The 250,278-nt window shown below is 40.4% G+C and overlaps 7 protein-coding genes across 13 annotated transcripts; 1 reads left to right on the top strand and 6 right to left on the bottom strand.

Moving 5' to 3' along the window:
* Nucleotides 1-22,430: 22,430 nt before the first annotated feature.
* TAS2R5 (taste 2 receptor member 5) lies at nt 22,431-23,403 on the bottom strand. The gene is given in 3 exon segments (XM_014787777.2): nt 22,431-22,936; nt 22,939-23,034; nt 23,037-23,403. Coding segments are annotated over 3 exon segments (873 nt in total). The 5' UTR covers nt 23,308-23,403.
* A 6,485-nt stretch (nt 23,404-29,888) lies between these two features.
* Nucleotides 29,889-30,791, bottom strand: TAS2R4 (taste 2 receptor member 4). Its single transcript, XM_004430820.1, has one exon. It carries the CDS (start codon nt 30,789-30,791, stop codon nt 29,889-29,891), a length of 903 nt encoding a protein of 300 aa, XP_004430877.1.
* A 10,593-nt stretch (nt 30,792-41,384) lies between these two features.
* Nucleotides 41,385-42,335, bottom strand: TAS2R3 (taste 2 receptor member 3). The gene has a single exon (XM_004430684.3). The coding sequence runs from the start codon at nt 42,333-42,335 to the stop codon at nt 41,385-41,387; it is 951 nt and encodes a 316-aa protein (XP_004430741.1).
* Nucleotides 42,336-53,127: 10,792 nt separating this feature from the next.
* Nucleotides 53,128-70,184, bottom strand: SSBP1 (single stranded DNA binding protein 1). 2 transcript variants are annotated; one of them, XM_087431864.1, is made up of 8 exons: nt 70,105-70,184; nt 69,390-69,455; nt 67,373-67,433; nt 66,327-66,467; nt 66,016-66,103; nt 64,351-64,439; nt 60,791-60,864; nt 53,128-53,324 (listed from the first exon to the last, which is right to left on the bottom strand). In XM_087431864.1, exons 2-7 carry the CDS (start codon nt 69,411-69,413, stop codon nt 60,821-60,823), a joined length of 447 nt encoding a protein of 148 aa, XP_087287990.1. In that variant the 5' UTR covers nt 69,414-69,455; nt 70,105-70,184; the 3' UTR covers nt 53,128-53,324; nt 60,791-60,820. The 2 variants fall into 2 exon arrangements, with proteins under 2 accessions (XP_087287990.1, XP_087287984.1); XM_087431858.1 differs by lacking the exon at nt 53,128-53,324 and having other exon boundaries at nt 60,640-60,864.
* Nucleotides 70,185-75,536: 5,352 nt separating this feature from the next.
* On the bottom strand, nt 75,537-97,950 carry WEE2 (WEE2 oocyte meiosis inhibiting kinase). Its single transcript, XM_004430685.3, has 11 exons — nt 97,612-97,950; nt 92,714-92,910; nt 90,884-90,935; nt 88,471-88,643; nt 86,872-86,993; nt 81,615-81,761; nt 80,816-80,923; nt 80,003-80,088; nt 79,073-79,243; nt 77,239-77,381; nt 75,537-75,690 (listed from the first exon to the last, which is right to left on the bottom strand). Exons 1-11 carry the CDS (start codon nt 97,948-97,950, stop codon nt 75,537-75,539), a joined length of 1,692 nt encoding a protein of 563 aa, XP_004430742.1.
* A 10,917-nt stretch (nt 97,951-108,867) lies between these two features.
* DENND11 (DENN domain containing 11) lies at nt 108,868-151,462 on the top strand. 3 transcript variants are annotated; one of them, XM_087431842.1, is made up of 10 exons: nt 108,868-109,135; nt 123,574-123,673; nt 124,646-124,804; nt 135,074-135,227; nt 140,635-140,773; nt 142,040-142,171; nt 142,396-142,546; nt 143,280-143,348; nt 144,994-145,208; nt 145,346-151,462. In XM_087431842.1, the coding sequence occupies exons 1-9, from the start codon at nt 108,868-108,870 to the stop codon at nt 145,187-145,189; spliced, it is 1,368 nt and encodes a 455-aa protein (XP_087287968.1). In that variant the 3' UTR covers nt 145,190-145,208; nt 145,346-151,462. The 3 variants fall into 3 exon arrangements, with proteins under 3 accessions (XP_087287968.1, XP_004430743.3, XP_087287976.1); XM_004430686.3 differs by having other exon boundaries at nt 144,994-151,462; XM_087431850.1 differs by lacking the exon at nt 108,868-109,135 and adding an exon at nt 109,330-109,729 and having other exon boundaries at nt 144,994-151,462.
* An 8,771-nt stretch (nt 151,463-160,233) lies between these two features.
* On the bottom strand, nt 160,234-238,087 carry AGK (acylglycerol kinase). Of its 4 annotated transcripts, XR_015552426.1 has the most exons (18): nt 236,714-238,083; nt 236,465-236,582; nt 215,629-215,779; nt 214,927-214,966; nt 212,074-212,153; nt 207,229-207,304; nt 201,740-201,832; nt 200,002-200,034; nt 198,598-198,692; nt 191,265-191,334; nt 181,160-181,239; nt 178,382-178,439; nt 173,707-173,854; nt 173,152-173,249; nt 164,719-164,789; nt 162,712-162,796; nt 161,070-161,328; nt 160,234-160,932 (listed from the first exon to the last, which is right to left on the bottom strand). XR_015552426.1 is itself a non-coding variant. In XM_087431815.1 (17 exons), exons 2-17 carry the CDS (start codon nt 236,475-236,477, stop codon nt 161,191-161,193), a joined length of 1,329 nt encoding a protein of 442 aa, XP_087287941.1. In that variant the 5' UTR covers nt 236,478-236,582; nt 236,714-238,083; the 3' UTR covers nt 160,234-161,190. The 4 variants fall into 4 exon arrangements, 3 of the variants coding, with proteins under 3 accessions (XP_087287941.1, XP_087287950.1, XP_087287956.1); XM_087431815.1 differs by having other exon boundaries at nt 160,234-161,328; XM_087431824.1 differs by lacking the exon at nt 215,629-215,779 and having other exon boundaries at nt 160,234-161,328; nt 236,714-238,087.
* Nucleotides 238,088-250,278: the final 12,191 nt, after the last annotated feature.

Genomic DNA, 250,278 nt, shown 5'->3' with positions numbered 1-250,278 from the left:
TGCCAAGGAATTGAATCCTTCCAACCACCAAAATGAGCAAGGAAATTGATTCTCCCCAAAAAGGAATGCAACCTGGATGACATCTTGATTTTAGCCCAGTGAAATCTATCAGACTTCTGACCTACAGTACTGTAAGATAATAAATTTGTGTTGATTTGAGGTGTTTGTGGTAATTTGTTACAGTAGCCATAGAAAACTAATACAACTTTTAAATCCATATCCCCTAAAAGAACTGCTTTTTATAATGGGGTGTAAAACCTTTAATGGTTCCCAATTGCCCTGAGAATAAATTCTAAACTCATTAGAATGGCATCCAAGCCTCCTTCAGACGTCCGAGCCACCCCACCCCACTCCACAAATATTTCTAAATACAGTCATGTGTCACTTAACCATGGGGATATGTTGTGAGAAACGCGTCATTAGGCAATTCTGTTGTTGTGCGAATATCACAGAGTGTACTGAAGGGCAATAAAATTTGCCGCCCCAAAATGTGTCTCTTTAACATGAGGATTATTTTAGGCTGATTATTTTTAAGAAACAAAAGACTCAGTTTTTCTTGTCACCTCCCCCTTAACTGTCTAAAAGATTTCAGATTAACAAACTGTCTCAGGAAGCAAGCTATCACCTTAGCATAACATGAACGAGGTAGTAGACAGGGAGGAACCTAGGAAAGCCTGTTTGTTGGTCTTCCCTCTGTGTTCTGTTTCTATGTGGCCAAACTAACACCTGTTTTCTGAACGTTTACTCCTTTTCACCTACCTGTGAATTGCCTTCTTTCCCTTTGAAGTATCTGACTCTCCCCACCTCCAACATCTTTTGTCTTTAGCTGATGATGGAATTTTAGGTGAGGGCTTTGGACACTTTGGGAGTTACTTGGTTTTCCTAGGTTTCTCCCATGTATACATGTTATTAAACTTTTGTTTGTTTTTCTTCTGTTAATGTGTCTCATGTCAATTTAATTCTTAGACCAGTCAGAAGAACCTAGAAAGGTAGAAGAAAATTTCTTCCTCCTCTACAGTACTTACACAAATGTAGATGGCACAACCTACTACACACCTAGGCTACATGCGACTAATCTTATGGGATAACTGTTGTATACGCAGTCCATCGTTGACCGAAACCTCATTATGTGGCATATGACTGTACATCTGCTGCACTTGGCACCGCTTCCTGACCCTATGAAATGCAAATCTGTGTAAAAAGAATGTCAGAGGAAAACGTAAAGAAAAGCCCATTGCCTTCTCTCCTTTTAAGTTGGCAACCTGATCAAGACCCAAACTTAACAAAGTTAGATCCATTAAAAAAAAAAATTCTTTGAGGGACCAGCCCGGTGGCATAGTGGTTGAGTTCACACACTCTGCTTCAGCGGCCCAGGGTTCGTGGGTTCGGATCCTGGGGTCACACTGACACAACACTTGTCAAGCCACGCTGTGGCTGCGTCCCATATAAAGTAGAGGAGGATGGGCACAGATGTTAGCCCAGGGCCAATCTTCCTCAGCAAAAAGAGGAGGACTGGCAATGGATGTTAGCTCAGGGCTAATCTTCCTCAAAAAAAAAAAAAAATTCCTTGAGCTGAAGTCAAGTCTTCAAGTGTTGAAGGCAAAGGCCACAATATCCCAGGCAAAGCATTTCCTCTTCTCCCATTGCCTATGACTTAGGCAAAGACAAATCATATCAATCACTATCCAATCAACTCCTCTATGTTAGTTTTTTCCAACTTTTTCAACCCCATTAATTAGAGTGCCACTCTCCAGACACAGCAACCAACAGCATGAGTTCTGGGGCTGAATCATCAAGACTATAGTTCATCTGGCTGTGAGTGCCACCTGCCTGAGTGTCCAGCTGCATCTCATGGATCGCTTTCCCTCTGCTCCTCCCTGCATTTCTGGTTTCTACATCCAAGGTCGTACTGTGTTTTCTCCTTGAGAGAAGTGTCAGCTGATCTTCATTAATGTTATTTCACTGATCTTGATCCCCAACACCCCCAAAATGGGTTTTAGATTGTATTCTGCCTTGGAGAGAGAGCAATTTTACTCCAAAATAAGACTATGCTCTTAAACGGGGCCCAGTGAGGGTGCCCAATTCTCCTTTTTTGGCTTAGCTCTCCTCATCTCACTATGGAGACCCTCAGGGCCATGCCCTCACCTAGAACCAGGAAGGATATACTGGAGCCTGAGAGTGTCATAACAAAATCTGCCATGTTCATTTGCATAAACTTAATAAAAATAATAGAGGAAGATAAGCTACTATTTTTTGAACATCTACTATATAGCAGGCACTGTGTTAGACATTTTGACATGCATTATTTGCATGTCACTCTTTTAAGGGAGTTATATTTCCCCACTTACTTGAGGTTCCTGAAAAAAAGATATTTAGTAACTTGTCCAAGACCATAGAGTTAATAAAAGGAAGAGCTGGGACACAAACCTTGATCCAACTGACTCCAAAGCCTGTGACACTTCCTTTATGTTTTTCCATAACTACATTTCTAAATACAGATGTTTCCTAGATACTTACATTCGCTTCTTTCCTCGGGTGAGGTTAAAAGCCCCTATTTAGATAATACAAGAAGTTTCATGGTTTCCCATATGCTCTTTGATTTTAGTCCTAGTGAAAAATTCTTTGAGGTTTGTATATAGTGAGTCTTCAGGATTCCTATTTAAATTTAAGGTTTCCCTGAAAAACCACTCCATAATATTCCAGTTCTGTATTCCAGAAAGTGATAGATTTAAGCCCAACATAGATATAACTAGAATGACTGATAATGATATCAATAGGTGATTGGCAATATCATTTCAACTTATATATTTTGGCAAATAGCTTTGAATGAGGAACCAAAGCCAAAACAGCATTTTAAAATCAAATAGTCATATTTTGGATTAAGAAATTTACTCTCCTTTTACAAAGATTTTCATGTTTGCTAATGGCATGAACTTTACCAATGATGAATAACAGCAGAAATAAATTTAAGCAATCTACAGATAAATGCCTGGAACATAAAGGTGAGGCAAAGAACAATTTGTAGAACTATTAGCACATCAGTTTGGATTTCTAGAAACAATATATTTTGGTCGTAATCAACGGAAATAGATGTTTAACCTGCTTCATTTTAGCAACTAATGTTTCTGAAATAGATTTGGATATAATTTATTCATCTTCAGAGTAAAGAAATTTCTGTCATTTTTACATCTCAACAGAAAATTATTGCTGAGTGAAAATATTTTCAACTCAGAAGGAATGTCTGTCAACCATGTGTCTTAATTACCTCATGCACATAAATTTTTGTGTAAGAATTCAGCTTGTAGACTGATCATTAATTCTGATATGGATTTTTTAAATAGTTATTCTAAAATCTAACAATAAATTTCAGAAATAATCATAAAAGCTTTAAGATTTTTAGATGAGTATCCACCATGCTCCTCCATATTAGAATATTTTAGTGCGTGTGGATATTAAATAAAAAGGAAAACTGTACCTATCCATCATCTTCCGACTTAGACACATCCTAATCAGTGCAACATCACGTTCTTGGCTAAGATGAATGCCCTACTGAGAAAGAATATGCGGCCAAAAGAGAAGAGGTTTTGAAAAACCACTTAAAAATCTGTGTTAGTAAACTTTTAAAGGTTTCTAAAGGTATTGGTTTAAAAATACTTAATGTCAAATAGACAATAATCTTGGGGATGGGGTATAGTTTAGGTGGATTAGCCCAAGTTTTATCAGAATTTGTATTCATCTGACCCAGTGTTACTAAGGGAAGATTTGAATAGAAAGTACCAGTTCACGCACACACAACTGAATTAAGTGATCGATTAGATTGAGTGGAGAAGTTTGAAGATGGTTTCTTCCAAAAAATAAAAGAAAGGCACTATAAATAAAGAGGCAACTAGGGAGAAAAAATATTTCTCTATTTTGAAAACAGAAATCACGCAGTTTCACATAGCTCCCCATTTCCCCCTATAGCCACATAAACGTTCTCTTTCTTGCTTCTTTTGTAGTAGAGAGAATTCAAGAACCCTAAATACCCAGAAAACATCAGTAAAGAAAAATCTAGAATACGTTTTCAGTTTTTTGTTTGTTTATTTTTTTAGGGAAAAATAGTATTGAATGCTTAAAATACAGTATTGTTGCTTAATGCTTTGGAAACACTTCATAATTTTTAATAGAACATTTTTTGAAAATGTGGCTGGTTTATTAAGTTTTTAAAATAAATTATGCACTATTAAAGTAGAATTTATAGTTAATATTTGACAAAAAGATTATTCAGATACAATTGACCCAAATGGTATCTAAACAACAGAAGAAAAGAGGAACAATGTCTAGGAGGGGAGAAACTTCAGAGAATATGGAATCCAAATGTCCACACATGTCTCACTCTTAATGAATGGACAGGATAGACTCAAGTGGCTAAGAAGACCATCTTCATTGTCCTTCCACACTCTTCCATAGCCAACAAAGCCAATGGAGAGCTAAGAATAAGATTCTCCAAGTATTAAAGACAAAAGACATATGTTAATTGGCAAGTTCCCAGTGAGAGAAGTAAAGAAAATAATCTTTTTTTTTTTCCCGGGGGTACATCATTATACTTCTATTTCTGCATAGATTACATCATGTTCTCATGTTCACCACCCAAATACTAATTACAATCCATCACAACACACACGTGCCCAATTATCCCTTTCCCCCTCCTCCCTCCCCCCTTCCCCTCTGGTAACCACCAATCCAATCTCTGTCCCTATGTGTTTGTTTGTTGTTATTATCTACTACTTAATGAGTGAGATCATACGGTATTTGACCTTCTGCCTCTGACTTATTTCACTTTGCATAATACCCTCAATGTCCATCCATGTTGTCACAAATGGCTGGATTTCATCGTTTCTTATGGCTGAGTAGTATTCCATTGTGTATATATACCACAGCTTCTTTAACCATTCGTCCCTTGATGGGTACTTAGGTTGCTTCCAAGTCTTGGCTATTGTGAATAACGCTGCAATGAACACGGGGTGCATGTATCTTTACGCATTGGTGTTTTCAAGTTCTTTGGATAAATACTCAGCAGTGGAATAGCTGGATCATATGGTAGTTCTATCTTTAATTTTTTGAGGAATCTCCATACTGTTTTCCATAGCGGCTGCACCAGTTTGCACTCCCACCAGCAGTGTATGAGAGTTCCCTTCTCTCCACATCCTCTCCAACACTTGCTGTTTCCTGTCTTGTTAATTATAGCCATTCTGACGGGCGTGAGGTGATATATCTCATTGTCGTTTTGATTTGCATTTCTCTGATAATTAATGATATTAAACATCTTTTCATGTGCCTGTTGGCCATCTGTATATCTTGTTTGGAGAAATGTCTGTTCAGGTCTTTTGCTCATTTTTTAATTGGGTTGTTAGTTTTTTTGTTGTTGAGATGCATGAGTTCTTTACATATTTTGGAGATTAACCCCTTATCAGATGTATGGTTTGCAAATATCTTCTCCCAATTGTTAGGTTGTTTTTTCGTTTTGCTGATGGTTTCCTTTGCTGTGCAGAAGCTTTTTAGTTTGATGTAGTCTCATTTGTTTATTCTTTCTATTGTTTCTCTTGCCCGGTCAGACATGGCGCTTGAAAATATGTTGCTAAGACTGATGTCGAAGAGCGTACTGCCTATGTTTTCTTCTAGAAGTTTCATAGTTTCAGGTCTTACATTCAAGTCTCTAATCCATTTTGAGTTAATTCTTGTGTATGGTGTAAAGTAATGGTCTACTTTCACTTTTTTGCATGTGGCTGTCCAGTTTTCCCAACACCATTTGCTGAAGAGACTTTCTATGCTCCATTGTATGTTCTTGGCTCCTCTGTTGAGGATTAGCTGTCCATAGATGTGTGGGCTTATTTCTGGGCTTTCGATTCTATTCCATTGACCTGTGTGTCCGTTTTTGTGCCAGTAACATGCTGTTTTGGTTACTATAGCTTTGTAGTATATTTTGAAATCAGGGAGTGTGATACCTCCAGCTTTGTTCTTTTTTCTCAAGATTCCTTTAGCTATTCGGGGCCTTTTGTTATTCCATATAAATTTTAGGATTCTTTGTTCTATTTCTGTGAAAAATGTTGTTGGAACTTTGATAGGAATTGCATTGAATCTATAGATTGCTTTAGGAAGTATAGACATCTTAGCTATGTTAATTCTTCCAATCCAAGAGCACGGAATATCTTTCCATTTCTTTGTGTCTTCTTCAATTTCTTTCAGAAATGTTTTATAGTTTTCGGTGTACAGATCTTTCACCTCTTTGGTTAAGTTTATTCCTAGGTATTTTATTCATTTTGTTGCAATTGTAAATGGGATTGTATTCTTAATTTCTCTTTCTGCTGCTTCATTGTTAGTGTATAGAAATGCAACTGATTTTTGTATATTGATTTTGTATCCTGCAACTTTACCATATTCGTTTATTACTTCAGAAGGTTTTTTGGTGGATTCTTTAGGGTTTTCTATATATAAAATCATGTCATCTGCAAATAGTGACAGTTTTATTTCTTCCTTTCCAATTTGGATCCCTTTTATTTCTTTTTCTTGCCTGATTGCTCTGGCTAGGACTTCCAATACTATGTTAAATAAAAGTGGTGAGAGTGGGCATCCTTGTCTGGTTCCTGTTCTTAGAGGGATAGCTTTCAGTTTTTCACCATTGAGGATGATATTAGCTGTGGGTTTGTCATATATGGCCTTTATTATGTTGAGGTACTTTCCTTCTATACCCATTTTATTCAGAGTTTTTATCATAAATGGATGCTGTATCTTGTCAAATGCTTTCTCTGCATCTATTGAAATGATCATGTGATTTTTATTCTTCATTTGATTAATGTGGTGTATCACGTTGATTGATTTGTGAATGTTGAACCATCTCTGCATACCTAGAATAAATTCCATTTGATCATGGTGTATAATCTTAATGTATTGTTATATGCGATTTGCTAGTATTTTGTTGAGGATTTTTGCATCGATGTTCATCAGTGATATTGGCCTGTAATTTTCTTTTTTGTGTTGTCCTTGTCTGGTTTTGGTATCAGGGTAATGTCGGCTTCATAGAACGAGTTAGGGAGCTTCCTCCCTTCCTCAATTTTTTGGAAGAGTTTGAGAAGGATAGGTATTAAGTCTTCTTTGAATGTTTGGTAGAATTCACCAGGGAAGCCGTCTGGTCCCGGACTTTTATTTTTGGGGAGGTTTTTGATTACAGTTTCTATCTCCTTACTGGTGATTGGTCTATTCAAATTCTCTATTTCTTCTTGATCCAGTTTTGGAAGGTTGTATGATTCTAAGAATTTATCCATTTCTTCCAAATTGTCAAATTGTTGGCATATAGCTTTTCATAGTATTCTCTTATTATCTTTTGTATTTCTGAGGTGTCCATTGTAATTTCTCCTCTTTCAATTCTGATTTTACTTATTTGAGCCTTCTCTCTTTTTTTCTTGGTGAGTCTAGCTAAAGGTTTGTCAATTTTGTTTATCTTTTCCAAGAACCAGCTCTTGGTTTTATTAATTTTTTCTATTTTTTTTTTTAAGTCTCTATTTCATTTATTTCTGCTCTGATTTTTATTATTTCCCTTCTTCTACTGATTTTCAGCTTTATTTGTTCTTCTTTTTCCAGTTCCTTTAGGTGCATTTTTAGATTGTTTATTTGAGATTTTTCTTGTTTGTTGAGATAGGCCAATCTTCCCTCTTAGAACCGTTTTTGCTGTATCCCATAAATTCTGGCATCTCGTATTTTCATTTTCATTTGTCTCCAAGTATTTTTTTATTTTCTCCCTTGATTTCTTTGTTGACCTAATCATTGTTCCGTAGCATTTTGTTTAATCTCCACATATTTGTGGCTTTTCTGATTTTCTTCCTATAGTTGATTTCTAGTTTTATACCGTTGTGGTCAGAAAAGATGCTTGGTATTATTTCAATCTTCTTTAATTTATGTAGACTTGTTTTGTGACCTAATATGTAATCAATCCTGGAGAATGTTCCATGTGCATTTGAAAAGAATTTGTACTCTTCAGTTTTTGGATGGAATGTTCCGTGTATATCTACTAGGTCCATCTGTTCTCCTGTGTCATTTAAGGCCAATGTTTCCTTATTGATCTTCTGTTTGGATGATCTATCTGTTGGTAAGTGGAGTGTTAAAGTCCCCTACTATTATTGTGTTACTATTTCTCTTTTTATGTCTGTTAATAATTGCTTTATATATGTTGGGTGCATAGATATTTACAAGTGTTATATACTCTTGTTGGATTGTTCCCTTGATCATTAAGTAATGCCCTTCTTTGTCTCTTTTTAGAGTTTTTGTTTTAAGGTCTATTTTGTCTGATATGAGTACCACTACCCCAGCTTTCTTTTCATTGCCATTTGCATGGAGTATCTTTTTCCATCCCTTCACTTTCAGTTTGTGAGTGTCTTTAGGTCTGAAGTGTCTCTTGTAAGCAGCATATATATGGGTCTTGTTTTTTTATCCAACCAGCCACCCTATGCCTTTTAATTGGAGCCTTTAGTCCATTGATGTTTAAAGTAGGTATTGATAAGTATGTACTTACTGCCATTTTTTAAATTCTTTTTTCTCAGTGTTTTATCAGTCCTTCTCTGTTCCTTTCTTCTTCCCTTGCTGTCTTCCCTGTGGTTTGATGGCTTTCTTTAGTATTATGTTTGGGTTCCTTTCTCTTAGTTTTTTGTGTATTTATTATAGGTTTCTGGTTTCTGATTACCATGGGGTCCATATACAGAATTTATGGTCTCTTTAGTTTGACCTCTGTCTGAAAGCTCTACTCTTTAACTCCCCTCCTCCCACATTTTATGTTTTTGATATCATATCTAACTTCTTTTTTGTGCATTTGTATCCATTATCTTCTAATCATGGAAATAGATAATTTTTCCTATTTGTGGTCTTCTCTTTTCCCCTTAAATAAGTCCCTTTAGCATTTCTTGTAGTACTGGTTTCTTGGTGACAAACTCCTTTAATTTTTGCTTGTCTGGGAAACTTTTTATCTCTCCTTCCATTTTGAATGATAAACTTGCCGCATAGAGCATTCTTGGCTGCAAGTTTTTTCCTTTTAGCACTTTAAATATATCGTGCCACTTTCTTCAAGCCTCTAAGATTTCAGCTGAGAAGTCAGCTGATAGCCTTATGGGGTTGTTTAGCAGCATTCCTGGCCTCTACAATTAGATGCCAGTAGCATATCCTCCTCCTTCAGTCATGCAATCAAAAACATTTCTAGACATTGCCAAATGCCCCCCGAGGGAAAAAACTGCCTCTGGTTGAGAAGCACAGCTCTAACGCTTTGAATCTGAGTGGGCCCTGTGACTGTTTTGATCAATAAAATACTGCAGAAGAGATTTCATGCCAGTTCCGTGCATAGCACTTATCTGGCCTGGCTGCTTCCACTTTTTCCCACTTTTGAAACACTCCCATTTAGGACCCAGCTAACATACTAGAAGCCCAAGCCACATGGAGAAGTCAATGTAGGCTCTCCAATTGAGCTGCCAGCCAACAGCCAGCATCACCAGCCAGCCACGTGAGTGAGCCATCCGATCCAGTGGAGCTGACATCTGACTGCAATTGCCTGACAGTGTCTGAACAAAAACCACACAGTTTAGCCTAGTCAACCCACATACACATAAGAGATAATAATAAATTATTGTTTTAAGTCACTAAGTTTTGAGGTAATTATGCAGCACTGGAATAGAAAGGAATAAGAAGAATATCAGATTATAATATCACATATGTTATATATATATTATAATATTAATATTGTTTAAAAAAACTGTAGGCAGAAAAGTCAGTAATGTTTATCTTGTAACCACAATACTAGTCATAAAATTTAAACTTGCCATTAAGTATTTACTCTGCAAGTAATAAAAAGAAAATACATATGCTTGAATTGAAAGGCAAAGTTTTATTGGTACCTATCTCTAAAAGAGTTAGGATCATTTTAATGAAAAATAAATCAATGAAACAGTTCCATTAACTCTGTTCCATAACAGCAAGTTCTTATAGCAAATGAAATAGTTCCATTAACTCTGTTGCATAACAGCAAGTTATTATAGCAAAAAGGAGAGAGCACAGGCTTTCAACTCATACAGGGGGTTAATTCCCAGTTACATCACTTTCTTATTTTATTCATCCCAACTGTGAAACATTGGACATAAGACGTAAGGATAGTTTTTATTACCTTTATAAATAACACTGCTCTGAAAATTCTAGCCAATACAATAGAATTGACAAGAAAAAATAAAGATGGAGGAAAAGCATGAAAATATGAAACATATCAATAATTTTGCATAAGATAGAATTGCCAACTCTCTTGATTGGAAACCCCAATAGATTTTACTGACTAAATAGATTTTACATACTTGCAGTGGAATATTATTCAGCTTTAAAAAAAAAAAGGAGATCTTGCCATTTACGACAACTGGATGAACCTGGGGGACAGAAGGACAAATCAGCCAGTCACAGAAGGACAAATACTGCATGATCCCACTTATATGAGATATCTAAAAGAGTCAAACTAACAGAAGCAGAGAATATAATAGCCATTGCTAGAGGCTGGGAGTGGGGGGAATTGGGAGTTGTTGTTCAACGGATATAAAGTTTCAGTGATGCTAGACGAATAAGTTCTAGAGATCTGCTGTACGACAAAGTACTTACAGTTAACAATATGGTACGGTGCACTTCAAAATTTGTTAAGAGGGTAGATCTTATGTTAGCCGTTCTTACCACCAATAAAAAAAAAAAGCAAAAATAAAAAGATACAAGAAGACTTTGAGAGGTGTTGATATGTCTATTACCTTGATCATGGTGATGATATCACAGGTGTCTGCATATGTCCAACCTATCAAATTGTACAGTATGTATAGTTCTTTGTATATTACTTTGTTATGGACTAATGTTTCTATCCTCCCAAAATTCATATGTTGAAATCCTAACCTCCAATTACAGTGTAAGTGCCTGACAACTAGCTTTTTTTATTGTAATGTAAATACCTGACATTAAGCTTTTGATTGTTGAGGCATCCACCTTAAACAAACATATTACCAGCTACACAACTGGATAAAGAGCCAGGCCACCCCACCCATGAAGTTCCCTTTTTAGAAAGCCCTGAGTGACCTAGATAACTGGCCGCTTGAGTGACCCTGCTTTTCCCTCTGTGAGCTTTAATTCCCACTCTCACGTTTTAAATTTGCCAACAAACCCCCAAAACCCTAGGCACCACCCGTGGCCCTAAAAAAGGCAGGACCACAGGTCTGAGTTCTCTGTCTCTGTCTCTACCCAAGACCTCACTGTGTGGCCTTTGGTCATACCCTCCAGAACCTGTGAGTAATAAAGCTTGTTTTTTCCAAGTTCACTGATGGTTGCTGCTGAGGTATATATTGCAATTATAATAAGAACCACAAGGGCCAGTCCAATCACAACATTGGCTCTGGTCAGCGGAAATGTCTCTGAGGGCTGCCACAAGTAGTATGGGCCCCGATGAGTGCCCCCAGACACTCTAGCTGACAGCATCACTATCAATAGGCTGAAACCAACACACAACACCAATGTAATGGTATTAGGATGTCGGGCATTTGGGAGAACAATAGGTCATGAGGGTGAAGCCCTCCTGAATGAGCTTAGTGCCCTTATAAAAGAGATCTTGAAGAGCCCTCTAGCCTTCTTTCTGCCATGTGAGGAGATAAGGAGAAAATGGCCATCTGAGAACCAAGAAATGGGCTCTCACCAGACACCAGATATTGGCCATCCCAGCCTCCAGAACTGTGAGAAATGTTTGTTTTTTAAGCCACCCAGTCAATGGTAATTTGTTATAGCAGCCCAAATTGACTCATTAAAGAGTCTCAATAAAGCTGTTTAAAAATAAGAAAATATAAAGGAAAATATTTTAATGACATTAACCAAAACTATAAACACATATAAATTGTGCTCTGCCTCTCTGAAGAAAAGCACAAAATATTCTTGAAAGGAATAAAAGAAGACTTAAATCATTTCCTTTTATAACCCATTTGAAAGAAATACCATGTTCTTGGATAGGAAAGTTTAACATCATAACATTACCAAAAACTTAGTAATGAAGCATAATGAGTAATGGGGTGGCTTGCCTTGTCCTACCAAATAATAAAACATATTTTACAGCTTGATAATTAAAACAGTATGTCACAAGTATGTCTTTCAAGGCAGAACATATGTGGCATTTTAAGGAAAGAATTTGAACTTATATCTCTACATGCCATTTTGGGATCATTACTATAAGAAATATTAAACTAACAAGAAGTCAGAAGTTTAGGTAATTTGGCTAACATACCCGTACCTCATTCTGTGGACTTTTCTGATTGGGAATGGAGTCTGTTCTCTTGTTTTAATTTAAGCTTGCTTTGCTCCAGGCTTTGAAGTGGATTACAAACTGTGCTGTATCCAAATGCGTGGTAGCTAATCTTACATACTGCCATGCATGTGCTATTTCATCAAATGATCCAACAAACAATTGTTCAGTAAAAGCAACAAGAAAGAGTAACGCTTGTTTAAATCAAAATGACAATAATATAATAAAGACAACTCAAACAGCAGTGTAGATTTGAATTGATCACCCATTAAAATCACCAGTCCTGTAGCCTCAGCCTGAGGATGACCAGAAGGAATTCTGAGAAATGAAAACCCAACTCACAATCCTGTCAGAAAATTCTCAATTCTGTAAAACAAACAAGAACAAACCACAACCTACTCCAAAAAGAGAAGACCACAAAAGTTTCATGTTTGTGCTCCCAAGCCAATTATGGAAGTGACTATCATGTCTGTGCTCCTAAACCAATTATAAAAGTGACTGTCACCTTGCAATTTAACCCAATCGCTACTCACAGCCCATTTTCAAAAGCTCACCCAGAAAAGATCACCCAGAAAAGATCACCCATATAATCCTAAAATCTAGCCCTTAAAAAATCTTCCGTAACTTCCCTTCTGTGGACATTGCTGAAGTTCTGTTCTTAACAAAGTGTTCCGTTGCTGGAAAGATTATTAATAAATGACTTTGCTTTTGACATAGGCTTTCCTGATGATTTTTGTGTGGATTTTAATAGCTTCCATCTAAAGCCAAGCCTCCAACCTATTCACTAGATCTCATTCCTCTCTTTTATTTAAGAGAATCACTGAAGCGATTTTCTCTCTCTCTCTCTCTCCAGGATCATTCCCATCAACATACAACCATGCTGTTATTTCTCCCATTAAAAAAAAAACACAGTAGATCTTATGTCCCCTGCCCTATGCTGCTATTTCTCTCCTGTAGTTTACAGCAAAACTCCTTGAAAAGCTCGTCTATTCTCACGTTCTCTAATTCTTCTCCATCCCAGTCTCTTGATCCAACTGAAATCTGGCTTTCCTAAAGCTTACCCTCTAAACTGCTCTTTCTAAAGTCACCAATGACCTGTATATTTCTAAATCCAAGGTTGATTCTCAGCTCTCATTTTACTTGACATTATCGTCATCATTTGACAAAGTTAGTCATTCCCTTTTCCTGGAAACTGTTTCTTTAGTTAGCCTCCAGGACATTATGGTCTTTTTTTCCACCTCACTGGCTATGTGTTTTGTTGTTTTGTGTGTGTGTGAGGGAGATCAGCCCTGAGCTAACATCCATGCCAAATCTCCTCTTTTTGCTGAGGAAGACTGGCCCTGGGCTAACATCCCCGCCCATCTTCCTCCAGTTTATATGAGACGCCGCCACAGCACGGCCTGACAAGTGGTGTATCGCAGCACGGCCTGACACGTGGTGTATCGGTGCGCGCCCGGGATCGGAACCCAGGCCGCCAGCAGTGGAGCGTGCACACTTAACCACTACGTCAGGGGGCCAGCCTCCCCTCACTGGCTATTTCTTTTCAGTTTTCTTTACTGAGTCTACCACATCTCTCTAATCTCTTAACATCAGAGTTCCCCAAGTGTTAGTCTGGGACTTCTTTTATTTACATACATCCACTTCTTTAGTGATCTACACCAGTTTTAGGATTTTAAATACCATATATAATCTAACAACTCCCAAATGTATATCTCCAGTTTGCACTTTTCCCTTGATTTCCGGTCTTATATATTCAACTGTCTACTCATCATGTCCACTTTGATATCTAATATATATCTCAAAATTAACATGTCCAAAACTGAAGTCCAAGTCTTACCCCCAGATCAACCTGCTTCACTCACAGTCTTCCTCACATAAGCTGATGACAAACTGATGACCCTGCAATTTACTCAGGCCAAACATTTTGGAGTCATTTTTGATTCCTCTCTTCTCTAATATCCAATGTATAGGTAAACACTGCCTGTTCTACCTTCAAAACATTTTGACAATCTTACCACCTCTCCCTGCCTCCATGCTATCACTCTGGTAAGTCTGGATTATTGCGGTATCCTCCTAACTCATCTCCCTTCTTCTACCTTTGCCTTATTAATTTTGATCTATTCTCAGTACAACCACCAAAGTGATCTTTAAAATGTAAGTCAAGTTTTGTCACTTGCCTCTGTTAAAAACCCTCCAAAGGCTCCCTATCTCACTCAGAATAAAAGATAAAGTCTGGCAATGGTCTACAGGGCCCTAAAAACCATGGGCCTCACTGCCTCTTTGACCTCATCTCCCACTACACCCTCTACTCCAGCCACGCCGGCCTCCTTGCTCTTGCTTGAACACACTAGACACGTGCTTGCCTCACAACTTTTGCACTTTCCCCAGATACCTGCATAGCCATTTCTCTCACTTCCTAAAATCTTTGTTTAAATATTATTTTCTCAGTGAAGTCTTGTCTGACTAGCCTATTTAAAATTAGGACCCCTATCTCTGATGGAAGTGCAGATTCATCTTCTATGAAAATTTGGCAATGTATATGAAAAACCCTAGAATTATGCATATTCTCTGACTTCTACTTTTAGAGTTTTATAAGGATGTCTGTTGTAGCACTGCAGAAAGCAAAACCTGCACGGGGGGGAGCAGGTAATAAAAATGTCCAGCCATGGAGTGTGGCTTATAAACAAAAGCAGTACAATCCTATACAATAAGATATATAGTCATTTAAAAAGATCTTGTAGAAGGATATGTAATGACATGAAAATTATAAGTATAAAACTCACTTTATAAAATAGTATAGACATTATGGTGCCATTTTTGTGCCCATAGCTATTCATTCAACAATATCTACTATTCTAAACACTTAAGATACAGGAGGAAAACAAAAATACTTCTGTCCTCATGGCGTATACATTCTAGTTTAGGGATATAGATCGTTAAACAAAATTTAAAAATATATTATGTCAGAAAACTGCTATGGAAATAAAAATACAGTGGAATTGGGAATGCTGAGGTGTTGGGGTAATATTTAAATAGAAAACATATTGAGATTCATTTGACAAGGAAACCAAAACTTTAGCAGGTTCTAAGAATCCTCCTTGGGACTACCAGGAATGCAGAAAATGGAATTGAAAGGTGGTTTGGAGGTAGTGTCTGCTATCCCAGAGATATTATGATTAACATGGAAGAGTGAGAATGCCACCAGCAGGGATGGAGAATGTGTTCATGGCAAGGTGTAATAATAAAGTATGACAAAATGTGGCTCCTGAGTCTGAGTGTACCCAGAAGGTGAGATGAGGACAAAAAGGCAAAAAAACGGAAGAGGGCAAGGGATCTCTCCAGGGACATGCAGGACATGAATCTCAGAAGTAATGATTTGTATTGGCAAAGCTCCTGTGAGGATGCTGGGAAAACTGGAAGCCAGTTGATACAAAGCTAAAGGCCTTGGAGTGAACGCTGCTGTCATCAGATGTTCCTCCAACTCTTTTTCCAGTCCCTCAGAAATATCCAGGGAGTGCTGAATTACAAGACCTTATTAAAGGAAAGAAAGCCTGAACTGTTGATCCCTATTTTTTAAGTCATCTTTTACCCTATGTTCAATATAAGTTCATCTCAACATGATACTATGCTAATTAAATTGATTATACATCAGGAAAACTTCAATGAGATTAGTGCTCTACTCTTCTTAATCTTTGCTGTGCATCAGAATCAGCTGGGGAACTTTAAAAGACATAATGTTTGGGTCCTATCTCAGAGAGTCTGATTTAATTGGTCTTGGGCGTGACCTGGACATTGAGATATTTTTTAATCTGCCAACGTGATTCTCATTTTCAACCAAAATTGAGAATCCGAAATTAACTTTCACCACGAAGCTTCTACTATCTAAAGCTTTCCCAGAGCTTTATAGAATATAAGAGGCTGTGAAAAATGGTCTTTTAAAACCTCATATTTACTAATTGTTTCATACTACCATATAGAAATACATTAACTTTTGTGCATTGACCTTATATCTAGCTACCTTTCTAAATTAACTTATTTCCTAATATTTTTTAGATTATTGGGATTTTCTATGTAGACAATCATATCCTCTTAAAATAATGACAATTTTATTTCTTCTTTTCCAATCTTATGTCTTTAATTTCTTTAATATGTCTTTAAGTGTATAATTAAGTGGTTTTTCATATACTCACAATTAAGCAATTATCACCACCGTCTAATTTGAAAACATTTTCATGACCCTGAAAGAAACCCTGTACCCATAAGCAGTCACTACCCATTACCTCTATCCCCCAACCCCCGAAAACCACTCATCTACTTTCTGTCTCTATAGATTTGCCTATTTTCGACCTTTCATATAAATGGAATCATATAATACATAGTCTTTTGTGACAGGCTTCTTTCACTTAGCATGTTTTCAAGGTTCATCTATGTTGTAGCACGGATCAGTACTTCTTTCCTTTTTATGGCTAAGATTCCTTTGTATCAATATATATATCTACCATATGTTGTTTATCCATTCATCAGATGGTGGACATTTGGGTTGTTTCTACCTCTTGACTGATAGAAACAATGTTGCCATGAACATTCATGCACAAGTTTTTGTATGGACATATATTTTCATTTCTCTTAGCTGTATACCTATGAGTGGAATTGCTGGGTTATATGGTAACTATGTGTTTAATACTTCGAGGCACTACCAAACTATTTTCCAAAGTGGTTGCACCAGGTTATAGCCCCACCAGTAATAAATTTCTCCACATCTTCATCAACACGTATTTTTGTCTTTTTTATTTTAGCTATCCTGGTGGGTATGAAGTAGTATCTCATTGTGGTTTTGATTTGCATTTCCCTAATGACTAAGGATGTTGACCATCTTTTCATGTGCTTGTTGGCCACTGGTACATCCTTTCTGGAAAAATACCTATTTAGACTCTTGGTCCAGTTTTTAATTGGACTATCTTTTTACTACAGAGTTGTAAGAGTTCTTTCTATATCCTGGATATAAGTCTCTTATCAGACACATTATTTGCATATATTTTTTCCTATTCTATAGCTTGTCTTTTCACTTTCTTGACTGTGTCCTTTGAGGCAGAAAAGTTTTTTAAATTGTCTAAGTCCAGTTTATCTATTTTATTGTTGCTGTTTGTACTTTTGGTGTCGCATCTAAGAAATCTTTGCCTAACCTAAAGTTACCAAGATTTATTCCTATAAGTTTTTTTCTAAGACTTGTATGGTTGTAAGTATTACACTAAAGTCTATGATATATTTTTAGCCAATTTATGTATATGGTATGAGGTAAGGATCCAAATTCATTCTTTTGCATGTGGACATCCAGTTGTCCCAGCACCATCTGTTGAAAAGACTTCTTTACCATTGCATTGTTTTGGCATCATTGACTAAAATCATTTAACCATAAATGGGATAGTTTATCTGGACTCTCAATTCTATTCCACTCATTCATATGTCTATCCTTATGTCAGTACCACACTGTCCTGATTATTATAGCTCTGTAGTAGGTTTTAAAATGCTCATATATTGCTAAGGCTTTCTCTTTAATTGAGAGTAAGTTGTCCGTGATAGTTTCTTTTGTCTTCAATCTATATGCTTAATTTTGTTGTCTATTTCTCTCTGTTTCCATTTCTCCCATTTGAAACAACTTTTTCAAAATTGTTTTGGTTATTATGAGTCTTACACAATACCACAGGAATTTTAGGACCAACTTGTCAATTTCTGCAAAGAAAAAAAAGCCACCTAGGATTCAGACAGGGCTTGTGTTGATCTGAAATTAATTTGGGGAGTATTGATATCTTAAAAATATTAAGTATTCCAATCCATGAACATGGGATGTCTTTCCATTTATTTAGGTCTTCTTTAATTACTTTTAGCAATGTTTTATGGGTTTTCAGTGTATAAGCCTTGTACTTCTGTCAAATTTATTCCTAAGTGTTTTATTCCTTCTAATGGTAATGTAAATGGAAGTGTTTGCTAAATTTCATTTTTGAAATGTTCATTGCTAGTGTACAGATATACAATTGATTTTTGCATATTGATCTTGTATCCTGTAACCTTGCTGAAGTTGTTTATTACTTCTAATAGTTTTATTGTGGATTCCTCAGGATTTTCTATATACAAGATCATGTCATCAGCTTTTCTCTTTTATTAACCTACTTTACCAGTGGATTTTCTACTTTGTAAGTCTTTTCAAAGAACAAACTTTTGAGTTTTTAATATATGTAAGTCAGAAGAAACAGTACACTCAAAGAAATAATTGAAGAGAATTTAATAAATGATTATAAAGGTGTGGGCAGGGCTAAAGGAACTAGCAAGGGATGGTGAAGCACCCAGATAGTTGGGAAGCCAAAGCATATTCATCCAGCATTTCTATTCTATTTTCTATATATCTTTAATTATTTCTCGCCAGTGCGAATATTTAAAGTTATTGTTCCCAAATAATAGTATGATAACAATATTAAAGGTAAATATTTATAGCTATTACTATGCACCCGGCACTCTTCTAAACACTTTGCATATATTAATTCATTTAATCCTCATGACAAACCTATGACAAATAATCCTTCCTGCTATAAAGTGATATATGCATTCTTGTAAAACTTCAAACTCTGCAAAATCATGTACAAAAAATAAAAGAGCTTATGAGGAAAATAATGATGAAGAAGACTATTGAAAACATATGCAACTTGGTAACCAGAGCACTAACTGAAATAAAAACAACCCTAATAAAAATGCTAGAAAGGTATATGTCTGCTAGCCTTTGTGCTCAGCATCAGTCAATTGTTCACAGCTTTTAAAGTGGGGCTTGTTCTTCTTTCAAAGTACAAATCTTTGAGGGCATTAATTTCTAGAGATCAGTTTGATTACAGTTAAAAATTTGAACCAAGTATAGCCTAATCTGAAATACAGTTTTTTATAATACAGGAGGAATGTTTTCACAGCTACTTAATCTTCACTCATAATTTAGCCAGTAACTCAACATTGTGTAGACTACAGAGGTTCTTGAAGCCACTCCACTATCTCCCACTAAAGGAAAGCACTTTGGCAAAGTTTTCACCTTTTTTCTTAAAATGCTCATATTATTGCCAAGGCTTTCTCTTTAATTGAGAGTAAGTTTTCCCTGATAGTTTCTTTTGTCTTCAATCTATATGCTTATTTTTTTTGTCTGTTTCTCCCATTTCCTTTACTTCATTCTATCAAATTTGTAGCACTGGCAACTATTTGTGCTAGATACTTTTTCCCACCTAGAATCATCTCCAATTATATGCAACATTGACTCCTTTAACCCAGTTGTGAATATGATATCATTTTCTTTCAAAATCCTTTAGACTTTCAAGATTTTCTTTGTTAAAACATTTCAGAATTGCTCAGTAACCTCATGATCATCAATCCACTAAGGCCTCAGTGACATTTTTACAATTAATTCCCTGTATATAATCAATATGAAATATGTTGCTAGCCAGAAAAATATTTCTAAACTTTCTTCTTGGTGTTATTTGAAAATAAGAATAAAATAGTTACTAGAATAAAATGTAAAGCAAAATGTTGTTCTACATTCTGCTGAGAAATGTCTCTTTGAATCTTGATCTGCTCTTTCTTAAAGTTTTATAAACTTTCTTTTTGTCTTTGATATTCTTAATTTTTTTTATAATGTGCTGAAGGTTTCTCTTCCACCTTATTGTCTTGTTTGGTACCCCTCAAGCCTTTCAATCTAGGTTTTTTTTAAGTCATTAATTCTTCAAATATTTCATTCCTTCTGTTCATTTTTTCCATCTCCTTCTGGGACTCCAGTTACATAGATAATTACCCTGTTATTTCTATGTGCCCTATAGCTTTTCTTTTTTTTACAGTTTCATCTTTTTATTGCTTCCTGATACCTTCTGAGAGAGTTCTTTGAGGTGACCTTCCAGTTCATTAATTCACCATCAGCTGCATCGAGTCTGATGCTTAATCTAATTGCTGAGTACTTTATTTCATCTAATTTAAAAATACATATTTCAGAAGCCAAAGGGGAATCAGACTTTTCCTTGCCCCAGGACCAGTCAGCTGGGCAGGTGTGTGACCTACAATCAGCTAATCAGAGGCTCTTAGCTAGGATTTTGGACATCGGAGCTACGATTCAAAGGGACACATTCACAGAGGCAGTGACAATGTCAAAGACACAATGCTGACAGTTGAAATGTGAGTGGTGGTGCCAGCACCAGTTCCTGTAGAGTGACTTGGTTGTGTTCTCAGTTGTATAAACCCTCTTGGGTCCCATTCTGATACTGACTCTCCACCCTTCCCATTGATTCTATGAGATAGCCAATTTCCTTCCAATAAATTTATTTTCTACTTAGGTCATATGAAGTTGGACATATGAGTTCAGATATGGGAAAAGTACAGGAGAGTTGAAGCATTAATTTCTTCCTTCTACACAATTCAGATTCTGTATATAGTGTCATAAGTTATGCTTCAAAAAAGTAAAGTTAAAAACGTATTACTTAAAGTTATAAAATTAATGACTAGAAGAATGACAAATAAATAAAATGAATCAAATTTAGGAGAGGGAAATGGATTTGGGGTTAAGTGAGATAATCCCCAAACTTTGATTAACGGGATTCAAAAGTTACAGTTCAAAGTTGATGAACCAAGAAAGAGAGGCAAAATCTTATTATTTAGACTTGTGAAAATAATCACTAGAAGAACTAAGACAAATGGTAAAATACAACTATATCTGTGCAGTGGAGCTAATAATGGGGAGTGAAATGGGAAAATGTTGCTATTTGTTTTTTACCTTTCTGTACTGTTTGAATCTTTTTCAGTCCTCCTCTAGGCTGTATCATCACAAATCATACCACACAATAGAAAGGAAGGCTAGTAATATCTACACGCACAAACCCACGTGCACATGGATCCAGCTGCAGCTCTGAGAATGCAAATTATAAAAGATTTAATTACATAGGAATCAATTCTAGACCACAGATTTGCCTCTAAATTTGTTTTCTTGGAGAAAACACAAAGCAGCCTCACAACCATCATGAGCTAAATCATGTTACAGAAAAGGAAGGAAATCTAATCCCAAAAGGCGACTGGGAGAATGCAGGTGTTTTGTCCCTAAGAAAAGCAAGTCACAGAAACTTCAGTCTGTCGTGAGTTTGGATCTTGACTCCCAGGCATCCCACCAATACCAAACTTGAAAGATTAGTTGCTTATTTCATCTGTTTAAAAATACTCATAAACTTGAGCATTCCACTTTGGAAAACATTCATTAAGTGTTTATTATGGGCTAAGTAGTGTTCTAGGCACCAGGAACCTAGGAGAAAACAAAAGCAGACAAACTTCCTGCTGCCATGGATTGGACATTCTAGATGGTCGCCCTCCAACTCAAAGACTTGGCTAAAACTCTGACTTCAGGCTGTGGAGAAGCCAGAGTGGAGAGTCAGGACAGCTAACTGACCAAAGTGAATAAGGCTTGACCTCTTTGGGGAGCAGTGTTCTTTTTGAGAGCAGAAGCAAGTGCCCCTCACTCCCATCTTGCCCCACTCCAGGTCTTGGGCTTTGGAGCTTAATACAGATCATAGCAGCCAACTGACTTTTATCCTAAAAGGTAATTCTAGGGCTCAAAGAAACTTCCAGAAACATAAATATGTTTTGCTTTGTTTTCCAGTTAGATAAATAAACCTACAACAGTAGAGAAATGAGGAAATTATTTTATACTTCCTTTTTTTAAAAGCTTGATTAATGGATAGGTGAAATTTCATAGAAATTAATGATCACTACAGTAATTGTTCCTAATCTCTGTTTCCTATAACAGGAAAAACACAACTTATACATGTGTAATTTAAAAAGAAATGAATTATTTGCTATATATAAACAATATAACACCTCTTTTACCAAACATAAAGCTCCAGCCTTGACTTCTATAATACATTAAAACAACATAATTTGCATTGCCAAAAGAGAAATAGTATTGGTTTTTATTCTATTTCCTGTTGCCTACTTATTGATTTGGTGTCAAAGAAGGAAAATTTTAAAAGATGTGAAAGTCAACTCCCTTGTAGAGAGCTATCAAAAGAGTGTCTCAAAAAAGTATCCTGACCACTCCTTTCTCCCCAGATCACAGGCCCCAGGATCTCCAAGCGCACACTGTCTTCTACAAGATTCTCTGACAAATCTGCTGCACACTGGGATTCCTCATGATCAATATGACAGAATGAAGAGAAGGATAGGCAGCCATGAGTGTCTCAGAGATGAAGACAGTGGTGAGATTAGCAGGAGAATACCTGGAGGTGATGAAGAAGGGGCTAGCCAGGACGTAAACCATGTAAAATACAAGGAAGAAGCCCAAGGACTGAAGGACACTGATGTGAGCCTTGACCCGAGCATCCCTCCTACCAGCTGTATGGACCTTCATCTTCCTGTGGTGTCTATACAAAGAGACAATGAGCATCCCAGAGGAAACAAGAAACACCGTGAAAGGCACCCTACTTCCTGCACTGAGACGTAATATATACAGAGAGTGCCAGTTTGAAAAGGGATATAGAATGCTGCTGTTTCCTCGGGAAGGATTGCAGGGCTTTAAGCCAATGTGGGCTACAAGTAACAAACTGATCATGAGGTACCCCAGAGACTCAGGCAATAGGCCCTCTGCTTCAGCCACAAGTAGACAAGGTCGAAGGTCGTGATTTTCTTGCAGTAGAAGACACCGAGTAAAGTGGCAACCACAGGCTGGCCTGGCTTACCAGGACCCAGAGATAGCAAAGCCAATGGCTGTTCTGGAAAAGCAGAAACAGGCTTAAATCCACTATAATCAACCAACGCAGGAGAAATCAGCAGACAGCCAGGCCCAGGACAATGAGGTTGTATAAGGACCCCTTGAATTTTCTGACCCATTCTCTAAAACTCCAGACCACAAGGACTCCATTTCCAACCAGGCCAATTAAAAATTCAGGCACTGCCACCAGCATCAGCAGTCCTAGGGCAGCAGGCACCATGGCTGGGGAGAGGAGTCTCAGGAGGTACCCTGCTTCAGTGCCAATGAATGTGTGTGGCTCCTGGCTGAGTTTCAGATACCCTGAAGGTGAGACCACACTCACAGTGAATTGTCATGCTACAAAATCTACATTCGGTCTTTTCCTTCTGTAACCTGTCCTCAAGGAGAGACTAAACAGATGTGACCAGGAACAGAGAGTTTAGGAGTTACCAGCTCCTCTGTATTTGTGACCATATGAATGAACCCTGAGCCTAGACTCAGAGATTTGAAACAGTACCACAGATACCTACTGTCCTTCTCAAGAGTCATGGGCTAATGTCTAGACACCAGCACGTAATATAAGAAGACCTCTCAACAAGAAAGACCAAATCAAAAGAAAGACCAATCAAAAGGTTCTATACAGGGCCAAATGTGAGCTCATACATATAAAAAGAAATTTTATTTTCATGAAAACTTTAAACATATAAGCATGAAAGCTGAATAAACTCAGAAATTAAAAACATATTTCATTACTCAAGAGAGAAGTAGAAGTTTGGGGGAAGAAAACAGTGAACCAAAACATATTATATTTAAGTGCCAAATAATAAAAAATATAGAAAGTCAAGTAGAGGAGCCATTACCATAATCACGGTCTTTGAGGTCATCTGCCCTTTGTGATCACTCATCCACGCGCACTGGACTTAGCACATTATCTCGCATCAAGGTCTTAGAGGAAGATGAGCTCAAAGAAGTGAAAAAAGACTAGCAAAGTTATCAAGAAATATAGGAAAAGTGCTTCATTTATTGGCCAGATTCCAACTTCCCTGGGACCAGCTCAACACAAATGTGGGGTGAATTCTAAGATGGCCCCCAAGATTGCCACTCCCTGGTGTACACACCCTGAACAATCCTTGAGCAGGGGTGGGACGTGAATAAGAAGGGATGTCACTTCTGTGATTAGGTTACATTATATGGCAAAGATGAAGGGCTTTTGCAGATGTAATTAAGGTCCCAAATCAGTCGAGTTTGAGTTAATCAAAAAGGAGATTATCTTGGGTGGGCCAGACTTAATCAGCTCAAGTCTTGGAAGAGGGACTGGGCCCTCCTGCTGGCCTTGAAGAATCCAGTTGCCACACTGTGAGAAAGCCACATGGTAAGAAACTGCAAGAGACCTCTAGATGCTTGGATTGGCCCCCAGCTGACAGCCAGCAAGAAAACAGGGACCTTGGTGCTACAACTGCAAGGAACCAAATTCTGCCAACAACCAGTAAGCTTGGAAGAGCACCCTAAGCTCCAGAAAGGACACAGCCCAGACAACATATTGAGTGTAGCTTGTGAGACCCTGCACAGAGGACCCGCTTAGGCTCTGCCTAGACTATGATCCACAGAAACTATGGCACAATAAATGTATGTAATTTTAAACTGCTAAATTTGTTTTGCAACACAGAAAACAAAAAACCAATATAGTGTTCAAACCAAACTAGAAAGAGAAATTTGATTAGAAAGAAGGAGGAAGGCCAGGCTAGCTTCTGAGGAAGGCAGCATGGATGTGGAGGAAAGAGTTCTGTACCAGAGGTCAGGAGCCCTAGAGTCTGGTCCCAGCACTGCCTCGGGTGCTCTGTGAAGCTGCAGGCAAACCACTGCCTTCTCTGGGCCTCAGTTGCTCTACTAATAATATAATGGGATTGCAGGACTAGATTTCCATTCATTCAGGTAAGATTTACACAGTTCTTATTATGTGCCAGGCACTGTACCAGGTACAGGAACACAACAGTGAGCAATACACAGCCCTTGCTTCCAGGGAGCATACATTCTACATCATCTCCACCCAGCTGCGAGACCTGGCAGCTGAAAACTCTGGCTGCAGCTGTGCAGAGGCAGAGGAGAAGGACACAATCTGCCACTGGCCAGAAAACCTGCATGAGGCACAAACCTCTCCAAGAGCAGAGTTTCTATGGAGACTTTTGACAGCAGACATAACTGCTCCTCTCTTCCACCCTGCCCCACTCTAGGTCCTGGGCAGTGGAACTTCATACAGAGCATGGTAGCCAAGTGACATGAATCCAGAAAGCCTAGTCTGGCCTCAAAAAAAAAGTCACCAGAAATATAAAGTGATCTCTTGACAGACTACTTTACTACTGGCATTAAGAAAGGCTAAACCACATAGGGAACTGAGATAGTTAGTTAATTCCAATAAGAAAAATGCTTACCTAAAAAATGTCTAGCAATTAATGCACAGGTTCATCTTTTATTTTAAACACACATTATTTCAAAATTATAGCTATTTTGTATTTCCTTTTATCAGGGGAGACGTAGTGTATTGGCAAAGAAAATTGGATTATCTGCAGTACTTTAGATAAATGTGATACTTTCCATGAAAAACATGAAAACTCAGTTTAGACTTCTGGAGTTTATTAAAATAATGCACTGTGCATTGCTTAGAGAGCAGTAGTTCTGGTTTCTATTCTGTTTTTCATGTTAGCTTCTGATTTTATTTCAAAATCAAAGAAGAAATGAGAAGAAGAATTGAGAACAAAAATTTTAATTGATTTTACAGTAAATTAATTTTACTCTTGGCAATTATCTAGAGTCAGAGCTGACTAGATCTTTCTCCTGTGTCGTGGCCTCTAGGATCTCAAGCATAGGCCACCTTCCACAGGCTTCTCCAACAAGTCAGATTCCTCATGACCATTATGATAGAATGGAGAGAAGTGTAGGCAGCCGTGAGTGTTTTAGAGATGAAACTGTGGTGAGCTCAGAGAGCGAAGAGTTGAAGATGATGGGAGAGAGGCTAGCCAAGGCGTAACAAGCCATGTAAAGGAGAAAGAAGTAGTTAAGGGATTTCAGTTGCAAAGACTCGGGTCTGACACTTTAACCCCCAAAATGCCCTCCCCCGACCAGGCTGCAGAATAAGTACAGCTCCATCCCTTATTCTACATCTGACACATCTCAGTGGCTCAAACATTTTGCATTCCTGGACACAGGCAGCCTTTTTCAATGCTTCCCAGAATCGTGCCTACAGCTACAAAATGGCATCGAGGCAACTTTTCTGTAGCAGCTGTTAATCTGGGCAAACTAATCCTTCTCTTAATGTGCTGCATGAGTCCAGAAACTCAGAAATTGAGCAGATTAAGCATGTTGTTAACAAGCACGTGTAACAGGAACAAAAATTATAAATGTACATATATTTATAGTTTTTCCAGCTTCTTTGGAGTTCTTGCTCACTGGGTCAGTACCACCTCTTGGGGACCTGAATTCAGGTATTTGGAGGGAGGAGGACGTGCCCAACTACACCATCCATGGCCTGCATGCAGCAAGGATCGCAGTCTTTGGGGAAGAACATGGCACCATCTGCAGCATTGTTGGGGTAGAAATGAGGGTAGGAGTGAGGGGACTTGGCAGATGAGAGCAGGAACTATTTCTGTCTGCTTCCAAGAGTACGAAAATTTGGGGGAGAGAGATAAGTACAGTAGACAAGATTTGGGAGACCCTCTAGGAGGCAGGGCTTAATTCCCCTTCCCTTGAGAGTAAGGTGGACTTAGAGACTTACCTCTAAACAAGAGAATCTGGAAAGGGGAACAGAGCAAACGGACAGTGAAACCTGGCAGACACCACCATAACCATGCAATCACAGTTAACCTGACCAGGGATAAGTCACAAAGATATCATGTACCCCTCATGTGACGTGATGAGAAGGGCGTTTCACTTCCGTTGTACTCTTCCCCAAAAGCCCATAACCCCAGTCTAACTATGAGAAAAACATCAGATAAACCCAGATTGAGGGAGATTTTACAAAATGCCTGAACAGTAATCTTCAAAACTGTCAAGGTCATGAAAAAGAAGGAAAGATTGAGAAACATCACAGACCAGAGGAGACAAAGAATACCTGACAACTAAATGCAACGTGATATCCTGGATTGGATCCTGGAACAGAAAAAGAACATGAGTGGGAAAACTGGTAAAATTTGAATTAAGTCTGTAGTTTAGTTAATAGTTAACGTGTCAATGCTGTTTTCTTAGTTTTAACAAATGTACCAGGTTACATAAGATATTAACATCAGGAACACTGAGTGAGGGGAATATGGGAACTCTCTATTCTCTCTGAAACTTATCTGTAAAATAAAATAAAATAAAAAATTAAAACTTTACTTTTGAAAAGTTATATAAAACTCAGTTACATAAAGCTGTTTGAATAAAAATTACATTTTTAACAATTTGAGAATTGTGTTTTTCAGAGGAGAATGAGGTTTTCCCATAACATTACAAGATCATGCTAAGAGTCAAGCAACAGTGATGGCAGACACAGCTTTCTGCATAGCTAGTTGTCTATCCAAAGCAAAGTGCTCACAGGTTCATGTTAACACCAGCCTCAATGGGACACAATCCTCATGACATGCTCCCTGTAAGGGGAATTTATAAATTGGGCACTTGTGGCCATTCATAGAAAGGCAATGTGCTTCCAAGTCAGGCTTTGCTTTTGCATCCCAACTTAACCGGTTAGTGGTTATGTCCTCAGATAAGTCAGTTAACATCTCAGAACTTCAGAGTCCTCTTTATAAAAATTATGATAGTAATGTTTACCTCACAGGACTATTGTGATGACAAAAGGACATAAGAACTTATTTAGCCTGGTACCTAGAAAATAGTATTATCTAATCAACGTTATTTTTCTTTCCTTCCTCAGTGATTTATCTCCATAATCGCTCCTTTCAATAAAGTAGGAGAACACCTGAAGTCTGCTATTATTCACAATATGCAAATCCAGGATGAACTGAGTTACTGCTTCTAAAAAAAATGTGATTAGCTCTGTGCAATTCCAGAATTTCTGGAAAGCAAGAATAAAGATGGGATACTGATTATCTCAGGCCTTTAAAAGCACACACAGAAGTCAAAGATATAGAGGGGTAGGTGGGAGCTAAAGAGAGAGATCTTCTGAGTGATATCAATATATTTACTTCCTCTTGAGATACCTGGATTCAGATCATCATTATATAGTCATTGTCCCAACTATGAAAGAAGCAAAATTGAGACAAATAATTTTCCTGTATTTAAAATAGGTCAGAGGGGCCGGCCCGGTGGCGCAAGTGGTTAAGTGCACACGTTCCACTGCAGTGGCCCAGGGTTCACCGGTTCGGATCCTGGGCACATACTGATGCACTGCTTGGCAAAGCCATGCTGTGGCGGCGTCCCATATAAAGTAGAGGAAGATGGGCATGGATGTTAGCCCAGGGCCAGTCTTCCTCAGCAAAAAAAAAAAGAGGAGGATTGGCAGATGTTAGCTCAGGGCCAATCTTTGTCACCAAAAAAAAAAAAAAATAGGTCAGAAATGTTATCAAACCAGTCAAGTATGTATTTAGACACCTCATTTGCAAGCAAGCTGTGCATCCTCTGAGTCACTGACCCACAGCCTCTTGCTCCTTCCTACTGACACAAAGTTACAGTCAGGCCTTTTCCCAGACCCTATATACCCCACAGGCATAATTCAGAGAACAATCTAGCTGTTCTGACATGATGTTACTGCTGGTGCTCCCACAGAAGACTGACCCCACACCCACCACACTCAATTTGGAGAGAATGGTGCACAGTCTGTGCCCCTTCCCCTGTTGTTGTCCCTACAATATTCCATCTTCAGATTCCTATTCCTCTGTAACCATAGTCCTACTGTTCCAACTCAAAAATAACATACAAACGAACAGCATTCTCTCGGAGAACTGTGCAGTGCCAACACAACTCAATGCATAAATTCATAAACAGATGACATAAATTCACCAAGTTCTGGTGGTACCAGTCCAGTGAGTCCTCTTGGCTTTCTACCAAATTCCATATCAGATGATGGGGTACAATCTTTTATAAAGTTGCACTAAGACTGTGTTAATTTCACTCTCTGGCACTTGCTTTTGACCTTAGGCCAGTTCCCTGGATTTTAAGATCCTTGGAGCCATCCTGGATTGGGCTTCTTTAATACTAATCAATTCCTTCCACCTAACAACTCTGGCCCTTCCCTTCTTTCCAGAACAAACCTAGAAATTCAGTCCTAGAGTTTCTTAGTAGTAATAGCTCAGTTACTGTCACCCAGCAAGTTGAGGACCCTTTTTCTGTACATTGCCCATAATGTACCCGTTTCTTTCGCCCTTCTCTTTCCTCACATTTCTCTCTGAAAATTTTTTTCCCATTTTTGTACCCTCTTGCTGTGCTTTAAGGCAGTCTAGTGACTCCCAATGACCATTTACCCATTGCTAAGCCCTTACCCAGGGCTGCTCAGCTAAATTTCAATGATGTGAACTATAATGTATTCCTTAATATGGGGTAACTTCCCATTATACGTAGCCAATGGGACAATGTGATCTTCATTATCCAGGGATGCAACACCCATGCAAAATAAATAAGTAATGCCTCAAACAAGTTTCTTAGAGAAAGTGCCTAATTTTAAAATATTAGCAGAAAAAAATGGAGAATGAAGTAAAATACAGGCAATCACAGGCCTGGGAAGTCAGATCAGCAATTACAAAAATGAATTCCTCATATCACTGGGAAAACTACTAACAGAGAAAACCTTGCTACCAAACCATGAGGTGACTCCAGCCACTATTTACTACTGAAATTCTACCATTTCTTGCAACAAAGAATCTTCTTTGCTTTTGTTTTCAGTTTAGGATGAGTGAGAATAATGAGAACAGAGTGTCCTGGAGGGTAAAATGTAGAAATAATCATACACATGCACCTGGCTTCTAAATTCATCCCTACAGGAGAAGGGAGATAAAGGAGCAGGGCAGCAACTGAATATGGAATGTAGAGGATGAGGAAACAGATCATCAGCTTCATCGCACCCACAAGAGCTTCAGTCTGGGGATTCCAAAAACCAGTGGCATTTCTCTGCATCTTCTGTATATGTCTCCTCAAGGAATTTATTAACAAGGAAGCAGAAGTCACATTAATGCTGAACTGGAGAAACGAGCTCAAGGTCAAAGAGGTCACCAAAAACAAGGCACCCTCATTGATGTTAAATACTGTGCCATTTCTCCCAGTCACAAATTCAGCGATGGGTGATGTCTGTTGGAGCACAAGGTACAGGAGAGTGGTGAAGGCAGAAATCAACACACAGGCCAGCAGCAGCCTGGGGATCTTTGGGGAGAGATTTCGTTTCAGCAGGAGAAACACTGAGTGTTGGAAGTTAGTAATCTTCACACAGTACAAGGCGTTGAGCAAGGTTACACACCAGAGACTATTAGAGTCCAAAAACATCCAACACGACTGGAAAAAAGTGGGTAAGTAGACTGACCTTTCAACATTTAGAGAGCTGACGTAAATAATATGCAGTAGCAACATTCCCAGCATAAGAAATCTGGTGATGCCCAAGCTGAACAGGATCCTATCGGAAGAAGAGATTCTGTGGCTATTGACCCAAGTCTTGTAATTGACTACTGCAATAAACAGATTCACAATGAGTCCTACAAAAGTCAAAATTACTGAGACAGTAACAGAAGAGATAAAGAATATCTGAAGCATCTTTACTCATTGAGGATTCAGCAGTTGTGGTGCTGATGCTGAGAGCAGGAGAAATACTGAAATGTACCAGTAGGCACCAGTACCCAGCCAGGAAGGACGTTTCCTTTTTTAATTTTCCCTAGTGTGGCAAATGAGCCATTAGTGGTCTAAGAGCCAGCTGCTTTTACTGAGATGCAAATCTTCCAAGGATTGCATTACTATTTCTTCATTCATATCCTGCTTTCCTTAGAAATGCCTAATTAAAACAGTGTAGGTGAACCTGGAAGTCCACTCCTCCAAGAGAAGGAAAGCTGCAGGGAGGAGTAATGGCAGGTTCCAAGGACTTCTAATCCAAATAATAGAGTGGCAGTCCAGCATTGTTTCTGTCACTGTTTCACAGTGAATGCAGCTTTTCTTCATAGAAACCCCAGATACGGTGGGAATTCCCATGTCTCATTCCTACCCATCGACCCCCCATCCACACATCTATGGATTACCCAAATCCAACTTCTCTACCCCCTCTAATCTGTTGATGTTGCAGCCATTTTCTCCATCTGTCATTCTGGCAATGCCAACGTTACTTTTTCATCTCTTAGCACCTACACTGATTTACAGTTATCTAACAGATCAAGTTCAAGGACCTCACACTTCCTTGAGAAAGCCTTTTTCAATTAACTCCATCCTTTCATGATGATGTCTTTACTTTGCATTCCCTCACCAGCCACATATATGGATTTGTGCCATAATCATTTGCTGTGATCTGCTTTTGCTTGGAAAAGAAACGTCAGCCATTTCATGTGTTTCCTTTATAGATCTGGGTTTATGCTTAGATCACACATGGCTATTTCCTTTTAGGCATTTAACTGCCAATCAAAATACTCTGGTATCAGATACACAGTAGTGCTTTAGTTATAGTTTTGTGGGCAAATAAATAGACATCTCATTGCCTGATTTCTCTGTAATTTCTCAGATAGTACAGGGCACAGTATGCCTGGCAAATTATATTATCAAAGACCATGAGCGAGTGCAAGAGTATGGATCTCTTATCTACTCTAGCAGTTGGGTGAAACCGAGATGCAATCCTGGATGCAGCCACATATAGGTTACCAAACCAGCATCAAGGTAACGCATACAAAATCCTATTACCAAATCCAAATAGGAATAGACAAGAAGAAAGAGCTAAGATATGAAGATTACCAGGTGCAGAAGAGGGAAGGAGGGAAGTAAATTCATGAAGCCCTTTAAGACAGATGACAGGAAGGCAAGCCTGGAGGAATTCCCTGATCTGGAGCCCAGATGCTTACAAAAGCTTTTTGTACAAAACTAATGGGCACTGACAGAGGCATGCCTATGCCTCTGTCAAACAGGCAAACACAGAGTGAACAAGTAAGGTAATGATTAAAGAAAAGAATCTATTATAGAACATATTTCTACTTAATTATTTATAAAATAGATTACTGCATCAAAGCAATGAAGTTGGAATATTAATACCACATTTAAGTAGAATAAATTATATAGAGTAAGATATAAGAATTAAAGATTCCAAAAAAGAGGGGGAAAGCCAGTATTGGGCAGTAGTAGACCTCATTCAGAGTGTGATATACCAAGTTGTTGGTTTCTCAGTAGCAGGAGGTACTATAAGTAAGATGTGATCACATTAGCTAGCATTATCAGTGAGTAAGCTGGTTCTGTCGGAGGTATTTCTGAAAGGGTCAGTATGGGAAAAGTGTTAATACCACCCTTTCTCTTTCTGCATGAGAATTTGACCTTCAGTTAAATAGAAATATCTTATGGAGACTCCCTGCTTTGGGCTTCCTTGAGTGTGCTGACTCTTATGTGTGTGCCCTAGAAGCTATTCTATGAGATTATTACAAGAGAAATTGGCACCTTGGGGACACAAAGCTTTTACTTTAGGGCAACTCCCACCCTTGCCTGATCTCTTCTCCTTGCACCTGAGCTGTATGACCAACAACAAGGACTCTGCAAAAGAGGAAAGCCTGACACTGCCCTGCTGGTGAGCTGGTCCCTGAACTATATATATGCATCTGAGTAGACTGGTGCCAGACTGGCCTAAGATAGTCTCATAAGTCTGACTATTTACTGGAGCCCATGAAGACCCACTGGTGGGTGCACTGCAGTCATGGATCCAAACTCTGCTACCTGGCAGATCCCTAGGAAAACCTTTAGGGCAAATATTCAAAGCAAAAGGATGACTTAGCTTATGCGATGAAGGCTTTGAAGAATGAGATCAGTCACAAATAAATATGAATTACAAACTCTGAATTGTTTTCAAAAGAGTACCAATGTTGCTTAGGAGGAAGAAGGAAGGCAACTTCCATTTCTTGGGCTTTTTTGAGTGCTTACTCTGTTCCCAGCAGTGTACTGGGCATCTTAAATCTCAGATGCTTAGAACAGTTCTAGGAGGACAACATGGTTAGCCCTATTTACAGGTAAAGAAAATGAAGATCAGAGAACATAAATGACTACCAAATATCACAGAAAACCAGTGGCTAAGTTGGAAGGTCTTTCTGAGACTGAGCTCTTTCCACTATAGTAGGCTGCCCCTCATTGGTTCATTCATTCAATAAATTGATATTATCAGCTAGGCACTTTAATGTTAGGTGCTGGAGAAACAGAAAAGAATCACCCACAGCACACCCTGTTTCAAAGAACAGAAAGAATAGTGGAGAGACAGACAGACAATTAGGTCAGTGCATTAAGTGCTATAATAAGGACAAACAAAGGGTACAATGGGAGTGATCAGAAGGGGCACTTAACCCAGCCTTGAGGGCTCAGGAAAGGCTTTCTTAAGAAGACATAAATTAAATCTTGGGGATGCAAAGCAGTTTCCAAGCAAAATGCTAGGGTGGGAGGAAGAAGGATATGGAAAACAGAGAGAGAACTCTAGGTGAAGACTCAGAGGTGCCAAAAGTATGGTAGGTTCAGAAAACAAAAGAATGGAGGGATACAAGGAGAGGAAGAAATGGTGAGAAATGAAAAGGGAAAGATAAGAGATAGATCATGAAGTATTTATGCCATTGTTGGTACAGACTTTCGACATAAATAATCATTATAGTAATGTGATCAGAGGCATGTACAACATTTTAGGAAAACACACAGAATCAGTGCTTAACTTTATCTTAGAAGGTCAGAGAAAGTTTCCTGGAGGAGGCAGGTCTTGAAGGATAAGAGGAGTTAACTAAGCTGATGTGTGAGAAAGGGAATTCTAGGCAAAGAAAGCAGCTTATGCAAAAGTGTAGCAGCTAGAAGAGTTTGGCATATTTGGGAACTAAAGTAGTTCAAGGTTCTTTTGGAAAAGTGAGGAATGAGGTGACGAAACTAGATAGGAAAATAGGGGTCAAATAATGAAAGGCTTTATGTTCCAAGCTAAAAAGTTTGGACTTTATCGAAAGCAATGGAGAGCCATTGCAGGACTTTAACACAGCATTATGATTGTATTTTCACTGTATGAAGAACACAACCCAAGAAATGTGGAAACGCTTTGCTGGAAGGGGATGGAATTGGATACAGGAAACTAGTTAGAAATCTGTTGCAGTCACTCTGATGGGTTGAAAAGAGTAGAAATAGAGACTGCAGGACATTTAAGAGAAATGTTTTTAAACTACAACCAAAGGGATCTAGTGATTAAATGGATATTGAGGCTGAAGGATAAGGAAGAATCTGGGACAATTTCCAGAATTCGAGTGCACTTAAAAAAAACACTTACCCTGGGGCCGGCCCTGTGGCGTAGTGGTTAAGTGAGTGCACTCGGCTGCTGTTGGCCTGGGTTCGGATCACGGGCGCACACCAATACACCGCTTGTCAGGCCATGATGTGGCGGCCTCCCATATAAAGTAGAAGAAGATGGGCACAGATGTTAACCCGGGCCAGTCTTCCTCAGCAAAAAGAGGATTGGCATGGATGTTAGCTCAGGGCTGATCTTCCTCACAAAAAAACAAACTTACCCTGTATGTCTTTTAGTGAGACAAGAAGCTGAATAGGCTGCAAAAGATTAGACTTGCAAAAGATTTTAGGTGGCAGGGAGCAAGAGAAGGTAGATAGAGTATTCAGACAGCAATGTAGGTCTGATATCTGTGAGAAGGGAAGGGGAAGGAGGAAGAATCGGGTAAGGAGGATCCTAAACTGCAGCATAGTTCCAAGAAAGGTTCAGTCAAGCTGATGGAGAGAACTTGGGCCAAAATTGCCTGTTGGAAGAGTCTCATGTCTCAGAGGAGTGGACCTGCCTTAGTACACCACAGTGCTCCATCATTGGCTAAGAGCAGCCTGCAGGAAGGGTGGCCTTGCTGTGGTGGATCTCAGCAATTATGCACCCCACAGCAGGAGAACTGAGGAGTGCATTTTCATGGTTGCCACAAAAGGGAGCTAGAAACAAAGATTACCTGTGCCAGAACCCTCTGGTGATAAGATGATCCCTTCATCATATCTGAAGCATCTGTTTCAATGATGCAGAGATGAAATACTTGTTTCTGTGTCTTTATTGCCCACTAGATGTGATGTTTTTGAGAATAGGAACTGATCTAGTACAATGCTTGTTGTAAAGTGAGTGTGAGACAAATGTCTGTGTATGAATGAATGAACTGGAATCAAGATAAACCAGAATCAAAACGGAGTCAGAAATTTACTTATTCCTGGAATATTACAGAAGCCGCCGGCAGCTAGCCAGAACCCATCTCTTTCTCAAAGAAATCTGCTAGCTGGGCAGTAAGGGTACAAACTTGAGCAACCAAGAAAAGTTCAGAAATCGTCTCTCTCTGGCTGCGAGTACACTATTTGGCAACAGATAGACATTGAGGCTACATAGAATATACCGAGAAACTCCACTTAACGAATTTCCGAAAATATATTTTTCAAGGTTAACCTGGAAATGTTGCTCTGGTCATCTGGCGAGCTCCATAAAGTCACAATGACAATTTAATTGTAGTGAGGTCAACAAAATTTACTCACTCTACAAATTCAGATGTGCAGAGAAAATAAGGTTCTTAATTTTGTCTAAACCTACTATGGTTTTTCTCCTGAACCCCCATCTACTAGTTAGGAGAAGTGTTTAATCCAACAGAATAATGCAAAGAATGTCTTCAGAAAAATGTTCAGTATCCTTCAATTTACAAACAAAAATCTCTGAGACCATCCTCCCCAGGCAACACTTCTCTCCTTTAATTAGGGGCCAGGTGTATGGGGAGAGGGGTGAGATTAACTCTACTTCATGGAGGCAGAGAAGTGTCATGTCCTCTTAAAACCGGCAAACAAGGGGCTGGCCGGGTGGCGCAGGCGGTAAAGCGCGCACATTCCGCTGCGGCGGCCCGGGGTTCGCCGGTTCGGATCCCAGGTGCGCACCAACGCACCGCTTGTTAGGCCATGCTGTGGCGGCGTCCCATATAAAGTAGAGGAAGATGGGCATGGATGTTAGCCCAGGGCCAGTCTTCCTCAGCAAAAAAGAGGAGGATTGGCATTGGATGTTAGCTCAGGGCTGGTCCTCCTCACAAAAAAAAAAAAAAAAAAAAACCGGCAAACAGCCATTGATGATTAAACAGATAGTAACTATGGGAGACTGGAATTTGCAAACTCAAAATATGTCTCTGCCTGAATGACATTTTGACCCCCACCCCCACTAACTGACCAAAGGAGTTTGGGATGGGAGGTCTGCCCCCAGAAAAGGCCATTACTATAGATATCTCCGGGTACCTGGGTGGGTCGTGCTAAACCCATTCTTAGTTCTAGTTACCCTTTATGAGAGACAATTACATTTGTAAAGAAAATCTCCATTTGTAAAGGTATCTTCTTCCCCGCACCAGGAAGCAATGGGGATGGGCTTACCTAGAAACTTGTCAGAATGGAAGGGGAGGACTTAAATCTGCATGATAAACTTACTCAGTGTTAACTGTGCTGTTTGGGCAATATGCTAGCTGACTATAGATGACATCTCCCCAAGCCTGGGTTACCATGGTAATGGGTGTTTGAGCTATTTTTTTTTTCAGGAACTGAACCCCTTGTCCACTTCAGGCCGGATTGAGACCACCAACCCATCAACTGGGCCCTTTTGACGGCAAGAGGTTGGAACTCCACCCTCAGGGCATGCTAATGCTGCCATTCTGTGAAGATGTGTCCTACGAAGAAACATGAAGCCTGACTAGCTTGCGCAGATCATCAATTACCTCATCTCTCCTCACCTCCAATCATTTCAGACCACCTTGCCACCTTCCCCATAAATACCCCTGAGTCCCTATTTTCGGAGAGGCGGAATTGAGACTTGTTCTCCTGTTTTCCTCACTTGGCTTCCTTGTGATTAAACCCTCTCTCTCTGCAATCTCGTCATCCAGGTGATTGGCTTTCTGGGCGGCGGGCAAAAGCAGACCTGGTGCAGTAACACTCTCCTGCAGTGTCCTTGTCTCCTCAGGCTTCCCGAGAGGGATCCTTGTCCCTTGGTTGCTGTTTGCCCCGACGGCATTCAAGGCTGATTCTCTGTCTAGGCTTTGCTCCTACTGACTGAAAACACGGAGCTTTTAACCAGTCCTCAAAGAGGGAGAAAATCAGGACTCTCACCTGCCCTACTTGCAATCCATTTTCTCTCTGCCTCGTCTCCTTCCCACCATCCCCTGGGGGCTGGAAGGAGCAGGTTTTCCCTTATATCATGTCCTCTTATACCACTAGCAACAAAAAATTTCATGGATTCACTGTCATAAGACTAGGACTCCACAAGGTACACACTTCAAGCTCAACCCTTGATAGATTAAAATACTAATAGCTAATACTTTTTGTGCATTACTATGCTTTAGTTGTTAAAACACTTTACATACATTGTCTTATTTAATCCTCACACTAATCCTAGGAAGTATGCCCATTTTATAGTGAAGGAAACTGAATCCAAGGAGGTTTAATAACTTGCCAAAGATCACGCATCTAATGAGTGGTGGGGTCAGAATTTGAACCCAAACGTTCAACTAACACTCTTAGCCACTACAGCATACGTGTTTCCAGTCCAGCAAAATGTAGAAATACCAGAAAATAATATACAAATTTTCGGCAGCAGTTGTTGGAGTTTATAAGGTCACTTTTGCTTTCTTAAAACAGAACTTCTTGCTGAATACGAACAAATAACATTGACATTCCTTTCCACTTATTCCAAGTCAAGAAAATCACAAAGACAACTTAAGATCCTCTAGATAGCCCTGCTCATCAACAGTTGAGAATTATTGCAAATATGTATAAGGTAAAGAGCACTGGTAAGCACTGAAACTGTTTGAGAAATGTTGGAATATAATTTTGGGGGTTTTTTGGTTTTGTTATTTGTTTTTTTCATTTATAATCCTCCTGGTCCCAAACTACAGTTCAATCGCATTAAGTATCAGGACCTATGAACTTGGCCCAAGAAGTCAGAGAGTACTAAAAGTGAGAAGTAGTCCCATGAGACATAGAACATAGGGGCCCCTGATGGAAACTTGGAAGGTCTTATAAGCTACTGTCATAATGTGCTGTTGATTCATGCGTTAAAGTCCCCAGCAATACACCAAAGAATAGATGTGTTTGGAGGAGACACGTGACCTTGGGAACAAGCTCCAGCATATAATTAGATTCCAATTGCAAGGACAATTCTCGTCCCCACAATTTGACCCAAAGTACCTGGTCATAGTGGGGAAAAGCCATGCTCTGGTCCCTTGTGCATGAAACAACTAGATTGAAGATTCTTACGGGGTTTAGCAACTACAATTAATTCTCTGAAAGCCAAACAAAACAAACAAGATGGCCCCTTCCAGGGTTTCTCAAAACTGGGCCTGAGGCATTAGGTAATTCTTCCCCATGCCCTGGGACTCAGTGAGGAGCTGGCACATGAGGTATTTCCCCTGGTGGATTTAGAAGACCATGTCCTCTCCAAAATAGCTGAAAATTGTGCCTCTAGCAACAGGTGAGACTCCTTTCCACAGCAACTCATCCACTACTCAGATCCGTGTCCCCACTCCCACCCCCAATTTTGATTAATGGCAGTCCAGATATGGCTGAAGTCACATAAGAAGTCTGAGATTTTCCAGGAGTTGCCTCCAAATTTCTCTGAAAGAGGAAGCAAGAGGGGTTGGGGATGCCACACCGATGAATGTGATTTCATTTACTTTCAGGAAAGGTAATTCTGCTCTCGGCCAACTGGACTACCACAACAGACTCCCACTCAAGAAAGTCTACATTTTCCATCCACACCCCGGGTTCCAGTAGAATGACCAGCAGTGGTAACTTTAGCACGTTCACTGCACCACATCTAAATCTGTTAGGTCAGGGTAGGATTTAATGGAGCCACAGTGGAAACAGAAGGGAAGGATCCTTCATAAGTTAGCCAAAGGCACCAAGAACAAAACAACACCCAAGCCAAAGTCTTTAGTAAAATGTTATGTTCAGCTAAGAGAGGAAAATCCCCACACCTAAGGCAGAAGGCAGAATCAGGAACTCAGGTAAGCGCTAAAGAACCAGAAGGTCACAGCTAGGTAGAGAAGTTGTCAAAGTGACAGAAAGTAGGAACAAGTACTCAAGAGTGGATGAATTCAAGAGCAAGGGGTGAGGGTTAACAAGGCAGATGCCAATCGAGACGGCACGTATTTCCACAAACTGCCCTGTGCTGAAAAGAAGCACAGATTTTTATTAATTACTGAAGTACCCATTCAGATTCCTTATATTTTACTAAATTACAAATGAATATTAAATCATTCTTTTAAGTTTCAACAGATATCTTTTTGAAAGGGAATTTTAAGTTATGTCAGAATGAGGAATTTTCCTAGCAGCTTCAAGAAGCAAGTATCAATTTGAAAGCAAACAATGCAGACCAAAAGATATTTTATTCATTTAATTTTAGAAATGAATATATAAATCCCAGAGCAATCCTAAAATTAATTTCTGGTAACATATAACCAAATGCCAAGTAATGTAATGACCCTTCATGCTATGTCAAAATATAACCCCTTTCCCACAAAATAACAACAATAATAATAATAACAGCAATATTTATTGGATGTTTACTCTGAGACTCCAAGCATTTTTCATGTGTTAACTCACTCATTTCTTCCAACAACCCTATCAACAAAATACTATTACTATTCCCACTTTACAAATGAGGAAAATGAAATAGAATGAGTTTAAGAAACTTCCCCAAGGTCATCCTGTTTGTAAGGACCAGGGTCAGGATTTGAACCCAGGCGGTCTATCTTCAGAGTCCACATTTTTAGCCACAAAACTCTATACATGAAAGCCCCACTAGTGACAGAAATCCAGATTCAGAATTGCCATGTGTCCTAACTGAATGTGTTTGAGAATTCTTCATGATCTTAAGCAATAATATTCTCATTGACTTGTCACCACTGTTCAGTGATAGGAAGTAAATCAGTGCCTACGTAATTTTATTAAAATAAAAGTGATTAAACTTATAAAAACTGCTTAAATTATCTTTTTATAAAACCCTGAGATTTTATTTTTATTTTTATTTACTTATTTTTTGTGAGGAAGATCAGCCCTGAGCTAACATCTGCCAATCCTTCTCTTTTTGCTGAGGAAAACTGGCCCTGGGCTAACATCCGTGCCCATCTTCCTCCACTTTACATGGGACGCCACCACAGCATGGCTTGACAAGCGGTGCGTCAGTGCGTGCCCAGGATCTGAACTGGCAAACCCCGGCCCGCCGCAGCAGAGTGCGCGCACTTAACCGCTTGCGCCACCGGGCCGGCCCCAAAACCCTGATTTTAAAACCAGATATGCATCTTGGTTAAATAAAAAAAAAAAACTACTTGGACTTTTGCCCAATCTGAAAAATTAAAAATTACTTGAAAATTTGCTTTAGCAAAATGACAAAGGAATTCAAGAACTATTGAAATTGAAGTAAAATGACTTCACCACCAGACTGGATTGGAACCTAGTACTATCCAAGGGTCTTGATTTTCATTCCACTGCTTTTGTCATTATGCAATAGATTTGTGGAAACTTATCTTGTGGGAATTGCTGTACAATTCACTGTTAGTTACAATAATAGCCTCACCTATTATACAACACGCTGTGCTAAAATGTTAGCACACATTGTCTCATGAATCTCTAAAACCCTGTGAGGTCGATGTCACAGTTTGCATTTTAAAATGAGAGAAGAGAGAATCAGACAGCTTATTAAAGTAATTCACCTAAGTTACTTTAATTATCTGCCACAAGTCTTGGAAAATGGACAGAACCAAAATTCAAACCCAAGTCTGTGGGATTGCAATGATTTTGCTCTTTCCCTCAAGACCACTACACTGTTTTATTTACATCAGCTTATCACTGCAGTATAAACTTTAAGTTAAAGCTAGTAATCAGCTCATTATATCAAGCTGATAGTTATTAAATATAACTCCATGTCTATATAGTAAGAGTATTCTTACTAAATTGACATTTTCCAAAGATTGTTTTACCCTCTCTAAAACAACCATACAAAGAGAGGCCATAAGAAGTGTCCTCAAGTGGGACAGGGCAAAGCAGTAGCGTCTCTCTCCTACTGATGTTACAGAACTGGGGCCCCGGGAGGGTCAGGAAGAGCCCTGTAGTCTTGACCCAGGCCGAAGGACTCCCAGGCTCCTTCCTGTGCCCTCTGCAGCTCTATGGGGAAAAAGATCCCTTGGATCCAGACTTCAGATGACCAGGCTTACACCAGAGCATCTCCACAAACATCTGCTTCAGCTTATTGTTTCCCAGAATGAGAATAAAGGAGTGGCCAGCAGGATAAAACATTGTAATTATTTCTCCAGTCATCTTAACCATCTTAGTTCCTGGTAGGATATGACCGGACGTTGTAATTACAAAGGCAAGAAAGTAAAATAGGAAGAAAAAGAGGAAGGAGAGAATGATTTTGATGGCCCTCTTGTGGGCCTCAGTGCTTGGATCTCTGGAGCTGGTACCATTTTGCCGCATCTGCCGCACGTGCCTCCGCAGGGACAGGATGAGCAGAACGTAGGAGGCCAGAGACACAATTAGGGGAGGGAGGTTCCACAGAGTCCCAAGAACATGGATCAGTCCATATTCACTTCTTTTCTTTCTAATGTGCTCAGTCACATTCCCTGTGCCAATAATTCCACAGAAAACAGAATAGATCTTAAATTCACGGATCAGAGATATGGCACTGCCACATGATAAGAGCAGTGCACCCAATAACATCCATACAACCACCCTGGAAACTCTCCACTTGAGCCAGAGGAATGTAGGGTGGGAGAAACTGGCAATTTTCAGGCAGTAGAGGACACTGAGACAGGTGGCAAGCCAAATACTCAGATGATTTGTAAATGTCCAGAAAATATCAATAATTTGCATTACTATCCCTTCATCACGTACTTTGGAATAGAACACCATTAAAACACCATCAACCAAGAGAACCCACAGCACAACGATCCTGGAGAGAGCCAGGTTAGTGATGATGAAGTCAGACAAAGAGATTCTCTTGTTCTTGAACCAGCTGCTTCCATTGACCAACTCTATGAAACCATTCCCCAGCATTCCTAGAATAAACTGAGTGGTAGAGAGAACCAGAAACACCCACTCGGCGAGTCCCAACATATCAGCTATTAGGCAGACTTGATTTTTGTTCTTTCTGTTGATGTACAATCTCCTTGCTGATTTTAAATTTCTCTCTGTGAGTCTCACCTCTACCTGTTGCTTCACTGTCTCTTGTCTCTGCCCAATTTAGTCTGTTGTAGAGCACAGTTTAGTGAACCCTCTCTGGCTCTTTCAGGTTAGTCTGTCCTCCTCACAGACGCCACGGATTGTCACATTCCATCTATGATCTAAACTCAGCAGCTCTTTGCTAACATGCAAATATAATAGTGTCCAGTGTCACATAGGGAAGGAAGAGATCTGAGTCATAAAGAAGATGGAGGATTTGCACTCAATTTCAAAGGGAGTAGGGTTCTAAGCTACCTGGAACAGAAAGGTGTGTCACCAGAAGAGTTACACAGAATCACTCAGAAGAGTGAGAAGTCTTACTCCTCAGGAGGGAGAACCCAGGGACACAAACAGAAAGGGGAAATTCCACCATAAGGCACTATCAAAGTCACCCTGGAGGAAGGTTTAAGTGCATAAAATAGAAAAAGTTCAGTGTCGCTGGTCCTGGATTAGAATTAAAAGGTGTGCCCCTTAAAGTATGCCTCACATGAGGGGGTTCCAGGTTCTTCCCTAGTGAGCCATATCATCAGAAATTCTTAACTACCTGAATATTTGAATGATAACAATAATGAAGTATAGCATATAAGCTATTCAAAATATGGATTTTTCAGAGTGCATGACCACTGTATTGATAAGCCAATAGTAGTTCCGGCTGACAGAAATCACACACAGACACCATCTGTCAACCAAAGAAGGCTTATTTATCTAAAACAGTGCCTTACAAATTTTGACCATGACCAACAGTAATACTTTTTATTTTATATATACGTGTGTATATATATATATATATATATATATATATGTCACAATCTAAATATATGTAGATAACATATACATATTATAATGGGAACACAAAGGTTTCACAAAATCATATTTCCCCTTTCTAAATGTGTGGCACTCTAATATTTTCTATCTATTCTTTCAACGCTGTTTGCATATTGCACTCGATTTTACAACCTACTAATGAGTTGTGATAAATACTGTTTGAAAACACTGATGTGAAGGATGGAGAGAGAAACCAATGCCATCAAGATACAAAGCAGAGAGAGTTCAGCAACATTATCCAATAACAGACAGATGGATGTGCTTTTAGATCCCCTCAAAAGAACCTCACAAGAGTGGCAGGTGATAAATCTGAACGAAGGACACATAGTCTCTTCTGGATACATGCCGCAGAGCCTCTCATCTGAGCCAGGTGAACCTCATCTGTTTTGGCATTATGTGGTGTACAATATGATTACAGAGCACTGTAGAATACACTTGGGCATTAACACAGTCCTTCTTAATCACCCTCAGCTTTCTCAGGCTAACTTAACCTGGCCCAAAAGCTTCCTGAACTCTGCCACAGAATTAGAATAAGGCCAGCTCCTAGCTGTCTCTGGGAGTCCTGTAACAGGACCTTAGACCAGTTGTAGGGCTGACCCCACAACCTACCACCAACCCTGTTCAGTTTTTTTCTCATGGCCTCAGCTCTACAGATTCAGATTTTTGTTCTGGTAACACCTTGTACATCCCCTCATAAGAAGAAATACACTAAGATTCCTCTACCCATGTATTAGAATTATCCAGTGAGGAGAAAGTTTAGAATATACAACATATCAGAATGCATTTCACATACCATTTCATGTTTGATCAACTTTTTTACTATCTCTGTTATTTTTACCCCCTCTCACATTAGAATTTGTACCTTTTTATAAGTTGTTATTGAGCAATTTAGGATTGATTGTAACTTTTCTTTCTCATGTTTTGATTCTTTCCCAGGACAGTGTGTGTCCATGTACACCACATTAGCTGGTGATCAGAGTTCAATTTCCCAGATGACTTTGTTGGATTATCGCTGCTATTATTCCATTAGGTACAACTGATATGAATTATGAACCCACAGTTATACCATTCCCATTTCTTAGCATAAATACTAAAACTTTCATACTATAACTAATATGATGGCATTAGTAATGGCTGCTTCCACAATGGATGTTGACCATTGTCCACCAAAACAACCACATGGATATTGCAAGTCCAACTCTATAAAGCCTGCAGCTTTAAACACAGTTTACCAGAGCCATGCTATTGGATCCTTGGATCCTTCCTCCCAGGCTGCAGACGTCTAGAAAGACTACTGAAAGAGCACATTCTTGCCCTCAATCATTCTTTTGAGTAAAAGACCAAAGTAAGGGTATCAGTCAGGGCCTTGGCAAGAAACCATTGGCACAAACTGGTTAATTCTAGAAGAGTTTTAAAAAGGGATTATTTACAAAAGCATGGACAGAGTATAGGGAAATCATAAATAGTGCAGTACCCCAGGGCTAGGAACAGTGGGGTACCATATAACTCTGAGACAGAGTACACTGTGTAGAGGGGACCTCCTGACAGAACTGAGATTTTTCAGTTGTGAGAGCCTAAAGTGAGTGAGCTGAAAGATCCTCAAAACACAGGTCAGCAGACTAACAAGTCATTCCAATATTATCTTCTACCCCTTCATTATTCTGGCACTTTCTCCACAGGGACTTAGACATCACGGTCCAGGTCTTCACATCATTCCTGCTTCTGATACTAATCTGCATGACAACTGTGCTGATAAACATCAGCAGTACACTCAGACTGACATCAAGACAAGTCATAGATAATATCCATTTATATCAATCAAGGTTTACTAATCTGAAGAATATAGAAGGAAATCAGCACAGTCAGGCATACACAGCAGAGAGATCAGTAATATACACAATGATAAGTGGCGTGCAGGCTTCTAAGTCCCTTAAAATCCTTACCTGGAGAGTGCACAATGGCAAGTAATAAGTCTGAATAAGTGAGCATTTCATCCTGAAGGCTCACCCTCAAACCATATATGCATATATACATTCCGCATGTGGCTAATCTGGATGGGGTGCATTTTACCAGTCTTGGTCTTATACTGTATACAATCCCACTGCAGAGCACTGTGGCAGATGACCCAGTCAGAATGAACACAGGTCTCTTTTACCACCTTCAGTTCCATCCCCCAAACTGATAAAACTTTTTTTCACACAAACAGGACAAGTGTCTGGTACCCACATGTTTTCAATATCATGCGTCTAAACCAATAGCACAAGCTACAGGCCCTATCCTGTCATAATATTACCCAAAAACGTCCATCCAGTATTTTCCTACCAGACACTGTGGGTAGACACATTCTTCCAGTGGTTTCTCGTACTCTTACACATCTTGCCGAGTGTGCTAAGTATGCAAGGCACTGACCACTCTGCACCTGGGCCGTTCCTTAGGGTTGTATTTGCAGCAAGCAACCTTGAAAGATGAGGTAATGCCCCCTCCCAGGACAAAGAGCAGGCTTGCTTACTGCTTGCTATAAAAGCAGTGGATTCCCCAAGCTCAGTGTCTCTCTCCATAACGAAATCAACCTGGGCCCTCTGCACTGTCCCTGTGGGACTTGCAGGACAAGGGGAACTGATGCAAACATGATAATGTTCATGCTGCTTGCTGTATTGCAAATAATATGACCATTTCTCTGACCCAGAAGTTTCATGTCTTCTACCAGCATCTATGAAACAGTAATATGCTAACTTCTTTATTATTAGCTTGTAAATAGGGTAAAATCAAATCCCAGACCCACCACCAACCTCAATTTGATCGCCACTGCTTTTGGCAGCCTATTCCAGTTGTTAACTCGTCCTCTCTCAGGCCCTTAACCCCCTTCTATAGTCTGCTCTATACTGTGAGGTCTGGGATTCTACAAATCATTTCTAAGACTCCCTCTTCAGATGCCTTGCTGTTAGTGTCTGCCAATATAAAAACTGCCAGATGAGAAGGAAGGAGAGAGAAAAGTCCTGCTTCTCAATCCGACGGGTGGCACTTGGTAGCAGTTCCTTTCCTTAGGGAAAGAATCAATGACTGCAGACTCCAGGAACCTGAATAAAACCATCTATTTGGTGTTGCTAGCCTGGCCAAGGCAACACCTCTTCAGCACACCAGAAAGAACTGTAATCACTTCTCCAGTACTGCAGCAATAGGCTCATAGGCTCCAGCCCAGGGATGTTACGTTTCTGATCTCTGGGTATAACCCCTTCTTCCTTTTTACTCCTGCAGTACCCCTTCCTTCTCCCTTTTCCTCTTCCCATACTTTTGTAAACAATCCGTTACATGAAATTCCCTCTGTGAAATACCTATACTGATTTCCATTGTCCTGACTGGACTCTGAATGATACACAGTCTTTCCACCTATTTTGTGGTTTGGAGTTTTAGTTGTCTCCTAGCTTCATCAAAGATATAACACACATTTCTGTTTCTCATTAGTTCTGGGGTGATTTTCAAGAGGAAAAGGAAATTTCTTTAACCTATAATGCCATTTTCATACTGCAACTCTTACAAATAAGTTTTTAATACATATTATTTTCAATAATACTATCCATATGTTGATAATTCCAAAATGTACATCTTCATGCCAGACCACTCTTCTGAGCTCTATACTCCCATATCCATCTACCTATTTGACTTCTTTACTTGGCTCTCAAGTTTAACATGTCCAAAACAAAACTAATAATTTATCCTCATTGAAAAAAAAAAACAGTCTCTCTCTCTCACCCTCAATCTTCCCTACTTAAGTAAATGGCAACATCATCCACCCAGTTGCTCAAATCACGCACCACCTAAGAATTAACTTGATTCTCTCTTTCCGATAACCCCACATCAATTCATCGATGACTTATCCATTTTAATTACAAAATATATCTTGAATTTTCCACTTCCACTGCCTCCATCCTGGTCCAAGATACCATGATCTCTCATCTGAACTACTCAATGGCCTCCTAACTCATTTTTCCACTTCTAATTTTCTCTCCCATAACAGATTCTCCATATAGCCACAAGAATTATCTTCTCAAAACACAATGATCTTCTCATTTCACTCCACTACTTAAAACACTACAATGGCTTCCCAGTGCAACTACAACAATATATAATCTCCTTACATTATATTGTATTCTGAGAATCTCTTCTGCATATCCTCCTACATGCACCAGGATTCAAGGTAAATTTTATAATATCACATGGTCTGAGTTAAGGAACAGGCTTTATTGTAGTAAGAGAAAACCTATCAACAACAGAAATGAAAGCATGGTTCCTCCTCATCCTCCCATGATTACACAGAGGAACCAGGGCACTGTTAGTTTAGCCGTGTACTTCTCTATGCCAATAGAAGTACCTCATCCTCCCCACTGCTCTCACTTCTTGTAATAAAAGTGTAAAAGCACTTTGTCAGTAGGAAAATAAACAGTCTGCTTAGTGCCAGAAAATCTGGATTTGGGATGCCAGCTATTACAGGAGTTGTCTGGGAAGGCCAGCTGACCAACACCCGGGGACCTTGGAGCCCACGGGACGTTGTAGTTCCCACTGCTGGAAGGAGAAAGTCACCAGTTCTACGGGAACTGACCTTATGTGAAGCACTTTCTGTTGGGGGAAATGAAAGAAACCCTCTTTTCCCACCTAGCTTGGCCCAGGCAACCTAGATTGAACACCTATGATTATTTTTGGACAACGTTCCTCATTGTAGCATAAATTTCCTACAAGAAGAATGATCATGTTTCCCAGCTTGTCCAGGACAATCCTGGTATACGTCTGTCATTCCAAGTATTATTAATAATGCCCCCTTTTGGCTTTACTCAATGAATACTCAGGCTCTAGGCTCAGTCCTTGGAACATAGCAGAACCTCAATAAATATATAGTGAATAAATGAATTTTCTAGAAGTTTGATTTTTATTTTTAGCTCAAGTTTTAGATTCATTTTTTAATGTTGTTGGGTTTCAGGAAACAATTGAAAAGTAAGTGAACAAGAAGTTAGATCCTATTTCTGTATCAGCCATTTATTCATCTAACATTTCTTGAGCATGTACTATGTGACAAGTACTGTTCTAGGTGCAGGAAATCATGACTAGTAAGCAAGAGAGACACATCTACAAAAAATTATACAATGATGTGACTAATCTATAAGAGACAGATACAAAAGGCACCTGTTGGCACAGAGAAGGGAACCAAATTCTTCCTGGAATAGTCACAGCCTTGAAAGAGGAGATGACATTTGAGGTATGTCTTTAAAAATGAACGGGAGTTCACCTGGCAGGCAAGGTAAAGAAAAGGGAATTCCATGCACTACAGAAATAGAAGGGGTAATGGTGGTGATGATTTATTCACTAACATATCACAGATTATCTGAGCTAGAAAATAATAAACATCCATAGTGCTTAATTATGTGCTATGCATCATTTTAAGGTATCTAGAATAAGTCACTTAATTTTCAACACATGAGGTAAGTTCTATTACTGTCCCATTTTTTAAGAGAAAGAAACTAAGGCTCAGAGATTTTCATAAAGCTAGTAAGCAGCGGAGTGGGGATTCTAACCCAGGCAGGCTGGCTTCAGAATGTATTGCATAACTAAAGACCTTAGAGATCACCTATTGATGACACCTCAGTAAATACAAGAGAAAAAATGGGGCCTTGAGAAGAAATATTAGGTCAGGAATAAGATCTTAGATCATCCTTCTCTTATATCACACTGCTTCATTTGCTCCGGCCCTGATCATCCCCATAAACTCTCAAATCATGGGATGCAGCTCAAACCAACAGGCGTTTAACGAGATCCTATAGAACCCTCTGTGTCCCACACTATGCCTTTAACGTTACTCCCCATTTATCTGCATAACACACTTTATCAATTAATGATCTGCCACTATGGTAAATTGGGAAAAAAAACAGAAGATAGTAACTAGGATAGTTGCATCCTTATCCTAGCAATGCTTTAAGCTATGTGATATTAGATAAATTTCTTGAGCTTTCTGACCCTCAGGTTCCAAACAAATAATATGAGTAGGGCCCAGATGGTCAATATGAATTAATGGTTTAAATCTGGGTTCTGGAGTGAGACCTGGATTTGAATCTGAGTGCCACTGCTCATTAGTTATGTGACTTTAGGCAAGTTGATTTCCCTAAACCTCAATTTGTTCATCTGTAAAACAGGCATAACAGTACCTACTTCATAGAGCTGTTCCAGTGATTAAATAAGACAGTGCCTATAAAAATATAGAATGCAGGAGTATTCTTTAAATATTAGCTATTATTATCATCAGCATTAATAGGGTCATTGCACTATACATTACCTATACTTAGGATATTTTTATGGAAACTTCTATTCGTTTAGTGTAATATTTAATACATATGAAAATACATGTAACATATATGTAAGTTATAAAGCAAACAAAATAAGCTCCTATAATCCAACCACCCATCTTAAGAAGTGTGTTTCTTCTCTATCCTACCCCTTCTGCCTTCCTCTAGTTTCCTCTGGCAACTCATCTTGCATTTTGTATTTATCATTCTTTCCCTTTTTGAATAGTTTTATCACGTAGGTACCTATCCATAAACATATTGCTTACTTCTGTTTGATTTTAATCTTTATAAAAATAACACACTATAATCTTGTGCAACTTGATATTAACTCAACATTATGTTTCTAAAGTTATTCTTGTTATAGCTATAGCGCTAATTCATTTATACAGCTGTGTAATATTCTACTGTATGCATAATTATCCGTCCATTCTGTTGATGAACCTTTGGGTTATTTCCAGTTGTGTACTATTATGTACCTTGTTGCTATGAACACCCTTGGACAAGTTTTTTGGGCCACATAGGCAAGAGTTTCCCACAGGGTGTACCTTAAAGGTGAAATAACTAAGTGAAATTTCAACATTACAAGTTAATGCCAAAATGTTTTCTCAAAAGAAGGTGCCAATTCACACTTCCTTCACCAGTGCAAAGGAGTTTCCATTGGTCTACAACACCCTCTCTCACACTTTGTTCTATCAAATGTGTTGAAATTTGCCAGTGTGGAGGGCTTAAAGTAAAATCTCATTGCAAACCATTTTTCTGGTTTGCATTTCCTTGATTATTAATAAGGTTGACCATTTTTCCATATATTAATGGACCACTTATGTTTCTTTCTCTGAAATGCCTCCATGTCTTTGCTCATTTTCCTACTACGGTTTTGTTTTCTTATTGCTTTATAAACCTTTATATATTCTAGATTACATTTGTTATATTATTGTGAATATCTTCCCTCCGTTTGTGAACTTGTCATTTTGCTTTCTTTACGGTGATTTTTGATAAACAAACGTTATTTTTTAAGTTAATTTTATTACTATTTTCTAATTTATGTTTTTGTTTAGAAAGAAAACTTCCAAGCCCCTAAATCATAGACATTGTCCTATACCTTCTTCCAAAATTTTTAAAGTTTTGCCTTTCACAAGTCTTTAAATAACCAAGAACTGATTTTTGCATAAGGTGTAAGGTAGAGATCCAATTTCATTTTTTTCTGCATGGACGACAAATTTTCCTAGTATCATTTATTGAATAACCTATACTTCATCTACTGATCTATAATATTACTTTTATCAAATATCATTTCCATATATGCATGGTCAGTTTCTGGGTTTTCTATTCTACACTACTGTTTTGTTTATTCCTGCATCCATAATATATTTCATTTACCACTATAGCTTTATATTTAAAAAAAAAAAAGTTTTGCAACTGGCAGAGCAAGTCCTCATTTCATTCTTCTTCAGGAGGATGTTGTCTGGTCTTGGACCTTTGTTTATCAAAACATCTTTAGAATCAACTTGTCCAGTTCCCCCAAAAAACTTCTGGGAATTTTTGTTTTGAATTGTAACATCAATTTGGGGAGGGTTGACATCTTTACATTATTGATGCTTCCAATAAATAAACATAGTGTACCAATGTGTTTAGTCCTCCTTTAAGGTATTTCAATAGTTTTATAATGTTCTCCGGAGACCACACACTTGGAGACTCCTTTCATTTTCAGATGCTCTTGTATATGGCATCTTTTTAAAGTTACACATTCTTTGTTGTTGTTTGCAGTTGACTTTTGTATACTGATCTTATTTCCAGCAACTCTTATTATCTACGGATTCTTTTGTGTTTTCCATGTAATCATAGCCATTTGTAACTTTGTTCTTCCTTTCTGATCTTAATCCTTTTTTTTTCTTCCTAACTGCGCTTGCTAGAGCCTCAGCACAAATAGATTGTTAAAGAGAAATGGTGATAAGACATGCTTGCCTTGTTCCTGTTTTAAGAGAAATGCTCTGTTCTACTTCCAAGAATGTTTGAGCACACCTTTGACACATACTCTTTGTTTTTATTTCCAAACCATGATGTCAAGATTAGCACCTGTCATTAGAGAAACTCCTTTTTTTCAGTGTATTGTCTACATATTGCTCTAGTTTCAGCTCCTAGTTTAAAACTTGTCACTTGGAGGGGCTGGCCCGGTGGCATAGTGGTCATGTTTGCACGCTCCACTTCAGCGGCCTGGGGTTCACAGATTCAGATCCTGGGCACGAACCTAAGCACCACTTATCAAGCCACGCTGTGGCAGCACCCCACGTATAAAGTAGAGGAAGATGGACATGGATATTAGCCCAGGGCCAATCTTCCTCAGCAAAAAGCGGAGGACTGGCAGCAGACATTAGCACAGGGCTAATCTTCCTCACCAAAAAAAAAAAAAAAACTTGTTACTTGGAGACATCCCTTTCTTCCTGCAAGCCCAATGTTAGGGACTGAATTGTGTCCCCTCAAAATGCACATGTTGAAGCCCTAATCCCCAATATGACTGTATTTCAAAATAGGGCCTATAAGGAGATAATTAAAGTTAAATGAGGTCATAAGGGTGGGGCCCTGATACCATAGGATTAGTGTTCTTACAAGAAGATACACCAGAGAACTCACTCTGTCAGCATACACAAAGAGGTCACGTGAGCACACAGCAAAACAGTGGCCACCTACAAGCCAAGAACACAGGCTTCACCAGAAACCAACCATGCTGGCACCCTGATCTTGGACTTGAACCTCCCGAATGGTGAGAAAATAAACGTCTGTTGTTTAAGCTATCCAGTCTAAAGTATTTTGTTATGGCAGCCTGAGCTAAGATATTGTACTTAGGATCTGGTTATTTTGCAGGATGGAGCCTCCTCACTCCAGATTATCTAGTCTGCTATACTGCCAGGGGAAGCATAAGGGCAATACTTCTGTTCTTAACCCTAGTGCTCCTTTGTTTAATAGGACACTGCTAATTAAGGGTCCTCATAACTAAACTATTTATTTGATGAAAAAGTGTATTTATATTCACTCTTTCTAAGGCTAATTGCTAAGGTTTTGTGTACATTTTATGTCCCAGTCCCCTCCCCAAATTTAGAAGGAGACATAGGTTAAAAGCCTGAAGGACTATGGGAGCAGAGGTAAGATGTTACTTCTACTTGCAGTGGAAGGTCATATAAGAGAAAGGATAAAAGTAACAAGCTAAAATCTTTAAAAAAAAAAAAAAAAAGGGCTGGCCCTGTGGCTTGGTGGTTAAGTGCGCACGCTGCGATGCTGGTGGCCCGGGTTCGGATCCCGGGTGCGCATCGAGGCACCACTTCTCCGTTCATCCTGGGGCCAAGTCCCACATACAGCAACTAGAAGGATGTGCAGCTACGACACACAACTATCCACTGGGGCTTTGGGGGGAAAAAATAAAAATAAACAAAATCTTTAAAAAAAAAAAAAAAAAGTAACAAGCTGATCGTGTATACAGAAATAAAGGTAAGAATGTGTGAATTAGTAAGGATTAGGTTTCACTGCAAAGCACAAATAAGTGGCTTAAACAAGGCAGAGATTTATTTGTGTTTCCCAAAGAAGTCCAGAGGTAGACTGTCAGGACGGGTACGGGGGTTCCACGGTCATCACAGATCCCAGCTTCTTCTGTCTTCCATCCTGAAGATCATCTCATGGTCTGAGACAGCTACTGGAGATTCAGCCATCACGTCCACATTTCAAAGAAAAAGCCATGGGTCTGGAGAAGCACAAAAGATGAGCCTCTCAACAGAGTTAGATCTTTTAAGGAACTTTCCTGGAAGCACCACCAAATGACTTCTGCATACACTTCCTTAGCAACCCTTAGCTACAAAGGAGAACTGGAATGCAGTATTTTAGCCGTGCATACTGTCACACCCCCCAATAAAATACGCATTCTGTAAATGTAAAAGGGATCATGGATATTGTGTGGTGTATTAATCATGCTTATTATTTTCTGTATTTTACGTATTTATGATTATATATTTATGATTTATTTATTTTCTGTATTTATGATGCTTTGACATCTTGAGGCCTTGCAGACACTGGGAGGGACTGCCCGTCTCCCAAATTTAGCTAACTCCTAGAAATAGTAAATGACCTCCCTATGGGCATCCCTTTGAAATGCAAACTAACCAATTCTGAGTCCATATCCCTCACTACCCTCCTTTTATCAGTCTCCTGCAGTCCAGGACACTATTCCTCTGCCCAAAACCACCCCAGGGCCAGGTACCTGACAACTAGGGACCACCCCTATAGCCCAGAGCCTGCTGAAAATTATTCAAACTCTTCAATCCTAAACTTGCTCAGTTTGCCTATCCTGTCTCATCCATTCTTTCCCCAAGAAAAACCACAATAAAAGCTCTGGGTCATGCTTTCCCCCAGCTCCTTCTGCCTCCTGACCTACCCTGGTGCTTCCCTGTGAGGTCCTGCATGGTGTGGTATGGTCCTGCGTGGTGTGGCGTGTGCCCTCCTCTTGGGAACTGTAAGTAATAAACTCTTCTTTCAAAGGCAGTTGTCCCCATGTCTGACATCTTACCATTCCTGATTAAATCAAATCCCAGATACATCATAAAACAGGCAGGCAACTAGGAATCTTTCCCACAATATGGTTTTCCACAACAGAAAGCTGGAATCCCGGCAACATTTGCAAGTTATCTCACAATATCTGCTCACAATGTTTTGGCAGAAGAAAAAAAAAGTCATTCATCTCAATTTCTCTTCTGCGCTCCAGACTCATTATCACCCCACCAAATATAAGCTACAAAGTCTACAATTAAACTATGTTCAAAACCAAACTCATTATCTTTCCTCTTCTCAAATCTGCTCCCACATCCATGTTCCTTAGTCTCAGAAACAAAGTGTCACTATCCACACAGCTGCCCAAGCAGGAGCTTCCAAATTATCTTTTAATTGCCTTTTCTCTTACTACCAAAACCTACTGCATCACCACTAGACCCTGGGCAGGAGCTGTGTTCTTCTTTATAGTACCCCTAACCCAGAGCCCAGCACACGATCTGGCACATAACTGGTGCACAATGAATGAATCAATGTGAAGCCCAAGTGCCCCTTATGTCACCTCTAATCCCCACTATACTAACCTTTCCAGGCTTGTTCAGTAGCTTCCTAATTGCCTCCAGACTGTCCCCTATCTAACCCTTCACCTGTCTTTGTTGTTCTAAAGCACAATTCTGATGAGACGTCCCTATTTAAAAACTTTCCTGAGCTACCCATTGCTAAAGTCCCCTGCAAGCTTTCAAGGCCCTTTACGATCTAGCCCCAACCCACTTTTCATGTTTTATCTTTCACTGCTTCATATATTTTCAAGTTTCTGGACCTTTGCTCATGCTGTTTCCTCTGCTGAAAACTAACCTAACTCTTCTCTGCTGTGCCCCACAGGACCTTATCTCTACCATTACTAGAGTGCTCCTCACACCATATCACACTTAGCTGCACAGGCTCCTGCTTATCCTTCCCACCCAACCCCCATCATCCTAGATTGTGAGCTCCTTCAATGCAGGAGTCTGTTATATTCATCCCTATATCCAGGCTTGTTTTGGTGCATGGCATATAGGGCAGGGGCCCAACTGACTTATGAGTTTAAAAAGATGCCCAGGGCCGGCCCCGTGGCTTAGCGGTTAAGTGTGCGCGCTCCACTACTGGCGGCCCAGGTTCGGATCCCGGGCGCACACCGATGCACCGCTCGTCTGGCTGTGCTGAGGCCGCGTCCCACATACAGCAACTAGAAGGATGTGCAACTATGACATACAACTATCTACTGGAGCTTTGGGGAAAAAAAAAAAAAAGGAGGAGGATTGGCAATAGATGTTAGCTCAGAGCCGGTCTTCCTCAGCAAAAAGAGGAGGATTAGCATGGATGTTAGCTCAGGGCTGATCTTCCTCACAAAAAAAAAAAAAAAAAAAGATGCCCAAATTGTAAATAGCCATGGGAGACTGAAAACAAACCAAAAAAAACACTACCAAAGTGGAATATGTGCTCACTAATCCATGGATGTTAGTAACAACAACAAAAAGGTCAAGTACTATTAACTAATCTAAAGTTAATGTGCTCTCATAAGTATCCCACGAGACTTGGTGAGATGGGCATCGTAACTGACAAAGTGATATGTCTTGTTTAAAATAACCACAACAGTAATAACAGCCAATATGTATTGAGCATTTTGGCCATGAAAACCCTACAAATAGCAGCAGAGCATTGTCTGACATAGCGCAGGAGGGTGAGAGGATAGTCAAAAAGACCAGGCACGGTTCTGCTCTGCTGTGTGCAGGGTCACTAGGAGTTAGAAGCGACACAATGGCACTCACAAATTGAGCACTTGATTCAGTTACTCTGTGCTAAGTTACATGTATTATTTTTTGTGCTCTTCACAGCCAGTCTAAAAAGTAGGCACTACTACCATCCTTGTTTTACTCACGAGAAAACAAAACAAAAAAATCCAAGGCAGGGGAAATTAAGAAACTCAGCAGAGGTCACTGGCTGTTGAGTGAAGCAGGGATTCAAATCCAGGCTGTCAGACTCTACAGACTTAACTCTGAACTATTACAATAGACCATCTTTCTTCCAAATGACAGGTGGGGCAGAAAAACTAAAAAATGTCAAGATGTAGACCTGTATGGAAAAACAAGACCCTAAGGTCAAAGCATGGCAGAGAGCAAATGGATGAAGAGTAAAGAGACAAAAAGAGAAGTTTCGGGGCCGGCCCAGTGGCATAGCCGTTAAGTTCGTGTGCTCCGCTTCGGCGGCCCAGGGTTCGCGGGTTCAGATCCTGGGCACGGACCTACTCGCCACTCATCAAGCCATGTTGAGGCAGTGTCCCACATAGAAGAACTAGAAGAACCTACAACTAGGATATACAACTATGTACTGGGGCTTTGGGGAGGAAAAGAAAGAGAAAAAGAGGAAGATTGGCAACAGATGTTCGCTCAGGGGCACTCTTCCTCAAAAAAAAAGAAAAAAGAAGGTGCATTATAAAAGAAAAAAGAGAGAAGATTCATTATCGCGGCTGCTTGATTCTGACAGCCTAAAAAAGCTACACACCATTCCTATCACAGACTGTGATAGTGAGAGGGATCAATGCCGTGATCAATGCTGTTGATGCCTGCCAAAAGTCTCCTTCTCTAAAGTGAGCCTGACAAATTCGTGAACAATCTTCCTGACAATTCCAACTCTCAGTACGAAGGAAACAATGAAAGGAGCAAACACTGTGAACTTATTTTAACCAGTAAAGAGACACTGCTTGATAAAAAGGAAGCAAGAGGAAACACATACAGACAACCTGGTAGAGAAATTAACCGTCACTTATTTTCCTGTAGGATCATCACACTGAGAATCAGCAAGAATAAAGAAGTAGAGGTATTTCTCCCTCACACGTAACCCTCCCTGCAACCAAAACCTAGTATGGATTATACTCCCAGTGCAATTCAGATGCACCCCACATGGAGCACTGTCAGAAGTCAGCAGTGGGGGGTTCTGGATATGTAGGGCCCGCGGGAGTGGGAGAGCAGGGGAAGCAGTGGGCAGAAAGCAAAATGCAAACTTCACACACCTACGTTCAAACCCCAGGTGTGCCTCTTATAAGCGGCATGACGTTGACATGTCACTTGCCCTCTCTGTTTCAGGTTTCCTCCCCTATAAACTGGGGATAATAGTACCTTCTTCTCAGGGGACTAGTTAAATGAGACAATGTCATTGGCAATGACAAAAAGCACCTAGCTCAGTGCCTGGCATGTGGTAAGCACACAATACACGTCAGCCATTAATAGGATTATTGTTACCTTGTAAGAGATTTCTCTACAACTCATTAACCTTGGGATTATCTCTTATTTTCTACAATGATTTCCTTGCTGTTACTCCCACCAATCTTCACGGCATATAATGCAAACCCTGACAGAAAAATAAGTAAAGCCACCCTGCCCTCGTTTTCATGTCAATGTTTCAGTGCAATTCAACTGAACAACAAACATTCAGCTAGGCTGAGCTGGATGGGGGCAACAGGGTAGTTTGAGTAAAAGATAACCCTGCCTTCAAGAATTGCATGGGGCCGGCGCCATGGCTTAGCGGTTAAGTGCGCACGCTCTGCTACTGGCGGCCCGGGTTCAAATCTTGGGCACACACCGACACACCGCTGAGGCCATGTGTGCCATGCTGAGGCCGCGTCCCACACACAGCAACTAGAAGGATGTGCAACTATGACATACAACTATCTACTGGGGCTTTGGGGAAAAAATAGGAGGAGGATTGGCAATAGATGTTAGCTCAGGGCTGATCTTCCTCACACACACAAAAAAAAAAGAATTGCATGATCTCTTTTGGGAACAAACAGAAACTACCATTAATTTCTCCTCACTGAGCTGCAAAGGTTAGGGTATAACCCAGTTGGCAATGACAAGTAATCCCCAAAACAGCCACAGAAACATGTCTTTGGTGTTTTTGGATTAACTGTCCAGTGATTTTTAAGAAATGGATGACTCTCTGAGAACTGTATTGGCAGCAAACAGTGACTCTCACATGGGTTGGTCTTTAAAGTTGGTCATTCTGGGTTGTGTACATGTATTAAGAGGTGAATGAAAAAAAGAGAGAAGAGTAAAAAAACGAGGTGAATCAAGTGTCTAAGCATGAGATGCTAAGATGAAGATGGTGAGGAAAAATACATACAAGATTATCTTGTTCACCTCTAGTATATGAAGCAGTACTAGCTGAAGGTGAATGAGTAGAGCAAGCCCAGCTTGGAAATGATAGAAAGGCTTTTTCCCAAAATGAAAACAGTTTTATTTTTTTTATTATTATTATAAAAGATACACCTGTTCAATGCCTAAGGGAAAAAAATTAGAACACACAAAAGTGTAGAGAAATAAGGAAAATTACATATAATCCTCCCTAACCACAACATTTGATGTTTCTCCTTCCAGACTTTTCTAAGCACATATTTCTATCAATTACTTCTTTTTCAAAAATGGGTAACACCACACATGCTGCTTGATACTTTTTCTCCCACACTTCTACATATCATATTCCTCTTTCCACTTAACGTAGAATCCAAAATCAAAGTCACAAGGTAGTTTTCTGCAGGCATATTTCCTGACACTATAAGACGAAATGCAGGACACACAACTTGGACTAGAAGACCCCTACTGCTGTCAGATTCCACGTCTACACTGTGCCTAGACCAGCTTGGGAGTAGTAGAACACTTCACAGCAGATGGGGCTGCCTAGGTGGGGAGGCAGAGTTTTATGCTCCCGTAGCCTGACTGGTTGTGGCCCTCTGGGTCTGCAGTATGATGGGAATGCTGAGGCCTCCTTGCTGATACCTGGCTCTGAAAGCTCTGCTGCCCCAGCCACAGAGCCTTTCAGGCAATCTCCAGTGGGAGTTTGAAGAAGAGCCCCGCAGCTCACGGAGATTCTGTAGGACACACTTTTCTGCCCCTGCACCCTGGACTCAGAATTGCTTTGGGTTGGTCATTAAGCACCATATTATTTTCCCAAAGCACAGATTCATCACCCTGTTTAAACAAGAATACTAATCTGCTTAACTTCTCACAACTTTTAAAAAGTATAAAAGTAGCTTTGCTGAGGAAAGAAATAAAAGAGTTGCCCAAAAGATAAATTTTATCTACTTTAAACAATTTTGCTTAAGGAATGTGGCATAAGGGAGTGAGGACTACACCACCAGACAGTCTTAATGTGTGAACTCAGAAAGCAGAGTTTATATGCTACTTAGTGTCCTAGCTGCATGAAAAAACGATGGCCAATATGAGGAAATGGCAATTAATTTTATACTGTTCCTGGGCAAGGAGAGGATAAAGCTAAGGAACTCCATCTTTCCTTAACCAAACTGCACTATAAGTTCAAAAAGCTGCTCAAGTGTGCATAAAATACCTTAAAACAAAAAGTCAAGGGTCCATAACATAGCACGTGAATTGTGAACCTGTTCAAGTCCAGCAGAACCTTAGTTACAGTTAGCACCACACTCTCAGGCACAGGGGACAGGACAGGTAGCCTGGGGCACAAATACACAGGCTGGGCCAGAGGCCAAGCTGGAGCCCGAGCAGCCCAGAGAGAATGAGGAACTTCTACAGTTTGAACTGGACCACCTGCTCGGCAGCAGCCAACTTCTAAAACACTGCAAGAAACTAGCAGGCAGACCTATGGAGGACTGATGCGAACTTTAAAAAGTAAAAGCTGTAAAGAAAAACTGAGCTTATTTTATGTAATCTTTATTAATAAATTATTGGTACTCTGTAATGTTCAGGATCTTATAACAGAAGTAATTGTGTGTACACAATGATCTGTATGCATATGTGCATCAAGAGACCATGTGGAAAAATAAAAGGAAATGTCATACCCGAGGTTCTAACCTAGGGAGGCAACGTCATATGTTGTTTAGGGGACTCCCCCAAGAGTTCCAGATAAGACTAAAAGGATAGAGAATAGGGGTTTAGAAAGACAGAGAACGGGGACCCAGAGCCCCCATGTCATCACTTGGAGATGAACTATTTCATCCCGTTATATTTATGTCTTTACTGCTGGTAAACTCTATTTCATAAATGCTCCTAGTGAAACTGTCCAAAAAAAAAAGATGTGAAGAAGGTACACTAGTCCTGAAGCCGTGCAGGTTAGATACCAACCACTGTTCAGTAACCCCCTTGAATTTGGGCTAAAGGTTAATATCCCATTGGGATCATTCATCTGTCAACATTTACCAAGTGTCTATTCTGTACTGAGCACTGGCTAAGGTGCAGGTACACAGAGAAGATATAGTCCTTGCTTTCTAGTATATAGAGCAAACAGATAGGAAAATCAGTCTTTACGACAGTGAGATAAATGCCTGACATACAGCGATCCTCAATAATACTGAGTGGCTGAATCAGTACTATAGTAGAAGTGCACACACAAAAAACAAGGGGTCTTCCCAAGGGGATTTATCCCTTTGCCATAACACGGATGAACCTGAAAGTTCACTATTTTGTATACTTGTACACAGAAACCAGCTGTAAAAGAATAAACAACTAGTGAAATAGACAGGAACTATCAAGGTTTATGAGACAAAAAGGGGAGGGGAGGCAACAGTCAGGAGAAATATTATCACTCATTTTATATAAAAGAATATTTTAATTCTTGTCCTTAGAAACTATAAAGACTATACATGATTTGGAAATGAGACTATACCAAACAATGGCCAAAGAAGAATCGTCCACTCTATGCCTTCTCTTTTGTCTGGTCACTCAGAAATATAATGTTATCTGTAAAAAAAGCCAAAGTATAAATATCATTTTCAGAACTCTTTCTCCATTCCATTTAATCATTCCTCTCTAATACATACATACTTCAGTGCTGCTAATGAAAGAGATTTTAGAGAAATTCTCAAAATATTAAACTACTCTTGCTATGTTCATGAGACACATTTACAACAGGCATAAATGGAGCTAAAAGTTGGGCTTCGGCTGTTTGTCAACAATTCAGACTTTGTTAGAAGAGGTGGGATATTCCATCACACAGTTAAGGTCTTCTCAGCAATAAGTTCCTACAAAAGAACTAGTCACAAATTTCAATGCTTGCAATGCTCAGACAGATGCCATTAACCCAGGCAGCACATCCTCACACAGAAAAGAACCAAGGCATAACATTACATGTGCTGGAGGTACGGGGCAAAGAGAGGGCTCAACATATGGCCCCGTCAGCAAAGACAGATTTACTTATGTTTTTAAGTAAGTTTGAACACACATACAGAAGACATTATCTTTTTAAATTTTAAAACAGAATAACTTTTATATACTCATTGTTGGGAAAATTTTTACTCATCTATATTACAGAGAAAGCATTTTTATCCCAGAACATCAGACACTGCTCTTAAAATGTTGTCCCACACAGAGTTAGTTTAGCATGAGCAAAGGAAAAGAAGTAAGTAGTACTTCCTATCTAATTCCAAAAGATCTAGATTCTAATAACTTTAGAATTAGTCAAAAAATGGTTATTATATAACAAATGAATATTTGTTCATGACGACAGTCTTTTAAAAATAGAATATTTTGGTACAGAATGGTTATTTCAGAGGAGGGTATCAGAATTAACATCACTGTGTAAAAAGGCAAGAGCGCCATCCTCTGGCCGTTATTTTTAAGTTACAGACATGATCCCTAGGAGGAAAAAATATGCCCTACAAAACAGATCAACCAAATTAAACTCTATTTCCTTCAATTCAAATGTCACTGAAGATCTATTCATTTTTACTATTAGCCATAAACCTATGTTAATGGCTCAATCACCCATGCTAGTGAATATAGTGACAAGAAAAAAAACAAATGTCAAATAATCTGAAATTGCTTCTATTTGGCTTGGTTCAGAACAATTCACACAATCCAAAGTTTCCCCACAATTTGGTGGAATATGAAATTTTTCAGTGCTTCATAAATACATGATCAGTAAAGATTTTAAAATGTCAATTATTTTATTAGAAAGCTTGTTTTCCACTGCTGAAATCATAGGTGTAGTTCTATATCACATACAGGTCTGGAAAAAAAATTTTTGAACAGGTAGATATTTCCGGAGACATGGCAGGGTGTGCAGGAAATGATTTGCTGTCAGGACCCTGAAAAATTATGAAAGCAAAATAGAAAGAACCTTGTCTAACGTCTGATAACGAGGATAAAAAAATACCTATGTTGATAACGAGGGTAGAAAGATACCTATGTCAGTTTTCAAGGTCAACATACTTCCGAAGAAATCAGTAAGAAAATATATATTATGATTATTATTTACAACAAATTATAATTTGTCACTATGTTATAGTGGTTAAGACAGGAACTCTGGAGCAAGGAAAAAAGAAAGATGAAAAGAAAATCTGACAATTAAAAGAGACTTAAGTTCTCAGACTTCTAGCTTCCAGAATTGTCAGAAACCAAACCAAATTTCTGTTGTTTAAAAAAAAAATAGGAGAGACTTAAGACACATATGAACCATGTGATATCTGGTAAAAAAAAAAAATGTAACAATAATTTCTTAATATTAGGTGTGATAATAGCACTGTAGTTATATTTTAAAAAGGAGGCCAGGGGCCGGCCTGGTGGTGTAGCAGTTAAGTTTGCACACTCCGCTTCGGCGGCCTGGGGTTCACAAATTCAGATCCCGGGTATGGACCTACACACCACTTATCGGTGGTACACACATCGGCTGTAGCCGTGTCTCACATATAAAGTAGAGGAAGATGGGCACAGATGTTAGCCCAGGGCCAATCTTCCCCAGCAAAAAGAGGAAGATTGGCAACAGATGTTAGCTCAGGGCTAATCTGCCTCACAAAAAAAATAAAAAATAAAAAGGAGCCCATATCTTTCAGCGATGCCTATTGAAATATTTATGGATGATATAATATGTCTGGTGTGATTTGCTTCAAAATAATCCAGGTGGAGGAAAAGTGGCTAGGGGCATAGATGAAATAATACTGGCCATCAGTTGATAACTGTTGAAGCTAAATGCTAGAGTCTTTTTTTACTTTTCTCTCCACTTTTGTATATGCTTGACATTTTCCATTAAAAAAATTAATTTTTAAATGATATGTAATTTGGCATATCTCAGAAGTTCAAAAACAGTGAGATATTACTATAATAAAATATCTTTCATTCCTATCTACTTATTTACAAAAAACAAGGTTTTTCAGTGTTTGTATCCTAAAAACAAACAAAAGAACACAACTAATGTTTAACAACTGTCTTATTTTAGCAATTTACCTAAGAGGTAAAAGAAAAAAAAAAGCATCATTTGATGCATTTCCAATAAAATTTTAGTTTTTATATTTAAACATTAAAGTTATTTTGGTCAATGATGTACTAAAAATAACTATAACAATAAAAATCAAGAAAAAACATAACATTTAGAGCCTTATTGTCACAGAAGTTTTAAAAATATTAAATTTAGATTTATGTATGCATTTTTGCTACAAATATAATAGGATGAATAAAAGATTCTTAACTATATAAAATATTGTATTAAGATACACTTCTCAGGAGAAAATGGAATGGAAAAACAAGTTCAGAGAAATAGAAATAATGTAATATTTCCAAATGTTGAAGAGCTTGTATATTTTTATACTGAAAAAAAATTTTAATGTCAATTTAAAGATGTCCAAAGGGGTATTACTGTTTTCAAAATTCTTGTAGAATTTTCAAAAGAGTTTGAAAACTCTGATCTAGGGGATATCTTCCTAACCTTCTTTATGCTTTGTGTGTCCATCTTTTCTATGCTGTTTTGTATTTTGTTTAAGGAGAATAATAGGAATTTAAAACAAAATCATCATGTTAAGCACCAAACAGGTTCTGAATAAATCCGTACAAATGTCAAACGCCACTCATGTTAGTGTATCTCTATCTTTGCTCATGCTTCTCCCTGTTGAGGCCAGGTCCTTCAAAGACACTAGATTAAAGTTTTTCTAACTCCAAACAATAAGTACTGGCACACACAGTTCAATTTATACTCTACTCAAAAGTTACTTGTGAACTAAAACTGTGAGTATAGAGAAAATTTTCTAAAGCCAACAGATAAATGTAGAGACTCTTAGCAAGCCCACAAACACCACTCAGGATTCTCCAGGTGAGGTGCCTTACAATCTCATTAGCATCAGTAGCCACAGCCCCAGTTAGTTACTTACAACATAGCCAAGCAGCCATGCCCTTAAAGAAGGAAAGAAGGAAAGGGGGGAAAAACAATAAAACTAGCTATTATCACAAGCTTCTTACCAGCTATAATTGTTGTTGCTTGTCGCCTCACATTGTTTTTATCCGTATATTCACCATAGTCTACTTTTCCTTCCACATAAATTCGAGACCTGATATAAATAAAATTTACAGTTTTTAGTCTGGAGATTCTAATATACCTTTATGAGAGAGAGTCAGGTCAGAGACAGTATGAGTATACACTAAAGACTAAATATATAATCATATAGAAACCCATTTTCCCTACCACTTCTCAAAGTTTAGAATTAAGGGTACTGAAACAGCATGTACACAGACTTGACACATCTAGGTAAAACAGGCAATGTCTTCATCCTTGAGCTGACTGTGATCCTTATGGAAGCTACAAAAAAAAAAAAACCTGTTCAAAATCTTAAGCCAAAATTTAAAAAAAAAAAGGAAACGTAAGACCATGAAAATGGAAAGGCACCCTCGTGGCATCCTTTAAATCTCTAGGATTGACTTCCAATGTGTCATTTTCCTTGATCTTTGATTTTGAATTCCCTAACAGATTTGTTGATTTTCACTTATTTTTCAACTCCTTTCTATAGTGAGGTTCATGAACTTATTCTCAAGGGACTCAGATTGTTAAAATACAGTTTTCAGCTTAGTATTTCACTCAGAGTTAATTACTAAGACACTTTCTGCACTATCTAGAAGGCTGAGCTAGAAGACAACCATCTTAGCTCTGACCTTTTAAAGAGCAGAAAATGACCATAACGGCACCAGTTTTCAAAGCCCACCACCACTAAAAAAGTATAATACAGAAAGGAGACAAACTGGTAACATGACTGGGTGCCAAAGGGAATATACACACAGATTCATCAATCAGTAGGTAAAAATTGCATTAGACATTTTCCTTGAAATTTCCTATATGAGTTTATGTGTGTGTATATGCACATATTCATACGTACATATATACAGGACAAGGGAGGTACACGTGAAGAAAAGCTATGCAGTTATTGAAAAGAAACAGATTTTAGTCATTGCTGATATTCTTTTTCATGAAATACGTTTTATTTCTATAAAACAAGTACATTAAACAAGTACATTTCTAAATATATTAACTATGAATACAACTGCTGTCAAACACACCCTTTTGTCCTTCTGTGGGTTTGGAAAAGACACTTTTTTATACGTAATCAATCCAAGCATTCCAAAAGGGCCTACTAAGCCTTTATAAAAATATAAAATAACTGCTGTGACTACTACCACTATGCCTCACTGTGTCAGGCTTCAGACTTCCCAGATCCTTTGCAAAGGACATCATGTGGGAGCCAAGAGGCAAGACACCCACCATCAGAACCCCAGCCGTGGCGGCATGGGAACTCCTAAAGACATGTGCTGCACTTGCTCACGTGCACAGTGAACAAGGCATTCACGTGTTCACGTGTACACTTCGCCTTCTCTCTTGCCTCTTCTGCTTCTATTTATGTACACACCTTATTTGTCCTAAATTATAAGTTCTAAACTATGTATTGTACATCTTTGAATTAGCCACTCAAGGCAATGCACCATGCATACAGTATTAAGCACTGAATAAATACCTCTGGAGTTAATATAGAGTAATTAGTAGCGCTCAGGGATAAAGGAGTTACACATTCCATGAGAACACCTGTTGTCAGTTTTTTAAACCACTTAATCTCTAAGATCCTTCCTTCCTCCACTTACCCCTTTTTCACATACTGATATGCCACATCTCTGAGGCCCGGCCGGAATACCGAAATTCTGTGCCACGTTGTCTTTTGACTGACATCACCTAAATCACAAGAATAGGAAACATGGTTACAAATGCCAGCAGACAAAACAAATGCCAAGGACAACATGCCCAGCAAAATCAATGTCACAATTTGTGGGAGAACAGAATAGAACTAGAAAAGAAAGATCTTTTCCAAAAATAGCTTACCTCTAATTAGATAACTGATAATAAATAATGTCTATTTATTGTTGATAAAATTAATACCCCTTTCTTTTATACTCACCCATTTGGTATGCTTCACTTTCCCCTGATCGCCACATCTCATTTGTTGCAAGAGAAAATATTGTGACTGGGTTTTTTCCTTCTACCTGTCTCATGACAGGGTCTTGACCTACTCGCCCAAGTAACTGCACACGATTCAGAGCTGAAACGCAACATGTAGATACAGCGAGATTGAGAGAAGTGTCCAGAAGAGGAACAGCTACAAATACTACTTCAACTTCAATCTTGGCAGTAAGCAAAACAGAAGTTCTAGAAGATCAGAAAATAAGTTGAACGAGGGAATAAAGGGAGGCTAGGAGGGAAAAAGAGGGTTGGCAGGAAAGGAGAAAATATTCATAGACAAAGTAGCCCCACAAAACAAACATTAAGATCTTTATTGCTTTATTGTAAATTCTTCTTTAAAATATCTTTTTTTTTTTAATTTTATTTATTTATTTTTCCCCCAAAGCCCCAGTAGATAGTTGTATGTCACAGTGCACATCCTTCTAGTTTCTATATGTGGGACGCGGCCTCAGCATGGCCGGAGAAGCAATGCGTCAGTGCGCGCCCGGGATCCAAATCCGGGTGGCCAGCAGCAGAGCGCACGCACTTAACTGCTAAGCCACGGGGCCGGCCCTAAAATATCTTTTTTTTTTTTAAAAAAAAAAACTCTATGGTTAAAAGAACAAATCAGAGATCTGAAAATCTTTAGAAATACAAGGGACTATTTCTGTGAAACAATAGCTTTCACAAACATTCACTGTCTCAGCCAAACAGCACAGAATCTTGGAAGACTTAGATAAACAAATGACTCAAGAAAATTCTATGGCAGGAAAGTGACAACAAGAGTGAGTAAAAGTGACTGCTAAGGGAAGAAGGACCAGTTTATACGAGGCCCCTGCAGTCTGACAGGGCAAGGCCAAGATCTGAGAGGCAAATTATAAGCCAAAGGCATGATGATTAACAGATTATAACCCAACCAGGGCACCTCTGTGGCAACACATTTGAGAATATTAGCACATTGCTATAAACAACATACTTTAAATTTGGAAATTAACTACTACTTACATCTTTCAAGAATCAAGCTACTAGCTATTTCAGACTCATGTCTTACAAACTGATGAAGTACCTAAAGGGGAACAAATGAGTAAAATGGCTTTAATTTTTAGGGAAAGGCAAATGCAAACAGAAGACTCGCAACATTTGGTCACCATCTAGTCAGTAGCTCCTACAGCAGACATCCATAGAAGACAAGAGATGCGTTTCCCATGCTCCCCCACCACACAGTGCCAGAAGGACCATGCAAACACTTCAGGGCAGCCTACTGCAGAAGCCCAAAGATACAAACGAGGTACTAGAGTATACCCAAGAAAGTTAATTTACAGTCCTCTCCTGTATCTTTTATGGCAACTCTCCTGATTATGGTGTTTCTGTGTTTGCACACAAAGGTAAAATCAACCATGTTGGAAAAATTCATGCTTTTGATAGACGAATGAAGAAAGTCTAAGATTAACAAATATGGATCTCTGATAAAGCACAAAGATATAACTGTCCAAATCAGTTTGTCTGGGAAAAGCAGTCACCGCCAAGCAGGAGCAGCACTCAGTGATATTAACAGCTATCATTACTGAATACCAGCTAAGCACTTTATCACTTATCAATTAATCCTCAGAATAAATCTACAAACTATGTAAAATTATCTCCACTTTAGAGATGAGAAAAATAAAGTTCAGAAAGATTAAGTAACTTGCCCAAGATTCTACGGGAAATAAGCGGCATGTCATGCCTAGAACCCAGGGCCACAAGACACCAAGGCTGTTGCTTTTCCCACTGCCCTCTGCTGCCTCCTTCAAGACATGAGTACATATCACTCAGCACACCACTGAGTTCAGAGTTCAGAGAGCTAACTATTACATGTGTCAAGTGGTAGCATTGTTAATATAAAAAGCAGATCAATGAACCACCAATCAATGAACACCCATTCCCAGGATACTGTTGGCTATGGAATCCTATCACTATGATTTGGGGCAGAGAATGGGTAAGAAAATAAAGATGTGAGTTAAAATATACATAAGAATCAAACTGCTAACTAGTACCTGCGTCGTGATTCTAGAAATGTACTAATTTGAGTGCTCAGATGAGCCAGGGCTCATAAGTTTTATAGAATAATAATATGTCTCATTTTGGGCATACAAAAATCAAGACCTACTGGAGAAGCAGAAATAGGGAAAGAATAATTTAATTGGGATAATTTTTTTAATTAAGTTTTTAACTCTTTTATATCAGGTTTTAAAGCTATCTTAATACTGTAGTATTAGGACAGTAGTCATTTTTCCATGTTTCACATTTCAACACATAAACAAAAACGTTAAAAATATGTTAAAAGGTTAAAGTGAGGATCCAAGAATATAGGGTCAATTCTACAGTACAGTAGGGGAGATGAGAACAGGTTTCATAGAGGAACTGATTCTTCATTAGTCTTAACAGGATGGGGAGTAGGAGAGAGGTGTTATAAAGGAGAATCTACAGAACCTGGTACCCAAACCTGGTAAGTAAAGGAAAAGGGTGGTCTAGGCTGGCTCAAGGCTGGCTAGAGTGACTGGAGAGATGAGGAGTTAGACTGGGTGGAATGAGAAGGAACGTTGCACACAGTAAACTCGTGGTGATGCTGAGACTTATGTTGCTCTCCTCAGCAGGGGTAGATTGGGGAGTGGGGAGAGACAACACAGGAGGTAGGTGGTCAGAAAAGGAACCACCTGCCTTAAAAAAAAATGCTAGAACAATGATTCTCACAGTCTTTAGATCACTAAAGACTTGAAATCCCCTCTAAATGACGTAAATGCAAGTAACACGTTTTAAAAAGTAATGACTCCCGTTATGTGAACAAACTAGAAAATTTTTGTTGTGTTTTAGTGAACATTGTTTTCACAGGTAAACTCTGTCCCCAACCCTCCATATCAAACGAGTATGCATAAAGGGGGTGGGGGGCTCGACAGTCTTTTTCCTCTGCAGTTAAAAGCCTAAAGAAATCTGATCACTATGGCTGATAACAACACACCTCAGCACTAACATGGGAAAGTGTTACCTGTAACACAGGTCTTCGAAACATGGCTTCTATTTTCTTTTCTTACAATCTAATCTTCAGTCTTTCCTGGAAAAAAAAAATAAGAGACAAATACTACATCTTACAGCAAGAGCACAAACTCGCTAGTCCTAAATTCCTCCCTGCATTCATGATTTTTATGCAGTCCACCCTGCGACAAAAACACAACCTCCCTGCACATTTGACGAGAAGGATCCCCTCCCCCACAAAAACCCTCCCACGTCTATGTCTTTCCGATCCCCCTTAACTTCTTCTTCCTCCAACCTATACAAAAACTTAGGATTCTGAGTTAGTATGCCCATTTCCATTCCACTGTCTTCCCAAATTGCATTAAAACGCAAGCTCCCTTACGACAGAGGTTTTTGTTTGATTTACTTACTGCCACACCCATTACTTCTACAACACACAGTGAGGCTCAATAAATACTAGAATGTCATCAAGAGACTTTAATCTGGAAATTGCTGCTGCAGAAATTACTGCCTCCATGCCCGTTAGCAAAGACCAAGGACATGCCTGGGCTCCCCTTCCCAAAGGTGGCGCTCCCAACCAACAACGTAGACGGCAGGGAGGTGGCAGCAAACCGCGCACCGCACCGGTGAGAAGAGAAGGGCCTGACACCGCCCCAGCACCACCTTCCGACCCACGCAGGGCCGCACGCACACCCAGCACAGGACTCCACACTCCTTCTCTCCCTCACCTGACGCTCTAGCCCGAACAGCCTTCAGGAGAGGATCACTTCCGGGTACAGCCGGGACGCAAGGCTCGCGAGAGGAAGAAGAAGACGGAAAGGCCTCGGCGTGCGGCGTAGAAACGCTGCCGGCCAGCGCCGTGGGAAACACGGCCGCTTAACGCGGTAGTTCCGGGAGTTTCTTTCCGGGTGCGAGAGGATGGTGACCGCCACAAGTGGTGAATGAACTGATGTCAGGTTTCTAGTGAAAGGAAATTATTTGATGAGGTTCCCAACTGCGTCCGGGAGAGGGCGAGCTAGGTCAAACAAAAGATAGCTCTGGCTCTGGGAAAAGCTAGAAAGGTCCAGGCCTCCTCAAGCAGTCAGAAAACCAGAAAAAGGAGTAAGGAAAGAGCTGAGACAGCAGAATTTAAAATCAAGATAAATAATATTTTAATGCAATATTTTAAAAAGTCAAAATTAATGCAAAAAATCCATGATGAACAAAAAATTAAATTTTTAATTAAGATCTGAGCCATACCAGATCCTGAGGCACAAGGAAAAATATGTGTCCCTACATACATGTTTTTATATATTTAAAAAAGTTCTTTTCCAGAAAATTAAAGTACTTGAAGAAATGTCGAAAATTTGAAAAGTAGATGTATGAAAACTCATAACACTGGTTTAAGTTTAAATATTTTATTTATACCACAAACTGAATTTATTATAATTTGTATAATTTTATTTTCCTGGCTTTAATGGAAGTAAATTGATCAATATTTTCAAAATCTACTTCTTTGTGTAGCTTATTTCCAATTGCAAGAATTGCCACGTCTGACAATTTTTCTTGACCGAGTGGCAATCTTAAGTAATTTTAATTAACTTCAGCTTACTGACTTTGTCTTTATTTAAAACTCTGATATTTTGTTCATGGTGGATTTTTTCATTAATTTTAATATTTTGAAAATATTGCATTAAAGTATCATTAATCTTGATTGCTGGTTTTCTTGGCATCCCATAAATGTTGCCTCATTCACCCTAATCCTGGCCCTGGTAAGAAACAGCAGTATAGAGCCCCACAGGCTGCAGAATACAGGCCAGAGGGGCCTCCCCAGGTCTTCCTATCTCCTGGTCCTGGCTCTGTCCAGCTTCTAGAAAAGGAAGGTACCCTCCAGATCATTCTAACATGCAAATCTCTTCAGGACCGTGCTTAAAACCCTTCAATGGCCCGTTCTTGCCCTTATATGAAAAAATATGAACTATGTAACACGGTTTCCAACATACACCTTAACCCACCTCCTGAAAGTCTGACTTACTAGTTGGTATATTGCTAGGTGCTTATCTCCATTTTACTTCCACCTTCACAGTGTTTAGTTCCTGAAACATACCATGTCATACTGTGTTCAGGTCTTCTGCTGGTATTAATCACCCCACGCACCACCCGTGATGTTACTACTGTCAGTGCCCTCCAATGATTTCCTATTTAAAAATCCCACTTCTGGGGCTGGCCCCGTGGCGTAGTGGTTAAGTTTGTGTGCTCCGGCGATGGCCCAGGTTAGCGGGTTCAGATCCTGGGTGTGGACCTACACCACTGGTCAGCCATGCTGTGGCAGCAACCCACACACAAAATAGAGGAGGACTGGCACGTTAGCTCAGGGCTTATCTTCCTCAGGCAAAAAAAAAAAAAAATTCTACTTCCACTTGAGCTGTTGAGTCAAATGAAAAGCTAAATTCATCCTTTCCTTCAAAGTCAGTTTCCCCCTTCTAAGCTCCTTGCTTGTTTTGATGCTACCGAGATTCTCCCAGACTTGAACTTTGGAATCACCTTTAAAACTTCTCCCTGATCATCTACATATGTTCATCCATATCCAATCACTTGGCCCTAAGTCTTTCTTCATTATGCCACTAATATCTCCCTCTTCCATTCTACTCACGAATACTTTGGAGTGAGGTGTGTGGAAAAGGTTGAGCAGAAAGCACCATGCAAATTGAAACTAGAGACACCTTGGGTGAACTCTTATAGCTTTATAAATAACATCTTAGTGGGGAATCTATGCTAATCTGAGTTCTCTCTCAGTCAGGAATTACCAACACACATTCTTAGACTTTGGCTGGAGAAAGTTGCAAGTGCTGCTACTTTCCTTTTTCTTCTTTGACAAAGAAAAAAATACTAAAATACACTAAATTTTATGACGTATAATGTGATGGAAGAACGGAGTTAAAGCATTTTCTTCTGTTATCAAATAGATCCTCCTTTCCAGCAAAGCAAATGCTTCAGCGTCACTTTGCTCTCACTGTCCTCAGCGTCAGAAATGCCTTTTCCCTACACTTTCAAACTTCTCTACTCCAATAGTCCCTCCTTTCTCTCTTCTCCCATTTCGCTTTCTTTACACACTCAGTCTATCTTGTACTAGAATTTAAATGCCCATGAAGGTGCCTCCTTGTCCCCATCGATTGTGAGCTCTTAGAGGACAGGGACTTTGTTGTGACTATCTAGTTAGCAATTATGCTTTAAAACAAGAACAGGCCTTAGAAGGACCCAGGCCACAGGCCAGAACAAAGAACTAGGAAGAACCCAGAAGTATACTCAAATAGACCTGCAATTAGAAGATCAAAGAAACAAACAAAAGAATCAAGGACCTAAAAGAGCAGCTGAAATGTATTTTTGTATTAAAGACACCCATTTCCAGAATCTACAATTTTTATCTTGATGAGGAAATTCTGAAACCTCTCCATGGTGTGCGTATACCTGCACACACACTTGAACGTAATCGTAGACTCTGTAGTTCATCCATGGACCCAGAAAGTGCCTTCTCAATGCTGAGAAGTGGTGACAGGTAGCACTGTGGCTTTAATCAGCCACCATTACTCCTGGCAGTAGTAGAATAATTGAGGGCTTCCACTCTTTGCAAAGCTAGCTAAGGGACGTGTCTCTCATATATGCCCAGGGCCACAAAGTTATCTTTGGCCTTGCCTTTTTTCCCCCTAAATTAAAACAAAGTCTCAGGTAGAGGCATCAAGTGGTAAAGACCAGGGTTGGCAGTGCTTTGTCACAGAGAGGAAGCTTTGGAGAATTTTGTTGCTGTAAAAAAAAACATTTTTTAGATATTTTAACTTACTTTTAAATCAGTTTTTTCCTCAAGTCTCATAAAAACTGTTCAAAAGTTTAGCACTTATTACCTACACTGATTACTAACATCTATTTTAAATTGATTCAAAAACAATTTTAGCAATACTTCATAGTTATTATGACTATTTTTTATTGCTGTTAAATTAAAATCAACCTGATAATTTTTATGTAATCCAAGATTGAAATTATGATTCATATAGAGATAAAAAAAAAAGCCTAATTGTTTAGGCTGAAATGTTGAATTTATCTTTCAGTGTTCATCTTTCTACAGTTTTAGATAAATGGCTTCCATAAATTGGTACATATGTTAGAGCTTAGCAAAGCCCAGTAGTATTTCTTTAAGATTTCTTTAACTCAAGGTTATCTGTTGGCACCTTAATGTCAGTGTTCCTGTTTAAGATACATCTGTAGAAAAGCAACATATTTATCTCCTTTAAAGTGTTTAAATTTAACTTCTTTAACATTCCCAGCCCAATGATGTTAATATTTTGATAATTTGATACTTAATAGTTCCTGGGTTCTTGTGATCTCAGTGCAGAAATAGAACTTCATGACTGAGAACGGAGCTTCTTCCTGAGGCAAGGGGGAAACTTCTAACTGAAATGGAAGGGATTAAATCTGGAGCCTATTAAGGCCCAGAGCCTCTCACACTCAGCGTCCATGCAGCTACCTGCTCTTTTGGTGACTTCCTGCTACCGCGGAGCCCAGCAGGACGGGAGGGAGAGATACCAATAGTCTGGCACCAGGTCATTCAGGTGCTGGGTAGGCTTTGAGGAACATGGTAGAGAAGGGGTCATAGACCCTAATAGTAGTTGTCAATACCTGAGAAGACACGTGTAACCAGAGAATTTTGGTCTATTCATTGCATAGTCGTAATGACGTACCTGTCTATAAATCACAAATTATGGTTGACGTTGCACTGTGCTGCAAGGGACATGGTGAGGTGGGAGAGGCAAGAGATAAATTAACTCAATTTTAAAACCTTGAATAAAGACTAGTTTTAAAAAATGGCAATGGACAACACTATACCCCACTTAATTGCGTGGAAAGAATTGCTACTCCAAGATAGAATAGTATGATGGTTTATTCAATTAAAAAAACCTAATTTGCTTTTAAAAATTAAGAGAAAAGAAGAAAATAAGGCAGCAAAAAAGCCTGCAAGCTATTAACAGGCTACCTCCATTAATATGACACAACTAGAAGTTATCAAATGCCTTTATGGCCAACATCATTTTATATCGTAGCCTGGCCATTATTAGCTTTTGGGCCCGTGAAGCTGGAACTTGAAGCCAAGACCTGTTAGTACCAACCCACCAAATTCTCTCACCTGTCTACTCATGAAATGGTTTCCAACATAAATTTCTCATTCTTTGTTAGTTCCATATTACAAAGAAGAGTGCTTTACACATATTTGGCTTTGGACAAGATAAAAACCTTTATTTACAAATATTCCATTCCTTTAAAAATATGTACAGAGAAAAGGATTTGGATAAAATATGGTAAAATCACAGTAAATGAAGCCAAATTCTGATAAAATCAAGGAAAAATTGTTGACACCCAGGAAATCAAAACCAATCGTAACAGTTACAAGAGGATTAAGGCAAGTAGTCTGTGGGAGAATAGCCACATCAAATCTCCCTCAGACCCCCTACCCAATGTTTTTGTTCCATAAGTTAATAGCCAGCTCAGAAATTTCAAATTATGTGTAGTCTTACTTCTACCCACCTCACATAACGGAGTCATTTGTTTAATAAATACAATATCAGAGAAAGGGGTTATCTCCATTCAGAAAATACAGTGGGAAAGCCACTTGCTCAAAGGCTGAGAATTCTCTTAGGAATACCATCATATAACCTGGGAAGCATTGTTGAAATCCAGGCACATTTTCTTGTAAGCTGTTACCTCAACTCAAAACAAAATTGTATTCCTTTCTATGCACAGCAAGAGTCCCGGGGACCCTTGGTAGGTGATCAGCTACAGCAACCTCTTAGTCCATAGGCTGCACGAGGGCCGCCTCCTCTTTCAGTTCAGAGGCCCATGCTTTCCCGTTGTGCATCAACAAATGTGACAAGGGAACAAACTGTTGATAGGCGCCGTTAGGAATACAACGATGGAGAAGAGAAATGGCTGCCAATTATTGTATCTGGAACCATTGCTAAGAGGAGGTTAACAGCGTTAGGACATTGGCTGTAAATGCTAAATTAGGAGTGGCTTTTGAAATCTTTGGGCAGTCAAGTTGGTTCATCTTTCCATTTACAAGAGAAAGGCTGACAGGTCAATATCTGTTTCAGGAAGCTATACGGTAAAAGGTGGGATGGTGAGAAATGAGTTCTTATGGGGAAGACGTCCCACAGGTGAAGCTTGAAGACTTGGCACTCTTTCTTCCCACCAGGCGTTTGCTTCTTGATCCTGTGGGGGTCCCAGAGACCCCAGGGTCACCAGGGCCTTCTGGGGGGGACTGGGCCTGCTGGGCTTCTCTCAGTTCCCTGGCAATGAAAGAGGAAAAATGTATGTTACTTGATCCTAAATTAGAGATAAGATTTATGATCAAAACTAACATATAAATAGATTTTTCTTTTTATTTCAGTATTTATAGAAATAAGCCTGAGCTGTATATAGAATAGAAAATTAGCTCCTGTGATTGTCTTAAAAAGTGGCTGGCACACACATGCCACAAGACATGGCAGGTTCAGTTTCCTAAATTCTACTAATTGGGGCACAGGTGGTCTTTAAAATTAAAAAAAAAAAAAGTGGGGGAGCAAGACTGCAGACTATATATGAAAGCTCCAGAGGTCCGTAAAGCACAGCCCGTGGGTCGAATCTGGCCTGCCACCTGTTTTGTAAATCAAGTCTTACTGGAATTCAGCCACACTCATTCATCTATACACAGTCTATGGCTGCTTTCACGTTACTACAGCAGAGCTGAGTAGCTGCAGCAAAGATTATATGGCCCACAAAGCATAGAATATGTACTGTCTACCTCTTCACGCAAAAGTTTGCCAACCCCTGGTCTTCAAGAAGGCATCTGCCCCATCTCTGTGATGGGTGCTCATTACTGTTGACGGCTGATGACAGTCACCTGTGTCTCCACAGCTGGCTTCACAGAATGTACACATCACACCTTAAGAAATACTTCTATTCCTATGACAACATATATATAAGTACTTGGATTTTGTTTATTAGCTGGGAAAATAGAATCCAAAACTAGAGCAAAAAAATATTAAGTTGCTTATTAGGAAGAATTACCTGACTAAAGGCTTAGAATCTCCACAACTCATTGCCAAGAAATCATTTTGGGGACTTTTCAAGTTAGTCATTCCAAGATAGATTGTGTATCCAAGAGAAGTTGGACTTCTAAGCTTATTTTAGACAAGGACTTTTTCATCTCCTTCTTTTATACTTTTAACAGTGCACAGTGTATGTAATAATCACTTAAAAATGCCTTGAGAACTCTGCTCAAACATCACTGCCTGACCTTTATACCAACCCTATCCCATCAATTTAATTAATTTCCATTTGTTTAATGAAGGAATTAATAAATGAATACATGCATGAATACAAGCTTACAGGAATAAGTAATAAAGACTGCTTCCTTCGGCTTGGAAAAATACCTTTTCCTCTAAAAATGTACCAAGACAGTATCTCTACCTGACCCTGAAATTTAATGGATTTCTAAAATTGGTCTCTTCCCACCTTAACTATGGTTATCTTGTATTGGGTGATCATCCACCAGTTACTTGATTACCTGTTGTCACTCAGAATCCCGCTAAGTTTTCTTTACCAGTTGTATTTCCTTGTATTCCTCAGTTGGCTTCCTTTGCATTAACTGGAATTTTCTCTCTCAAGCAGTCTAGTCACATAGCCTGCAGCCCCATACTACAAAGGGACTCATGTTGCTAGTCTCTTTGTGGGCAGAGGCCTGTGTATTATAATGTTGGGTGCCACCTGAATCCATAGAAAAGACACCAGACCACTCATGTCACTGTGAGTAGTAGGCAAATAGATTCTTTCTTGACTCAACATCCAAAACCTACCTTTCCAGTGTGGCTGTCTTGAACTTTTCCAAGTTAAGCTGCTCCTGGAGCTCTTCTGCTTTCCCCAGGGAGGGACGGAGAACTCGACTTCTGGCCAGAGCTGCTGCAGAAGGTCTCTCCCCTGGATCAGGGTGGATCATGTTCTGATGATGTAGCACCAAAAGGGAGGAAACAGAAGCTTCAGTGTTGGGAAAATATCCCCACCCAAGCCAACCCCAACCCAGCATCTGCTGGTGGATTTTGTGAAACTTCTTCTTCTTTTGTACAGAGGGAAGAAATAAATGAAAACTTAGCTCCACCTGGGACAGGAATATCATCCCTAGCTGGTAGCATGTGTCATCCATATCTTTGACTTGTCTTTAAATATCACATTTTAGATCTAGTTGGATGATTAACTAGTCTAATGCCTTAAGTTTAAACAGGGAGAAATTGAGGTCCTGACATAAAAAGTGATTCGTCCAAGTTATTGACCTGGCCAAGACTAAAACCCAACTTACCCAACTCCTAGTTCAATGTAGTTTCTACCACAACATGCTCCTTTTTCACTTAAAGCTAATTAAGGATACCCCACCATGACAGTATTCCTACATAATTTATCTTCAGGTAGAGGATGTCTGTAACCTAAAATGATTTGAATACAGTAGAAAATACCTAATTATATACAGCAGCTAGCAGTGTCGTATAATGAAGAAAACACTGAACCTTCCATCTGGCGACCAGTGTTCAGAGCCAGCTCCACCACTTACTACATAACCTTGAGCAAGTCACTTAACTTTGCTGAAACATGGTTTCCCTTTCCTGATATGTGGGATAGCAATATTCGCCTTCTGGACTGTTGTGAGAATTAAATGCAGTAACATATATGTATTACCTAGCACAGGGCCAGCATTGAGGTACTCAATAAGTATCAACTAAATCTAAGAGCAGTTTACACACAGAAATAGATGATTAGACTACAAACAAAGGACCCCCACTGTGAGGAAGGGTTTGCCTCCCTCTTTCAGGAAAGCAGAAGTGAGAAAGAAGGACAAGTTTGTAATTAAATTTGAAGTTTTCAGGTAAACTGTGCAACTCAAATTTAATCTTCAAAAGAGTAGATATTTCTAAGGCTATTTTAGGGATCCTAAGCAATCCTGTTCCTTAAGCCATGAAGTAAGTCTTACATATACATTTTGTTTCCTTAGTATAATTCTAAGCTTCTCGACAGTGTGGTTTTTTTTGTACCTCTCTGTTTCACTGTAATACCTTCCTTTCCTTATCCCTACACATGCACAGATTATCACTGAGTACAAGCAACACATAGATTCCTGAATTGATGTTATGCCTTCTTCCAATAGCTCAAATGATTGGTGGTATTGTCAGTTATTAATCAATAAAGTAGCTTTACTTTCTTCTAAACACTCAAAATTCAATTTTTTTAGTGATATCATCACTGCTACCATTGACAGTAGTTAAAACCCTGAAACAGGAGCAAAAAGACAGGTTTGATTTTGGAGTTAATTAGTTATCAAAGGTGAAATACAAGTCAAAGAACTGCTCTGAGCATTGGTTTCCTCAACTGGCTACCTTACAGGGCTGTTAGGAAGGGCAAATGAAAAAATGCAACAAGACTATTAAACTATAACATAAAAGGTTTTTATGATCTCCTGTAAGTTTCCTTGCGAAGCTTTCAATCTGTCCTGTGTCTTTTCTGGGCTTCCTAGTCATGACTCCTTTTTTCTTCCGTCAGTGGCACTCCCAACATCTGCATTTTCCTTTCCCCACCTATTTGCCGTTACATTTAAAACAAAAAATAGACATTTCCATCTTCTCTTCATCTCATAAGAGAGATCACCTTAAGTAGACCGCAGAATTCTTCTGAGAGCTCCTGAGGAATGTCCGGAAGGTTACCCTGACGGATATGATGCCACGCAGCGCCATTGGTAGGTAAGGACTCTGCTCCCGCAGCCACTGCAATTGTTAATCCCAAGGCAAATATGTCTGCTTTGGGAAGGTGCTGATAATCCTTCAAAACAGAAGACAGAAAGGCTAGTTTGTTTGCCAAGTGAAGTCAGTCTAGACTAAAATATAACTGGTAGGAGAGGTTCATTTGAGTGCATGTGAGCTTAAACAGACACAAAGAGTAAGGTCACATCCGCTGTGATTAGTGGTGCTTCTAGAGCAGATAGAGAATAGAGCACAAATCCACCTGATTAACATTGCTGCACCCTGAAGAGTCTAATGCAGGCTCTTGGTGCCATTTTGCTCTGTCAGGCTCAAAGGGGCTTGAAGCAGAGATTGGCTGATCACAGATAGGAAAGATTCATTTTTTTTCCTGATTATCATCCTGGAGGAAGTTATATCCTTCCTAGGCCTGACTCCACAGACTTCATAGAAGGTGGCTAATGACTAAAGGTCATTTCAGTGGCCAGAGCTGGTGGTGCTATCAAGAGGACAGTAGCATGGTAAAGATGGGTTGGACCAATAAAGGCTTCCTTCCTATTAGGCAATCCATAAGTTTAGGAAGTCTAAGAAATACTAGAAACAGTAAAGAACCTTTACAAAGAGCAGTACAAACATTGATTAATCCATGATTGAGCCAGCTTCCCTCACACTTTTATGGAAAAATTTCTCTTCTATCTTTGGTCTCCATTGTGAATAGGAAAAGGATAATATAAATTTAAATTATAAATATATACTTTTCATTTCCTGTACTGTGAACCTTCATTTGTGAGTCAAAATTTTCAATGGACTATAAAATACCCCCCATTTCCATAATCCGTACCTCTTGCAAAATCTCATTAGCCAGGAAGCGACTATCTCCTTCTTCCACTTTGGGTTTGCTTATTGATGTCACATGACCCAAGTCACCTAAAAGAAGAAAAAAGAAATTGAGCTCTTTAAAAGCATGTCTTGGGCCGGCCCCGTGGCTTAGCGGTTAAGTGCGCACGCTCCGCTACTGGCGGCTGGGGTTCGGATCCCGGGCGTGCACTGACGCACCGCTTCTCCGGCCATGCTGAGGCCACGTCCCACATACAGCAACTAGAAGGATGTGCAACTACGACATACAACTATCTACTGGGGCTTTGGGGGAAGAAAAGGAGGAGGATGGGCAATAGATGTTAGCTCAGAGCCGGTCTTCCTCAGCAAAAAGAGGAGGATTAGCACGGATGTTAGCTCAGGGCTGATCTTCCTCACAAAATAAATAAATAAATAAATAAAAAATAAATAAATAAAAGCATGTCTTTCTTGGGGCTGGCCCGGTGGCATAGTGGTTGAGTTCGCGCACTCCACTTCGGCGGCCTGGGGTTCGCAGGTTTGGATCCCGGGCGCGGACCTACGCACCACTTATCAAGCCATGCTGTGGCAGTGTCCCATATAAAGTAGAGGAAGATGGGCTCGGATGTTAGCCAAGGGCCAATCTTCCTCAGCAAAAAGAAAAGGAAGATTGGCAACAGATGTTAGCTCAGGGCCGATCTTCCTTAAAAAATAAATAAATAAATAAAAGCATATCTTTCTTAAAACTGGGATAAATGAAGTCATCAGTATAAATTTTATAGGATAATAGTATACAGGTCACAGTATAAGACAGACTTACCAATTTTATACATCACATTGGCAGAGAGAAACCAATCAGCTTCATTTTCGATCTCTTCTGGGACTACAGGAGCGTCACTTTGCATCTTATGACAAATGAAGATGTTGCCTGAAAAAATACAGAATTGACATAAGTAATGATTCCTAAGCTTTTGGATTCCTGAGAATCCAAGGATTCTTTTCTGTATTCAACATTTCAGCCACCCTCCTTTCCTCCTCTTCTGTGTGCATGTAACAAGACTACCAAGGTTTCTTTTCTTCCATGGAATCTCTCACACTACTTCTGAACAGCTCAGTGATTGATAATACCTATTTAAGTGAAACTGATCTTAAATATACTGCATCCTCTGAAGAGGCTGGTGGCCTCAAAACAAAGAAATAAGCAAAGCACATAAAACAGGAACAACATTTCCTTGAGTTTCACATTAATGAGTGTGAAAATCATTCATTTCTGCTCACTTCGATCAGTGCTAAGTATATAGCATTAGTCATAAACACAGGATGTAGCCAATTTGCTGTCACTTATCTATGCAGCAAATGAAATACCTGTTTTTATACTTTGGCTTCACTATGTGTGAAAGAGTCTTTTCTGTCTGTCTCCTGGGCCTAGGGGGAAATGGTTAAAGCTCTTTAACTGAAATTTTTTTTTTTTTTTTTTTTCAGGAGAAGCAAATGAAAGCGATTCTGCCGGCAGACAGCATCTTTGACACTTGACACTCGATAGACACACAGGCACAGATTCTGACAGTCGTGGGGAAGAACTCCACATGGCCAGAGGAGCAGAGGGGAGTGGTACTGACTAGGTTTGATGTCCAGGTGCACCACGCCAGAGCTGTGGATGTACTTAAGCCCAAGGGAAACCTGTAGAAGGATGTCCTTGAGTTTCGGCTCCTGGAAATGATTGCCGGACTTCGCGTTTTCAGCTATAGCAGCCTGCAAGCTCCCACCTTGGAAAGAACAACAGAGAGTAGCCCCACAGAATGAGAGAAAAGGTATGAGTCTTATAGATGAAGGCATAATAAATATCCAATAAATTCCTCGTGAATGAACTCAGTCCAACAAGTCTAGATTATTCCATGTCAGTGCAAAACATAATATCTGTCTCCTGTCTATACCACAGACATGCCAGAAAGAAGAATTACAGGCCTTTAAAGAGGAAAAGAAAATGCCATACCCCAGGTATCTGATATGTGGCCCCACTGCCTTGAGTCTGCCCCAACCAACATTTTAAATGTTTTCCCTAATTATTAACCAGAAGGCCAATCAGACCTAGTCATATAGCCACCAAGCTACTCTTGGTGTTGATGATTAATTCCATGTCAGTGTCAAGCCAGTAATTATAGGCCATTGGTAATTTTAATGTAATTGATTCTAAGTTTAATTCCATTAAAAATGTATCATGAAATAAGAACATTTAATGATTGCTGACCCAAGGAAAATATAAAACCTCAATATACACCTAAATCCTATTAGAGCCACAATATTTGTGCATCAACTGTAGACTCTTGATTTATGATTGTTACCAAAAAATAAGGTCTGAGCTCATCTGACTACCTGATCTTGGATGTCCCTGCCCTATCTTAAGGTATTAGAATGCTTCTGAACCCTTTATTCATTAATTAGCATTCACTGGCAGCCTCTTCGGTCAGATTGTAGAGTCCTGGGTCTCCTTGCAGTTATAAGGCCCATAGCTCCACCCTTCAAGTATGTAGCAGAACAGTAGGACCTGAGATGGTAATAACATTTTTTAGGAAATCCATATTTAAAAGTGTCCTATATAAAACTGAATTTAAAGATTGATCTGTCATGTTAAAATGATTAAGTTCAGGAAGGAGAAGAATTCAGCCCCTTTTAGAAACACAAAGAGGGCTCAAGTAAAGGGGTTTTTTTCCTGGGAATCTTCTTAGAATTTATGTTCTATAGATGACATTAATTAGAAAGGAAGAATAAGTAAAGAAAGAGTATGTTGGAGCTTGTTAATAACAAAGTCACCTCAAGACTAAGTTTGCGGGTGAGGTTAGGAGTGTGACAGGAAGAGAAGGCTGTGTCCCGGCCCACGTCCGCTGGAACTCGTTTCCTTACTAGCCTGGGAGTTCCATTAGGACAGGGCCTGCGTCTTATTAGTCTTCGCTTTCCCAAGTTCTGGCATATAATAAATGTTATCTGAACTGAATGTCTATCCTGGCAACAGAGGTAAAAGACTGAACCAAGGACCCTGTAAAGGTACGGAAAGAAAGAAGCATCTTGGGGTACTCAGGAACCCTTTAATATGTGTTTTTAGATTATAAGCAGAGATATTTCTAGTCCCCTTAAGAGCTACAGGTCTTTAGTAAGGGTAACTAGACCAGTGCTAGCAGCACTTTTAAATACCTAGAAGCTCTGTAGGTAAGATTCAAGTTAGCCAAGTAACAACAAACAATGGGAGAAGTTACTAAAAGTACTCATTTAGGCAAAGATATTAGAACATCCTTATTTTGCTACAGCTGAAGCCAATTGTCCACCTCTTATAGAAGAGCATAATTAATTGTGCTTTACTAAATAAAATTAACAAGGAAGTAGGTGCTTATAGACATAGCAATACTGACTGAACTGTAAACTTCATCCCCACTAATGTCAGCCAGCTACCCTGGAGCCTTCACTCCTTAGCCCAGGGTAGCACCTGGAGATGGCTGCTGTGATTGCCAGCACTGTACCCCAGGAGGAAACAGCCAGCTCCTGCAGCTCTTCTTAACCATCTTTATGAGATGAGCTGCTGAATTCCCTCCTTTAGATAAAATAAAGGTACTTTCCCCACTTGGCGCGCGCGCGTTCGCACACGCACACACAAAAAAAAACTTACAAAAATGTGTCTGTTTTCCTGTCTGCTCCTGAGGCCAAACAGACACCAAAACAAATAAATAGCAAATGCCTTCTAACAATAAAATGTAAAAAGCAGACCAACAATTCAACAGGATATTTTGTTCATACATTTGTATTCTCACAATCTTGATTTTATGTTGCTACCTACAACACAAGCATATTTTTCTGTTGGTGAAGTTGTTCCTTGTTTGTCTGATGGAAAAATATAACGAATCTTTGTGGTGCTCCACGGAGGATGCTGACTTCTGGATGTCACATCACTCGAACAAATGTGAGAACCCCCATCCTAGGGGAGCATGCTCTGTAAAACTTCAGCGACAGAAGACATCACAAGAAAATACTGCCTTTAGGAAGAGCTTAATCGTCCAATTCTGATTGGATTAGAATCCTGGTTGCAGAATCAACCTACTAAAAGGAAACCTTCAGATTTCTGAAGCTGACCCAGAGGTGACTTGTAGGGGATCTCAGCAATGGTCGGGGAGAAGGGAACATCTGATTGGTTCAGGGCTCAGGAGGGACAGTAGGGACATTAGATGACTGCTAGTCTCTGAGAGTTGTAATCTAAGTTATCTAAATCATCTCATTTATAATCTGAGTTAAAACCATAACTGTACATGTTCTAGCCTGACTGCTATGACAGGCTGGGGGTACCGGGGTAAGGGCGGGTGTAGGGAGATAGGGCATGAGGAGGGAGAGGTGAGAAGGAGGGAGAGGTAGGGGATGCAAGGAGGAGGAATGAGGCACTGACTACTCCGCTGCCTTACAGTTACTTTGGACTTATCCTTTATTTAGAGCCACAGGGCAAAGTCTCAACATGGATTATCCATAACTACAAACAAGACAAGTTTTAAGGCATGATTTTTCCATGATCAGTTCATATTCAAAAGGTTCAACGTATGTGAATTACTTTTTGATAAATCAAAGTTATATTTTAATTGGCAAGTACTCAGTAAAGTTAGCGGATCACCATGATGAACAGACAAAGATTCCCCATAATCTGTCACATCCACTGCCTGGCTTTCAAGGCCCTCTGTAGTCTGCCCACACTTTACCTTGCTGATCTTATTTCCTACTCTAGGGGTCTCGTCAGTCCTGTTAGTCTCCTTACTGTCTGCTAGGTCAGGCCCATTCCCAGTACCATGCCCTTTGCCTGCATGCTCTTCCCCGAACTGGCCACCTTCCCTCTAGTTTCCTAAACTCTAGTAATCCTTTTGCAAGGTCTCGTTCAAGTCTTATCTCCTTTATGAGATTTTCTTGGGCTACTCTAACAACAACTATTATTGAGTTTTTACTATGTATCAGGTAATGACACTGTGCTGGCATTTGACAAATAGAGTGTTGCTAATTCTCAAACTACTCCCTTAAGTAAATATTACTATCTCTTTGCTCAGTGCGAATAAGTGACATCCCAATGATCATACAACTAGTGAGTGGCAGAGCTGCGTTTTGAACCCAGGTCTGCCCAACTTTAAAGCCCAGGCCCATTCCACCACACTGTGCTGCCTCTTGCTCACATTCATCTTCTCTGAACGCTTTTTATCCATAGTGTTCCATCTGGCTTTGCAACAAATTGTCCCTTGCGTATTCATTGTAACAAGTGGAATGAAGCCCCTTGAAGATAAGGACTTACCCTGTCTCACTCTACAGTATTTCTCATCCTAGAGCCTGATACAACATCAAGCCTATAGAAGGTGTTCAAGTGTTAAAAGGAATTAGAAGATGATTTGTCACAGGAACAATAACTCCATCTTATTCTTTTAGAAAATTTGAAATATTTACATTGCCCCAAATCACTTTAAAATCAGTTTTGTTTGGCTTTATTGATTAATTTTTGTTATTTGATATTATATTTGTTAGTAGCTAAAAGTCATGGAAATAAAACCAATCTTCCTTATAGAGAGAGGGAGGGTAAAAATAGGGACTCGCAGGTTGCAATAAGAGAGAATTAGGAAGAGAAAACGATTAAGAAAAGTTTCAAGCTCTCAATCACAAATATAAGGAAAAGGTCAATTTCTTTTTCAAAGAGAACATTAGAAAAAGGAATTTCAGGTGAGCTTATTAGAGAAAAAAGTCCCACAAAGTTCACAGGCAAGGCTACAAGGAAATCAGGCTATAAGGAAAACACCGAATCATTATTTTGTGGGATGAGGTACCATTTTCTATGTTCCTAGCATCTCATAATGTTATTTATTTACCTATTTATATACTTATTTATTTATAGAATGATGAAGCTTCATCACTGATTACTGTCCTCAAAAGCCAGGCTGGACATATGGACTCAGGGCTATCTGGTGGTTACTAAAATTACTCAAAGACAGACTGCGCTATTAGAGAAATGCAGAGTGGCTGTATATGTGTGGGAGGGTTGGGGAGGAAGGCTGCCATTATCCAGTATTATCGTGGCCAGAATATGGATTGCTGCTCCTAAAATGACGGAAAGATTCTATTAATTTAGTAGCACTTTCTACTTTACCACTGAATATTTTGATGAAAAATATTTCCAAGAACAACACATAACTGCTATTGTGTCAGCCTCTTAATCACAGATTAGAAATATGTTAAATCAAAGGACCACTCTTTGTGATTTAAGTAGCCAAGAAAAAAGTTTTACCAATTACCGCGTGTGTGTTGTCCTGAAGGATCTGGGAGAATAGATCTGAAGTCACTGAGTTTCAGTCTCAGCCCCCCACCCCACACCCTTACTCTGGTGAGAACACTAAAGCTCAAATGTAAGAGGCAGTAAGAAGCATGAACAATCTCCAAACTCAGGAATCCACTTGAAAATTAATAAAAAGTTGGCTGTATAAATTTTCCACCCTGTCCTCCAAAATGGTAGTGACTATGGCTTGCATCTTTTAGAATACCTAGCAAATGGTAAAAGGATGATTTACCATCAAACCACTAGGGTAAAAGTTTTCTAAGTATTAAGTAAATTGTGAAGGGAGTGATAACTTCCGTGTATCAGCTACACACCCGCTTTGAAAGAAATATGTAATAACATAAACCTGAAATTCCTTTTCAACTCGCTTCATTTTCTCCAGCTCTGTGCTTCCAAGCAAGATTGTAGTATAGACTGTCTAGGTATTCCTTTGCTACACCTGGCATAAACTACCAAGAGGAGGCAAAGATTTTTTTTTTTTTTTCCTGGAAACTTAGAAGTTCATCTTCCTCTCCATAGATATTAGCCCACATACTTACCATTGCAGTATTCATTCTGAATGATCATGTGGTCATCTTCTGCCCATGCGGAGTAGTAACGGACCACATGAGGGTGATGCCCAAGCACTGCATGAGCATAAACTTCATGCAAAGCCAAATTCCTAAGAGACAGAAAAGCATTAAGGGAAAAAAAAAAAAAAAGAATCCAGATAATATACATAAAAATGTTTTTGAAAGACAAGATATGAGGCGTTATTAACAATGGCAGAACATTTATCAAGTGCTCACTGCTTACTATTTTATCTCATTTATGTCTTATTTTATCTCATTATCTATTTTACCTCATAACTACTCAGTAAGATACAGTGGCAAAGAAGAATGCTTTAGAAAGTTCAGTGACTGGCCCAAAGCCAAGCTGGTAATAGTAGACCTAAGATCAGAACACTAGTCATTCTGGTACCAAAATCCCTGGTTTGTTTTGTTTCGTTTTGTTTTTTTGTGAGAAAGACTTGCCCTTAGCTAACATCCGTTGGCAATCTTCCTCCTTTTTTGCTTGAGGAAGATTAGCCCTGAGCTAACATCTGTGCCAATCTTTCTCTATTTTATATATGGTACGCCGCCACAGCGTGGGTTGATGAACAGTGTGTAGGTCCACGCCTGGGATCCGAACCCAGGGCCCAGAAGCAGAGCACACGGAACTTTAACCACTAGGCCACAGGGCCGGCCCCTTAAAGTCCATGGTCTTTTGACTGAACATGGCATATGTAAAGAGGAGTCTAAGGTGGTTATACCTCAAGAGCAAGCATGCTTTGGGTCTTAATTTCACTGTATCACAATCAAAAAACCTTGATGGGCTTAACAAGAGGCTACTTGATTGTGGATGTTGTGATGTGTAGATCTATGAAGGCTAGACAGTCAGAGTCAATATAAAACTCAGCCAATATGATATAGTCACAGGGAAGCCTTGGAGAGAGATATTCATTATGGAATGGGAAATCTAACACAAGAAAAGCAAAATATAGTACTTGATGAATTTCAGTGTAAAAATAAAGAATTCCAAAGTCTATAATTTCAGATTCAGCAAGTATTATATTCTCACAGTTCATAAAAAGCAGTGGATGAATCAGAAAATATTTGTTTTCCTTGAGAAAAGGAAGAACTTCTGAACCATTAGTTCTGGGAATGAAATTTAAATTTTTGTTAATTTTTCCTTGCTTGTAGTCTTTGAAAATTAACTATTGAACTCATTATTAATATAAAGTAGAGATTAAACCAGTGAGTTAACAATAACTTCCTACTTGGCATTATTTCTGATGAACTAAACAGTCACCAGAAGATCATTCCTTAAATCTATTCATTAAAAAAAAGCAGTAAGACCAATAGCAAAAGCCATGAGAACTGCGAAAAAACAAAAGTGATCTGAAATGATCATGGTATATTTTAGGAAATAACTTAACTCTGATCTGGAAAACTCAGAAAGGTTATGAATGTGACAACATACAACGGGAGGGAGGAGTGACTTAAAAAAGCAGCAAATGGTATTTTTTAATGACATCAGTGCTGTTATTCAAAATATTTTGACAAGATACAGCTTTCCAAATCCATTTTGTACTTCTAGTACATTTCAAAGGTACTCACTCATTTGATAATGCTGCAAAAGATTTCGTAGAGCGTTTTATTGCATAAACACATCCATCCAGCCTCTTAATGCACTTGTAGACTGTACCAAATTCTCCAACCCCAATTTTTTCTACCTCTAAGAATTCTTTTTCATAGCGGGAAGCCATGTTGGTTTCTCGTAGAACACATCTCTGAAATATTTTAACAAAAAGTTAAAATAACTTCCTAACATATTGTGAGCAATAAAATTGAGGAATATTATATTTCTAAATTTCTCTCTTTTCAAAAAGACTTTGATTTGAGGCAAATCCACTGGATTCTGTCAGTATTCATTGTAGCAAGAACCTCCCCAATTGCTAACTACTTTCTCTGTACTCTTTTTGTGTGTGTGTGAGGAAGATCGGCCCTGAGCTAACATCTGCCAATCCTCCTCTTTTTTTTTTTTTTTTTTTTGCTGAGGACCACTGGCCCTGGACTAACATCCATGCCCATCTTCCTCCACTTTATATGGGACGCCGCCACAGCACGGCTTGACAAGCGGTGCGTTGGTGCGCGCCTAGGATCCAAACCAGAGAACCCCGCCCGGGCCGCCGCAGCGGGGCACGCGCACTTAACCGCTTGCACCACCGGGCTGGCCCCTCTCTGTACTCTTTATAACCTTCCGTACAACTCTGTACTGACATTTCTCTTTTCTATATTATTACATCTTTTTCTATACTATTTCCTCTGTCTGGCCATACTATTCTTCTCTATATGTTCCTAGAGGGGACACATCTACTCACAGCCAGAGCTACCGTCCTCAGATAAAGGAGTAACTGGGATCTGGGTGGAACTTGTTAAAAAAAACAAAAAAAGACACCTCCCTTTGACTCTCGTCTACCTGTCTCACACTCTGGCTGCTAATGTTTTTATCTCAAGTTGATTAACATACTTGTTTTCAATTTGCTTCCTCAAAATCTTAGTCTGGAAAACAAAATTGTCAAATTGATGATTTCAGATTATGTGCTCAGGTACAGCAACTTCTCCTCCTCCTGGCCAACTAGCAACATCACTCATTACCCAGCTGTTAAATAACCCCAGGCTAATCACTGAACTCGTTTATCAGTTCTCTCATCTGTAAAATGAGCATAGCAACTATTCCTCGGGGTTCTTTTAAATATTACACGGGAAAATGTGTGTGCGTGTGTGTGTGTGTGTAACTTAGTACAATGCTGAGCACATACTAAATTCTCAGTAAACGGTAGCTATGATGACAAAAATCTCCATAAATTTACATGAAGCTCAATCCAAGCTGATTTATCTCCACAAAGTCATCTTTTCCCAATGTCCCCATTAGCAAGAATTTTTTCATCTAACTTTGAGTTTAATATTGACTCTTACTAGCTCTTCGTTTTCAACATCCAATTCCAATCAGTCTTCATTAGCAAGATCTATAATTTTGATTGCCCTTAAGCAGTCTGAAGCTCTGTTTCCTCCATGTCTGGATTTGCTACAGCTACCAGCCTTCTCTCCAACTCCTCTAACAGTAAGAATTATTTTTGCAAAATGATACCGTAGAATCAGACATGGCTAACTGTTTCCCACAAGGAATCCAAACTTCTGCTCAGAGGCCTCAAGGCCTTCCACCAATTGCTCACCCACTACCCTCCCATCCTCATCTCAGACACCAAATAAGCCAGTTTACCGTCCACATCACTCCCCACCCCCTCTCCCTCTCTACCTTGCACTCTGAACATAGGCATGTTTTCATGACATTATAAACATGTTAACGGCAATTTAATATGGCACAAACTTTAAACCATGATTTACGCGGCCATTCTTCTATTATTGGACATTTAGTATGCCTTTTTTCTTTGTTTCACTACTGCAATTAAGGCTGCAATAAACATGTCTGGTGATAATATTTACAGTATTATTTTCTTAGGTTATATTATCAAATGAGGGATACTAGATCAAAGATTGTGAACATTATTACAAAAACCAATAGATATTGACACATTTAAGACTAAAATTTTACATATAAACTTCTGGATTTATGCCATTTTTCTCTGTTCTGTTTTTCCTCGTTTGGACCTTAAATATCCTGATTTTCCTTTTACTTTTCTACCCCATGAGTATAGAATTTTTCCCGAATCAAAGATAGAAGCAGTAGCCTTTAATTTAAAAACACTTCAAGGTAATGATTCAGCAATATCCACATCAGATACGGTCTGACAAAGTAACACTAGCTAAGAATTGCGACCCTGATGAGAATCCAGATAAATTCAGCTGCCAAGCACATCTATAAATCTACAAAGTGTGTGGGGGCAGGGGGAGATGGGAAGGTGAGAGAAAGGGAGGGAGGGAGGGAGGGAGGGAGGGAGACAGACAGACAGACACAATAGGATGAAATGACTATGTTATGACAGCTGCGCCAAAGAACTATGCTCACCTTGGCAGGCAGCCCTTGTTCTGCCTTGCCTTCCTCTGGACCAGCTTCCTCACTTGAAAAAAAAAAAGTGATATCAATGTATTATCAATGTATAGAGGACTTATTGAGCCTGATACTATGCCAGGTTCTGGGACTGTAAGAGTAAGTAAGACAATTCCTTCCCCTCTTCAATTTGCATTTGGGGACAGGGAAAAAGAATTTCAATATAAGAACCTAGGACAGGATAAGAACAAGATATCAAGGAATACCATAGACAGAACCAATTACTTATTTCAAGAGTGAAAGTCTTTCCCAAAGGAGAGGGTATGTAAGCTAAGATTCCAAGGAGGAGTAGGAACCAGCTAAGGGAGGGGTGCAGGGTTTTAATCAAATAGAACAACACATGCTGAGAAGTGGAGGCAGGAGAGTGCACAGGACACAGGTGAACCTGTACGTGAAGCTCAGTGCTCTTCACCGCCACACACGACATCCCCTCCCACACGCTCCTCCCCCGGAGCCTGGCTCTGTGTCAGGTCACAGGTAGACTAAAGGAGAGCAGACTGAGCTCTAAGCCTGGCTAAGATGTTGTCAATAAGCTGAAGTCTGACAAACATCCTCTTTGGCACAAGCAGTGTGTTCCAGATCTTCAAGCAGGATTTCAGTTTCGAGATCAGCCAGCTGTAGGCTTTTCTTCTGGAGAAGTACAGGGTAGAAATGGCAAATGGAGGGTATTACACTCATGGAAATACATTGATCTTGGACATTTGTGACTTAAATTTAATACTACATTCCAATACTTTATAAAATAACAACAATAGAATAAATAGGGGAGAATATCCTCTCAAGAAACACTAAGTGATATTAGTGTCACCACTAACTAAAGTGTCACCACTTTCATTGCCAAGAATTCAAGTTAGCTGTCTTTTCCGGCTAGCTTCAGTGAGAGGTGAAACCATTAATTCTGATGGTTTACAAAGAATCCTAAAGACCTAAAACCAATAGAATTCTTGGTAAGAAAAGCGGACCGGTATACTTATGCTGAAGTCCTGTTTACTTAAGATCCAGGAGATGGTGTTGAGAAAACCTATTCGGGCCACAAGGCTGGTGAATACATAGTCATTGATTGCAAAAGAAACAACTCAGCATAACACGTTAAATGCCCTACAAACTTTAGGTTGTTAGCTGTGTGTTTATTTTGCTGAGTACATACGAGCACGTTTTAGAGGTGCTTCCATTCTATAAAGAAGAAGCACTGAAGAGACATAGTAAAGAAATGTCCCTGAGTAATATGCGTAATCCTTATGTAGATGATTTCTACCATTCAATGCCTTTGTGGAATAGTGCAGTTTGGCTTTCCACTTTTACCACCTCCAAAAGCAACACTCTCTTTTTCTCTTCAGCCAATCTTCCATCACCTGCAGAGAAGTTCAAATCCTTGCTCTATAGCTCTCATCACCAGTCATATAAACTAGACTCAAAACAGCAATGTACTCTTTGAAGTATGAACTACAGCTTCCCCAACTGCTAGCCTCATATTAACCAGAGGAGATCCCTTGAATGCAATTCCATAGCCCATTCAGCTTCCTAAGGGAAGTCAGAGGGCTATTGCTCACTGTCCTGTTCTTTTAGGAAGAAGGCACCTTACGGTACACTCCAGAATGGAAAGATGCTAGAATCTCTGTGACAAAGCAGGTTAAACCCAACACTGACATTTAGGAAGGAGGGAATATGTAAACATGTTATCAGTTTCATTCAAATAGGGTTTTGTTCCCAATCTTACTTTAACACTCTCCCTTCCACTTCACCATAGTAAGATGAGTTCTCAAAAGTCACAGGCAACAGCACACTTACAGATCCCCTCGGCTTTTCCTCTTGCCATTGGATTGAAGGAATTGTTTTCTATAGGACTCTGGGGTGAAGGGATTAATATTGACCAGAGCTGATGAGGTCATCTCATCCGTGAAGGGACCAGGTGTGAGCCTCAGATGCTTAGAGCTTCTGGTGGGGAGCTTCCCTGTTGAAGAAATCACCGACTGGCTCAGCCGGCCCTGAATGAGGATGACAAAAGGCAAATCAGAATGGGGTTAGTTTAAAAAAAGTTCCATATATCAGTTAGCTAGTTAATATTTGAAGGAAAGAATGTTATTGCTGAAAGGGGCCTTAGAGGTTATCTGGGTCAGTGCAAACTAGTTGCATTGTAACTGGCCCTCCTATGAAAAATACCGATTCCCAGTCTACCTCGAGATAGTCTAATTCATGGGATCAACACCTGTACTTTTGTTAAGCTCCACTCCTGTCCCCTAAGCAATTCTGATAGCCAGCTATGAAAACCACCAATTCTAGTCCTACATTCAACTTTTTAAAGGTGACATTTAAGCTTAGGCAAGAGAAAATGACTCTAGAAGACCTGGTCCTTATGTTCTCAGAGAGTATACTTTAACTTCCCCTTAATTATTCATCCAAATATTTGTTTGGTGCCTACGAAGTAGCAGATGCTGAGGGTCACAGAGGTGAATTCCAGCTCTTAAGAAAGGCACAGTCTATTAGTCAGCAGTTCATCAATGTTTCAGAAATAACCACTTTGTAAGGGAAAGATTTCACAGACTATCTAAACGTGGAAGAAGAAGTTTCCAATTCCACTTAAAATGTAGCACCAAATGAGACGAGCTCCAAGAAGTGGGGTAAAGAGATTGCCAAGCAGTACTGTAAGCCCTTAAGATTCAAGGCTCTACAGTGGCCATAACTAGCATACCAATAAATAGGAAAATGTGTAAGACTTACCACTCCAAGTGGGGTACAGTGAGAGAACACAGGCCTAAGACATGACCAGAACTAAACCAAAGGGCAGAGGGGAAAGGTCAAAGACAAAGAACTCTGATGAGACAGCAGAATGCCATTATGACCTAAGTGTGAGAGGCCAGAGGAATAGGTGTGCTACAGATGCTCCGGAGCACAGCGGTAGACACGGGCCATGATATAACCTCACAGTGTAATCATAGTGCCGTGAGGCTCTTTCTAAAAGAATTCTACTGTTTTGATAGTCTCTGCCTATGACTTTCAGTGTAGAAGCAGAAGCTAGATTACAACATGATTCACTACATAAAAATGTAATTAAAGAATGTGAGGCTACAAAGAATGAATACTGGACTTATTATAAATACTCACTAAACGACTGATATTAGCAGAAATGAAGGAAGCTATAGGGTACACACAATAGCCTAACGTTTTTTTTTTAAGTGAAGAAAAATATGTCATTGCCAGAGTCTAGTATTTTTACAAGAGTTTTACATATGTCTTAGAGTTTACAGGGTGATCAACCCTGGGGCTATGCCAGACAAAGCCACCAATGACAAACTTACAATTTTCCTGTAAGTTTATTATAAGGGCTGAAGTAAAACAGTACTATATAATATTTCTCAGTTGTCAATGTGATTCAGGAAAAGAGTTTAGAATTATAGTAAATCACTCCCTGAGAAACAGGTTTTTGTGATGCTGATTATCTCATGGAAAGTTAAAAGTGTCTATCACATATGAAACAGTGGAGCATCCACACCTGGAATGCTGCACATAGTTCTGGTTACCACACCTCAAGGACACCAAAAGAACTCAGAAAATTTTCAGATAAAAGGAAGGAAAAGTATTCGTACTAGGGCAGACAATATCAGAATTCCTAGTCTGGAAATAAGAAGGCCAAGAGATTTTGTGAGCTCCACTTATCATATAGGGAAGGATATTAGTTATGTTAATATAGATTTTATTGCCAGAATGGTAAAATTATGAGTAATCCTTTTGAAACCTAAAAGAACATAGTTTGGGACAAGATCTATGAAAGGAATTTCATAAAAGTAAAGCAGATTGAAAATTTCTGGAAAGATGACCAGGTTGAGAGTATAAATATGTTCCAGAGAGTATAGCTAATTCCATAAGTAACAGCTCTGTTTCAGATGATTAAGAGAGAGAAAGGAAATTTACTGAATAGCTCCTTGACTTCTAAGATGGTGAGAGGAGGTGGCGGCAACCTCCCTAAGATACAACATCACAGTGTCTCCGGGCTGGGAAAGACTTTAAAAGCCCAGTCAGTACAATTAGTCCCCTGATCTTGAGTCCCCTCTACAACCTTCCTACCAAGTGATCATTTAGCCACATGGACCTTACTACCTCCTGAGGAAGCTTTTCTATCTCTAGATAACTCTGCTAGGAAATACTTACGGTGCCTTGAAGTCATTTCACATGATTTCTGGTCCTATCCCTTGGGCTAAGCTTGAACCAAGCCAATCCTCCTTTCTCCGCATCCTTGTCTTTGGTATAACATCTCCAATTATCATCACCCTGGCCTCTCTCCTCTAACCCTGATCAAAACTATATTCTTCATAAAGTATGTACTTTCCCAGTTGCATTTTCAGTTTCCCTCCCAAACTCTGTTCTCTTCCTCTCCCACAAATCTTCGCATTTCCAGGATTCCTAACTTGGACCACTTCTCTTCTGACTCGAGCACTCAAGCTACATGAACTCATCCACACTCATGGCTTCAACAGCTTCCTAAATGCTGATGATATCCAAATACAGATCTCCAACTTCGATTGCTTTCCTGCACTCCAGACCCATTCATCCAACGATTTACATGACATTTCTGCTTTCTCCAAACCTGTACATCCTCTAGCGTCACCTATCTTGATTCAGGGTACCATTTACACAAACAAGCAAGAAGCCTCCGAGTCATCCTAGATCTCGCCTTTTCCCTCGGCCCCTCCATCAAGTCAGTTACCAATTCCTGAACATCTCTCAATTTACTGCTATCCACCACTGTCCTACTTCAGGCCGTTCTCCTTTCTCAGCAGATCTACTATGAATACTGCCCTGTCTCCAGGATCTCTCCCACTCCATTCCATCCTTCATATGAAGGTCATGTTTCAAAAACGCCCCCTTCAAAAACATTTCAACGGCTCTCAACACCTTCAGGATGAAATCTTGATCTAGCTCCTGCCTACCTACTCTGGCCTCACTGCCTGCACTCTCTCACATACAGACCCCCGTAACACTGAATAACATGCAGACTTCCAGGTGTAGCATGATCTTTCCCCCCCAGAACTTGGTAGATGCTTTTCCCTCAGCCTCGAGTTCTCATTCCCTTCCTCTTTGTCTGGAGAACTCCAACTCATTCTATAAGATTTCTCCCAAACATTGCTTCCTTTGGAAAGGCTTCCCTGATTATCTTGAGACTTAATTCCTAATTCTTTTTCATCATGCTCTACACTTCTCTAGCAGACCTGCTCTGAACTTTAATTATAGTTTCAGTTGTTTTTTAATCTTTATTTATTTTGTGGGCATTTCTTGAAGGCAGTAAGTGGGTGTGCCAGCCGACGTCTGCTAGCCTATCAAGATGTTCTGTTAAGTTTTAAATGAATGGACGAAATACACATACCACGTCATGTTTTCTTTCCTATGTTCTCTTGCTCAGAGCCACATTCTCTCAGCCCACTCTCCACTTAATTTCCGTATATCAAAACCATACCAACTTTCACCGCCCTTCATGTTTCCTTCACCTTATTTCTTTCCTGGTCACCCCACTGAGAAACAATCCACCCAGAGAACTCTGACCACTCTTGAAGTACCTATCACATAGTGTCTATAGGCACATCTCCTCTCTCTCAGAGATTGTGCCTTATGCTACTTGCCCACAGTGGGTTCTCAAAAAATAAATGGATGATTGATCAGCTGGCATTGGGACTATTGAAAACCCCCCTATACGGACACAAGATCATATTAAAGTACTTGTCTACAATTCAGACAAGAAGCTTAGTAGTTCCTGAGAGATGTGGTGCCATACTCAGCAGGTACTAAAGCAACCTGCTGACAGTGACTGTGCTGCAATCAGAAGCACAGATGTTATGATGATGATCTTAAGTACCTCAAGCTGAGCCAGCAGAAAGCAGAACGAATACCAATCCTAAGGCTCACACACGGCCCCAGTCTATTAGAGGTAACCCTGCCCCGATCCTGGCTTTAATAATGTGAAAGATGTAATAGGAGACCGATCACAACAAGAATAAAGGAATATGCTAACTATTCAGGACCTTTGCTTATTTGCCATCCTCAGCTTATAAAGAAGGATCAACAAGTTATCTCTTTGCTCACATATAATAGAAGAGCCTGTACTTCACTAGACCAAGGAGGGGAGAGGACTTCCTTCCAGGAAGAGAGGCAGCACCGAGATATGAATATGTTCAAAGAGTGAATGCTAACTTTCTTATATTAGGAAATAGCAGTAAATAATCACATAAAAATAGAGCCAGTTGGCATAATGGAAAGAATAAGAGACTAAGACCAAGAGATCAGGGTTCTATTCTTGTCTCTGCCACCAGCTGAGCTCAAAGCCAGTTTCTCTCTTGAGACCTTGATGTTCTCATATGTAGAGTGCTGCATGGGTTGGGCTCTACATCTCAATATTCCTTCCAGTTCCAGTATTTTTTAACTAGGCACTTTTTCCCCACCTAAGATTTATTTGTGGCCTACGCTAAACAGTTGCTGGCACCAGTGGTTTTGATAACACAGCTGGCAAGACATTTAATTCTGTTTTCTGGTGACTTTAAACTCTTCTTCATTTTCACCAGTAAATATGTAACTGAGGATCTATACAGCCTGTGAGACAGATCTATGACATACACATAAATGACTGAGTCCTCTATCAGCTGAACTGAAGGAACACAGACCTTGGCGACCCGGTCCCTCTTCCCCCACAACTTACTTACTTTGGGAGTGAAGGGACTCGCACAGTGTGGCAGCTTGCTCCTGGAGTCTGGCTGGGCTGGTGTTTCAGGACATTTGCGAGAGTCTGACACTGGAGTCTTCAAAACCTGGTCTGGACTCACTTTGTCTCTTTCCTGAAGTGTGTGGAGTTCCTGTACGTTACTAAGGGGAGTCCTGGGAGGTGTAAACTTTGCCTCTGAATCCTGAACTTCAGACTTCTCTGGGGTTTGGCTCTGGGCCTCCCTGCTCTCTTGTGCTTCCTTCTGCCCTTCGTTCTCACTCTCTTCTTCACAATAGGAAAATTCCTGCTTCAGTTCTTTGTTAATACTGCTGTCATCCATCTCAGCCAAAGAGCTTTACAACACAGGCAAGAAGGCCTATGAGAAGGGCACACTATAGAGCTGCAGAAGTGAGGAGGAGACAGAAACATAAGCTGGCAAGGTCCACGATTTCAGCCGGCCCTCCCCTCTGCCCACTAACAGCTACGTGAAGGCACGCTGTTCGTTTTCTCCCTTAAGTACCACATCGCTGTAAGAGCACAGCTTATCCTTATTTCCATTCTAATTAAAGAAAGCTCCAGTAACTCTTTGAGCAATTAAATCCAATTTATGTGTAGAACTCTTCTGGATATCCCATACAGTCTCCCTGAACCCACGTGTTACAAAAGACTAGTGAGATAGTTGGACTCCTTTAATTTGGCATGGTTTTAAAAATACCCATTAGCCAATTTGGGAACAAGTTCATTATCAGGAAGAAATTATTATCACTCTTTTACATCTATCATCTAGAAATATCACCCTCTCCTCTCTTCCACTCCCCACCTACCCAATGGCTAACGGCAGTTAATTAGAATTCAGCATCACCTGGCTATCATAATGATCCTTAAACAGCCTCTGACATATCTTGGCTGGAGTTCATCTCCCTAATAGAGACACACTGCAGATCTTTGCCAGACACACCTGCCCTGATTCAGGCATCCACACACCCCCGCCTACCCCCAGGTATTAGCAGTTAAAGCTTTTAGAGAATGAGACAAAGTTTTAAATAAACTGACAAAAGAAAGGCTAGAAAGATCAGCACCACATAGAAGCAGATATATATCACTTGCAAATGGCAATTACTTTGGCCCCAAATGTCTTATTTTGTAAAATATGTTTTCTTACTGTTTAAATATCTTTAAATACATTATTCAGTTTCTTTCTCAGAGAGCCCCCACGGGAAGGGTAAAAAATTCCTTGAAGAAAATAAAAAGCTGCCAGTATCACTTTATAGGAGAACCCATGTGAAGGCAGTCCATGAAAAAGGGAAATGATATACATGAGCCCTTCAATATCTGCAGGGGAGACTCTAGAGGTACTGGACAGGAGGGATTATTTACATAAATGTGGGCCCCAAGACAGAGAGGTGCTGAGGATGTTTGATCTTGCCTGAAACAAGTTGTTTCTCTTCTCTTGATAGTCTTTGGTTACCCACTGCCTGTCACCCCTCTTCCATTTTCTCTCTCTTCACCAATCCCTCCACCCCTTTCTCCTCTTTCACTTTTTTCCCATTTCCAACTGAACTCACAAGGAGGTTAATCCAAATACAAAACTAACTGAGGGGATGTGAAAGTATTTTTTCAGCTAAGAGTCTTCTGCCCCAGCTTTCTGTAGGTGCACACACCACCCAATACTTCCCTCGCCCTCCTCTCTCCCCTCCTGCCCACACGAACTTTCCCAAATCATTCAATAGGGGATAAGATACTACTCATAGCCTGCAGTAGCTCCCTATTTACCTCTATCAGAGGTTCCGCATCCCACAGGGGCCAATGACAATAGTCATCCACAGGGAAAGGAGGACTCAGAGGTTACCAATAAAGAAATTACTATTAACTGAGTTTCTGGGCTTGGGAGTGAGTTTCTTGTTCACAAATCAGGAGGCCATGTGATATAACTCCTTTGCTACAGCCTTGGTGTTGATCAGTTTCCCCTCACAGGCTTTGGCTAGCCATTCTCACCTCTCCAGGCCAGCTGGAGGCTGGCTCTGCTCTCAAGCAGTCTCCGGGACTAACCGGAGACACTCTGAGTGTATCACGGACCTGCAAGTAGGGCACAGGGGCTGGTTTATTGGGTGTCACCCTGGCAGAACAGGTTGTTTTTTACCATCAGCCCTGCCTTTTCTCTCGGCCTTGCTAGAACCCCAAATCACCATTATTTATGACTACACTGTTTGCCTAGGGAGGCAACTGTGCTGTCATGATAGTTTAGATCTCATGTTATCAGCGGTGGTTCTATTAGAAACTTGCACCGTTCACCTTCCATGTATTGTCACTCAGCGGATGATTGTGGCTAAGGCTTGCAGAATCAAAAAAGGTATAATAACAAGTACAAAAGAGATACTCCCAATTTGGAAAATGGAATAAAGATAATTGGGCAGTTGCTGACCTCAATGGCCCGAGGGGCTCTCTGGAGGCGCACGTTTTGCCTCTGGCCCACAGCCTCACTGTTTTTGGTGTCACGCTTTACTCTTTTTTCTTAGTTTCTTCACATTATGAAAAATCCCCTCTTTGCTTCAGTGCATGTTAACACCTCAGGCATCCATCCCAGACAAAAAGCATCACATCGTAGTTGAGATGAGGTGTCAGAAGGGGAACCCATGTAATCTGTGGCAGTAAGAGGAGAAGGGAGGCGATTTTTCCCTTCATGCCTGAGATATATTGGGTGTTCCATAAATTGTTTTTGAATGGACTTGGGGAAATAAAATTAATATATCTCAACTTTGTGTAAAATAGTCAGTATTTGACTTTTTAAAACTTTTAATATTTTTCTTATTGTAGCAGGGGTTGCTACAGTGGGGGAAAGCCACGTTCCCAGGAGTAAGATGTGCAAGCAGGAAGCCAGCTTCACATCCCAGGGCTGAGTTCCCTAACCCATGTGGTTAGGGGAAGCTCTCCTCTTGCCGACACTGCTGAGCAATGAGGAAGCTCCTAGACTGAGAGCTCTGCTCTGACCAAACCCTAGTTCTGAGGCCTTCAAAATACTGATGGGAAGAACAGAAGCAGGAAAATCTAACTATTCAAATCGGTTTTGCAAGAGGTGGAAACTTGTATTCACCTTCAGAGTAGACTGTTCCTTTGCAAAAATAAAGCTAAGGCCACAGAAAATGAGATATTTGTTTGAGAGTCTGTCACTTCTAGGAAGGACATGCTGGCCTAATTGTCCCCTCAGTCAGGAAAATCATAAAAAAATGCTTGAACAAGCCAAAGCGAAGCTCTCCCACATTATTTATTGAAGACTGAATTAAGACCGAGTCATTCCAGACTCTGAAAAAATACCGATGTTGGATTATGGTATATTTGATGGGACTGCCCCATTGGCAACCATTAGAAGGTCTGGTTTCCCAAGCAAGAAATGGACGTTTTTACTGTCAGGCTTTCTGGGAAGCTGGCAGATTCTGGGACAGGAAGTGAAGACTTGAAGAGGGTTAGGATGAAAGTGATTCTCTGGTCCTCCAGATTGTTGGACCTGGACGCTTAAGTCCAAGAGACAAACTTCAGGGAACTCCAGGGTGGTGGAGAAGAAAAGTTGGCTTTTATCACCAGAATGTGCCCTGCAGAGGCAACAGTGCAGCAATCAGGGTTCTCAGACCAGGGCCTGTGGGCCTGTCAACATGTGGAGGAATCTGAGAGCACCAGGCAATATCTCTAAAGTCCTCGCCCACTTCAACCCCATATACTTCCTTGTCCTTATCTTGCTCAGTCTCTCATCACAACCAGAAGTGTGGCTTCAATCCTGCAGGGGAAAGTTTATGGTAACTTAAAGAAAAGCAGAATATGTTCATCACCAGCATATATTCTCCAGCTCCCTGGACAAATCCATCAGCAGCGGTGACAGTGAGCAGATGCAGATTGGTGCAGCTGCCCTGGGCGTGGACCATTGCAGCAGGGGTCTCAGGTGCTCCTGACTCCTAACAGTGCTCTTCCTGTGACAAGGGCAGTCAGCCAAGCCAGGAGCCTTAAAGGGGACTGTCTCTTGATCTCCTCCCCTTGCTGAGAGGGAGTACACAGAAGCAGACACCTGTCAGTTGCAGTGAATCTAGTGATAACTATATAAATCATTAACACTACTTTATATTTGGCCACCATGTTGCTCCTTTCAAAGTACTTGTACATCTGTATCTACTGAGCAGTACTGCCCGCAAAACAGAATTCCAGGGAAAGACTGTGGGCCACGTAAGGTAAAGCCTGGAGGTCACTTTAAAGCCTTGGAGTCTATCATTAACGCTTTTCTTCTTCTTGTTTTGCTTTTTCTTGTGGAAATGTTCAAACATACCAAAAGTAGAAAAAAATATAGTATAATGAGTCCCAGTATACCAATACCTAGCTTCAAAAATTATGGGCAGTTTTACAATCTTGTATGTGCAACTTTGTTGGGGTGGGTGCTGGGGTATTTTAAAGTAAATCACTAATAACATGTCCTTTCAGCCATGAATACTTCAGTGTCGTTAGTAAAAATCCTTAATCTATTAATTTGAAATCTATTATAAATCTATGTACTGAATAAATCATATTCTAATGAATGCTTCTCTTGCCAAAGTTTCCCATTTGCTAGAACTACAGGATATTCATCAAAATAGCTGTTATAACAGAGACACTTGTGCACTCACAAGACACAGTATTCTTCTTAGAACAGGAACAGAGTTCTAACTGGACATCCAATAATTTAGAGATTGCTGATGTACTGCCCATACTTTAAGGAGCAGATTTTTTAAAACTATGGTATAGACTCATTAGTCTGGTCTTTTCTCTATTAGCCATGGTTGGGAGAATTTATATGGGATTTGGCCATTCCCTGATTCTCTAAAATTAGAGCAGGTGATAGGTTGTCTGTATGACCTAGTCCAAGGCCAGCCCTGCAGCCTCAGAGATGAGATTTCTTCTCTGTTTCTCTCTCTCTCTCTCTCACACACACACTGCTTTAATGGGAAGAAATTAGTAGGGATGGAAAAGACTCATTCTAAGAGCTGGGTCTGTTGTGCCTCAATCTTGACATCTCTCTCTGCTCCAAGGGGTGGGCTCTGGAAGTCACTAGTAATTTGGTCAAACATCAGCCACTTCTTCATACTTCTGATCCAATTACAAGATCCCCACATTGAAATTTTACCTTCATAAAACAAAACAAAGCAAACTTTTAATGATTTTTTGAAGTATGATAAAGAAGAATTAAAGTTCTTCCACTGAAAGTAACCACCAGAAATTCTAAAGACAGAAACTGTCAAAAGTGGTTGTCTCTAAGGAGAGAGAGTGGGGCTGGGGGTTGGAGGAGAAGAAATTGCTGCTCATTATACATCCTGCATGCAATTTGATTATTTAATCTTTGCCATGGATATTTACTTATTAAAATGTTTAAAATAATGTCTAAAAATCAAGTAAATGAATATATATACATATATATTTTTTAAACGGTCCATAAAGTACTTGAATCACTTTGCTCACTCCTCTTCATCTCCTGACCTCTAACCTCTGGAGGTCCCTGGGCTCAGTCCCCCAGACTTTTCTCTGTGTACACTCCCTTCCTCGGAATATTGTCCAGCCCATAGCTTTAAACGCTGTCTGTAAGCTAGTGACCTCTGAATTTATATCTGCATCACAGACCTGTCTCTTGAACTTCAGATTTGCAGCAGCCCAGTCAAATCTCCCTTTGGATGTCTAATAGGCATCTCAGTCTTAACATGTGCGAAACCAAACTCCTGATCTTTCCTATCAAACGCACTCCTCCTGCAATTTTTTCATTTCTTGGTAAATGAAAACATGCCAAAAATCTGTGAGTAATCATTGTCTACTCTCTTTCTCTGCAACCCTGCATCCAATCTATGAGAAATCCTTTCAGTTCTGTTATTGCCTCCCACCTGGAGGCAAGAGCCGCCACCTAAGGGCATCCCCTGCCTTCACGCAGGCCTTACTGCAGCTTATCCTCCACCCAGTGGCCAAGGGGATCCTTTTAAAGGATCCTCCAGGGCCTCCCATTTCACCCACAACCTGACTCCTGATTCCCCCTCACACATTCTGCTCTAGTCTCTTCACTGTTCCTCCAGATGCCAAAATCCTGCCTCATATTTCTCACTGACCCTATCACCTCCAGGTGTCTGCTCAAAGGTCCTTTATCAGAGAGATCTTCCCCAACAACTTCAGATAGTACCATCACTCATTTTCTGGTCCCTTACCCTGTTTCATGTTTTTTCACACTTATCACTACATCATGTATTATATATTTAATGGCTCATTTTTAAAATTGTCTATCTCCCTTATCCCACCCCCCAATAGAATCTAAATTCCATGAGGACAGGGACTTAAGTCTTGTTTCATGCTCTATTTCCATCACCTGGAACAGGGCTTGCCACACAGTCGGTGCTGTGAATCTGGCAGCATGCATGCTGCTATGCTTTCCGTCTGTCCTCATGATGGACCCTGCAGAATGCATGCCTTTTACGAGGTTTCCAATTTTTAATTTTCAACTGTAGTGCAAATTTCAGAGGCCCAAAAGGGAGGGATGTGTTGACTTTAAATAACTTAGTAATTTTGAATATACATTCCATTTTACTAATCCCTACACCATTTCTGTGGTATGTGATTTACTGTGCTTTCAACTTGAGTCACACCAACAAGTGCCTGCAGCACAGATGATTTGAGAGGAGTGAAGGGAAAACTAGTGCAAATGGGGCTGATGTTATAGCCAGCGTGGTTGAATGTATAAGATAAATGTTAGGAAGTTGGAAGTCTGGAACAGATCAGATACCCCTGGATATCTCTGGGCCTTGGGTTCTCTCAGTATCTGACTGTGGGACTTAAGTTCATGGGACAGAGAAGGGTGCAGATACTCCTTAGACCATTAGGAAGATTCTTTTCTTCATCTCCTCCACTCATAGTCTGAATTTCACCCTGTTACACCTCAGCTTGTCCCACAGTCTGCACTCCTGTCTGGACCACTAGGATTTGCCCTGGTCAACTAATTATGCAGATGGATCACGGAAGCAGGGTCACCTATTCCTACCTAGCAGAGAGAATAAAATGGCTTAGCGATATAAAGATGTTGATTTGTCTTCAGTAAATATGTAATTCTTGTGCAGTCTGAATGAAAAAATCTCACATTTTTTTGAAACTAGATAAAATGATTTTAAATTTCACATGGAAAAATAATTGTGAGAAATAGCTAAAGATTTTTTTAAAAACAAGAAGAGTAAGGAGAAAAGACTACCTCTCCTAGAAATAAATAAATTATGTATATATAATTAGTGTGGTACTAGTGTAAGAATAGACCCGTCAGTGGCAAAGAATAATAGATTAGTAAATATCAGTAATATTGTACTCTAAAGGGGAATTATAAATCAAAGGAAGTGGAAGAACTATTCAATAAGCAGTATGGCAAGTACTGGTTAACTATTCAACACAAAAAATTTGAGTCCCTTCATATCACATATCAATATAAACATTGAATAGATTAAGAGAACAAATGTAGAAAATCAATCTATAAATAACTAGAGGAAAATAAAAGTGAATGTTGATCAAATTTCTGGGTGGGAACCAACTTTCTAAATGTCAAAGCAACATAAGAAATCACAGAAAGTTTGACTAGGTAAAATTTAGGGCTTCTATATATCATAAAGCAATTAAGCAGCATTGAAACCAGACAATAAATTGTAAATGATATTAACAAAAAGCATGCCAGACGAAAGATTAATATTCTTATTGCATAAAGAACTCATGCAAATTGATAACAAGAGCACAAAGACCCCAGAGGATCAGTGAGCAAGAGGCATCATGAACAGACAGTGCACTGAAGAGGAACCACAAAGCACCAACATATATTTTGAAATCATGATTAGATTCAGGCACAAAACAACTTAAAACAAAATGACATTTTCATCTGACAAATTGGCAAAAAAGATTTTAAGTGGCAATACCTAATTGGGACAAGAGTGAAATGAAACTGATGCCCTTATACACTTGTGAATCAACAATTTGGCAATCAAGAACCTGAAAAACATGAATACATTTTAACCCAGTATTGCCACCTCTGGCTGTCTGTCATGAGTCAGCAACCTGAATGGCTGATGGTACTTGCCCTGCCTGTCACCCCTCCTTCTATATTTCATACCTTGCCTGATGGCTGCATTCCCTGCTAGTCTGTAAGCCTGATGAGCGATCTCTGCTTCTTCACAGGTGTCCCAGTGCACTGCGAGGGGCTTGGCATGTAATAGGTACCTAGTGTTAGCTCAGAGTGAAATTGGCCAACACTTTAGGCCCAACAAAGAAGGGACAGGCTTGATTGTCCAACAATGAGAGAGAATGCTTAAGTAAATTTTCAAACATACATACAGTGGAAACCATTAAAATCATGCATGTAAAAAGTTTCTAATAGGATGGCAAAATGTTCATAGCCTGATGTTAAGGAAAAAAGAATACAGAATTGATATATAGTATGATCAACATACAAACATAGGAAAGAAAAACATCTAAACCTATCATCTATTTTAAGATATACTATTATTTTTACATGCGACTAAGCATAAAAAATGCCCAAGATGGGGAGTCTAATATGATACCCCATATACAACTGGCAAATAAACCTCCCATGCAGAGAGGGCCAGGCAGGGAAACTTCCTTGTCTCGACTTTGCACTGGGTGGACGGAGGAAAAAACTTGCCTAAGAATTCGAACTATAAGCCGGTGTTCCCATTTGAATTCGCACTACCAGCATGGTCCAAAGAACCTCAAGCGGAGAATTTAACTCACAGCAGTCTCCAGTTGGTGGTGCCTCCAGATGGCTGACAAAGGCAAACACAAGTCTCTTCTGTGAGAACTCGACCTCAGTGTGGCCGGCAGCGAGTATGAGTCGCCATAGCAATGTTAACAAGTGAAGAATTTTGCATCCTAGAGTTGATGAAATAAGATAAGCAAAATCTTAACAGTGGTGAGATTATAGATCAAAAATACTTTTATATAATGCATTTTATATACATTATATTTTTACATAAATAATGTAGATATACTTTTTTTGAGGAAGATTGGCCCTGTGCTAACATCTGTTGCCCATCTTCCTCTTTCCTTTTTCTCCCCAAAGCCCCAGTACACAGTTGTATATCCTAGTAGTAGGTCCTTCTAGTTCTTCTGTGTGGGACGCTGCCTCAGCATGGCTTGAGGAGCGGTGAGTAGGTCCACCCCCAGGATTCAAACCAGCAAACCCCGGGGCTGTGGAACCAGAATGCGAGAACTTAACTGCTATGCCACCGGGACAGCCCCTTATAGATATATTTTATATAACGTACATTTTATAATGTAGATATTTAGTATTTGGCAAAGTAAAATAATTTTATTTTAAAATTTAGACATATGGGGTTCTAGGGGAACTCATTTAAAAATACAGCATTATCCTAGGGGCTCTGTGATTGCCTCTTCATTCCTTCTTGCTCTTCACACTCGTTTCCCATCAGAGCTATTCTAACAGCTAACTTCAATTAGTTCCCTTCCTACCATCTTGGGAAATTCAGTAGACACAGAAAAGATAAATCTGATGGTCAGGTATAGAGCCTCTTTCAGACTGTGAATGTGTGTTAAGAGGGGTTTCATCACCATCATTAACATTTGTGAGCACCTCCTCCGTACAAGATACTAGGTTAAGCCTGGCAGGAGGGGCCAATTGTACGTAAGTATAACTCTCTACTTTAATTTGCTTAGTTGAAAAATACTTGTTGAGCATCTGTTATGCAAAGCACTAGGAATCTGAAGAAAGACATGGAGGCTGGTGAGCTAGCACACACACATAATGAAGACTGGAAAAGGCTCTAGGTTCAGGGTTCTGACATTTCAGTCTTCTGTTTATATAGCAAATTGATTTTGATTGGGATGGAGATGGTGAGTTTATTTCCTGGCGTGTAAATACAGCTTGAGGGTATTAAAATAGGGGGTGCGGGGGTGGGGGGACGGTGGAGTCCACACAAAAGGAATTCAGTCCCTCAGGGGAGAAAAAGTCAGACCTAAAGCTTTGGAAATAGATTAAAGATTTTCTGCAAACCCCCATTTTATATTTTAACATAACACTTTGAATGCCTCAACCCTTAGGGTAAATCTAGTGGCTAAGTAATCAGAGGAAGTGGGAATCAGAAATGGAAATGGCCATGAAAAGAATGAGAAGGAATGAGATGAGGAGAAAGACTTGTTCAGATACCCAATTCATCCAAGGTTCAGGAAGTCCAGGCAGTTTACCTGTTCCCAGAAGAACCCAGTGGATTTATGCACTAGGTATTACCCGGGGGGCATTTATGAAGATTCATATCCCATGTGCCAGACATGCAATCATAATATGATTTAATCTCTCTTCCCAAGGAGATAATCAACGACTGCCCAAGGCTGCTGCTTCCAGGCAAAAATCTATGATATAACAATCAAGAATCTATGTATGCAGCATTTTACCCTAAAGAATAGGGACTGCTTTCATCATTTATGTATTTAGTTCAACCGCCTCCCCGCAAGGGCGAGTAAGTGACAATCCGTCATCTGTGGAGACTTAGTCACTGAAATGGATGGGGAACCCCAGGAAGGCCAGGGCCAGGGCCAGGGCCAGGGCACTATCCAGCTCATTCAAGGGCACAAGAGACTGGGTTATACACACACAACTACTCCAGGCCAGACACCAAAGTTCACAGCTTCAGGAGACCAGGCCACATCCCAAGCCCAAACAAGGCCCTGCAGCCAGGGCTCCCCTCTTCTGCTTCACTTCCCAGCTCAGCGGTAGCACTGGCCACACACCCAGCATTATGTAATACATTTCTGTCATGGCCCATATGACCAGGGGACTTTCAAAAATAATGGTGGCGTATAAAAATTCACGGTCGTACAGTTATCCCACGGAACCCTAGGTGAGAAGGCACCTCAACCGGGCACAGTTAGGTCCAGGTGGATGCGTGTCATGCCACCACACATTTTCTATAGCGACCACACATATGCATCCATGAAATCCCAAATCAGGCACGCAGTTCAGCGAAGCCTGTTGGGAGGACGCCTTCTCGGGCTCGCTCGGAAAGTCGACTCCGGGGGGCGGGCAGCGGGGCGGGGGGGGGGCGGGCAGCGGGGCGGGGCGGGGCGGCCCGGGGCAGGTGCGGCCCGCGGGCGGCGCGGAGGCGCGGCGCGAGCGCGGAGCCGGGCGGGCGGCCGGGCGAGGGGACTTCCCGCAGCCCGCCTCTGCGCCCGCCCCTCGCCGCCCGCGGCTCCTCCTCGCTTCGCCATGGTGGAGCGGGGAGACGCGGCGCCGCTGCTGCGCTGGGCCGAGGGCCCCGCCGTCTCCCCGCCGCGGGCCCCGGAGCTGCAGGCTGGAGGCCGGGGCTGGGGCAGCGGCGGGGGCGGCCGGCCGGCCGCGGAGCCGCTGAGGGGGCGGGAGCGCGAGGAGCTGGGTCCCTCCGAGGTGCTGCTGCAGCCCGGGCGCCTAGAGCTGGGCGACGTGGAGGAGGACCAAGTGGTGGCCGTGTTCGTGGTCACCTTCGATCCCCGCTCGGGTGAGAGCCGCTCGGGGACCCGGGGCGGGGAGAGGGTCGCCCTACTGGGCTTTGGGGGTGGCGGGGGAGGGGCTCGCTGCGCGCGCACCCGCACCCACACACCTGCACCCCGCCCCGCCGGCCGCCTCCCTGGGAGACGGCAGAGTGCGCCCGCCAGGTCTGGGCGCGGGACCCGCGGCTTTGTTCCCTGCGCCCTGCGACCCCCCTCTCCTTTCCGTCCCGCTGCTTCTCAGCAGATCCGCGTTCCGCGCCCGCATCCCCACAGTCGTGTTTGCGCTTCTCCAGCGATGGAGGATCCTGTGTGTAGCCACAGGCACGCCGGCTTTTGTTTTGTTTTCCTGCTTGGCTAAAAGGTTTTTTCCCTTAAGAGGAGGAACGCCCCCCAAGTGAACTCCTTCTGAAACAGACTGTCCTAGGCTTCTAGGTTCTCTGCTCCCCCGCCCTCGCTCCCCATCTCTCCCTGCACCGTAAACTTTCCAAGCGGCCAAGTTCACTTTCTCTGACAGCATTATTTTGAGGAATTAATGCGGGGAGCATTAAGGGATGAGACTGAGGGATTAAGCTGGAGACGGATTAAAGGAGAAGGCTTCTCAGGTAGGCTCTGTCTGGTATGTGTGGAGAATTAAAGGTTATCTCATCTGTACCTAACCACTCAGTAAGGAAGTGTGCGTTTTAGTGGTGAGAGACTTCATGGGGGGTTCAAAAGCCAAGGGATAAATACCCGCGCTCAGAAGGCCTCAGGTGGTCTGGGAGGGCGTGGAGAGCTGCTCTGCTCTCAGTATTGGAGGAGGGAGAGCTATAGTCATGGTTCTGGGGCTTAAGAAAACCCAGGTGTGTCTTTCTGTCCGTAACTCCAGTGGGGTTGCTGGAATGTGGAGTGCCTATTAGTGAAGGAGAATATTCTGCTGCTTTCTGGAGGCCCCTTCCTGGCCTTCCAAGGATGACGGTAGAACCCATTCGGAAGAACTTGATGGCGTGGGAGGAAGAAGGGTTAGGATCCTGAGGTGGGGATTCATCTGTGGCAGAAGATGCAGTCCCAGGCAGGGTAACTTAATTTCAGTCAGGGATTATAAACCAGCAAGGCTCAGGAAGAAAAATCCACCGTTTGTGGGGAGGACACTAGGCCCCTCTGACTCTTGTCTATTCCTTGGCCCCATCCCAATGGCTTTCAGACTTTTTTGACTGATTCACCATATGAAATTAATTTTACATCCCAACCAATATACTCACATACATACATATGTAACTGAAACAGAAGTTTCATGAAGTAGGACTAACTCCTTCTACTTATAATGCATACTGGTATTTTCTATTCTATTTTTAAAGAAATTTTAGGCTCATCACACATTTTGGTTGACTCACCTATGGTTGGGACTCCCACATACCAGTGGTTTGAAAAACTATTCTTTTTTGACCAAAGTAACCCTTATTGCTAGGAAAAAACAGATACTTTGTAACTAATAATATTCCTTAATGCCCTAGCCCTTCACCTACAAGTAAATAGATAAGATTGATTCTAGGAAGTGTTGAACAGTAACTAGAAGAAATGGAACATTAACAGGGTCTGATTTAGCAGTCGAGTCTAGGGAAGGGAAGGAGAAAAGAGAATCTTACACTAACCACAGATGGAATTGATAAAATTGCAGGCTCCACAGAGATGGGACCCTCGCCGTGTCTTGTCCGTCACAGCTGGTGAGCAGGGTTTTGTGGGTTTGTGTATATGGAGTGGGTGTGTGTGTAATGGTTTTAAGATTAAGGTGAATGTGGAAAGAAGGAATTGTAACTGATACTTGGACACTTACTGTGTGCAGGTATTTTACTAACATGGTGTTTCATTTAATTCTAATCACTACTCTATAATTTGTTGATTGTTTATACCCAGTTTATACAACAGCAGACAGACCAGGGATGACTGAGTAATTTGGAAATATTAACCAGCTGATAATTACTTGACTCTGAGTCTTTCTAGCATACTACACTGCCTGAACCTCTGCCCCCTAACTTTTCATCATTACTGTCTCCAGGGCGTGGAGGGGAAGGAAAGGAGAGGGAGAGAGAGAGAATGTGTTTTTAACTTTGGTTGATGGTTTTGTTTTTGTTTGTGTTTTTTGGAAAGCTGTTGTTTCCTGCCTCTAAACTTGTTTGTTTCTCTTTTGTCATCTATCCCAGTCCAAAATGGCACTTTGGATCCTGTAAAAATATTCTAATAGTACCTATATAAGGTAAAAATTATATGGCACATCTCCTAAAAGTAGAAGATGCATGGATGAATGAATGCTACGGAGGTTCCCAGGGCCTCAAAAGTTAGCACTAGGCCAAGGGCTTCAGAGAGCTCCTGGTGTGTCCCTTGTGTGAGACTGAGGAAATCATGGTCTGGAGAGGTGAGATGCGGGCCCTTGGTTGCCGGGTGGGCTGGAGACATCACTGGCCAGACTAATGTCTCCTGGTTTTAGTTCAGTATCTTCCTCACTCTACCAGTGAGGCAGATCTGCTCTATGTTACTGTTTAACCTTGGTCCACCAAGACTTTTGCCCTTCCTTAGCTTATGTTTCCAAAAGTACTAAAAGGAAAACTGTCTTTTTTATCAAAATCAGAGCATATCACAGAAGTTTATTAGTATGTGGGAGAAACTGTCTAGACTTTCTCTTTCTTGCTTGCCTGCCTATCCAGTCCCCCGTGTCTCTCCCGTCTCTGTCCTCCATTTTCTTCCCTAGGAGCTCCTTCTCCCCAAACCTCCCCAGTCATTAACTGCCCAGGCCACGGATATGTCATTCATTTTCCCACCTAGAGTAGATAACTGTTGGCATGTATCCAAATCAGAGTGTGCGTGCATGTGTGCAATGGAGAGGATGGAGGAGGAGAGAAACCACAGCTCTGGTCCACCTATAGGGTATGAATGGTCTCTGTGGTGAAAGTGGATGTGAGAGGGAATATGGGGAGGAGTGGATCCTAGTTAGAGAGTGTCTGTGTGGGTCGTGTATGTGCACATTTAGGAGGAATGTGCTCAGTGATTCTCAGACTGGTGTATGGGAATAAGAGAGTAATTCTTCTTGTATACCTTTGGATACAAGTTGTGGGTTGGGTATCTGTAGAAAGAATCAGAAAAGGATAGAGGCATAAAGAATGTTATTTTCATTGGACTCATGGTTTGAAAATTATGGTTATTGGATCTACAAATGACATGAGGACCAAGGGCTTCAGGTTCAAGTGAGGTAGAGACTTACACACACACTCACACACTCTCTTGCTCACACACTCAGTCTTTATCTGGAGCAGGGAGTCCTTGGGATGGTGGTGCTGGCCATCTGGGCTACAAAGCTGCTATTGAAACCAGGCCCAGATGCTGACTACGCGAGCCGGGTGAGAGAGGTTGGCAGCCAGAATATTGCTTTTTCATTGTGTTCAACCCGTTATTTAGACTCTTTGTTTTTAATTTTTATTTTGTTCTGTGGGTTTTAGTAGAATTTCTTTACTTTTCTCTGCTTAATTAAGGGAAAAGGTATTGTCACACTTGGAAATCAGCCTGCTCATCCCTCCCCTGTCTATGAAGGTGACACATCGGTCTCACCACGTGACTGAGGACTTGGCGTGTGGGCCTGAGGCACATAAAACTTTGGACCTACAATAAATGACGCCTGGGAATCTGCCTCATTGGACTGTTTCTTTATAGGAGATTCACTTTAAACTGCTACATTTTCCTCAGTTATTTTGTGGGTGTCTGGGGGAAATTCCTATGCTGTGTGTATCTGTATTAGGCTGGCTTAAAAGAGGAAGGAGATGGTTGAGGGGAGGAGAACCTGCTGAGGTTTTTAAGATGTCTCTCCTTTTGTTCTTCCTGATTAGGGATGAATTACTACCTGTTCTCCTTCGACCTCTTGCCAGGGCCCAAATTACATCTAAAAACCTATTTAGTGCATCTAAATGCGCCTATGTTTATGTCGAATGAGTGTATTTAAAATCACTAACACACGCTAATTTTGATCTCCATACACTCTCCATATAGTCAAGGAACTACAAGCATTTTCTTTTAAACAATGGAGATGATGGCGGCACAGTGAGATTAGGGCTAGGTGTGGTGTCTGAGGCATAACTTGGAGTGCTGCCCTGGTCATCTGACTCGTGCAAATAATAAATGGCTCCAGCCGTGAGTGGCAAAGTGACAACGTAGAATGAGAATGGAAAATTTGGAGCTTAATTTTGAGATGCAAAGAGCAGTCCTAAAAATGGCCAGCTTAAAGAGAGGCAAAGAGAAGGCCCGTTCTGCTAGCCGACGCAAGAAAGTCTCTTAGGATGATTAACTACCATGTCCTTTCTCTGTAGTTTCCATCAGAGGTCAGTGGATGACAGTTGTGGTTAATTTCATTAAACCCACATTGGCAAAATCTTTCCCAGGCTGTTTGGTGATTCACCTGCTTGCAGTTTTCAGGGAGAAGTCAGTTTGTGGCCATCTGCCGTGGATTCTGTTTCTTCTCTTGAAAGTCTATGGGGAGTGAAGTAGGAGTGGAAATCCTAACCACCACCAGTTACTGAGTGCCCACTCTGTGCCAGGAACTATGTTTGGGGTTCAAGGACTTTGCCTGTGGTCCTTTCCCCAGTCTTGGCTGTAATGATGAGAAAAACATACACACACAGCCCTTAAGTCATCCTAAGTCACAGAGCAGGGAGGTGCAGAGCCCAGAGGCGAGACTGGGGCTGCCTGCCTCCTGTGCCTGCACTCCCTCCCCACCCCACCGCCCAGGGTAAAACGATATGGGGCCTGAGAAATGGAAGTTTTTTCCCATGTAAAATTAATGCGTTGGAATTCAGCCATGGTTCGGCATATGGCTGACTTGAAATCACCAGGATTAATTTCTTCCTGCCTCAGGTTTCTTTATACTGACTCTTTCTTCCTTTCCTTTGGATATACTCTCATCCTAGGTGGTTTTAAGACTATTTAAAACTACTTAAGACCAAAAGTGAAGTGATATGGGCTGTTTACTTTTCTGGTGTTGGAGTCTGAACCAGATAATCTTCTAAGGTTTCTTCCATCCCTGGGGTTTGGTGGCCTCCCACGGAGGTGCTTCTGTAGAGGGAATGTGGTGTTGGGACCGTGAGGACTCCTGGGTTCCTGCCTTTATTCCTGAGACAAGATTCCTTTTTTCTTCCCGAATGGAATTAGGGCGTTTGCGTATTCTGCTGGGAAGAAGCTGATGGAAAGAGTAAAAATCAAGGCATATGTTGGAGAGGGGAAAACTGGTGCCGTACTCCACTCGGGAGTTCAGAGGAGCGGTAAGAGGACCTTAAGCTGCGGCAGCCACTGCTTAGAAAATGAGGACCTCGAGAGGAAGTTCTTGAGAACCACCCAACAAGGAGGGAGGAGGAGGAAGGAAGGTCATGTGTATATTTCCCATTAGAAAGAGATTGTTTGGGTTCAAGATTATTGTTTTCTCTACTTTAAATATTTTGAGATGAACTTCCTAACAGGCAGCAGCAGAGGCAGCTAGTGTCTATTCTGCCTAGAGAAATGGTGGTTGATGAAATCCATATATGCCTGGGGTATTCACATTTGAACAGAAATAGGAGACCGAGGCAGCCCCCTATGTAGATAGGACAGAGTATATCTCACTTAGTATAGAAGCTTATAAAACATCAGCTCTGGGGGCCCCTCACACACACAGCTGCTAGGCTGGCCTTCAGAACAGAGGAGCAGCAAGGTTCAGACCATCTCTACATCTCAGCACTGCCCTCTGGCTTCCAATGAGTACTGAGCCTCCAACCCAACTGTCCGTGGGTCTGGGTTCCTTTAAACAAGCACATATTTGCCTTTGCGTGAGCCCAGCACCCGACACGGTGCTGCCAGGTTCCTTTCCACCAATATTTATTGAATGACTGGCTGAAGGTACACGATGCAGGCTGCCACACTTGTTCCTCATGTGGTCCTGTGGGCCCTCCTCCTAAGTTGTCTTTGCAGCTGGAGGCTAGGCAGGGCCTGTAGGTACCTGTGATAGGCCCAAGGCGTGGCCCAAGAAGAGGGAGGATGTGGAGATGGAAGGAGGGAAACGGAAAATAAGGCGCTGGTCAACGTGGACTCCTCTTCCTTTGATTGACTACCCCTGGGCTGGGCCCTTCTGTTGACTCCTTCCAGGCCCCAGCTTCCTGGCTGAGTTCCTAAAGTGTGGGGAGCATATTTGGAAAACCAAAGGGCTTAGAGTATGAAGACTGAGCCTGGGGTGGGTAGCGTTCGGTGTGAAATTTTTCTGGCATTAAATGTCTTACCACCAAGGATTGTTGTTTTTGCAAAATCACTTTCCTTTAAGCTTGTACAGTTTTCATATATAAACTGGTTTCCAATTTTTGAGAATAGTGTAATATTTCTGTTCAAGGATGACCTTTAGCCATGATGCCTCTTCATCCCCCTATTTATAGCACATCACCACAATTATTGTTGCGTTTGCGAAGTCCTGTATGCCTAACCTTATGTTTTTTCACATCTCCATTATTTCAATGATGTTCCTCAATTTGTATGTTGAAATTTTTTACACCACCAAGAAGTTGGAAGAACAGTACAGTGAAAATCTATTTTATCTTTCACTTAGAGTCCCCATTTGTTCACATTTTGCCATATTTGCTTTATCCTTATACAGTCAGTTCTGTTAAAATATGAAATATGCATTTTTAAAAATCACTGTGCTATGAAAATCATGCAAGAAAAATCACAGGGCTTATGGGAAAATTGAGGTGAAGGGCCCAACACCCAAACACTTGGTCAGTGACACATTAAAAAAAGATAGGGACATAATACAAATGATAGGACAGTTTGTAATGTATGTAACCATTTATGTTAAATGGTTAAGAAATACATGAATACTCAAAATATGGCACTTTACCTTAAAAAAGACCTGAAGTTTGCATATGAAGGTAAGTATTGGAAAGGTTGACCTTGTGAGTTACTGTGAAGTGTGGAAGAAAGGCTCTGTGAACTTGGATGGAAAGCAGTAATACTGGAAGTGGTAGGTGTGTCTCGTAATGCACATGGTGACTGAGGTCTCAGGCAGATGTTTGAGGGGTTTGGGGGGTGCATCTGTGTGTTCCTACCTGGCTCCGTTCAGCGGGGTGCAGTTTTCAGCATTCATAGTGTGAACCTGATGATGGAAATCTGCCTCAGCTAACACAAAATTTCCTGTCATCACATTGTTCACTGATACATCAGTTGCTCTGGGACAAATCCGGCCAGCATTATAACAGAACTGACTATGTATAGATGTACTTTTATTTTCTGTTTGTTGTTTTGCTGAACTATTTGAAAGTAAGTTGCAGACATCATGACATTTTATTTCTAAATACTTCAGTATAAATCTCCTAAGAATAAGGCCATTTTCCTGTGTAACCACAATATCATTACTGCCCCTAGGGTAAATAACCCAGGTTAAATCATCTATTATCTTTTTTTAAAATTAATTTTACTTTTTGAGCAATTTCAGGTTTACAGAAAAACTGAGCAGAAAGCACAGAGAATTCTGGAATACCACCTTCCCCCTCCCCCAGACAGTTTCCTATATTATTAACATCTTGCATTGTAATGCGAGGTATATTTGTTACAATTGATGAACCAACTCTGATGCATTATAATTAACTAAAGTCCATAGTTTCTATTAGGGTTCACTCTTTGTGTTGTACATTCTATGGGTTTTGAAGAACACACAATGCTATTTATTCACCATAACAGTGTCATGCAGAATAGTTTTACTGCCCTGAAAATCCTCTGTGCTCCACCTATTCATCCCTCCTTACCCCCTGATCTTTCTACTATCTCTATAGTTTTTCCTTTTCCAGAATGTCACATAGTTGGAATTACACAGTATATAGCCTTTTCAGACTGGCTTATTTCACTTAGCAATATGCATTTACGGTTCCTCTATGTCTTTTCATGACTTGATAGTTCATTTCTATTTATTGCTGAATAGTATTTCATTGTATGGCTATCCCACAGTTTGTTTATTCATTTACCTATTGAAGGACATCTTGGTTGCTTCCAGTTTTTGGCAATTATAAATAAAGCTACTATAAACATTCATGTACAGGCTTTTGTGTGGACATGTTTTCAACTTTGTGAATACAAAGGGGCAGGATTGCTGGTAAGAGTATGTGTAGTTTTGTAAGAAACGGCCAAACTCTTCCAAGGTGGCTGCACCATTTTGCATTCTCACCAGCAGTGAATGAGAGTTCCTGTTGCTCCACATCCTCACCAGCATTTGGTGTTTTCTGTGTTTTGGATTTTGACCGTTCTAATAGATGTGAGGTAGTATCTCGTAATTTGCAATTCCCTGACGACATATTGATATTGCTCATGTTTTCATATGCTCATTTGCCATCTATATATCTTCTTTGGTGAGATGTCTGTTCAGATCTTTTGTCTATTTTTTTAAATTGGGCTGTTTGTTTTCTTAATGTTGAGTTTTAAGAGTTCTTTGTGTATTTGGGATATAAGCCTTTATCAGATATGTTTTTGCAAATATTTTCTACCAGTCTGTGGCTTGTCTTTTTATTCTCTTAGTAGTGTCTTTCACAGATCAGAAATTTTTAATTTTAATGAAGTACAACTTACCGATCTTTTTTCTAAATGGATCGTGCTTTTGGTGTTGTTAATCTAAAAACTCATTCTAAACCCAAGGTCACCTAGATTTTCTCCTGTAATCTTCTAGGAGTTTTATAATATTGTTTTTTACATTTAGGTATACTATTTATACTGAGTTAATTTTTGTGAAAGGTGTAAGGTCTGTGTCTTGATTCATTTTTTCGCATGTGAAAGTCCAGTTGTCCCAGCACCATTTGTTGAAAAAACTGTCTTTGCTCTGTTGTATTGCTTTTGCTCTTTTGGCAAAGTTGCATTGACAATATTTGTGTGGGTCTATTTCTGGGCTCTCTATTCTGTTCTATTGATCTATTTTTCTAATCTTTCACCAATACAACACTGTCTTGATTACTGTAGTTTTATAGTAAGTCTTAGAATTGGGTATTATTAGTCCTCCAACTTTGTCTTCAGTATTGTGTTGGCTATTTTGGGCCTTTTGCCTTTCCATATAAACTTGAGAATTAATTTGTCAGTATCTCCAAAATAACTTGCTGAGATTTTGATTGAGATTGCATTGAATCTATAGCATAAACAAATGTGAAATTCCCTATGCTCAAATGCTTCCCTAGTATATCAGTTGTGTTGACACAAATTCCACAAGCCTTATATCAGAATTGACTATATAAGATATAGATATACCTTTTTTTTTCCTGAGCCATTTGAAAGTAAATGCAGACATGGTGATACTTCACTCCTCGATACTTGAGTATAAACCTCCTAAGAAGGACATTTTCCTACATAACCACAATATCTTTACTCCTAGGGTAATTAACATTAATTCATTAATTAGCTTTTTAAGAACATGCCTGTCCTCAATAAAACTTTACATTTTTTTTAATTTACCATCTTAACCATTTATTTTTATTTTTATTTTTATTTTTTTGTGAGAAAGATCAGCCCTAAGCTAACATCCATGCCAATCCTCCTCTTTTTGCCAAGGAAGACTGGCCTTGAGCTAACATCTGTGCCCATCTTCCTCCACTTTATGTAGGACGCCGCCACAGCACGGCCTGAGAAGCGGTGCGTCAGTGCGCGCCTGGGATCCGAACCCCGGGCTGCCAGCAGTGGAGCGTGCGCACTTAACCGCTATGCCACGGGGCCGACCCCCATTTCCTTTTTTTTAATGCCCATACTGTCCTGTGCTAGGCACTGTGTTCTGTTGGGGTGTGAAGATAAACAAGCAAAGTGCCTGCCTTTAAGAAGTTCAGTCTCCTGGGGAAACAGACATCTAAGACAGTGATTATATTAGGCTGGGATGAGGACCATAATAGCTTTTATCTACTTCCCATTCATCCAAGGAATGTGTCAGCAGAAATGTTGTTCCTGTGGGAGAAAGATAACTATTCCCAGAGTGGTGTTCTGGAGCTAGTGCTCCATTCCATGATTTGCCAGCCTGACCCTCATGGACCTTTCTTCCCATCCCAGAATGGCTTGCATCCATCTAGAGGTGAAGAGTGTAACTCACAGGATGTCATTCAGTACAATGAGGATTGGCCAGGCACAGAGGACAAGGAGGAAGGCTTTGAGAACTAGGCTAAGGAATGGAGATTTCATTCTACAGGTCAACTATATTAAGTAGGACATGGGTTTAGCCGTGAATACCAGAGATGCAAATTAACAGTGGCTTAATCAAGACAGGAGTTTATTTCTTTTTTATGTAACAGTCAGGAGATAGCTGGCCCAGGGCTGGAATGTTGGCTCAGATCCATGAGGTCATCTAGGGACCTAGACTCATGTTGGCTGTTGCTCCATCATCCCCTCTAGGATATGTAGGCTGATGCTTTCATCTGCATGATTCAGGATGGCTCGTCACCACATCCACATTCCAGGCAGCAGTATGGAGGAAAGGGCAGCATACTCCTTTTCCTTAAGACACATTTTGAAACTACACACCTCACTTCTGTCCACATCCTATTGGCCAGAATTTACTCATGTAACCATACCTATATGCAAGAAAGTATGGAGAAACATTGACATCATTTGGAAGGCCATGTGCCAAGCTAAAAATAGGAGGTTCTATAAGGAAGGAAGAGTGGATACTGAGGGTCAACTTGCAGCCCCTTATATACTAGCTTTTCTTAAAAAAAAAAAAAATGCCTTCTGTAAAATTGGTCTCTTAAGATGCTCCTTAAAATGGGTTTATTGACCAAATAATTGTGGAAACATTAAACATTGATCTTACAGAGATTCACAATGCAGAGTAACATATTAAAGGCTCTGAGAAGTTCTGCAGTAAAGGAATGTGTCCATCGTTATTTAACTTAAACAAAGGTTGTTTGGCCAAAATCCCATTTTAAAATTTTGTTTTAAACGTGAATGGAACTTGAGGGTATTATGTTAAGTGAGATAAGCCAGACAGAGAAAGACAAACACTGTATGATTTCACTCATATGTGGAAGATAAACAAATACATGGACAAAGAGAACAGGTTAGTGGTCCCCAGAGGGGAAGGGGGTTGGGGGGTGGGCATAAGGGGTAAAGGAGAACATACATATGGTGACTGACAAATAATAATGTACAACTGTAATTTCACGTTATAAACTTATTATGACACCAATAAAAATTTTAAAAAATTAAAAAAATTTTTGTTTTATTTTTTGTAGAATCTCAACTAACATGAGCTTTGGGAAATACTGCTTTGTGAATTATTGAAGGTTCCTTAGTTTACAGTAATGCAAACATTTTTACAGCAGTTCTACTCCTAGGGAAATGTGTCCATATTGTCAGTTAAGGTTTAATCAAAGAAACAGAACCACTAAGAGATGCATAAAGAGATTTATTGCAGGAATTTGATCCTATGCAGTTGTGGGAGCTGGTTAGACTATCTGCGTAAGGCTGTTGTCTTTGTGTCTGATGATGTAGCTTGCAGTCCTCTGGGCGGGCAGTTGTGGAAGAAGAGAGTAAGGCTGGGAAGAAGGAGAACAAGCTGGAACTCATGAGGGTGGGTGGGAACCCGAGCCAGTCTGTCACTGCCTCCAGCTTTAATGATGTGGGTGTCCTGATGAAGCTGATGCCCTTCATTATGGAACTAAGCACACACCTGGCTTAGGAGTCAGAGAAGCTGCAAGAGGATCCAGGGAAAAGTGAATCCAGCATCAGCAGGCCTGGCTGCTACACGCCCACCCCAACCGCAGTGTGGTGAGCCTGTAGATGAGCAACAACACATATCAGCTGCTTGATGCTCCTGCATCGACCTTCTGATGTAAACATGATGTGGCTTCTGCCTCACTTCTGCCTTGCCAGTCTCAACTGGAAACGTCCAAGGAAGAGAATTCTGAGAAACATAGTCCGGCCTAGCCAGGTGGACTCATTGCAGAGCCACCACACGTGTGTTCACAGATGACAAGTAAGGATTCTTTACAGCATTGCTGTTTGTAATGGCTTCAAGTTGGAAATAAGCTAAATGTGCATCAACAGTTAAGTAGATAAATAGTGTTACATGCACAGAATGGAGGTAATAAATGAATAAACTATTGCTACGTGAATCAACATGGATGAATCTTGCAAAAAATATTGAGCAAAAGAAGACAGACAAAAGAATGCAAACTATGATTGCATTTATGCAAATTTCAAAAAAAAAAATAGCAAAGCTAATTTATGATATTAGAAGTCAGGATAATAGTTACCTTTGAGAGAGAGTTAATGCCTTGGAGGGGGCACAAGAGAGGCTTCTGACGTGCAGATAACGTTCTGCTTCTTATCTGGGTGCTGGTTACAGAGGTATGTGCACATTGTGGAAATTCATGATTTGTGCACTTTTCTATACTTCAGTACAAAGATTAGATGAGTTATAACAGGTTATTGAGTAACCATGGACAGGCTAAGTTGAAGGACAGAAACTACACTAGACCTAGTGGACCCAGTATGGAGTGGCACGGGGAGAAACAAGGTAGCCGATACTGGAAGAGGCAGGTTAGGTGAGTGAGCAGAGGAGAGTCTACCTGAGGGTCATGGCAGCTCCATCCCAGGCTGTCCCTTTCCTGGGTTGGCCATCTGTTGCCATCATGAAGGGTTAAGACTGTGTACACAGAGGCCCAAGGAGGGCTGCTGACTTCTGGGGCTCATCAGCAGAGTCACCTGTGTGGCATGAGAAGGGATTGTGATTCTGTAGGTCTGGGGTAGATACCTGGCACCTTTTTAAGTTTCCTAGGTGTCCTGATGCGCTCCACAGGACGTGGATGTGGACATGGATGGTAGGGGAAAGACAGGAACGTGGGGGAACGTGGTGCTCAGAACCTTACCCTTGTCCCCAAGCTCAGCCCTCTTTCAGAGTGCAGCCTGCTTTTTCTTGTCTTCCGTCCTGACAGACACAACATTGTTCTAGCCTTTCTATTTGTGAAATCTTAATTCCCTTTTTCATGCTTTCTGTTTTAGCTCACTCATTAGTTGGTTGGATTCATGATTCCTCTCTTTTTTTGTGTGTGTGAGGAAGATCAGCCCTGTGCTAACATCTGCTAATCCTCTTTTTTTTTTTTTTTTTTGCTGAGGAAGACTGGCCCTGGGCTAACATCCGTGCCCATCTTCCTCCACTTTGTATGGGACACCGCCACAGCATGGCTTGCCAAGTGGTGCATCGGTGCGTGCCCGGGATCTGAACTGGTGAACCCTGGGCCACCGCAGCGGAGTGTGTGCACTTAACCACTTGCGCCACTGGGCTGGCCCCTTCATGATTCCTCTCTTGACAGCAAACTATTTTAAAGTACTTTAGGCTATTGAATATGGGTTTGGAGAACCCTCTGATGTCTGTTGTGTTTGGAGCCTGGATTGTGTGTAGGTAGACTGAATATGCAATACCTCTGATGAACAGTTCTCTGAAAGCGTTGTCTGGGATTATTGATGGTAGTTCTAATGCCTAGGAAATTAGGATTTGGAGTGTTGATAAGTTTGTTCTAAAACAAAATCTCACAAGTAGTTAGTATTTTTAGTTTGAAAAATTTTAAATATGCATGAAAATAGGGAATATTCTATAGTGTTCTCTGAAGTCTCCAGGTAACACTGCTATTGTGCGATTCTCTGATGCCCTCAGACTGATGGGTGCTTGTCACTGCTCCGTTCTAAAATCCCACGTTTTCTCTGTCAAAGCATTTACCCCCCCGGAACTGTAATCGCTGGTCTCCTTGTTTATCTGTTTATCTCTGAACGCTAATCTCTTTGAGGTCAGGGACTATGTCTTCTTCTGCAAGCAAAGAACTTATGGTTGAACCTTGGAAAAGGGCCTCATTTGGGGAGAGAGGAGAAAGAGTTGGGGAAGGAAGCAGAGCTACATTGATCAGAGAAGTAGGAAAAGAACCAAAATAGCATTTTATTTTGGGAATCAAGGAAAAAGGAGAAATTTTTGAGGAATTATCAAATGCCACAAAGAGGTCAATGAGAATGCAAATTAAAATAAGAAGAGTTTGAGTTTGTCAAAGTCATTAGTGGCTGTAAAAAAGATGAGATGGAAGCAAGATCTCAAGGGCTTGAGGAGAGACTACGAGATGAGGAAATGGGGGTAGAGGGTAAGAAACAAGCTCTTAGAAGTGAGGCCGTGACAGGAAGGAGATTTGGAAATGGCTGAGCAAAATGGCAGAACCAAAGATGACGTCCTGTCTAGAAAGGAGAACCGTGTTCACCTGAAGGCAGAGATGGGAGGTTCCCTTAATGCCCCTCTGGAGTGACTCAGGGATTCTGCCAGCACGTGGGTGATGGATGAGATGAGCCACTTGAGCATCTTGGTGGTGGAGTCAGCGGTACATTTAGTGAGAAACCACTTGTGCTCAGCCCTGCACTAAGCCCTTTTCTTTGAATGATTTGGTTCCTTTTCACTTGTATCCTCCGTTTCCCACAGGGAACATGGTGGAATGGTGCTTACCTCAAGATATAGACCTTGAAGGTGTGGAATTCAAGTCTATGGCCAGTGGGTCCCATAAAATTCAGTCTGATTTCATGTAAGTACTTCTGGATGTAAGTCTTCTCTGTATGATTTCCTCCCCCTTCAGACTTCCCCCAGAGCATAAGGGCTCTTATAAGGGTGTCTTCAGGGTGTGTAAATGCCCTTAAAATATATGTGTAGATTTGTGCGTTTATGTCAATTTTCTAGCAAGAAAGTCCCTAGCTTTTATTAGGTTCTCTGTGGTTTTCATGACCCAAAAAAGTTAAGAACTCCTACCATCGAGGTTCTTCTCTTTCTAAGAAATTATTGGACCTCACTAGAGCTTTGGCTTCAATGAAAGAATGGAGTTTCAGTTCAGTTTGGATTAACTTAAGACGCTTATGGGCTCAACCTTGAAATTCTAACTTGAAGTCAGGCCAGTTTATAGTCCTGCGTAATTAAGCTTCTTGTGAGGAGGAGCAAACGGAATGAACGCAAAGGTCATGAGGTAATCTTCTCATTGGGCTGGAACCATGACTGATACAAGTGTGGGAAAGGGGAAGGAAGTAAAATGACAGCTCTGGTCATATGCTCTATTAAAAATATCAGAGACTCAGGAAGTGAGGAAAGAACCAACGCTGTTTATGCTAATAAAACAGAGTATTGGTTCTGGGCAGCCCTGAGGATGAATCTTTGTTTTGGGTCTGCCATCAAGTCATTAGTTGTTACGCAGGAGAGAAGGGGTGGATCCATGGTCATGGGTGATTGAGCAGCAGGCTTGTCGCAGATCAAGTCCTGGCTCCAGCTGGGTGACCCTGGGCGGGTTCCATAATCTCTGAGCCTTGGTGGTCTCCTCTGTGAGCTTGGGTGGTTGAGGCTAATTGTTCTCCTGAGATTCTGAAAGTTATTTTCAGGCTGAGCTTTCTCATCTGGAGCCCTGGACACAGTTACTGCTTTTGTTTGGGACTGCATCTCAAAGAAGAAAGCAGAGCAAGACAAAATTTCTCTCTCTGACTTCGAGCCACACTACACATTTGATCTATTGTAGCTATTTCCGAAAGGGGCCCTTCTTCGGCCTGGCCTGCTTTGCCAACATGCCCGTGGAAAGCGAGCTGGAGCGGGGTGCACGTATGAAGTCTGTGGGCATCCTCTCTCCATCCTACACCCTGCTGTACCGCTACATGCACTTCTTGGAGAACCAAGTTCGGTACGTGGCCCACATACACGTGCGGGGAGGCAGCTGGTGTGTATGTGATGAGCCCTCAGAGACAGAGGTTGTGTGCCAAAACAACAGATGCCTTTCCAAGAACATCCGTGGCCGTGTTTCATGCCTCAGGTGGTGGTCTTTGTGTTTCAACCCAAGTCCTGCATAATGATTCTTTATACTGTAATGGAAGCTGGGGTAGATTTTGCTTTCAGTTTATATCATCATCAATTTTGTTTTATTAAATAATTTGTTGACATGTACGTGATCTTTGTTTACCCTAAAGCTGCAATAATTACCTCCTTGCCCCAGGTAGGTAAAAAGCTAAATTTTTTAACCTAATTGCTTATTATTTGGGGTAATAGGAAGGGGATTTTTAACAGAGGCAGCAAAACTGTGAGTTATTTCGTGTTTTTTCATTATACAAGTAATTTAATTTCATTTCAGATTTTGAGGGAGAAATCTATCCCTAATCCCTGAAGCACTGTTAAAATTTTAGCACATCTGCCTGTTTTCTGGTATGCGTGTGTGTGTACTTTAAAAAATATATACTTGGCATCATACTGTATACACAGTTTTATAGACTCTACTTTTAAAATTTATCATTATTTTGATTTTTTTATATAACATAATCTTTCTTGACCATCACCTTTGAAAGAACGTGAAGTTTATTGTTTGTGGGAAAAAATTTTTATTATTTTAAAATTTATAATCAAGTAAAAATTAATTTTTAAAAATACTCCCAAATCTTAACCCTTAGAGAGATATCCTTTGTCAATATTCAGTGAATGCCATTCTAATATAGAAATACTTTTACAAAAATAAGATTAATATTTTATGAAGATTTAATTTTATCAAATAAGCTAGTTTGAAATATATTAAATTTCATTTTACTTGTATATATCAGAGGAAAGGAGTAAATAAAACTGAAGGAATTGTCAAACTTTAAGTGAATATTTTTTCACTATAAGGTATATTATTTCTTGAAATATTCCCCCACAGTTAAGAAAAAAGGTTATGAAAAACATGAAAATAGGGTGTCATTCTTATTTTATCGAGAAATAACATATATACAGCAGGGTGCACAAATCTTTGTATAGGTGTCATTGGTCTTGTTGTTGTTGTTTTTGGTGAAGAAGATGAGCCCTGAGCTAACATCTATTGCCAATCCTCCTCTTTTTGCTGAGGAAGATTGGCCCTGGGCTAACATCCATGCCCATCTTCTTCTACTTGATATGGGATGCCTGCCACAGCATGGCTTGATAAGCAGTGCATAGGTCCGCGCCTGGGATCCAAACCTGTGAACCTCGGGCTGCTGTAGTGGAGCACGCGAACTTAACCACTACTCCACTGGGCTGGCCCCTCATTGGTGTTTTTAGGATGTATTTCAACTGTAGACAGAGTCTGTTCTTATACTTCTTCCCAGCACCTCTCCTGTCTTCATATCTCAATTATTAAATATTGCTAGATTTTTTACATTTAGTTCTGTAATTATAATCCCACTGTTCTTAAGTCTCAGTTATATGTTTATGACCACATCCCGGGCTTAACTGTGGCTTGCTGCATTCCTGAATTCCTGATTTGATTTATTTCTTGGTTGGTTGGATTTTGCCATCAAGCCCTTTTTTTGGCCCCCATGAAAGGATCATGCGTGCTGCCTTCCCTGAAATTTTGCGTGCTTGATAATGTGGGTCTGTTACCTTTACTCTTGGCTGGGTATAAACCTCTTGACTCTTTCTTCCTCTCAGGATGCTGTAAATATTGCTCTGCTGTCTTCTGATACTGGTTGTTTCCGGGAAGTCTCTTCTGTCTAGATCCCTATAGATTCTTTCTTTATCTGTGATGTTTCTAAACTTTTATTTTCTGGGATAGTTTGTCCCTTTTGATCTATAGATATGTCTTTTATTTTTAAATCAAGAACTTTTCCTTCTGTAATAAAATATTCAACTTTTCTATTCTATCTTTTCCCTTCTTCAGGAGTACCAGTTATATATATGTTTTCTCTCCATTGTCCTTCATGTTTATCATTTTGATGAGTATTTTAATAGCTCTTTAATGCTACAGCTGTCCCATAAGCTTACTTGATTATTCCCTATGGTTGAGCATTTAGCATGGTTCTAATTTCTTTTTTTAACTGCTCCTCTACATTTTGGAGCTGTGGCGAACACCTTCATGAATATATCTTTTTCTGTATTTGAAATATTTCCTCAGTTTTGTGTCTTAGAAGTAATATTATGGAGTTAAAAAAAGCAAAAAAGGACGTTTTTATTGGGATCCTGTTACTTTTTAAAAATTATTCCTTTTGAAAAAATTAGTTTCCCAAGTAGGCAATACATTCTCATGGTTCAAAAGCCAAAAATCGTAAGGAGGTTTTATATTAGTTAGGGTTATGACTAAGTGGCAATAGCAGACGCCCCAAATTCAGTGGCTCAAATAAGATAGAAGGCTCTCTCTCTCGTGTGTAACAGTCTGGAATAGACAGGTGATCAAGGTGGGTGGCCTGCTGTTTCATGCAATCGTTCAGGGACCCACGCTTCTTCTCTCTCATTGTTCCACCAAATCCTGAGAGTGTTTTCTTTTTACTTCTTTTTTTTTTTTTTTTTAAGATTTTATTTATTTTATTTTTTCCCCCCAAAGCCCCAGTAGATAGTTGTATGTCATAGCTGCACATCCTTCTAGTTGCTGTATGTGGGACTCGGCCTCAGGATGGACGGAGAAGTGGTGCCTCGATGCGCACCCGGGATCCGAGAAGTGGTGCCTCGATGCGCACCCGGGATCCGAACCCGAGCCACCAGCATTGCAGCGCGCGCACTTAACCACCAAGCCACAGGGCCGGCCCTCTTTTTACTTCTAAGATGTTCTTCTCAAGTGTTCAAAGCTGCTCACCACTACTGTGTCTGCATTCCAGCCCACAGGGAAGAGGGAATGACCCGGAAGTTGCATACATCACTTCTCATTCCACTGTTAAGTTCTCCATTGCAAAGACACACCTAACAGCAAAGGCGACTGGGGTAGTTAGTCTCTAGGTGGGTCACCCTGTGACCAGTTAAAATTCTGGGGCTTCTGTTACAAACAGGGAGAAGAGACAAATGGATTTTCAGAAAAAATTAGCAGCCTCTGCTTCACTTTTCCCCTCTGACCCGCTACGTATCTGTGTGTACTCCTCTTCCCATACAGAGAGGACGTTCCTCCCACCCCAAGAGAGACATCCTAGAGGCTCATCCAGTTAATGCCTCCAGTCTAAGATCCAGGATTTCTGTGTGATATGAGGCAATCCTTTTCATTAGATCAGCATATGGTTCTTCTTATCCTGAAAACCTATAAAAGAATAGACATGTCCATCCACTCCTTACTTCCCAAATGCAACATGGAAGATAGAGTAGAAACCACAATACACACTCCTATTTGGAAAAGGGAAAAATGAGAAATAGAAGCTGTCATTAGTCCATAACAATAATGAAATTCTGTTGAGCAGGGATTGCAAAGACTCCTTGTCCTGGCAGAGCAGTATGCTCCTTGGCTAAACCTTGGCTCTGCTCTTTAGAATCCCCTTGTCCATTTTCCTCCATGGCTCCTGGCTTTGCCTTCTAGGAGGTTCTTTATCCATTTTCTACCACAACCACTTCTGAAGCTGGCATTGAAGAACATGCCCTTCTTGAGGCTGCATAGCTTTAGAACGTGTTTCCTGCTGGTGTAGGTTTGGGAGACATTTAAGGGTTGAGAACTCACGAGCTTTTTTAGGGCAGGCATGTGACAATACGGATCCCTCAAAAACTAAATAGGCTTCTGGTCTGTTTGCTTCCACTTGGTTCTAGGTAAAAGTATCCACCGTCAAAGACCTCTTTTGGGTCTTAATTTTTAAGTCAGGGGACTGTAGGTTAGTTACTGGTATCTGTTCTTGGCCTATCCGTCTTTTCCTTATTTCAACGGTAACTGCCTTGAGGCGGTACCCTAAATCTGATCTTTACAAATGGGCCGACTCCTGTATCTGGCCAAGAATATGTTATAGAGGCTTTGAAAGAAATTTTTATTTCCTGCTTTAAGGGTGCAAAAGCAATTGGCTTTTGCAGTCCCATGGGGTCCCAAATGATTGAAGTCTCAACTAATTTATATTGCAGAACTCAGTACATACTGCCCTGAGGCTATATTTCCTTCCATTTCTCCTTGCCAACTGGCCAATTTTCATCTTACTCTTATAGTAGCTCACTAAAAATAAGGCGCAATCAACATTCTATTTTTAACACCTTCCCCTAAAATTACAAGTTCAGATGACACAGGGCCTGTCTTTCAAGTTACTGAAGTTCTAGCAAATGTCTGTCTTCAGTATAACAAGGGTTACGAGCTTTCTAGTCTGCAATATCTATTTTCTTACCACCTTCCCTTACCAGCTGCTAAGTCAATGTCACAGTGTGGTTTTTGATACTGTAGTAACTCATTTCTAGGTATCATTTTCTGCTTTAGCTAGAGTACAGGTTAAGTTGCTGCAAGAGAGAGACCCAAAATACAGTGACTCAAACAAGATAGAAGTACAGCTTTTCTAGCATGACGGTCCCCAAGGGAGAGCAGCAGTCCAGTCTGGTAGGTGGCTCTGTTCCCCTGGGTCATCCTGGGACCCAAGTCTTTCTGTCTTTTATTCTGCCATCTCCTAAAGTATTGTCCTCTTATACATTGTAGAAGCTGACTCACCATTACCATGTCATGTCCCAGGCTGCAGAAAGGGGAAAGACACAGGAATCCCAGAAGTTGAACACATCACTTCTGCTCACATTTCATTGGCCAGTTCTTAGTTATTAGCCATACCTAGCAGCAATAAAGTCTGGGAAATGTGGTCCTTAACTGGGTGGCCATATGACCAGCTAAAATTGGAAGGTTCTAATACTAAAGAAAGAAGAGGCAGTCTCTACCACTGGCATAAAATGAAAAGTCTTCACCCAGTTCCCACATCCATCCATTAATCCCAGTAATCACTGTTAATTTCTTATATATCTTTCCAAAGTTTGTGAATATGTATATACAAATAAAAGTGTATATTCTTATTTTCCCCCTTTTCATACAAAGGTAACATGTTATATACATGTTTTGTACCTTGCCTTTTTCATTCAACAGTGTGTCAGGGAGATCTTCTCATATCAGTACATGGAGAGTGTCTTCATTGATTTTCACAGTTGTGTTATGTGCCGGTTATAGAAGAACTGTGCTTTCTTTATCAAGGCTCCTATTGATAGACGTTTGGTTGTTTCCAGTCTTGTACTCTTACAGATATGCTCACTGAATACCCATGAACAAGTATCATTTCACACATGAGCGGAATATGTGTACATTCAATTTCCAGAAGAAAAACTGGTGGTTCAAAGGGTATATGTATTTGTAATTTTAATACATATTGTCAAATTGCTTCCCATAGAGATTTTACCATTTTGCATGCCCAACAGGAAAGCAGGAGAATGCTGTTTCCTCACAACATTGCCAACACAAAAATAAAACTTTTTGATTTTTGGCATTATGGGTAACACATGGTACATAAGTATAGATTTAATTCGCCTTTTTCTTATAGGTGACATTGAACACCTTTATGTATGTTTGAGTCATTTGTCTCTCCTGTGAACTGTTTCTAGCCTTTGCTACTCTTTTTTTTTTTTTTTGGTTGTTGTCCTTTTCTTATTAATTTCTAGGAGTTCTTCGTATAATAGATTTGTTCTTTGTGATATAAAGTAAAAATATTTTTCCACTTTGTCATTTGGCTTTTAACATTTTTTGTGATGCAGATGCTTTTGTTCGTTGAATTCATTAATCTTTTTATGGCTTCAAGCTTTTGAGTCATAACTAGAAAGGTTTTCCAGCTTGGTGATTAAAGAGGGCTCGAGGTAACATGAGACAAGAGACTTACATGAGACAGTTTGAGGAAAAGAAAGAAGCATAGTGAGGTGAGCTCAGCTCTAGGCAGAGATAGTACTTGACTGCAGCGGTGACTTTTGTATAAATTAATAGACTTGATTTCTGCAAACACCAAATCAGTGTTTTGTGTTCATTCTTTCTTTTGATATCCCAAATTTATTTATTAGGATTTCATCCATAAGTCTTGGCTGTAATATCTCTCTAGTTAGAGAGTCCTTTCTATGACTATTTTTTATTAATCAGAAGATATTGGAGAACTACTTTATAATTAAAAATTTTTAAAAATAAATTAGAAAAAGGAAGAGGAAGCATTATAAAATAAAAGGGACTTAAGACATATAACCACATTTTTGGAGCTTGCTTAGATTGTGATTCAAACAACCAACTATAAAATAACATTTGGGGGCCAGTTGGTATAATTTGAATGTGGACTGGGTATTAATTTATCTTATGGCATCATTATTCATTATTTAGGCAAGGTAATGGCATGGTGGTGATGTTATTTTTTAGGTAGACTTTATCAGTGAGAGATGTACAGTGAAGTATTTAAGGGTAAAATGTTATGATGTGGGATTTGCTTTAAAACATTTCCGGGGGGGGCCGGCCCCGTGGCTTAGCGGTTAAGTGCGTGCGCTCCGCTGCTGGCGGCCCGGGTTCGGATCCTGGGCGCGCACCAACGCACCGCTTCTCTGGCCATGCTGAGGCCGCATCCCACATACTAGAAGGATGTGCAGCTATGACATACAACTATCTACTGGGGCTTTGGGGGAAAAAAAAAAAAAAAAACATTTTGGGGGAAAAAGTGGTGTGGGGGGGTGTGGTATAGATGTAATTGTATTGATAAAATATTGGTCATTGTTGAAGCTAAGTGATGGACACATGGAGTTCATTATTCTCTTCTTTCTGCTTTCTGTGTGTGTTTGAAAATTTCCATAATGAAAAGTTTAAAAAGACGAAATATAAAATTAACATATAGTTATTGTAGAAAACTTTGAAAAAGAGAGAAAAGCTCAAAGAAAAAACGAACATAATCCCACTAGCCAGAGGTCTCTGCTGTTAACATTTATATCCTTCTAATCTTTTTCCCATGTATAAATATGTGTATATACATTAATTTAAAAAAAAAAGAATACTGAAGTCATTCAATATCTAAATTTTCTAAGTTGGTATGTTAACCTTCCGGTATATCATGAATAATAGTTGTCAACATCATTTTGGTGGTTTCACAGCATTTCAATATATAGATGTATCACAATTTATTTAATTATTTCACTGTTATTGGGCATTTAGATTGTTTGTTATTTTCACCACTGTAAACATGAGCATTCTTGTGGGTAAACGATTGTTCGTATACCGTTCTTTAGGCTACATTCCTAGAAATGGAATCATTGGGTCAGAGGGTATGTACAGTGTACAATTTGTAACATATTGCAAGTGACCCTTCGGAAAGGTGGTACCATTTTGTACCTGCACCAGCAGTAAATGGGAATGCCTGTTTTTCCGTATTTGCAAAGCCAGAAGACAGACTAGTTTGGACCAGTAATGAATACACCAGAGTGATGAAGTGTAGTTGTTGCACAGAGGCATCTCTGGTTTTTACACTGGGTGCGTTATTGCCAGGATATGGTAGGGGAAGGTGGGGTTAGTTGCAGTGGGCATCGGCGTGGTCACATAAGCTTCTGTTGTATTGGCGAAGGGGGCTGTGGGCTTAAGGAATATCCCAGTGTCTGGTCCTGCGGGGGAATCCTCGATCTGGCTGTGAAGCCTATGGCTTCAGATCACTAGCATATATCATGCCAGTTATTCTCTAGGTTTTACAGTTTCCATGGCTTCTCTTGGACAGTTTTGAGGGTGGCTTGGCTTACATTTCAGTGTGGTGGTTTCTTCACCTATGCATGCTTTTGGGTAAGATCACCGGGAAGGTCTCTTTTTGCATCATCTTTGAAGACCAGCTTACCTTTCAGTACTATCAGCCTTGTTTCAATGCCTTTTGGTTTATCTTGGCTTTGTGGTTTGGCGATCAATCTTGTTTATTGCAAAATCTGCAGTGTGTTTACATTTTGTGAGTTTCATACAACAGCTGTTTAACATTTATCCAGGAACTGCTAATTTATGTTTATGTCTATGTTTGTATAGTTCTGTAGTCCCTGTTATTGCCTTGTTCTGTTCCATCAGTCAGTGATCGCTCAGGCTATCAGAGGACAGGACCCTGAAACTACCTTTTTGAACTTAATTGTCTTTGTGTTATTTTGTATTAACCAAACTTTCATCAATTTGACACACATCCCTGAAGAGTATCTGAAACCTGCCATCTTCTCAGAATAGTCAAATACGGCTTAGCCACCATGGACTTCCCATCTGGCACATGAACATTTGTAAAAGTGAAAGGAATGATTATAAGCACACCCCCTTCCCATAGTCACTTATTGTTATGTCACATGACTGCCACCTTGTGCAAAGCTTAAAATAGAATGTATAGGAATCCCCAAATTACAGAGCTATCATTCAGAGAGAAACTGATTTTAGTAATCATTTTTTGAATGTATTTGATGTGGATTTTTTTCTTTTTAAAATGTAAATTTGCCTGAAGGTCTCTTTTGGGGCTTGCCCTGAATCTTCCCCATTTACCCACTGTTTCTGAGCCCTCACTGTGGGCCTGGCTAGATGCTGCAGGATAGCTCGGAAGGAAGAAACCTAATGTTTTGTGAGCGTCTGAAATGTGTCACAAACTGTTTGAGGCACTTTTTCTTCTTTATTTCATTTACACCTCAAAATAATATTGAGGTGGTACTATTATCTGCATTTTAAGGAGAGAAAAATAGGTGGATTTTGAAAAGTTTAGCAGCTTGCCTGAGATCTCACAGTGAAGAAGTGGCAGCCTGAAGTGCCACTGAAGAAGTGGCAGCTCCCTGACGTCGGGAGCTGTGAGTCACTCTGGAGTGGAGATGGCTGGAGGGCAGCTGGCTGCCAGTGGGACAAGGAAAATCTTGAATCTGAGCACTTTGTGTCAGCGTTAGGAATAAGCCAACAAATGTCAGGTTGGGGGGATTGCCTGTTGTCCTTGTTCCAGGACCAATCATAATTAGACATGCCTCGCCTTGCTCAATAAAGCTGTCTTCTGATTCTTTTTTATTATTGCAGTATGATGGAAATTGTAGGGCACTGAAAAAGTAAAAATGGGCTAAGAAGGTTTTAGTGCCTTTTACTCCTCCCTATGTTACCTTCCTAGGGCTGCGGTAACAAAGTACCAAAAACTGGGTGACTTAGAACGACAGAAATGTATTGTCTCACGGTTCTGGAGGCTGGAGGCTGTTGGCAGCGTTGGTTCCTCTGAGGCTGTCAGGGAGAATCTGTCCCTTGTCTCTCTCCTAACTTCTGGTGGTTTGCTGGCCGTCTTTGGTGTTCTTGGCTTATGGATGCATCACTGATCTCTGCCTTCACCTTTACATGGCTTTCTTCTTGTGTGTATGTCAGTGGCCCAATTTTCCCCCTTTTTAAGGACACCGGTCATTTTGGATTAGGGGCCACCCTATTATCTCATTTTAACTTGATTACCTCTGTAAAGACCCTATCTCCAAATAAAGACACATTCTGAGGTCCTGGGGATTAGGACTCCAACATATCTTTTGTGGAGGGACACAATTCAACCCAATACACCCCCATTACACATAGTGCCAGACAGTACCCACAGCGCTCCTGGGCTCAGCTTGAGGTGGTGGCCGTTCTCCAGGTGGCCCAGTGCCTCAATGCAGCTTTGTTGGTTTTGGAGTCAGTTGACAGGGCTACCCACAGCCAAGTCTCTGCCGGCCAAGCAGGGTGGGAGTGGGAAAAGAACAGATTCTGAGCTTTTTATTACTTTATTGGTGCAGAAATTATGAGCCCTTAGTGACATCTAGTAATAATTGTTTTCCCTTATTTGAGACATTGAGAGATAAGCTTCCTCTTATTCTTTTATAACAACAAAGAAAGCAAGCAAGCATGATTTCTAGACAAAAAGCAGCGTTAAGCAGGGAATTTGTGATCTTCAAAGTTATCCCTTCTCACAGCCAACAGCCATTCTCTGGGAAGCACACAGTCTTTAGCATACCTTGCTTGAGAACAATAGACATTAGTCATAGTCTGTTAATTCTGCCTGTTTCCCATGAGAAGGAGAATGTGTTCCAAGGCGCTGTCAGGGAGTTTAAGACTCTGCGTTTGAGCTTTTCCTAAGGATCTTCTGTAACACCAAGGGAGGCATCCTGGGCAACTTCAAAAGGGGGTCTTTTTAGTTTATCAGGCCCTTTGCCCCTGAGTGTTCGAGTCTTTGGGGCGGGGGAGTGAGTGGCAGAGCTGCGGCCAGAGCTGTTCTCACTGGGCACGTGTGTGTGTGTTGTGCAGACACCAGCTGGAGACGCCGGGACATTACTCTCATCTGGCTGCGTTCTATGAGGACAAGAAAGGGGTGCTCCATGCTGGTCCCGGGAGAGGCGGCAGCCTGCCCCCTGTCTACTGGCTGCCTTCCATCCACCGATACATGTACCCTGAGATGAAGGTGAGGCCAGCCGTACTCTCACACCGTCCTGGACTTGTGTCTGGGTACAGTAGTTGTTGATTATTTTTTTAATTAACAGGGAATTTATGTCTTAGGCTCATACCCAACGTCTGGTTTTGATAGGATAGGATTGTAACCTAAGCATTTGGGTTCTTTTAAAACATAAGGCAAGTTGTCTTAATATGCTTTCTAGATACTTCAATAATCATGGTGCAAAGCCATATTGATAGGCCAGTTGTGGTAAACTTGTAGGGGGGAAGAGGTGGATTTGATTCTGTTGATTGCTTCAGATATTTTAAAGCCACATACTTGAACTAAAGATGAGTTCCTCCTCCCCCCCCCGCCCCCCCCCCACCCCCGGACACAAGATACGTCAGTGGAAACCTCAGGCTCCGTGATAGAGAAATTACACCATGAGTTTAAGGGAGAACTCTGGGAAGGCAGCTTGGAAGAGAAGTTGCTTCCTGAAGTATTTGGCTAGGCAGAAAGTGAGGGATGCTAATTCCAGATGGAGGGAAGGCATGAGCAGAGGTGGGAGCCACGGTCTGTCACTTTTCCCAGCACCTTCTGTGAGTTAGGCATTCTGCTCTTTATCTGTACCTATTGCAGGATTCTTAAAAGCAAATGCTTTTTTAATCCCTATTTTACAGAAAAACCAGCTGAGGTTTATAGAGGTTCACTGACTTGCTTACGGCCTTATAGCCAGTAGGAGGTAGAGCCAGGATTTAAACACAGGGCTGGTGCTGAGGCCAATGAGCACTCCTACCCCACTCCACTGCCTTTGTGGAGAGGTGGATGTGAGAAGGCACGAGGCAGGTTCACGGGACGTGAGCAGACTAGTTTGGGATTGACTTGTTATGTCAGGGGCCAGGAGAGAAAAGGTTAGAAAAATAGGTTGGAATCAGATCGTAGAGAACCTTAAATACTAGGCCAGGGGATACTAACCCTAATAAGTACCAGTTAGGGTCTTGTCAGGAAAACGCAAACTGTGTTAGATATTCTAAAATAATTCAATACAGGGAATCAGTAACATGGTAATTGGAAGACTGAAGGAGCAAAAAGGAAACGAGGTAATCTATATATTAGTAAATACAGATAGTGGCTTCTAGCCTATTATTAGTTATCTGTTGCTGCATTACAAATTACCCCCAAGTTAATGGTTTGAAACAGTACCTATTTGTTATCTCACAGTTTCTGTGAGTCAGGGATCCAGGCACAGCTTAGCTGGGTCCTCTGCTTCATGTCTTTCATGAGACTGCAGTCAGGGTGTCAGCCAGGGTTGGGGTCTGGTCTGAAGGCTCAACTGGGGAAGTATCCACTTCTGAGCTCATGTCGTTGTTGGGAGGATTGAGTTCCTGGAGGACAGCTGGACTGAGAGCCTCAGTACCTTGCTGGCTGTTTGTCACCCTCAGTTCGTAGCTATGTGGGTCTCTCCAACATGGTAACTTGTTTCATCAAAGCCAGCAAGTGAAAAGTCTGCGGGAAAGATGGAAGTTAAAATCCTTTGTAACCTAACCATGGAAGTTACAGCCCCACAATGTTGCCATATTCTGTTGGTTAGAGGCAAGTTACTCAAGAGGAAGAGGGGATTACATAAGGCTGTAAATACCAAGAGGTGGGGATCACTGGGGGCTCTTAGAGGCTGCCTGCCACACACTCCAGGGCTGGGGTGACAAGGAGAGAGAGGTGACATTATCAAAATGACAGGAGCTTGGAGGAGGGGCCCTGCGCAGCCGTGTCTCAGCTTGCTTAGAAAGGCACACTGTGCACCTGATGATGCTGGACCCTCTGAGGGGTGGGGCTTGGCTGGGGCTAGGGCAGCTGGGAGAAGCTGGAGGCTAGAAACTGAAGAGAATTCCTTCTCCCCTCCTCTTGCCTTCTAGTCTGCAGTCATTGCCCCCCACTGGGAGAACCTCACAAGAAGCCAGCTGGCATGGGAGCCCAGGAAATGTAGTTGGAAGATTTCCCAGCCCCATGGCCTGTGCTGAGAGGCAATAATTAAGAAGCGGTCAGAGGGTTATTAGGGCAATTCTGGGCTTGTGTTGACCAAACCATGCTCTGTCTCTCCACTCCTAACTCGGACCCATTTTTTCCCTCTGAGTCAAATTGCTGGTGGGCTAAGTCCAAACCCACAGGGAGCTGACCAGCCCCTGACCTGGGCGTCCCTGGACTCCTCTCCCCAAGAGGCCAAGAAGGAGAGACAGAGGGCGAAAAAGTAAAATTGCCCTCTGCTTTTGCCTTATTGAGGACAGCTCTTTAGCATAAATGCTAAACCCTAGGATATGCAGGGAAAAGGATACTTTATTAGGCTGCAGATAGAAATGTGAACAGTCTTTTTAAAAAAAAAGTTGTTAGCACTTCTTAAAATTAAAAATACATGTACCCTTTGATCCAGCAATCCCACTTGTTAGGATCTATCCTTTATCTATAAACCACCAGAGTTTCACGATGTCTGTATAAGAATGTTTAATTCAGCATTGTTCAGAGTGGTAAAAAATTAGAATGCCCCGTATGTTATATGGCCACAATGAATATGAATTAGAACATAAGTAGTTGACATGGAATCTCTACCAGGAAGTATTTTTGTGTGAGAATAACAAAGTGCAGAAAACTATATATGGTATGATTACACTTTTGTAAAATAATTACAACCTTGAGTGTAGATAGAGGTAGATACACAAACATGCATCCACGAACATTGGAAAATAGGGATGGGTGTATACTAGGTTATTAACACATCTTTTACCTGGGGGTGAGGTAAGGTACGGAGGGACAATGATTTATATGTGTAAAAAAAAAAAAAAGGAAGGGCTGGGGAAAAAAATGATAGCACTAAAAAAATGGTATATATGAATGATTCCATTGGTCATTTATGGAATATCACATGTATGTACATATAAAGAAATTTCTATGTAAGCTTTCTATTGAAATATAATATTTGTAGCAACAAGTTAAAAAACCGTAGGTATATAGTTCAGTGAATTTTCACAAAGTGAACACGTATAAAGAAAATTTTAAAATGAGTAAAGTTTTAAAGTGGGGGTCAAATCTGAGACTATTGCAGACAAAAAAACCTGGAGACGGGGAGGAAGGAAGGATGACAGCCTCTCTGAGAGGCCCAACAATGGCTGGTAAATGCTCCCCCAGAGAAATGGGAAAGTGGGGGAGAGACAAGGGTGGGGTGGAGCCCCAGGAGCAGATGGATTCCCAGGAAGCGGGGGCAGGTGGAAGACGAGGGATGAAGAGTGAACCCGAGGGGCTTGCCAGCAATGGTTGGGGAGTAAGAAGAGGATAGACGACCTGACATGAAAAGTGGGTGCGGAAATAAAGGTCAGAACTGTGCACGTCAGGAAAAGTTTTCTGTAAAAGCTACAGCAGGACAAGGCTGCGCAAGGAGAAATTGATTTCAATGAAAGCTGGGGAAGTGTCTGTTGCATCCTACAGTTGGATGGGTCAAGTGTGGGAGGGGTGCAATCTTTACAGCTGACTCTTTCAGAAGATAGTAGGTTTGCCTCATTGTGGCTACTTTCCTGGCATAGGCCCAGCACCCCAACTACTTGTGGTTCCAGGAAGTGGCATGTTGTCTCTTGTCTCTGGGCTTTTGCACATGCTGGTTCCTCAGCCAAGAACACTGTCCCTCCATGTGACCCCTTATGTCAAAGCTGACATCACTGCCCCCAGGAAGTCTTCTCCATCAGAATTGGGTCAGGCACACTCCTACAGCCCCCTGCCCTTCTCCCATCACGGCTCTCAGGCTGGGGTTTAATTACTTGTGCACCTGTTTCTCCCACTAGCCTATAAACTATACGAGGGCAGGGCCTGGGTCTCTTTGTTCATTGTTGGAACTTGACGGCTTAGCACAGTGTTTGGCGAAAATTAAGCAGGTGAGAAATATTTCTTGCATGAATGCATCCATGCATCTATGAATGAATGAATAAATAAGATCAGAATGCAGGGTTGAGCATTCGTTCTAGGGTTCTAGGGCCCGGGACACATTTGGACAAAACCCTGCCAGGCCTTCATGCAGTAGAAGCACGTGTGCAGGGCTTGAAGATTACAGAGGGGCAGCGAGGAAGAGCCTGAATGGGCAGTGGCTCCCTTTCCTACCTCCCTGCGGTTTGACTTTCATGAAAGATTGTGATTGGAGGGATCTGACCAGAGATGGTTGCTCGGTGCCTCTTCTCCTGGAGATTTGGAATGCAGTGGCAGAGGAGTAGGCGGAGGGGCACAGACAGGGACCCTCAGCGCATGGCAGCCTTGCTGCTGGCATGGGGCAGGTGAAAGGCCCCAGTGCAGGGGCAATGCCGGGAAAGGGAAGTCCTCTCCCAGGTGGTCCAGAGGGCCGCAGCCTGGCAGAGCGCCGAGGCCCAGGGCTGCCTCAAGGCTCAGGTGTGGGTACCTCTGAGGCCTCCCAGGTGTTAAACCCAGCAGGCGGCCTTGGTGTCGGCATGCTCTCACCTGCATCCCTAATGGGCGCAAGCACTGTTCCGACACTTTAGCGTGGAAGTGACCTTCCAAAACGCAAGGCACCTGGCTTGAAGCCTTTGTTTCATCAGTGACAGTAGTGGCTGCTGCCTCAGGGCCATTCCTACATGCTAAGTATTTCATGTTTATCCTCAGGTGGTCCTTCTAGCCATGTGAGGGATGCGATGGTCTCTACATTTTACAGATGAGGAAAGTGAACCAGAAACATTGGCCAACTTTCCTGAGGCCGCCCTGTTGGTAAATGGCAGAGCCAGCACTGGAGTTCAGCTTTTCTTGGATCAGAGGTCATGCCCTTAACCCCTAGGACATCCCTTGGCCCAAGACTCCTAGGAGGCAGCCTCAGGGTTGCAGGCTCCTGCGTTCAGCATGGAAGGAAGGTGGTTGGAGTTGAAGTGAGTGGGTTATCGTGCCTGTAGACCCCATGGGGGCTTCTATTGTAACCTGTGCAGACACCTCGCCTCGCATAGTAGCCGGGTCCCTGTACATTTGGGATCTAATCTGGGGCTGTTCGCTCATCATTTTGTTCCTTCCAATGCTCAGTAATGTTTTTGAATTGAAATTTTCTCACTGAGATGTACTGTCACTTCAGAGATGCTCTTGTTTCTGACTTTTAAGAAGTTATGTTCAGTTTCTTCCCTTTGCACCTCTCTCCCGAGTGAAGTAGTTTATGGTCCCTAAACTCAAACTTCACTGTATCAGGGGAGCTGCTGAATTACAGAAATCTAGGTTAAAGGTAAGACTTTTAAAGTGAAAAATCTCTTTTTGTATGGAAGTAACCATCCCTTAACATAGCTGTTTGGTTGTACTTTGGATTGTTTTTTTGGTGGGGGGGGGGATGGTTAACACACACCTGTACTGAATATTTTTTGCAATGATGTTTCTAACAAGCTGTTCCTCCTCCACCCCCTTTCTGTTTTTCCAGATCACACACCCAGCTGGCTGCATGTCTCAGTTTATTAAGTTCTTTGGAGAACAGATCCTCATCCTTTGGAAATTTGCCTTACTTCGAAAGCGCATTTTGATATTTTCTCCGCCTCCTGTGGGTGTCGTATGCTATCGAGGTAACTAGAAGCCAGAGTTAGGGGTTCTTCCTGAGTTCCCTGGAACAGAAACTGCTTGAGTCTTTCCGTTGTTGACCAAGCTCAGAAGAGTCTGGGCTATTATCAAAGGGATCAGGGGTTCTAAGCCTGGGAGTGACAGGGTTGGATTTGTGTGTTAGAGTGTAGATGCTGGTGGCAATACAGAAGCTTGATCGGGGGACAGATCAGTAGTCTGGCGAGAGATAAGGGACTGGATGAAAGCAGAGGAGATGGAGTCTAGATGTATTTCAGAGATAAACTTGACAAAATCTGGTGTCTGTTTGTGTTGTAAGATTCTGGTGTGTGTTGGGCCGGCCCCATGGCTTAGTGGTTAAGTGCATGTGCTCCGCTCCTGGCGGCCCGGGTTCAGATCCCGGGCGTGCACCAACGCACCGCTGCTCCGGCCATGCTGAGGCCACGTCCCACACACAGCAACTAGAAGGCTGTGCATCTATGACATACAACTATCTACTGGGGCTTTGGGGGGAAAAAATAAATAAATAAAAATTAAAAAAAAAAAAGATTCTGGTGTGTGAAGTAATGGAGGAAGAGTCTAGGATGACGGGACTGAGGAGGAGTAGGTGGGGGGGTGTGATAAGTTAACTTTGGACACAGTGAGTGTGTACTGCCTGTGAGGCCTTCACAAGATGTACACCAGACACTGCTATGTTGGGTCAGGACCTTGGGGAGAAAGTTGGGCTGGAGATCAAGATTTGAAAGTGACATATAGATGGTGCCCATAACCATGGGATGGATGGCATCACGTGGGGAGAGAGTGAGTGAGGAGAGGCGTGCCAGTGTTTTGCAGGCACAGGAGGCAAACAATAAAGGTGGAACACAGAGGAGACTGAGGTGGAAGAGTTAAAAGAAGGGAGGGAACCAGAAGATGCACGGGTTACAGTAGGCAAGAGTTATGAGGAGGAGGAAGGTCAGCAGTGCCAAACCCTAAGCAAGACCAGGTGAAGTGGAGACTGAAACATGCCCATGTCCATTGGATTCGGTAAGACATTGTTGGTGTGACCTTGAGGAGGTCAGATTCTGTTGTGGGACCTGAAAGGCTGGTCCCCACACCCCGTATCCTCAGAATGCCAGGACCACCTGGTTACCCAGGTACCGGAACAGCACAAAGCAAAGCCCGCAGCAGAGTCCTTGGAGGCTGACTACTCAGAGAAGTGGCCAGCAGGCTTCGTGGGAGGAGGGGACTGGGAGGGCAGACTCTTCTCCTCTGACGTCCTGTGTCCCCCACAGTGTACTGCTGCTGCTGCCTGGCCAACGTCTCCCTGCCTGGCATCGGGGGCACCATCCCTGAGTCCAAGCCTTTCTTCTATGTGAACGTGGCCGACATCGAGAGCCTGGAGGTAGAGGTGTCCTATGTGGCCTGTGAGTACAGGGCCCTCCCCGCATCCTGCCCCCATGTCCCTGCCCCAGGTACCTTTGACGGCTCTGCTGGGAGCCGTGCTCTGGCCTCCCAGCTCCCCAAGGGCCCGTCTCCTCCTCCTCTCAGATGCGGGACTCCTGGACCCCTTGTTTCCCCGGTGGGGTCAGGCTGGTGCCCTTCAGTGACAGCCTCCAGGTTCCTGCCTCCTGAGCCTCGGGTCTCACAGGCACCACAGAGAAGATTTTCGAGGAGAAGCGGGAACTGTATGATGTCTATGTGGATAACCAGAACGTGAAGACGCACCACGACCACCTGCAGCCCCTGCTGAAGATCAACAGTGCCGACCGGGAGAAGTACCGGCGGCTCAACGAGCAGAGGTAGGGGGACCCCAAGCCTGGCACGTGTGTGCCCACGAGTGGTGGTGGGTACAGCCGAGGCCTGCACACACTCTGAGAGAGATGTCCCCAGGGTGCTGCCCGTCTCAGGAGAGCTGGCGGGGGAGGGGTCTCTCTGTAAAGCCCATCCTGCCTCCCCTTCCCTCGCAGCACGTTGCTGCCAGTTGGTGTGCTGCCTGGGAGATGGGAAATGAAGAGAAGCTGTGCATTGAAGAAGCCGGGCTTCCAGTATATCGTCCTGACAAGAGGGTAGTAAACGTGTGTGGGGCCACTTCTTTCTGATGAAGCCCAAGGAAGAGAACAGGCATTTATTGAGCACCTATGTTGTTTGGTTCACTGTACTGAGAACTTGCTTATGCATTATCTCGTGTAATTCTCAATATTTTGGTTATCCTGTGAGATAAAGGGTATTGTTTGGTATCAATGGTGAAATAAATGGTGTCATCATCATACCTGTGGGCAATTGGGAAAGATTGTCTCTTGCCTGAGATTACTGTACACAGGGGCAGAACTGGTGTTAGACCCCAGGGGTTTGACTCCAAGCCCTGTTTACTCCTTCCTGTCCCTTCTCTCCCTGCCTTTGGCCTGGGGGGCCTGCTCTGGGCCACCCTCCTCCCTAGGAGATGCTGGCCTGTTGCGGATGCCTGACCGAGGACCAGGCCTATGACTGGGGTCCTTGTAGTTGCACCGGGGTCTGACCGTGATCCCTTCACAGGCAGATGCTGCTGTATTCCCAGGAAGTAGAGGAAGACTACAGCCCTTGTGAAGAGGACCTCTTTGTGCTGTAAGTCAGCCCAGGGCAGCGGTTGTGGGGCCTCCCTGAGGATCCTCCCGTGTCACCTGCTGCAGTCCAGGCATGTCCTTTATTGCTGCCCAGGGCACTTAGAGCTGAGCTCCATACAGAGCCAGCCCCGAGCCCCGAAATGCCATTAGGGGCGCCCAGGGAGTTAGGAAGCAGGGGAAGGTTGTTAAGAGACAGCAAGTGTCCTGGTGTTGGTGTTTCTGTTGGGCATTTACATCCAGACGTCCACTGTGCAGAAGCCCTGTCTGTCCCTCAGGATTCAGGGGCTTCTCATCCATTGCTGCCTTTGAGTAGAGCGGTTCCTTGCACTGAGTATTATGGGATAATCTGAAAATTTAACTCTTGAACCTAATGAAATCTCATTCCCCCAGATCTGTTGGTGGTCGGGGCAGGAGCCATGGCCCTTGTACTTCACAGCATTGATTTCATTCATAAGCAGCTGTGTGAATAGTACTTAGCGATAAGAACAGAACTGTAATTGAAATGGAAACAATCCTCCCAGCTTCCTGATGGGTCTCCCCACCCCATGTCCTGGGATGGCGAGGGGGGAGTAACACTTGCCCTTAGAACCATGCCTGGCTTTGATGTTGAAAACGTAGTGTTGACATTTCCATAAAGGTGCAGTACTTTGGTTTTAAAAGTGTACTTTCTAATGTGTACATGCTATTTAGATGTAGAAATATTTGGGAATTGGGCAGAGAGCCAGCGGTCTCACCAAGGTTGGACACATTCTATTGTCCTTGAAACTGCTGAGCATCCGGGGCTCTGGGCACTGGGCGCCTCTGCTGAATCCGCCTTTGATAGCTCTGTGGAACACAATGGAAAAGTCTAGACAGTTAATGCCTTTTCTGAATATGGTTCATATATTCATGTAGTACTATAAATCAGTGACAGTTAAATCATGCTCTGTACATAACTTTCCATAAAGTAATCAAAGGAAAACACTCAAGGATGATGGTGAGCTGTGGCAGTGTTGGGGCCTCCAGCTTGGCCTCCGTGTCTCTTTGCCCTTGACTTCCAGCCTTGCTGGCCTCAGAGCATCCGGTGCCTGCCCAGGCCCTCTGAGCTCCATCTTTCCTGTGTGGACGGTCACTTGTCAGCCTGTGTGCTGGCTCAGGGGCTGCAGAGCCGTCTCAGAGCCCTTCTCTCTCTGCAAGTCTCGCCTCCCGCACTTTAATGACCTATCAGGGCTTTAAAGATGAGTTTCAGTTTCTCAGTTTAACCTCAGAACTGCATTATCAGCTTTTTTTTTTTTTTTTTTTTTAACTTCCCTTAGGACTAAGCAGAAAGAGAAGAACGCAGTTATTATGGGAGCCTCTCCCTGAGGCTGTGTTTAAACCCCTCAGAACCTCTCAACAGGGAAATAGAAATAGGTTTTTGGCAGTCAGGCCATCGCTAATCATACTATGATTAATGCCAGTGGTTTCTTTGCTACCTCAGTAGCACTTTAATAATCCTTTCATTTTACTTTGATCCTGTTTTCTTCTTTGAAAAGATATTTTTGACTTTTGAAACCATTTAAAAGCATATTAAACAAAACAGTATAGCTTTGGCTCCTTGTGTGTGGATTATTTGGTGAGATTTTTTGTCTTTTCTGCCCTCCCTTTCCTGTGTCTTGCGAATGCAGGTTTTTCCTAGAACAGAACAACCGGATATTTCAGACTTTGCTGGAGGTGTCTGCCAGTCAAGACAAAACTCTGACTGCCGAGCATGCCCGAGGCATGGGCTTGGACCCCCAGGGAGACCGGAGCTTTCTCATGGACCTGCTGGAGGCCTATGGCATTGACGTCATGTTGGTCATTGACAACCCCTGTTGCCCATAGGAAGAGTGAGCCCAGACTGGTGAGCCACTCCCATGTGGGGACTTCATCCCGGGCCCCAGAGGGCTTCCTTTTTTATTAAGTTGACATAGAGGAATATTGTTTACACTTTCCAACAAATATAATTTTTGCAATCTCCTTTCTTCCCTTCCTCCCTAGAGGTCAGATGAGATCACCTTGGTTCTGTGTCCTGCTTTGCTAGGACGTTGGAATATACCACTTTCTCCCGGAGCTGCTTCCTGGTTTGGTCTTAGGAGTTTTCAAAATAGATTCTCTCATCTCCTTGTTGAGTGACTTGAGGGGATGTGGCGAAGACCATGCATCACTAGAAGCAGGCCGAGCTCTGGAAACCCTGGGGTGGACTGTTCAGAAAGTCTGTATGGTCTGTGTCCCTTGATGTACTCAAGAATGAGAAGTCTGTCTGTCCCATGTACCCTTGGACGTTCATCTGCCTGAGGCGGAAGCTAGACCAGATGACCTTTCAAGGTTTTTATTAGTTCTGGGAGTCCAGTCTTGGGATCAAATCCCTTTTCCTGTTTATTCGGGCAAATCTATGTCTTCTCTGTTCACATGAGTAGAGACCTCAAAGAGGGACTAAAAGATGTTTTTGACACCAAGTATGAGCTTCTTTAAGGACAGGATGACAGGGAGAAGTTGCTTACCAGTCAGCTGAAAACTAAAATTATAGAATGAGGCCTTGAAACTTTCCTCAAAGTAAGTTAATGGTGGCCACTCAATATTCCTGTTTCTGTGAATCACCTCCTCTTGGAATGGGTTGGTGAATTCTTAAGGGCCAGTGCTGGCCCTGGAGCTTGCAAGCAAATTCCTTTTACAATTTAGTCTCCTTTAAGGGCTAACTGTCCTCTTGGAGTAATTTGAGTATTTTTAAACAGTAGCATTTGTTGCCACCAAAGGTAGAGCAGTTGAGGTTCAAGCAGGATAGAGATGAAGATGTTTCTTTACCTGGATGAGAGTTCTCTGAAGGCGTTACCTGCAGAGCCTCTGGATCGAAACAGATTCACTACATTCCGTAATCTAGCAAGGGTCTGAATTGGTGAACCCAGGGGTTGGAGCATGTTAAGACTGTGGACCAGTCTGGAGCCCTCACAAACAAACTTCTCTTCAGCAGAGATGACATTCCTTGAGCTCAGTAATTGGAGCCAGAGACGTAACAGATCCCTTAGAGAGCAAATTTGACAGTCCCTTCACCCAGGAGTGGTCAGGAACCCTGAGTGTCAGTGAAGCATTTTTCTGCTTCCTCTGAAATGCTTTGGTCTGGGCAGCTCCTGCCAGTCTGTCTGTCCTCTTTGGCTGGGTGTTGGATGGATGCCAGCTTAGTGAGACAGCAGTTATTTGTTAACCATAGGGAGCCAGCTCCTGTGAGTAGAGTTTAGCTCTTTTGGGCCATAATTTAGGATTTTGACTTGGGATACTGGGTTGTTGGTAACAATAAATTTCTTCCCCTTCACCCGTCCTGCCCTGCTCTACTATTGGAATAGCCACCAATGTATCCATGTCTTTGACCAAGTTCTAGCCAGGCTAATGTACACAGCAGAGAGAAATAACTTTCAAATGGATGGGTCACATGTCTTATCTCAAGACTAGGTTTTTAGAGCTTACTGCTTTATTCAAAACTATATTCATTGTGGCTCCTTGATATGGAATTCAAGACTAAAGAAATGCAGTGTGGAAATGCAAACAGACATTAATCAAGGTAACATCTTTTATGTAAATACATAAATAAGTTTGGGCATTAAAATGTAAACTGTACAACTAATACATTTTTCTCCTCTGCAGTGTGGGTTTAGCCATCATTGCAGTAATATATATGTTTACAAAGGGAAAAAAGCTGTTTAAGAAGCTGAAGCTTCACTACCTTTTTCCTTGAAGAGCAACTTGCTCCTCTCGCCTCTCGAGAAGGAGCAGCCTTTCGAACTTGGGTCAAGTAAGGTTACTTTTAGTGCCTCAAGGTTCAAGGTCTTTCAAGTAGAGGGGTAGGAGGTGAGAGGCAGGGGAAGGGGTGAAAGGAAAGGTCAGATTCTCTTGGAGGACACAGGCAGACCCTCTCTGTGGAATCGGGGAATTTGTCAGAATACTCTTTTTAAGCACTTTTGCTCTAGTCTTTCTGCATGCGACCACTTCTGTTCTGTGGTCTTGTAACTTCCAGCTCAGAAGTGCTGATGTAAAGGTAGGAGTGAAAATGAGGTTCTTGAATTTCCCTTTGAATGGTGGCTCAGGGGTCCTGGGCTCCTTTTAACTCCATACTGTTGTAGGCAGCTGTCTGTCTGGCATCTCTGTGTGTTCCCCTCACACACTGCAGAGGGCTGGGGTCTGGGTGCCCCAGAGGGGAATGTACCTGTGAGGCAGTGCCATATCGTAGGTCATATGGAGCCTGGGCTCAGCTGACCCCAAAGCAGAATTTATCCCCTCCCTCCCTGTATTCCTTTTAAGAGGGAACCCAAGGAATCAGTCCTTCCCCACATTGCCAGCTTCCTCGTGGGACCAGAACTCGTGCAGCGCCACCTCTGCTTGGCCAGACAGCATGCTCGCTGGCTGTTGGTTACCTTTGTCACTGTCTATCACCCCCGAGTATTTCTTGCCTGGATTGTGATATGGAGCCTCTTGCTTCCGAGGTCACCTTTTGAAGGCTTGCTTTGTACCTGACTCTGCTCTTGCCCGTCAACCTTCTCCCCAGTATCTCAAGTGAGCTGCACAAGCCAGCATCATTTGCTGCCACTTCTCTAAAAGGGGAATTAGTTTGTGAAGTACCAGGCAGGAATCTTTGCAGAGTGACAGCTGAAGCTAGAAGCCACACGGACCTGCTTTTCTGTCACTGTTGAAACATTTTCTGAGAAACCATCTGCTTTTGTTTGGAAGACACTGGTGAATGTCCTTCTTCCTCCCTTCTAGGTCTGTAAGCTGTGTATTACCATTGACCATTATTACCACTGACCTTTTGAAGCAAGGTTGGAAACCTTGACTGACAGTGGCCTTCTGCCCCTCTCTCATGGGACCTCATTCCCTCTTGCCTGAGCTGGCTTGATCCTTCTGGGGAACTTTAAGCCCAGTCTAGTGCCACGCTATGAGCCATGTGCTAACCATTGGTGGTGACCTGAGACACCTGAGGCTGCCTTGTCATCCCTGAATCAGAAGAAATTCCAGCTGGCAAGATTCCTTATGGGCCTGAAGTCCTGGCTTGGGGTTTGTTGATGTCTAGTAAAACATGACAAAGGCCTGTTAAAGTAGATTTTTTCAATTGTGCAGGCTTGGCAGATGGTAATATTCAGCCTTGGGGACAATGGCCAGTTGTGCTCTGGCTTAGGACACTTTCTTTGGAAGGAATCAGATAGTAGGGCTTATTTCCTACCAGACCAAAAAGTATGGGCCAAATAATTTGTTTAGAATTAGCTTTGGCTTTTGTCAAGCCTGAAGCCCTCCTTGGCCTGCTGTGGGTCCATCCAGTGTAGCTGTCCACCTGGGTCCCTGTAGAGTCCTGTCAGTCACTACAGTGAATCAGAAGGCATTTGCCTCCCTCTCCATCATCCACTGTGACATCTCTTCTTCCATTTGGCTGGGAAACGGAAGCTGAACTCATTGATATATTGATAGAAATAATTAAGCATAGGAATTTGCATCTGTAACTTACCTTGTTTTGTTCCATATGAAAATCAAGGTGGGAAATTTAAGTGTAGCACAGGGTGCAGATAATTCTAAATACCACATGTGCAGACTCATTTATCAGTGTAACTACCTGTGATATTTCAGCTGGAAGATAAAGGTAAAGATAAATTAAATCCTAGCAGAATCACTATTTTTCATTCTGGTGGCTTTGAGGATGAACTTGGTATTTGTCTTGATACACTGAAAGCCCTTCAAACACAATAAAAAGATGAGATTATTCACCTTTAAACTGAGGCCCTTTTGTAAAGGGCAGTCATGAATTAACCTTTTAATGGTAGTACAGCAACTTTTTTTTTTTTTTTTTTTTTGTAATGAAATGGCGTAGCTTGGGGAATGGATTGAGATGCTTTCTCCAGTCCCAGTGCAGATCACCCCTGAGAGGAAAAGGAGGGCAAGGGTGTTGCTGAATAAAATTATAAGACAAAGTTCAGCTTGACAGTGAACTTTGTGATGACAGTTCTAAAACAGGCAAGAAAGTTAATATGGGGACCAAGATGTCATGTACTGGCTTTTATCTCCCTGTTAGGTTCCTCGCTAGTGGGCTTGGCATCCATGAAAAGTCTGGCCCTCAGACCTTTCCCCTGCCCCTCTCAGATCTGCCCTGTCCCCCGCGGTGAGGATCCTGCACACCCAGAGGCTTACTTTGGCAGGCCCAGTCCTGGCCCGTCTCATTTCAGGAGAACCCTGTTCTGATTCAGGTAGGGGAGGAGAAGGAGTGGAGGGCTTCTTTTACTCCCAAGTCATGGATTTTTAATATTCCATTTTTGTTACTAATATACCTCTGTTCCCAGGAGCTATTGGAGCGCTGAGTGTTGTGGGAAAAGGCTAACTGTGAATTAAGTTAATGTTTTTCTTAAAAGAAATGGAAGTTTATTTTTATATTGCAATTACTGTGTGATGAATTGAGTATGCAGATGTTGAAATGGAGATTTCAAAACTGTAATCCTAGAAGAAATGGGCAGTTTTGGAATTTGGAAGCAACTGAGACCCCATTAAAGTTTTATTAGTTAAATACTTTGGAGAGTGAATAAGGAGACTATGCTGTGAAATCCTAACAGCACTCTTGAGGAGATAAACTTGACAGTCCTAGGAAGGATGATATACCGTCACCAACTTTAAGTAAAATTCTTGGACAAAAGCGGGTAAATGTGATCATGCTGATTGTTAGTCCTTTTAACTGGTAGGAGTGGGTGGTAGTTTTATAACTGGCACTTTAATTCGTTTTTGGAGCTGGAATACAGGGGCAGTTGGATGAAACTGCACATTTAAAAAGGAAATAAGAATTTTCTAGTGCTGTATAAAAAAATGATGATGGAGAGCTAAAGCCGTGCTTTTTCATCTCTTTAGAGTTTATTCTAGAAGCTCAGTATACCATGGGCTTTTAGAGGTAATAGGATCTAAACTCAGAAAATTTATTTAATTTACCATAGTAGAAGGATAAATGTGAATTCCTTGTTGGCTGTAGAATCCCTGTTTAGAGTAACGATACATTTTCTTTGCTGTCAAAGGACAGCTGAGGAATGTGGGGGTGGGCTAGGGTATTATAAATTAGCCAGGGAGGATCTACAAAGTGAAAAATCCACACCGAGGTCACTGAGTTAGCTGATTGCTAATATATTTGACATTAGAGTAAAAATTGCCTTTGGCCAAATTAAGCAAAGATAAAAGTATAAAAAAATTTTGAGGGGCCAGCCCCATGGCGTAGTGGGTAAGTGCACGCGCTCCGCTGCTGGCGGCCCGGGTTTGGATCCCAGGCGCGCACCGACACACTGCTTGTCAGGCCATGCTGTGGCGGCATCCCACATAAAGTGGAGGAAGATGGGCACAGATGTTAGCCCAGGGCCAGTCTTCCTCAGCAAAAAGAGGAGGATTGGCATGGATGTTAGCTCAGGGCTGATCTTCCTCACACAAAAAAACAATAATAATAATTTTGAAGCCAGCATAGGGAAAAGGGTTTCAGTCCAGCGTGCCCACGAAGACTGGAAGTGAGGGAAGTGTAGACTCTGGGCTTTTTAACAGACTGGGTAGGAGATATTAGAGGTGTAGAGTAAACAAAATTAACCTCCTTACTTACCCCATGCTTCTTGGCTAAATTTTTTATAGGTTTGGGAAATAAACCTTTTCTGAAAAAGAAAATAGTTGTAGCCTTGGAAAACAGTTTTCCTAATTTTTCCGAGTTAGGATCAGCATAGCCTCCCTGTCGCCTTAAATGTAAAACCCCTATTTGATTAATACCCCAGCCTAAGAGCTATAGCAATAAGAGATGCTGAATCTATTTCTGTTTCATGTCTTTATCTCATAGTATGAAATTAGTAAGACAATTGATAAATTTTATCCTGAATGCTATACATACAGGTATGTGGTTCTCTCTCTTCTCTGTTTTGAGTGGTGATAATTTTAAAGGCCTAAAGAAAGCTGGGGTTAATCCTAAAGCTAAGAGTAAATGTTTCTTGAATTGATTTTGTTCCGTGGTACAAATAACATCTGTGTATATCATATCTGTATATATCTGAAGCAAGTTGTGTGCAGAGAGGTTGATATAACTATATTTACAGAAAACAATTTTTACAATTAAAATTCACATTTTAACGTGAACAGGTGTGCTGCAGTCCTTTACTAGTCCAAGAAATGTGGTTTGTGGTAGGAAGGGATGCTGGCCCAGTGCGTGAGCAGAACCCAGGGGCCGAATGCCGACCTCACTCACCGTGGTGATGGAGGAAACTGGAGAGCTGGTACCTGTCCTCTTAGAGGCCGTGGTCTGTATAACCATTCTCCAGGTAATGGACACCAAAGTTGGGAATAACTATGCCATCCAGAAAAGCCAGGACTGGGCATACATACACACTGAAGTGTTATTTCACTTTTAACCTTTTGAGGAGCTATTTTAAGGCAGTATAGAGTAGATTCCTAACATTGTTGGATCTGTGTTCAAAGCCAGGTTCCTACTTCCCAAGCTACACGACCATATGATAGTACCTACTTCCTAAGGTGGTTGTGAGAACAGAATGAATCAGCTGCGTGTGTAAAGCAGGGCACAGAGTAATAATTATAACCGTGCATGCAGATTGGCCGTGGGGTTAAGCAAAGGGCTTTATATTAAACTATTTAATAGAAAACATCTGCTATATTTTTAATAGACACAATCTTAGCTTTCGAGTGCAATTAGTCTGACAAAAGGTTTGTACTAAACGGCAGGCGGGGGACTTGGGTTCTCCTTGGATGCCTCAGCGTTCCAGGTTGGGCCAAGGATCATGCTCTTGTGGACACATTGTTAAATGTCCTTTATGTGGACATTGTATGGAAGGAAAATGGAAAGAACAAGACAGTAGGCAATAAGGAAACCACATTCTCATAGGAAATAGTCTGAATCAAGAAAACAATTTGAACCAGGCATATTTATGTTTAAAAATGAATAAATATTAACCCAGGTTAAATATCCTTCCCCAACATATGTTCCATCATTTTGATGGAAGGATTAGAATCACAAAATAAACAAACAGACACGTGCTGGCAGCCTCTCAAGGAAGAAGCCAGATTCTGTGCTGGTCCTTTATACTCTGTTATGGCACTGAGACATGCTGAATCCTCTTGGCTCACAGAGAAACGCTGTTATACCGCAGCATCCCCTCTCCCACCATGGGTGGTATGGAGGGTGATCCTTACCTGGACCCACCTGTTACTTTGTTTTTTTGGCAGAGCGCAGCTCTTAGCACCACTCTGAAGAATACAGAGCTAGTAAGTCAGTCTCATTTTTTGTGCTCTCCACTTATGTGCTCTTTGTAGCTGCTTTATAATCCTTTAAAGCACTGGTCTTCACCCTCTGAGGGATGCGTGGGCACGGGTGTGCATACTGTCCTAAAACCGACCTGCATAACGCTGAGCCTGGAGCTGAGGGCTGCCAGTTCTCCTTCCCCACTGCTCCCTGTGCCTGTTTCCTTCCTGTTTACAGAAAAGCATAGGTCTCATCCATCTTACTATGGGGCACTGTCCTCGGGAGTAAAAAAAAAAAAACCTCAGGGCACCAAACAAGAGAAAATGTCAATGGTTGTATTAAAAGTAAACGAGAGAAGTCAAGATGGCAGCATGGGCAGACTTTGAACTCACCTCCTCCCTCGGACGCAGCCAATTTGCAACTGCTCGTGAAAAGATTGCCCCTGAGACAGAACTGAAAACTGGGTAAGAGGAACTCCTGCAACAACGGACAATCCTAACTGAGGTAGAAGAGGCAGAGACTCCCTTCTGGAGAGGAAAGGCGCTGCCTTCACAAGCCGCAGCGCCTCGCGGCCGCCCGGGAGCAGCCCACAGGTGCACAGCCCTCCCTGGAGGAGTGGAGCCCTGAGCCGGGAGCACCCCTGCTGTGGGCATTTTGTGGACCCAGCATAATCGAGATGAGTGGTATAATATCTGACTTTGCCTGCTACTAAAGCATTGGGGAATACCCCTAGAAAAGCTGGTTCATAAAGAAATTAAAACCGGCTCTTAAAGGGTCCACACGCAAACTCACCTGTTTCAGAAAGCAACCTAAAATCACCAGAAAGAAAGGTGCATAGTGCTTTGGTGAAAAGAGACTCACCTAATAGGCCCTGTGTGTGTGCATCTTGGTGAGAGGTGAGACCTCTCCAGGGACTGGGACATTGGCAGTGGCCATTGTTGTGGCCTGGTGTGGGCGTGCTGACACTGATGCCATTGAAGTTCTCCCTGGGGCCTGCTAGCCCAGGGTCTGCCCCACCTGCTAGAGCACCGATTTAATCCAGCTCAGCCAGGGCAGGCAGCCCACCCTAGAGACTGGCCCCACCCAACAACAAGCCCTCAGGCAACTTGTGGGCCTGCATAGATTGGTGACTGCATTCTCTGCAGCCTGGCAACTGAGCAGACTTCAGTGGGGCAGGGCGTGCACAAGGAGGAGTGGAGAGTGGGGCAGTGGTGGAGTGTGTGGGGCTCCCACCCTGGAGAGACTGGGTCTGCTTCGGGAGGTCGGGGTGCGCACACCGGGCAGGACTGTGTTGACTGTGTGTGTGGACCTGTGGGCCACAGGGCTTGTCAGCTGCAGAAGACTTGTGCTTCTCAAAGACCCACATAGGGGGTTTGCCCCACCTTCCAAAGCCTGAAACAATTGGGTGCTCCTGTGCCTGAGGCCAGCCCCACCCAGCTGCAATCCTCAGAGAGCTGACAAGAGACCTAAAGGCTGGAGGCTTATAGCAATTGTAAGGCCCTGAGCCTAACAACCTGCCACACTGGGGGCCTACTCACTTAAAAGAAATACTGCAACACAAATGTGGTATTAGAACTTGCAGCCAACTGTGCTGGGGCTCCCCACACCTGATCAAGAGACTGAAGGGCCCACAACAACTACAAGCAGCTGAGCATTACAACAGCTGGCCAGGAACATAACTCGGCCTCCCTGGGCACCTACAGGGAGAGCAAACAGGCCACAACAGAAGGACACACGTAGCCCACATAGGGGTCACCCCTGGAACATTGAGAACTGAGGGAAGCACACTGCAGGCCTCCTAAGCCACCACTTACATAAGGTCACCTATCCAAGAGCAGGAGACGTAGCTGACCTACCTAATACGTACACACAAGCACAGGGAAAGAGGCAAAATGAGGAGGCAAAGGAATACATTCCAAGTAAGGGAACAGGACAAAACCCCAGAAAAGGAACTAAGTGAAACAGAAATGAGCAACCTACCTGACACAGAGTTCAAACTAAAGAGTGTTAGGGATGCTCACTGATCTGGGGAGAAGAATAGATGAATTCAGTGAGAATGTCAACAAAGAAATGGAAGATATAAAAAAGAACCAATCAGAAATGGAGAATACAATACTGGAAATGAAAAATTCACTAGAGGGACTCAAAAGCAGAGTAGAGGATACAGAAGAATGGATCTGCGAGCTGGACGAAAGACTAGAAGAAATTACCCAAGCTGAACAGGTAAAAGAGAAAAGAATTACAAAGAGTGAGGACAGTCTAAGGGACTTCTGGGACAACATCAAGCGCACTAACATCCGTGTTATAGGTGGCCCGGAAGGAGAAGAGCAAGACAAAGGGGCAGAGAATCTATTTCAAGAAATAATAGATGAAAACTTCCCTAACCTAAGGAAGGAAACAGACATCCAGGTACAGGAAGCACAGAGAGCCCCAAACAGGATAAACCCAAAGAGGCCCACACCAAGACACATCATAATCAAAATGTCCAGAATTAAAGATAAAGAGAGAATCCTAAAAGTCACAAGAGAAAGTCAAGTTACATACAAAGGAAACCCCATAAGGCTATCAGCTGACTTTTCAGCAGAAACCTTACAGGCTAGAAGAGAATGGCATGATATATTTAAAGTGGTAAAAGGAAAAAACTTACAGCCAAGAATACTCTACCCAGCAAGGTTATCATTCAAAATGGAAGGAGAGATCAAAAATTTCCCAGAGAAGCAAAAATTAAAGGAGTTTGTCACCAAGAAACCAGTGCTACAAGAAATGTTAAAGGGACTGATTTAAGGAGAAAAGAGAAGACCACAGATAGGAAAAATTATCTATTTCCATGATAAGAGGGTAATGGATACAAATGCACAAAAAAGAGGTTAGATATGATATCAAAAACATAAAAGGAGGGAGGAGGGGAGTTAAAGAGTAGAGCTTTCAGACAGAGGTCAAACTAAAGAGACCATCAATTCTGTATAGAAGAAGAAAGGAACAGAGAAGGACTACTAAAACACTGAGAAAAAAAAAGTTAAAAAATGGCAGTAAGTACATGCTTATCAATAGCTACTTTAAATGTCAATGGACTAAATGCTCCAAGTAAAAGGCATAGGGTGGCTGATTGGATAAAAAAACAAGACCCATATATATGCTGCATACAAGAGACACACTTCAGACCTAAAGACACTCAAACTGAAAGTGAAGGGATGGAAAAAGATACTCCACGCAAATGACAATGAAAAGAAAGCTGGGGTAGCAGTACTCATATCAGACAAAATAGACTTTAAAACAAAAACTGTAAAAAGAGACAAGGGCATTACATAATGATCAAGGGAACAATCCAACAAGAGGATATAACACTTGTAAATATCTACGCACCCAATGTAGGTGCACCTAAATATATAAAGCAATTATTAACAGACATAAAAACAGAAATAGACAGTAACACAATAATAGTAGGGGACTTTAACACTCCACTTACACCAATAGAAGATCAATAAGGAAACACTGGCCTTAAACGACACACTAGAACAGATGGACCTAGTAGATATATACAGAGCATTCCATCCAAAAACCGAAGAATACACGTTCTTTTCAAAGGCACATGGAACATTCTCCAGGATTGATCACATATTAGGCCACAAAACAAGTCTCCATAAATTTAAGAAGATTGAAATAATACCAAGCATCTTTTCTGACCACAACGGTATGAAACTAGAAATCAACTATAGGAAGAAAAATCAGAAAAGCCACAAATACGTGGAGATTGAACAAAATGCTACTGAACAATGACTGGGTCAATGAAGAAATCAAAGAAATCCAAAAATACCTGGAGACAAATGAAAATGAAAATATGACATGCCAGAATTTATGGGATACAGCAAAAGCGGTTCTAAGAGGGAAGTTTATAGCAATACAGACCTATCTCAACAAACAAGAAAAATCTCAAACAATCTAACAATGCACCTAAAGGAACTGGAAAAAGAACAAACAAAGCCCAAAATCAGTAGAAGAAGGGAAATAATAAAAATCAGAGCAGAAATAAATGAAATAGAGACCAAAAAAACAACAGAAAAACAATAGTACCAAGAGCTGGTTCTTTGAAAAGATAAACAAAATTGACAAACCTTTAGCTAGACTCACCAAGAAAAAAAGAGAGAAGGCACAAATAAGTAAAATCAGAAATGAAAGAGGAGAGGTTACAACAGACACCACAGAAATACAAAAGAGTATAAGAGAATACTATGAAAAGCTATATGCCAACCAATTCGACAATCTGGAAGAAATGGATAAATTCTTAGAATCATACAACCTTCCAAAACTGGATCAAGAAGAAGTAGAGAATTTGAATAGACCAATCACCAGTAAGGAGATCGAAACAGTAATCAAAAACCTCCCCAAAAATAAAAGTCCAGGACCAGACGGCTTCCCTGGCAAATTCTACCAAACATTCAAAGAAGACTTAATACCTATCCTCCTCAAACTCTTCCAACAAATTGAGGAGGGGGGGAAGCTCCCTAACTCATTCTATGAAGCCGACATTACCCTGATACCAAAACCAGACAAGGACAACACAAAAAAAGAAAATTACAGGCCAATATCACTGATGAACCTCGATGCAAAAATCCTCAATAAAATACTAGCAAATCGCATACAACAATACGTTAAAAAGATTACACACCATGATCAAGTGGGATTTATTCCAGGTATGCAGGGATGGTTTAACATTCGCAAATCAATCAACGTGATACACCACATTAATAAAATGAAGAATAAAAATCACATGATCATCTCAATAGATGCAGAGAAAGCATTGGACAAGATACAGCATCCATTTATGATAAAAACTCTGAATAAAATGGGTATAGAAGGAAAGTACCTCAACATAATAAAGACCATATATGACAAACCCACAGCTAATATCATCCTCAATGGTGAAAAACTGAAAGCTATCCCTCTAAGAACAGGAACCAGACAAGGATGCCCACTGTCACCACTCCTATTTAACATAGTACTGGAAGTCCTGGCCAGAGCAATCAGGCAAGAGAAAGAAATAAAAGGGATCCAAATTGGAAAGGAAGAAGTGAAACTGTCACTATTTGCAGATGACATGATTTTATATATAGAAAACCCTAAAGAATCCACCACAAAATTTTTAGAATAAACAAATACAGTAAAGTTGCAGGATACAAAATCAACATACAAAAATCAGTTGCATTTCTATACACTAACAATGAAGTAGCAGAAAGAGAACTTAAGAATACCATCCCATTTACAATTGCAACAAAAAGAATAAAATACCTAGGAATAAACTTAACCAAAGAGGTGAAAGAGCTGTACACGGAAAACTATAAAACATTGCTAAAAGAAATTGAAGAAGACACAAAGAAATGGAAAGATATTCCATGCTCTTGGATTGGAAGAATTAACATAGTTAAGATGTCCATACTTCCTAAAGCCATCTATAGATTCAATGCAATTCCTATCAAAGTTCCAACAACATTTTTCACAGAAATAGGACAAAGAATCCTAAAATTTATATGGAACAATAAAAGACCCCGAATAGCTAAAGGAGTCCTGAGAAAAAAGAACAAAGCTGGAGGTATCACACTCCCTGATTTCAAAATATACTACAAAGCTATAGTAACCAAAACAGCATGGTACTGGCACAAAAACAGACACACAGATCAATGGAATAGAATCAAAAGCCCAGAAATAAACCCACACATCTATGGACAGCTAATCTTTGACAAAGGAGTCAAGAACATACAATGGGGAAAAGAAAGTCTCTTCAACAAATGGTGTTGGGAAAACTGGATAGCCACATGCAAAAAAATGAAAGTAGACCCTTACCTTACACCATACACAAAAATTAACTCCAAATGGATTAAAGACTTGAATGTAAGACCTGAAACTGTGAAACTTCTAGAAGAACACATAGGCAGTACGCTCTTCGATATGGGTCTTAGCAACATATTTTCAAGCACCATGTCTGACTGGGCAAGAGAAACAATAGAAAAACAAATTGGACTACGTCAAACTAAAAAGCTTCTGCACAGCAAAGGAAACCATCAACAAAACGAAAAGACAACCTACAATTGGGAGAAGATATTTGCAAACCATACATCTGATAAGGGCTTAATCTCCAAAATATATAAAGAACTCATGCATCTCAACAACAAAAAAACTACCAACCCAATTAAAAAATGGGCAAAAGACCTGAACAGACATTTCTCCAAAGAAGATATACAGATAGCCAACAGACACATGAAAAGATGTTCAAAATCATTAACTATCAGGGAAATGCAAATCAAAACTACAATGAGATATCACCTCACGCCTGTCAGAATGGCTATAATTAATAAGACAGGAAACAACATGTGTTGGAGAGGATGTGGAGAGAAGGGAACTCTCATACACTGCTGGTGGGAGTGCAAACTGGTGCAGCCACTATGGAAAACAGTATGGAGATTCCTCAAAAAATCAAGGATAGAACTACCATATGATCCAGCTATTCCACTGCTGGGTATTTATCCAAAGAACTTGAAAACACCAATGCATAAAGATACATGCACCCCTGTGTTCACTGCAGCCTTATTCACAATAGCCAAGACTTGGAAGCAACCTAAGTGCCCATCAAGGGACGAATGGATAAAAAAGATGTGGTATATATAGACAATGGAATACTACTCAGCCATGAGAAACGATGAAATCCAGCCATTTGTGACAACATGGATGGACACTGAGGGTATAATGCAAAGTGAAATAAGTCAGAGGGAGAAGGTCAAATACCGTATGATCTCCCCCATTAAGTAGTAGATAATAACAACAATAAACAAACACATAGAGACAGAGATTGGATTGGTGGTTACCAGAGGGGAAGGGGGGAGGGAGGAGGGCCAAAGGAATAATTTGGCACATGTGTGTGGTGATGGGTTGTAATTAGTATTTGGGTCGTGAACATGATGTAATCATGCAGAAATAGAAGTATAAGGTTGTACACCTGAAATTTATACAATGTTATAAACCAATGTTACTGCAATAAACAAAACAAACAAACAAAAAAAGTAAATGACTATAATGCCTGGCTAACAAATCTTTAGTTTCTGGTCCTCTGCTTTCAACAAACTAAAGGAAGATCTACTCAAGCTGTTGATTTGATAGCTCACTGATTTTCGACATGTAACTCCAAAGGAATTCAAAGGACTGCATGACATTGTTTGAACGGGATTCTATCTCATCAACTTATTTATGTGCTTACATCTATTAAGAATGAAACAAGGAATATAATTGGAGTTGTCTCAGTTGTAAGTAACTGGATAAATGAACTAACTAGGATAAAAGCATTCTAATAAAATGTTAATTTTTAATTACCAAAAATTTATATTAATGTTTTCATCAATTGTATTTCAACAATTATAACATTTATTCTGTACTGAGTTAATACTTACTTAACTAAAAATATTACCATTTATTTTTTTTTTGGCAAGAGGATAAAAAATTTCAAGCATAGATTACATTATGATAGCATTCTTTGCTGAAAGTGGTATGGAAATGCATATACAAAGAGAAAAGTCAACTTAAAATTTTCAACTACCAAAGAACTTAGTCATTTATTTTTGTAAATAATGATGTGTCAAATTGCTATGTATTTAAATTACACTGAATATGTTTAAAAGAGTGATGTAACAGTTTTATTTTAAAATATCAATATTTACATGACACCAGAAAATACATACTTTGGCAACCTTTAACTTCCCAGAAAAAAATTTTAGATGTCACCTTAAGAGTAGGAGGGGATACATGATTTTTCAAAATACTTTTAGGGAGGACACGAGCAGAACAGTGGAGCCGTGTGGACCACTCTTTACACTATCTGTGCAGGTAGGATTGAGGCACCTCTCTGGGGAGGGTGGCTGCTTTTTTAAAATGCAGATTCCTGGGCTTCATCCCTGGATTGAGTTGTTTGGGTTCCAAGTGAGTCAGTTTTCAACATGCACCCCAGGTTGTTCTCATGCAAACCAACATTTAAGCAGCACTACTTAAAAAAAATAACTAGTATTTTACAGGATTTCAGCCATAGCTGAAGAGGGAAACACCTCACATGGTTGTGGATGGAGGGTAGAACTGAACAGGCTCACTAAGAATCAGCTCACGAAGCAGCAGGACCCATGGAGAAGCCTAGGGGGAGGACAAGGCAGTGGGGAAGGCAGGCACTTCCCTGGAAGTCCTAGGACGGCCACAGAACAGCAGGAGCGGAGGAGCTGCACAGTCTAGGAACCTGCTCTCCCCCGTGATCACACTTTGGCGAGATGACAAGGTCTAACCCTTCTCCATCCACGGAGGGTGAGAATCTCCTGAAACTAGCCTGAGGAAAATCAGTATGAGGAGGGATCAGCAGTCACACCAACGGAAAAGCATGCGCTAACAGAAAGGCAACTGCAAAGTGAGTGGCAATGAGTCCACTTCGGGAAGCACTGCCAGAGAAAGGCGGTGGGTACTTGCCATGAAAATGCCCTTGGGATCCTCTGACAACACTGCGGGGACAGGTGAGGCTTCGTTCCCTTTTGGTCCCACTGGTGGCCTAAAGTGCAGTCCCAGAGCGCACATCTTCTCCTCCGTCCGCTCACTGGGCTGTGCTCTGCAGCATCTGTTCCCTCTTCCTCGGATCACAGAAGAACTGCAGTTTCCTGGGGAGCAGTTTCACCTCCACAGGCATCGCTTCATACTCCTCACTGTCGATGCTGAAAGAGCCCCCTGTTCCCTGTGGAGATGAGAATATTCGGAACAGCTCACACATCAGCTGGAATTTTGTCATCACTATAGCAGCAGAGCAGGTCATTACGGAAAACATCCTCCTCTCTGAGCATTTATCCTAACGTTCTTTCAAAAAAATATTTCAGTGCCTATGATGGGCATAGTGCTGGTTCTGGAAATATCACAATTCTACCATCGAAGTAAAAGGGTTTACTTTTTTTGGGGGGCTCTATCTCCTCCCAGGGTATTTTGGGATTTGAGAAACAAGGTTATAATTTTCAAATATTTATTAAAAGATAGGGGTCCTGCCACATCTTTAACGAATTCATAAATACAGTCATGTGTCACTTAATCATGGGGATATGTTCTGAGAAATGCATCGTTAGGCAATTTCATCACTGTGCGAACACCATAGAGTGTACTTACACACAGATGGTGTAGCCTACTACACACCTAGGCTCTATGGTGCTGATCTTATGGGACCACCGTTGTGTATGTGGTCCATTGTTGACCAAAACAGCGTGATATGGTGCATGACTGTAATATGTTATATGTTCTTCTCAGCCCTAATCTTTCTCAAAAAGCAAGAAAGCTAATTCTCTTGGGAAAGCCGTTATGTCCACTTACTTATTTTCATGGTTCTTCTTTAGGATTTGCTTAGCTTTATACCTAAGGTACATCAACATTAACATCATTATAGACTCTGTGAAACCCTCCCATAACTCATGCATTTAATTCAACATGTGCTTTGTTGAAACTATGGTGCCACCCACTGTGGATAAGATACCTTCTGTTTTACTTACAATCCTTTTTGAATACAGTAGTATAATGGCCACACGTCTTTAGAGGCAATCTGTAGTAACTCTCTGTTTCCTGAGGTATTACTAATAGAATAACTAACCATACAATTTAGATTATATTTCTTCTTTTCCACTGACATAGGTTGTTCTACTAAGCTTGGCATTTCATAATACAGAAAAATTTAGTGCCATCTTGAAAACTGCTTGCAGATCCTTTATAGAAAATGTTGAGGTAGAATCCACCATTAACATTTGCCAACTAGAGAATTCACTGTGTGTTATGGTATAGTAACCCCGTGCACAATTTACATTCAGAAAAGTAAAAGCTCAGGAGACCTAAAGATCACTTTTCAGAACCTTGACTTAAGAACACTGGAAGTTCTCAGGAATCCAACTCTAAGTCCGTGACTCTGGGGATTCTGCATCTCTTCAGGTGTCCCTTAACGTAACCCAGAGCCTGGCAAAGTGCTTGGCACATCCTGGGTGCCTAAATGAGGGTCTGTTAATAGAGAGTGAGGAGGGAAAAGAGCAGAAAGGAGGACTGATCAAGAAAGAACCAAAAGCTGGGGGACAGCCAACCCCCTGCTCACCTCAGGAAGCAGCAGAGTGCACTGGCTGGCCTGGAGACACTCGGTGCCGTCAGCTCGCAGCGTGGGGTCCCTCACCTTCTTACTTCTGTTGGGACAGGAAAAAGCAAAACTGGAAACCAGTGCTGGCAACTGCATCACAGTGCAAGAACACAGCGAGTTCTTGGTCTCTTTTGATGAGATTAAATAGGTAGACTCACGATCAGTTGAACCATGGGGTTCTGTGAACAGTTTTTCCCACAGTGATTCTTGCTTAGCACTGTGATATGTTCTAGATTGAGAAGGTTTACTTGCTGTAGAGACTGTGCATGAAATTAAGACTGGGTGATTTTCTCTGACTGGTTCTTTATTTTTAAATAAGTCCACATGTACCTAATTCTTTGGCTATTAAAAATCCCAAATTAAAAATTAGAATAAAATTTGTTTAGGAAAAGTACTAAGCTTTGTTATTTGGTACTTGTGAGTCTGTTACTTGAAGGAGAAAATATTTTTATTCCAATTTAAAGTAGATATTTTCTTTATATATATGAACAACCAGTCTTAGAAGTTAAGTTCTCTGATGATTCTCTTTAGTTCTGTCTTAGCATACTACATCTTTACCTTGACTAAATGGCTTTGGAGTAAAACCAGAGACTGTCTATCTACACACACTCCATTTCATGTATATATATCCTTCATAGCTAGTCATATAAAGTAGAAAAAGAGTAAAAGCTAATCCGAGTAAATTAGTCCATTCTTTATCATTAATTGACAATAGTAATTCAGTTTTCTAAAGCAACTTCACAGTATTCAGATACCCAGAGGTAACCGACATCACTTCCTGTAGAGACCAAAAGGAAGCCGTGTTATTGCTGCTGATGAAGATGATAGCAATAATGCAGAGCATAATGACTTCACCTAATTTAAGCAATATAATTTGTTTTTCTTTCTATTTTTGGATGTCATTATTATGAAGGCGATTCAAATATAGTGCTCCACTGGCCAGCCTCTGTGTGGCTTCTGGACACTCTAGGAGAACAAGGGAAAGGCTTTTCCCTCTTCCTTTTACTACAGATACAGCAAGTAACTCAAAGGCTGCAGAATCAGCTATTCAGTATCTGAAGAATTTGGACCAAAGGCGAGAACAACACAAACTAATGAAAAACATTCTGCTGCCAGTGCTGGTATAGATAATGAAGTAGCCATGGAGATCCAGCTGCAGCCGCAGAAATGTCTGATCCTTAAACGGGCACGAGAGGGAGCTGTGAGACAAAGCACAGAACCCAGAGCTGAGCAGATTCCCAGTTGGCATGGTAACACGCCGGCTCCTCAGATGCTCTGAAGACTGGTGGAGGTTTTAGAGCATTCTTAACCAACAAAACTCTGGCAGAGGTAGGGTTTAACAAATCAGGCAGGACTTGGAAGGGTATTTTGTAGTGGAAAAGGGAAAAAAGCCTAGAAAATGTCCAAAGTACTCAATACCTTTTCAAGTTTTTCATTAATGCCCTGGGAATAGAACAAGGTAGACTGACATGAATAGTAACTGATATTGTAAAGTGCTTCACAATGAAAAAGACTTTTCCTGCACATTCTCTCATTTGAGACTCAAAAACAATCCTTAGATAGAGATATTACTCCATTCTATACACTGGGAAAAGGATTCAGAGAGGTTAAATGATTTGTCCAAGTCATGAGGCCAGTAAGTGGCAGAATCAAGATTTGTATCTAGCAATTTTGACCCTGAAGCCAAAATTCTGGACGCTGTACCATGCTACACTGAATTCTTTCATTTCAGTTGCAAGGCAAAGACTGCTCCCATACTCTGATCTTCCCAAAATGAACAGGGAAGGCCAGAGTAGGAGAGGTGCATGCATACACGTCAACCCAAATGAAAAAAGGAAAGCTACAATTCCCCAACGAGACAAGTCCTTCGTTGGGTCTCCATCTTAGATTTGAAGGGCACTCTGAATGGTCAAGTCTGAGAATACAAACTACTGAAGCCTCATTTCCTACAAAGCCCAGTCCACTCACCCTATAGTTATGAAGTCTCCTTTGCTGACAGTATCAGGTTCAATGCAGATGTTCATAAAATCTTCTTTGCTCTAAAAAGGTTAGGAAGACTAACATTAATACTCTAAATTTTGGCTAATACAGCCTGCTGTCATCCTTTCGCCTTGGAGGTTCACATTTCGAAGCTGTGTATGTTATATAGTTATATATATAGTTACTTAATCCTGAATATATTTTCAATTCTTTTTTTTTCCTTTTTACATTAAGACCTTTATTGAGGTATAATTTACAGACCATAAAATTCATCTCCACTGCTCGCTTGCTTGTTTGTTTTTTACTACATACATACGCTAAATAAAAACTCAGGTCTGGAGTTTTGTGAAGTTCTGTCACTCATAATCACAGCTGTGGCAGTCCCTAGGATTTCCTCCCTTGCAGGCCAAGCTTTCAGCCCCTCTATCCCAGCAAGTCTCCATCCTCACTGTATGTCCGCATCACACCACATCTGCTGCATCAGCTCCTCAGTGTGGAGAGCCCAAGTGTCTGTTTCTAAACGCTCTACAAGCAAATTTGGTATGCAACCAGCGCTGAAGAGCAGCAATCCATTTATGCCATGGTAATGTTTTAAAAACTTTCCATTCCCAACCACAGAAAGCTCTGCAAGAATTGAGCTACAAGGAAGTGGCTATTAAAACAGACGTGGTTCTTGTGCCATTCCCCCAAATGTACTACCTGTCAGTGGCCAGCAATACAAACCTGGCCCTCTATGAATCAATCCCAACACTTCTGTGTCTGCTTCAAATAGCAGTGTTGTTTCTTTTTGGACACGTTCAAAATCTGTAGCCCCAGGATAACCCACAGGCCTCTGAGAGCCGACGGCCCTTGCCTAAGATTAAAGGATACACCTTGACCTCTCAGCAAGGAATTACAAAACACAGAGGGGATGACTTTGCTCTAAGTTCACCTTTTATTCAACAATGACTTATTGAGTGTCAGCAACGTACCATGAACTCTTCTAGGTGCTTGGTTTATATCAATGAACCAAAAACCAAAAATTTCTGCCTACGAAGAACCTGCATTCTACTGGGGAGGGTAGAGAGGATAAACAAAACAAAAAATAACCAAAATAAAATAATAAATTACAGACTATATTAGAAGTATTTTAGAGTATAACAGTATAAAAATGGTAAATTATGGAATATATATATTAGCATAAATGGTAAATTACAGAGTATATTAATAAGTATCTTAGAGAAATGAGGTAAAAGAACTACAGCAAGGAGGGCCCGGCCCCGTGCCCGAGTGGTTTAAGTTCTGCACGCTCGGCTTCGGCAGCCCAGGTTCGTGAGTTCGAATCCAGGCTGCAGACCTACTCCACTCACCAGCCACACGGTGGCGGTGTCCCACATACAAAATAGAGGAATATTGGCACAGATATTAGCTCAGAGCTAATCTTCCTCAAGCAAAACAAAGAGGAGGATTGCCAATGGATGTTAGCTCAGGGTGAAGCTTCCTCAGCAAAAAAAATAAAGAATTACAGCAAGGAATACCAGGTGGTATTGGTGACATTTTTAAAGAGGGGTCCAGGTAGGCCTCATTGAGAAGGTAACCTCTGAGAGACCCCTGGAGGAGGTGAGGGAATTAGCAATATGGATATCAGGGCAGTGGTTCTCACACTTTAGCAAGTATCTGGAGGGCTTGTTAAAATGCTGACTCTGGCCCCATTCTCAGAGTTTATGGTTCAGCAGATCTGGGGTGAGGCCCAAGAATTTTCACTTCTAACAAGTTCTCAAATGCTGCTGATCTAAGGACCACACTTTGAGAACTGCTTGTCTAGGGAAGAGTGATCCACACAAAGGACTGCCAGGGCAGGGGCCTTAAGGTGGGAGCATGCCTGACATGTGAAAGAACAGCAAGGAAGCCAGTGTGGCTGGAGCGGAGTGAGAGAAGGGGACGACAGGAGATGAAGTGAGAGAGGAGGGGGGCTCGAGCAGGAGGGCCTTGTAGATCATTACAAGGAATTGGCTGTTGGGCTGAGTGAAATGAGGAACCCCTGGAAGGTTCTAAGCAGAGAAATATGATCTGGCTTCATTTTAAAAGGATCCCTCTGAAACCCTAAAGAATCCACCAGAAAACTTTTAGAAGTAATAAATGAATATGGTAAAGTTGCAGGATACAAAATCAACATACAAAAATCAGTTGCATTTCTGTACACTAACAACGAAGTAGCAGAAAGAGAAATTAAGAATACCATCCCATTTACAATTGCAACAAAAAGAATAAAATACCTAGGAATAAATTTAACCAAAGAGGTGAAAGATCTGTACACCGAAAACTATAAAACATTTCTGAAAGAAATTGAAGAAGACACAAAGAAATGGAAAGATATTCCGTGCTCTTGGATTGGAAGAATTAACATAGTTAAGATGTCCATACTTCCTAAAGCCATCTATAGATTCAATGCAATCCCTATCAAAGTTCCAACAACATTTTTCACAGAAATAGAACAAAGAATCCTAAAATTCATATGGAACAACAAAAGACCCGAATAGCTAAAGGAATCCTGAGAAAAAGAACAAAGCTGGAGGTATCACACTCCCTGATATCAAAATATACTACAAAGCTATAGTAACCAAAACAGCATGGTACTGGCACAAAAACAGACACACAGATCAATGGAATAGAATCGAAAGCCCAGAAATAAACCCACACATCTATGGACAGCTAATCTTTGACAAAGGAGCCAAGAACATACAATGGGGAAAAGAAAGTCTCTTCAACAAATGGTGTTGGGAAAACTGGATAGCCATATGCAAAAAAATGAAAGTAGATCCTTACCTTACACCATACACAAAAATTAACTCCAAATGGATTAAAGACTTGAATGTAAGACCTGAAACTGTGAAAGTTCTAGAAGAAAACATAGGCAGTACGCTCTTCGACATCGGTCTTAGCAACATCTTTTCAAACACCACATCTGACCGGGCAAGAGAAACAATAGAAAAAAATAAACAAATGGGACTACATCAAACTAAAAAGCTTCTGCACAGCAAAGGAAACCATCAACAAAACGAAAAGACAACCTAACAATTGGGAGAAGATATTTGCAAACCATACATCTGATAAGGGCTTAATCTCCAAAATATATAAAGAACTCATGCATCTCAACAACAAAAAAACTACCAACCCAATTAAAAAATGGGCAAAAGACCTGAACAGACATTTCTCCAAAGAAGATGTACAGATGGCCAACGGACACATGAAAAGATGTTCAAAATCACTAACTATCAGGGAAATGCAAATCAAAACTACAATGAGATATCACCTCACGCCTGTCAGAATGGCTGTAATTAACAAGACAGGAAACAACATGTGTTGGAGAGGATGTGGAGAGAAGGGAACTCTCATACACTGCTGGTGGGAGTGCAAACTGGCGCAGCCACTATGGAAAACAGTATGGAGATTCCTCAGAAAATCAACGATAGAACTACCATATGATCCAGCTATTCCACTGTTGGGTATTTATCCAAAGAACTTGAGGACACCAATTTGCAAAGGTACATGCACCCCTGTGTTCATTGCAGCCTTGTTCACAATAGCCAAGACTTGGAAGCAACCTAAGTGCCCATCAAGGGACGAATGGATAAAGAAGCTGTGGTATATATACACAATGGAATACTACTCAGCCATAAGAAACGACGAAATCCAGCCATTTGTGACAACATGGATGGACATTGAGGGTATAATGCAAGGTGAAATAAGTCAGAGGGAGAAGGTCAAATACCGTATGATTTCCTTCATTAAGTAGTAGATAATAACAACAATAAACAAACACATAGGGACAGGGATTGGATTGGTGGTTACCAGAGGGGAAGGGGGGAGGGTGGAGGGTGAAAGGGATGATTCGGTACATGTGTGTGGTGATGGGTTGTAATTGGTATTTTGGTGGTGAACATGATGTAGTCCATGCAGAAATAGAAGTACAATGATGTACACCTGAAATTTTTGCAATGTTATAAACCAATGTTACTGCAATAAAAAAAAATAAAAATAAAAAAATAAAAAATAAAAGGATCCCTCTGGCTACTGTGTTTAGAGTAGAATGAAGGGGGGAAAGGAGGAAGCAGGGAGACCACTTTGGAACCTACTGTAATAATCCAGGGTTGAAAGACGGTGGTGGCTGGGATCAGGTAGCGGTGGAGATCCATGTGAAGTGCTGGCAGTATTTAGAAGGTGAGGCCACCAGGACTTCCTCAAAGCTTAGATATGAGGAGAAACAGAGTAGCCAAGAGTGGCTCCAAGATGTGTGGCCTGAACAACCGAAAGAACAGAATTAAATCAACCGCAATGGGGGAAGATGTGGACAAGCAGGTTTCAAGGGATGGAGGGGAAGATCAGGAGCTCAGTTTTGGACGTGCGAAGATTGAAACACCTAAGAGAGTGAGTAGATAGTTATAGACACAAGTCTAGGATTTGTCTTTTGCAACTGGTACAGGGAAAAAAATCAATGTATTCTACTACCTTTACAGATTAAATGAGAAACCTTATCTCAATAGATGCCAGAAAGGTACTTGATAAAATTAAATATCTATTCATGATAAAAACTCTTAGCAAACTAGGAATAGAAGGGCACTTCCTTAATCTGATAATGGGTATCTATAAAAACCCCATCAAACTCAAGAATGGAGCAATGAAACCTTTATCTCTGGATCAGGAATACGAGTGCTGCCTGCTATCACTACGTCTCTTCCACGCTGGACTGAGGTTCTAGCCAATGGCGATAAGGTGAGATAAAACACTAGAAGGCTAGGTATTTGAAAGGAAAAAGCAAAACTTGCGCTATTTGCAGTTGATATTATTGAATGTATAGAAAATCCGAAAGAATCCATAGATAAACAATATAATTAATAAGAATTTAGGTAGGTTGCTGATTCAGCATCAATATAAAAAATCAATTACATGTCCCTCTACTATATCAGATAGAAAATGACATTTTAAGAGATGCTATTTACAATAGCATCAAAAGTTAAGATAACCAGGAATATATCCAGCAAAAGACAGAATGTTATAGAGAAAACAATAAAACTTCATTGAAAGACATTAAAAACCTAAAAAAATGAAGAGAGATGCCACATTCATAGGATAGTAGAGTCAATATTGTAGAAATGTCATTTCTTCTCAAATTGATCTAGAGGTTCAATGTAATCTTGATCAATATTATAACAGATTTTTATGTGGAACTTAATAAAATAAACATTCTAAGAGCTTTATAGATGTCAAAGAGCCAAGAATACCCGAGACTCTAAGAAGAAAAACACAGAGGAACTTATAAAATGATAATAATTAAGAGAAGCACAGTACTGGTACAAGTATAGACAAATAGACAATAGAATAGAGACTAGAGACATTTCCAGAAACATTTCTGTGTGCACAGACACTCGATGTATGACAGAGGTTACTGCAGATCAGTGGGGGCAGGGGATGGACATTTCAATAAATGGTGCTTAGACAACTGGCTTTCTGTATAGATAGAATATAAAATTGGAGGCTCACCTCCATCATTCTTTTTTGGAGAATTTCTCTTTTAAAGAAAAACGGAATCATTTGATGCAAATCACTTTAACCTGGTTTTTCACTTAACAATGTATGATGAACATCTTTCCGTGTCAATAAAATAGAACATTTTAAATAAATGTACCAAAATGTACTTGATCAGTCCCCTGATTAGTTTGTTTCATATCTTTTGCGATTATAAATACCATGAACACAGCTGTACAAGAGATCCTAATTTTCACACATTCCACACCCCTAAAGCCTCTTTCATATTGTGAATGTACTCTTTTTTAATGATAAATGAACATTTTGAGCTATTACATGGCAGCTTCATTGTCTTTGAATATTTTATTGCATTTGCTTTTTATTTTTACAAAGAGGTGTGGAAAAAAGAAAATGATGTGCTGCTCCTAGTGATAAGAAGTGCAGTATCACATACTTTTATAATTGGCACAAAGATAAAAAGCGCTCGGCATTTCGAATGTGGCTAATCTTGAACTGCATTCACACACTCACTGAACTCAACCCATTCATTGGTATTCAATCATCAGAGAGAAGAACAAGGTTAAAGAACATGAACAAAATACTGGGAATACATATTATCAGAGATTGGGTATAAAGGACATGTATAATTAGAAACTTATCTTTCTTTTTTAAATTCCTCTGGAACAGAATCTATTTTTTTTAACCTTAATACCTTCACTTTCACCAATGCTTTCAGAATTCCATTGTGTAAGAAATAAGGGACCATCAACATTATGAATCCATCTGATTATTTCTATAGGATAAATTCCTAGAAATATACTTAATTGGGCTAAGGGTATGCTTATATTTTCGATGCTTCATATACACCGCCAAGATGCCATCAAGAAAGGCTGCTCCAATTTATATTTCCACCAGAAATACGCAAGACTACCTGCTTCCCCATCCACACCAACACTGAACCTTAGCATGCTTTTTAATCTATGACAATTCAATAGGCACTATTTTGATTTGCATTTCTTTGATGTTGAGCACTTTTTCTGTTTCCTTACCTATAAAATGCAGATAAAAGTTAGATCTACCTGATAGCGTACTTATGAGGATTACATGAGTTGATATTATGTAAAATTCTTAGGATAAGGCCTGGCATGTAGTAAATCGTCAGCAAATATAAACTATTTTTTTTCATGTTTCTTTCTTTTGTGAATTTCTAGTCTTTCCTTTTGCCTGTTGTTTATATTAGTCCTTTGCCCATTTCTTGTTGTTTTACCCTAAGAGTCTGTTATAAAGGAAAGCTATACTCCTGGTCTATCACATTCTAATATTTTTCCCAATTTGTCATTAAAAATTCTGTTTATAGTTTCTTTTTTAATTATAAGTAGACAAATGCATCAATATGATTTTTGCCTTAGGTGCCCTGCTTAGAAAGGCCTTGTCCTCCCCAAGTTTATACTGATCATCACTCAGATCTCAGTCTACTGCTTTAATGGTTTTCTTTTTTACATTTAACTCTTTAATCCAGCTGGAATTAATTCAGAACAAGAAGGGAGCTATATTATCCAAATGTTATGCAATGGACAAGTATTACTTTTTTCATTAGAAAACCACTAAAAACTCTCAATATTAATACGAGAATCAAACGCCTCACCAGCTTCGTCTCATCCATCTCACTCATTCGTATCTCCGTCACTCCACTCAATGCCAGGTGCCCATGTTCACACTGACCAGGTCAGTTGTGAACACACTACTCTGATTTGCATAAAACCTGATCCTAGTCATTAGCCCACAGTTAAGGATAACTTTTCTATTGACATTCTCACTAATATAAACTACTAAGGTTTTCTCTATACCAGGGGTCAGTAAATTTTTTCACTGAATAGCCAGATAGTAAATGTTCTAGGCTTTTGGGCCATACAGTCCCCGTCGCAACTACTCAACTCTGCCATTGTAGCACAAAAGCGGCCACAGACAACATGTATGTGAATGGATATGGCTGTGTTCCAATAAAACCTGACTTGTGGATATTGAAACTTGACTTTCATATACTTTTCACATATCACAAAATATTATCCTTATGATTTTCTTCCAACCATTTAAAAATGTAAAATCAGTTCTTAGCTGTGGGCTATGCAAAAACAGGTGGCAGACCACTTTGCCACTCCCTGCTTTATTTCAATCTTTTTTTTAGTGTATTGTCTACAGCAGCACTATCCAGTAGAAATTTCTGCACTAACGGAAATGTTTTGTATGTGTGCTTTCCAATACAGTAGCTACTAGCCACATATGGCTATTGAGCACATGCACTGTGGCTGTTGTGACTGAAGAAATGAGCTTTAAATTTTATTTAATTCTAATTAATTTAAATTAAAATTTAAACAGCCACATGAGGCTAGTGGCTACTGTATTGGACAGTGCATATCAACAGATCAGACTCAAAACAATAAGTAAATATAGATACAGATGTGTGTGTATACAAATATACATAAATATATATGTATATATATTTTTCTCCTTGGGACCTAAATTTACATAATTAATATAGTCACAAAAATGGTGAATATTTACTCAAGTAAAAAGTTCCACATTTTTTATTCCTGTGACAAATGAGAGCAGGCTAATTTTTTCTTTCTAAAGGCCCTTTTCCCTCAGTTGTCTGAAGGCAGAAAGTTTGGTGACTACTACTAAGCAATGTACATAATACTTGATCAGAGTCCCTCAAGCTTTTAGGCCACTACTTCACTCAGCTGTTTCTTCTCATTGCTATTATTCTTTAAAGGCACACCACATCCTCTTTTTCCTGATCCCTTCCTCTCTATCCCCATAAGGTAAAAATAAAAATACTGAATTAGTGGAAGAACACATAGCCTTTGTCACTTTTCCCAGATACCAAACGCTTCTCTCATAAAAAAGCACACTTACCGTCAGGTCAAGCTGACTGTTCCGTGTCGTGATGGACAGTTCAATGGTGGACAGCTGCACTTCTTTCCAGACCTCTGGGCCCACCTCTTGGGAGAGGGCTGTGTGAATGCATTAGATACAGGTTAACTTCTTCATTAACATTTCATCATGACACCACCGACGGCCAGCTGCCCGCTGCTCAGCTTGGCCTCCCAAGCCCGTCTGCTGACTCCACCTTAGTTTTCTTTATTTCCTAGTTCTTATACACGGGATAAAGAGCCAAGCTCAAAATGGAATCTCTATGCTTAAAATATCGCTACCAAAGCAGCCACAATAACATAAAGGTCTGTGACAGAAAGAGGGAGCCCCTGTTTGTCACAAATGACACAGGCTGTTCCCCTTCTTGGGACGTGTCTGTGCTGGTTTAAGCTCTGCTCTGACACACAGAAGGCTGAATTCAGTGACCCCTGAAGGCTTCTCTTGCTCTAGTGAAGTCTCTAGCACTGATCTGGGGGCCTCTTTAGGCGGTCCTGAACCAACCAGGGCTCTCCCATCTTCAGTCACCACGCTGCTCACCATCCTGTGGTTGTGCCCAGTATGACGCGAGCCTTCGTAATATTCTCCGGTACAGAGAGGGCCGTGGAGGGGTCTCTTCCGTTCCATTGGGAGGTCTCTCAATAGGTCCCGTGTATGAGATAGAGGCTTGATGAGTCTGAGGCCACTCCTTTTAATGTGAAGAGAGAAATACTTTTGTTAAACACACACAATTCCAAACTCTCAGAGTTTCTCTCTGCAAAGGATAGTATTCTTCCTCTACCTGCTGGAAAGCTAACCAGTCATCTCCGCCCAGTGGATGGAATTATCTCCAATTTGGAGTGTGGAATCCTCCAGCTTTCTTTGCCCATTAAAGGCATATCTTGAAAACCAAGAACTCTGTGACTGCTGCCTCCTCTGCGCTCCCCAACATCAACAGAGAGGAGATACCCAAGTGGACTAACAACCACTGCTTATAATTCTCCAAAAACCCATCAATGTGAATGAACACAGAATCATCCCATAATAAATTTACTTTTGGTTTACAGATGGTGACACAAAAATGAAATGGACAAAATCCAGTTGCATCAAATACCTTCTTCACTTCTGGAATCATACTCTACACAGAGGCCAGAATGGTTTTGTGCAGACTTGCAATCCAGCCAAGGCTTCTCACTCCTGCTTCAAACATCATCACCCTCACACTCTAGAGTTTTTCTCTTTTACTTACTGGCACCCTGAGTCCAGTGTCATCATGGGTCTCATCAGTGTCCACAGGAATAATTAAAAGAACACCCTAGTCTCTCAGCCCTTGACATCACTTCTAATCCACCACAGCCACCCATTTCCTTGGCCACCTCCCAGTCCTTATTGGTACCCAGAACTAGTCCATCTTGACAATCTAAAACCTTGATATCCTACTCTCCCATCATATCCCATATTCTTCTGGGCCCAGTGTCTCTTAGGGTGAACTACTCCCCTGTTCTCAAGTTTCCACTGGGTGAATTACAAAAGAGTAACAATTCTGACTTCTCTCATTCCATCCCCCACTCACTCCTCCCCAGGTCCAGAAGGACCAATGCATACACCCAGCCCCTTCTCTCTCTCTCTCTCTCTGCATGTGGTCATCCTGGGGACTCACACATCACTGTTTCTTCACACAGTGAGCTTACTATGGTGGTCTCTGCCCTGAAGGAGATGTTTTAAGTGGATAACTTCAATTTGGAGTGTTAGGCAATCAGGCTGTGACCACATATCTAACCTGTGTCCTTCACTCCTGCTGACAAGTATAAAGCTCATATTTTGATCTCCATCTGCCTGGTTCCTACATTTGTTTCATAACTTGGTTCAAACTCAGAAGAGGAAGAGAGGGGTATTAATTTTTGGCCCCGAAGATCCTAACCACACCAAGTTTTCAATCACGTTGAGAATTCCAGTCTGTGACCATACCATTTTCCCTCAGTACTAAATTACGTGTTGATTACTTTAAATCAGCCTCTTTTTCCATCACTCTTGGCCCTCTTGTGTCATCATTCTTCCAAAATATATGCCTTGAAAAACCCCAATTCTGGATCAACCTTGTCACTAGGTTTCTGTACTTCTACATCAAGGTTCCGTATTATTAGAGGGGAAAAAATACTCTTGCTGAGTATTAACACAGGGAAAAACAATCACCCAAAGAAGCATGTCAGTGTCACAGCAAATTATTGGTCTCAGGTCCTCAATGCCACTTGATAATCCTCCTAAACCTCCCTATTTCCATCTTTCTTCAAAATCCTGCTGGGCAAGCCCCAGTGGCCTATTGGTTAAGTTCGGCACGTTCCACTTCAGTGGCCCGGGATCAGTTCTGGGCGCAGACCTACACCACCAGTCTGTCAGTGGCCATGCTGTGGCGGTGGCTCATGTACAAAAACAAAGAGGAAGACTGGCAACAGGTGTCAGTTCAGGGGGAATCTTCCTCAGCAAAAAGAAAAAAAAAAAAATCCCGCACACCACCACCACACCCACTTCATTTTCACAGGTCACTTTGCTTCCTACACTCAGTGAGAATATCAGGACAGCAGTGAGAACCATCTTAACCCCCTGTTTTCTTCTAGAACTCTTCTTTATTTCTCTCCTGTCTCAAGGAAAAAGGTTTCCTTCCCCTGTCCCAGGCTAACCCACTACTTTGGACCCCACGCCCTTCCACTTGCTCATGGATTGTGGCAACTCAGTCATGCTTTTTGTCTCCTTTCTCTTCATCTCTTCCTATTCTTTTTTTTCTTTTGCTTCAGGGTATGAAGACATGGATTTCTCTCCACTTAACAAAAAACAACACTCCACTGACCCCATATTTTCACTAGCTTTTGCCTTTTCTGTCTCCTTCCCTTCAAAGTCAAGCTTCTTGAAGGACTAGCCTACCCCTGCTGTCTCCACTTCTTTACCTCCCATTTATTCCCTAACTTTCTTCAATACGGCACAGTCTCTCCACTGAGGAGGTTACCAAACCTTCAGAGGTTGCCAAATTCAATGAATATTTTCCTGTCTTTATTTAAACTCTTTACTGTTGCTTCTTGAAATCTCACTTTCTTCTTGACATTCTCCCACTGGCTTGCATGTCAGGGCTCTCTCCTAGATTTTTCTCTTAGCAGTTCTCAGTCATCTTTTCTGGCTCTTTAACTGTTTCCATTCCTCCAGGCTATGCCTGGAATCTGTTCTCAATGGTAACTTCATCAAACCCATAGTTTCAATGCCCCTCATACACTTATGACATCTAAATCTATTTCTTCAGCCCAGATCTCTCTGCTGAATTTCAGACCTAAGTCACAGTTGTATCTCCACTTGTCTGTACCACAGGCATGTTAAACTCAGTATGTGCCAAACTGAAAATTTCATCTCTCTTCACAAACTTGATCTTACTCTATTATCAACATTAATGGAGAACTCTAGTTACCAATCTCTAGTCCCTTAAACCAGAAATCTGGGAATCCTATACTCTCCTTCCAACTTTTGAGGGTTCTACCTCAATATCTCTTTAATCCATCCTGTGTTGTCAACACTGACCGTTACTGCCTTGTCTAGACCTCATCACTTCTCACCTGGACTACTCTAACAATCTTCCATCTGATGCCCATGACTTTAGCTACCCATGTCCAACCTCTTGTCTATACTGTTGCCAAGCAATTTTTCTAAAGTGCAAATCTGCTCATATTATTCCCCTGCTTAAGACTCAATAACTCCTGGTGCTTTAACGATAAAAGTCAGATCCCACATCAAGACCTGCCATAAGCTGCCCTTCCCTAACCCTCAAATTCCCCTTCCTGCTGTTCTACTGCATTGGCCATAATTAAAGACCATGTCACACCGCTGTGACTTCACACATCCTGGCCTCTCCACCCAGAATGCCCTTTATCCGGTCCTATATATATTTCAAAATTTAGCAAAAGTGTCACCTTCCCTGGGAAGATTTTGCTGACCCTCAGCAGACGTAAATGCCCCTCCTCTCTAACCCCATCTTAGTCTTTCCGTATTTCTCTCATCGTACTTGCCAAACTGCTGTTTACTTGTACCTCACTCTCAGCACATGAATACTTCTCGAGGGCAGGAAACCTGTCTTATTTGACTTTGTATTCCAAGCATATAGCAAGGCTGTCACACAATGGATATTCAATAATTGTTTGCTGAAGAAATGGTGAAAAGTTTATATTCTCCCAGATTCTACAACTTAAATATGTAGTTACTCTCTTTCTCCTAAACATGCTCACCACCCCACCAATGAAATTATTACCTTAAGCGATAGTAATAACGCATTTTGCTAATACAGTTTGCCTTAAAGGCCTTGTCCTCCCAAGTTCATTTTAATAATCATGTAGATTGGTTACCTCTAGTACTTTAGTGGTTTTATTTTTTTACATTTAATTCTTTAATCCAACTGGAATTTATTTAGAAGATGAAGGGAGCTATGTTTTCTGCATATTACTTTTATAATTAGAAAAACAGTTGATACTCTAAATATTAACATTAGTACCAAACTTTTCACTACAAACATCATCTGCCGGTTTTCAGACTGACCAGCCAAATTGTGAATCTACTACTTTGATTTGCAGAAAAAGTGAACGCAGTATGTAGGCCACAGATAAGGATGACTTATCTATTAGCATTTTCATTCATATACATGGTTCAGCTTTTCTCTATGCCAACATTTTTCAATGTATAGTCTATAGCAGCACTGCCTGACAGAACTTTCTCTGATGATGGAAATGTTCTATACCTATACTGTCCAGTAGGGTAACCACTACCCGTATTTCACTAGCACAGTTTGAAACCTCCAATATTATACACAAGCCTGTATGATTAGATACATTCAGATACAAATCTTCAATTCATTTCCAGATACTAATATAGACAGACTTACAAATAATTGATGAGATAACGATCATTCTGTTTCAGATTTGTCTGGCAGAAGCAAGTGAATGAATAGGCAAGGGGAAGTAGAATGGTAAAGAGAAATTACATATGGGTTTGGTAATGGAGGGAATGAGTTGGCAGATGAGGGGCAATTGCTTATCAAAACAGGAATGCTTTCTGCATTTGTTTATAAGTAAATATGCCCCATTTTAGTATTGAAGCATGTCATATATATCTGTAGGAAGAAATTTTTAAAAGATTCCAAATACACACACAGAGAGTAACAACAGAATAACACAGGGCAAATTTCTACGTTGTAAATTGCATTTACCTTAAGAGTGCTGAAAACGTGGGCTGCTTTGGCTTTTAGAGGCCCAAGATACCAGTACCTGAGAAAGATCAAGATAAAAACCTAATTAGAATATTAAAAGAACTATCAGTGTGATAGATACCATTCATGACAGACAATACATGAAATTACACCTCTACTGTGAGTGTCTGCTGTGGAGGCTTGGGGATTGCGGCTTAGCAGAAGAGAGTGTTAGAGTAAATTTTTAATCTGCATTTCAATGCCATGTCAAACAGTACATAATCAGTTATACAGTAGATAGATCCTTGCAATTTACAAGGGATATATAATCAGAGTCTCCTTGAATCTCTAAATTCACAAGTATCACTGTAATATATACTTTCAACCGCAGAACACAGTTGAGTATACATTCAAGAGAGCAATGAGTAGAGAATGATAAAGCTACAATGAGATGCAGATGCTGGGTGATCCAATGTGTTACAAGCTAAATGACTAGATCCTGTATACCATGTTCTCTCTCACACACAAACATACAATTAAAATTTGTAAATCAGCATAATTTCCCATTACTTATGTTATGCAGCTTTAAAATGGCAAATGTTAAATCTGGGAGTAAAGCGGGTCTACTTCATATTGCTAAATACATAAAAGCGACTGAAGAGAGAAAGATGCTTACTTAGAATGTGAAAAGCGGCAGAAAGTAGAATCCTCTCTTAAAACTTACCTGTCACCTGCCAGCCCATCTTAACTGCTCCCTAGTTGATTCTGATCAATATGCATTTATTTAGCACTTACTGTACATATGGAGGAAACAGAAGAAATACAGAGTATGAAATTCCTGCCTTTGAGGGCTTATAATTTGAGAAAATAAAGCCCAAAAAGGAACAGAAAATAATAAATGACTATATATATGACATGGTATAAACTGATCACTATTTATTGGTTAGGAGAGTCAAGAAGGGAGAAGAAATCATTAAAGGCTTCAAATTATTGGAGCAGCTATGCTTGTATAATGAACAGCACAAGAAGAAAGTAAAGGGCATGGAATTTAGAGCGATGGGCTGGACTGAGATACATGAAAGATGGAAAGAAATCATTCTGGGCAAGAGGAGTAGCAAAGGTGCAGGAAACGCTGAGAATGAGCTTAAAAGTAAAGATACATAACTAGGTAATTGGGGGTGATGACAGATTGAGTTGGGCCTTGAATGCCAGAATAAGGAGTTTAAATATAATCCAATGAGCAACGTGGAGCCACTCTAATTATTATTCAGGTTAATATTGTGGTGCTCCTAATGAGGGCCTTGATCATCTGATTTTTTTTTAAGCTTAGTTAATAATCTGCTTCTTTTCCTGGTTAGCCAGATAGAAACACATCCTGACTAAGACAGTTTATTTCTAAATTGTCCCAGTCTGCTTCATCTCGACCAATAGCAAATTTTGACACCGTGCTTCTAGTCTTCCTATGGCCAGCTAGGAAATCACTTCTCACATGCCTATTGTTTCTTCCATAACACACAGAGCAACTCAGTGGAGAGTCCTAGTCAAGATATTAGATAATGACAACCAGAATTTTAAAATTCATTGTTCAGAAATCAATCAAAATGTGGGAAAGTATGTGAGATGGGCAAGTATTCCTAAAGGGGCTGACCTATGCTTGTGCTTAATTGTCAATTAATACATTTTAGAAAGCAATTTGTTCTCACTAGACTTTTTCAGGGAAAACTAGGCAACTCCTGTTGGTGAGCTGCTGGTATTTGAGATTACAGATCAAATTCAAGGTAACTTGTGGAATCAAGATAATCACGGCATACTTGCAAATAAAAAGATGTGAAATACTAAATCATGCAGTGTGTAATATACTTCAGTAATAGCTCTCTTCTGACATTCCACTATCAGGAACCTCATTAGCAGGAATAATAACATGAAATAAGGGAGAAAAATTTCTGTGAACAAAGTGTGGCAGGAATGCCTATGAAATGAAAGAAGAATTTTTTGATAAAAGCTGTGTGTGAGATCAATCAAAATTCATTTAAACTACACTAAAATCACAAGCCTGTTTTTAAGAAAAGGTAAAGAAAAGCACCACCCACCAGATATGAAGTGAACCTCACGCAGTGTCTCCTTCAGCCCCACCTCAGGAAGCCTGTGCTGCCACACTGCCTCTCCACACCAAACAGAACACCACACACCTTCCCTCCAGGCCAACAGTGCCATTTTACACAATGAAGTCTTCGAAAATAAGCCCATTCCCATGAAAAGCCAGAGGTGGCCCTCTAATCACCTCCTCAACAGGCCTGTTTCTTCCACCTCACAACACAGCCAGGCATCCGCCTTTCTCCTTCTCTGAAAGAGGCAGCCTGTGGTCTCTCAATCTGCTAGGGCTTCCAAACAACAGCTCTCAGGGAGTCTTCCGACCAGGATGTAAAAGCTCCACAGGGCTGTGGCTCCAACGGTGCCTTTCACTTGTACCCAGCTCAGCAGGCTGCAGGATGACACGCAATCCAGTCCCCCTTCAGTCTAGCTTAAGCCCAACCTATGCTCAAATATTATGTTTAGAAATAGAGACGTACTCTTCTCCTCTTTAGCTACCAGCAAGCTAGTGTGGAGGAAACTGGAACATTCTCCAACCTTTCTGCATATAAGATACAAAACTCTACCTCTGTTATTCATACCTAATTCAACCTCCAGGCCCACCAAATTTATCCCTAGAAGATCACTGTATATTGAAACCTCAAAGACAGAGACAGAATAAGAAGATTTTTTAAAAAATCATCACACATCAACACAGTAATCCTTTACTTGCTAACTTTGACGCCAGCATCTCTGAAGGATCCCCATCGAAGGCCAGTCACTGCAAACACAGGTTGTTCCTTTTCACCCTGGAAGTTAAATACATTTAATTTCAATTAATGATTACAATAACTTGGAACTCTCTACAGCTAAGTACCCAGCAAATGTTTACTTTTCATCAAACCAAAATTCTAAAAAGGATGTTCAAAATTGAAGAAATTAACTCTGTGAGTGCTCAGTAAAAGTACTTGAATAAACCATACTGTAAAATGAAACTAATTTTTATATATTAGGCCTCATAAACCTGATGGCAAGGGAACATATTATACTTCAGACTGTATTATACTTCAGACTGTAAATTAAGGAGTACCTAACTATGCTGGTTCTTGGACCAATTAGTCAAGAATTTCTTCTTTCTCATATACTCGTCCAAGATAAAGATAATTTAAGCCTGCATTCTCTTTACAGGGCCAAGAGCGCTCAAGTAAGATCACAATCCTGGTACTCTAAAATGTTTCACCTGCATATCTGAAAATACAGCCAGATATTTGTCATAACAAGTCAGAATAAAAAGTGATTCAGATTTAGTCCAATGCTTTATGGCCAATACCGCATATTACAATCAGTGAGTTTCTGATAAATCAGTAAGTTAAGCAACATGTAGAAAACACACAATGGAACCACTGCCTCTGAGAGTTTATACTCCCCGAGGGAACTTCCTTAAAGTACAAACAATATACATACACCAGGATTCCCAAGGGGACTTTTCCTGTAGCCAGAATTGCAGCTAAAGCCCAGGAGCACCCCCACAGCCCGAAGAGAGCTGACAAGTGCGAGACACAACTCACAGGACTTGATAAACAGGCACAAAACCAGCTCAATTTGCATCATGCCACCATTACACCCAGCATAAGTAGAAGATTAGGACCTGGAGGAGAGTCCTCGGCACTGTAAACTGCTGGCCTGGAGAAAGGATGCTAAACCTTCAGCTCAGGGGAGGGAGTGCTTCCCCTCAATCCCACTTCAATCTCGCTTTCACTCCTGTTCCCACTACACTGGAACCACGTGAGGGCTTTCTAGGAGAATCACACACAAACAGGGCAGCCCACAAATAAAAGACGCTGGCCTCTTATTCCTTAGTTGTGTATCGGTTCAAGCAGATTCGCTATTCTGCTCTCTGCACCTGCATAAGCAAGGGAAGAGGGACCCAGAGAGAGAGAGACGGCAGAGCAAAGAGGTGATGGTGAGGCAACTCACGACTGGGACAGCAAGGATGTATTAGTCTCCTGGGTGCCAAGTGGATATTGGGGAAGATAGCAGGGCTCTGAGCCATCCTGAATATATTAAGCTAATATTTCATTCATTCAGTTTTTCATGGAATTATCATTAATGAATATATATTATATATTACGGACTAGTGATAAAAAATGTCTGCCCTCAAAGAGCTCAAGGTACAATGAGGGGTATACAGACACAGAAATAACAATACAATGTGGTAAGTTCGGATAATAGAGATATGTATTGAGTATTATGAAAGTACAGAGCAGGTGCGACTGTATAACAAGTGGGGGGCAAAGGAGATCGATGGTCAAGGAAAAGACAACATAAATTTTAAAACAAAACATAAATTTTAAAGAATAAGGTAAAATCTGAACAGACTGATTACTAGTAAGGAGATTGAATCAGTAACCAAAAACCTCCCAACACACAAAAGTCCAGGACTAAGAGGCTTCACTGGTGAATTCTACCAAATATTCAAAGAAGAATTAATTCAACTCCTTCTCAAACTCTTCCAAAAATAGAAGAGGAGGGAGTTCTTCCAAACTCATTTCATGAGGCCAGCATTACCCTGATACCAAAACCAGACAAGGATGCCACAAGAAAAGAAAATTACAGGCCAATATCCCTGATGAACATAGATGAAAAAATCCTCAACAAAATATTAGCAAATCGAATTTGACAATATATTAAAAGGATCATACACCACAATCAAGTGAGGTTTATTCCAGGGATGCAAGAATGGTTCAACATCCGCAAATCAGTCAATGTGATACACCACATTAACAAAATGAAGGATAAAAATCATATCATCATCTCAATAGATGCAGAAAAAGCATTTGACAAAATTCAAAACACGTTTATGATAAAAACTCTTAACAAAGTGGGTATAGAGGGAACATACCTCAACACAATAAAGGCCATATATGACAAACCCATAGCTAACATCATACTCAACAGTGAAAAGCTGAAAGCCTTTCCTCTAAGATCAGGAACCCAACAAAGATGCCCACTCTTGCCACTTTTATTCAACATAGTACTGGAAGTCCTAGCCAGAGCAATTAGGTAGGAAGAAGAAATAAAAGGCATCCAAATTGGAAAGGAAGATGTAAAACTGTCACTATTTGCAGATGACATGATATTTATATATAGAAAACTCTAAAGACTCCATCAAAAAATGTTAGAACTAATAAACAAATTCAGTAAAGCTGCAGGATACAAAATCAATACATAGAAGTCTATTGCATTTCTATATAATAACTAATAACTAACTACCAGAAAGAGAAATAAAGAAAACAATCTCATTTAAAATTGAATCAAAAAGAATAAAATACCCAGGAGTAAATTTAACCAAGGAGGTAAAGACCTTATATTGAAAACTACAAGACATTAATGAAAGAAATTGAAGAAGACACAAATAAATGGAAAGATATTCTGTGCTCATGGATTGCCAGAATCAATACTGTTAAAATGTTCATACTACCCAAAGCAATCTACAGATTCAATGCAATCCCTATCAAAATCCCAAAGGCATTTTTCAAAGAAATGGAACAAATAATCCTAAAATTTGTATGGAACCACAAAAAAAACCAAATAGCCAAAGCAATACTGAGAAAGAAGAACAAAGCTGGAGGCATCATGCTCTCTGATTTCACACTAAATTACAAAGCTACAGTAATTAAAACAGTATGGTACTGACATAAAAACAGACACATAGATCAATGGAACAGAACAGAGAGCCCAGAAATAAACCCAGGCATATATGATCAACTAATTTATGACAAATGAGCCAAGAATATACAATGGGGAAAGGGCAGTGTCCTCAATAAATTGTGTTGGCAAAACTAGATAGCCACATGCAAAAAAATGAAACTGGACCACTATCATACACCCTACACAAAAATTCACTCAAAATGGATTAAAGACTTGAACGTAAGACCTGAAACCATAAAACTCCTAGAAGAAAACCTAGGCAGTAAGCTCCTTGCCATAGGTTTTGGTGATGATTTTTTCAATCTGACACCAAAAGCAAAAATAAATGAGACTACATCATACTAAAAAGCTCTGCACAGCAAAGGAAATCATCAATAAAATGAAAAGGCAACCTACTAAATGGGAGAAAATATTTACAAATCTGATAAGGGGGTTATATCCAAAATATATACAGCACTCATACAACTCAATAGCAAAAAACAAACAATCCAATTAAAAAATAGGTAGAATATCTGATTAGACATTTTTCCAAAGAAGACACAAAGATGGCCAGCAGGGTACATAAAAAGATGCTCAACATCATTAATCATCAGGGAAATGCAAATCAAAACCACAATGAGATTTCACCTCACACCTGTCAGAATGGCTATTATCAAAGTCAAGAAATAACAAATGCTGGTGAGGATGTGGAGAAAAGGAAACCCTTGTGCACAGTTGGGAGGAATGTAAATTGGTGCAGCCCCTATGGAAAACAGTATGAAGACTCCTCAAAAACTTAAAAATAGAACTACCATATGATCCAGCAATTCTAGTTCTGGGTATTTATCCAAAGAAAATGAAAACATTAACTCAAAAAGATATAGGCACTTCTATGTTCACAGCAGCATTACTTACAATAGCCAATGGAAACAACCTAAATGTCAATTGATGGATGAATGGATAAAGAAATTGTGGTATATCTATACAATGGAATATTATTCAGTCATAAAAAATAATGAAATCTTGGGGCTGGCCTGGTGGCATAGCAGTTAAGTTCACACACTCTGCTTCGGCGGGCCAGAGTTTGTGGGTTCGGATCCCAGGCGTGGACCAGCACACCGCTTGTCAAGCCATGCTGTGGCGGCATCCCATATAAAGTAGAGGAAGATGGGCACGGATGTTAGCCCAGGGCCAGTCTTCCTCAGTAAAAAGAGGAAGATTGGCAACAGATGTTAGCTCAGGGCTAATCTTCCTCACAAAAAAAAAAAAATGAATGAAATCTTGGCATTTGCAACAACATGGATAGACCTCAAGGGCGTTATGCTAACTGAAATTAGTCAGAGAAAGACAAATACCTTATGATCTTTATTTTTTTTGTGTGTGAGGAAGATCAGCCCTGAGCTAACATTTGCCAATCCTCCTCCTTTTTTTTTTGCTGAGGAAGACTGGCCCTGGGCTAACATCCGTGCCCATCTTCCTCCACTTTATATGGGATGCCGCCACAGCATGGCTTCCCAAGCGGTGCGTTGGTGCGCGCCCGGGATCCGAACCGGCGAATCCCAGGCCACCGCAGCGGAGCGCGCGCACTTAACCGCTTGCGCCACCAGGCCGGCCCCACCTTACGATCTTTCTTATATGTGGAATCTTAAAAAACAAGCTCATAGTTACAGAGAATAGACTGGTGGTTGCCAGAGGGGAGGGGTGGGAGAAAAAAAAGTACAATCTAACTATATTTTCTTGATCCAGCATACATATAAGTGTGTGTGTGTGTGTGTCTGTACCTATATCTCCATAAATCCTGGATTCATTCTTTCATTTATTCACTATAATTTTTGAAGATCTACCTAGGAGGTACCCAACAGTGAGCTACACATTATCTAGTATTAATGGAGAATGAACAAGGCTGAATCTTATAGTATTGGGCTAGGGAAGATGCATGCTAATTAAAAAAAAACAGAGGCCAGGCCCCTTGAGGAAGGACACTGCAATATAATAGCAAGTGTATATCACAGTGATTTCTCCAGTCCTTCCCCAAAAGAGGAAAAAAAAAGAGAATAAGGTACTGTACCTAGATTAGGGGAAGCTGGGGAGAGGGGCAGAGAGAAAGAAAAGAAAGGATGTTCTAGCCTAAGGGGAAGAAACAACACTACATGAGTTTGCTGTATCTACGGGAGGATTTCTCAAATGTTTCTTAAGATGTTAATAAGTGTTACATCTAGGAATAATGATGATGATGCTAGAAGAGTCCAAGGTGAAATAAGTTGGGAAATACCAAACTTATTTGGTTTGAAACAAGTTATGTTTACTGCAGTTCTTCTTAGAGTCTTTAATAAGTTAATGTACATTATAACTTTCCAAAAGGAGAAATACAATATACAGCTTCCTGAGTGGTTAACTGTGCAACCTTTCTCTGGGAAGACATTCTACATAACTAATATTCCTTGGGAGATGCTGTTCTAAAGCATGTAGTGTAGGCAAGAAGTGCTGGGATAAGTACTCAAGACCTCCTGACTGCTGCTCTAAGACTGTTTTCTCTTTCTTCATCTGGGGGGAAGAATTTTAGGACTATTCTGTTAAGATTAACTGAAAAGCCTTGTAACCTTAAGGTTCCATTGATTTGGGGTGCAATATCCTAGCAAAGGGTGAGAATGGCTCTGGACAATAGGAAACGAGCGTGAAAGATCTAGAGAAGTAGAAGGGCACAGAGCCCCCAGGATTCAGAGTCAGCAATGGAGAGACTGATAGTCCCTGCTGGGGTTCACACGAGCACAGAAAAAATAAGCAAGTTCAGATGGACAGAGTAGAAGCCAATAGACAAAGTACCACTGTATCCTAGCCCAACGGAAGTCTGGGTGAGAGTCAAGATTATGAGATGGATAGGTCAGTAAACAAGAACAGATACAGAAAGACAGGCACACAGCCAGGTCTTAACAGCAAAGGAGATATGCTGCCCCAAGTCATAGATCCCCTGGAAAGAGTAAATCCCCGAGAGAAAAGGGCCTAGTGGTTTGCAGAGGAAAATCACTGGGAGAGGTGGTTGGAATACAAGCTTAAGGGACAGTGAAAAGAAAACAATTCCTGTCAACTAGAGAGGTGCCTAATGTAGGAATTTTAGGGATTCTAGATGAAGAAAAGAAACAAGAAACAAGGTAGAAGGAGCCTGCAGGGGTTCTAAGCAGCTCTAAGTATCGTCTTAAGAGAATTGTCAGAGTTAGGGTTTTAACAGAAGGAAGCCATGTAATGAGCCAGGAATGACAGACAGGGGAAAGGGAGAGACTCTGACTTCTCACCACCTCCCCATCCTCCTCATTTGGTTCTGGGTGGGCAGTATCCAAGAGTCTGACTGAAACAGCAAAAAGAAAGAACTAGAGAGAATTCCATAAATCTTTCCAGTAATTACTTTAAAGTCAAGTAGTAGGCATTATGGACGTCTGCAGGGGAAAAATGCCCTATAAAAATCATGGGATGGTGCCAGGAGTGACACCACCTGGACAAAGCGTGAAGTGGAGAAAGCAATGGACCATAAGACACAAAATCTAGATTCTATTTCTGTCTCCGGCGCAACTAGTCATACGACCAGATAATTTTTTTTAATCTGTCAAATGAACATATTAATACACACCTTGCCTTCCTCCCTGAGTTGTGGGTCCAAATGAGATGTGAACACACACTAACAATGTAAAAAGCTAAATATATAAAGTTTTATTACAGCTTCCAAGGACTACTTCTTTTATCTTTGGAGAATCTTCAGTTACATGTTTAATTGGGTTTGAGTTTGTTTTTTAAAAGAAGAATCTGGTATCAGGCTTTATCTATAATGCTTTTCCCCATATTCTGAAAGCAATTTCCAAAAATAAGGAAAAAAGAGAAGACGAGTTCAGCTTAGCAGGGTGCCTCAGAAACCACAGTAGAGGCTGTTGTACTACATTTTCTAGGAATTGATTTTAAAAGTTTTCTGCTTCCCGGGCTGTGTCATGAATATACAGAGCCTATGGCAAATGCGATACTGGTTTCATCAATTCACAAAATCAGTATATTTGAAAGAAAAAGATAAAGGAGACAAGGGATATTTAAATACAAGCACAATCAAGAATTTCCAGTTAAATCCTAACTACTCTGGAATGGATTACTTCTCACACATATACAAGAGACAGTAAATCACTCAGTTATTAAGAGAACAATCCTGATTCACCTCCTTTGGTAATAACAATATTTTCAAATAACATCTTCATAGTGATGTCGATCTAGTACCTTTCCTAGGATAGAATTTCTTTCAGCACGGCACTTCCATTTTGTGAGCACGATTTAGCTTTATTATCCAAAGGATCAATTGCAACTTAAATCACTTTTATCGTGACCAATGAGGTCATGGTGGAGAGTCCAAACATCACTGCATGAAGAACAAAGGAAAATAGGCTGCAAGCTATTGGTTCACCAATCGTAAATATGCATATAGTAAATGCTATATAACTAAAAGTGACATTTTAGGGTTGAAGTTTGGACTCATGACACAGCATGGACCCTTCTTTCACAGGTATCAGGAAATTCGAATGGACATAAAATGTTCATAGCCTTTGGAGGACAACCTGAATGCAGCTGGCACACTTTAGGGCTAAATCTGAGTAAAGCACACAGGGCTCACTGTTTACAGGATTATTTGACTTCATGGCTCAGCCTTCTTAGGAATCTGTCTTTCTGGGGGTGGGGGGTGGAGGATGAGGGGATGAGGAGTAGTTTAGATGAAGAAGGAATAGCTACTTAATTACTACCCAGTGAGAATATCTTTTTTCTAGGAATTAAACCCTTTTTAAGAGAAGATTCTAATCAAGAATCTGGAATGGCTATTGGGTTTTCATTCCTCCAAAATTTTTATTTTGATAAAATGTCAAACCAAAAAATATTTGTTTGTTTATTTTTACTGAGGAAGATTCGCCCTAACATCTGGCCAATCTTCCTCTATTTCGTATATGGGTCACCGCCATAGCATGACCGCCGATGAGTGGTGTAGGTCTGTGCCCAGGAACCGAACCTGGGCCGCCAAAGCAGAGTGCACCGAACTTAACCACTAGACCACTGGGATGGCCCCCCAAGAAATGTTTTATATGTATAATGGACACCATTTATACCTCTCACCCAGATTCACCAACTGCCAACATTTCCCCATGTTAGCTTTATCTGTGTATGTATATACAGTTTGTAGTATTGTTAAATCATTTGCAAATAAATTGTAGACTTCACGACCTTTCACCTGCATCTCCTAAGAACAAGGACATATAAAAACATAATCATAATACCATCATCACTCTCAAGAAATCTAACATCAACATATAGTATCTAATATGTAGTCCATATTAAAACATCTCTGATTTGATAATATCTTTTACGGTTGTCACTATTTTTATTTTTCCAATTCCAGAATCTCATACTGGATTTAATTATGATATTTCTTAGTTTCTCTTAATCTTGAACAGAATCTGTACCTTCTTTCGGATTTCATGACATTGACATTTTTGAAGAGGCCAGACGGATTGTTGTTTTTTACAATGTCCCAGAATTTGGATTTGATTATTTTCTCATTATTAGATTCAGTTATATTCAGATTAGTTAATGTTTTGGGCAGGAAACTACACAGGTGATGCTGTCTCCTTCTCAATATATCACATAAGGAGGCAGATAATGTCTGTCTGTCCCACTACTGATGATGTGAAGTTTGATCACTTGGTTAAAGTGGTATATATGCTCGATTTCTCTACTATAAAGACATATTTTTCCTTTGTAATTATTAAGTAATCTGTGATACTTTGAGACTATGTGGATATTTGTTTCCCAACAACCTTTTATCCAATGGTTTTAGTATCCATTGATGATCTTTGCCTGAATCAATTATTTCACTGGTGATTGCAAAATGGTAATTCTCTAACTCTATCATTTCTTCTACATTTATAAGCCAGTGATTCTTCTATAATATAACTGCGGACTCAGAGTCTTCATTTTTATTTAATGTATATTAATCCATTAACATTATTTTTTTTGATGTTCAAACTGCCCCAAAATTGGCCAGTAAGATACCATCAGGCTGCCTCCTACGTCTTCTTATGTTGTCTCCATCAGTTTTTGAGTAGTTCTTTGCCTTGTTCTTGTCCTGCCTTTGAAAGCCATCCCTTCACAGGATCCTGGTACCTTTTATTAGGAAATGGTATTTAGAGACCAAAATCTGGGTGCCAGGTACGCTCATTGCTGTTGAGCATCATTGCTTCTAAACCCTTTCAGTGGGCATAGCCAGCAAATGTACTGCGAAAACAATTCATGAGTTCATCTATAAATCAGTAAGAAAATGTTAGACAACCCAATGGAAAAATGGGAAGTTCTGCTCCCATCTAGGCTGTAGGAAGCTACAAAGAACATAGAAATAAAAATAAGAAAAGCCTAAAAATAAGAAAAAGCCAGATAATCTACAAAATTATAATTTTTCTTAAGCCCATCAGAGAGCTGAGATTGCAAGGCAACAAAGTAACCTGAATTCCAAAGACAAGCCCCTCCAAAGGTCAGATGGGACATGAGAAAGGTTTCACCTTTGGCAGAGCATAGGAGAAAGAGGTGGCCACAATACAAACAGGTAAGGTGAAATCAGTCATTGTCCTAAGTGCTTGACATTTATTAGCTCTTTTAATACTCAAAACAACCATATGAGATACAGAAATTACTTGAAGTCTCAAGGTAATCAATAGAGGAACTAAAAATAGTGATACAACTATATTGAAAGGAGATACAGAGGAATTCTGATAACAAAGAGGCCAAGAGATAAGGTCTAAAACGGATAAATCAAAAAGTAGTATCATATACTTAACAGTACTGAACTGGGCACCTAAAAATGGTTGTGACAGTAATTTTCATGTTTTGTGGGGTTTTTTTTACCATAATTCAAAAAAATAGCATCATGAGCATATTAATATTAGTGATAACAACTAGAATAAACTGGTAAAATTATTTTTCCCTAGGGAGTTATATTTGGGATAGGAAAGGGTAAGAAGAGGGACTATTGTTTTCATTATAATCTCATTTGAACTGCTACATTTTACTTTCTTTAACATGTACATGTGTATTACTTTGTTAATTTTTTAAAACTCTGAAGAAAAGACTTTACCTTGATCTGCAAGACATCAAGTGGAACTGTCTCTCCTTTCACAATGGCAAGTGTAGCATCTGTAATGTGTCTAAAAGATAGCAAGAAGGAAATGATCATATTGTGAAAAATAAGCAACGCCTCCCCCCAACATACACACACACACACACACACACACACACACACACAGCCAGATTCCTGCCAAAAGTACTAATAGTTGGGTCAGGAAAAAGATTTATTCCTTCAAAATACTCCCAGAGAGCAGAATAAAGGAGTACAAAAGAATTACTGATACAAATATCATGGAAGGCTCTGATACAGACTCAAAGGGAAGGCTTAGCAAAGAGAAGTCTGTACAAGACACCAATCCTTTATTTACTTCACATTTATTGGGTCTCTACATTGTGCCTCACTCTCATCACTGGAAAATATGATACTCAAATACATAATAACATAATAATATCTTTCATTCATTACAAGAAAGTCAAGCACTTGAAAAAACCATACTTCTTTTTACTCTAATAACCCAAAGGGTAACTAAAGGACAGGATTTGTTGTAGTTACCTCAGCAAAATATAATCCTGAACCCAAGACATATTTCTCTTCCTTTCCAGGATTACTAGGATGTACTTCATTTTAATTGCTGATTCTTTTGTTCACAGACACAAGACTGTTTCTATCTACATTCTGATCATCAGTTGAAAAGTCTACAGGTGAAAAAGGCATGTACTATTGACATCCATTCATGGCATGTGGAGTATGCCAGGCTTAGAAGCAGTTCTAGGGTTCATACTCTAATTAGAACCAAGGTCAGACACATATTAACACACCACAGATAGTCAGAAAAAGACACATTAAATCAACAAGTGGCCAGACAATAAGATATTTGCTCTTGGAGCAGACAGAACGAGTAAACCCACATCAACACTTTCCTCGCCTAGCATGTACACCCCTCCTGTCACCTATCCGCTGTCTCTTTGCATGGCTGGCTATTCCCATCCTTCAGATCTTGACTGAAATGTCACCATCTACCCTAACTAGCCTAGAGAGGTCCTTTCCTATAATTCCCTATCACTGAACTGTGTTCATTTTCCTTCACAGTTGATCACAATTTACAATATATATTTTTTAATTTACATCTGTATCATCTGCCTCCTCCTGGAGACTGAAAGTTCCACAAGGTTACAAATAATTTACATCCATTTATTAACCAATATAAAACCTACACCTAGCACAGTGCATGGCACATAACAGGCAATCAACATTTGATGAATAAATGATTTTATTCTATAAAATTTCAAGCATATAAAAAAGTACAGAGAATAGTATCATGAACTCCTATATACTCCTCATCCAGCCTCCACAATTATCAACTCACAGTCAATCTTATTTCCTTTCATATCCCCCACTCACTTCCCTCAATCTGTATCAAAGCAAATCCCAGATATCTTAACACTTCACCCATAAATATTTCCTTACGTATCTCTAAAAGACAGCTCTTTAAAAAAAAATAAAATGCCATTGTCATATCTAAAACACTTAAATAATTCCTTTATATCAACATATATTTAGTCAATGTTGAAATTTACCCAATTAAGTCTTATATATATTTTTTCAGTTTCTTTGTTCAAATCAGGATCCAAATAAAATCTATACATTGCAATTGGTTTATATGTCTCAAGTCTTTTCTAATCCACAGACTCCCTCTCCTTTTCTTTTCCCTACTTCTTAAAGAAATGGGTTGTCTTATTGAGTTTCTAACAATCTGGATTTTACTGATTGCATCCCCATGGTATTAACATGTGTCTCCATTCCCTGCATTTTCTGAAAATCTGTATCCGATTCAGCTTTGAGTGTTTGGCCAGAATACTTCATAGGTGACAGTGTGTACTTCCATCAGTAAGTACATAAAATCTGGTTGGCTCTCTTTTTGTGATGGAAGCAACCATTGATAATCCTTGGCTAGATTTATTAATTAACAGAGAGTTGCAAAATGGTGATCTTTTAATTCTATTATTCCTTCTAATTTATTATCTGGTCCACAAAGAGAAACTTCATCTCATCAACAATTTGGGTACCCTGAAATACAGGTCATATGAGAAAAATCAGGATAAATGCTTGAATTTTTTTTTTTTTTTTTTTTACTTTACCAATTTGCAAAATAATAAGTTGATTCCCTAATATCCTCTAAAAGTGACCAATGAGTTTTTCATTTTTATTTTTCTTAGTATCATTATGAACTCATAAGTAGATTTAAATATATTTGTTGTTTCAATACATTATAGTAATTAGCCTTACTGATACTCAAATTGTCCCAGATGAATGAATTGTAATGGTGGGGTACAAGGGTCAGTAGATATAATTAGAATGAACAATGAGAGAGTAGCCACAGAAGGTCACATCAATGTGAACCAAATCGAGGAGAAACTAACAGCTTTTCCCTAGTGCTTACTTGTGCAAGCAGAAGTACCTAAGTTTGAAAGAACTAGTTTAATATTTAAATTCTTTTTTAAAGTCAGATTTATTGAGATATAATTTGTACACAGTAAATTTCATCCTTTCAGGTATACTGTTTTACAAATTTTCATGAATGCCTTCAGTCACGTAACTATCACCATGACAGATATATAACGTTTCCAACATCCCAAAAAGTTCCTTCTTGGTCCTTTGTGGCCAATCCACTTTCCCTACCATCAGCTCTTGGCAACTACTGTCTATTTTCTCTTCCATAGCGTTGCATTTTCCAGATTATCATATAAACTGAATTAAAAAGTATGGAGCCTTTCCAGTTCAGCATTTTTAAACTCTCAGCATGAGACTGAGATTCATTCGTGTTGCTGGATGTATCAACAGATTGTTTCTTTTTATTGCTGAGTAGTATTCCACTGTATGGACATACCACAATTTGCTTATCCATTCACCAGTTGATGGACATTGGTACTGTTCCCAGTTTTTTGGCAGTTACAAATAAAGCCATTATAAACATTCATGTACAGGTTTTTGTATGGACATGTGTCTTCATTTCTTTTAGGTAAATACCTATATTGCTGCTTATATGTTTAATTTTATAAGAAACTGCCAAACTGTTTTCCACTGCAGCTATATCATTTTGCATTTCCACCAGCAATACGAGAATTTCAGTTTTTCTGTGTATTTGCCAGCACTTGATGATGTCAGTTTTTGTTTGGTTTGTCTGTTTAAAAAGCCATTCTAATAGATGCATCTCATAGTGGATTTCATTTGCATTTTCCTAACGACTAACGATGAACATATTTTCATAGGCTTATTTGCCGTCTATGTCTTTGGTGATGTGTCTGTTCAAATGTTTTGCCCTTCTTTCTATTAGACTGTTTGTTTTCTTATTATGAAGTTGTGAGAGTTCTTTGTGTATTCTGGATATTGGTCCTTTATCAGATACGTGTCCTGCAAATGTTTTCTCCCAGTCTGTGGCTTGTCTTTTCATTTTCTCAACAGTGCTTTTCAAAGAATAGATGTTTTAAATTTTGCAGAAGTCTAAATTATCATTTTTTTCTTTTAGTTTTCTGCTCTTTGTGTCCTATCTAAGAAATCATTGCCTAACCTGAGGTCACAAAGATATTCCTCTAGAAGCTTTACAGTTTTAGGATTTACATATAGGTCTATAATCCATTTCCTGTTAATTTTTATATACAGTATGAGGTATGAGTTGTGGTTATCTAATAGTTCCAGCACTGTTTGTTGAAAAACTTGTCCTTTCTCCACTGAATTGTCTTGGAGCTTTTGTCAAAAAATCAAGCATCCATATATGTGTGGGCCTGATTCTGAACACTTTCTTCTATTGACCTACGTGTCTCTTCTTTTGCCAATACCACACTGTCTTGATTACTGTAGCTTTAGAGTAAGTCTTGGAATCAGAAAGGGTTAAGTCCTTAAACTTTGTTATTCTTCTTCAGAATTATTCTGGCTAGTCTAGTTCCTTTATTTTTCCATATAAATTATAGAATTTACTTGTCAATTTCTATAAAAAGTCTTCTGGAACTTTGGCATTGTGCTGAATATATAGATCTTGAAATAGATCTTGAAGACTATTGAGTCTTGAAATATTGATTTCTGAAATCCAGACACATCTCTATCCATTTATTTAGGTTTTCTTGATTCCTCTTCAACATTTTGTAGTTTTTAGCATATAAATCTTACACATATTTTGTTAGATTTATCCCTAAGTATTTCATGTTTTTTGTAAAGGCTTAGCAATGTTAGTATTCTATTGCCTTTATTGTTGTTGTATAGTTATATTTTAGAAAAATATAGTAATTATTAGTCTAGTAAAAGATTTATTGTGTCTAGAGTTTAAGTATAACTATAAGAGTCATTTAGAAATTAATTTCCATTCAAAAAAGTATAGTTTCTCTCCTAATATGGCTTCTCCTAATCTATTCTGTTCTGTACAGTTCTGGTTAACAATGTGAATTTGGTAGGAAAAGTCACCTTTCCACGGTAACTGATCGGAATCTCTATAAAATGTTCTCTCCTTTTTAAAAAACAAAAACAAAACTTCTCTAGGTATAACAGTTAGCAATAGAATAGAGGGTTATCTTCTTTGATATGTGTATATTTGTTTTAACTATAGAATCTGGAATCAGTAATTGTACAATTATCCTATTTGTTAGTTACTGTTTTCCATCCTAAATGAATTTTCAATAATTATGCATAAAATCTTCAATATATCAGGTAGTTTACTAGACACAATTACATGTTTACCTAACTAGTCCTTATTTTGGCTTTTTAACAATCTTCTGAAGTAAGTACTATTATTGTGCATTTGATAAATACAGGTGAGGAAACAGGCTCACAGAGATTCAATAAAATTCCCAGGGTGACAGAGTAAGCATGGGGCAAAACGAAATCTGACTTCATTCTAATTCCAAACGTGTGCTCTCTTCACCTGGTGAGGCTGCCCTGGACGTACCATACGGATAACCAGAGATTTCCAAAGAGCAACCCCACAGGCTCTACAGGCCTCCCCATCAGTGTGATCAGGCTTAAAATGTAAACACCGAAGTCAGGAATCACATCCACTTGAATCAGTGTTGCCAACAAAGTTAGGTACAACTTAAGATGCTTTAAAATCCCCAGAATATACACGTTAACTCAAATGCTTGGATTATGTTCTGGGTTCCCTAGGAAGCAAGCTGAAACGTAAGAAACAGCCTATTTTACTTTCTCATATTTCCCTATCAACACGCCTTTATCCCATTTTTTCCCTCCAATATGGATGCTATCTGGGAAGTAGGCAGCAGTTCAGAAAATGAAATTCAATATAGGAAAAAGCAAGAACCATGATCACAAGTATAGATTAATCTGATATGAATATACTAATTCTGAAGGAATCTGTAGAAAGGATCCTAAAGCACTGTCCCTACTCTGAGTAGTACCTTGCACATGAAGAGATTTAGGAAATGCTTTTGAGAGACTGACCTTAAAAAAAAAACATTGCAACTGAAAAAGGCTTTTCATATTAATTTTTTTTTCAAAATTATTTGGCAGAAGACAGCTAAAATGCAACCTTAAATTTATCATTCTCCAGCAATAACTGAAAGTTCTAAATAAAGCAGCACTGTAACACAAAACAGCTATTTTTTAGGATTATTTACCTGCAACATTCCAAATTCAAGATTCCTTTTCCTACTGTAGTAATTATGGTACAACAAATCTTGACAGCAATGCAAAAAGCAAAGCCTTCCTTGTTCTTTTAAATAGCCTTAGGCATCTGCCATGTTAAGAGGTCTTCAAAATTCTGAATCCAGGGCTGACTTACTTAATTACCTAAGAGCCCTGGGGTATGCTTATAAATTAAGTTTTATAAATCCTTAAATTATAAATAGAAGCAGCAACAACATTAGTTTAACTAAAGGGGAAAATCGGCCCACAAAAAGCTGAAGGCTATCTAAGACCTTGAGGGTTGCCACACCGTGTGTAAACTGGCTTTTGGATAAGGTGGGGGTTCTTCAAGGAACATGGTCTACTTGTGGACCATGGACATATTTGGGAATGTTGGCTAAACAATCCAAATAATCTACATTGACACAAAGGGAAAGACTAGCTTTGTACAGTAACCAAGACCCAAACCAATAAAATTTATCTCAATAAGCAAAAATGTTTGAGTAATTCATTGTTTGTCATATCTATTGACCCTGAGAAGTTCTAAACTGGGAATAAAAAGTACGGCAAACTGAAACGCCACATCAGGCTTCGGGATGACTGCGGAAGAGCTGAACACTCCCCATTAGATGAAGGCTTGAAGCATGAGAGACATTTAATGAAGGCCTGATACAGGTCTATGTTTATGGCTAGTGTTTGATGTTATGGACCAATATGGACCAAGACTTTTACAAAAAATATATACAGAATCGTTAAAAGATATGATTCTTAAAATCACAACAGCAAAAATAAATCCACGAAAACCAGCCTAACCAAAATCCCAAAACAGAAAAAAAATCCAAAACACAGAATCACCTGAGTATTATTATTGTTATTGATTCTAGAAGGTTATAACCAGAAATGTCATGAGAAGATTTTAATGAATTCATTCAACAAATATCTGTTTATTGACCTCCCCCAATGTGTTGCAAAGCTTACATTAGAGCTCAGGCAACTGACAATGAGAGCCTGAAAACGATTTTCTCAAGATTATTATTAATCACTGTTAAAGCCAGGACTCAGATTCAAGATTCCTATCCTCTTGCAAGACTGGAGCTTTGTTTATATAATGCTTTCAAGAGAAAAGAACAATAATAACATTTGCCTGACTCCTGAAGACACTGTTAGACTCACAGGAATTTAATTTAGATGGAGGGTACACTGTTTCGCCTGTCTGCTTTGTCTAGACTGCCTTCCACTGTAGGCATTCCGAAAAGATATGACTGTATTTAGTTGCTTTAGCTACTTATACTATCAAGATAATGAAGCCAAGGCTACCAGTTCAGGCTTCACAAGGGACTCGTTATTTGTCATCATGTATATTTAAAGCAAACAAATGATCCGTGCAAATCTGTCTTCACTAGAGAATCTCATAACGTAAAAGCATAAAACCAGTTTGGACCAGGGATGCCACCTTCATAACTGACAAAAGGCCATCAGTGTTCATCTCCATACCTGACCTGGGGACTTAATATTAGATCACCAGGGTCTCACAACTCAAGAGGAAAAATTCCCAATGAACTGAAAGGTTAAACTCTGATCTAGGTCCTCCTCTTAATGATTTGAAGTTTTAGGCTATCGAAACTTAAAAAAAAATTATTATATCACACATATGAATTTTCCATCCCCACGCTCACTCTCCCACAAATGCTACTATCCCACATTGACAACCTACTGGACTTTGTTTCCACTTTCAGCAAAGAGGGTGTGACTCAAACTACTGGTCTGTCCCAGTGGGATAAATCCAATGGGAATCTTACTGAAGGTAGCCTGGGGGAGAAAAAGAAGAGGAAAGTTTTATCATTACGGTCAGAAAAGCAGGCTGAACAGAGAGGCATACGTCAACTATGACAAAAGATCGGACCCTGGGTCAACCACCTCATCTCCCTTCCCACACCCCTAGACCAGCAATCAGGTAATACTAAATAAGCAATTTCTGGAATGAGACAGCCCATGAAAACAACATGACTTTGAATTTGGAAGAAATATTGGGTACTCATTAAAGGCACCCGGTTGAAAGAAATTTGGTTAAGAAAATGAGGGTCTTAACAATATTAGATAAATACACTATTGTGACAGAAACTGTATTATGTTGTCACACTATTTGAAAAAGTTGCAGATAAAATTCAACTAAAAATATCTAACATTTGTACAGTAACTGATGACAGGTGAAAATGCTTTATAAACGATCTCAAGTATCAATAAGGCAAAGAGAATAAGCAAGTTCAAGTAGCAGAAGGTAATCACATAGCAGCTGACTTAATTAAATGCCACAAATAAATAGACACTGTAAGGTTCCTAAAGACTATTTGAGCACAATCCACTATTACTAAAGGGACTAGGAAGGATCTTTTTTGTTGTTATTTATAAAATGTTTTAAACGGTTGTAGAAAAGTGCATAAAATAATGTCACAAACACCCATGTACCCAAGATCCAGATTTAACGAACGTTACATTTTGCTATATTTGCTTCAGATGTTTTAAGAAATAAAATGATACAGATCCAGCTGAAGTCCCTTCTCATCCTTTTCCCCTCTCCCTTTGCAGAGGAAACCATTATCCTGAGGTTGTGTTATTCTTTTACTACACATTTGGGCATCCAGAAACAGTGCGTAGTATTGTTTTCTGAATTTTAAAACTCTGTAGACACGTATAACATACCTTTGGCAACCTGCTTTTTTACTGAATATTTTTTAGATTTAACCATGTAAATATTTATAAACCTAGTTTCTTCATTTTAACTGCTGCATGGCTTCCAGTATATGAATATACCACAATTTATTTATGAAGGAAATCCTTTGAAGAAAAGATTCTGTAGGAAAATTTTATATTTTAAACAACTCTTGGTAAAAGCTATTGGATACTCCAGATTACCAAAGCAGAAAAGTCCACATGGGCCAATAAAAGTGTTCTGTGACACAGGCAGCAGTACTTTATTTTCAAAAATCTGAGGAAGCACAACTTAGGCCTGCCTTAAAATATAAAATGGGAAGAAAAAGTAAAAGAAAGAAGTAAAGAGAGATAAAAAGAACAGAAAAGTAAAAGCTAAAATGCAATTACTCAGTTTTTTAAAGCTCACCTCATCTGCTCTTCGAAGAACTCCAGTAATAACCTACAAATGTTAAAAAAAACTATTATAAACAAGGTGTACTTCCCTTGTCATAAAAGAATTGGATTCAATTTTCATGGACCACAAACTTGTTCCTCTTTTCTTCCTAGAAACTAGGTAAAAGATGTATTGGCTCTTAAAACACATAGTATTCTCCAATAGGATCAGAGCTAAATTAGATTTTTTTCTTAATCCAGGATCAATAGTACAATAAAGGGTAACATAAAATAATTACAAAACCTCCACACTATATTAATAAAATTATGTTTCAAGTTCTATTAAAATGGGTATAAATGTGATGCACACATAAAATATACAAAGGACCCTAGTTTGCTACTATGAAATGCACATCCAGGAAAAAAATAACACTGCTCCACTCAGAGAAGTCTGCTCCCAATAAATGTTTCTTACTGATGAAAACAAAGACAAGGATGATCGTATTCCCTCTATTAAAAGACATTTTAATTTGAATTTTTACATAATTTATTTTTTATTTTTAAAATATAATACACATGTCTTGTAAAAACTGTGAAAATACCTAATGAAAAAATACTTTCTCATACACTCACCATGCAGGATAACCACCATTAATCAGTTATTTATATTTTGGTGTATTTCCCTCCAATTCTTTTTTTATCAGGGCATATTTTGGTATTTTATACCAAATACACAATTTGGTATCTTTCTTAAAAATATTTTAGAAAGCAAAGGCTGATGCCAATCTTCTCCCTTCATCTCTTGCCACACTGAACTGCAGGGTTACATGGGGCTGCCATGAGCTCTACTCCATTCTTTGTCAGCGTGCTATCAGTATTCTTCACACTTCATTAGAAAGCCATAAAAACAATTACAAGATCATTAGCACAGCCTTTTTAAAAGGAGCTTACTAAGGCTCACATAATTGCTAAGCCAAACACAGGACGGTGCCCTGTCTGCTGTTGGCTCCTGATCCCTGAACACTGATGAAACCACCAAATGGAGGCAAAAGGTGTTCAGAAATGAGTACAGGTGTGAATTATGGTACCCAGGATGGAATGATTGAGCGGCAAGAGGGGCGCCTGCACTGGGCTCTTCAGGGGTTTCCAATACAGAATGAAGGTTCTAGTCTGTGCGTGGAAAAAGAAGAGCACTTCCAGGGCGGTGTACTCACTGTCCTCAGTGGACCAGTAAGCATTAAGAATATGGAATTTTAAAACAAAGGCAGATGCACACATCTGAACATGTAGACTCAGCCTCCAAATGTACTATTAGGAGATAATGTTACATGTGATGGAAATGATGTAAGAATAGGAATTTTTATTTTTTTAAAAGGAATCTTTATTTAACTTTATTTTATAAGAAATATTCCTCATAATTGAAACTATGATTCCATAACAAACAGGGCTATTTCATAAGAGTCTCCAGAATATAAAAACCTTATCATACCCACTACCATTTTATCTCCTGTTTTATTCAATTTTATCAAACTTAAATTTCATAAAACAAAAACCCTTCTATATTCTGGGAATACAGTTTACACAAAGCAATGAAATAAAAGTGCATGAGAAAAATGAAATGCTACACTTGTTTCAGAGAGTAACAAACCCTAAAAGAATGGATTACAAAAAAACAATTTCCTTAAATTATAACTACTTTATGCCATTGCTCTAAGATCTAATTTCCATTTCCCTCACCTTCAGAATGGTTTCAACCAGAAAAACAGCCATACCTCCTGTAACGTGCCATCTCCTCCAGCAACGACGATCACGTCTGTGTTTTCCATCAGTTCCAGGAGTTTCTTGGCTTGGCCCTCATAATCTGTCTGAAATACAAAGGAAGCCTTTGGTAAATTTATCATCCTAGGGCCACAAGGTCAAAGGTTTAAAAAAATGGGATACTTTCTTTAAATTTTTACATTGAATCTTTTCTTAAATTCTACATAACTGATAGACACGAAAAACTAAATAGCTTCAAAGCAATTATCTATAGTTTTCATAGTTTTACACTTTTAAAGCCAGAAGGGACCTCAGAAACCATCTAGTCAGCTCCTCACTTTAAAAATAGAACTCAAACCCAGTGATTTGTCTCAGTAATAGAGTTAGCTAGTCAAAGGACTCATTTCCAGTCCAGTACAGATTCTATTATATCATTTATCCAGTGCCTTTCATCTGAAGCAGGCAGTCAAGTGTATATGCAGATAGGGAGAAGCAGATGTAATGAAAAGAGCACATATCTGGGAGCCCAAGAGACCGAGATTAAATCCCAACTCTGCTACTTTTTAGCTGAGTGGCCTTAAACCCTCAGGATCTTAATTTCCTTATCAATGAAATATGTGTTGGGAGAGGGGGTAATAATAGTTTCTTCGTAACACCGTTGTAAAGCAGTATATAAAGCAACTAGCCAGGCAGCTATTCCTATTGGTACTGTACTAAATACAAGGAGGTTATTATTGTTTTGCTATGATTGTACATGTAAAGAAGTACAGGTACGATTCAAAGTAGTCACAAAACAGTACCTAAGCCTCACCATTGTTATTGAGATTATTTCCTCTCAGACACAAAGCCGACTAAAGGAACCACCTAAGCCACCACCTCTGAAACCAAACGCTGAATTTTAATAGACACAATGCAACTAGTACCAAACTAAGGAAACATTCCCTCCAACTGACACTACACTAGACACACTAGTAGGCAAACATTAATGATTTGGAATTCAGATGGGCTACAGCACCTGAGCCAATAAGTCACAGTTGACACAGAGGAAAACGGAAGTCCCTAAACTAACACCATTTAATTTTATGATGAAAAGTCCTACTTTTATCCTAAAAATGAAATGACTGGCTTTATAGTTAAACATTTGCAAATATTTCATTTCTAAAAAAAAGATTATGTCAGTCCTGATTAAAAGCATGGTTTGTGAGCACCTAGAAATAGTTGACCATTGGGAATCAGCATGGGTTCGCAAAGAATGAGGCATTGCAGACTATCCCCTTCTTTGACAGATTACTAGATCTGGGAAACCAGACAGACATTATTTGTGATCTTCAGCAAGGCACTTGGCAAGCTATTTGATAATATCCTTGGGGACAAGGTGGAGAAATGTGGGAACAATACGCTAGAATATAATTAGGTGAATTAATTACCAATCGAAGGTCTAAGCTCAAAGTGAGATGCTCAGTGGAGTGACATCAAATTCTATGTCATTCTTAGTGACATTTCTTTAGCGTTCTCCCTTCAGCCTTTTCCTATATAACCCTTTATCAACAACGGAGATGAAAGGTAATTTATTGAACGTAAATGACACAAAGCTGATGATCTTGCCCCTCCTACTTCTCCAAACTCATCTTCTCTCACCCTCTCCTCTTACTTATTCCACTCCAGCCACACTGGCCTCTCCTCACTATTCCTCAGACACCAAGTACACTCTTGCCTCAGAGCCTTTGAACGTGCAGTGTTCTCAGCCTGGATTCTTCTCCTCTCCCCCTCACTTATTTCCTTCAGGTCTCTGTTCAAAGGTCATCTCATCAGACCAGCCTTCCTCGACCTTCTGAACTAAATTAACACCCCCATACACCTGGTCTCCTTACCCTGCTTGATTTTTCTTCTTGGCATTCATCACCATCTGACAAATCATATGTTTATTTGTATGCTTCTAATCTACGTCCCTTCCTTTCCCACTTTGAATGGAAGCTCTAAGAGGATAGATAGGGAAAGTTTATTCCGTTCAGAATGTATCCCCAATACCTAGAACAGGGCTTACCTCATAGTAGGCACTCAATAAATATTTGCAAAAAAATTAATAAATAAGTACATGAATGAAAGAACCAAAATGCAAAAAGACCTTGACAGATTTAACAGACCATAATTTCAAAGATTACATTAATAGGTATAACACATTTGAGGCTCTCATCTTAGATGAAAATTCCAAATGCACCAAAAGAGGAAGGATAAAAAAGAGTGGCCTAATGATGCAAAAAAATGAATTGAGACACTAACTTTACACTAACTTTCACAAAAATTAACTCAGAATGGATCATAAACCTAAATGTAAAAAAAAAAAAAAAAAACTTCTAGAAAATAACATAAGAGAGGATCTAGGTGATTGTGGGTTTGGTGATGAGTTTTTAGATAAATCACCAAAAGCAAGATCCATGAAAAAAAAATTGATAAGTTGAACTTCCTTAAAATTAAAAAAACTTCTGCTCTATGAAAAACTCTGGTAAGAGAATGAAAAGACAGCTTTAAAAGACAGTGTAAAAGAAAACATTTGCAAAACACATATCTGATAAAGGACTTGTATTCACAATATACAAAGAACTCGAGAACTCAACAATAAGAAAACAAACAAGAAACAATCCAATTAAAAGAGCAAAGATCTGAACAGACACCTCGCCAAAGATATACAGATGGAAAATAAGCAAATGAAAAGATGCTCAATATTATATGTTATTAGGGCATTGCAAATTAAGACAATGAGAGACCACTATATACCTACTAGAATGGCTAAAACCCAAAACATTGACAGCACCAAATGCTGGTGAGGAAGTGGAGCAACAGGAATTCTTATTCATCGCTGGCGGGGATGCAAAATGGTACAGCCACTTTGGAAGGCAGTTTGGCAGTTTCTTACAAAGCTAAGCATACTCTTACCATATAACACAGCAATTGCACTCCTACAGATTTATCCAAATGAGTTGAAAAATTACATCCACACAAAAACCTGCACACAAATGTTTATAGCAGCTTTATTCATAACTGCCAAAACTGGAAGCAATTAAGACGTCCTTCAATAGGTAAATGGATAAACAAACTGTTGTACATCTATACAATGGAATATTATTCATTGATAAAAAGAAATGAGCTATCAATCCACAAAAAGACAGGCAATGAGGAGCCCAGGCGAGAACAGCTCTGAACACAGACTGCTGACCAACAAAATTATAAGCAGAAAAACAGTTGTCAAGGCAGTTTGTTATGTAGCAATAAATAATTAGTATAGAAATAAATCTAAATATACCAACAATTACAATAAATGTGAATGGACTAAATGGTCCAGTCAAAAGACAAAAAAAGGATTGGATCTTTAAAATATCTTGTTTTCACGCCTTTACCAATGTTGCATCTAAAATATAAGGATACGAAAAGGCTGAAAGTAAAGAGATGTAAAAATTATACCAGGCAAAAACAAACCAAAGTGAGCTAGAACTAATAATGCTAGATAAGATCGACTGTGGCAAAAGGCAATATTAGTGCTAAAGAGTCACTCTATGACAGGGTCAAAATGTGAAAAAAATGAAATAATTTGAAACTTCAGTGCATCTGTTGACATAGTCTCAAAATATAAAAAGCAAAATTGGACAAAACTTGAGAGAAATAGACAAATCCACAATCAGAATGGGAGATTTCTAACACTTCTCTCTGAATAATCTATAGTTAAAATAGAAGAAAAAATCAGTAAGCATATAGAAGATTTGAGCCACACAATTAACAGATTTGACTTAACAGACATACACAGAACATGGTACCCAATAACTGACAACATATTCTTTTTAGGCATACACGGAACATTTATGAAAACAAACCACATGCTAGGCCATAAAACAAGTCTCAATAAACATTAAAATACTAGAGTTATATAGACTACATCCTTTGACCATAACACAACTAAACCAGAAATCATTAACAGAAAGATTTGGAAAAACATTGGATTTGGAAATTTTACAACATGCCTAAATAATTCATAGGTCAGATAAAAATCATGACGAAAATTAGAAAATATTTAGAAATAAATGATAATGAAAATATTATATGTCAAAACTTTTAGGATGCAGCTGAAACAGCAGAGTGAAATTTATAGCTTTAAATGCATACACTAGGAAAGAAGAGTGAAAATTAGTGAAATAAACATCCAAGTTAAAATGTCAGAAAAGAACAGCAGGAAAAAACCCCAAAAAAGTAGAATGAAGGAAACAATACAGACAGACCAGAAATTAATGAAACAAATACAAATGAGAGGATCAACAAGCCAAAAAATGGTTCTTGGCAATGATTAATTAAATTGACACACTTCTCAGAAGACTACTGAGAGGAAAAAAAGAGGGCACAAGTAAAAAATATTAAGCACAAAAATTAAATGTTACAGAAATTTAAAAGTTAAAAAGAGGATAAAATGAACAACTGGCATCAAGTTCATTTGAAAGCTTAGATGAAACGAACAAATTCCTTGAAAAATTTACCTTTCCAAAAGTAAATCAAGAAGAAATAGAACTTGAGTACTTCTAGAGCCATTAAAGAAATTTAATATACAAAAAAATTTCCCCACAAAGAAAGCTCCAGGCCCACATGGTTTTATTTGTGAGTTCAACCCAACATTCAAGGAATAAATAATATCAGTCCTACATAAGCATTCTAGGATCTCTCATATGTAGGGCCTGTAATACACATTACAAGTACTCAAATGTTGGTTTTCTTCCTCTTTCTCCCATCCCTGGAAGCAGACAGTGGAAGATCACCACGTCTCAGACAAGTTGGAGAAGAGAGTTCAACACTGCATGGTAAATTGAACTAAATGACTTCTAATCTCTCTGATGTAATGAAAGTGTGTAATACTAAACACAGGGAAACCATAAACTTACAAACAGGGCAAAGAGTGATTTTCACCAAATATACACACTACGCACATGTCACTTAAAAGTCAACCAAGTAGAATCTTGAGGCATCTTCTGAAATAGCACAGTTCCTTCTAACTTATTCTTGTCCCCTTTTCTTCTTTCCTAAATCTCGCAAATTCTAAAGCTTTGCCATTTAAAATTCCTCATCAGAGATCATTCCTCACCAGACAGAAAATATTTACCTGTCTGTGGAACTACCAAGAAATTAAATTACTCAAACTTGTAGGTTTTTTTTTATTTTCAAGAAAAGAATTCTTACAGCTATAACAACTTTCATCTTCCAAGAGACAATAACTCCACATCCTATCTTTCAGATGAAAGGAATCCAGTTCACGCCTCCATCTAATTCTATTCTGAAAATGAAAAGCTGACAATGCTTTGAAAAAACAAAATCACTTTTATTAATTATCAGAACAAGAACAAAACACTGATTTCTCTGTTCTTGTCTTCTTAAGTGATAAGCGATTTCTGCTAAGAAGTCAAGAGAAGAAGACATGCTATAGGGAGCAGTAGCTAGGATAAAATCAACACTCTGGAGCAGTTCTCACCTTAACGACAGTCACGTCCATGCCAGACAAGTGTAAAATCGGAGCAGCATTTTTTTCAAATAGAGTCCTCGCTTTGCTATAGACAAAGGAAAAAATACAAATATTTTAACACAAGTTCTCAAGAGAAAGAACAAAAAGCCCAACCAATCTTCTCTAGAGTAGAACAAGAAACAGACTAAGGAACATGGGTTTCCTTTATTTGTCCAAGGATAGGAAGCTTAACAACGAGTGATGAGTCTCTATGGATAGAAACGTAGACTCTTTCACTCTGGGTCTCCTGGGGTTACCCTCTGTGTAATACAACAAGCTCTTATCCATTTGGGATGCTTACAGCTCACAGTAGTTCCTTGAGAGGAAGATGCACACTAGATACAGCTCTACTCAGGCAACGTGTTTGATTCATTCAACACGTATTTATTGAGCACATGTGCTAGACACAGATGTAGGAGCTAGAGATACAACGTGACAAAGCAGATAAAAATACCGTAACTTAAGTGTGATGCAATAAGTCCTCCTGGAACTTACTTATATTCTAGTGGTAGAAGGAGGAGAATGTATTTATTATAACATTTTTCATATGGCCCGAGGGAACAGATTGAATCAAACAGAATATTGCTTAATTCTAAGTCAAGGGACACAACCTTTGGGGTAGAAATACATCATTTTGAACAATTTCAAATACTAGGAGTATCTCCATTTCTTAAGTTTTAAACCCTGTAGTGAAATCCCTGAATAAAGAGCAAAATTCTTTTCCATGAAGGCAGAATTTCTGCTGGAAAAGGGAAAAGTTCAAAATTATCTAATGTAACTATAGGATACTAAGCAGCTTGTCCGACACTCCCAGGCACAGCCGTGCCCTTCTCTGTGCTGCCCTATCATTCTGTATATCTGGACACACCTCTGTTAGGAGCTTTCACATTACATGATGATTGGTGATTTGCAAGACAGTCTTTGGAACTAGACTGGAAGCCATACAAAAAGAGACAGCAGATCTTAATAATCCTTGAATCCCCTGGCCTCTAGGATTATGTCTGGCATCCTTAGAGGATACTTAATAAGTATCTGATATACTAATGCACAAACAAATGAATGAATAACTTGCCCCAAACGTAGACACGTGAATGCTGAGGAGAAGAAAATAGCACGACTGTGATGTCTTGTAATAACAGAAACGGTTAAACAGTACTGAGACGAGCTTGTGTGTTTTAAAAGTATTATACACATCATTCTGATAGTGACTCTTGTCCAACTCAGGTCAGGATTCAAAAACACGGCCTAGGAATCAAGGGATGCAGAAGTTGCAAAAAGTCCCCAGTGGCACAGTCTCAAAGCTGAATAAATGCTAAACATACCAATCAGTTGACCTGTCTTTTACCCAAATATTTTCAACTACCACATCAGGAAAAAACAAGTACTCTCAAAACAGCTAATGCCAAACATCTAACTTTTACATCCACATTTACTCAGTCCTCTTTCAAAAAGATTACTTTTTTTTTTTTACCAGTGACACATGCTTTGACTTTCTTAAGAATATGTTATACTAGAAAGAGATGCAAAGGTAGCGAATGAGGAGCATGTGTAGTTATGCACAGACCAAATTCAACATTCTTTAAACTAAAAGAAATAACCACCAAATGGCAGACAGAACACAAAACGTTTCTTATCACGAATTAAAATAGAAATAGAGAAGCTTGGACAAATTTTCACAAGAACAATTCAAAAGAATATCTTACACCAAGGGCCTACCTGGACAGGTAATAAGCAAATTAAACAAATTTCCCCTACCTTTTCTACTGCTCTGAATGCTTATTAGAATGATCATGAAAGGCTACATGGAAGTGTCTCCTTTCCAGCTCACCATTTCTGGGGCTTAACTCAACAATAACGGGTGAGCTAGTGACACTGCAAACCTGTCTCCTCCCAGCGTGGCTTTCATTACTAGATTGATAAGAAAGGATCAGCTGGAAGTGGATCGGACCTATCTCTGATAAGCAAACTCTGGAGAAGTCTCAATCTGCTACATTAATCACTTACAACAAATCTGTAAGCCTCAACAAGCGAGCTGAAGAAATAAGATTTGGACATGCGGGCCTTTTTGTGATGCTATGGGCACAGAAAGTCTCTAAAACGAAAGTGAAGACTTGTTTTCCTTCTAATGTTCCATATAAAAGATTGAAAAACAGTGTTACCAGTAAGAAATGCATTATTTATTATATAATTAAAGGTGAGCCAACACCAGAGCTAAATAAAAACTTTATATACTTACAGCAATTTTCAGGTTCACACACACAAAAAATAATTACTCCTTAACATATTATTTATTAAGGCTAACCAGTTATTTTATTTCTTAAGGCTCTTATGTAGTTTTGAACCAGTACTACATAATGAAATAGCTATATGATAAATTATAAATTATATGTCTGGGCAGAGCCAAGATGACAAAAATAGTGCAATTAAATAGTTAAAAAAAGATGCTGGAGAGTTTCAGAGTGGCTACTTCCTAGAAGCATGCAAGGATTCACCTTGTTAAAGGGGACAATGACTGTAGAAAAGAAAGGCTTCCCTTAGCCTCACCTTTAAATAAAGATATTATACTTTTAAAAATGCAAATACATTTACATGTAAAAATGTAAGCAGAACCTAAAACTGCTCTAAAAAATAGTTTACTAATTTTTTTAAAATGTAACATTTCTTAGAAGTAGGAACACAAAATGACTGGTTATAGCTTAAACAAATAGCCATATATTCCTTCATTAGAATTTACAAGTTACTAACTTACTAGGTCTCTAAAGGAATAAGACTTAGAACAGTTAAATTATGGTAGGCAGCAAGAGAGATACAAGTGCTTTTGGAAGGGAGGGAGAGCAAAGTAGAGAATGTTCTGAACCTAGCCTACAGGTCAACAATAACAATAACAGCAGCTTATATTTCTTTTATCCAGTGCTTACTGTGAAATGGACATAATGCTAACACTTCTTGCATTATCTCATTAAATCCTAAAGGCATCTATTCTATATGGTAATTTTATAAGGTTTGAGCTATTACTGTTCCCATTTAACAGATGAGTAAACTGAGGATTTAAGAAGTTAAGTAACTCCCACAGTATCACAGAGCAACAGAATATAAAAACCTGTTCCCTCAAACTCTGAAGTCCAGATTTCTCTGCTGCTTCTGCCATACACCACCACTGACAATCCCAGTTATCTTGGGTATTTTGACCGTGTGGTCTTAGGACCTATTCATTTATTGCTATTGTTTAGTATTGGTATTAAACAAGAACGATCAACAGGCATTATGATTGGTGTGGTTTAGACAATCTATAGGTAAATATCTTAAACTGCTGAATTAAAAAGAGATAAGGCATCACTAGTCCTCATATCTGCAAAGCCACACTCACTGCCTCCCAAGAAATGACTAGAGAAACTTATTTCAGAGCCCCTGTGTTTTACTCCAGACAATATTAACCTTATAACTCACAAGCTGCTACCAACTATTCCTTTTGTGATTGTTGTTCTCATTATCTTAATGTCATTTGACTTAGATCTTATAGAACCCAATCTAATATGTATTTATTAATTTTCTGATCCTCAGAAAGGACAAAAAGAATTGTTCTGGTCATTAGGGAGAATAAAAGGTATCAGCCTTTTATCCCCCCCTTCAACCCTTTAATTCTATTTTTTTTTTGGGGTGAGGAAGATTGGCCCTGAGCCAACATCTGCCAATCCTCCTCTTTTTGCTGAGGAAGACCAGCCCTGGGCTAACATCCATGCCCATCTTCCTCTACTCTATATGGGACGCCGCCACAGCATGGCCTGACAAGCGCTGTGTCGGTGCGCACCCGGGATCCGAACTGGCGAACCCCGGGCCACCACAGCGGAGCGCGTGCACTTAACTGCTTGCGCCACCAGGCCGGCCCCTAATTCTTACTATTTTTTTAAAAATAATTTAAAAATTTTTAAATGATTCCTCCTAAAAGCCATCAAGGTCTTGTCATTCACCTTTCCCACTGAATTGCATCTAACACTACAAAAAATTTCTTTTTGCTTGTGGTAGTTTTTTAAAATTAATAGACTTTATTTTTTAGAGTAGTCTTTAGGTTCACAGTAAAAATGAGCAGAAAGTGCAAAGAGTTCCCACATACCCCTTGCCCCGCCACACGTACACAGCCCTCCCCACATTCAGCATCCCACACCAGTGTGGTACATTTGCTACAATAAATGAACACGAACACATCATTATCAACCAAAGTCCCAACTACTCTTCAACCCTAATTCCCACAATTCCCTCACATGACCTTTCCAGGCCAGCCAGCGCAATGTACTGACTGTCTTATGTCAGAGCAAGGGACATAACTGGACACTCCCATCTCTAGTTCCCTGCCCCTGGGCCACTTCTTCAGTCTGGAAGGTTGTGTGTTCTCCCTCTGCTGACCTCCAAGACCTCGCTCAAGTGTCACTCCTTTTGGAAAGAACGTTTCTGACCTTGCAAACCCACAGTGCTCGTGGCCATCTCTGAACATCTTGTAACAGGGACGGCCTAATAATTTACATCACAGCAGCAGGAGTTGTTCCCAAGGGGACTACTGCCAAGTAGAGAAGACTTGTTTAAGAGCGTTAATTCTGGAATGATTATTAAACTTCAATTAGACAAGCCTGCTAAGCATCAGTTAGTTTTAGAGTTATATCTCATTAACTGTTATTTGTACATTACAAATGAATCTTATTGTTAGAAGAGAATTGAACCTAGTTTTTCCAATTCCATACAACTCAACTAGCTATCCGATATTCTGTGATTTTTTTTCCCCTACGAAAAACTAAACATGTAACAAATCACACACTGAACTACCCTCTGCAAGCTGCAGGATTGAGAAAGACGGTTGCCTTCTTCACTTGTGCATTGGGAGGAATGAGTTGATTGCCAAACACCTAAAAAGGAGAAAAGAAACTTTTTAAGTAAATGTTCTTTTATTCAGTTAGTGATCACATATATTCTTTCATTCCAAAAGAACTTACTTTCAGCAGATATGGTCTACTCTGGGGAAAAAAATGTTCTTTCATAATTTCATATTGACAAAAACACCATAAACAACAACAACAAAAGTGTACCATTATCTAATGACAATAAGCTGAATTTTGTATTGTAATAAAAAATCCTGCTTCACCTACTAGAGGTAAGTAACTTTTCTTTTCTCTATAAGATATGGCTAGGTTTATTATAAACACATAACCAGTGAAGCCATAAGTCTATCAGAAGGGACATTTAATCCATTTGTCTTTAGTTTTCAGAGTATAATCTTTTTCTCCTTCTCTTTATTACTAAAGCTTACTCATAAAGAACCTCTGTGTTACCAATTAATCTTCATATCTTTATACATATAAAAAAAAACCATAATACTCTATTTGCCTCCTCGTCTCTGCAACCTTGTATGACAACTAAATAGTATCAACTGGCACAGGAAAAGAAATGTCATTAATATTCACTAAGCACTTAGCATTTGCCACTTTCACACACATTATTTTTAGTGCTCAGAAACCTAGGAGATATTAAATATTCTCATTTTAATAGATTAGAAAACCAAGATTCAGAAAGATTAAGTCACTCAAACTCACACAGTTAATCAATTACAAGCCAAGAATTTACATCTAACTCCAAAATCCAAACCTCTTCTACTCCATCAGCTCTAAAGAGCAGACAAAGGATGAGGCAGAAGTAAGAGGCACAGGGGACCAGATGTGAGGAGTCAAAGCGGGAACTTTTGGGACTTATTGCTATCACATCTGGATTGGAGAAGACGATCAACAAGAATGAGAGTAGGAAAGCACCAAAAAGGGCTAAATTTCGAGTCTTAGATGGTGGGGAGCAGGTCTAGGCCAAGAAGGCAGAATTCAAGTATAGAAGTGCAAAGTAAAGACGGGAGAAAAATGAAAGTTATACTAAGATTTTTATTAAATGACCTAAATCCACTCCCTCCCTGACAGACCACTGGGGATCGTTTCTCACCATTGTCTATTTCTTGCTTTAAAAAAATAAACTTGTTCTGAATACTTCAGAAAGACATGCTGTTTCTTTGTAAAAAGTTTCTCATACATTATAATTACTACTCTGTTTTCACTCTTACTGAATTAGACCTTAACATTTTGAAGCCAAATCTTCAAATATTGTTATTTGTTCTTTTTCTATGCATACTATTTCTGGAATGTAGCCAGAAATTATTTAATTAACCAGGTTCTCTGGCCTACCAGATTGCAGATCTACAGTTCCAGATTATTCCTCCTTGTCCTGGTTTCTTAGCCTCTAGAATTCTTACCCATGTGCAACTCAAGTCTCAGATTTACAGTGGATTAAAGAGTTTATGTAAGACTACAGTGAGTTGAGTTTATGTGAGATAAAAAATCATATTCTTTCAAGAATTTAGGCTGTAAAGGAAGGACAAACAGGAAAAGTAACTAGAGGAGGTTATAAGGATGAATTCACTTTCTTTTGTCAGACGAAGGAGCTAAATGTCTGTTGGGAAGTGGAGAACTAGAACAGTGGGGAGTGGTAAATATATGAGAGGGAGGAAACAACTAGAGAAACATGGTCTCTGAAGAAGTAAGAGGAGACAGAACTTGGAACAGAGGTGGAGGTATTTACCTTAAACAAGAAAGGGAGGACCCTATGACCACTCTTCCTTAAAGAGAGGAAGCAAGGGTTCCCCTCCCCAGAGGATTTTCCAGTTGCTAATGGAAAATTAGCTTGGAGTGGCGATCACCTTGAACATAATATTAAGGTTTATTCAAATTGATTTCCAAAACAACTTAGAGCCATATGAGATTAAAAAAAAAAAAAGTAACAAATTCTTAAACAGATTTAGAACAGTTAGACATTCACTAAAGAGAAGAATTTATGAATAGTATTGTCTATAATAGTATTGACTATTGCCATTGTCATCCATGAAAACATTTCAGAAACAAACATGAAGTTTGCCACCCTCCTCTCCTACTAAATACATCATACCTTTGTCATTTTTTATTTCATGTTTCTTTTTTGGTATTTCTGATATCATAAGCTTAAATGATATATAACAAAAAGGCAACTCAGTCATGGAAATTCATCTGCAAGTTATAACGTACAAATTTGGAGAGGAGGGAAGAACAAAAATATGGTCTTAAACTTGAAAGGATTTACAATTCAACTATAACTAATACAGCCAGATGTATGAATATTTAAGTGCAATATCACGGGACTAGGATAACAATGCACATGGTATGAATCAGTTGGGCTAAACAGACAAGCTTTAAAAATATGAATCAACAGTTTTAAGAAGATTTGACTTTGAGAGGTAACACCTGTTCTGAACTGATATCCTTGGGGATTATTTGGATCAGGAATGATTATTTGAATCAGGGTTTAGACAGATCTTCAAGACAACCACAGAAGTGAACAAATTCCCAGAGCTCCAACCAGTCCAGTTCTGTGTTCTTAGGACTAATCCAGAAGTAAACAAGTCTAAAGGGGTGGGCGTTAGAACTGCTCTTCACCAGATGGTTAGCTTCCTCGAGTTCTATTCAGAGTTGGCTCTCAGCCTGATTCATCCCGATGGAAAAAACATCCAAACAGCACTGATGCCAAGCACTGTGCAGGTCCTGTGGAAGAGCCTGAGTTTTCTGCACAATGGAGCTAACGTGGGTTTAACTGTATCACAAGAAATGGCATTACCTGAGCTTCCTGACAGGCTGCTCTCCTTAGTAGGTTATCACTATTAAAGTAAACAAGAGAGAATGGACGTTAGCTTTAATAAGTAAATTGAGATCCAAACAAATAAAACTGGTTTTGTTTTTTTTAAAATATGTATAACTCTTCCCTATAAAATACCCAAGTGAAAGCTTCTTAAAGATCTGTAACAAATCATGGGCACATTTGAAAAATATTTTCTCTGAAAGAAATCCTGTGTTAAGTACTTCCATATCATGGTAGGCAGAATAATACCCCCTCCCTCTAAGATGTCCATATCCTAATCCCAGAACCTGAGACTATGTTACCTTACTCGGCAAAAGGGATTTTACAGATGTGATTAATATAAAATGCGTTAATATGTTTATGCCATTTATACCATAAGAGCACTTTAAATGGCTGCTTGCCTACTGGGCTCCAGAATTTTCTCCTCGTATGAGTCAATTCTAATGCATGTTGCTGGCACTGCTAAGATCATAACTTCAACCTGGTTAACAACAGTTAAGAAAACTAATACCCAGAAAGAATGACCAGTACACAATTTATAGCAAAGAATTAAAAGCAGAAAAGGGTTATTTCACTTAAATTCTCTTTCTAGACCTTTTTCAAGACCTTGAATTTTGCATTTTTACAGTAATTCAAACCTAATTTTAATATTTAAGGTTGAACTAAAAGAAATGAAACAACCTTTTGCTTTTTGCCATAGTTGCAGTCAAAGGCTGCTCAATCATTTTCTTCCATAGCCAGGCTGGAGAACAACCCCTACATTTCACAGAGCAGTCAGCTTCAATAAGCAAGCACTGTCCAAGGGGAAATGTCAGTGCTGCCCATCCGAAACCTAAGAACAACGTTTCATTAAAATGATAATGACGCCAGTCCCTCAAAAGCACATGCTTTCCTATAACAAAGATCTTAGGGGGACCAACCCCTTGTGAAGTCTGGCCCACAAGGCGCCTTTACTGCCAGCCTCAGTCCCCACTTGCTTGAGTGACACTGCTCCACTATGACCCTCTGGCAAAAGGGAGCTGTACAAGCTTCTCTCCCCTCCCCCACCCAAGATTCACAAATATTCATGTTTTGCTCTTCTCCCACATGCCTCTCCATCAATTGCTGTCAGTGAATCATTCTAACATCAATAAACATATACATTTCTTATTTTATATATACACACACACACACACACACACACACACACAAGATGAGGTAAATTCAGGATACAAACTAGTAAAATATTTAAAAATAATTAACATGTCAATAACCCTTTCTAGTTGACTTGATACCTCACATTCATGACCTTCTATACAATAATGAGGTAAAATACTGAATCTTCAGTAACCACTGGATCACAAAATAAAACTAGGTTCCTTGTAGTAACCTGGGCACTGTCACTGGATCCCCCTGGACTAGGCTAATCCTCAATCCAGCTTCCACACCGCCTGGGGGTACCGCTTCCAGACACATGACTGTTCTCCTCCAACCACTTGCTTTCATGTTTTCTTCCTAGTAGATGAAATAACCTGTCTCCAATCTCTTATCCCACGAACACATCCTGTGGAGGCTCCTTTGGGTCATTAGTAGACACCATCTTCCTTACTGTATTTTAGCCAGACTGATTCTCATGGACCTAGCTGAAAAGAGAATAGCCCCATATACATACAAGAATATGGGTATTCTTGGATCATTTTTTCCTAAATTCTTTTTTGCTAGAAGTAAAATTTTGATGGTTAACTTGTGATTAAGTATATTATTAAAGACCTTAGCTCTCTTGAGCTTACTGATACTGCTTGATTCATCACAGCACTATTCAAAATCAAAAGATTTCTTGATAGTTAATTCCTTGGATCTTAACGTACCAAATGGAATATGCTGTCAATGCCATCTGTGAGAAAGCCAGACTATGTACCAATTTAGATACTACAAAAGAAAATCTCATAATAACCGTACTTAATTTTTTAAATATCAAAAATGGTATTAATCATCGATCTTGCTCTTTGAACCAAGCTATTTGTAAAAATCAAACATGTCCTCAAAGAAAAATATTTCTCCCATTGATATATTCTGATAGTCCACAGCAAGTTCTGAAAACTATTTCAAAAAAGAAATTCCAAAAATGTCTCAGTAATAGCAGCATTGTTGGAATAAGAGAAAAAATAACTTCAATTTCATAGAACAACTACCATATGCCAGACACTATGGCAGTTGTTTTCATAAACCTTTAAACTTTGTAACACCTTGCAAGGCAGGCATTATATTCTCATTTTACAGATGAGAAAGTTGAGGCACAGAGAAGGAAACTGACTTGCCCAGGGTCACAGTGTCACTAAGTGGTAGAGCTGCAATTCAAACCCATGCCCGCCTGACCCTAAAGCAAATGCTCCAATGCTTTCTCTTCCTCACTTCAGACAACACTGAATGGACAACATTCATTTCGATGCATGCTTTACGGCACATTTATTAAATTAATCACATTACTTCCTAGTCTCATCTAATATAACTTTTAACATTTACATCCATATAATGTTTTTATAAGTTCAGGTACCATAAAGCTCCCAAAAGTAGTTGATGAAACAAATTCAACACAAAATGTCAGGTACGGTACAATGAACCAGATTTGGTCCTGACCTGAAGAAGCTTAGGATCAAGAGGCAAAGAACAGCTCTTGGTAAATATCGGTGGTATAATAAAAGACACGTTTCTTGATAAATAACATGCCAGGCACTATGCTAGGTGTCTGGGATACACTGGTGAATAAGCCCAACACTCCCCATCCTCAGGAAACTCACAGTTTAGAAGGGAAGAAAGACAATTCAACAGGCAATCATCACATGATTGGGCTTGTATGTGCTCCCTAAAACAGGCATAAAATAGTGGCATCTAACCTAGCCTTGAGGGAATTAGAGAAGGCTTTGTACAGGAAGTGACACTCAAGTTGAGATCTAGGGGAGAAATAAAAAGCAACCAGGCAAAAATAGGGAGGAGAATGTAGGCAAAAGAAGCAGCATGTTAAAAGCCTCACGTGCTAGAACAGGACCAGAATAGGAAACTGAAAGCAGTTCAGGGAGGCAACACTCCACGGGAGGAACAGCGAGAGAGGAGGTTCAGGAGTGAGGTACAGGCCAGATCACCAAGGGCCTTTTAAGCTATTTAAGGAATTTGGATTTTATCCTATGGGCCATAAGAAGCCATTAAAGGATTTTAAGAAGAGAACTGATGTGTCCTGATTTATGTTGTAGAAGGTATGTTGATCATTCTGGTTGCAGTGTGAAGAAGGCAATGGTCAAAGGGAAGCCTGAAACTAGCGAGACAGGGAGGGTTCTTCAGGAACGCAGGTCAGTGACGATGACAACCGGAACCAAGATCGCGCAGTGCAGATGGAGAATCAAAGGGAAGGGAGGAGTCAAAGATGGTGCCACACTTCTGCCCTGAGCCATCCAGTGGAAGGTGGTACCATTCACCGAGATGGAATGCAGCAGGAGGTACAGGTTTAGGAGGGAGGGAGCTGAGTGTAGTTTTGGATGTGTCAATCTGAGATAGTGGTCAGAGTCCAGGTGGAAGTGTCCAGGGCCCAGCTGGAAATACATGTCTGGAATTCCAGATAGTGACTTTGACTAAAGATATATATGGTAATAGAAGGAATGAGAGTGGACAAGATTATCTATATGAGCAGGGTGAGAAGTAGAAGCAGCAGGCAATACCCTGAGCACTGGGACAGTTGATAGAGACACCAAAAGAATCTCAAGTAAATTGAGATGGCACCTCATTTGAAAGCCAAAGGAACAATGTGGTGGTTAATTGAGGAAAAGGTTATCTCCCATCATGCCCTTGATGCTGCCTCTATTCTTAGCAAACTGCCTATTTTGCTGTTCCTAAAAGACACAATGAACTTTACCCCTCCAAAGATCTGCTCATTTTATCCCTGCCCACCTTAAAAAAATAGAAGGCCAAACACAATACCACCCACGACCTTATCCCACCACACACAAAACTGCTTGTCTTATCTTTCTTCCTTGATTATAAATGTCTTGAAGTCATGAATAATTCACCATTTTCTTTTGCACAGCACACAGCACAGACTCTTGTAGATAAAAGGTACTCAATAAATACTTGTTTAATAAATAAGTGGCAAATGTTTGAATAGGAGAGACTGACTCACTGTGCCCAGGCAGGCAGACTTTGTCCTGTAGGAAAAACTGAAGGTTATTCTTCGTATGAGTATCTGGCATTCTTAAACCAACAGATGAGCTGAGATGGTTCTTCAGTGTGATCATCACGCAAGTGCAAGAGGAGGAATCACTGTGATGCAGTACAGGAGAGGACAAAAACTTAAAGCAGTCCTGGGAACTTTACTACATCAAGAAGAACCAAAGGTGTGTGTGTGTGTGTGTGTGTGTTTGGGGGAGAGGGTAATGGACTAGTACCCTCTAGAAAGACTAAGTGAGGAATTCCTTTGGTACACAAGGAAGCATCACAAGAACAGCTCCAGTGGCTGAGTCTGGTATCAGAGAAATTCCAGATTGCCAATGGGTCAAGAATCTGAATGTGGACCAAAGACCCTAACAAAAAAAAAAGTACTGTATATAAACTCCAAGCTCATGCTCTTTCCACTCTATCATGCTGTCTCCTGAGAGAACTGAAGTTTAAGACAATTTAAAAGAGGTGCTACAAAATGGAGTCATATTAAAAAGGGTCCCTGAAGATCTGCTCAGTACCAAAATGCAGGTTCTTTGACAGAAAGAAATTAGAAGCTTCTAGATTAGAAAATGAAAAAATCTGCTGATGTCACTCTGCCTGAGGCTTTAAAAGAATATGAACATGCCTGATACCACAGGAAACGGGATGCTCTCAATTTATTGTGAGCCATAAATGTTGTATTTATTACTTTAGGACTGCAAAACAAGATAAGTTGTTATTTCAATAACAACTTTACATGGAGAGAAAAATCACATTGATCCATCCTATTTCCCAAAAAAGATATTTCCCACTATAGTCTAGAGACACATTGTACAGCAATTTTTACCACCAGCTTTTCCCTTGGTGCATGCAAACACAGTTTTTGCTTTACATAAAACAGATTTCAAGTTTAGATGTTTATAACAACTACTTCAACTTATCCAAGCTTTCTAGAACACTTAATCATTCTATTGCCAGTGGCAGTGCCCACTGGTTGTCCATGTAACAGGAGGGATGGAGTGGAAAGGGAAGCAAAGAGGAAAATGAACCTTAGAGAAATGATTCTCTTGTATGCAGACGGGGGGAGCTTTTTCAAACTACACATCGCCCCTGCCAATACCCCCAACTCCCCACCCAAACAGATAACGGTGGCTGCAGTGAGCCTCCGTCATACATGGGAAATCTGACCATCTCTGCCCAAGAAAAAGACATGGGACCAAGCAGAAGGAAATGCAGCCTGTTGAGAAAGAATGCTTGATCTTCTGGACCTAAAGAACGTTCATTTGGATAGAAGAAAATGGGTAGTGTGATAGGTTAGAAACTCCCAGAGAACAATGAAAACATTAATATTTTTATATGGATATCAGGGCCTTCTGGTATGATCTTTCCATTTAACCGAAGGATGATATCTTTTCTTGTTCTCCAGGTCTCCCCATGATGCACTACCTGCTCCTTAAGAAATTTATATCTTCTTACGTCTCCCAAGCACAATGAGATAAAGAAGTTCCCTAATGTCACGAAAGTATAAAAGGTCAAGAAGAAATCCAATTGGTAACCATATATTAAGTGGTGACTGTCTTCATTTCATTTCAGTGCATAAAAGAAAATAAGGAGCCACACAGGCAATCACTGCAATTAAAACTCCATCAGCTCTGCTGCTGAAGGTGAAAAGTTGAGCAAAAGAAAAACAAAGTTAAAGTCTACCACCAAATGTAAAGGACAAGTGTATGGCACTGCTTCCTTCCGGTCTAGTAAAAAGTATTCCAGACTTGTGTTCAAGAATTTTGAGGTCAAATGGTACCTATAGATGGATTTCTCCACTTGGTGGTATATTTAACAATGCAAGGATCAACATTTTTAATAATAATATAGAGCAAGCCAAGAGCATTTTCCCAATATTTGCTACAACAGGAAGGAAGGGAGAGAGGCAGGAGGGAGGAATGGAGGGTATAAGGGAGGGAGAGGAAGGAGAGAAGGAAGGAAGGAAGTTAAGTCCATAGTTAGCAAGAGTGAATAACTCAGATTGAAATTAAAAATCTAGTGAAAATAGCCACTCTGAGGAATGAGCCAGTACAAAAGGGTTGCAGTATCTCATGAATCAATAAAGTCAGTCCTCCGAGCAGGCCTTTGCCAAAATATGTTTTACTCCATTTAATACATAAGATGTCTGATTTACCCCAGAGAAATAAATTTACCCACTATTTAACCATAGCTTCCTAAAGATTTACAGCAATTTTCAGGTCTACAATCCCTGTTTTTACTATCTTTGTTTATTTCTTTGTCAAAGTCTAAAACCCCTGCAGCAGCCAGGCAAATGAAATGCCTTTATCAAAGGCATCCAAGTCCAAGTTCCATTTCCTGACAATCTAAATTTTTAAGCTTGGACGAGTCCTTAGAAATTATCTAGTCTAGTGCTTTTCAACCTCCCCACCCCACACCCTGATCCCCATCAACCAAATGATGTGACAACATCCCGTTGTAACCAAGTTCACTAGAGCAGTGATGCGCATTTGGGCAAAGAGACACACACACACACACAGCATATGTAATTCCAACACCACATCTCTAAGCCCCAAGTGATCCTGGTATGTTCACGTAAGCCGGGTACTCTTCAACAGCGCCAACTCCTTTGAGCTCCTAAAAATAACTAACTGATCTAGTCTGAGAAAACTTCCGGCCTGCGGATTTGCCCACCATTAGACAGAAGTTATTAACAGACTTAGCACTAGAACCTGAATCTTCTGATTCTCAACATGGCATTTTTTTCTCTCAATACTCTGCTTCTATTCTGTTCTCTAAAGGCATTCCCAAATGACAACAATTTGATCAATAAAGCTCTGTCCACTGTTTAATCACACACAGGCAAATGCCACCATTTATGGTCACTTCAATTCATGATCTACCACTACAGTGATATACTTTTTTCTTTCCTGCAAATGGGCTTATTAGGACAAAACCAACTAAGTCTAACTCGTTCTTAATTCATTGATTCAAGAACACTTACTGGCCAGATACAGACCTCATCTGTCTCTGCCCTCAGTGGGAAGGCCCCACCTACAGTAATAGCTTCGGTGCAGTGAAGCTCTGGTTGGGTACCTACTCTTGCTCACTCCTAGAAGTACAGAAATCCAAAAACCTCCTTCTTCCAATCTTATCAGTTCCCAGCCATTTTAGTCTATACTTCAGTGTACTTCAGTGGAACAAGCCACTATTGTAGATATTTCAAATATCTTCTAATTTCTCGGGCTTTCTCCACACAATTTGTTCCCCCTCCAATTCAGGATAGGAAATGACAATGAAAAACGGCATCCCCTGAAGGGTCCTCTCGTATAACTATGCTAGTCATTTTGGTCTGTTCTGTAGAACTTCTCATCAACCAGAGAGATGGAAATGGGTTCTGCAGATTATTTTCTCATTCTATTGACAAGAGAAATGGAAGTGGGGGAAGCTTATATCTTCATATCTCTCTTTTTCTCCTTTTAGAACATGAAATTATTCTATTTTCACTCTCTTATGCTAGCCTCAGCTTTCCACAAAATATCAAGTTCTGTTCCTCCTCTGCTGTCCTAATACTCACAGGAGCTGAGTTCTGTGGACTATCTCTGGCTGGCTGCTGTTTATGCCCAAGTCCAGGCTGTACCCACATCGGGTAACGCTTTGGATGCCACTAAAGGGCGTCGTTCTTTGAGCTGCTACCACCAGCCACATTTTTAATGATTTCTACCCCTATCTAATTCTCATAAATATTCTATTGACATTCTTCTATGGTTCATTTACTTCTTCAACTCTCTGCTCTTTTTTCTATCCATTCATTTCCACTCAGCACCCCAGTTTAAAGATTCTATGCCAGATACTCTTCTTTCATATACTACATAACATTAACTTTACTAGGCAACCAAAATCCTAGTTCTTTCTGTTCTATCAACCATTACACATTTGCATATACAATTACAAACAAATATATATTGAGTGTCAATTATATACAAGGTACTTGAATCTATGTACATAGAAAAAGAGAAGACACAAAACAGATTACACAGAGATTATGACAGCTATTCAAGAAGAAAGCATAGGAAGAGAGAGTCCCTTCCTATCTCCCTCCCGCCCAACAAGTTGTTCTCTATAAAGAGTGTACATAAAGTGGTCTATACTGTAGGCTCCAGGACACAGGGCAGATCTGGACAACTTCTGACCCGTAAACTCATAAATTAGTAGCTACTACTGCAGTATGTGTGCTGTTCCGCAACATGAAATATTTGAGACGTCAGCTGGTACCTAGAGAGGGGTTAGTTTTGGCATCAGCCATGCTTATTCTCTCTGCAGTGCTCAGAGCAGCTAAAACCACTAACTATGTAAAATCAACAAAACAAAATAACTTAAATATACCTCCTGCCCTTCCATCTCAGTCCCCCCGCCCTACCAATAAACATATGGGGAGGAACCAAAATAAATAATGGAGGTTTTTTTAAGAAAGAAGAAATCTGTTTTCTAAATAATCTGACAAAAGAGTTGAAAGGAAAAGGAATATAATTAAACTTCACTGTACTTAAAAAAAAAAAAAAAGGTTCCCCTATTCTCTTTCAAATCTGGGCTGACAGGCATGTTATTTAATTGCCCATAAATGAGCTTCTTTAAATAGCACCTGTTAATACCTCAAATCTCAGCATTAGCCTGTGCATAGAGAGAGAGGGAGATGAACCTTGAAATGGTTAAAAAGCAAAACAAACTGCTTTCTTAAAAGTGTAACAAAATCTAAAATGGGGAAAAGCCACGAGGGGGAAAAGCCCTCACTACCTTCCGCTGCTGCTGACCCAGCCAGGCACTGGATCCCTGACAGCTAATCTGAACTGATGTCAAGGTCCAACATCTGCTTAGCCAGAACCCCAGAGATGCTGAAAAACGAAGCACAAGACATTATTGCAACCATAATCTGAACCAAAAGAAAAAAGACGAGTCTAGTCAAGTGTGCCTCATGTATAATCTACCCCTGGAATCCAACACATATCCCCCTGGATGTCCTGTCAAGGTCTCAAACTCAACACATCTAAAAGGGAATATAACACCTCCTCCCTAAACCAATTCTCCCTGGCAACTTCCCTCTTTCTGTATCACCAGTTATCCTAGTCTTAAAGCCAAAAAATGATTTCTCCTACTTTCCTCTTCTTCAGTGAGGCCGAGAGGGCATTTCAGTAGTTCACATGGAAGTATTCTGGTAATAATAACAGCTAGAACTTACTGAGTGGGGATGATAAGCCAGCACAGTACCAGGCTTGATATGCATCACCTCATTTAATCCTTACAACCAACCTGCTAAACAGATCTCATCATCCCCATTACGCCAATAAGGAAACTGAGGCGTGGAGGTTACACTGATTAAGTAACTTGATAAAGGCCACTAGCTGATAAGGAGCAAAACCCAAACCAAAAGTCTACAGCCTCCAGCGCCCCTGCTCAGGTATTATTCACACCATCACAACCTCACACTCACCCACTGATCTTTCCACTCCTAATGCCACCACTCTGGGTTCCGGCCTTTCTTACCTTCCATGTGAACTACTGAAATGCCCTCTCGGCCTTCACACTTTTCTCCCTCCAGTGTCTCTTACACGGGGGTGCCAGATTAAACTTTCCGAGTGCCACTTCGTTCATGCCATCCTCCTCTCAAACACCTCACTGCTCACCAAACACTACAAACTGCCTATAGTCAAAGACTTCCATAATCTGGCTCTTTGCCCCATTCTACTGAAAAAATACAACTCTATAGTGAAGTCATATTCTTTGCCAATCTCCAAAAATATACTGTGCACTTCCATTTTCTGCCCCTGCTCAAGTCACTAATATCACCTAGAACACTGTCAAATTCACTCTGCAAGGCCCAACTAAAAAGACATCTTTATTATGATGCTTTCTCTGATAAGGAAGGAAAAGCCACCAGAAGAGGAAAAGAAGCGCTATTTCTGATTGAGAGCTTTCTTTGTGCCAGGCACTATTCTAAGAAAATTTGCATGACAACCCAGTGAGATGGGTACTCTACGACCTCCAGTTTACAGAGAACTGAAGCATAGAGAGGTTAATTAAGTACCTTATCCAGGGCCGCACAGCTGGTAAGTGTAAAGTTGACATTCAGACCCACAGAGTTGCTCCTCCTCTTAACCATGTTGCTCTAGAGAACACTCAGATGTGATCTTAACTTTCTAACAGGTGGATCAGGCTGACATCTGAATCCACTGATCAATCTTAATACCCCCAAAGCAGGACAACCAGACACATGTACATCCTGACGTGATACAGTAAGAAGTCCATAACACGCCTATGAAGCATTCTTGCCCCCCAAATTAAACCTGAATCTAATTATGCCGCCAGAGCGGTGCTCCTCAAACTTTAACGTGCACACTAATCCCCTGGGGATCTGGGTCAAACGCAGATTCTGATGCAGCAGGTCTGGGTTGAGGCCTGAGATTCTGCATTTCTAACAAGCTCCCAGGAGTGACCTGTGCTGCTGGACCACAGCCCACACTTGAATAGCAAAGCTCTAGAATCTGGATCTAATCACCAGATTACAGGACACAGGTGAGCGAGAGGAACTAACTAACTCACGGCCAGGACCAGATTGAGGGGAGTGAGGCCCTGCCTCGGGTGCAAAACGTTAAGGGAGTGCCAAACAACACAGTAATGCAGATAAATATTTTAAAAAATCAAAATGAATGCATAAATGCATGATGAACACAATACTACAGTTTTAAATAAAGACAGAAATCTTATTACTTATTTTTGTGTCTCAGGCTCCAATATGGCTCTGCACAGCACTGAACACTATAAGGAAGTTACCTGCCAATCTGGAGTACGAAAATTCTACAGGGCAAGTGAGACCTGCCTGGTTTCTAAAATAAATAAATACCATAAAAAGGAGGAGGGGGTTATAGCTTATGAGGCTTAAGAGACAGACACCAAATGCAATGTACAAAGCATATTCTGATATTGATTTGAACAAAACCATAAAACAGAATCTGGGAATAACAGCTGAAATATAAACACAGACTGGATATTCGATGACATAAAAGATTTTTAATTTTATTAGGTTCATGACAATGGCATTGTAATTTTTTTACAGTCTCTACTTATTAAAGATAGGGTACCGAAGTATTTATGGATAAAATCATATGAGATATAATACCTGGGATTTGCTTTAAAATATTCCAGAAGAAAAAAAAGGAGAGGAGAGAGATGAAATGAGATTAGTAAAATGTTGATATTTGTTGAAGGTGGGTGATAGTACATAGGGATTCATTATACTAATTTAATTTTTATGTTTAAAATTTCCATAATGAGAAACATTTTAATTACTCTTTTTCCTTAGGCACCCCTAATATTTACCTTGTACCACTCAAACAGGACATAGTACTGAGTGCCTTATACATGTATAGTAAAAACAGCTGCTCTTCATATTTGCCAGGAGCTGTAATTATATCATTTAAGTGTCACAATAACGTTGTGAGTTATTGTACAAATGAATAAAAGTGAAGTTTAGCAAGCTGGAATAACTTGCCCAAAGCCACACATCCAGCAAGTGACAAAGGCAAGACTCGAACCCAGACCCGACTGACTGGGAAGCCCAGATTTGAAGCACTACATTGTAACACCAATCTTAGGCCATACGGTGCTTATGGCATAGGATAACCTCAGCTTACAGTTCTTCATTTCTCCCCCGCCACCTAAGACACGGGAGCCACGTGAGAGGTTAAAATGAGAACTAGCTGGTTTTGAATTGTGGCTCTGACACTTACTAGCCGTGTGACCATGGGCAAATTACTAAATCTTGCTGTCCCTCAGTTTCTTCATCTGCATAAGGCTATTAATCTCACACTAGTATGAGACTGATAACCATCTCATAAAGTTGTTAGGAAGATAAACCGAGTTAATAAATTTAAAGTGCTTAGAATCGTGTCTGGCACATGGCAAGCACTGATTGTTAGCTATTATTATCATTGTTGTTACTAAGTTCTCAGTAAAACTGAATGACGCTGAACACACCCTTCAGGCCAACTCATAACCATTTATTTTTACCTCTTCTAAGCAATTGTTTTTGACTACAGAACTTGCAAGGTGGGTAGGGTTCCCAGCAACACTCATGAAACCCAAGGTATAGGGGCCAGCCCAGTGCTGTAGTGACTAAGTTGACACGCTCCACTTTGGCGGCCCGGGGTTCGCGGGTTCGGATCCAGGCGCAGACCTACGCACTGCTCATTAAGCCATGCTGCGGTGGCGTCCCACATATAAAGTAGAGGAAGATTGGCACAGATGTTAGCTCAGTGACAATCTTCCTCAAGCAAAAAGAGGAGGACTGGCAACGGATGTTAGCTCAGGGCCAATCTTCCTCATCAAAAAAAAAAAAAAAAAGCATATAAATTAAAAAAAAAAAAAAGGCCATGTATAGTAGCCAAGATTAACATTCCCATGTTCAGAGGGGAAAAACTCCGATATTAATAAAAACCCAGGGACACACGGCCCAGGACCATTGCTGTGGTATCACATTTGTTTTGCAAGTTTAATGTAGAGGGATTCACAGTGTTTATAAGATTTAAAAATCTCCAAGAAGATACCAGAAATTCTGGCTAAGCTGAGAATCTGGATGCTCCACAGAAATAAACAGGAGGGAGTCTTGGGTCACAGGCCAAGGAAGGTGGCAGAACTGGTGCCAGAAGCACTGAGCCAAAGGAGTAAGCTGAGAACCAGGAGCCAGAACTAAGCCGGAGCAGGGCCATTGTCAACTGCTGAGCAAGAGGGTTAGTTGAGAAGTTGTGCCAAGACTTACCAGCCAAAATCATGGGGAGAGACACCAGGGCCAGGATGAGCAAGGACAAGGCCCCCATGAAAGGAGCAATCTGAGCTCAAATCAGATGGACAATGGTTCAGACAGGGCTTGCTGGTTTTAACTGCTTATGCCCTGCCTCTTTCACGGTTATGTCTCTCAGTCTTAAAACTACACTTTTCCAAGCTATCTTGTTACACATGGAAGGTGAGATAAATAAAAGGCTCAGATCGTATTAGACCATCTGGCACATCCTCGTCTTCCTTCCCCACTGGCTATCTCTCGAATCACTCATTGCCCAGGGACCAACAGTACTTCATTTTAACTCCCAAAGTATTGAGTATCTATTATATCAAATTTACTCACAATTACTAGCATTTATTGAACTCTGATATGTATCAGGCGCTATGCCAAGAGATTTGCAGTTATCTCACCTAATCCTTCAGTGGTCCAATGAGATCCTGTTATTATCCCCATTCTACAGATGAACCTAAGGCTCAGAGAGCCCAAGGTCACACTGCTACAAGTGTCAGTTCTGTCTGACTCTAGACACACCTTTTATGCCACACTGCCTCTTTTCCTGTGCTACTTTTTATTAGCAGACTCTTTGCTACTAAAAGGCCTAGGAATGAGTGAGAAACTATTGCAGGTAACTGCTGACATGATGAACTGAACAACCTGCATCATAGTCTCCCCCAGGGAACCCAGAATGCTTGGGAAGAGCAGCTGAAGAGGAAGGAGCATACTTAAACTCTCTTTACTTCCAGCAAACAGGGTCATTTCCTCCTCTTCAATTGCTCTTACCGAGTCCTGAGAGCGGTCCCTGCTGCTCCTGTCGACTACTGCAACTGCTGTGGGGGAAATTATGCAGATGGAAAAGTATCACAGGGTTTTCTTCTTGAAACTTAGGAGAAGGAAGAAAAAAGGGAGAGGAATTCCCAATGGAGAAGAAAACATAAATATGGTAACAATGGAATAAAGCCTGCAAATAAATAATACCTGTGTCAAAAGACAAATTAAAGGCAGCAACCAAAAATGGGTCAGATAAAAATAAATTAATATATGCAATTTTTTCCAAATCTGCTGCAAAACAATATTTTTTCCTTAAAAGCAAATTATAGTTTACTCTATTAAATCATGATCATCATTCAAGTCTTAAAATCGACATTAAAATACAGCCAATTATTATCCTTGGCATGTAAATCCTGTATCAGGAGATACTATTTTCCTTTCAAAGAAAAGAAAAAAGTCAAATACATATAATAAAACAATTTTCTTGCTTTTTAAAATGAGAAATGTGAAATATTAGGTTCGCTAGTGTTAGAAATCAAAAACAAGGAACTTAAAATTCTATAAGTATAAAATAATAATAATTATTATATGCTAATCTTCTAGAATACTATCAGCAATAAAAAGGAATGAACTACAGATAATACAACACAGATGAATCTCAAAGCCATTATATGCTGAGAGAAAGGCTTTCAAAAAAGAATACATATTACGATTCCATTTATATAAAGTTCTAGAAGTGAAAAAAATCAATCTATGGTGGGGAAAAAAAATCAGAAAAATGGTGGCCTTAGAGTGTGGGAACAGGGATTGACTGTGAAGGGACATGAGGAAAATGTCTGGAGTGATGGCAATGTTCTTTATCGTCTAGGAATCTGGGCTATACAGGTGCATGCACCTGACAAAACTCAGCAAAAGTACACTTGAGGTTTGTAGATTTCAGGGTCGGCCCCGTGGCCTAGCAGTTAAGTGCGCGCACTCCACTACTGGTGGCCTGGGTTCAGATCCCGGGCATGCACCGATGCACCGCTTGTCACGCCACGCTGAGGCGGTGTCCCACATACAGCAACTAGAAGGATGTGCAACTATGACATTCAACTATCTACTGGGGCTTTGGGGAGAAAAAGGGAAAAAAAAAAGGAGGAGGATTGGCAATCGATGTTAGTTCAGGGCCAGTCTTCCTCAACCAAAAGAGGAGGATTGGCATGGATGTTAGCTCAGGGCTCATCTTCCTCACAAGAAAAAAAAAAAAAAATTTGTGGATTTCATTGTATGTTAACTTTATAATATAGGAAAAACACTGTAAGAAATACTAAACCCTTATTACTGATATGCATGCTCACGTATTTAGGTGCAAGTACACTGATGTCTACAAACTACTTTGAAATGCACCAAAAAGTAAGACTGAGAGGAGGATGGACAGATGATAGATACGTGGTAAAGCAAATACTGTAAAATCTAGAATCCAGGTGGTAGATAGACAAGTGCTTACCGTAAAATTCTTTCAACTTTGCCATATGTTTGAAAATTTGCATAGAATGTAGGAAAAATATACTCTATATATTACAAACAGATAAGGAGGCTAAAGAAAAAGAAAAGAAAAGTAAAAAGTAGACTGAAAGGGAAAAAACAGTGAGTAAAAGGGAGAACAAGAGACAGGAGTCAGACAAAAATATAAACAAAGACACAGAGGACAACAGAGAGCAGGGAGGAACAACGAAGAACACGCAGGAGGCTTTGAAACGAGTGTCTTGGTCCCCAGGCAACGTGTACAGTTTTCACCACTAACGTACACTAAATGCTAATAAATGTGTTCCATTTAGCAAAGGAGCTTTAGCCCATCTGAGCAGTTAAAAATGCAACGGGAATATAATAAAACAGTTCTAATAAAGCTATATGAAAGGTATTTAAAAGGTAATGTCATTCATAAACGCAGCAGAATATATATACTGAAGTGAGCACTGCTCTTTAAAGTTGTCACCAGCAGCCGGCCCCGTGGCTTGGCGGTTAAGTGCGCGCGCTCTGCTGCTGGCCGCCCGGGTTCGGATCCTGGGCGCGCACCGACGCGCCGCTTCTCCGGCCATGCTGAGGCCACGTCCCACATACAGCAACTGGAAGGATGTGCAGCTATGACATACAACTATCTACTGGGGCTTTGGGGGTAAAAATAAATAAATAAAATTATTAAAAAAAAAAAAAAAGTTGTCACCAGCAAAGAAAGTACATGGGATTTAGAGCATGATTAACCTGGGTCCAAATCCCAATTTCACCAATAAGTATCCTATGACTTTAGCAAGTTACTAATTTCTCTGAGCCTCAATTTCCTTATCTATGATATGGAAATAATATTACCTCTCTCACAGGCTATTTTGAGGGTTAAATGAGACCACGTACATTGAAACAACTGGCCCAGCACCAGGTATGGAATAATCACTCAATGATGTATGTTGTTTTTCTTTCCTCTTATTCTAATAATGCCACCATTGCTTAACATGGCTTTGTGACACATTTTTTGAGTTACTGACAGGTGAAGAAGAGTAAAAGTGTTCCAGGCGGAGGGAAGAACACACACAAGGGAATAGAGAGGGACAACAGGAAACAGGCCCCTCTGAGGACTGCTGGAACATAGAGGTTGAGTTCAAGGGTCAAGGAGGGAGGGTGAGAAGGGATCAGAAAAGGCCTGGAGAGGAAGATAAGGGCAGAATCATGAAGGGCCATTTATGCCACCCTAAGGAATTGGGTCTTTGTCCTCTAGGCATTGGAGAGCCATTTACAGGTTGTCAGTAGAAGGGTGACATGATCAGAGTTCTCTTTTAGAAAGAATATTTGATGGCTGACTGCATGGTACAACTCTAGGGACACTATTCTCATAAAATATCAAGAGAAGCAAGACAGACTAGAAAAATATTATGACTCCAAAATCTAAATGCCACACCTGAAAACACTAGTGTGGTTATGATCATCTAAGAAGTGTACAGAATGAGAACAGAACCTGGGGGACACCAACATTTAAGGGATAAGCAGAGCAAGAAGACACCCTAAAGGTGACTGAAGAGGATATGGTCAAAAAGAATCAAATGTGGCAGACATGGATGGAAAAGTACCCATTTAATTTAACAACTAAGAGGCTATTAATGACCTTGTCAAGAGCAGGTTCAATCAAATGATGGGACAGAAACCAAATTTTACCAAGCTTATTCTAAAATGGAGGTAGAGACTGCCAAGTGTGAGGTATACATTTAAAAATGGTGTAAATGGAAGGAGAGAGAGAGAGGGCGGTAAATAAATGGGAATACACAGTTGAGAAAAGACACGTTTAAGCTAGGAAGAGTTTGACAAACAGGGGGGAAAGCAGTAGGAAGACTGAGAGTTGGAGAATGCCCACCCTACCTCACAACCCACTTGAAAAGGCAGGGAAGCTTCTATTCTAGAGAGCTGCAGGGTAAGATTTTCTCAGGGGAAAAACTAGGTTAATATAAAGAATATGAAGACTGTTCTGTGAAAAGGTTGGGGATATATAGATGTTTTTAAAAAGACAATAGAAGAAAACCACCTCAACATTAAGTAAGGCCATATATGAAAAGCCCACAGCTGACATCATGCTCAAGAGTGAAAGACTGAAAGCTTTTCTCTAAGATCAAGAACAAGGCAAGGATGCCCACGCACCACTTCTCTTCAACATAGTATTGGACATCCTAGCCAGAGCAATTATGCAAGAAAAAGAAATAAAAGGCATCCAAATTGGAAAAGAAGAAGTAAAATTATCTGTTTGCAGATGACACGATCTTATATGCAGAAAATCCTAAAGATTCCACACACAAAAAAACTGTTGCAACTAATAACAGGACATAAAATCAGCGCACAAAAATCAGCTGCATTTTTATGCACTAACAATGAACAATCCAAAAAGGAAATTAAGAAAATCTTATTTACAATAGCATCAAAAAGACTAAAATATTTAGGAATAAACTTAACCAAGGAAGTAAAAGACTTGCACACTAAAAACTACAAAACACTGCTGAAAGAAATTAAAGAAGACACAAATAAATGGAAAAACACCCCATGTTCTTGGACTGGAAGACTTAATATTGCTAAAATGTCCATACTACCCAAAGTGATCTACAAATTCAGTGCAATCCCTATCAAAATCCCAGTGGCATTTAAGCACAAATAGAAACTAACCATCCTAAAATTCATATAGAATCTCAAGTGACCCCAAATAGCCAAAACAATCTTGAAAAAGAAGGACAAGGGCCGGCTCCGTGGCTTAGCGGTTAAGTGTGCGCGCTCTGATGCTGGCGGCCCGGGTTCGGATCCCGGGAGCGCCCCGAGGCACCACTTCTCCGTCCAACGTGAGGCCGAGTCCCACGTACAGCAACTAGAAGGATGTGAACCTATGACATACAACTATCTACTGGGGCTTTGGGGGGGAAAAACTGAATAAATAAAATCTTTAAAAAAAGAAAAAGAAGGACAAGGTTGGAGGCCTCACACTTCCTAATTTCAAAACATATTATAAGAAAAAATTTGTAACTATGTATGGTGATAGATGTTGACTAGACTTATTGTGGCGACCATTTCGCAATATATACATATATCATTATGTTGCATACCTGAAACTAATATAATGTCAATTATATCTCAATTAAAAAAATATTACAAAGCTATAGTAATTAAGACAGGGTGGTACTGGCATAAAGACATATAGACCAATGGAACAGAATAGAGAGCCCAGAAATAAATCCTCACAAACATGATCAAATGATGTTTGACAAGGATGCCAATACCACACAATGGGGAAAGGACTCAAAATGGATTAAAGACCTAAACATAAGACCTAAAACTATAAAACTCCGAAGAAAACATAGGGGAAAAGCTTCATGATTTTGGATTTGGCAATGATTTCTTGGATATTTCACCAAAAGCAGAGGCAACAAAAGCAAAACTAGACAAATGGGATTACGACAAATTTAAAAACTTTTGTGCAACAGACATAATCAACAGAGTGAAAAGGCAACCTACAGAATGGAAGAAAATATTTACAAATCATATATCTCATAAAGGGTTAAAGAACTCCTACAACCCAACAATAAAAAACCGAATGACCTGATTTTAAAATATGGGCAAAGGACTTGAACAGATTTTCTCTAAAGAAAATAAACAAACGGCCAACAAGGATATGAAAAGATGCTCAACATCACTAATCGTTAGAGAAATGCAAATCAAAAACACCAGATGCCATATCACACATTAGGATGGCCACTATCAAAAAAAAAACCCAGAAAATAACAAGTGTTGGTGAGGATGTGGAGAAATTAGAACTCTTGTGCACTGTTGGTGGGATTGTAAAGTGATATAGCCACTCAGGAAAACAGTTTGAAGTTTCTTCAAAAAATTAGAAATAGAGGGGCCGGCCAGGTGGCACAGCAGTTAAGTGCGCGTGCTCTGCGACAGCGGCCTGGGGTTCACAGGTTTGGATCCCGGGGGTGCACCAACGCACCACTTGTCAGGCCATGCTGTGGCAGTGTCCCATATAAAAGTGGAGGAAGATGGGCATGGATGTTAGCCCAGGGCCGATCTTCCTCAGCAAAAAAGGAGGAGGACTGGCATCAGATGTTAGCTCAGGGCTGATCTTCCTCACCAAAAAAAAAAAAAAATTAGAAATAGAACTACCATATGATTCAGAAATCCCACTTCTGGGTATAGACTCAAAAGAATTGATAACAGGATCTTGAAAACATATCTGCACAGCCAAGTTCATAGTATTATTCACAATAGCCAACAGGTAGAAGCAACCCAAATGTCCATCAACAGATGAATGGATAAAGAAAACGTGGCATATACATTCAAGAGAATACTATTCCCCCTTAAAGAAGAAGGAAATCCTGCCATATGCTACAACATGGATGAACCTTAAGGACATTATGCTAAGTGAAATAAGCCAGTCATGAGAGACAAATACTGTATGATTCCACTTAGATGAGGTATCTAAAGTAGTCAAACTTATGGAAACAGAAAGTAGAATGTGGTTGCCAGGGGCTGGGGAGAGGAGGAAATGGAGAGTAGTTGTTCAGTGGGTACAGAGTTTCAGTTTTGCAACATGAAAAAGTTCTAGAGCTCTGTTGCACAACAACGTGAATATTCTTAACACTACTGACTATACACTTAAAAATAGTTAAGGTGGTAAATTTTATTTTTTTTAACCATGATTAAAAAAAAAATGGCTAAATAGTACCAAAGCACGCAGAAGAAAAGTCTGGGAAGAGGAAGGGCAGTAGGACAACGGGGATTTGCATTTTGAGCAGTAACCTTGAATGTCCAGGGTGCAGACAGAGCAAAATGAGGCCTCCAGGCACCTGCCACATTTCTGGTTCAAGCTGTTTCAGATCCAATTCAGAATGAGGCCTCCAATGAAGTAGAGACTTAATGGACCCTTTTTAAATTCTTCAGACTACACTAGCAAGAAATTATTATGGTACCTTAAAGACACCCTGAACAGGAGACACAGTTATTTCCTAAAATCTTCACCTAGCAGAAGAAACAGCAGCAATCCTCAGGTAGGAGGTTCTCCCTGACTGAGCTAGCTGTGGCCTGGACTGGGTGCTCCTGCAAAGGAAATCCTAGTTCCTACCTTGGCAGGAGGTATAAGGAGCCTTTCCTTGAGGACTCAAGTGCAGTTAGAAAAGGGAGGAAAAGCCGAACATTATATGCTTCATTTTTCATTTGTTAGAACATTTCCTCTGCCCTTTTATTTTTTATATATTACAAATCTAAAGCTTCTTAAGTCTGTTTTTTTCTTTACATGCTAGCTAATGGAATTCAAGTGCTCAGCCTTGCAGATACTTAGAAAAGGGAGGAATGTTCCATCTTCTCTACAGCTGCAAAAAACTAGACACTATGCTGCATCATAAAATTATCTCCAACAGTGGTGAACTGAGAACATTCACGAAAGTGTCAGTATGAATCTCCTTTCCACTGTGGAGACTTTTCTTACAAAGCCTAACTGTGCTGCCTGCCATTTAACAAAGCAGTCACCTAAGATTCCTGGATGCCAGAGAGTGTTGCCAGATATTTAAAATATAGCCTTGCATCCCCCAAAGACTGCAATTTGATTGGCTCTCAATATCTGCATAATTTTTACACAAAAATTCTGTTTATTTAAATCTTATGACCATATAAACCAGAAGAGGAGCTCTGGCACCTTCTTCTCCCTCCACACCTGAAGGCTAATAAAACCCAGGACTCTCTTGTTTTTCAAACAAAAGGTTTGAACGTCTTTGTCTCATTTAAATTAACCTAGGCTAATGGAACAGACCAGGAAAGTCACAGGGGTTGGAGGAAGCCCCTTCAGTAAGTGTCCAGCTACGGGAGTGATAATAGATCAGCAGGCTGTAAGAAACTGCAGGAAAAAAATCCCAAGGAGACATATGAGTTCCAGTTCCTGTGGACCATTAACTGGGAGGTGACTTTTCTCTCGGCTGCGCCTCCATTTCCTCCCCTTCCAATCTCACTGGTACGTATGATCTACATCCACTGAAGTCTGTGTTAGCAGCTCCAGATAGCAGTTTCGTTTCACAGAACTGCTCCCAGCAAGAAGCCTTTGTCTCTGTTTGTGGTTTTAACATTTATTTTTCTTTTACACCACAATGTTTTATGGAGACAGCACAGCAGGGCAAGATTTTAACCTTAGGCTCCTTTGGACGGTTTTGTTGTTGGAGGTGAAGGCAGGGTGGGTGGGGGCAGTCAGGTACTTACCAGTGTTTTCCATAGAGCCAATGGCCTCCCCATGTCAGCAGGCAGACTCCAGCTGTAGTCTTCTTCCAATGATTTCGAAGTGTTTTAAAGAACACAGTCATCTTCTCCTAGGGATTTGCTAGGTTGAGGTAGAAAAAGAAAAAAGAAAAATGTAATTATCCAAGGGAAGCACGTTGAGCCTCTATGACTCTGTCTTCCATTCTTCCATCCTCTCCATGTTTTCCTTCCCTCACTCCTCTTCCTTCTTACCACTTCTCTGGCCTCTCCCATCTTCTCACTTCTAGTCTCATCATCATCTTCTCACTCGCCCACCTATTTTTTTTCTTTCTTTCTTCACTTCTTTCCACCTAAACTACACTTTTTCCTTCTCTGATCACTTTTTCCTCATTGTATTAGAAGGAAGCGGGGAGGGGCAGAAAGAGGGGAAGGGAATTCCAGGCTTCCTCTGTTTTTTCTTTCCTCTTACAGTCTCACCACTGTTTAAGAGCACTTGTCTATCCATTAAATATAAAGGACCCAACAACAAATTAGTAATGTAAAGGGATTATTCAAAACAGGAAAACACTCGGCCCTCAACAGGAAAATAAGCAGAGCATATGCACAGAAAATTCAATGAAGAGGAAATGCACATAACTATGTTAAAATGTTCAACATCCTGAGTAATCAAAGACATGCAAATTACAAAGAATTATCACTCATTCACCTATAAAATTAACAAATATTTTAAAATGATCATATTCACTGATGACAAAATAAAGTGACACAGACACACACACTCCTGCAGGGAAGGTAAATTAGCACAACTTTACTAAAAAGCAAAGTGACTACATATCCTTATTCTGTTTGTTTTCTTCATAGCACATATCGTTAGATGATCCTCATTTGCTGATTTGCTTACTAGCTTTTCCCACTAGAATGTAAACTCCATAAGAATAAGAACTTTGTTCTGGTCACTGCTGTATCCCCAGCACCTAAAATAAGATCTGGCACATAATAGCCATTCAAGAAACAACTGTGAATGTGATGGGGTTCAGGACACGCTACCCCAAAAAATGGCAACTGGGCATACTGAATATTTTAAGCTGAAGGAATGTGAGAAATGTCACTCTGACCTCCCCGCTGCCTCACCCTTCTTCCCTGAACCAGGTCATAAAACCCTCATGTGAGGGGTGCCCTCCCCATACACAGACGAAAAGAGCATCCTTATCTCTGAGGACACAGGGATGCCAAGAAGAATCTTAACAAACAGGCCTTGCTAAATTTCCCCGTTTCCTCTACAGTTACCTCAGACTCCTTCAACTATGGTGTTCCTCCACGACTGTCCACTTTTCATTAAACCTAGCATAAAATACTCAGGTCTGTTTCTTTGGGTCTTCATTTCCTTATGAAGGCTCCTGTGTGGCATAAAACTTATACTAAACAAACCTGTATGCTCTTCTTCTGTTAATCTGTCTTTGTCAGTTTAATTTCTAGACCCTAAGAGGGTCAAGGAAAACTTTTTCCTCCTCAATTTTTTTTCACTAAGAATTTTTGCTGATGTGGAAAAAACTCAAAATACAATGTTAAGTAAAATTAGCAGGGTAAAAAGGCATATATAATTGGCATTATCCCAATTATGTTCAAACATGAATATAAATGGAAAAAACACCAATAGAAATAAACACAAAAAAATTTTAAGTAGTTCCCTCTTGGTTGTGCGATAATGGGTGACATTTTATTTTTTAAATTGCAATGTATTTTCTAAGTTTTCTAAGATGAATACAAATTATTTTCTAAAGAGATAAATAGTTATACATAAATTTTGTATGACTATGTGTGCATGAGGTAAATAGACCAAGGGGAAAAAAAAAGCCGCTTTCACTGAAGATTCTAGTTCTTATATTACTCTTTTTAACCACAAAGACTTCCCTTTTCTTTCCCCTCCCCAAAGCCCCAGTGCATCGTTGTATATCGTAGTTGTAAGTCCTTCTAGTTCTTCTATGCCACAGCATAGCAACTGACAGACAGGTGGTGTGGTTCTGTGACCAGGTAGCGAACCCAGGCTGCCAACGCGGTGAGCTCCAAACTTGAACCACTAGGCCATCAGGGCTGGCTCCAAGGACTCTCTTCTTGACCTAACTTTAATCAGCCTCCTCTGACCTCTCTGCTGGACTAGGCTCAATCTTGGACTTTCCTCTTGTCCTTACTAGCAAGGATTGAGCAAGAATCCTGCTAAGTTAGTTTAAGGAAAATCCCCCACCCTTGGTATCTGACCACCCTGGATATCTTATCACCCCGGTCTGCCTTCAGCAAGAGTTCTGTTGAGTGGTCTAACAAGAATCCCCCTTACTGCTGATGTTTCCTCTTAGCAATTTTCCATCCACTGACCCCACCCTGCTCCTTGGCTATAAACCCCGACTTGTCCTCATTGGAGTCAAGAGTTGAGTCCAATCTCCCTCCTCTACTACAAGACTCCCATAGCAGTGGTCTCTACTTCCATGGAGATGCCTCTCCAATCCCTCCCCCCTTGAATAAAGTCTGCCTTACCATTCTTTAACAAACGTCACTAAATTTTTTCTTTAACACTACCATTGGTTAAAATTCCTCTGAACGAAAGAAACATCCTTATCACCAGAAACAATGAAGCCAGTGCCAGGGAGCCCAACTTCCCATGAATCAGGGACAGTCCAGGCTAGTACATAAAGGAACCCAAAGGCACATCTGATAATTAAATGCCTCTCCATCTGGCCCTAGAGCATTCGTTCATTCAACAGGCCTTTAACAAACACTGATATGCTAGGCTCTGTGCTGGGTTCTAGGCAGGGAAAAACAAGTCTCTATTCTCCAGTGCTCACAACTGTTAAACCGACAATGACAATACAATTACACAATTTATCACTGTAATACAGTGGGAGGAATGTTGAGGGGTAAGCCACGGCTCTGGGAGAGTCCACGAGAATGGACTTAACATACACTGGAGGTGACACGGTGGTGCTTGGTCCTGCCTGGTGATGTAGGTCTTCTCAGAAGGCGTGAAAGTTATGCTGAGACTTGAAGAATGAGGGAGAGTTATCAAAGGAGCTAAAGAGCCTGATGCGTACAAAGGCATAAAAGATAGCAAGCTGTGTTCAGGGAAACACAGGTGGGTAGTCAGGTGTGGGGGTCAGAACTGGCCACCCCAAAATGTGTCTTTTTGGCTTATTATAAGAACAAAAGACTCCTAAAAAAACTCTGACCTTCCCTCTAACTGCCTAAAAGAATTTAAGATAGAAGGAGCTAATACCATAACTATAGTGTAATGCAAAATGTGTCTCTTGGGTCACATTGTCTATAAAGGGCCCAGCAAACACTTGTTTAACAAACATTTACATTTACATTTCCATCTTCATGTAAATTGCCTTCCTCCCCTCTGAAGTCCCAAACCAGTACCCCCAATATCCTCGTTTGTCTTCAGCTGAAGATAGTATTTAAGGTAGCGGCTTTGGCCATAATGGTGAGTTGCTCAGTTTTCCTGGGTTTCTCCCATGTATACATGTTTTTAAACTTTATTTTCTTCTGTTATTGTCTCATGTCAATTTAATTCTTAGACCAACCAGAAGGACTTAGCGGGTAGAGGAACTGTCTTCCTCCCCTACACAAGTATGGATAAAGAGCAGTGGAAATATGGGAGAGTATCTAGAACAAGGCCTCTCAAACTCCAGTGCAAAACTCATTAAAATGCAGAGACCTTGTTTAAAATGCAGAATCCAGTTCATTATCCCCCAAGACTCTGATTTGTTCTGGTTGGGTTGTCATTTTCACCTTTAACAAGTACTCCCATGCTTCTAGTGGAGGTCAGCACCACACCTGAGAAACAGTGGTCTGGAGATGGAGGGTGGGGAAGGTGGGTGAAGTTCGGAAAAGATCAGGAAGGACCTTGAATCCACCCTAAGGACTTTGGATATTATGTTGAAGATGATGAAAAACCTTGAAGGGAATTTAAGCAAGTGAGTGATTTGATCATATCTGAACTATAGAAAGATCACTTTGTAGAGAACAGAAAATAGACTGGAAGAAGCTGAGCTTAAAGCTAAAGAGAGCCAGTAGGAAGTTATTACCATAATCCCTAGGCACCTAAATGAAGGAAGAAGCAACAGAGATAGAGGAGGGATTTGGGAGATCTTTAGAAAATAGAACGCGGCAGCACTTGGTGATCCACTGATTGTAGGAGGTGAGGGGAGAAACCAAGCCAAGCTTGTACTTGGGTGACTGAATGGATAAGGATTTCAATTATTTGATTTGGAGCGCAGGTCTCTGGAGAAAGGTAGTGTGTAGTTTAGGATACTGAGTTTGAGGTGCCTGTGAGGCACCCAAGTGGAAATGGTCAGTGGATGTCTGGATACAGCTAGGAGAAATTGGGTAGAAGATATAGATTTGGGACTTGGTGTGAAGGTCAAGTTTGAGTGTAGATAAAATCACCCAAGGCCAGGGTAGAGAGTGGGAAGAATGCCAAAAATAAGTCAGAGAACAATCTGAGTGGATACAAATCTGTCTTAAGGCCATCTGTGACCCAGTGGAACTCCCTTTTTGTCACAAACGAATGACTTGTGTATTATAAAAATAATGTGGAAGCACGCAGGCACCTAGTGTGGTGGAAAGAGCACTGGTCCGTGGGTCCTGAGGCCTAGATTCTAGTCTAGCTTTGTCTCTTCCCCGCAGTGAGAGCCTGGGTAAGTTTCAACCTCTGCCTCTATTTTCTTGTTAAACGAGGATACACCACCTGCTCTGATTAACTCAATTAGCTGTAAAGATCACATCCGAAAGGGTGGTGAACGCACTTTGTAAATTTTTCTGTATTTAAGCTGTCATCACAATATGCAATACACTAGCTAACAATGTATATTCCTCCTAAGTACCCAACAGAATTCTTATTCCCCAGTCTCAGCAGGTCTAAATTTTAATGTTCAAGTTAACATCTCTCGTCTGAAAAGCAGTTTTGTTTTTATTTTTTAAAGAACTCCCAAATTCTAATTGTGTTGACCCTCCTCACCCGTAAGGTGGGGGGTTTCTCACTAGCCTGTGAAGCCCTAATGGGCAGTTTCTGTCTCCGCATCTCTAGCCACAGAACCTGGTACAGCACCAGGAATGAATGAACCACGCAATCCATCAATCGATCAGAAACTATTCGCCCCATTTTGCGAATGAGTACGCTGAAGGCCAAAGGAAGAAAGTGAGGAAGGGGCACACAGCCTGGTCGCACAGCTCCGGGGCAGGAGCCCGGCCAGCCGACGCGCAGTGACCGCAGGGACCCGCCGACCGCGCGTGGCCCTCCCCCCGCCGCTCCGGCCCGGCCTGGCTCCCGCCCGCACCCGCCGTCCCCACGCCCGGCCCCCGCGGCCCCCGGCCGAGCGTAGCTCCGGCGCCTCCGCCCCGCGCCCCGGGGCCCCGCGCTCGCGTCCCTCCCCGCGGCCGGCGCCCCGCTCCTCGCCCAGCGCCGCCGCACTCACCCGGGCCGGCCGCGCTCTCCGCCCTGCCTTCCTGTGCGCTCCCTCAGGATTCCCCCGCTCGGAAACCGCTGCCGCCGCCCTCGGGTTCCGTCGCGGATCCCGGCCGCCAGGGGAGGGCGCGGTCTGCAGGGGCCGCCGCCTGGGGACTGACCCCATTTCGTTCACTCATCCTTTCATCCATTCATCCTTTCATCCATCCATCTATCGCTCGACACTATTTTCTGGAAAGCCTACCAAGGCAAACAGTGTTTTAGGACCTGGCACTAAATCGGAAAATCACTGCATGAATAGGGCAATTTTAGGTAGTGATAAGTACCACGAAGAAAACAAACGGGTGATGTAAGGGAGCGGGGTCGGGGAGAACTACTTTAAATTAGGCAGGCTAAGCTAGGCCTCTCTGAGTAAGGGGCAATTAATCTGAGAACTGAAGGCCAGAAGGAGCCGGTCTAGCCAAGATGCAGAGGAAGAGAGACCCTAGGGGGCCTGAGGCGGCCTGGCAGGTCAGGTGGTGAAGTGGAGGAGGAGCAGGTGGTGGCCGTGAGGCTGGAGAGGTGGGCGAGACAGGCCCTGGTGGTGAGGAGGTCAGACATTACACCAAATGAGATGGGGAGGCGTTGAGGGGATTCGGTCAGGGGAGGATGTGATCAGGGTTGCGTTTTAAACATCTCTCTGGCCACAGTGTAGTGAAGGGATTCTACAAAGTAAGAGGGCTACAGAGAAGCCAGGCCAATGCTGACCACCAGATAGCAGTTCTCGTTCTCTGTCCTCCTCCCACCAGCCCCGCTACCCCACAACTGGTGTGAGGACCAAGCCAGTCAATCCAGGTTTCTTTCTGACCTTCTGCCTTCCATCGTTGTGTAAGCTGACATGTGCTGAGGGTTGAGTATGGCCAGGCCCTGGGATGCTCCCGTGTACAGCACTCCTCCTGGTTCCTGCCCTCAGAGAGCTTGTCACTTCGGTTCCCCATCGCCCCCAGACAAGTGTTTTAAGAAAAATGAGAACATCCAATGGCCTTATGGGGCAGTAAAGCATCCTCTGCCAGGTTCTAACCCTCACTGGGCCCACTAGAGAGTAGTGTCAGCTTCCTAGCCCCCTCTCCTGAACCTCCACCTGTAAATTAGGAGACTGAGAAGATCATCATAAAAAATCTCTTCTAGCTATAAAATGTTGTGGTATTGAAGGTATGGGAGACAGTTATTTTCATCTCTCCTTCTCCCACTATCTAAAACATTAGTGTTTGAAAATGAGTTCCTAACTCATTTTCTCACCTGCAGGCTGGAAAACTCTGAGAATTGATGCTGGATGGTTCAATGAGCAGACTAAGCTTTAGGGCTTCAGCAAAACAGTGGTTCCCCAAAATGAGAAAAGTTCAGCTTGGGTGAACTTTTCCATCATTTTCCAATCAGAAATCCCAGGAAGAAGCTTTTTCTTAAAACTTCCACATATACGTATGCTTTTTGTTGTGGTTATTGTTTTAGGGCTGGTTTTGTTTTTGCCTTGGGTTATATATCAACAGGAAGCTCGATACTCATTTCTGTTTTTAGGGCCTCTGAAGACCAGAATCCAGTCTTGCTGGGACATCTGCGTCACATGTGGGTGAGTTTGACCACACAGAACGTGCTCATGTGGGTATGTTTGCCTCTGAGTGCCCCCGTGAGTACAGCTGTGCAGGCATGGCCATGGATCCATGCATATGCTATGGATGGTTTTGTGGCAGTGAGAAGAGGCAGGCATCTATGCTCTGTGACTTATTGGCTCAGTTGAATCACAACACAGTACTGCCCAGGCTGAAGATGTGCACTTCATGCAGTCTTCACGCTGCCACTTAGCGGGTACTGTAGGGGGGCACAGCTCAGCAGTTAAGCAACACCTTTGGAACTGGCCGCCGGGATTGGAATTCCACTTCTGCAGTGTACTAGCTGAGGGAGCTGAGCAATACATTTAATTTCTTTGTACCTCAATTTCTATAATGATGATGATAACAACAGTATCTACCTCACTGGATTGTCATGAGGATTAAATGAGTCCATGCATGTAAAGCATTTAGAAGAGTGCATAGAACATAGTTAACATTCAATAAATATCAGTTTTTATTTTTTCTGTGGTTGCTGCCTAAACCTCAAGCAACTACCAGTTAACCAGAAAATCCCGGGGATCCAATAGGTACCTTGGAAGAAAGAATATGTGTTTGGCAAAACTGAGATAAGCTGCTCAGAGTATCTAGCCATCTTTGTACGTGGATGCTGGTGGGCCAGGGCAAGAATTCTAAGGACTGCCTCCTCCCCTGCCCAGTCCCAGCATCATTGAAGACAGTGATTCTTCATACACGAGACATGAGCCTTAACTCACAGAGGGATGATGGCAAAGAACCAGGGCTGGGGTGAGCTTTCAGTTACCCTATTTAAAACTGAGGTCACAGCAAACGACTCTCCCACAGCTCCAGGAAGAGAGTGTGAGTGCCCCACCAGAGGGTAACATCTGGATGTAGTTGAGCTGTGGGGAAAGAAACCCTGATTTTATGTGAATTGGAGTCACATACTGTTGAAAAGATCAGGCATCACAAGGCAGATGCCCAGAACCCCAGGAAGAGAAGTGGCAGGCTGTGCTACCAGGGAGAAACAGCAGCCAGGGAGAGAGGCAGCCCCTCCCTCGGAGGGCGAACGCGGGCATGTGGAGGGTCGTGTGTGGCAAAGCAGGCTGATTAGATGGTCACTAATCGAGGAGTGCTCATGGGGCTATGGGGGAAGGTTTGTTAGTTTTCTTTACTTTATTTCTTTAATATGAAGGCTTTAATTCATTGTGGCCAGTGTGGTTGTGAATGGGGACATTGGTGTCAGCCTGTTGTGTTCCCAACAGAGAAACTGGGGAACAACTCCCAGGTTTCTATATAGATGATCAGACTAGAAAAAATGAGACATCTCCACAAAATTAAAGCCTCAGATCTACATATGCAAAGGAGAGGAGTGTAGCAGTGGTGGGGGGTGTGGCCGCTCTCTGAGAGAGACCTCCGTGTTCCTGCCTTACGTTTCGTGTTTGTATAAATAGAAACAGTAGGTCATACAGCTCAGATATGTCAGCTGCAAATGTGAAATATCTGCGTCAAAACAGGAACGAGTTGTAAATTCATCTCTGAGGAGTTAACTGTTGCCATTACATGACACCTGTATTTACTGATATATTAGTGCATTATTGTAGCATCTCACTTATTTATGAAGTTATATAATTCATACTATTAATATTTTTCCTATAGTAACTGCTCCACTTTGGTTAAGCTAACGATTGCCACCTCAAATCCTTCCTAGAGGGACACAGTTATAAATAAATAAGTTAAGGATTGTCCATGCTTTACAGAACTTAACCTCCCACCCCACCCCCACTCCAAGGGGGACTATAGTGAGAGCCACATCTTCAACATGTAGCTCATAAGTGCGAAAGGACACAAATGACACTAAGCAATGGGACCTCTCCAAAGCTCTTTTCAGGCATCATTACCAGGGTTGAGTGGTGGACGTGGAGATGCCCCACCTGTTGTCCCAGGTGTGGAGCGCTGTGGGCAGGCTGCCTTCAGCTGTCAGTCCCTCAGGGACAGCCTCCGATGCAGTGAGCCATCTGAACTGGTGTCATGCCCACTGGAGGTGGCCCACATCTCATGACTGGTCTAGGAGGGAGTTCAAAAGCTTGGTCATTTCAGCCCAAAACAAAACACCTCTGAGAGGTCATTCTAGCCCCAGAGCTCCTCGCTGGGTCAGCTGAGGCTATCAGCCTCAGAGCCTCAGAGCTCAGCTTCTCCCTCTGCCCAATCCTGCTTCCTTCTCGCCCTTTTTCACAGGCATTGATTCTGAACACTGAACACCGTGTGGTACACAGAATAATGACCCCCCAAGATGTCCGTGTCTTAATCCCTGGACCTATCAATACTTTGCAGGTGTGATTAAGGTAAGGCTCTTGAGATGGGAAGAGTATCCTGGATTATCCAGGTGGGCCCAATGTATCACAAGGGTCCTTATAAGAAGGAAATTAGAGAGAAAGAGAGATGTTACACTGCTGGCTTTGAAGATGGAGGAAGGAGCCCTGAGCCAAGGAATGTAGGCAATCTCTAGAATCTGGAAAAGGCAAGGAAACAGATTCTCCCCCAGAGCTAGAAGAAACACAACCCTGTGTTCCTTTAGACTTTTAGACTTCTGACCTCTAGAACTGTAAGATAATAAATTTGTGTTGTTTTAAACTGCTAAGTTCATGGTAATTTGTTACATCAGCAATAGGAGACTAATACACACTGTCTTAGATATGCTTCCTGGAAAATCCAACCCATGATACGTTGATATTTCAATACTTTCAGTGAATCAGTATTAAAACCAAATTATTTTTCTGCCTGCCATTTTGTTTGTATAGGGCCATTTGTGCAATCCCTAACTCACCGCCACTGAAAACCTGAAGTGGCCCCATTCTCCCTCTCTGTCCCTCCAAATCACACTCTTCCTGCAGGGCTCACCTCCAGGCAGCCTTTCCTGATAGCTACACCCTTGCTGATCTTCTTTCTTGAATAATAGTAATGTTTTTAGTCTGCATCCCTCACTTCAGCCACTAATCATGTATTTCTATGGGAAGCCTGGGGATATCAAAGATAATGAAGGAATCTCTGCATGCTCTCCTGCAGGTAGAGGTATAGGTCGGAGTTTTTAGAGACCAATACCAACTCTACTCTCTTCCTAATTCTATTTTACTAGCATGTACACAGATCCCAAAATAATAGGCTCAACAGCTAGCCAGCCTTGAATGGTTTCCTGCAGCCCAGCAGAAACTTGACTCTCTGGCTTGGGAAGCCTAAGACCTTCTGTTAGTCAAGGACTGAAGTCTAGTTCCCTCTCATAGTCAAGGAAGGTCCCAGAAAGCTTCCTCTGCTGAGCCATGATGAGCATCTCTAATGCCGCAGAAGGAAACTCAGGCACCATGGCCCTTAGATGCCTGGAGCAGCCACTTGGGCAGAATCCCTGAGGCTCAGTAGCACATTCATATCATAGATAAGGCCAAAGAAATATCTGATGTGCACAGCCAAGGGCATGGCTTATGCTCACCCTCCCCATGTTCTTTGTTCAGTATTGCTAACAGTTGAGCGAGGTTTCCAAGGAGCAGAAAATTCATTCCTGGTAGCCATTTGGAATTTTCTTCAGTCTCCAACTCTTGCCTGGGATCTTTGGAGAAAGCATTCTACACTGTCAAGGGTAGGGATTTGCATCTCCTTCCACATTTAGCACACTGCCACACATGGTACTTGCCACGTATTGAAATAAGATACACATTGAAAGGGTGAGCCCAATTGCCTATAAAATGAAGTCATGTTCCCTTGAGGGTGTTGGAGGAATGTGCTGACTGACATCCAATCGCCCCCAGTATTCGAAGAGTCTGATTTATGTCTCAGTATCTGTGGTATTTTCCCAATATGATGACAGATCATCCCGAAACCCAGTAGCTTCCCATTGGTCCAGAACCAATCCTGAGGTGACATTCTCTTGACTTAGAATCTGTTATTAAGAATGTTGAAGGGAAACTACCTCTGTCTAGAAGTAGGGTAAGAGGAAATGGAGTAAGACAGGAGTGCCGTGATGGCTCAAAAAGAAGGAGTACTTAAATCCCCAGTCAAACTACCCCCTATTGTGGAAAAGCATGAGAGAACATGAGACTAAACCAAGGGAGAAAGAATCGAGGTTTAAGATTGCCCCACATTTTAATTTTTTGTTCACTGACAGGATATACATATCCACGAATCCACATATGTATATAGTATTCTTATCGTTGCAGCCTCCCTCCCAGTTGCATATTTCAACCACATGAAGCTAGAATAGCAAAGGTAACATGCTAGATTTTGTCAATCGATTACCTGGACAGAAGGCACTGTGTGGCTCTCACCTCTCACTTACTTCTCCCTGCCTTCCCCACTTCCCCGAAGCTCCGGCATTCAGTCAGCTTGGCTAAGCCTGGTGGGGGAATCCACCGCAGGGGTTGGAGTGGCTGGTGGCAGTGGCAGTGGCAGTGGGGAACCTAGAGTCCTAGAACCTTAGTGGTGTCCTAGTCTGAAACCTACAGATGCAGAATAAAAAGTCAGGAAAAAGGGAAGACTGAAAAAATAAATAACCCAAGGTAACTCTTTCATCATTGATTCTTGGCTCCACTTGTAAGTATTATGTTGCACTATCTAAGTGTAGTGTACACTTTCTTTCCTTAACCCAACATCCATTTCCCCCATTCTTCTTTCCTAAAAGGAACTCAATTTTGTTCAGATATCCGCCCCTCACTTTCACTATCCCTGCCTGCCAGTGACAGCTTTGCAGGTAACTAGCTAAGCCTATCCCTGTTGCCAGGAATTGGTTTATATCAGTTTAAGGCACTCATAGCGATTCCTCCTCCAGAGCCAGTGCTTGGATTAGGAATTGGTCATGCAGCTCAGTTTAGACCATAGACTATTAAGGGGGAATCAGCTGAGAGATTTCAGGGAAGTTTTCATTCTCCTTAAAAGAGGGGATGCAAGAAAGAGATGGTGATGAACCTTAGAAACATTATGGTAGGTGAGGTAAGTCAATCACAAAAGACCATGTATTGTATGATTCCATTTATATGAAACATCCAGAATTGGCAAATACATAGTAATGGAAAGTGAATTAGAGGTTACCTAGGGCTGGAGTTGGGGATGGTTGGGGAGAAATAGGAAATGCCTACTAATGGGTTCAAGATTTCTTTTTGGGGTGGTGAAATATTCTAAAATTGGTTGTGGTGATGGTCGCACAATTCTGTGAATATACTAAAAACCATTGAATTATAAACTTTAAATGGGAAAATTGTATGGTATATGAATTATATCTCAATAATGCTGTTTAAAACAGCAAAAGCGATGGTCCCACTTCTTCCCTCAGACAGGATCATATGTGTCCATACTACCTGAAACTGCTACAGCTGTTGTTCAGCCACGAAGGGGGTCAGCCCAGGGCAAAGCCGACTCACAGAGGATGAGAGGGAAAAGATGGAAAACCCTGGTCCTGATGACATCATTGAGGCAAATGGCTGTACTATGCCTGGAGCGTACTCAAACTCTGGACATCCTATAATGTGAAGTAATAAATTCCTTATTGTTCAACCCAGTTCGAGTCAGGGTTTTCTGTTCCTTGAAGCCAAGAGCACTGACTTTATAAATGGCAAACCACAGGCTATTGGTAGGTAGGAAACACGGTGAGGACAATGTGTTTAAAAAAGTGATGTTGAGATTTTAAGGGGAAAACAGATGAAAACAGATGGCAGAAAGGAGCTAGTTGACATCAGTGGGATGCCTTTTATTGTCCTAAAATCATTCTCCAACCATTCCCCTGGACCCTGCACCTGGGCCATGCTCATTTTCTATAGATTCGTTAACAATAAAATAGAGTTAAAAGTTCAGAAAAATTTATATAATACTCATATCACCATGAATAGCCTTATACATAGCATCTCAGATGAAATCTGCTTGTGGGAATAGGTGCTCCCTAGGCAAAATTTCTATCATAGAAAATTATGTATACATTTGTTTAACATTTTGGTTTATCTACTTATTTTATGCATATAGATACTTCTTTAGACTACTTTGCTTCCCCTTAAAAAATGAAATAGTGTTCTTGTGGTATTTATGCTTAAAATCTCTTCCTTATTGTGACCTTTAATATCCACTGCATCTACTATGTACTACCAGATTGGAAACATGTAAATGAGGCCTTTCAAGAAACTAGTGGGTTCCTAGGAGAGAAAATATCTTCCATATTATAACATGAGAGTTTATGAAAACCCTCTGTAATGCCCATTCTCATCCGTGATCTATATGGGCACTGCCTTTTCCTGAATGTGACTTCTCTTGTTAATGTGTCTCCTTGTCATTCTTTGCCACCTACTCCTCCTGAGGACATCTGGGCCCTGTCTGGCACTTTCCAGCTGCCTGTTTAATATAGGAGTGGAAAGGGACAAAGGTAGGATCTACACTGATTGCACCAAGCAAGGTCTCCAATATTGTTTTGCAAAACCCGGTCTCCTAGAGTAACCCAATTTCTAAGTATTCTGGAACAAGAGGAAATTCCAACTATAATGAATTTTAACTAGGTTCTTTTTTAAGACTTTATTTATTTATTTGTGAGGAAGATTAACCCTGAGCTAACATCTGTCGCCAATCCTCCTCTTTTTGCTGAGGAAGACTGGCCCTGGGCTAACATCTGTGCCCATCTTCCTCTACTTTATATGGGACGCCACCACAGCATGGCTTGACTAGCAGTGCATCGTTGTGAGCCAGGGATCCGAACCCCAGGCTGCTGCAGCAGAGCGTGCCTACTTAACCAG

Source organism: Ceratotherium simum, chromosome 1 (genome assembly GCF_057802395.1).
Source record: "Ceratotherium simum simum isolate JZ-2026a chromosome 1, ASM5780239v1, whole genome shotgun sequence".
In the NCBI taxonomy this organism is placed as follows: Eukaryota; Metazoa; Chordata; class Mammalia; order Perissodactyla; family Rhinocerotidae; genus Ceratotherium; species Ceratotherium simum.
This window is presented reverse-complemented; position numbering and strand designations above follow the sequence as displayed.

What these genes read in the sequence shown, in the direction of transcription:
- TAS2R4 (XM_004430820.1), bottom strand. Translation starts at nt 30,791, where the DNA reads ATGCTTCAGATATTCTTTATCTCTTCTGTTACTGTCTCAGTAATTTTG.
- TAS2R3 (XM_004430684.3), bottom strand. Translation starts at nt 42,335, where the DNA reads ATGTTGGGACTCGCCGAGTGGGTGTTTCTGGTTCTCTCTACCACTCAG.
- SSBP1 (XM_087431864.1), bottom strand. Translation starts at nt 69,413, where the DNA reads ATGTTTCGAAGACCTGTGTTACAG. An exon ending in AAGTGAAGCATACCAAATGG is followed by an intron (nt 66,104 to 66,326) that starts GTGAGTATAAAA and finishes CTTGTGATTTAG; the next exon opens with GTGATGTCAGTCAAAAGACA. An exon ending in TATCAGTATGTGAAAAAGGG is followed by an intron (nt 64,440 to 66,015) that starts GTAAGTGGAGGA and finishes TATTTATATCAG; the next exon opens with GTCTCGAATTTATGTGGAAG.
- WEE2 (XM_004430685.3), bottom strand. Translation starts at nt 97,950, where the DNA reads ATGGATGACAGCAGTATTAACAAAGAACTGAAGCAGGAATTTTCCTAT. An exon ending in TCAGAATGAATACTGCAATG is followed by an intron (nt 81,762 to 86,871) that starts GTAAGTATGTGG and finishes GTTCTTTCCAAG; the next exon opens with GTGGGAGCTTGCAGGCTGCT. An exon ending in GCACCTGGACATCAAACCTA is followed by an intron (nt 80,924 to 81,614) that starts GTCAGTACCACT and finishes GTATTTTTTCAG; the next exon opens with GCAACATCTTCATTTGTCAT.
- DENND11 (XM_087431842.1), top strand. Translation starts at nt 108,868, where the DNA reads ATGGTGGAGCGGGGAGACGCGGCGCCGCTGCTGCGCTGGGCCGAGGGC. An exon ending in CACCTTCGATCCCCGCTCGG is followed by an intron (nt 109,136 to 123,573) that starts GTGAGAGCCGCT and finishes CGTTTCCCACAG; the next exon opens with GGAACATGGTGGAATGGTGC. An exon ending in GAAGAGGACCTCTTTGTGCT is followed by an intron (nt 143,349 to 144,993) that starts GTAAGTCAGCCC and finishes TTGCGAATGCAG; the next exon opens with GTTTTTCCTAGAACAGAACA.
- AGK (XM_087431815.1), bottom strand. An exon ending in GAGATGGCACGTTACAGGAG is followed by an intron (nt 200,035 to 201,739) that starts GTATGGCTGTTT and finishes TAACATTTGTAG; the next exon opens with GTTATTACTGGAGTTCTTCG. An exon ending in CTGGGCACAACCACAGGATG is followed by an intron (nt 173,250 to 173,706) that starts GTGAGCAGCGTG and finishes GCATTCACACAG; the next exon opens with CCCTCTCCCAAGAGGTGGGC.